Source organism: Camelus bactrianus, chromosome 13 (assembly GCF_048773025.1).
Source record: "Camelus bactrianus isolate YW-2024 breed Bactrian camel chromosome 13, ASM4877302v1, whole genome shotgun sequence".
Lineage (NCBI taxonomy): Eukaryota > Metazoa > Chordata > Mammalia > Artiodactyla > Camelidae > Camelus > Camelus bactrianus.
This window is the reverse complement of record NC_133551.1, coordinates 39,943,603-40,173,544: the sequence shown is the minus strand read 5'-3', so window position 1 is coordinate 40,173,544 and position 229,942 is coordinate 39,943,603. Positions and strand designations below refer to the sequence as shown.

General features: G+C 48.9%; 4 protein-coding genes, 1 long non-coding RNA gene and 1 pseudogene across 16 annotated transcripts; 4 read left to right on the top strand and 2 right to left on the bottom strand.

Annotated features, from left to right (window-relative positions):
- The first annotated feature begins 32,540 nt into the window (after positions 1-32,540).
- On the top strand, positions 32,541-35,372 carry LOC141579701 (uncharacterized). Its single transcript, XR_012511556.1, has 3 exons — positions 32,541-32,628; positions 32,732-32,899; positions 33,130-35,372. It is a non-coding gene; the product is annotated as an uncharacterized LOC141579701 (long non-coding RNA).
- Positions 35,373-55,319: 19,947 nt separating this feature from the next.
- Positions 55,320-61,839, top strand: LOC141579586 (small ribosomal subunit protein uS5 pseudogene; annotated as a pseudogene).
- A 1,510-nt stretch (positions 61,840-63,349) lies between these two features.
- Positions 63,350-179,807, top strand: LOC105066416 (acyl-coenzyme A thioesterase 11). Of its 11 annotated transcripts, XR_012511256.1 has the most exons (36): positions 63,374-63,694; positions 87,514-87,715; positions 88,706-88,775; positions 89,356-89,409; positions 92,658-92,718; positions 93,744-93,842; positions 94,317-94,452; positions 95,833-95,989; positions 97,192-97,311; positions 100,147-100,202; positions 101,011-101,077; positions 101,343-101,491; positions 102,566-102,699; positions 105,491-105,617; positions 145,325-145,398; positions 147,434-147,517; positions 148,426-148,505; positions 148,786-148,915; positions 150,780-150,875; positions 151,370-151,474; positions 151,684-151,819; positions 155,447-155,559; positions 155,939-156,115; positions 156,510-156,664; positions 159,044-159,182; positions 162,227-162,417; positions 166,846-166,983; positions 168,800-168,914; positions 171,204-171,344; positions 172,225-172,404; positions 172,981-173,136; positions 173,422-173,544; positions 176,803-176,905; positions 177,553-177,673; positions 178,924-178,986; positions 179,482-179,552. XR_012511256.1 is itself a non-coding variant. In XM_074376407.1 (34 exons), exons 1-34 carry the CDS (start codon positions 63,365-63,367, stop codon positions 179,724-179,726), a joined length of 4,452 nt encoding a protein of 1,483 aa, XP_074232508.1. In that variant the 5' UTR covers positions 63,350-63,364; the 3' UTR covers positions 179,727-179,807. The 11 variants fall into 11 exon arrangements, 10 of the variants coding, with proteins under 10 accessions (XP_074232508.1, XP_045370227.2, XP_074232516.1 ...); XM_074376407.1 differs by lacking the exons at positions 89,356-89,409; positions 177,553-177,673 and having other exon boundaries at positions 63,350-63,694; positions 179,482-179,807; XM_074376408.1 differs by lacking the exons at positions 173,422-173,544; positions 177,553-177,673 and having other exon boundaries at positions 63,378-63,694; positions 172,981-173,127; positions 179,482-179,807.
- On the bottom strand, positions 106,724-117,433 carry FAM151A (family with sequence similarity 151 member A). The gene is made up of 8 exons (XM_074376416.1): positions 117,301-117,433; positions 116,041-116,187; positions 112,593-112,745; positions 111,335-111,494; positions 109,675-109,899; positions 108,799-108,938; positions 107,906-108,049; positions 106,724-107,484 (listed from the first exon to the last, which is right to left on the bottom strand). The coding sequence occupies exons 1-8, from the start codon at positions 117,425-117,427 to the stop codon at positions 106,811-106,813; spliced, it is 1,770 nt and encodes a 589-aa protein (XP_074232517.1). The 5' UTR covers positions 117,428-117,433; the 3' UTR covers positions 106,724-106,810.
- Positions 179,808-184,017: 4,210 nt separating the features above from the next.
- TTC4 (tetratricopeptide repeat domain 4) lies at positions 184,018-206,193 on the top strand. Of its 2 annotated transcripts, XM_010951739.3 has the most exons (10): positions 184,021-184,233; positions 184,833-184,950; positions 185,729-185,890; positions 189,549-189,626; positions 191,043-191,167; positions 194,978-195,064; positions 197,487-197,704; positions 198,293-198,374; positions 203,504-203,586; positions 205,654-206,193. In XM_010951739.3, exons 1-10 carry the CDS (start codon positions 184,123-184,125, stop codon positions 205,754-205,756), a joined length of 1,167 nt encoding a protein of 388 aa, XP_010950041.2. In that variant the 5' UTR covers positions 184,021-184,122; the 3' UTR covers positions 205,757-206,193. The 2 variants fall into 2 exon arrangements, with proteins under 2 accessions (XP_045370225.2, XP_010950041.2); XM_045514269.2 differs by lacking the exon at positions 185,729-185,890 and having other exon boundaries at positions 184,018-184,233.
- Positions 206,194-214,448: 8,255 nt separating this feature from the next.
- Positions 214,449-219,289, bottom strand: PARS2 (prolyl-tRNA synthetase 2, mitochondrial). Its single transcript, XM_010951738.3, has 2 exons — positions 219,213-219,289; positions 214,449-217,140 (listed from the first exon to the last, which is right to left on the bottom strand). The coding sequence occupies exon 2, from the start codon at positions 216,659-216,661 to the stop codon at positions 215,234-215,236; it is 1,428 nt and encodes a 475-aa protein (XP_010950040.2). The 5' UTR covers positions 216,662-217,140; positions 219,213-219,289; the 3' UTR covers positions 214,449-215,233.
- Between the last annotated feature and the right edge of the window lie 10,653 nt (positions 219,290-229,942).

The window sequence follows — 229,942 nt, the reverse complement described above, 5'->3', positions numbered from 1 at the left end:
CGGAAGGGCTCCACCTGCTCTTGCCTTTATCACCCATACTCCTGCCTGAGAACAGCAAAGACATATGTGTAACTCATCAACAGCCCCAGATGGGTGTGCTCCCGGGCTACAAGAGGGTCCTCAAGGTACCGCAGCTAAGAGTGGGCCTGCTTAGACCCACTCTTGGACCTGGGTGGGGGGCTTCATGAGTTTATGGCACAGGATGGAATCACATTATCATTAAAACTATGAATTTCTCTCTCTCCCTCTGTGTGTGTGTGTGCGTGTGCGTGTGCGTGTGTGTGTGTGTATGCATGCTTTGTATACATACTGGGCCAGATTTCCTCAGTAGAGACGGTTCAGATGGTCACTGACTAGGTACCCTTTTAGGGAACCATGGAGGAAATGAAAGGCAAGGAGAGAATGGCAAGTAAAGAACAGATTGGTAGGACCAGGACACACCAAGTGGTGTGCACATTTTTCCATTCTATAAACATGAACCAAGCTTAGATATTGGGTACCTCTGCCCCCCAAAGAGCTCCATGTCTAATAAAGCTGGTGGACACAAATATAAAGTTGAATAGGAAATTTTAAGAGCTAACATCAGGAGATATGGAACATATCACAAGGGAGTCAGTGTTGTGTTATTACGGAAAATGGAAGGACTGCCCAGGGGAGAAAGTGTTAGGTGGGTCTTGAAGGATGAGGCACTTCCTGGCAGATGATGGAGGGACAAGGAACAGGAGACGAGGAATCAGCACAGTAAAATCACAGAGGTGTGAGGCAGCACGGCGCACTAGGGGACACGGGGAAAGGGAACGGTAGGAAGTTGCGAGGAAGTTCGTACTTGATTCCATGGGAAAAAGGAAGCCTTTGAGGATTTAATTTGGGAAATAACATTCCTACATGCATTTTTTATATATTTTAAATAAAACATGTTTGATATAAAAAAAGTTCAGACGGTAAAAGTTAAAGCCCTCATTGTCCTTTCCACCCCTCTACCCCCACTCGGTTAACCGTCACAGCTTACAGTTAGCAGTTTCTTGTGTATCTCTCCAAATATTTCTATGTACCTCTAACAATTTATATATATATATCCTTTTTATTTCTAACAAATGAATTCAATTATATATGCTATTCTGTAGTTTGCTCTTTTCTCTTAACAGTAAATATATCCTAGGCATCTTTTCACATTACATACAGGGACACCTCACTCTTTTTAACAGCTTCACGGTATTACATAGCAAAGGGGAACAAATTACCCTCCAAAATGACTATGCCCATTTACACAGTCACTAAGCATATATGAATATTCCAGTTAGCTTTCCTCCTCGTCAACATTCTAGCTATCTTTTTCATCTTGACCATCTGACATCTTATTGGGATCTCATTGACAGTCTTGACAATCTGGTATCTTACTGTCTTAATTTGCATTAACTAATTAAATCATAAGTAAGGTGCTCATCTTTTTACTGTGTTTATTAACCATTTGCATTTGTTTTTATGCAGACAGCTTACTTATATCTTTTATTCACTTTTATATCTGTTAGTCATTAATTTATTGAAATTATTTATATTTTAATGAAATTAGACTTCTGTTTATAAATAAATTATAATAGTGCATATAGGAGTATATATAATGTATATTAATTATCTTTTGACTTCGTTTACAGTGGTTTTGCCATATGGAAATTTAAAGTTTTTTTAATGTTCTCAATTTATTATGTTTTTCTTCTAAGTTAATGTTAAGTCTGAAAGTCTTTGCTCATTCCTAGGTTATGAAATAATTCTTCAGTATTTTCCTCTAGCACTTTTATGATCTCATCATTATGTTAAAATCTTTTTAAAATTATTTTATTTTATTTTTGGCGGAGGAGGGAGGTAATTAGGTTTATTTATTTATTTTAGAAGAGGTCCTGGGGATTGAACCCAGGACCTCATGCATGCTAAGCATGCGCTCTACCACTTGAGCTATACCCTCCCCCCTTAAAGTCTTGATTCTATGTGGAATTTAATTTGCACACTTTGCTAGCAACTTGCTCCCTTCATAGACCCCTATATTCCCAATTATTTCTTCCATTTGTTGAATCATGGTTGGATTTTCCTAATCAAGAGTCTTCCATTTCCAACTTATGGGTGAGGATTGTAATGAGGACCTGTGCCTAAATTGCAGGTAATAAAGAAAAAAGCAACAGGAGATTCTGAAGCCTGTTGTCCTGTTGGTATCTGAGACCTTTCACGTTCTACAAGAGATGGGTAAGTGCAAATGTGGATACTTGTTACGTTATGGAAATGGGGGTGGGGTGGGCAGGTGAGTAAAATAGTGCCTGGTGTGGTGAGGATGTGGTGGCCAGGGTACGCTCGCACCTGCTGCTGGGACTGTCCCTGGGAGCAGTCCTTCTGGGAGGCAGGGCGGCAAACTCTCTGTGTTCTATGGCCCAGTAAGTCCACTTCAGGGGGTTAACCTGAACAGACGACCAGAGAAGCCAACGTTCACGTACTAGAGAGTTTATCACAACAAAATGAATAAGAAAGAAACGTTGAAACAGCTGTAAAAGCCAGAGGTTATGATGAGGTAAATTAACAATGCTTCAGCCATATCAGAGAATGTTTTATAGCATCTAGCAATCATATTTTAAGGAAATAGTCAATATCGTGAGGAAAGTTTATGGTATAATTTTAAGTGAAAAACATAAGACTACAAACTACTTATATGAATATGAGACCATCTTTTCCCCAAACTATGTGTGTTGTGCATAATATGTGTGACTGTCAGTTATGTATCCATCAGTTAGTAGCTCTGAATGTGAGCAAGTCACTTATCCTCTCTAAGGGTCAGTTTTACCCTCTGCAAAATGGGACACTGGTGGTACTTACCTCATATGGTTGCTGTAGGGATTAAATAAGCCTGAATAACAACAACAACAACAACAACAACAACAACAACAACAACAACAACAACAACAACAAACATGAAAAGTAATTAAAGACCAAAAGGAAATAAAACTCCAACCATGGCAGGGTTACAGATGCTTTGCCTCTTCTTTACAATATTTTGGTATTTTCAGATTTTCTGCAGTGACATAAACGTGTTTAGGTAAGTGAGCAAACTGTTCCTATCATTCTTTCAACAACAAGCTATATGGATTGGAAGATAAGCCACTGAATTTTTTAAACAGAAAACACATTCTAATGATCAAAACATTAAAGGCATAAAACTGTGCAGACATGGAGAAGGTGAGTCTGCTGCCCAGCCCTGTCCCACGGGCACCCAGGGGCGCTCTGTGGTGACCCCCCCACCCGCCACTATCACTGGTTTGTTAACTGTTTTTTCCTAACATCACTTTTGAGACAGAAGAAGATTCCCACACCTAGTGACTTCATCTAGATCTGACCAAGACCTAACTCAAAGTGGCTTAAGCAAAACAGAATTTTTTGGCTCACATAGCTGAAAAGCCCAGGGGTGGCTCTGGCAGCAGGCATGGCTGGGTCCAGGCCCTCAATGGTCAGGCCACCATTAGACTTGTGTCTCTAACTCTTGGCTTTGCTTTCTTAGGTGCCAGCTTCACTCTCAGACAGGCTTTCCCTAAAAAGCCTCAAAAATGGCCACTAATGGTTCCAGGCTTATGTTCTACCAGTTTAGCAACCCCCATGAAAAAACAGCATTTCTCTCCTGCTCTGCCAAGAATCCCAGGTTCTTCTCTCATTGGCCTGATGCGGGATCACGTTATCACCTCAGGTCCAATCTTTGTGCTCAAGGCCATAGGATGCTCTGATCAGCCAGGCAGCCTGAAATCAGCCTCTCCAGAACCAAGAGTAAGACAGAGTGAGTTCCTAAAGGAAAAGTGATGGGTTTTGTCACCAAAGAAGGGGAATGAAAGCTGAACAGGAGGAGTAAGATAGGGGGCCACCACCCTACCCTAGTGCCTCTAGAAGAATGATCCACTCACTGAACAAGTTACCGTCTTCTTTTCACAGATCCGTGTGACAAGGGAGGTATCGTCATTCCTACCAGTGGCTTCATGTATGCGTGGTGTGAACACCCCTGGGAGGCCTGGCTGTCGCTAAAGCCTTCTGCCCAGCTACTCACATGGACTTCACTTCATCCCGGGAAGTTAGTCTCTTAAGGTACTTTTTCAATTTCCATGAATTCAGTAAGCATTTTAAAAAACACTAAAAAGAAGTTGCTGCACGTCATAAAAGGGGAGGAGGACCTGGCTGGGTGAGGGTAGGAGACTGTGAGGGAGGACGAGAGGGAGAGTAAGAAAAGACTGGCTCCTGGCTCAAGGCAGGATGGGACCCATTTTCTGAGGGCCAACCATGTGACAGACACTTCTTCAGACGTGCTTCATTACTCCTCACACACCTGGGAGGGGTGAGGCATTTGTATCCCCAATTTACAGATGAGGGAACTGAGGCACAGGGAAGATAAAACACTTGCCAAAGCAATTCAGGGAACCAGTAGCAGAAAAGGGATTCAGAGCCAGGTCTGTCTGTCTTCTTTCCTTTCTACTCCATCTTGCTGGTTCAGGAACTCACAGTGACCCTATCAGGTTCCAAATGGAACCTAAACTCCATCCTTAGTCCCAGGCCTCTCTGAACATTTCTTTCTACAGCAGGTGAAGCAGACAGGACCCTGCACCGTGTAAACAATGCTAACAACCCTATTTGTGACATCCGATCTGATGGATAAGAGCCTCTTCTTTCCCTTACTCATGTCTGTTTGCACCTACCACCCCTGCACGTATATCCCTTCTTTGGTGCCTCTGTTTCCCTGGGACGAACTCCTGTTGCTGCCAAAGTCCAGGTAGAGGAGAACTGATTCTCTTCATTCATCTATTTATTCATTCAACAAACCCTCACTAAGTTTCTATGATGTCAGGCTGGTGGCAAGAGCTTGATGAGGTAGCTCCTGCCCTCAGGGAGTTCACAATCTAGTGGGGGCGAGGAAAGCCAATCACATTACTTGGCATGTTGCAACCAGTGCTGTGAGATCTATATGGCACTAGGGTGGCACCTAACTCAACCCAGGCAGGGGTGGGATGGGGAGGTCAAGGAAGGCTTCCTGGGAGAGGTGACACTTAAGGAAGCTTTAAAAAGTGAGGTGCAGTTCATTAGGTGCAGAAAAGGGCATTCCAGGCTAAGAGACAGTATGTGTGTTGAGGACAATTGTCATATTCATGGTTGTCCATCTTCTGAATAGTCTTTCTGTATTTCGGGTGATTCCCTAATGGGTCCCACCTTCCTAAGATAGAAGGCAGAACATCAATTCCCAGCTTCCCTTGCATCTAGGAAGCAGACATGTGGCTTGGGCTCTGCCAATCACCCAGGACTTTGATTCAGGAGAGAGCAGTGTGAAGAAGCAGGCCCTCAGTGAGACTGGAGATTGCACTGTGCTGGTGCGGCTGGGTTTTTTAGGGGGGAGGGGATGGGTAGGTAGCACAGGTTCTGGTTTGAGTCCCTGACACAGATGTGGCATTGGTGCTAGTGGCAGTAGCAATGGCAGTTGCCATTGAAGCTGAGGTCCTAGTGTTTGGTGTTTGGCTATAGTAGTGACAGAGACAGCAGGTTTTCGGATGGCCAGTTCTGTAGTTTGTCCCTAGAAGTGATGTTTATTATTGAGTCTGCTCCTCTCAGCCTTCTGATAATTCTCTGAACAACCTAAAAACCCGCAACAAACCCCATTTCTGCTTTCATGTGCTCAAATGGATTCTGTTGTTGGCAACTAAAGGCCCTGATTTATACAAAGAAGGAGGTGAGATGCTATGGTTGGTGATGAAGTGTATTTGGACCAGATCATAGAGGACCAGAACCAGGCTAGAGGTTAGGATGAAGGCCATGAAAATCTATAGAAGGATCCAAGCAGAGGAGTGGCAATGACTCGGCTTCGCTTTCTGGAGGCCAAGGGGAACATGGATACAGACTCAAAAATCATGAGATCAGAGGATGGCATCCCCATTTTTAGATCGATGGATAACATAGTTTTTAAGGTTTGAAAGAGTAAGTGTAGAGAATGGTTACGAACATAGACTTTGTCCATGCTCTTTGCCTTAGTTTCCTCATATTCAAGATGGGAAATAAGTGTACCTATCATATTTTGGGTTAAATTAGTTAATATTATAAAATGCTCAGAATAGTGCCTGGAATTTAGTAGACACTTCGTCTTAGCTATTATTATTGGGAGTGATACCAAAAGAGTTTATGCCTGGGATTTAGGGTGACAATTTCTGGTTCTTGTTTTGCCATAGCTGTCACGTGCCTCCATCTCTGATGTATGAAATGTGAGGACTGGATCTCTGATCCAGTGAGAAGCCAGTTCTTCTCTCTGACCAGTCAGCCCTGCCTCTGCCTCTGTCCTCAGGGGGACTTGGAAATAAATGCAATCTGAGTCGTTTCATCACTTGACTTCTTGTCTGACACAGCAGACCACTTCTTCCTTGGAATGTAGTCTTCCATGGCCCCCTTGATATCCTGGGTTCCGGGATTTCCTTCATCCTTCTAGCTGCTCTTTCTCCATCTTCTTCCCAGCTTCTCACCCTCAACTTATCTCTTAAATGTGGGCCTTTCCCATGGCTCCTCCTGTACATTTCCTCTCTTCACTCTGCACTCTGTTCTCGAGCCATGTCCTCAGTTCTCAAAGCTTCTTCCACTTCCTCTAAACAGGAGATATTTGTATCACTTCTCCATCCAGATCCCTCCCCTGAGCTCCAGTCCTGCATGGCTACCTGTTTCCTGCACAGCTCTACTGGATAAATGTAATACACCTAAAAAAGAACTCATCATTCATCGCCAGCCCAGTCTTACAGCCCCCTTCCTGGAGGATGGCACCACCATCATCCCTCTTAGATGCCCAGACCAAAAGCCTTTATTGTTAAGGGGCCTCAAATCTTATTTGTCACCAAGTCCTCCCCACTCCACCCTCTCAGAGTAACTTCTTCATTCATCACAGCCTGTGCTCTAGCCCAAGCCCTCCTCCTCTGTCACCAGGACCTTTGCACGAGCCTTCTCTCTGGTTTCACTGCCTCTAGTCTTGCTCACTCTGATCCATACAATACAATAGTATAGCATGTGATCAGGTAGGGCCTATTCCAGAGTTGCAAGTTTAGCTTAATGTCCTGAAATAGGTCAATATAATTTTTATCACTTTCACAGAATAAAAGAGAAACAAGCTAGGAAAAGAAAGGAATTTCTTTAATCTGAGAAAGGATATCCACAAAAATCCTATAGCAAACATCATATTTAATATGAAATGTTGAACACTTTCCCCCTGATGTCAGGCACATGGCAAGAATGTGCCATCACACTATTTTTGTTCAACCATTGTACTAGTAATCCTAACCAGAACAATGAGGCAAGAAAAAATAATAAAAGACATAAAGATTGAAAAAGAGTAAAACTACCATTATTTTGTGATGACATGACCATGTGTGTAGGAATTTTTAAAAATCTTTAAATAAAGTACTAGAATTAATTTAGCAAGTTTTCTAGATACAGGATAATATACAAAAATAATTATACATATTTTTATTTTATTTTAATTTGGGGGGATAATTAGGTTTATTTATTTTAATGGAGGTAACAGGGATTGAACCTAGGATCTCATGTATGCTAAGCACACACTCTACTACTGAGCTATACCCTCCCCCATATTTTTCTATAGTAGTAAAAGTTAGAAAATGAAATTTGAAAATAATACCATTTATAATAGCATCAAAAAACATCAAATACCTAAGAACAAATGCAATGAATTATGTGCAAGACCCTTACTCTGAAAACTTTAAATTACTGCTTCAAAAAGTAAAAGAAGACCTAAATAAATGGAGGGATATACTATATTCATGGATTGGAAAATTAAATAGTTTTTTTTTTATTGTGGCAACAGGACTACAGCAAGGGGACAGTGAGTCTTTGATTCCTATTCCTATGACACATTCAAATAGGCATAATTCTCATATTGATGATAAGCAGCTTTATTGCTAAGAACTGCCATGGAAAGTGCTGGTGGATCTCTTCACCCCACTTTTTTTTAACATTTTTTTTTATTGAGTTATAGTCATTTTACAAAGTTGTGTCAATTCACCCCACTTTTAATACAAGGTCCGTATATGGAGATGCTCTCACTAGCTCAATGACAGTTGGCTATGCAGTTTGAGTTCTACCTTTAGTTGTTGCCTTGGACTGTTGAGCCATCTACCTGTCTCCAACTTCATTCCTTACTTTAATGAGCTGCTCAGATTGCAGAATTAGGGGTGATGCAATGGCAGAGATAAAGTGACAACCTCTGAGATGTAAAGTGATATGGATTCTATTTATACATTCATTCATTTATTCATCAAACTTATATTAAGTTTGCACTGTACTAGGTGTCAAGATAAAAAGATGATTGTTACCCACAAGAGATCACTTCTTAAAGAAGCTACAGACATCTGATCAGTTTACTATGCAGTCTACTAAGTCTATAGACAATATCAATATACCTAAGGATATGGAAAGTACAATGAAAATTCAGAAGAAGCAGCATCTAAGTGGGCCTGAGAGTCAGATGGAGCATAAAAGAATAGAGTTTCAGGTAAATAGCTAAGGATTTCAGTATTGTTAAAGTGCCAATTCTTCTCAAATTGACCTATAAACTCAATGCAATTCCAATTTAAAAAATCTAACAGCTTTTTAAAACTTCACATTCTGATTCTAAAATTTGTATGAAAATTCAAAGAACCTAAGCAGACAGTGCAATGTTGGAGAAGAACAAAGCTTGAGGACTTACACTATCATATACAGAAACTCATTATAAAACTTCAGTAATTAAGACAATACAGTATTGGCACAGAGGAGACAAGTAGACCCATTGGTCTTGGGTCTTGATAACTTGAGGTAGACAAAGATTGTTTAAACGTATCAGATATACACTGAAAAAAAATCAAACATTAAGGGAAAGTTTGAAAAGATAAAGGAAATGAACATCATTAAAATTAAGAACTTCTCTTCATCAAAAGACACCACTAAGACAGTGAAAAGGTGAGCCAGAGAATAGGAGAAGTTATTTGCAATACATATATCAAACAAAGGACTCATACCTAGAAAAGTTAAAGAACTTTGTCAAGAAAATAAAGCTGACAACCCATTAAAAAAAAAATAGGCAGGAGACTCGAACAGAGGCTTCACAAATCATCAATAAACATATGAAAAGGTGCTCCACATCATTAGTCATCCGTGAAATGCAAATAGAAGCCACAACGAGATGCTATTATACACTTACCAGAATGGCTAAAATGAAAAGGACCAACATTTTCAAGTGTTTGCAAAAATGTGGAACAACTGGAACTCTCACACATTGTTAGTAGGAATATATATTGATACAATACTTTAGAAAACTGGCAATATTTCCAGAGCTAAAGGTATATATATTCTTTGTCTCAGGAATTCCACCCTTGTATATAAACCCAACAGAAATAAGTATGCATATATCCATTAAAAGAAATGTATAAGAATATTCATAGCAGCATTATTTTTAATAGCCAAAAATTGGAAATGGCCCAAATGTCCTAGATAAACATAGAATAAAATAAAATATATATTATATATATATACACACAGTAAAAATTATATAACCAGGAGAAAGAACAGAGTATTGCTACATGTGGCAACACACATGAATCTCTTGGACATAATGTTGGGCAAAAGAAGCCAGGAACAAACTGTACATATGATATAATTTCACTTATATGGAGTTCAAAAACAGACAAAATTAATATATGATGACAGAGATCAAAATAGTGGTTACTCAATAGGGCACATGACTGGAAGGGCACATGAAAGAGACTTCTGGGGACTGGAAATGTTCTGAATCTTGATATAAGTGGCAGTTATAATTCATTAAGAGGTGTATGGTGCACTTAAGATAAACAAGTTCGTGCTGTATAGCACAGGGAACTATATTGGTATCTTGTAGTAACTTACGGTGAAAAAGAATATGAAAACGAATATATGTACGTTCATGTATGACTGAAGCATTGTGCTGTACACCAGAAATTGACACAACATTGTAAACTGACTGTACTTCAATAAAAATACATATACAAAAAAAAAAAAAGAGGTGGACTTAAGACTTGAACAATCTATTGTTTGTAAGCCATACCTCAATTTTTAAAAATTAAAAAGTTTAAAGCATCAGTGTCCATCAGTATCTCCCCATTGCTTACAAATTTTCCTTCAGAGCACTAAAACTGGCAATTAGTTCATTGTTTCGCTTCCACCCATTCCCCTAAGAGACTGTAAGCTCCGTGAGGTCAGGACTACGGCTGTACTTTTCACTGCTGTTATTCCAGCTCCTAGCAGAGTCCCTGGCAAAGAGCAGATGCTCTATCAAGGCATGTTTCAAATAACTTAATACATGAGTAGTGGCTTTATCTTGTTCCAATAGCGAAGCTCCCGGAGTCTACCCCTCAGCCTCCCCCTCCCACCTCCCTGAGGTTTCTGGAGGCTTTCCAGCTCTCTTCTTCAGTCCTGGAGACCCCAAAAGGGAGTGTTCTTGCTCATGTCCAGCCCTTGCATAGGACACTCTGGAATATCCTTTCCCCTTTCTCTGTCTCACAAACTCCTAACTATCCTGTGGCCCCTTCCAAACCCTCACACAACTCACACCTTCACAATCTTAAAACTTAAATAGAATACACTTATCATTATGCCTTTATTTCTATGCTTCCACAATTCCCTGACTTTGAGACCTTAGACAAATTACCTAACTCTCTGGGTTGGTTCTTAGTTTGCATAGCCCCTGTCTCCAAGATCTTTTCTTTTTCTCTTCTTTCGTGTGCCCCAGAAAGCGGACCTCTGTGGACTACATCATCTAGGACACCTTGCCTTCTGTTTTCCTGTGGATTCATCCAGTAGTAAGCACCAGCAGGAGCAGGAGGAAAGGGTGTTAATTCCTAACCTCCCATGCCCATTCTCTCTGGCTACAGCTCCCATCAGGTGACCCCTCTTTCACAGCCCCAGCTTCACTAGGGGGCTACTCCTTCCCCCTTCAGACCTATAGGTTCCTAACCTGGGGCACCCCACCACCACTTGTAGGTTTCCTTAACCCTTCCCTTACCTCTGTATAGACCCCTTATTAAACTCTCAAGAAACCCTTCAGTGGGGTTGGGATATAGCTCAGTGGTGGAGCGCATGCTTAGCATGCACGAGGTCCTGGGTTCCATCCCAGTACCTCCACTAAAAAAAGAAAAAAAAAGTTACAGGAAGACACTTAAAAAAAAAAAGAGAAAGAAGCCGTTCAGTTCCCATCTACTTCCTACTAAGACCCAGTCTCACATACTCTCTAACCCTCAATTTACTCATTTGTCAGCTGAGAGGCAACTGTGATGATTAAATGAGATGGTGTACCTGCAGTGCTTAATATAGTGCTGGCCATAGTAAGTGCTCAGTGAAAATGAACTACCTTTATACTTATGATTTTGCTCCATCACTTGGCTTTGAGTGCCTCATTTCATTTGATGGAGGCTCAATAAATATTGTTGAAAGAATGGGTGAGCTGCTATACAGATGAAGATGAGTCACTATGTTACTTATAGAATCATAAAATCTCTTCATTTAGCTGAAGAACTTTCTGATAGAACTATCTCATCAGATAGCAAGCTCCCCATGTCTGGAGGTGTTCAAGCTCTGGGGGTAGACAATCACTTGATGGTGATGTTGAAACAAACATGGCATGGAGCAGGTGGAGTTGGTTAGAGTTTTGAATGCCTTTCTAGCCTCAAGATTCTAGAATTCTATGATTCCTGGAGTCAGAGGAAAAGAAAACAAAAAACCCCTTGGCTTAGGTTCTGAGGAATGAACAAGGGCAAATCTACATATGGACTCACAATATTTTGGTTCAGCTCTTCAATACCGCCCAGTTGGCCAGTCTCATTTTGAGAGGAGCAAAGAAAGCCCAGAGAGGAGAAGGCACTGACCCGAGGTCACATGGATAAGCTAGAACCCAGCGCTCCTAACTCACAGCCTGGTTCGCCTCCACATGCATCAGGCCTTGGAGGAAGATGTACTTCTACAAATTCTACAAGATGATTTCTCTCCATAGCTTTCCCCGGTCAGACGCGAATCACAGCAGTGAGTCAGTGGGCAGGCCAGGAACCAGGGAGGGGCACTAGCTGAGATCCCCCTCAGGACAACTCAAAAGGTAAGAAGAGGTGGTGAGTAGGAGTGGAGAGAGGAGCCCTGTCCTCACCTTTCGGGGCCTACTGGGACAGGAGGAACAGATGCGGTTAGCGTGGCCCAGAGTGGCGCCAGCTCTCAGAACTTTCCAGGAGAGTGATCTGTGAGGACAGTCCTCGGTCCCCTTCAGGGCACAGCAGGGGCTGCAGGGTCACTAGTCACCAGTTTTAGAAAGGAGATTCCTACCTGGGGTGAGGAGAGGAACTGGGAATCTCTGAAGTTTCTTCCTCAATCTATAAAAGTTTAAGATCTTAAAAGTGGGGAAAATCAAATTCATCAGGCTTAGTATCACCCATGGGATACTGGAAGCACCTCTAAAACATCCCATGACAGCCCAGATTTATCTGGAACCTCTCCCTAAGCCCCTACAGCACCCCGGGAGTCCTTCATCTTGGCACTTTTACTAAGACGTGATTTTTTCCCAGTCCTGGTTAAGCCACCAGCACTCTCACCTGGACCCCTCCCCCAGCTTCCTATCTCCCTCTCCTCCCCTTCTCCACCCAGAGGCCTGGGTAGTGTTAATAGGTAATTATCAGATCACTCTCTTCTTAAAGCCCTCCCAGGGTGGCCCTTTACTCTTCGAATAAAGTCCCACAGTTCATGAGGCTCTTCTGGACTGGCCTTTGCCTGCCTCTCTGACTGTCCTGTGACTCCCCCATCACTCAGGCACACTCTGGCCACGCTGGACTTCTTTCTGTGCCTCAGTTGGGCTAAGCCTGCTTCTCCCTCTGGGAGTTTGCACTTGCTGTTCCCTCTGTCTGAAACGTTCTTCCTCCAGATTTTGGCATGTCTAGTGGATGCTGAGGTGTGCCCCCAATGTCCCCCTTCAGGACTGAGTCCTCAGTCCCAAAGGTGCTGAGAGCTTCGGTGGCAGGAGCTATCAGTTGAGACTCTCTGAGAATGACTCCCTGCAGAAGATGGCTGTCTTGCCCAAAGTCTTGCCGCTTCCTGGGGGCAGCTACCCAATGGCTGGTCAGCATGGATAGCTGTGTACAAAGGCCCAGCCCGGCTGCCTGGAGCTGGGACAACTCAGAAGGGCTATCCTCCCTCCCTGCTCTGTGGGGTCAGCTGAGGCCTTCGCTGTGACTGCGGCATAGCCCAACTTCTCCCTTTACTCTGCTCTGCCTCCCTCCCTCTTCCATAGGTGTCCAAACCATGAGCAAACCAACAAGCTGCCTGCAGGCAAATCTCCACCTCAGCATTTGCTTCCAGGAGTCTGATCTGAGCCACCCGGAGGGCATCTTGTCATCATTCCAGTCTCAGCTAGAGCATCCTCCCTGGCCACCATGGGGAATGTTTCCCCATCTCTCTGTCACCCTAGTCTATTTTATTTTTATCACCTTTTGAAACTACCTCTTATTTTTGTTTGTTCATTCATCTGTTGTCTCTTTTCCTCACGAGGACATTCATTTCCACAAAAGCTACTGTCTTGTCCTCACAGTGTCCCCATAGCAGATGACAGTACCTGGTGCATAGTTGATGCTCACTAAATATTTGTGGGCTGAACACGTGGCTGGAGGAGTGAGGGGATGAAGGAATGAATCACTCCGTGAGCAATGCCTGCCTTTCCTGCTCTCCCCAGCCCCGCCCCCCCCCAGAGTCCCTGAGCCAGGCTGCAGCCCCCTCCCCCATGTGACCCCAGCTGAGCTGGGGCCTCCTGGGAGTATGGAGCCTGCAGCCGCCTTGGCTGTGTGCCCTGTATTGATCAAAGCTGGGAGGCCTGCTGGCTGAGGTCTGTCCCAGCCCGTGGGGGCAGGGGAGTGGGAGGGGGATTCTGGCTGAGATTGGAGCAGAGCTTGCCTGGGGCAGAGCAGTGCTGGCTTTAGATCCATCTGCTGACAGCACCCCTTCCCCACACCTCTCAGGGGAGGCCAGACTAGCCCCTGGAGGATGGCTCGACAGGAGGGTGGGCGGACAGAGGCAGGGCTTGGGCAGTGAATGCTCCTGGCCTGTTTCAAAGGCACACATTTGATCTCACATCACTATTTATGGACAGCCTACTATGTGCCCTCTCATGGGACCTAGGAATGGACTAGTGCCTCTTTACATAGGCTTGTCGAGCATCCCCTGAGCAGAGAGCACTGTGCAGGACCCAGGGGTGAGGTTCCCGGTGAGCTCAGGTTCTGGTGGGATCATACTTAGAACAGCTCATGTGATCCAGAGCACAGGAAAGGAAATGCTGAGTGAGGGGAGGTGCCGGGGAAGAAGCCCAAGGGTGGTCCCTCCCTTTAGCGTCCTGACTTGAGAATGAATAACAGAGATAATTCTTATGTGTCCAAAAGGGACATTTCTCTAAAGAGAAATGGCTATTAGTACTGAAGCTGGGGCTGGAGCCCAGTCTTGTACCCTGTAGGTGGACTCAAGAGGTAGGAAGCTGGGACATCTGCAGTCCTCTGCATGCACGTGCTGAGCACCTCCTCTGGGCCAGGCCAGGTGATGGGTGATAGGTCCTGGAAATGACATGGGAAGGGCACCCACCCTGACCTTAGGAGCTCACAACCCAGGAGAGAGCATGCACGCATGCTTGTACACACACACACACACACACACGTACACACCAGGAATTCAAACTGGTCCCATGATGAAGGTACACAGAGCTGGGAAACCTGGAGGTAGAGGAGGAGTTTATTAACCACATCAGGATAATCTGAGAAGCCCTCAGAGACGAGGTGGCCCCTGCACTGTGTCTTAAAGCTGGGTAAGTGTTAAAAAGAAGGTGACACTGGAAAGAGGCAGGCAGCCCAGGTGTGGGGCACAGCATGAGGAAAGACATGGAGGCTGCTATCTTCTGCTGGTGTGGCAAAGCAGCCCCCTTCCAGGTCTCCAGACTCCAGACTCCTCACCCTTCTACCCATTAGCCACACCACTGCCAGAGTGGGTGCTCTGCAATATGAGCCTTACCACCATGCCACGCTCCTGCTCAAAGCCCATCAGTGGCTCCCCACTGCCCTCTGGATAATGCCCTATCATCATAAAACTTGAATGCTACAGGTCACTTCAGGCATCCTGTGTCCACCCACTCCCATTTTACAGAGAAGAAAACTGAGGCCCAGAGAAGACCAAGTCAGGGGCCAAGCTGGAGCTAAAATAGTGGCCTTGTAAACCCGAGGCAGGGCTTTTTCCCTGACACCACACCCTCTGCCCTCCCTCTACCAGCCAGCTGGTATTTAAGGAGCCTAAGAAAATTTAAGTATCCTCATCACTGGCTGAGGACTCTCAGAATATCACAGATAGCAAAGACCCAGCTAGCACTTAACTCAGGCCCTCATTTTACAGATGAGCAAATTGAGGCCAGGAAGACAAGAATTGAATCATTGTGACTCATCAGATTTGCAGTTCATAAAATATCTGCAAAAAGATTCTTACTTAACTCTCACAATTCTGGAAAGTAGACTGGGTCAAAAAGTTACTGTGCGCACTTGATAGATGAGGAAACTGAGTCCCAAAGAGCAGAGCAATGGCTCAGGGTCACATGGTGGCTTCATCTGTTCATTCTTCGCATATACACTATGTTTTTGATCTGTGGCCGACTCAGTGCCGGGTACAAGCAGGCACAAGACCATTCTGTGCTCTGGGTGCTCACCGTCTACTTGGCAATTCTGACAAGCTGCAGTACCTTGTAGTGACCACCAGCATAGCAAGCCTAGGGGCTGGGAAGCCTATGGCAAGATTTTGAGGAGGCAGGTGGGAGGTGGCCTTTCAGGGAAATTCAGGGTGGGAGCTGGGGAGAGAGGGGGCTCCAGGCAGGGCCCTGGCCAGCCTCATGCTTCCCGCCTGCCAACCCCAGCTCCTTCCTGGAGGATTTAAGACTGTGTAGAGCAGTTGTTTTAAATTTCCGGGCAGGGGGCTGCAGGGGGGCCAGGGGCTGCAGGCCGTCTGGGGTGTGGGCTGCTATTTACCAGGGCCCTCTGTGGGATGCAGCTCTACAGGCTGGAGGCTCCCACAATTGCTTCCAGCTGGGCTGTCAGCCAGCCTGGAGGAGTTGGGGGTAGGTGACAGGGGTGGGGGCAAGAGAGGAGCACAGGGGCATGAGGGGTCCGTTCCTGCCCAGTGTTCCCTCTGCCTTCCTGGGTGGCTGCTCTTGCTGGGGTATCAGGCCTGACTGGGCATCCTTGACCATAAATGTATCTATAAACCGGGACTCCATCCAGCCTGGACATTTCTGAGCTTTATGGCCTTTATGCACTTAATCTTTCATTTCCTCTCCCCTGCTTCATCTCCCTGCTCACTTCCCCTCTTTCCCGGGAGGAATTGCTCTATTCCCCCTCCCCCATGGTGTGTGGAGGCTCCCTGGCCCCTTTGTCAGAAGGTACCTGTGTGTACAGCTGTCCTGTGGTCTCTGTCTGGGCCCCCACCATTCATTCCCTTTACTACAGCGGCAGTGAGCAAACACCACAGGGCGTTAAATCTCCACCCCCCTGCCCACCCCGCCCCAGCTTCTTAGCATCCAGAGAGCCAAGACCCTCAGCCTCCTCTCTCTGCTCCCCGCAAGCTCACCCCGAGCTCCAGCTAGCACGTTGTGTCAGTGCCCTCTCCCTTGCTCATTGGGTCCCTCGACCAGAATATCCATCGCCCATCTTTCCCCATTAGGCTCAGGACTCAGGTGTCACTTTCCAGACACTGGCACCCAGGGCAGGTCGGGGCCTGTCCTCTGTGTGCCTGTAGCCTTATTTTCTGTCAAAGGAGAACACCATACGGTCTCATTTGTCTCACAAGCCTATAGATAGATGAAGGAGTGGAAAAGCTTTGGAGGTTGTACAGGACTGTGTCAATTTGAGGGAAGGGAGGCTAATTCTCCTCCACCATTTGGGGGAGGAGGACCTACTTTTATGGAAACATATTTCTTTTACCTTCAGTATCATTTTGTGCTCTTTCCAAATGGAACCCTAGAAGAGATTCTGGGAGCATGACTTGTCTCTGGTATCCTAGCACCAGACCAGGGTCTGGCTCAGAAAATCTCTCATGTGAGATCCTCTAGTTCATTCTCTTCTTTTAAGCAAGGGAGTCCAAGGCCCAGAGAGGGAAAGGAACTCGCCCAAGGTTACACAGCAAATCAAGGCAGGGTTGGGACCAGTTCCTTTAAAAGATACTTTAAAAAATAGTTAATGAAAAGAGCCCTTGGCTGGGAGCCAGAAGAGTAGGTTTTAGCCCCAATTTACCCCCACTCCAATCTCAAACAAGTCACATGACTGTAATCTCCTTGGACAGCTCTCCTGCCTGCCTCCCCCACCTGGTTTCCTTCCTGCCAGTTCTGATGGTGGGGGTGGGGAATACTTTCTGAGAGAAGACTGCTCCTTTAAGGCTCCTCCCTCCCTCCCTTTCCTCCAGACTGTCTGGAGAGCTGGGCCAGGACTTGGGGGTGGGAGAGTGGGGGGAGCAGAGGCTGCAGGTCCCAGCTGCAAGGCCTGGTGGGTCCCTCACTCGGAGAATGAGTCTGCACAGGACAAAGAATGTCAAACGTCCCTTTTGTTCTGGGGGTGGGGTGGGGACGGAGCCTGGGCAGCATGGGGAAGGACACAGCAGGGTGGATGTGCCCTGGCCAGGACTGAGATAGGGCGAGGTGAGGGTCCACTGTCTGAGAGCTGAGAGGGTGAAAGGTCAGACATATGTCTCTAGTCTCTAGTCGGCCCTCCCAGGCCCAAGAGTGCTTTGGACTCTGTGGGGGGAAAGGCACTTGCCTGGTTCCCCAGCAAGGTGGTGGGAACCTGCCACACCTGGTCCTACAGATCATAGTCACTAAGCTTTCTCAGTGGGTTTCTCTCCGCCCCTCACCCACCAGCTGTGGAGCTCTCAAAGGTGCCAAGCAGTGTGCTCTCCCAATCTTCTGAAAACACCATGTGGATGACCTAGTCACCCCCATCTCACAGGGGTGGGACGTGACAGAGAAGGGATGATTTGTCTCCAAGCAGTCAACTTGGGAAGAGCAGAACCAGAACTTGAAATCAAGTCTAGTTCCAAAGCCCAGGAACTTAGCCCCTTTCCCTTGAGGGCAAAGGTTACTCCAGGACAAATTTTAACTGGACTCAGGGATCCTCAGAAAGATGAAGTGATTTGCCTCAGGTCACCGAGCCTGTTTGGGACAGGGACTGGCCAGTCCAGCCCTCCCACCTGCTCAGACTGGCTTCAGACCTGAAAGACCTGAGCCTTGCAGCCTCAGGATACGGGAGACTCCCTTCTTCCTCTGGGTCAGTTTAAGCGCTGGGATTTCACCTTGGCGCCCTGGGATGAAAAGGGGAAGCATGAGAACTGGCTCTTTATCAGCTGTGTGTCTGTCACAGTGTCTGCGCTCTTGGAGGCTGAGTTTGTTCCCCGGTAGAATAGGTTTGTGGGGTGGCTGGGACTCTAGGACACGGTGGAAGTAAAGGTGAACCCAGCTGACCAGGTCTCAGTAAAGGCAAATTCCCTCCTTCCCTGTCCTTTCTTCCTCCCTTCCTCCCTTTGTCCCTCCCTCCCTGCCTCTTCTTGCCTCTTGGTCTTGAGATCAGACCAGGCCTGATTGATGGGCCACTGGAAGCTAGTTCAGCAGGGGCTGGGAGAGACAGACAGGGAAGCAGGAAGAGGAAGGAGGCAGAAGAGGGGACAGGGAGGAGCACAAGGAGGAGAAGGAGGTGGCATGAGAGCCTTGTCTTAAGATTCCTGTTCAGAGGCAAGAATTCATTTCCTGGGGGCTCATAGCTCTTGAGTTAATCACTGCAGTCTTAGCCCCCAGAACCCCAGACTGTCCTGGAAGGGAGCGTCCCCCTCCTTGCCCCAAAGTGTCCTTGGGAAGGCCCATCGCAGCACTGGAAGAGTGGATTCCAGAGTTGGGCCGCCCTGGGGGCCTGCCAGGAATTCCCCACCTCATGGGCCCACCGGTTGAAAGGGGACTGGAATGGGCGTGGGGATGAGTTTGTCTTGACGCCAGTAAGCACCCCGTCCTCACTCAAGCTGCATGTTTATTTGTGGTCTGCGAGTTTGGAGGAGATTATGGGAGCTCTCAGGCTGCACAAAGCCCCCACCTTGATGTCTCCTCGGACCCAGGTCTCCAGAGTCTGCTCCCCCTACAGCCACATGTTCCCTGCCCTCCACTTAGGCTGGAAAATTGACTCCCACAAATGAGTAGGAGATTGATTGACTTCCGGTTGTCCCCCTCTGTTGGGCTGGAATGACTCCTGAGTCTCTCAGGGAAGATGCTCAGGCCCTTTAAAAATAAATAAATAAATAAATCGAAGACCAGATTTAAAGTCTTGCCTGAATGCTCCCAGCCCAGCTTCTCTCTCCCTCTCTCCTCCCCCCTGGAGCTCTTGCAGCCCCCACCGCCTGAGTCCCTCCTGGGCATTTAAGCCTTCCAGTTGAATGGGAAGAGCAGGCAGGAATCTACTGTTCTTTGAGGGTCTCTAAAGTGCTGTGCAGGGCTGCAGACCTTACCACTCTGACTTTAACATCCCAATAACCTTACAGGCAGGCAGCATACCCCACCCCTTGTACAGAGTCTGGCAGAGGAGGAAAGTCAGGCTGAGAGAGGGTGGGGAACTTGCCCAGGGCTGCAAAGAGCAGAGCTGGGGCTTGTCTTCAGCTCTTCCAAGCTGAGTTCAGAGTTCTCTCCTGTGCCACCCCTGCTCAGGATCTCTGGGATCAAAGTGCAGGGTCAGGCTGAAATGGGCAGGCGTCAGAGCTGGAAGGAGCCTCACAGGCCATTTTAGATGACCCTGTCTCATCTGGTTGGGGAGACTGAAGCCTAGAGAAGGCAATGGGTGTAGCCAGGGTTCCACAGCAATTATTCTAGGCTCCATGCATGATGCTTGGGGCTGAGGAACACAGGGAACAAAAGGATCAGCTGCTGGTCTCATGGACCTCTTGCTGATGGGAGACCAACAGTGCACTTAGGGTTCTGACAAGGGAAATGTGGTGGCCTCTAATTGCACAGAGCAGCCCTTAACCCAGCCTATGGCTCTTTGGAAGGCTTCCTGGAGGAGGTGATTTCTGAGAAAGGCAGTTGTCGGTTGGCAGAGAAGAGCCAGTGGGGGAGTAATGCTTCAAGCATGGCTGTTTTCTCCATTCTCTGGCCCCAGGACACCACTGGAGAGTTTTAAGTGGTGAAATACACACTGGCTTGGGAGTGCCAGGTAAAATACAAGACATCAGGTAAACTTAAATTTCAGATAACAACAAATAATTTGTTTTTACTATAAGTCTCTCCTATGCAGTATTTGGGACATACTTATACTTAAAAAAAATCATTATTTATATGAAATTAATATTTAACTGAAAGTCCTGTATTTCTATTTGCCCTGGCTGCCGAGGGGAGATGGGTTGGAGGGTCTGAGACTGGAGGCCAGAGGCAGTGAGGAGAGGGCAGAGATGTTAGGAGACTGAGTTTGGATGCAGTGAGAGGGAGAAGGAAGAGGTGAGGCTAGCACCCTGACATCTGAGCAATCAAGCTGGGGCACGGAGGTGGCATCCCAGGGAGGGTGGTGGGAAGGAGTCAGGGAGCATGATGAGTTTAGTTATGGACAGTTATGGCTGCGATGCCCCAGGGCCCTCCAAGTAGAAATGCTCAGATGACAGCTGAGGACAGGGATAGAGGCACAGTGGCTGAAGTGTCATTGGCCTACCAGGGGAAAGGAGATTCCAGTGGAGGGAACAGCAGGGGCAGAGGTGTGGGAGCATCCCCCATCACAGGCCCCAGTTGTAACTATGGCTCAGGGAGGGGACTGGGGGGCTGGTGCCTGGCTGCAGCTGATCCCTGGCAGTATCACTCCAGGTCTACTTCTGCTGGTCTCCTTCTGAGTACTGGAATTTGACTTTATCTCCCCAAAGGTCACCTTGCCCAGGGCTCTGCCCTGGGGGTGGACATTCCTCACATTCCGTGGCCCTCCCAGGAGACGGCAGGCCCAGGTTTCCAATCATACTTAGCTCCTCTTGGCAAGACTTAACTGAAGCTCTACTATGCCTCTCTGGGGTCTGGTCTGGGCTCAGGGGTCTGATCAGTCTGAGTTTGAATTCTGACTCTGCCTCCTACCAACTGGATGATCCTTGTGCCAGTTACCTCTCTTTCCCAAACCACAGTATCCTCACCTGTAAATCGGGGATAATTCTGACAATAGTGTTGTGCGGTCATGTATTTAAAAGCACCTCCCTTACACCTGGCATTCAGCAGGTGCTCTATAATACTAATTCCTCCTTTGCCTTCTCTAAGCCTCTGTTTCCTTATTTTTAAAGGAGAACATATTATAATCTCCCATGACAAGCCAGGGTCTAGTCACGTATGGGCTGTGACAGCCCACAAGGGAGCTGTGTCGGAGGCCTCAGAACCCCATCCTTCTCAGGAGCAGCAGAGGCTGGAGGCAAAGTCTGAGGTGACCTCAGCTGGGTAGGGAGCAGGCAGATGGACAAATGGTTCCAGCTTCCACAATATGGCCGCTGGGAACCACTGGACTGACCAGAGGGCCTTGGTGGGAAAGGCTGATAGAAACAGAGGCAGGGGAGCCCATAGACCCGGGCAGCTGGGCCTCCGCTCTGAACTCTATTATATAGAATTCCCCTATGCCTTCCTTCAGCCCCACTCCTCCCTACAAGGTGAGGTGTATATGGGGCGAAGGGACATGACCACCTGGAGTCCAAGCTTGTCATTCTAGATCATACCCCAGGCACTGGGATCTGGAATTCCCTGTCCAAAAGGTCCTGAGCCCACTCCCAGGACCTGGGTCTTTGCTCCCAGTGGACTGTGCTGCAGGTGTGTACAACCCTAGGCCTGAGGGGTGGACAAGGAGCTGTTTGGGGAGGTGGAGAGGGAGGTCCTGGGAGCTTGAACTTTGGGCCTTAGTCCACAGGTCTGCACACAAGGACTCTTGTGGTAAGGAGGAAGCAGGTGGGGAGAGAAGGAGGAACCTGGCAGGTGGGCTGCCATTTGAGCTCTTGTCCTAGGCTATAAATGTTAGGGGTGGGCTTCCCCATAGAGGGACCATTGCCAAGGAAATCCCACGGTGGTAGTTAGAAGCTTTGATCCAGTGATGGGCCAGTTTTGCTTGCAGAGTCCCAGACCTACGCATGGAAATTCATATTCCTGGGTCATGGGATGAGCATGTTTAACAAAGACCAGAGGCTGTGCTGGGAGCTTTGTGTCCAGAACCCTGTTTAATTCTCATGACAATTCTGCCAGGGAAGTAGCTGGGAGGGAACTGAGGCTGGTGAGGAGACTTGCCTATGACCCTACAGCAGCTGTACAACAGAGCTGGGACAGGTCAGCACAACATGCTATCTCCTTGTACTTTTCTGCCCTTCTCACCCCAAACAACCCTCCAAAGCCCCACAACCTTGGAAAGAGATAATAGACACATAGAATTTGGGTTAGAATTTCTAAATTTCTTTTGGACAGACCCTACTTTGCCCCAGGGAAAAGAAACATAGAATTCAATCATGAAACAAAAGTTCTCTTCTCTGTGGAAGAGGATGTGACCTGGTGAGGGCCCCTAATCACTGCTGACTCTGGGGCCTCTCTCAGGCCCCCCCGCAGGATTTGTTACCATCCAGTCACTGATGGCTCCCATGCTGGTCTCTCAAGGCCAGGTCTCTTGGCTCCAAAGTCAGTCAAGTGTTCTCAAGCTGGTCAGAGCCTCCCGCCTGCCCCCTTGCTCCACACTCACGGCCCATCATCTTCTTCCTCACACCCATACCTGCCGGTCTTTAGGCACTGCCACCATCCCAGTCCCAAATCAACCACCTGAGTGGAGTGTCTATGGCCATCCTTACCTCTACCTCTCCAGCCACATCCGATCCATTGGCCACCATCCTGCCACGTCTACTTCCTTAATAGCCATGAATCTGTCCCCACCTTCCACTGACCTTGCATCTCCCCTTGTTCAGGCCTCATCATCTCTTAAAAGGACCACTGGCCTCTCCTAGCCAGTGAATGTATGGCCTCTAGAGTTGTGTCTAGGAAGACAAGGGACATGTCATGCCTCTGTTCAGACTCTTTAGTGGCTTCTGTCCCAGTGCCCTTTGACTAAAAGCCAAGCTCTTTCATACACTCCAGCGACACTAAGGGGCTTTGTAAGTCCCCACCCCATCCTTTGCTAGTTTTCACCTCTGTGTCTTTCCTGCTGCTGTTCCTCTTTCCCTTTGGCTTCCTGGCTAACTGCTACTTCTTTAGATTCCAACCAGCATGGCCTCCTCTGGGAAGCAGCCCCTGCTGCCCCCCAAGCTAAGTTAGGCCCCCTACTCTGGGCTCCACGCTCGCTCCTGCTGCACTTGCCACCTGCAGTAATATTAGCTGATAGTTATTGAGTGCTAACTCCATCTATTTTTCCTTTTTGACCCATTTAACCCTCAACACCACCCTATGAGGCAGGTTCTATGATCATCTCCATTTTTCAGATGGGAAACAGGTTAAGTAAATTGTCTGGGGTCACACTACTTGGGGATTTGAGCAGGGTCGAGGGGCCGAGCTGGCTCCAGAAAGCTGGCCTCTAATCCTGAGATGCGGCCTCCTGCCGCATTGGGTGGACATTTGAGGTGGCGGGGAGTTCCTCTCTAGAATGTGAGATCCTGGAGGGCAGTGTGGCTTCTGACACATCAGGATAAGCCCAGCAGCCAGACGCCGGCAAGGGTAGGTGCCCGACGCCTAGCGCTCCTGCCCTGGTCTCCGGCCCCTGGGGGACTGTGAGAGCCCCCGGCGGCGGGGGTCTGGGGCAGCCCAGCTGGGGCGGGCTTGGGGCCAGATGGGCTGCGTGGCTGCAGGGAGGCCAGGGCGGCCAGTCGGGGCCGCGCGTTGCCATGGGGACGGGGGCGGCGGCCCCGCCCCGGCGGGCGGGGGAGCAGGTGGCGGGACGGTGAACTGGCTGGGGGAGGGGCCGGAAGGGGCCCGCAGAGGCCCGGCCGGCCGGGCGCGCCCCTAGCTGCTCTTTCTCCTCCCGGCCTCCGGGCTTCCGCTGCTCCTTTGGCGACTTGGGCTCTGCCGAGTAGCTGGAGGTCCCCCTTTGACCAGGGGACCAGGGCTCCAGTCCAGGTTTCAGCTCTCAGTCTCTGTGCATTTCGGGCAAATCATTGCTTTCAACATTCCCCTCCCAACCTCAGTTTCCTTGCCTGTGAAATGGAGGAGTTGGACCAGATTTTCATGGACACTTCCGTCCTCACTACTTTTTATGTGGCTCTAGGAAGGGATTGGGACGATTCAGGGCTGGGTAGTTTTCCATCCTTTTCTGCATGTTCGCATCAAATGATGCCCATCATAAGACCCCAGACCAAGGAATGTCAGAGCTAGAAGAGTTGGTAGAGTCTCTGAACTCAACGTCTCCATTATATAGAGCAGGCAGCAGCTGCCCAGAGATGGTGGGGGACCTGTCCGGGGTCACACAAGGAGTTGGAGGCCGAGGCAGGATGAGAAACCAGGTCTTAGCCTCCCAGTGCTCCACCCATAACCTCCTGCCTTGGAGCCAAAACTCGGTGTGAGAGTGGGGGGAGGGGCAGGTTGCTGTGGGAAGAAAACAAACACCCCTGCTCTCTGTTCTGCACGCTCCAGCTGCCAAGATGGCAGGAAGGCTGCCTGAGAGTGCAGACCTGAGGGAGGGGCTTCTTGCCTGCCACAGAGACGGTCGTTGGTGTCCTGCCACTACCCATACCCTCATGGTCTCCATCCAGGACTGCTGCACAGCTCTGTTCCATGTCCCCGCCTCAGGAAAGGAGGTGTGGAGGTTGTGGCCTCCTTCCAGCCACCCCACCCCCAGTAAATGAAAAGCTGGGACCCCCCCACCAGGCAGTCTTGGCCCAGAGCTGGGCCTCCTGCCCTCCCCAGCCCCCCCCCCAGCCCCCAACCCTCTGGGAGGCCCTGCTTCCCTCAGGAAAGAAGAGCCCCTCTCTCCTTCCTCCTGTAGGACCCGTTTCTGAGCTCCCCAAGCCTCAGCCCTGGAGTGGGGCTGTCTGAGAGGGCTGGCTTGCTTCTCTCCCCTCAGGCAGGAGTCACTAGGGACTGGCCGGCTCTGGTTCCCAACTAATGGTGGTGGGAGGTGGTTCTGGCTAGGGGTGGAGGTGGAGGGGAGCAGGGCAGAGGCAGGGTCTGTGCCTTTAAGGTACAGCTTGCTGCTGGAGTGCCACACACACACACACACACACCACAGTCTCTCTTGCACATAGTCACGCAGTCACACAGCCACACACACACTCCCAGGCTCTGTTCTCTCCCTCTTTCCCTCTCTCTCTCCCTCTCTGTCACCCTCTCTCTCCACACACACATAACACACACACTCCCAGGCTCTGTTCTCTCTCCCTCCAGCTCCCTCTCTCCGCACAGACATACACACTCAGTCACACACAAAGGCATCCACACTTCCCCCCCTTCCTCTCTCCCCAAGGTCTAGTTTTGAATAACACGGGCTGGGCTCGGGGAGGAAGGGCAAGGGCAAGGAGTCCTGACCTAGAAAATGGGCCCTGCCTCCTTCTGTCCCTCCCTGGCCCAGGAGAGGGGGTTTATTTTCCAATTTGGTATCACTGCCCTGGGTCAAGGCTGCAGGGAGAAATGAAGGAGCCGGGCAGGGTGGGGATCAGGCTCTTGGAGAGGGAGGGAAGGGGGCTGCTTGGCCCTGGGCCCAGCCTGTTGGCTATAAACCCAGGAATCAGAGGGGAGCCTCTCCCTTCTTCCCCTCCTCACTCAAGGCGGGACTCACTTCTAGCACAAAGGAAGCAGGTTTAGGAACAAAAGTAATTGGATGGCTTAGCCATAGGTAAATGGACCAGTTGGCCTTTGACTTATGAGGAAAGGGTCCTTGACCCTTGTTGGGTCATTTTACATCTTTAGTCAAATCTAGACTAGAATTGTGCCCAAAGCTCTGGGGTGAGAAGTCCTTTATTCTTCTTAACCAGAATTCCTCTTGCTGTAGTTCCATATAAGCGGAGAGTACTCTCCCTAGGTAACGCTCAGCTTTTTCATCTCAATTTCCTCACTGTTTATGGGGAACTCCTATTTATCCTTCAAAGCCCAAATCAAAAGTCCCCTCAAGTAGAGAGCTTTCCCTGTTTCAGTCCCTTGGGCAGAATGAGTTCCTTTTTCCTCTAGGTATCCAGGCTTTCTGCACTTTCTATAGTTCTAACACTTCTTGTAATTTATATATGTATGTTTATAATTTAACAAGCAAGTGTGTACTTGACCTGTGGATGTTGTTCTTCTCACATTAACTCATTTATTCACCATGCCCTGTCTTCCTCTGTGGTGGGGATTAGGGTCCCCCTTTAACAATACTCTGGCTGAGCTAAATCAGTTGAACAGCTCAACAGGATTTGAACACACAGCTACCTTGTGTTAGATCTTGGCCTTTCCCCTGCCTCTCACTATTCTTCACAGGCAGCTTTCCCTTCAGGAGATTCAACAGAGGAAAAGGAAGCCCAGGAAATGTCTCACAGGGATTGGAACTGATGTCACCACTGTGCATACTAAAATATACCCTCTTTGATTCATCAAAGCTTTATTGAGTATCTGTTTGTACAGACCCTGTGCTGGGTGCTGGGATGTAGAGACAGCTTAGGCACTGTCTCCTCATCTGTGGAGACAGTAGGCACACAAACAGGCAATGATGACCTAGGGTCCCTGGGATGCGAAGGAAACTGGAATCCCACAGGAGGCTCTGGCTTGGATTGGGAGGGACTGGGGAGACAGAGAAAGGGCTCCCCAGAAAGGGAGTAGGAATCAGCCAGGTCAACGTGGCACACAGAAAGTTTGGGGATGACATGGAAGTCTTGAGTGCCACACAAGGGGCTTTGCCTTTATCGGGAAGAAAGGGGTCCTCACAGGTCTTTGACTCCACTGGTCCTACTCGCCAGTCAGCTGCAAGGTCAGACATTCTGCTAAGGGCCCTCCAGACAGCTGCTTTAACTCTGGGGGTGTGGGAGTCCTGGAGTTCCCTCCCTAGAGCACCCCCAGAATCAGGAGATGGAAGCTGACAATGGCTCAGGATTGGCTACCCCAGCTTGGGGTTCCTTATCCTCACCTTCACGGAGAACATGGCCAGAGTGTTGCAGCTGGCATTGAAGTTTGCTGTGGGAAATTCCTTGGTGACTAGAGTTGATTCCATAGTGAAATTCCCACCTTCTCCCTCTTTTTAAAAAAGATGAAACCCAGCACCAAGACGCTAAGTCAGTTTCCTAGAAAAATGGCTGATGTTAGGACTGAAGAGTCAGAGGTGCGCCCCACCCCACATCTCTTAAGTCCTGTCGTTAGTACATCCTCCATGATTTTTGCTGTATCTTCTTACTTCATCTGCTTAGTGTTTTTCTTTAAATTAACTCACTTTTACAAAACTTTAACAAAATAAACTGTATTTGTACTCTAAATGTGTTGGCTTTCTGAAAACAGAAGGTAACTATAAGAATAAATTTGATGAAAACAAAGCAATTCTAGCTTAGATTACTTTTCCTTGCTAAGAGGCCCCTCTCTTTACTATGAAGCGAGATTAGCAAGTATCAAGAGAGGCATCAAAGAGATCTTAGCTTTAAAGTGGGCTTTTCTCCTTCTCTTTAACTTAGTCAGGCAAGAACCAAAGGATAATAACTTCCCCAAGATGAGCTGGGGTTCCATGGTCTGTGGCCAGGTCTGGGCCCTCCCATCCCACTGGGTGGACCAGACCCACACTTTGGAAGACCCTGCTCCAGTCCAAGCCCTTTGGGCCAGAGAGAGGAGGAGAGGTATCTAAGGTCATTCAGAAAGGGAGTAGCCAACTGGAGCCAGAGACCCAGGATTCTGACCCAGGGTCGGGCTGGCCTGGGGGGAGAGCTGAGAGACCTGGTACAGGGAAGTAAGCCCAGGGCTGTGGGACTGCAGAGGCCCAGGTCTGCTACTGCCTACCTAGATGTCCCCGAGGATGTGCCAGTGTCGCACAGAGCCTCGGGTTCCTCGTCCGCATGGTAGGACCCTTCCCCTCCTGTGCTCTAGTCCTAGATTATCATGATTACTTCCAGAAGATATCAACCCCCCGCAGGTCCCCCCCATAGTTTACAGGGCAGAGTCCTAACTCCCTTACAAACACTCCCCCCCAACACACACACCGTGGTCTAGCCCCTGACTCCTCCTCCAGCTCATCCCCTTCCAGTTCAGCCACAGCCATCTGAGGCGAAGCACAGCGCCTGGACGGTCGCAGTCACACCATCGATATTTGTTGAATGAGTGAATCAATGAATACTTTGCCACGTGCTCCGTGCTGTCTCATCTCAGCATCAGCTGTTTTCTTTGCTTGGAATGCCCTTTTTTCCTGTCTTGGTCTCCAAACTTTGATTCATTTCTTAAAACCCTGCTTAGACACACCCCTCTTCTAAGAAGCATTCCCTGAAATTTCCCAGAAGAGTGCATCACCCATTAATTCAACAAATATCTATGGAGTGCTTCCTCTGGGCCAGGCATGATGCTAGGGGCTAGGGACACAGTATGAATAGGACAGATAAGACTCCTTCCTTCCTGAATCTTCCATTCTCCTCTGAGCCTCCAGAGCCTGGCTCTCGGTGCTGCTCTCACACTGGCCATGTGGCATAGCAGTTATTTGTGACTGGACTGTGCATGAGCTCTCAGCTTCTCTCATCTTGGGCCCTCAGCCCTCAGCTTGCCCTGCGGTAGGTTGCATCATCAGCTACCAGGTACCCTTCCCCGCTCCCAGAACTGGAATTTGTAAAACAATGCAAGCATGAACAGAAGCAAAGCTGGCCACCACTTCCGCAGCCCACGAGAGCCTACTGGGTGCCAGGCACCTGGCCCACGTTCTCCACCCCCTGGACGGCACACTGTATGTTGTAACCGTGAACTGGGACCCAAACCGGTCCTGATGGGCCTGGCTTCTTCCCCAGCGGGCCCCTCACCCTACAGGAGCCTCTTCCCAAGGCCAGATTCCAGGAGCCTCCTCTTTCCGAGCCCTGCCCTGCACACCCCCAACCCCCCTCTAGCACTGGCCTGGCTTCCTGGAATTTGTCCTCCTAATTGAAACCAAACACCGGGGCTCCTCAGGGCTGTGCCCCAGAGGCCCCGGTGGGTTTCTCTTTCCCTCCCTCCTCCCTTCCTCAGCTGGGGGTGGGGTGCTCAGCCCTAGGCAGCCTCTCGGGGAGGCACTTCCCCTGCACAGGGTGTGGGGCAGGGGCCCTCCCCACTGCTAGCGTGGGAGTTAAACTCAGCCCTCACAGGCTGGAGACCCAGCGGGAGAAGGACGAGGAAGTGAGTAAAGGGAGGGAGTGAAGAGCAGTCAGCCAGGACAGTGCCCAGAAAGCCCTGCCTGAGCCCTGTCTTAGGTCAAAGGTCTGGGAATTGGAGGGAGCATTAGTGAAAGTCAGACCTGCCATGTGACCTTGGGGCTTGGGCAAGTCACTGCACCTCTCCAAGCTTCAAGTTCCTCATCTGTACAAAAATGGGGACATACAGAACTCATCTCACAGGATAAGGAGAAAATCAAACAAGATAACCTACACCAGTACCGTAGTACTCGGTGGGACCCAGCCCCGTCACTGTTCTGGGCAGTACGTCTGTTCAGCTGCTTTGGGGAAGGCAGGTTTGAGGATGTGTGGGGTTGTGGAAGGAGGTAGTTGGAAGGTCGCTCAGGGTCAATGAATGTTTGTGGAACGAAGAGATTCATTCAACTTTCAACAAACATTCACAGAGGTCCCCCCTTCACCAAGCCCTGGGACACCCAGCCCTGGGGCACCCAGCCCTGGGACACCGCTGTGAGGAAGCAAGGTACTGCCCTCAGCCCTCAGCCCCTCAGCCCTGCGGGGGTGGTCGTGGGGAGGATGGGCAGATGGTCACACCCATCAAAGGCGATGACAGCACAGACTGCTCCATGCTGTGACTAGGAAGCAGTGGGGCTGCAGGAGCCCCTAGGAAGACTCACACAGTCTGGGGCAGGGGATGGCTTCCAGAAAAAGTGCCTGGGCGAGAGCCAAGTGAGGTCTGAATGTACGCCTTACCTTCCTTTAGACATTTACTTCTGCCAGCACTTGACCAGGTGCTGTGCAAGGACACAGCCATGCCGGCAAGCCTAAACTCAGCACCATCAGATGAGGGGTGCTACCTAAACCTTGGCCTCTAGCTCTGTGTTTCCCCCCATTGGCACCCCCACCACATCATCATTCTAACCGCTGGTTTCCGTCTGTGCTCCTTGCTGCGCTGTCTCACAGACACATCATGCAAGTCACAAATGTGACGCACATCTGTACTTTTAAATACTTTAGTAGCCATGTTGTAAAAAGTAAAAAGAAACAGATGGAATTACTTTTACTAATCTATTTTATTAAACCCAAGACATCAAAAATATGATAAGCATGGAATCAACATAAACATATTAATGAGCTGTTCTACACTATTATTATTTTTTGTACTAAGTCTTTGAAAGCCTGGTGTGTATTTTGCACTTACTGCACACCTCAATTTGAATAAGCCACATTTCATGGGCTCAGTTGGTTTGTGTGGTGAGTGGTTACCACTGTGAACACGGCAGCTCTAGAATGTGGGTTCCTCTCGGGCAGGGACCCTGGACTTTTCATCTCTTTCTTCAATGCGGAGAGGGGTTGTCCTAGGTGGAGGGCACAGCATGATCCAAGACACAGGCATGAAAAAACAAAAGTCTGTTCGGGGAACTGCAAGCCATTTGGTGTGGCTGCGGTGTGAGGTAAATCCGCCAGGAGGAGTGGGCAATGGGACCGCACTGAGTCTGTACTAGATGGAGAAAGGCCTTGAATACTGTGCTAAGGAATTTTGGTCACGTGGGCAACTCAGGTCATCGTTTATTTATAAGCAGAGGCATGTCATATTCAGGTTAAGGGTTTAAAAAGAGCCCTCTGGTAGGCAGCACTGGGGAGAACTTGGATAGGACTAATTAGGAGGCAGGGAGACCAGCCAGGATGCAGATGCTACCATACAGGTGAGTGTTGAGGAGGCAGTGGGGATGGGGAGGTGGGACTGACAGGAGACACAGTAAGAAGGTTGAATTTAAGGTCTTGGGGGCTGACTAACTGGAGGGGGCATGAGAAATAAAATAAGTCCTAAGTTTTTAACTTGTGGTGCCAGTTTTCTGAGCCAGGATATGGGAGGAAGGGGAGGAGGAGCAGGTCTGTCGAGGACAACATCAAGAGTTCAATCCTGGTACCTACTGGCTTTGAAATACTAGCAGGACAGCTTGGTAGACAGGAGCAGTGAGTGGTTAGGGTACACTGTGCTTGGTTTCACAAGTGGTAGTGAGTTCCTTGGCACATGAGGCATTCAAGCAGGGGCTGGACAGATGCTAGCCTGCGATACTGTAGAGGGCTTACGTGCATCCCAGGTGAGCTGGGCCTGGTGACCCTGTATTTGTCTGTGGAAGACACTATCTATTAGAGCTTGGGCATGTCTATAGTTTGGGGATCTTTGTGGTTTTTGTTTTTGGACCTTGGGCCACAACTGGAACTGGGGGCAGGATACAGTCATGTTGGCAGCTTAGGGGCAGAGGTTCCATCCCAACAGACCATGAGGGAAGATAGCCCTGAGGCCCTGTTGGATTCATATCTTAGAACCAGAGAGCGGAGAGCGAGACTTCAACCAGCTTCCCCTCCCCTCCTTGATTTGATTTTCGGGAAAACTGAGGGCCTTGCCCAAGGTCACACAGCAGGTCATGACACATCAGATCTGAGAGGTGGGTGGTTCATGCTGGATCCTGGTACTGCCTCCCAAATCCCAAATGTTCATAGCATCTACATCTCCTTGCCTTTCCTTGGCACAAGAGATGTTCTTTAACACATGTGGTAAGGGATCCTGGTCCCTTTTAATTAGAAGGATACAAAGAGAGAAGTCAGACAGCCGCCCCCACCCACGGTTGGGAGAGTAAATGCTCCCCAAATTACACAGCAGATGCCAGGACTCCGGCAACAAGACCCAGCTTGATAGCTTTGTGGTAACCTCAGCCAGCACAATTTTATTTTTATGTTTTAACTCCTTGGTGATATATAGACCTCTCAGGCAGGAGAAATGGCATCCAGAAATTCTCCCTTGAAAAAAAATTTTTTTGAACTTGCGCAACATGCGCCCAGTTTAATTAGACCTTTTGTCAGGATGCTTGCTCTGCCCTGGGCTGGGTGAGAAAACTATTTCTTTCCTGTGAGGTGGGCATAGTGCAAATTACCTGAGAAGGACGCAAAAAACATGGGGTGGTGTGCTAGTTGGGCCTCCGTCTTACTATTGGACCCCTGACTGGCCTCTGTTCCTCTTGGGGTCTCTGGGTCCCAAATGATAAGTCCCCGGACAGAGAACTTGATGGGCAATTATATGTGTGTCCTCTGGGGTCTCTGTTTTTCTACTTTTAAAATTTCGGTCTAAGATGCCTGTTCTATAGGAGTTTCTGCATTTCATCTCTACACCCTTCAAATCTCTATTCCCATACAGGCCTGCTATTCAGAACTGGAACCGGAATGTTTCGAAGTGAAGCTCACCTCTAACCCCTCCCACGCCCTCATCACCACGTGTGAAAGGTAGGAGGCCACCCGTATCCTTTTCTCTCTAGCCACACTGACTCTGCCTTACGACGCCTGTATGCCTGTATCATTGCACCTCTCTCTCGTCTCCCTCATTCAGATTAGTTTTTCATGGCTCAGCTCTGCTCTCTCACTTCCTGGATGAGAAAACTTGAGGGGCAAGCCCCTCCCCGTTGTCTGAGGACTAAAGCTCCAGCTCTTGCACCTTCAAGGCATGGCGCCCTAAGAACTAGCCCCTGGCCACTTTGCAACCATTCCTCTGTCCCTGGTATGTGTTCTACTCGCCATTTGTTCAATGTGCAAATATTTGTTGAGCCCTTACTATGTGCCAGCAATTGTGTTGGGCACCCAGGAAATAGTTGATGCACAAGTGCCCAGAAACCAAGTGTGTTTGGAGAGCTCAGGGGTTTGGGGGCTCTGAGGAGGGGCACGGAACTGAGAGAGGGACTGGGCTGTGGCCAGCTCCTTTCTCACTGGTTTCCTGTTTACTATTAACAGCTGCCCATCCCGCCTAGCACACAAACGCCCAAGCGAACCTTGGTATGTTTTCAGACCAGCAGCAGCTCAGTCAGGCTACCCGAAATTTGTCTTCAGCTGCCTTGAAAATCTGCTAAAGAACCCCCTTTAATCCCTCCCTTCTTACCCCATGTACTCCCCAACTTCTGCCTTCCTCCCCTCCTTTGAGGACATATGGCCCCTTGAAGTTTTTGTTTGCTTGCAGGGAGACCAAAAAAAAAAAAAAAAAGAAAGAAAGAAAAGAAAAGAAAAGAAAAGAAAAAACCAAACCCAAACCCAGCTTCAGTGTGGAGAGTTTTTCCTTTTTTCTTTTTTATTAAGCGTCAAGAGACAAAGCAATCTGCTTGCAGATACTACACGTGCATAATTAATAAAATCTCATTATTTATTTATAAAAAGACACACGAGGAACTGGAGAATTAGGGCTATCCCCATTATATATGAAGAGAGAGAGAAAAAGAGTGAGAGCGAGGCAAATATTTTTTGAGCGTTAGAGCCTTTCAGAGAAGTGAATCTCTCAGTATGCAATGAATAAAAAGGCATCTACTCCTCATCGAAGTGGTGTTCTGAGCTCAGGAGGCATCAGAAAGCAGAAACCCGATTCAGCTTGAAAAAGGAACGGGACCAGCTCGGTGCTCGCAGTGCCCAGGATGCCGGCTTTGGGTAGTTGGCAGGAGAGCAGGAAGCACTGTGGAGGGCCTGGCGGGGGTTGGGGGTGGGGGAAGAGGAGCCAGTCGGGGGCTTCTCTAAAGCAGGGGGACTTGGGCACAGGATCCCTGGTAGGTTGGGGAGAAGCAGACACGGTCACCCCATGGGCACCACATAAATAACCCAGAAGCCGCCTGAGGGGAACCCCTAGTTCCTTTGGTCCATTACGAAGCAGGTAACATTAACGGGAGGTTTTTTTTTTTTTTTTTTCTAAATGCCAGCTCTGCCCTTGGACCTCTGCATGCCAGATGCCCGGCCAGGGCCGCCAATAGCAATAGCCCAACTTATTATGTAACAGTCCCTGCGGCCAGACAGGCAGGGGTCAGAGCCTCCCAGGCTTCTTGAGTTGGGGTGGACCTTCGCTCTCCCGGTTCTCTCTCTCCTCTCATTTTTTCTTGAGACATGCTTTAAAATAGAAAACAGGCTTGTGCAGGAACCAACCTCATAGAAAGGGGTAGTCTGGAGGGATTCTCCCCCCCACTCAAGTGCAAGCAAGTCAGGAGCAGAACGCTGGGCCTTCCCGGGGCGGTGGGCTCCGGGAGGAGGGCGGGGAGGAGGGCGGGGAGAAGGGCTGGGGAGGGGGTCGGCCTGGGCAGCAGCCCCCGCAGGGTTACCCAGGCGCGTGCAGGGAAACGTCTCAGCAATTCCAGCGCCCGAGCGGAGCGCGCGGGGGGGTGGGGGCGCGCGGCGCGGGGCACCTTGAAACCGCCGGCGGCCGCGCGCTGATTGGCCGAGCCGCCGCCTCGGCGTTCCAGCCAGGCGCCCCTCCCCCCGCGCCGTCCACCCCGGAAGGAATTTCCTCCTCTGGCGGCCGCTATTGTTGTCCGCCTTCGCTGTTTGGGTCGCATCGTGTAACCATAGTATCCAAACTGTGTCCGCGCGGGGCCCCAGCCTGGGACCCCTGTGCCCCCAGCCCCTCCAAGTCACCCCCCCCACTTTTTTTTTTTTTTTGCAGCCTACTTATCATGACTTCATCGGACTCCGGGGAGCAGGAGAGGGGGATGGGGCGGGGGGGGGGAGCTGGCCCGCTCCTGGCCGCCCTTACTTCGAGATGTTTTCAATTATAATTTTTAAAAAAGTCTGCTTTGTGGGTTCGGGGCTTTTAAATTCTTCGTATTCCCCCCTCCCTATGCACACACCTCCATTAAACCTTTGGACCAAACTTGAATGGGGTTTTCCCTCGACTTCCCTTTTACTGTCTTAACTCCAGACCCTGACTTTGCTGCTCACAGCTGGGGGTGGAGGGACTTATAAGCAGAAGTCACTCCCCAAGCTCAGCCCCTCAAATCCCGGCTGTGTCTCGGTCCCTGGGCCTAGTGTTGAGCTGGGGAAAGCGAGACTGGTGGGGTCGGGAACATCGGACCTTTGCAGCCTGCACCCTCTGCCCCGGGGCGCTTCCTAGCGGGGTTGGGGGATTCCCTAAGCGATGGATCTGGGGGAGGAGGTGCAGGATGGATGCCGCCAACCCCTTATCAAAGGGATAAGGGTGTGACGGGGGAAGCAGATGACAGGTTCTTGGGAAAACAAGTCCCCTCGCCCCTCAGATTCTCCCTCGGATCTCTGAGTGCCGAGACACCCTAGTCCGCGTGAGCAGCCTGAGGCCAATACCTGCCCCCGACTCCTGCGGAAAAAAACAAAAATAAAAGCCCTGTCCTCGCGAAGTGTATTCTGCTGGGAGAGGTGGGGGAGCCAGCAGCAAGTCCGCACCGGGCGGGCTGCGAGCAGCGCGGGAGCCCCCGGGGCTGGGGTTGGCAGCGGGGGGCGGTGTGTGTGCCGGGGGTGTCAAACATTCCCAGAACTCAAGTATTCTCCCGGCGCCCGTTGGGGCGGGGGCAGGAGCGGCGGCGGCCCAAGTTCGGGGCAACACTGCCCCCTAGGGGCCACCGACGGAGGTTTGCAGCCATGTCGGCGAGGGGCCTTGAGGTCGGAGCTGGTAGTACCTGGGCAAGGGTGGTAGTGATCTCCAGGTGATTGGTGACAGGCCTGAAGAGGACTTCCAAACGCCAGTTCTGGGTGGCGGGACGATGTGATGGTGAGGTTTGTATGTTTGCTTTAGAAGTTAAAACTTTAACAGACGGTGGGTGCATCCTACAGGCTTCCAATGATGGACTGGACCTTTAAGATCAGTCCCCCTTTCGTGCAGTTGGGGAATTTGAGGCCTGGAGTGGGGTGCGATCTGTGCAGGGACATGCGTTTGCGCTTAATCCTCTTGGGTCCTGTGGCTTTTTTGAATTTACAGAGTCTTCCCTCATCCCTGACCTCAGTGGCTCCTTATAGAGAGGTTTATCAGAGGCAGTATAGGGCATTTTACAAATGAGAAATCAGAGAGGTCTTGTCTTGCTCAGTCATACAGCAGAGTAAGAACTGAAGTCTCCTGTCTTTCTGTCCAGCCCTCTATACCGTGGGGACTTTGGAAGACATGAAGCATAGGCTCAGCTGCTGGCCAGCCCTCCACTTAGGGGGCAGCTGTGGTGCTCTGGACCCATCCCTGTCAGACCAGGGTGGAGGTGGGTGCTCCAGGTTGAGCGGTCCAACAGAAGGATGTGGGTCTGCTGAAACCTGGGTTCTAGGCTCCTAAACTGTTGCTGTCTCGGGCCTCAGTTTCCCCATCTCTAAAATGCGGGGTTGTGGGGCAAGAGGATCTGGAAGGTATCTTGCATCTCCAGTGTCTGGTGATGCTGTACTGCCCCTCCTCCTCTTTTGCCTGTCACACCTTCTCTTCACCAGCTCTCCCTTGATCCTACGTTGGGGGTTGGCTGGGCTGGCTTCCTCTGCCTGCCCTTCCTCCCTCCCACCAGGGCTTCTACAGCCACTCCTCCCCTCCCCTCCCCTCCTGGCAGGCGCAGAGTAGACTGCGGGAGGGAGCTGTGGGAAAGGAGCCAGCAGTGTCCAGTCAACCCCTTGGGAAAACGGGGTGTAGGGGGCACTGTCAGAGGCTGCAGCTTGGCGCATCAGGGGCAGGGTCCCTGGGGGTTATTCGTGTCCAGGGTAACTGGTGCCCAAGCTGGCTGCTAGCCTCATTCCTCTCTCCCTAGAGATGAGGGGAGCTGCACTGGGAGTCATTTTGACTCCTCCCTCTCCCTTACCGCCCACGAACAACCAGGGACCAAGTCTGGTCCTTTCTCTCCTTAAATATCTCTCCAGTCGTTCCCTTCTCTTCATCCCTGAGACACCACCCTAATCCGCCAGCCTGCTGGTCTCCAGAGGGCTCTAAATTGGCCCCTCCAAGCTGAGTTTTCTGAACCACAAAGCACATCCTCCCCTGCTTCAGTCCATGTCCTGCCATCCACGGCCCTGAGGATCAACCCCAGGCTGGTGAGACCCTCTGGGATCTGGGTCTTCCTAACTCACCAGTCTCATTTTGAGCCTCTCTGACACATCTTTTGTGTCCTAGTGATATTGCATGTGACTTCTGGAGCTTGCCATGCTCCCTGGGCTCGCACAGGCTGTCACTCTCAGGTCCTGCCAGGCTTTGGGGTTACTGAGGTGAACAAGGCCACCCTTCTCTGCAGAAAGCACATGGAAGCGTGGGCCTATAATGACTGCTGGCAGAATGGGGTCTTAAGAGAATGGGGGGAAATCAGGGAAGGCTCCCTGAAGGAGGTGATTCTTGAGTCCCAAGGGAGAAGTAGGAATTGTCTAGATACACAAAGGTAAATGGGGAAAACAGGCCAGGGAGAGGGACTGACATGAATAGGCAACGGCATGGGCAGGCACAAGTCGGGAGAGAGCGTGACCCTTAATGAAATAGTAGATGCTATAGCTGAAATGTAAGAGGAGAGGAGGTGGGGAGAGATGTAGCTGGAGAGGGAACCAGATCAAGGTGGTCCTTGGGTGCTGGCCTAAGGGGCTGTGATGTCCGTGTACAGTCCCTGGGGAGCCACGAGAGGGTTCTGAGCCCTAGGCTGGACTGCATGTTGGGAACACCCTCCATCTTGCACCCAGGCCCTGAGAATGCAGAAATGACTATTTACCCAGTCTACCTTCTTATTCTCTGCCTCATTCTAGAAAGGATCTAAAGAATGAGATATGGTTCTTGGCTTCAAGGAGCTTGCAGACTGAGGTAGATAAAGAATACACTGGGTCGAGGCAGAATGAAGAAGGCACAGTGAGAACTTTCTAAAATACACACCTGGTGGTCCTGTCAATCCCTGCTCTAAACCTCTTCATTGGCTCTTGGGTGCCCTCAGGGGCAAGCCCTCTCCTTTGTGTGGCATTCAAGGCTGCTGTGGTCTGCCCTGCTGGCCTCTCCATCTCATCTCAGCTGAGGGCTTCACACTCCCATCCTGCAGCCAATTGAGGTATTTGTAGTTCCCCAAATACACCGTGTTCCCTCCAGCCATCAGGTCAGTACCCATCCTGATTGCTCTGCCTGGAACCCTATTCCCTAGCACCCAGGCCTCTCGCCCTTTCTTCGATGAACTGTTAGCTTTTTCAAGATGCTGCTCAGGCATTAATTATTCCCTCTGGGAAGCCCTCTTTGATCCCCAAAGCTGAACTGGGTTCCTCCTTTCAATCCCCATTGTCCCTTGTGCTTCCTTTTATCACAGCACCCATCCCAGTATAGTATAATAATCCATAGGAGCTAGCAGCCTCCATCTCTGATTTTCCCTGGGGTCTCCAGGTCATATATACCCGGAGCATGGAGTAGATGCTCATTTAAGTTCTTATGGCTGAAGACTGTGTACAAACTGCTCATGAAGAACAGTAGTAACAGACATTTCCTGTCTGCCTGCCAGGTGCCAGGCTCTGTGCTAGCCATGTGTCACATTACTGTTCCCTCTTACAGCAACCCTATAAGGTGGACATTACCCCATTTTGTAGATGGGGAAACTGTGACTCAGAGAGGGGAAATGACTATCAAAATGATGAAGGTATTTGTCAAAACTCAATGAATTTTTTGAAGTTAAGATCTGTACTTGTAAATTATACATCAATTTTTAAAAATAAAAAAAAAACAGACAAGAAAACTACCAGAGCATATATTTCTTATGTCTGAAAAGACCCTAAGAAATTTTTTTGTTTGTTTTTTTGTTTGGTTTTTTATTATCACAAAGAGAAAAAAGGGGAAGATACAGTTGGTGAGTGGCAGGGCCATGTGGTCTGTCTCTAAGCCCTTGTTGGTCCGACATCGTTCTAGTCCACCGAGCCATCGGGAAACCCCAGGAAGACTTCCCAGGACAAGGTGGTTCCTGCAGGATGCGGGGGTCCCACTGGCAGAGAAGGGCTGAGCAAAGGCATTCAAGGTGGGTGTGAAAGGCCACGGCGCATCAAGGCCGGAAGCTTGGCCTGATGTGATACCAGCATCAGAAGTATGTAGGGGAGTAATGGCGGATGAGGCTACCTGATGAGCTGGGTCTGACTGGAGAGGGCTTCGAACACCTGGGTAGAGCTGGACTTAGTGTGCAGGCAGTGGGAGCCATCGGCTAGAGAGTACTGACCTGAGCTTCCTTGGTAGAATCCATTCTTGGCGGAGGGGGGTAAGGCCTGTTGGTTGCTGGCTCATGTGAATTTGGATTTGGGTGGGCCAGAGCTGGCGGGAAGGAAGGGGGAGTCCTAGGGCATGGAGACACACAGAAGAAGGGCAGAGTCTAAAGAAGAAGCTGGGGTTTGAATGCCAGCATCTAGTGCATACCCCAAGACCACAGCACCGAGGGTACTGCAAGGCCGGGCTCATGGAGCTGAATCCAGAGTTCAGCAGAGCTGGGACTGGGGTGAAGGCAGGCAGGGCAGGGAGGAGGTGAACACCACGGCCAAGGCCTGGGACCAAAACCTGGCCCTTCTTCTCACTTCCACAGCAGTGTGACCTTGGACAACGTAACGACCTCTCTAAGCTTCAGTTTTCCCATCTGAAAAAAACAGTGCTGTAAATAGTACCCACCTCATAGAATATTCCAAAGATGAAATAAGGTGATACATACACAGCTCTGAATACTATGCCTAGCTTGCAGTTAATATGGAACATGTGTTGGGTTTTCCTTTTCTTCTCACCAGCCCCCAGTCTCAGTCCCCTCTCCCAGTCTCCTCTTTCTGTGAACACCCACTCTAGTGAATTCCATATATGACCCTAAATATGCACGTATCTTTGTAAAATTTGCAAAGCTGTTTTGGGTGCTAGAGGTCTCATTCTGTATCTTTCATTTTTTACCCCCTACTCAACACGACTTGTTTGAAGATCTCTTTATTGCTCCCTATTACTCTACAGGTTCCCAAGGGCTCATCCACACCACGTTTTACTCATTCATTGCCCCGGTGATACATTGCCTCTTACAAATAATTCCTCGACAAAACACCCTTGTACACATCATGGACATGTCCCCCTGTGGACTGTATGAGGATTTCCCTGGCATGTCCGGGGATGCACCAGGGATGCAACTGCTACCTTATGGGACACACACCTGCTTAATTTGACTAATTATTGTTAGGTTGCTTTCTAGGGTGACTGAACCACTTTGCACCCACCAGCACTGTGTGAGAGCCCCTACCTCCCGCATGCCCACCAGCACTTGGTATTACCCACCCTTCTAATTTTTGCCAGTATGTTGAAAATAAGGTGCCAACATTTTAATTTGTGCTTCTCGGATTGTTAGTGAGTATAAACAGCTCTTCATGCACTTGTCAGCCATCTGGGCTTCTCCTTCTGGGAACAGCTGATGTCCTTGGCACATTTTTCTGCTGGGTTTCCCGGTCGGTCTTCCTGTCCGGTGCTCCACAATCTGCACTGAGGACAGCCCACAGCAACTGCCTCAGAGCAGGTCTGTCCTTTGGGGATGGGGAAGTCAGGTCGGCTTGAAGGGCCTGAGGTCTGGCAAACTTCGATCCCTGGTGTCATTGACACTGAATTGCTGTCATTTCATAAGTCTTTCCTGAGTACTTACCCTGCATGGGCTCGAAGGATCCAGACGACTCAGGCTTCTCTCGCTCCTAAGGAGCGGTGAGGGAGGCAGACCAGGCAGAACAGAGCTATCCCAGAGATTCAGTGAGATAGTCCACGTAAAGCCCTTCCCCATTAGAGCCCCTGTCCCACTTGATGGTCCTGGCTTGGGTAATGGAGGAAAGATCCATCACCGCATCAAGGAATGCACACCTACCTTCTAGGGAAGACAGTTCTGAACTTGGAAGGCCCTTTGTTTGAGCCTCCAAAAGGATGCCTGGGGCCAGGTTTAGGGCAAGGGGTTCTGAGAACTGCTTAGCTTACCTAGTAAACATTTGGGTGGGGGGTGGAGTTGTGAGGAAGGGGTAAGAAAGGGAGGAGTGTCAAAGAGGGGAGAGGAGAGATAGGGTGAAGTATGTAGAGTGAAGAGGCCCAAGGATAAATCTCAGTTATGAGCAGGGATGTCTAATATTCAATTTCAAGTCACTAGAGCTACTCCTTGGTCTCCTTAAATCCTCAGCAAAGCCCACCACGTCTTCATCTGCCTCAGGTGAGTGTTTTGTGGAAAGGGAGGCAGGGGTTGAGTTTCTGTTGAAGTCTCATGGCTTATGACAAAAATCAGCACCCACAGGCAGGGGAGATAGTCCAAAAATGAACAAATACAGTTAAAGCAGGGATTTGGGATCAGGGATGATCATGGAACGGTAAGTCAGCCCTTGGGGAATTTGCAGAAATGTGAAATGTGGAGGACTTAACTTCCAAGGGTGGTGGAGGGCGTGAGGCGATCTTACTCAAATCTAAGTGGGTTTTGCAGCAGATTATATTTTCCAGAAATGATGCCAATAATATCTCCCACCTGATATGCTCCTCTTTTAGTGTGACTTGAACCTCCTCCTATCAAATGAAGAGATGGAGGTCCATGTGTCCTTTCTTTGAATCTAGGTGGACCTTGATGACTGCCTTGACTGACAGAATGTGGTGGAAGTGACATTATTTTTATGACTAAGGCTAGGTCACAAAGATGCCAAGCATGTCCTGTTTTGTTCTTTTGGAGAGCTCATGGTGGTGCAGCTGCCATGACTACCCTAAAACGGCCATGCTGTGAGGAAGCCCAGACTCTCTACATGGAGAGATCATTTAGAGAAGTTGGGAGACTAAGAGAAGGGAGGGTGCTCAGCTGTCTCCCTGCTGCTCAGCACCAATGCTGTTCCATCTTCAGCTGCAGTCTGACTACAGCACATGGGGGAGCCGGAGCCAGAAAAGCCCAGCTGTACCCTTTCCAAATTCCTTGCCCACAGAAATCATGAGATGGAAGAAAATGACTGCTGTTATTTTAAGCCAGGAAGGTTTGATATGATTGGTTGTGCAACAGTAGATAATCCAAATGGTTTCTACTTATTTTATTATTAATCTTTCCTGGTAGACTGTAGTTTTTGTTTTCAGCTCTATTCTCAGCTGTTAGCCTGGAATGTACTAAGCTCCACAGATATTTGTTGTCTAAATGAATGAAAGTTAACAGACCATATCAGCATGATGTTGGGAGAACCAAAGGGGTTGTGGGGGCCCAGAGGAGGCTCCTAACCCAGATTGGGAGAACTGGGAAGGCTTCCTGGAGGAAGTGATGTTGCTCTGAGTCCCTGGGAAAGGCTAGACACAGAGGAATATCTGTTCCTCATCTCTGGTGCTGCCTGTTTGTTCTGGGCCCAAAAGAGGCTTTCTGGCTTCATGTGCATACAATAGGCCCATCCCTGTGTCCGTTTTAGGGGTCCTCATCCCTCTCCCTGTTCCAGTTCTCTTTTCTCCCTCCCTCGCTGGGTCTCCAAGCTCACTCCTGCCTCCTCTGACTCTGGGTCTGGCTGGAGAAAATTAAGTCAATGGGGAGGGAGGAGTTGACAAATAGATGGTCTAGTAATTGAATTTTTTTTTTTTTTCTCTAGCCCTCTCTCCACCCCCTAGAGAGCAGGAGGAATTAGCTCTCTAGACAGTGGTTTTCCCTGCTTAGAAGCTCTGGTGTTGCATCCCCTTCCCTGACTAGACTAGTGGGCGTGGCAAGCAGGATCCTTCTTAGGAGCCTCTAGGCTAAATCCTGCACAGAGGAGGAAACCAGGCCCAGGGAGGGGAGGGCTTCTCTGCAGGACCTAGGTGGGTTAACATCTGAGGCAGGCCTAGAAGGGAAGGCACGTGGGGCCAGCCCTTGCACTGCCCCAGGAACACAGGAAACAGACACTGGGAAGGACTTGGTGTGTAGCAGGGACAGGCGTGGGAGGCTGCGGGAAACCTGGGGTGCCCGGTCTTTGGCAGACCCTTTCCCATAGGTTGGGGTTTCCTTGTCTGGGACAGGGTGGCATAGGTTGGTAGGGTGGCCAGCCTGCTGGGCACCCAGGAGGTGAGTTACCGTGCAGAACCTGGCCACCTGGCAGGTGTCTCTTCACATAGAGTACCATCTATGGGCAGAGGTGGACACTAGGGGTTGGTAGTGACCTTGGGCAGGGGGTTGGCAGGACTGGAAATAACCCAGCCACATACTCTAAATCTCACCATTCTGAAAAGTGGAGTGGCCTCAGGGATCTCACCAGGCCGTGGTGAGTTACAGAGGGCACCAGCTCTTAGAGGCCCTCCATGAATAGGGCCTGTTATGGCCTTACTGCAGAGATGAAGACACTGAGGCTCCAGGAGGCCCCCAGCCTGGTTCTGAGTTGCAGGCTAGCAAATGGCAGCACTGGGATTCCAACCCTAGGCAGCCTGAGCTCCCAAGCCCTCTGCACACGCAGGCTACTCGGCTCCACTGGGGGAGGTGGCCGCCGAGTTGGGTGCCAGTCAGCCCCGCGGGCGTTCTGCCCCCACCCCGCCCCGTCCCCTCAGACCCAGCGAGGGTGGGCGCCGCGGCCCCGCCTCGCTGGCGACTGCGGCTGGCTGCGGGGCTCCAGGAGCGCTTGATTTATTAAGCTAATGTTCTAGCACATTTTCCCCATCCCGTAATGAGCTGTTTCCACCAGGGGGTGTCTGCAGAGCGGCTGCGGGCTTCCGCCGCTCCAGGAGGGAGTCAGGGCTGGCGGGTGGGCTGTGGGGGCCCCCTCTCCCTCTCCCCCACCCCCGCGTCTGGCCGCCCAGGGAGGGGTGAGGTTGGATAGTCTGGGTTGAAAAATCACCCTCCGGTGGGGGGCGTGCTGAGGGAAGGCGGGAGGCTGGTGCCGCCTGGGAGCAGTCCCATGTTTCTCCCTGGGCCTGGCCCAGCTTCCCAGCAACACCAGGGGCCTGAGGGGGAACCCTGGCCCCAACATTCTGGCCTGGTTCCTCCCTGGCTGGCCCCTTCCTCAAACTGCTGAGGATTCTGAGCTTAGCTTTTCTACTGTCTGCTTGTTACTCTGCAGAGCTGGCATTTCTGTGGCTTGATGTGACAGTTTTGTCCTTTGCAGCCAGACAGATCTAAGTTCAAAACCCAGCCCAGCCACCTTCTAACCCTGTAATCTAAGGGGGGAATCCCTGATCTCTCTGGGCCTCAGTTTCCCTTTTTAAAATGGGGATAAGAAGCCGTATTTTGTGGTGGTAACGCATGAAGAGTGGTGACAGAGGGCGATAAACCCTGCGGTGACCACCTGGCCTGCTAACCAGGGCAGACCTTCTGGGGCACATACCTCCAACCTGGCACGTTGCGTGAGCAGCAGATGCCACAGTCCTGAGGTGGGCCCCCATGCTCAGGACGTGCCTGCTGCTGAGCCGGTACCACTGGCAGCTCAGAGCCTTTGCTTTCCTCACATGGGGCAGGCAGTGCTTGGCTTTTTGGCTTTAAAAAAACCCAATTCCTTTAAATTCCTCACCAAACTTGCAATCCCCCAGAGCCTGGACTCTGTGCCAGACTGGGGGACCTGCTCAGTAGTAAAACAGTTCCACTCAGCACTCATTCTTTGTTGTTGCTGTCTTTAATCTTTATTGCTGTTTTTTGTTTGTTTGTTTAGTATGTGCCTGGCATGCAGAAAGCACTCATCAAAGGGTAGCTATCACTGCTCTTCACATTGGAGAAGATGCTGTCCCACTGACCCTGACCCCTGAGAGGGAAGATGGGGTGACTAGCGTGGATGTGTTGAGATTGATACCTTCTGGCATGCTGTGCAAGGCTCACTCCTCTTCTCCAAGAACTGTTACCCCCATTTACAGAGTAGGGCGGTTGAGAGACTGGCCCCAGCATCCAGCACACAAGTGGCAGAGCAAAGACTTGACACCTAGTCTGCTGGACTCCCAAACCAGTGCTCCTGCCTCTCCTCACTAGAGGTCACTGAGGGAGCAGACCAGCTGAAGACAGGACAAAGGTGAGTTCCTCTCAGCTTCTCTTTTGAGGCAGGTTAACCAGCCTTGGGCTCTGGGTGAATATGATGGGATTTTGTGGACCTTTTTTTAGGAAGGGCTAAGTTTGGAGGAAGAGAGCCTTAGAGGGGCCAGCCCCACTGGGTACCTGCACCTCTTGTCTTGGTTTTTGTTTCTTGCTGAATTCAGAACTTTCTTGATTTCCCCCAAGAGAGCCAAACCACCCCAAAGCATTAATGGGCAAAGGGGATGGACTGAAGGTTAAGGCAGAGATGAGGCCATTTCTGTTCATGCTTTATAGCAAAGAACCTTACAGAGTCCATGTTAGATGTTCTGTTCTCCTGTGGCCCCACTCTGCTGCCTGCCCAGTGGTCTGCCCTGTCCTGCCCTCTCACAGATGGCTCCCCGCCTTGCTGGCATCACTCACCTTCTCCAGCCTTGGTACATGCTGTTCCCTCCTTGACAGCTTCCCGCCACATGGCTGGTGCCTCGAGCGGTTAGTTCTTCCTCAGTCACTGCCGAATCCAGAGAAGCCCTCCAGTCACCCCCTGTCACCTTCCTGGTTTCGGCTGTCTTTGTAATCGTCATCTGCAGGGACCTGGTTGAGTGCCTGTCCCCTTCTAGAATGGAAGCTCTGTGAGAGCAGGGACTTGGGCTGCCATGTGCCCTGGAGACCCCCCGGGAATGCAGTGGTGAGTAATCCACTTTAAGTTCCTTTCTTCTCAAGCTCACTTATGCCCCAGATCCTGGCTTAAATTTGCACACCTGAGTTTACCTCAGGACTCCAGGCCCTTTACAGCAATAGCGTCCACTTTCCCCACTGTTGCTAATACTTGGTGTTTGCCCTTAACACGCCCTACCATGTGCTTTCCACATATTAACTTACTTAACCCTCACAATACCCCCTTGAGGTAGACACCATTATTATCCGCATGCCCGTTTTACAGATGCAGCAATTGAAGCCAGAGATAACAGGTCCAGTCTTACATCACCAGCGAGTGGCAGGGCTGGGCTTCAAATGGAGGTGGTTGGTTCTCTGGAACCCCGACCGCAGACTGCTTCTAGAAGCAGCATGGTGCTCTCGTCTGCCACTCAGCAGGCAGCCTCCCCAACAACCCATGAAACACAGACAAGCCCTTGGAACCTGCACCTTCACATGCCTGCTGCTCCCCAAATGGCTTTTCAGAGTATTTCTTCCAAACACATCTGATGTTTGTTCCAAACTATACATGTTTGGATGAGCAAACTTTCCTCCATCTTTTACACATTTAACAGAAACCAGAGTAAGAAGAAAAGGACCATGTTTAAGGAGATGGGAGCCTCTCCTGGAACCCAGTGCAGCTGGGTCTGGGGGAGGGGCAGGCGCAGCCTACAGAGGCGCCCAGAATCTTTCTGTGTCTCTGAGCCCCTCTTCTTTCCCTTCCTTGTGCCCCTCCCTTTCATCTGTCCTCTCCGGGCTCCAGGTGCAGGACAACCACCGCATCGCCCCAGGGCACTTATACCCCACTCAGTTCCCGGGGGAGGAGAGAGAATCTAATTGGCTGAGCTTGGACCAAGTGGGCCCAGCCAGGCCCTGTCACCTGTGACGGGGAGAGGGTGTGAGGTACAAACACAGCTGGCTTGGCCTTGACCTGTGTGTGAAGGTGTCTTCAGAGGAGAGGGATGGCGGTGAGCTGTGCAGGCAGCACTAAAAGTACCTGCTGTGGTCATGAAAATCCTGGAACGCTAAACCAAAGGACTTAACCTCGAAGGGATGAGGGTTTTAAACCAAGGAGTAGCAGAATCTGATTCACAGCTGAAGGCTTGCTTTGGCTGCTGGAGGGTGGGGGTGGGCTGCAGGGAGACCGGTGAGGGGGCCATCACTCCTGGGTAAGGTGGGGCGGGCCTGGACGCGGGCACAGCACTCCTGAGGAGGAGGCAGTGGTGCACGCTGCCTCCTTCTCTGGGCCATTTTTACTTCTCCCCTCCTGGGCAGCTCTAAGACTCAGCCACTGACTCTGGGCCCTTATTCCACACCGGGCCCTGTGCTGGGTGCTGAGGCCCTGCTGTCAGGAGCTTGCTGCTGAGGGAGAGCCAGGTCATGGACTCATACCTTACTTAGACCCGGGAATTGATGTGTGAGGAAGGAGGCTCAGGTGAAGTGCTTTGGGAGATCCCAGGAGGCCAAAATTACTTGGGGTTGGGGCATGGGGGTGAGAGGGAAGATCTGGGCCATATTCTGCGGAGTTAGCATGAGGCAGGCCTGGAAGAACAGGTAGGAATTGAATGTGTGGAGTTATGGGTGAAGGGCTTTCCAGGGTGAAGGGCCAGCGCGGGCCCAGGCACGGGGCTGGGAGAGCATGAGGAGTGGCTGGCAGCTCCGTCAGTGGGGTGTGTGGAACTGAGTAATGGGAGATGGAACTAGAGGAAGGCAGGAACCTGCCTTCGTGGAGCATTTCAAACGCCAAGCTAAGGGGTTTAGACTTCATGCTGTGGCAGTGAAGAGCCGTCGACTGTGAGGAGATAGTGATGTGGTCAGTGTTTTCCTTTGAGACTCCGACAGCATGGGTTCTACAAATTCAACCCGGAAGGCAAACACTCAGGCCTTCAGAGTGCCAGGGTCTGGGGGACACGCTGGTCCCTTGAAATTCCTCACTGAAATGCCCATCCCCTTATCCCAGGGCCTTTGGGAGCGGTTGATGAGACCAGGAGAAGTATGTGCAGGCACAGGGTGGCTGTGGCAGCTGCCACATGGCTGAGGGCTTGCAGAAGCTGCTGATGGCTGGAAGGTAATTAACAATTGTAATCACTCCTGTCATGACATCATTAAACTCCGATTGCACCGGCTGGGTAGCTGATGGATGGGCCCGGGAGTCACGGCTCGTGGGGAAGGCAGGACCATTCGTCAGCAGGCAGCAGATCAGCAGTGGGGGCCCAGGTCTCTACACGTGGGGTGCTCGTGGGCCCTGAGGTGCTGGCTGCTGTCCTGGGCCAGGTCAGGGCAGGTGAGGCTGGGTCCAGACTCTGGACAGGTCTCATGTTTGACAGTAGTTTTGCACTGGAAGATCTTGAGTAATTAGCCAGTGGAGGTGCCCCAGGGCTCTGCGGTGGGAGCCACGAGGGGACAGAGGTTGTGGGGCTCCAGGCATCCCCCTCCTTGCTTCAAACCTCTTTTCCCCTAAATGGGAACTTTATTATTGTTGATTATATATTTGATTATATATAACTGTTGAGAAAGAAAGCCATGTGGAGGAAGCATGTCTTCCATGATCCCGTTCCTTAGACATAATCATTGTTAAAAGTTTGGTTTATGTTCAGGTTTCCAAGGCCCCTGGAGCCACCATCCAGGTTCCTGCCAAGATTCCTCCCATTCCATGTGCTATCCCGGTGACGTCCCAAGAAACCTCTGTGGCTTAAAAATAGTTTTGATGCTATTCCTTCCAGATATGGTCAACCTTAAGGAATAGAAAATTCCTACCCCTTCCCTGTCAACCTGGAAATTGCTACCCCTCCCTGCCTCCCTGCCGGGGCTGGTTCCTAGGGTAACCTGCCGCTCTTTCATTTAGTAAGCTCGGGAACAAACTGTAAAGTCTTCCAGCTTCTGCTGATTCACTGTGTTGCCAAAAGCAGAAGCTGGACTAGAAGGCCCTTGTCTGCGTATTTACAGATGCTAGCTTGAGGCCTGGGTGGTGATGGGGGGCAGGTGGAGGGGAGAGGAGGAAGGGCTAAAGTGCTTGAAAAGGCAACAGGAATTGCGGTTGTGCATGGACAGCCAGGCAGAGGGGTGGAGGAAAACAAGGCCCAGGTGTGTGGGTGTGGGCTGCAGGAGTGTCTCCTCCTGTCTGCACTTCCCCTCATGGCCGAAGCTGAAGATGTGTTGGAATGAACACTCTTCTGGCCTCCCTCTCCACTCCTCTGGCTTGTTTCACAGGGGGAGGAAGGGGTGGGGGCAGTGACCCATTTGATTGGTAAGACTGTAGGGAGCCTGATGTCTGAGAGCTGGGTTGTCCTGGGGCAGAATCACTGCTTTAATACACTGTCTTTGGAGTTAGGGGACAGCCCATTATCTAATGCTGTACATCAAATTATCCCATAACTAAGTCACATAAAGCGATCCTGTATCCTGCTCATGGATTCTGGGGATCACATTCTGGGAACTTCCTGTTCCCTGAATTCTTGGTACACATTACTAAATACCAATCTCATCAAGTTAGGGTGGACTGTGGTAGTGGAGGTGGGGGGGAGGGGTGTGTCGGGGCGGGACCAGAACTGAGGGAGCAGGCATCATGGACTGCCTCGAAGTGGACAGGGCTCCAGTTAACTTCCTATGGTAGTCAGTCTCCAAGATGGCCCGATGACCCACACCTCCTGTGCGGTTCCCTCCAGCACTGAATCAGGGAGGCCCTGTATGGCTGACAGAATAAGATGACAATGACGATGTGGCTCCCAAGACTGAATCACAACAGGCATTGGAGCTTCTGTGTGGGGTTCCTGGCTCTCCTGCTCTGGGGAAGCCAGCTGCCGGTCGGCTGGGCTGTCAGCACACTCGAGCAGCCTGTGGAGAAGCCCACGTGGGGCGGAGCTGAGGCCCTCGGCCAACAGCCAGCAACCACTAGCCAGTCATGGGAGTGGGTCACCTTCCTTGGGCCTGGTCAAGCCTTCAGGTGACTGCGGCTGCATCGAAGACCCAAAGGAGCTTCCCGAAATCTTGGCCCACAGAACTTGTGACCATAAAAAATTATTGTGTTGTGTCACTAAGTTTTGGTGTGATTTGTTCCACAGCATCTGATAGCTGATACCTCTTATCTCCAGATACTCCAGAGGAAGGAAGATGGGAAGACAGTCCTTGAGAGGGAGAGGGTGGGGAGGCAGACAAAGGGAGACAGAAAGACAGAGCTCTCCCACCCCATCAGGAAGCTTGGGGAGGAACCAGTCTGGAGCCCTTAAACATGGCACCCCCTGATGCGGGGTTAATGTAAGAGGGTTTTGTAAAGTTTTCCACAGTGAGCATAATTAGGCAAAAGTTACATTATCAGAAGGCATATGTAGACACGACGAGGGTTTTCGACAGGAAACTCATTTTTGAGGTGTGGAATGTGTCTGAATTTTTAGATGCACAAGGAGGGAGTGAACTCTATTTCCATGACCCCCCTCCTGCCCTCCCTCACCAAGGAATCTAGTTTCCACCTCCTCTCAGCACAGAACCTGGCAGAGAAGAGAATGCCTTTGACTGAGAAGATGCCAGGGGCTGGGGAATTCACAAGACTTAAAAGAGGCTGGGGGACATCTGGGACTTGGTAGGGAGGGCAGGGTGCAGGGAGGGGAGAGGCCTGGATTTTAGGAGGGGGAGAGGGGTGAAAGCCAGACAGAAAAGAAAAGCATTTGAAAAAGCATTGTCAATCTGGCTGAACCCCTGACTCAGGCTCCCTGTACCCTAATTTTACAGAAGAATGGGGGGCATATTTAGTTGTATTTTTCCATAAGCAGATCCTGAGACAAGGGTTCAAGTGCAAGGCTGTTTGAGAGATGAACCCAGGAAGCAGGGAGAGGATCAGGGGAGTGAGACAGGACAGGGAAGGCAGCCAGGAAAGGCGGATTATCAGAACAGTCACTACTATGGGCAGCTGGGTGGAGTAGGCCCCACCTTGTCATGGCACCACGGGGCCAGGAAGCTGCGTTTATCCTCCAGCTTCCACTAGTCGTTGGCTGGGGCTGCTCCTGGGCCCTCCTGGCCTGTCCCCACCACACCTGGGCAGAGAGAAGCCTGGGGAGAGTTGCGTTGCAGGATGTGGGCTTGTCCTGGAGCAAGCACAGAGGGTGTGGGTGGGGCCCATGCCTATGTGGATGGGGCAGCCTGGCTCTCACCAAGTCCCCAGCCTTGGAGGCCCTTCCCAGGAAGTCAGGAGGCCCTGCTGGTCCAGACTTCTGATGGGCGGACAGCAGAACTGAGGAAGGCGGTTCATTCTAGATCGGATGCCCGGAGAGTGCTGCTGAGTGCTTGATGTGGGGGGAAGGCTCAAGGAGGAAGTGAAGAGGAATTGGTTCAAATCCTGGTCCAATCCCTTATCCACTGTAGCATCTGTATTAGGCTTATCTCCTTTCTCAGCCTCAGTTACCTTAGCTCCACAACAGGGCTGATCCTCCCTATCCTTCTGACCTTGAACGTTTAGAAGAACATTGTAGTGGGTATTGGTAGGTTGCCTCCTAGTCCTCTGTCCATTCCCCCTTCTTCTGACAAAATTTGGGGCTCCACCTGCCCCTACTCTGAATTTTGGCTGGAGCTCTATGCCTGGATCCAGCCAATCTGAGCATAGCATCCCCCTGGCTGTGGGGACTGGTTCAGAGGTGACACGTTCCTGAGCACATCCAATCACAGTGAATCCCAGGGCTTCTGTAGGAGCTCTTGGAAAAGCTCCTCTTTCCTGGTGGACTTGAATCGGAGAAGAGACGCTCATCACCAAATGCAGCCTTAGAATGAAGCCAACACATAGGAGATGGTAAGAACAAGAGACAGAGAGAGGCTGGTCCTAATGACATTGCTTGAACCCCTGAATCAAGCTTTTCCTGAAGCTGCCACGTACTCCTTGTATGTGAGGCAATATATTCTTTGCTGAAACTTTGTGTTGGATCTTCTGTTACTCGCCACAGAAAGATTTTTAACTGATAGAAGTACTGAGTGTTCTGTTGATGCCGGCTGGGGGTTGAGCTGCAAGTATTTGTTTGGCTGGTTTTGGCTTAAAAGAGTGTTTGAGACCATCCAGTCCTAGACCAGAGGAATTCTCTGGAGTGTTGGTTGAATAGATGAATAAATAAATCCCCTAACTGTGGTCCCCTGTGTCACTTTGGTGAGTGGACATAAGGAGCAGTAAAGGAGAGGGAAGAGGGGGTTGGAGAATTTTCTTTTTTTCCCCTAAAACTGGAGAAACTTTCATTCCCATTTTGTTGGGTAGGTCACCCCCTGCAGTCGTTACGGGGATGAGGAAAGCTATGAAAGGCCAGGGCAGGACCCCAGGGAGAAGGCCTGAAGGAGGAGGCTAGAGTCCTTTTCAGGGAGCTCAAGGGGTTCATCTTAGGCTTCGGAGCCCAGCCCCTTGAAGGCAGGAAGAAGGTGGGGAGAGCTTGGGCCCTCAATCCAGACAGCTAAGTCAAGTGCTTGCTCTTCTGGTGACAGCCTACATCCCTCTGTCCGCCTCACCTGGCTGTGAGGTCAGATCTTTGCCCTGTGTCCTGGGTGCCAGGTCTGGCACAGAGGTGGCATCAGAGTGGACTGATGGGATGAGCTGAGGCTGACCAGGAGGTTCCTTTCCTGGTGAGAATGATATTGTGAAAGAGCCCCAAGTGTGTGTCTTCCTCTCCTCCCAGCAAACCTCTTTCCCATCAGTGTTCAATTTTTCTTCTCGTCTTCTCACAAAGGTTCTTCTCACTCTCCAAGCAGTTAGTACCCTCCAGAAGGGGTTATCTTCCCAAAATCCCATCAACTGCAAGCAGATAAAACTCCCCCTCTCCCTTCACCTGCCCTCCTCAGCAGGTGGTCACAGAGGTGTGGGGATTAGCTCCACCTCTGCCACTTATCAGCTGTGTGGCCTTGGGTGAGTGTCTTGGCTTCTCTGAGCCTCAGTTGCCTCAACTGTGACATGGAGAGAACTCATTCTTTGTGGGGTTATATGAAGATTAAATGAAATGACGTATGTGGAAGGGCTGAGCACAGTGCTTGGCACAAAGTCGGGTGCAATAAAAGAGGATTCCCTTCCTCCAGCCTCCACTTGAAGGTAGGACTTGATGAAGAAATTGTGCATTGATTCCACATGACCCAATGTGTCCATGTGTGTGCATGTGGTGTGCACTGTGCTTATGGGTATGTGCATACTGGTCTGTGAGCACGTGAGTGTGTGTATGAACAGAAATGTGTGTGCTTGTCTGCACACATGGTGCTCATGTGTGTGTTTTTTTTCCAGCACTCCTCTTAGTGGAAAGCTGTAATGATGCTTTATGGCAGCAGCAGCAGTGGCTCCATTCCCCAGCCATGAAGCCACCTCCCTCCACTCATCTAGGGGTGGGGAGGAGCTGCAAACACTGTGCCCTCCCTCCTCCGTCCCTGCATGCTGCGTGAGCACCCAATGCCCTCCTCCTCACCATATGCCTGTCTTTTACAGTTCTTTGGTGCTTGGTGCTCATCGAGTGGCTAATTAGTTAAATGAATTAATTGACATCCATACATGTAATTAGCAAATGGTTATAAGCAGCTATTCTCCTTGGGATGTCTAAAATTTCTAGGGGTCAGATGCTGGGAGGGAGGTTGTGATACTTTAAAGAGTAAATAAAAGCGGCCAGTTTGAGTGCTGAGGATGAGATGCTCCTGGGGCGGGGGCTCTCCAGGCTCAGTGGCCTGGCTGCGGGTGGGGAGAGGGGCCGGGAAGGAGGGACGAGGTGTCCATGAGCCTGGTGGGGGGAAACCGACTCCTAAGGCCATGGGAGTCAGGAGGCCTGGGTTCTGACCCCATTCATGTGACTTTCTTTGTGATCTTGGGTACGTTTCTTCCTCTCTCAGGCCACAGTCTCCACTTCTAAGAGAAATGGATGGGACCAGCTGTCTCCTAGGACTCTCCAAGTTCTGACATTCTTCCTTGCCTTAAGCCAAGCTTTGTCACAGTGAACAGGGCTGTGCAAGGATGGAGATCTAGAACATGATGCCACCATGCTCTCTTGCACCTGTAGGTTTCGGTACACGCTGTTCCCTCTGCTCCACTTTCTCTGCCTTTAAGGTCGTCCAGAGCAGCACAGTCCAACAGAACTTTCTGAAGTGACGGAAATGTTCTATATCTGTGCTGTCCCAGACAGTAGCCACTAACCACGTGTAGATTCGGAGCACTGGAAATGTGACTCGTGCAACTGAGGAACTGGATTTTACATTTATTTTGCTTTTAACTTATTTACATTTGAATAGCCACATGTGACTAGTAGCTATTGTATTGGACACCACAGCTCTAGAGTCTTTAAAATCCAGTTCATTTATTCATTTATTCATTCATTCATTCATCCAATAATAATAATAATAATAATTTTTTTCAAAAAAATTATTGAGTGCCTGCTGTGGCTAGGCTTGGAGGAGACTGCTGAGAATGACCTCTGCCCTAACGAAGCATTTATAATGGGAGAGGATAGGAGGGAGAGAGGAGAGAAAAATGGATAAAATAATTGGAAATTATAGTAAGAGTTATGAAGGGAATCAACTAGGGGCTGAGACAGAAAATTGAAAGCCCAGCGAAGACCTTCTCTAGATGGGGTGGGCAGAAAAGGTGTTTCTGAGGAGGTGTCATTTAAGCTGGGGCCCAGGGGATGAGCAGGAGAGGAGCCCTCCAGGGAGAGTGAGGGAGGGGGGCCCCAGGTGCTGAGGTCGGGAGGTAGGAAGAGCTGGTGAGTCTGCAGGAAATCCGTGGGGTTGAGGGTGATTAATCTCAGGGTGAGGCCAGGAAATGAGGGGTTGGGGCCTGATGGAGAGGCCGTGGGAAGGACTATGGATTTTGTGGTGAGAGTAGTGGAGATCACTGAGGGGGCCCAGGCAGGGCCATGGCACCATGAATGCGCACCTTCAGAGCTGAAATGGCTGCTCCAAATGGGGCAGTGGAGGAAGCCCTAAGGGAAGCCAGGAGATGGTCATCTAGTGGAGGGGGCCTGGCCACGGTGGTGCAAGGAGAGCTCATGGTCACCTCCAGCAGGAGGCTTTCCCTGGCTCCACCAGGCTGGACAAGGCACCTCTTTGTGGTTCTGCCACCCCCAGGCCTACCTCTGCCATGGCCCTTTCACCCCTTGTCATCACCTGTTATGGTTGGACCCACTAGATGTGGACCCACCACAGGGGCCACATCTGATTCTGTGTCCCCACCCAACAAAGGGCCTGGTGCAGAGTGGGTGCTCAGGCAGGACAGCCCCTTCCCAGCTGAGCCTGGGTGTCCTCCATCTCCTGGGAAGGGGCTGCCTGGGAAGCTGGCAGCGGTGGTGGGAGAGGTGGAGAGTCGCCCGAGCCCCTGCGTTCTCTGCTACCTCTGCCACCTCATGCTGCACTTTGTGGTTTACAGAGCCTCTTTCCCATCCATGGACTCAGTTGTCTCTCCAGTCAGCCCTGAGAGGTAGGTGGAGTAGTAATCCTCTACATGTTTTACAGATGAACAAATAGGAGCCTAGAGAGACCAAGTGCCTTGGCCTGGAGCAGAAGTCCTCAACCTCTTTGGAGGTTACAGATTACAGAGGTTCAGTGGATAGCTTTGGGGCCATACAGCCTAGGTTTGAATGCTGGCTGTTAATTTCTTAGCTGTGTGACTTCAGGCAAAGTACTTAACCTCTCTGAAAATTAGTGTCCTCATCCATAAAATGGGAGAATAACTGCATCTATTTCCCAGGGTGGTTGAGGGACTTGTAAAGTGCCCAGGGGAGTGCCTGGCACATGAGAAACATTTAGTACTGTTGGCAGTAGTTACTGGGGAGTCCGATGAAAGTTATCTACTTCCACAAAATGCATATACAGTTTCATAAGGTTCACAGAGCTCCTGGAGCCCAGCCTTAGTGACCATGGACCCCAGGATAAGAAAATGTAATAAGAAAGACCCTAGCAGCAAAAGATGTATCCAAGGGATAACGTGTCTAAGAAACAAAAGATGTGTAAGACTAGCATGAAAAAGATTTTAATACTTAACCGAGGAACACTGAAGACTTAAATGCAAAACCTAACATTCATAAGGGTATCAATTGTCCCTAAATCATGTTAATATATAAATATATTTGATGCAACTCCAATCTAATATTCCAACAGGGATATCTATGGAATTTGACATATTGATTCTGATATATATGTATAAGAATAAAAATCCCCCAAATAGCCTCACCCTTTCTGACGAAGAATAAGACGTGTGGACTTGCCCTTGGTGGTAGACCAGATATCAGTATTTATTATAAAGCCCTAATAGTTAAAACAGTGTGGGCTGGCTTCTTTTCTGAGAGAACACCGAATGGCGGGTAATGCCGGTGCTGCAGGAGGGCCCAGAGGCCCTGGAGGCCCCGGGGGGTCCTGGGACGGGAGGCCATGGTGGCTTCCGGGAGGCTTCGGCAGCGGCATCTGGAGTTGAGGCTGTGGCTGTGCCCGTGGAGCTCACAGACGCAAGGCAGAGGACAAAGAGTGGCTCCCTGTCACCAAGCTGGGCCGCTTGGTGAAGGACATGAAGATCAAGCCTCTGGAGGAGATCTATCTCTTCTCCCTGCCCTTCAAGGAATCTGAGATCATTGACTTTTTCTTGTGGCCATCCCTGAAGGACTAGGCTTTGAAGATTATGCCTGTGCAAAAGCAGACCCGCGCTGGCCAGCGGACCCGGTTCAAGGCATTTGTCGCCATTGGTGATTCCAATGGACATGTTGGTTGGGTGTTAAGTGCTCCAAGGGGGTGGCCACAGCCATCCGGGGGGCCATCATCCTGGCCAAGCTCTCCATCGTCCCTGTGTGGTGAGGCTGTTGGGAGAACAATATCGGCAAGCCCCACACCGTTCCTTGCAAGGTGACTGGCCGCTGTGGTTCTGTGCTGGCACGCCTCATCCCTGCCCGCAGGGGCACTGGCATTGTTTCAGCCCTAGTGCCCAAGAAGCTGCTGATGATGGCTGGTATTGATGACTGCTACACTTCTGCCAGGGGCTGCACCGCCACCCTGGGCAACTTTGCCAAGGCCACCTTTGATGCCATCTCCAAGACCTACAGCTATCTCACCCCCGATATTTGGAAAGAGACTGTGTTCACCAAGTCTCCCTGTCAGGAATTCACTGACCATCTCGTGAAGACCCACACCAGAGTTTCTGTGCAGAGGATCCAGGCTCCAGCTGTGGCCACCACTTAGTTTTATATGCAAAAAATAAAGTGAACAAAGCCTGTTAAACAAACAAACAAACAAACAAACAAACAACAACCAAAAAAACAGTGTGGGCTGGCTCAGGAATGGACAAATTGACCAGTGAAATAGAACTGAGATCCTGCACAGAACCCTGTATTTAATTTGAATGACAGAAGCAAAAGGCAGTATACCAGGGTGGTTCAAACTATGGAAGTCTCCAGAGCCAGACTGCCTGGCTTTGAATCTGGCTTTGACACTAGCTTCTTTATCTTGGGCAAGTTGCTGAATCTCTCTGGCCTCAGTTTCCCCAGGGGGAAAAGAGGGGCTATTCAATAAATGGAAGTGGACAACTTAGTTGTAGATATGGAAAAATGAAGTTGAATTCATACCCAACTTCTTACCAGAAAAAGTCTACTTCAAATGGGTTAAAGTGCTTAAATGTCCAAAGCAACACTTTGAGACTTTAAGAAGAGAACGTAAATGAACATTGTTCTCACTTTGAGATAGTTATTTAAAAAGACCTCAAAAGCACTAGCTGTAAAACACTGATGTATTTGACTATATTAAAACCCAGAACTCCCTTTTCTCAAAAGAAATCTTAAAGAAAGTAAAATACTACAAACACAAGAAAGTATTTTCAATGCATAGAGTTGCTAAAAGATAAGTATCAAGAACATGCAAAATTGATAAGAAAGGAAAACATGCCCAGTGCAAAAATGGGAAAAAAAATACACGACCAGGTATTTCTTAGAGGAGGAAACATGTATGGCCAATAAACATCTGAAGAGATGCTCAACTTAACAGTAATCGTGGAAACAAAAGTCAAGACAACAATGAAATGTCATTTTGCAACCTTTGGCCAAAATCAGAAGCCTGAAAACTAGAGTGCATGTGGCTCATAGGACTGCTTACACATTGTACAAATTGATACAACCACTTTGAAAAATAAGTTATTATTATTTTGTAATATTAGACATTTTCATACTGTATACCTCAAAATTATACTAGGTATAGACCCACTCCTAGGTATATACTTGTATCAGGAGTCATGAACAGGGGCAAAACCATGCAAAATAACAAACCTCCTCCTCTGAGCAAGGAAATGATAAATACAAAATTCAGGATAGTGATTCCCTGAGGTGGGGAGGGACATGGGATGGGGAGGATGGTATAGGTACAGGAAAGTTATCACTAGTGCTCTAAAATTTGGGTAGTGGTTTCACAGGTCTTCATTATATTATTAAAAATAAATTGATAAGAATTAGAAGACAAGCTGCAGACTGGGAGCAAATATTTGCAAAGACACATCTGATAAAGGTCTTATCCAAAATTACAAAGAACTCTTAAAATTCAACAACAAAAAAAAACAACCTGATTAAAAAATGGGACAAAGACCATAACACCTCATCAAAGAAGATATACAGATGGCAAATAAGCATACGAAAAGATGCTCCACATCATACGTCATCAGGGAAGTGCAAATTAAAACAACAAGATACCACAGCACACCTATTAGAATGGCCAAAATCCAAAACACTAACAAAACCAAATATTGGTGAGGATGTGGAGAAACAGGAACTCTCATCCATTGCTGGTGGGAATGCAAATGGTACAGCCACTGTGGAAGACAGTTTGGTTTCTTACAAAACTAAACGTACTCTTACTGTATGATGCAGCAGTCATGCTCCTTGGTATTTACTTAAAGGAGTTGAAAACTTATGTTCATACAAAAACCTGCACATGGATGTTTAAGCAGCTTTATTCATAATTGCCAAAACTTGGAAGCAACCAAGATGCCCTTCAGTAGGTGAATGCATAAATAAACTGGTACATTCAGGCAATGGGATGTTATTTAGCACTAAAAAGAAATGAGCTATCAAGCCATGGAAAGACATGGAGGAGACTTTAAATGCATAGCACTAAGTGAAAGAAGCCAATCTGAAAAAGCTACATACTGTATGATTCCAACAATGTGACATTTTAGAAAAGGCAAAACTATGGAGAAAATCGAAAAACAGTGGTTTCTGGCATCTGGTGGGTAGGGAGATGACTAGGCAGAGCACAGGGGATTTTTAGGGCAGTGAAAAATACTCTGTATGATATTATAATGATGGATATATGTCATTATTCTTTTGTATAGAATGTACAATACCAAGAGTGACCCCTAATGTAAACTATGGAATTTAGTTAGCAATAATGTATCAGTATTATCTCATTAACTTGCCCTGCTAATGCAAGTTGTTAATAAAGGGGAAAAAATTGAGGGAGGTACAGTCGGAGGCAGCACATGGAAATTTTTGCTCCATTTTTTGTAAACCTGATACTGCTCAAAAACTAGTCTATTAATTGAAAAATAAATGGATGAACAAGTGAAGAATAAATGAATAATAAATAAGTATAAAAGATAGCCCTGGTGTCTTCAGCCAAGTATTACCATTAATCCAGTTGTGCGCATCTGAGAGTTAATAAAAACAAACAGGTTAATCAACGACAAACAGGTTCCTGGACTAGAACCCAGACAAATCCAACGTGATGAAATGAAAGTAAAGTCCTACGGCTTGTGCCCAGCTATCAACTGCATAAACAGAATGCAGAGATTAACAGGGATTCAGATAAGGATAGTTCTAGGACTTTCTGTTGGCTGCAAGCTCAAAGGGAAACAACAGTGGCATGCCATTTTTTAAAGACAACAAAAACATACCTTAGGCTGTTTTAATAGTATTATTACTAACTCTGGGTTTGAGATGGTGGACTGCCCATTTTTATCCATTTAAAAAATGCTCTCATTAACAAGAGTCTATAAAAATGACAGTAAAGGAAATAAAAAGGTGCAAACCCACAACAGTGAAGAAGCTAGAATATATGAATATTTTCATAATCAGCAAATATGAAATTTTAGCAATAACCAATATAAAAGGCAATGGACAATATTAGTCTTCCTCAGTATCCTTGGGGGATTGGTTCCTGGATCCCCGCAGATACCAAAATCTGCAGATGCTCAAGTCTCTTATGTTAAATGGCATAGTGTTTGCATATAACCTAGGCACATCCTCCTGTATACCGTAAATCATCTCTAGGTTACTTAGAATACCTAAAACAATATAAATGCTATGTAAATAGTCGGCAGCACGCAGCAACTTCAGGTTTCGCTTTTTGGAAACTTCTGGAATTTCTTCTTTTCCTAATATTTTTAATCTGTGGTTGATTGAATCTGCGGAGGCAGAATTTGCAGACATGGAGCCACTGACTGTATTGAGACATGTAAAGAACTCTTTTAATAAAAAAAATTTTTAATTGTGGTAAAATGTATAACAAAATTTACCAACGTCACCATTTTAAATGTACAGTTTGGTAGTGTTAATATTCACATTGTTGTGCAACGAATCTCCAGAACTGTTTCTTCTTATAAAACAGAAACACTGTACCCATTACAACAGCTCCTGATTTCCCCTCTCCCAGCCCTTGGCAATCACTACTCTACTTTCTGTTCCTATGGATTTGACTACTCTAGATGCCTCATATAGTGGAATCATACAGTGTTCGTTTTTTTGTGACTGATTTATTTCACTTAGCATAATGTCTTCAAAGTTCAGCCATGGTGTAGCATGTATCCCAATTACTTCCCTTTTTAAGGCCGATTAATATTCCATTTTATGTATATAGCACATTTTGTTTGTCTATTCATCAGTTGATGGACATTTGGGTTGCTTCCACATTTTGTCAGTTGTAAATAATCCTGCTGTGAACATGGGTGTACAAATATCTCTTGGAGAGCCTGTTTTCATTTCTTTTGGATATACAAAGAGCTCTTATAATTCAATAATAAGGCAAACAATCCAAAAAAAAAAGAAAAAAGACAAACAATCCAGTTTTTTAAAAACAAGGAAAGATTTGAATAGACATTTTACCAAAGAAGATACACAGATCATGGCAAATAAGGATACAAAAAGATGCTTAATGACAACAATGAACAGGAAAATGTAAATCGAGCCCACAATGATATACCACTATGAATCCACTGAAATGACTGAGATTAAGCTGACTGACCAAATCAATGCTGGTGAAGATGTGGAGTAACTGGAATTCTCATGCCCTACTCATGGGAATGGGAAATGATACTACCATTTTGGAAACATTCTGACAGTTTTAAAAATGCTAAACCTACATCTATCATGTAACCTGGCCATTCTGCTCCTAGTATTTACCTAAGAGAAATGAAGGTATATTTGAACACGCGTATATTTGAACATGAATATTCATACCAGCTTTTTGAAATTCCTTTTTGTGTTTTCTTTATTTTATTGTTATTTATTTATTGTAAACTTATTTTTGTTGTTGCTGTTGTTAACTTTTTTTTTTTTTGGTCAAGGGAGGTAATTAGGTTTGTTTATTTATTTTTAGAGGAGATACTGGGGATTGAACCCAGGACCCCGTGGATGCCAAGCATACGCTCTACCACTTGAACTACATCTTACCCTCCTTGTTTCTACCAGCTTTATTTGTATAACAGCCAGGACCTAGAGACACCTCAAGATCCATCGATAAGTAAATGAATAATCAAATTGTGGTACATCCATAAGATGACATTCTACTCCGCAATAAAAAGGAACAAATTACTGATGCGTGCAACGGTATATATGAACTGGAAAATATTTATGCTGAATGAATGAAGCCAGACAAGAAAAAGTACATACTGTATGATTCCATTCATGCGAACTAATCTAGAATGACAGAGGTGGATTACTGTGTGCCAGGGGATGTGGGGGAAGGGGCAGCGGCAGCGTGAGACAGAGGGAGAGATTATAAAGGGCCAGCAGGAAACTTGGGGAATGATGACTAGGTTCATTACCTTGATTGTGGTGATGTTTTCATGAATGTGTATATGTATTATATGCATGACCAAACTCATCATGTTGTATACTTTAAATATGTGCACTTTATTGTACATAATGATATCTCAATAAAGCTACAAAAGCAAACAAAAAGAAATTTGTTAAATAAATTTGAGTAGATCCATAAGGAGAGAAATGCTATGCAGTAGTAAAAATTATGGGGAAAAGTAATTGTTAAGAGGGGTGAAAAGCAGATTACAACACACTATATCCAATATGGTCTTTTTTTTTTTTTTTAAGATAACCTGAATGTCTCCAGGATTCACTGATTACAAATAGTGTCACATTAAAATTAAGCCATGGTTTATGCCAGCCCAGAGCCATCCTGCCTGTGTGGGAATTCCTCTTCCCTGCGAAGTCTACCTGTCCCACATATTTCTGGGTGTTCCCAAATGTGTCTCACTGCACTCGGAAAGCAGTGTCAGGTATCATTTTCTGTTGCTGACACCTGGGGCCTCTGCTGAGCTGAGGCTCCTGAGTTACTGCTGCTAGCTGAGCCAGAGACAGTCCCGTGTTATTGCCCTGGCTGCTGCCAAAGCCCCGTGCGTGAGAGGCCCAGCATTCCCGCCCTGATTCTCACACTTGGGGTGCTCTGAGAGCAGAGTGCCGAGGGAGGCCCCCCATCTTGTTACCCAGCCAGAGGTCTCCACAGGAGGGCTGCTTGGGCTCCACGTGTGGTGAACTCGCATGGTAACTGTCTGTTCAGAGGGTCTGGGGCAGGGTGAGTTCAACTAGCAGCCTCTGGGAGGTGTCTGGAATGACTGACCCATCCCACACGCTGGTCTTCGTGTGGAACGTACTCTTACTGCCAAATTCCTCTTCCCGTGATAGTTGTTTTTCAGGGACCACCAGCATGCTCTGTCAGGCCCCTTCCAAGTCTGCCAGATGAGCCTGTATTCCAAACATGAACACTGATGGAGATTCTTTTAGGCGGCTCCTTCATGTCTCTGATCATATCATATGTCATATATTACATATCACGCTGTGTCATATGACAGAACATGTATGCTTACACGTGGTTGGGGGGACAGTGCCTCTCTCTCAGGTCAGCATGTTTACATCTTTCAGCTCTAGTCTGGCTGGAAGCACATGCCAAAAATATGAACAGTGCTTCTCTCTGGGTGAAGAGACATTGGTGTTTATTTTCTTTGTTCTCTTCTGAATGACAATTCATTTTAATTTTTTCTATCAGTACCGTTTTGTCCATTTAAAATTTTTTGTCCATTTTTTGGTTTATTTTAATTTTTAAATTTTATTTTATTTTAAAGCAATCATTTAAATTTAATCATTTAATTTTCAATTTAATTTAGTTTTTTGTTCATTTTAATTTTGGGGGGTCCATTTTAATTGTTTTTCTATCGGTACCAGTAAGCGTAAGGACCGCCTGTCCTGCTTAGAACCTCGTCCCAAAACCCATCTCCTTGTTTAGCACATAGTAGGCGCTCAATAAGGTATTACTTTTTAAGACTGTGAGGGGCTGGTTTAGCAATAACGGGGAGGTGTCTTTTGCACTCTGGCTGCTGTCCGGCTCCACCTCAACCCCGCCAGGCCGGGACACCAGCGTTTTCGCCTCTGCAGAGCGCCCCGGGATTGATGGGATTGACGCCTCAGGAGGCGGAGTGCCTGGCGCCAGTCCAGGTGCTCTGGCCTTTGGTGATCTGCCCGCTCTGCAGCCCCGGAGGCGCCCAGGGCCGCCCCACCCGCGCCGGGAGGGGAGGGGAGGGAACTGGCCCGGGCTGCTCCTCCCTGCGCCTCCGCCCGCTTCCTGCACCTTCCTCTGGCCTCCTACAGCCTCCCCCCGCCAGGCTCTGCTCTGGATGCCCGCTGCTGAGCCTCTCCCCACGGACCGCTTCCCCAGTGTCCCCAGAAGGCTCCCGGGCCTTGGCCCGCAGGCTGTTGGATCTAGAGTGTCCCACCACTTGGGTAAGACCTCTGCCGCCCGCAGCCCCTCCCCCACCTCCCTGTCTCAGAAGAGCCACGTTCCCTAGGATCCTCCAGCGGCTGGCTCCTCCTCCCCCAGCAGCCTCCAGAAGCAGAGCTGCCTCTACCCCAGGACCACGCTTCAGATAAGCCAGGTGGTGCTTTCTCTGCTAGGCTGGGGCATAAAGCATCCTGAGACTTGAGCTGGGGTAGGCAGGCCTCTCACTAGAATCAAGGAGGCTGGCCCTGGGCAGCGCCTAGGGGCACAAGACTTTGAGTCCAGAGGATGCAGCCAATACTGACTCACCTGGGCCTGGGGTAGGGTGGGTGAGCAACTCCCTGGCAAGGGCCCAATCCTGGAAGTCAGGCTGGGTCCAGAGCCCCAGCAGCTGGGCCAAGGAAGGGGGTCCAGCTGCTACGCAAGGAGACAGTGGGAAAGGTGGACCCAGAGCATGTTTGAGCTGCTTGGAATTCAGGGCTGGCTGGACAGGCTGCTCATGTGTCCTGAATCGGGCCTTCATGACTTGTAGGCATTCCCTCCTCTCCATCACCACCACATTGTGTCTTCTCCCCTCTGGACCACTGAATGGGCTCCTCACTGCTCAGCTTGCCCAGCTTCTCCATAATGCGCTGTGGTTCTAAGGGGGGGCCTGGCCTTGGAGCAATGATGAAGTCACGTCCACTTCCTCTCCTGCTGGTATCACTACCCTCTTCCTTTGTTCTTCTCTCCTGCCCTGTCCCCGTTTATCCCACAACTTCCTTTATTGTGCCATACCAAGCCCAGGGGACCCCCAGAAGGAACTGGGAGTCTTAGCTTGGAGAACAGGAGACCACGATGACATTCTTTCATTACTTCATTCACTCGTGCGTTCCCTTGTTCTTTTCCATTCAGTTACTCACTCCCTCGTTCTCTAGACACTTACTGAGCATCTACTATGTTCAAGAACTTGAGTATTTGGTGGGAGGGAGGCAGGATACTCTGATGAATCAGTACTTTCCTTTCTGCCAGCTTGTTCAAAGTCAAGAAGGAGAAATGAGCACAAATCAAAAGAGACAAAGGGCTGTGAAGTGTGGCTCTGTGTTTATGTGTGGGAAGTGAGGGTACAGAGGAGGAGGATGTCATTTCCACTTATGAGGGGCCCAGAAGACTTCCTGGAGGTGGTGCCATTTGAGCCCGGCTTCAATGGGAGGGCTTAGATGTTGAGTTATTAGAGGGCATCAGGGTGGATGGAACACTAGGAACAAAGGAAAGCTCAAATGTGTAAGGGAACAGTGGGATGCTCTGTTCATGGCTTGAGAGGATTAAAAGAAATACATCTGGACAAGGAGACCAGGGCCAGCAGAGGACAGGCCATGTGCTCCCACATCTCTGCCAGCTGTCACAGGACAGGGGAGCAGCCTTACTCTGGGTGACTCAGAACCTTGGTCATGAGGTAATGGAAATATCCTTGTGGATATGAGAGCTCTAATTTTATAGGCAGTCTTAGATGGAGTGAGATTTTCAGTCTTGGAGGTGTGTGCGTGGAGGCTGGGATACTAGGCATGTGTGTGGAGTGGGGAGAGCTGTGGGTTCTGGCCCCGGGAGGGTTTCCTCTAGGACAGGGAGGAAAGTAGGAGTTTGAGTGCATGATGTCAGAGGTTGCCTCTCGCCTAGAGTCTGTTGTCCTACCTGGGAAGGCTAAAAGGTCCAGCAGAGGGAATTCCTGGGAGTTTGGCTATTTATTCACTCATTCATTCCCTCTTTGCCCCTCCACCCATTCATTCTTTCATTCGTTCATTCATTCATTCATTCATTCGCTCATCACTTGGTCACTAAACCCTTGCTCTGGGCAGATCCCGTGCTGAGGACTCAGTAATACAGATGAGGTCCCTGCCTATGTGAGTTTCCAGTCTGATGGGGGAGCAGACCCATACCTGACAGTGACAGCCCAGTATCACTGTGGAATAGGAGTGGAGGTTGTTTCATTGTGTTTTGTTGCTGACTTCGGTGGTAGAGCTGGGACATGGACCTGAAAAATTAATAGAGCTATTTGTCCTCCAGCCAGGAAGGCCCCATTGGTGGGTCCAGATGAAAGATGTAATGTGGAAAAAGAAGTGTTTGTGGGAGAAAGTACTCTGGGTTCATGGGGCTTAAATGAGGCAAGTTTCCTCCATGGACCGTTCGAAGCCATCACAAGCTCATCCCTCGCCAGGAAGAAGTCCACTGGATTTGGGAACCTCTAGAGAATTCCTTGGTCAATATAAGCTGTAAGCAGGTTGTGTAGAGTGGTGGTTGAACTTGTGGGCTCCGGACCTGTATCAGGGTACAAGTCCTGCTGCTAACGTATCAACTGTGTGACTTTGGACAAATGATGCTTTGCCTCTGTTCTTTCCTCTGCAGGGGAATAATCATCATAGTACTTTCTTCTTAGGGTGAGGCCCAGAGATGGCAACAAACCAGAAGTGCTTGCACAGGGCTGGGCATGTGAGGAGGGCTATAATGAAGGGCTAAAATGACAATGATGATGACGACGGTGATTATAATGATGATAGTATTTACCATCAAGTGCTGCCTTTAAAAGCTCTGGGCCTCATTCTGTCCAGTTCAAAATCGGAGGACTGACTAGATCACTGGTTCTCAAAGTGTGGTCCCTGGACCAGCGGCAACAGCATCACTTGGGATCTTGTTAGACATGCAAATTCGTGGGCTCTACCACAGCTCTGCTGGAGATGGAGCCGGAAATCTATATTTTCATAAGCACCCTGGGTGATTCTGATGCAGGGTGAAGTATGAGAACTGTTGATCTAGCTATTACTTAAAACCTTACTCGCCTTTCCAGGACTATGATTTATCAGTTGTTTCATGCCTTCTGCATTTAGGGCCCTGGTCTGGGGGCTGCTGGGAGAGGCACAGAGATGAGTAAGATGTGGTCTCAGCTGTAAGGGGGCTCCCAGGTGAGTTGAAAAGGGGAGACAGACACTATTCATTGGAGTAACAGACTGAACAGAGCTGCTAAAGAGATGCAAGAGTCTGTTATGTAATAAGTAGCATAGGGCAGGGAGACCTTTGTGGGCTGGAGGGGTCTCTGCAGAAAAACCTGGTTCCTGTTAGTATATTGATTCAGCCTTGCTGGAAGTCCTCTTATAAGTCTAACTGAAGTCTTTCATGTTTTATGCCTTGTTGTGGGGGCAGGCAGAATGGACAGGGCTCTAGACTTGAGGTCGGGGTGGTCATTCTAGACAGCTTCCTCGATATATGATTTTGGTTGGCTCACTTTTCATCCCTGGGCCTCAATGTGTCCATTGATAGGATGGGGGGACTGAACTGAGTCCAGAGAGTCTGAGTCCAGACATCTCTGGAGAGAGGGAATGGTTGGGGACCAGAAGCTCTCTGTGTTTCCATCTGTCATCTGCATTGTGAGGACCCTGAAATTGTTCTGACTGCCTGCCTTACCCAGTGCGATTGGGGATTCAGTGAGATAAGCTGTTCCCTCTCTGGGCTGGTTTCCTTGCCCATCCAGAAAAGTCTCATGACACCTGTCCTCTTCACCTCACATGACTTTTATCATGTCAAGCATGTTCTTCAACCTCAGAGGCTCTTGATGTCTAAAAACCCAGTTGCCCAGCATTCAAGGTACTCCACGATATTCCTAGCTTTCTCCTGCAAGAAGAGGATCTGTGCACTTCCTAGGACTGCATCCTGTTTTGTTCCCATTAGGCCTCCTGCCTCACCTCTCTTCTTAGCCTATCCAAACTCGTTCAGTCTTCAGTCCAGCTCTAACACTACCTCCTCCAGGAAGCCTCCCAGATTGCCCCAACCCTCAATGCCATCCTTGGACCATCTTGCCATCTTTAAGTTGTGACTTTAATTTTTTATTTGTAGACAATGAACTGCCAACAGACCATAAACTCCTCGAAATGAAGGCCTGAGCTTATAGTGATGAATGTGAGTCCTTGACACCTAGAACAGGGAGGCCCAGAGAAAGGAGGGAACTTACCCAAAGTCACACAGCACATTAGTGAAAGAATCAGGCCCAGAACTCAGGTGTCTTAGGCCCAGGGAGAGATGTTATTAGCGATGTGATGAGTGAACTAGAGGTAGTGTGGGGCAGAGGAAAGGTCAGAGCCTCAGAACTGGGCTGACCTCTGTTCCAGCACAACTCTGCACTCAATAGCTGTGCCACCTGGGGCACCTCACCTACCCTCCCCAAGCATCCGTCAGGTGAGTTGGAATGAGGAGATGGTGAGGCCTGGCACACAGTAGGTGCTGGGTTATTGTGAGGAGCTCATTATTGTTCCCGACCACTTGTCCTTCCCGCCTCCTCTGCCTGGATTCTGCTCCCCCTCCCACTTCTTCCCTTAACCACCAAGCACTTGATTTTATTGCCCTGTCATGAGAAGTCCAATGTGAGTGTCAAGGCCACTTCACGAAGCCTCTTGCAGAAGTGAGAGGGAGAAGGGGAAATCCTGGTGGTCGTTTAGTCAGTGGTGGCTACAGAGGGGCTGGGGTAAGTGCCCAGGAGGCTGAACTCTGTGGAGTCAATGGGTGGAATTTGACAGGTGCAACTTTTAGAAAAGTCACACTGCCTATTTTAAGGAAGTGAGGGGGGTGTGCCCTGGCCCTGGCCAGTAGCTGCTGGATTCCGGCAGCCTGGAGAGGTGGGGCGCGTGGCAGGCGGGCAGCACTCCCAAGGGTGAAGAGTCCTAGCAGGTGGGTCTGGTATCTCTCTGGAGGCTGCTGGCAGCTCCCTGGCCTCCTGCCACTTTCTGGCCTGAACCCTTACGGACAGATGGAACCCTGGTGCCTGTTTTGCCCGTCTCACTGGCTGAGGCTGGGGATCTGGAGCCTCCTGGCCCCGGGAGCGAGCCCAGAGCCAGAAATCCCATGAGGATGATGTCAGGGGCTGGAAGTGGAGGTGGCCAAGTTTGGCTGTGGCTGGAGGCGAAGCGAGTGTCGAGCTAGTGCCCAGTGGGCGGGCGCAGGGCCCTCTGACGTGGCGGTGGCCCAGCTGAAAGCCTCCCTCCTTCCTCTGCACCCGGTGGGCTGGCGGGCACCGGAGGTTCTGTGCGGGGCTCTAGTGGGAGGGGGCCGCGGGCAGTCTGAGGGAAGGCCGGACTTGGTGATAACGGCTGGGCTCAGGAGGGGCGGGGGCTGGGGAGGAGGAGCAGGAGGAGAGGCCGACCGGCTTCATTTGGAGCCAGAGCCGGGTCGTCGCTCAGGTGACCAGTGTCTCTTCAAGGAGTGTGCGACCAGCTAGCGGGGGCTCGGCAGCAATGATCCAGAATGTCGGAAATCACCTGCGAAGGGTATGGAGGGTGGGCTGGGGACGGGTGGAGGCAAAGGGGAGGGGAGGGGACTGGAGGCTGGGGATCCCGAAAGAGAATCGAAGTTTCCATTTTAAGTCAGAAGTTCTGCATCTTCTGTCTCATTTTCCAAGGGCTATTTTGTAGCTCTCTATGCAAGGAGAAATTGCAGAACTCCTGGGCTGGTTTATTATAAACAACAAGCCCCAAACAAGCCCCAGGGGCCGCTCGCTCTCTGGAGGGCTGGCTGTGTGTAGTGGAATTGTCTGGAATTCTATTCTAGGGGTGTGTGTCTCTCCCTATGGAGTTCTGTGCCGGTTTCCACCGGACGGCACAGCTCTGGGACTCTATGGTGTTTAACTCTCAGATTTTGGTGCTCAAAGGCCACAGGGCTGCCAGATGTCACAGGCTAGGGGTGTATGTGCAAATGAGAGAGTGTGACAAGGTGAAGCCAGGGTTCTCGGGGACAGTAACCTCTTTGGGAGAACACATGCAGGACTAAGTGACCTCGCAGAGAACGTTTCCCTGGAACCTTTTAACTGGGACTTTGGAGCTGCGATTAGATGCTGAGGTACCACATAGACTCAGTGCTCAGTGGTTCCTGGTGGGGACCTTTGATCTTATGAATGGAGAGGGTTCAGGACAGACTGGTAGACGTGCTGATGTAGAGTGAGTGTCCTCTAAAGACATGTTTGGGAAAAGCCTTTTAAAAGGGGTAGAGGCAAATAAAGACATCTCTTTTCCACCCTCCCTCCATCTGCATGACCACCACTCAGCCCAGACCTCATCATCCTTCCCTGGCCCGGAGCACCTTCCCCTCCCCGCTTCCTCATCCCATGTCCACCCTGCTCCCACCAACCCTCTGCTGGAGGGATGCTTCTAAGGGACAAATGGGATTGTTCCTCACCTGCTCAGATGGCGGCCTTCAGGCTTGGTGCCAGGGTGCTCAGTCCCTGCACACGGAGCTCAGCAACCCGGGGAAACACATCATCACAGTTCCTCTCCTCTGTATGGCCACTGCCCTGAAGGTCCCTACAGCCTTCCCATCCACCCCTCACAATAGGGAGGGAGCTGCTGACAAGGCACAGAGAAATGAGAGGATATGCCTGGGCTTGTACCACTGGCGAGAGACTCAGAACCCCTACCTGCTAGGTTGGGATCCCTTTTCCAGCCCGTGTCTTGGCAACTCAGAAAGTGGCCTCGCTCTCACACCTGAACTCACCCCATCCCAGCCTCCCCAGCCTTCACACACTGCACTGCAGATTCAGCACCGACCACCTTCCTCCACCTCATGCGCACCAGGGTCTAAGGGAGGCCACATCACTGCCTTTCACCTGTGCCTGGTCTAGGTGGGACCACGCTGGCATCCTGGTGTGTCTGGACGGCTGCTCACCCACTCTGCTGGGCAGTGGTCAGAGTATAGGAAACTGCCTTAGAGACACTAACTCACCACCCCTGTAGACCTCAGTTTCCTCATCTGTGAACTAGATCTGTTCCTGCAGATCTTGCTAGATTTTTGGCAAGATTAAAGACTTTGGAGGAATGTAGAACTTGGCACATAATTGACTACAGTAAATATTGTTTCTTTTTCTTCATCTCACCTGGACTTCAGTTTCCTCAGTGGGTCAATGACAGGGTCAGTTGGTGGGATGAGGTGGTAAAAGCTAGCTTCTTGTTGAGCACCTACCAAGTGTGAGGCATATTTAAACTTCCCACTAGCTTTGCAAGGCTGCCGGTATTCATCTAGCTGTACAGCTAAGAAAACCAAGGCTCTGGCGTTGAGTCACTTTGTGCTAGTTAGAGAATTCGAAGTCTTATCTGACTGTAAGCTGCAGCTGGGCTGGGGCCCTGGTGTTGTGGCACTTCTCCTTGTCCTGGGCTGACCTGGCTGAACCGAGGAACTGACACCTCTGCCTTGTGCCTGCTCCGTCCTATGGCTCCAGGGACAGATGGTGCTGCCCACTAGGTCCTCTGCCAGCTCCCTGGCTGCAGGCCTGCATGCTCCTGCCATTCTCAGAAGCAGCCTACCTGTGGGCAGGAGGTGACATCAAGGCTGTGGGAAAGGACCAGAGCCCGGCGTTTTAGGGACATAGGGATGAGTCAGACTGGACCTGTCCTCAGGTGCCCCCAGGCTGATGGGGAGACAGAGAAAGGTACAAAACGACAAAGACTGCACAGTGTGGCCAGGCCGTGACAGAGGGAAGCCCAGAGGTCTTCCTCACAGTCTACAGAACAGGAGGAGGTGCTGGGTTGGCTCTGCCTTGAAAACTTTTCCAGGTTAGGAAGCATGGGCCAGGTGGAGGCATCTGTGTGTGAGATGTGGGAAAAAGCCCTTTCCACAAGGAACAGGGAGAGAATTTGGCAGTGACCCCTCAAGGAATCCCTCTCTGGCCCCCATGCCCATGTAATATGTATATCCTGCCTGGGGCTTCTTCAGTAGTAATAACCTGCTCTTAACAAGTCAGACATGAGTTAGGTAATGTCAGCAGACATGAAGTGTTAAGCATCTCTTTTGGAGAGGAAGCCTAGTGAGTGAGTAGAAAGGGTTTTGGTAGCGAGAAAAGCAAAATCCCAGCTGCACCATCCCGAGCAGCCTGCCCTCGGGTGAGTCCTTCCGAGCGCCTTGGCCTCAGTTCCCTTTTCTGTGCAAGAGGGATAGTTGCACCAAAACCTTGTGAGGGTTAAATGATATTATGAATACAAAGTCATTAAGTAATGTATATATAGGCCTGGAACATAGTGGGTGCTCAAAAAAGTATGGTGGGAAGGTGGGGGGTGGGGAGATGGTCAAGTGGGTACAAGCTTTCATTTATAAAATGAACAAGTTCTGGAGACCTAATGTCTAGCATGGTGACTATAGTTAATAATAACATCTTATGTACTGGAAATTTACTAAGATATGGCTCTCAAGCCTCACCACTCCCTCCAAAAAAAGGGTAACTGTAAGTTGATGGATGTGTTGGTGAGCTTGAGTGTGGTAAGCATTTCACAATGTATATATATATCAAAACACACAGGGGGTATAGCTCAGCGGAAGAGCGCATGCTTAGCATGCACAAGGTCCTGGGTTCAATCCCCAGTACCTCCACTGAAAAAACAAATAAACCTAGCTACCTACCCCAAAAGAACCATCACGTTTTGCAACCTAAATAATGCAACTTTTATTTGTCAACCATATCGCAATAGAACTGGGAATAAAATTATAGTGAGGCCCTGGGACTCTAGAGAGACATGGGACCTGGCCCCTGGCCTCAAAGAGTTTCTCTATCTTCTCATATGCACACCCACTTTACAATCTAGAAAGCGCTTGTATGCACTTTATCTTGTTCAAAAGTCCAGGGAAGCTTCAGGCTGGTTGGTACCACCTCTGCTGTGGCCCCGAGAGGCCCATCATTCGGGACCGGATGCTCGCTGCTGGGTGGCGGTGCTGAGCCCCTGCCCCTCCACTCCTTGGCCTCATCCTACTTGTGACCTCTAGAACAGGCTGTGCTCCACCCTGTGGGTGTGGCCTGGCCAGGTGTGGCTCTGCTCTCAGGCATGGAATCTGGTCAGAGCCCAGGAAGGGGAGTGGCCCTCCAGTCTTCCTAAAGCAGCCTCAGGTTTCCGGCACACTCCAGGGCTGAGCTGAACCAGGTGGGTCTCAATTTCCATTTGATCCCTTAGGGAGGGTGTGGGGAGACCCAGCTCCTCTCCTTCTCCGAGGATGCTGCCCCCAACCCCCCAGCTGTGTGAGGGGTGGTGGTCTGGAGTCGGATGGCTCTGGTGGGTTTGGGCTAGTGGCTAGAGGCTACCCTTTTAGGCTTAGTTTCCTCACCTGTAAGATATGGACACGGGGGTAATAATGGTCCCCATCACTTGAGCCTGCTTTGTACCAAGCAGGTTAGTGCCATGATGGCACTTATGCAGAGACTGAATGGCCTGCCTACAGGCTTTGAGAGCAGTGGGGCACGTGGGACAGGCAGCCTGGAGAGAGGAAGGGGCCCAGAGATTAAAGGACTTTGGGGCAAGGGAAGGGGTAAGCACAGCACTGCTTCGTCCACCCCAACCCTGAGGGCCTCCTGGGACTGAGTTTACCTGGTTCCCACCTGCCTGCCCTTGCTTTTGAAAATAAAAGTAGAATTTCCAGGCAGCCAGACTAAGAGAAGGTATGTCTCATCCCTGCTCAAACTGGTTCTCAGCCAGGCAAACAGGAGAGACTGGGAAGGACTTCCGAGCCTGCTAAGCCCTCTGGAGAGGCCATGGTGGCAGGGGATGATGACGGGGCGGGGGAGGGGGGAAGGAGTGTTGCGATCCCCACTGCCCAGGTGGGATGGACTGGTCAGGGACCACTCCCCCTCCATCTCTTTCTCCATGCCATCTGGAAGGCAGGAGAGCCTGGAGGCAATCGATGGAGGGTCTCCCAAGTGCCAGGCTCTGTCTCAGAAGTCCTGTGGGCTGGGTGATCTGATCTCCAGGGCTGTGGTCCCCCATGCAGCACCCCTGCCAGGCTCTGGAGTCAGAAGAACCCATGACCGGTCTCTGCTCTGCCTTTTACTGGCCACCTGCCTTCGGGTGAATCTTTCCGTGTTCCCTAAGTTTCCTTGTCCTCCACTGTAAAATGAGGGCTTCTACTTCAGGGTGGACTTGAGAATTAAAGGACCTCCCAAGGACTAGGTCTGGCACACAGTAGGTGCACAGGAAATGGCAGCCATGGGTTTCTGAAAAGGGAATTTAGTGCTTCTGGGAGGGCAATTCTTGGGCAGCCCCTGTGCTATAGGCAGCCCTTAGGCTCGGGGAACGCCTCTCCTACTGGCGCTGTCCCATTAGCAGACAAATGAGCTCTAACATCTCCTCACCTCTGGGCAAACAAAACCCCTCCCTTGTCCTCCTGCCCCCTCCCAGATACTCCGTTGTTTCTTTGTTCCCTGTTTCCCCCAAGACTCTGAAAGAGTTTTCTGTGGTCCCTGCTTCCACTTCTTTCCTCCCATCCTTTCTCTGATCCCCTTGAATGAGCTCTTCTCTCTGCCTTTGCGGCCCTAGAGCTTCTCTGCCCCTGGCACCCCTCCTCCTGGAGATCCACCCTCTCCTGATGCTCCTCCCACCTTGCCCAAGGCGCCTTCCCAGGCTCCCTTGCAGGCTTCTCCTCCAACTGACCTCTTTAGCTGTCTTCCCTCTCTCCTTGGATGATGTCTGTTCTGTTACTATGACTGTGTGACAAACTATACCCAAACTTAGTGGCTTAAAACAGAAGCCATTTTATGAATATCTTGAGATTCTGTGGGTCAGGAATTCGAGCAGGGCTTGGCCAGGTGACTGTTCTGCTTTATGGGGTGTTGATGGAGGTTATTTGGCAGTGTTCAGCTGGCGGATGTGCTGGACTAGGGAGTCCACGATGGCTTCACTGGTATCTGGCCCCCTTGGTGGGAATAGCCCAAAAGTTGAGACTAGCTGGGACTATCATTCTGAGCAGCCATATGGGCCTTTTTCGTGTGAGGGTCTCAGAGTGGTCCGACTTCCCATCTGGCAGTGGGCTCTGCCGCAGCAAGGGCTCCCACAGAACTGGGTGGAGGCTGCTGGGCTTCTTGTGACCTGGTCTCGGAAATCACCAATCGATATGTCTCGAAGACGGACCCACATGCGTGAGGAGGAGATTAAACCCGACCTGGGGTCTAGGGAGGAGTAGCAAAGATTTGGCAGCCGTGTTTGACCAACCGCAGGTTGCAGAGACATGTGGAACTTAATTTCCTGTGTACTCTCATGTCCCCAGGTGCAGGCTCTTCTCCAGGGAGCTCCAAACTTGAACATTCATCTCCTTGACATCTCTTTAATTTTTTTATAAGACCTCAAAAATTCTTGATTTGACCTCTACTTATTTCTCCCCAGTCTCCCCAACCCAGTAACCATCACTACCATCTACCAGCCATTGGTCCAAAGCCTGGGTCCTCCTTTCTCTGTCTCACACATGGAATCCATCAGCAAGTCATGCTGAATCCACCTGCCGAATCCACCTGGGTCCATCATCTCTCTTGGGACTGCAGTAGCCCACTGAGTAGTCTCCCTGCTTCTTCTCTCTCATCCTGAAATCTGCACCCATATGACAGCAGAGTGATCCTAAAATGCAGGTCAGATCACTTCCCTCCCCACTCACAGCCTCCTGTTCTTCCCATCACACTTGGAGTAAAATCCAGACTCCACTGGGACCTAAGGCCTTGGGTGACCTGGGACCTGTCTGCTCCCTTCTCCTTGACACTACTCCGGCTACTCTGGCCACCCTGCTGTTCTTCTGGCAGCCAAGCTTGTCCCCACCCGTCCTTGAGATCTTTGAACCCTCTGCTATCCTGACTTGAACCCTGTGCTCTCAGAGCCTTGCCCAACCGCAGCTTGTCATTCATTCAGATCTTGGCCGTGAGCCTCCTTGATTACCCAACCTAAAGTAGCTCCTTCCTGTCCACCACCTTATCTCTATCTCATCCGCTGTATTTCTTCTTACTGCACTTTTCACTCTAACACAATCTTGTTCCTTTATTGTCTGTTCATAAGAAGAAGGGTCTGTGTTTTATTCGATCCTGTATTCCCAGCACCTTGGAGGAAGAAATGGGAGTTTTAAAAAAGATTGATGTAGGGGTGGGGAGAGTATAGCTCAGTGGTAGAGCGCATGCCTAGCATGCATGAGGTCCTGGGTTCAGTCCCCAGCACCTCCATTAAATAAATAAATACGTAAATAAACCTAATTACCTACCCCCCCCAAACAAACGAAAAGATTAAAAAAGATTGTTGTGGATCCCCAACCAGGATTGGCTTCTTCCCAGCCTTCCACTCCTGTGTGGTCTTGGTTTTAATCCTTACCAGGACCCTACCCTCCTGGCCTCTGACCCAGCCAGCTCTCATATTTGCACCCAGAGTCCTATCACCCAGGCCAAACATAACCTGGGCCCCTTGCTGTCCCTCGTGCTGCCTGGTTGTCTGACCTGTGGCACTTCCTGTCCCCTCTGTCCCCTCCTCCCCCCATACAGGGCTGGGCTTCACACTGCCTGCCCTATCCCTGCTGGAGGCTGTCTCCTCTCTGCCAGCAAATCACTCCTGCCCTAAACACGTCCCTACCCCTCACTTCCAGAGAGGCCTTCAGCAGCCACAGGGCCCTGTTTGGATGCAGCAGGAGTTGTCACTGTTGAGCTTGTGGAGAGATGAAGCCATGAGACCATTTTTGTATAAACAACCATTAAGCTAGAGCCACCCCAGCACAAACATAGCTTAGAACAAAGTGACAACAACAGAAAAACTTAAATGCAGGCTGACTGCCTGACTCTTGTTCATTTTCATCTGCTTGGTTTTATGTTTCCATGTTACAACCTTGTGTGTGTCTTCATTCAACCCCTTGGCCAAATGCTGAACAGAGCAGACAAATGTGGGACTCCGTGGGAGACGGCTCCCAGGTTCAGTTTAACTCTTGTGTACTGAGCACCCACGATGTTCTGGGTCTGTGCAAATGCAAAATATGTCTATTCCTGCCCCAGTGAGTTCTTCCCTTGTGCCTAGAATGCCCTGTTCCCCTGATACCTGAGCTGGTTTCTAGTGATTCTGCCTTCTGTTCCAAGAAGTCATTTCCTTTGTGAGGCGTCTTGAGCCTTTCAGGGGCCTGGGAGATGAGAAGTTGCTGAGTCTAGCTGGACTGTGGGTGGTCACCCATGGGAGGCCTGTCAAATTCAGCATCTTGATCCATGAAATGAAGCCCTGGAGGCAGGCAGAGTGCGTGTTCACCTGACATTGATGGTCACAGAGTGGGGCACAAAGGGCCGTCTGACCCCCACCCCTACTGGGAGCTTCCTGCAGCTCTCCTATCCCCCGGAAGCCTGGGTCCTCATCCTCAAGCTGGGCGTGGGATCTGCCAAGGCTGCCTGGCCAGTCATGGTAGGCACTTCTGACCCCCAGGGACCTGTGCAGGCCCTTCCTGGTTAGGACAATTTCCTGTGTCATTCAACAGTGCCTTGGCTTTTTTTGTTTTGAAGTACAGTTGATTTACAATGTTATGTTAGTTTCAGGTGTACAGCAAAGTGGTTCCGTTATGTACATAAATAAATATATTCTTTTTCAGATTCTTTTCCATTATAGGTTATTACAAGGTACTGAGTGTAGTTCCCTGTGCTATATAGTAGGACCTTGTTGATCTATTTTATACATAGCAGTGTGTATCTGCTGATCCTAAACCCCTAATTCATCCCCCGCCCTTTCCCCTTTGGTAACCATAAATTTGTTTTCTATGTCTGAGTCTATTTCTGTTTTGTATGGAATCTAAAAAAAGTGATACAAATGCCTTGGCTTTTTAACATGGAGAGCTGAAACTTTTCAAGCACTTTCCACAGGTCAGGTCCTGGTCTAAGCACTTTGTGTTTAGTCTCATTGAATCCTCCCTATATTATTATTCCCATTTTACAGATACGGAACATGTGGCTCAGAGTGGCTTAAGTAAGTGGCTAAGGTTATCCAGGGAGACAGAGGTGGGGCCGGGATTCCAGTGCAGCCTGTGTCCGTCTTGCCAGCCCCTGTGCCTTCCGTTTTTTCCTTTTTCTCTTCCTGCCCTGCTCATCACCCCTTCAACAAGCTTTTCTTGTGGCTTCAGATTCCTCTGAGGCAATGTAGGGCACATGGTGGCGGGAGTGGGACTAGGGCAGGAATGGTCATGCCATCTTTCAGCCAGAGAGCTTGAGGCCAAGGAAGGCCCTGGAAGATGGTAACTGCTGGGCACCTGCTCAGCTCAGCAGCCCCCTCCAGAGAGCAGGCCAGGCCCAGCTCTGGGCCCCATCCTGTGACCTGGCAATTCGGGGCCTTAGAAGCAGCCCCTTGAGGGTTGGTGTCCCCTTGCTGGGCCTCCTTCTGAGGCCTGGTCCACTCCTTGTGCGGTGTAAGGAAATGTGTCCCGTGGATGAAGTGTCTCCTACCCCCACCACTCTGCTCTGTTTAGGAATGATTTCTTGAACACTGGGGGAAAGAAGTCAGTGTGTTGTGTGAGGGGAGGGGAGCTGGGTGAGAGAATGGGAGGCCTGGGTGGACAGGAGAACTGGTGACTGGCTGGGGCATGGCGGGGAGTGTGGGGAACCAGCAGGGGACTGAGCCTGTAGGTGCTGCCTGGGGGTTGGGGGGCCCACCTGCTGGGGAGGGCGGTCACCACCCCTCAGCTGGAGGGAACTGCAGGGGCTGGAGTAGCATCTGGGGCCTCCAAGGGGCCACAGGGCTCCGAGCTTCCCGGGGCAGGAAGTCCCAGCTGTGACCAGAATCCCAAAGGGCTGAGAGCAGCTCAGGCCTGAGGAATGTGTGCAGTGGGGGTGGTTGAGAGGGGGCCCCTTTCCTGCCTCTCTTACTTCTCTCTCTGGACGTGTGTGTGTGTGTGTGTGCGCGCGCGCGCGCGCGCGCGCGTCTCCCCTCTCCTCTACTTGGTCTGTTCCTACCAGCGTATATTCTTTGACCTCGTGTTTTTTCTATTCTCTCTCTCTTTTCTCCTCCCTCTCTCTCTGTAAAGCCTCTCTCCTCCCCGCTTCCCTCTTCTCATTTTTCCTCCCTCTCCCCCTTGCCCTCCCGGAGGGGGCTTGTGTTGCCTGTAGCTGGTGTGCCCAGCTCCAAGGTAAACGGGCTTGCTTGCAGGGTGGCCAGACCTGGCCTGTCGCCTGGCTGCCCGTTGCTATGGTGACTCAGAGGTGGTGTCAGGCAGCAGCCTTGGCTGTCTGGCAGGGAGGGTATGAGGGACTCTGATGAGGAGAGAGGCTGGCTCTGTTCTTCACAGCCCGTGAAGGGCCCATCCCACTGCCAGGGGCTCCATCATGAGGGAGCTGATGGTGAATGTGGGTTCTAGGCTGGGTGCTGTCGGAGGGGCTCCCTCAAGGGGCCACATAGTGGGGGCCCGTCACTCTTGGGGTCGGACTGCCTGTTGCAGACCCCTCCTACCTCTTTCTGGGGTCTGCTGGAGGTAGGGGTGAGAGGTGGCAATCAGCCCCAAGGAAGGAAGCTGCAGGGAGGCAGCTGTTGGAGATGTAGGGGGAGGGGTAGATGAGAAAACTGACAGGCAGGCCTGCTCCTTAGGGGAAGTGTCTACATTGTAAGGGAGTGAGCCCCCTGTCTCTGGGAGCGAGCAAGCTCACACTGTACAGCCATTGGTGTAGCTGAGATTCCTGCATCTGAGAGGGGCATATCTAGCTGACCATGAGATTTCCTCCCACTCCTGAGAGCTGAGGATTTACAAAGTACAGTTTTCAGCTGACAGAGAGCTTGCAGTTTCCTCACTGGTGGTGGCTGCCTCACTTCCTCACAGGCCGCTGGGTCTTGAGCACCCACTGGGACAAGCGCCTGGCCTCTGGACCACGCTGGGAGGAGGTACTGATAACCACCACCGTTTCCTGCAGAGGAGATGGGGTCGGTGGAGAGGAGAGCTTCCCTGAATGGGCCCAGCCTGGCACAAGTGCCTGGGATGTGACAGGAACTATCCTGCCCATCTGACAAGAGAGAGAGGCAGTTAGAGCAAAGCACCCAAGCGGCCTCAGCCCTTGAGTTAGACAGACCAGGGTTCAAGTCTCAACTCTGCCCTTTACTGGCTGTGTGATTGTGTGTGTGTGTGCACACGTGCACATTACTTAGCCTTTCTGAACCTCTTTTCCCATCTGTAAAATGGGAATAATAACAACATTCAAGTATTAGGGCTATGTGAAGGTTGAAAGAAATAAGGCATAGAAAATGCTGAGCACTGCACCTGGCACATATTAAATAATTAAATTGGGGAGCATGATTGTTCTCAACCTCACCTGCACATCTACCCTTTCAAATTTATAAACGACGAAGCTGGGGTCAGAGAAATTTAAAAACTGGCTCATGTCCCATCAGTCGTTATTCTGCGACATGCTGCAGGGACAGTACCGAAATGATGCAGAGAAGCAGAGCTGAGGATGTTGGCTGAAGCTAATCTGAACCCAGCCTCACACAGCCAGTCCCTGCAGGTTCTGCCCATTTTCCAGGCTCCTGCTGCCTCTCGGTGTAACAGCATCTGCCAGGTCACTCCTGTCTTGGCTCTGTGCGGGCGGGGACCCACTGTCCTGTCTGTGTGGCTGGTCCCCCTCAGGCTGAAGAAGTGCAGGAGTAAGAGGAGGGCTGAGCCACTGCGGTCTGCAAAGCACTTTCCATACGTTCCTTCCCTTTTCCATGTTCATTTCCCAGAAGTGAGAAGACTACTGGAGGAAAGACAAGTCTGGTCCAGCCCAACTGCCTCATCCTCTCCAGCCACCCTCACAGACAGCCGGGTGCCTTAGTTGTGGGACCTCCTTTAACCGTCACTACTCTTGGAGGGAGAAGGGGTGGGGATTATCCTCAGCTTCCAATAACTTACCCAAGGTCTGCCCTTTCACTTAAGACCTTGGACAGACAGCCCCCTCATGCCTCAGTTTCCCCATCCATACCAGCAGGCACTTGCAATCAGTCTCTAAGCCCTTTTCACTGTCATGGTGCTGAGGCAAGGACTGCTGTGTAGACAGAGGCAGGAGGCCTGCACTTAAACCCCACCTCTCTGGTTAAGAGCTGGCAGACCTTGGACTTGGGACTCCGTTGGGTCCCCTGTGTACCTCACCAATGATAACGCCTCACCCATTTCCTGTGGGTCGGGTGAGATGGGAATGGGTAGGCGTTCAGGAAACGTCCTCTCTACCCACTCTGGCTCCTGGTTGGCTCCACAGTGGGGCAGGGGGAGTTGTCCAGATAACCCAGCTGAGGGGAGGTGTCAGATTTCAGGCAAGGCTATTTTTACCCTTGGGTGTAGGGGGAGACAGATTATGTTCAAACTCTGTTCTAGAATGGGGTGAGGGGGCTGGCATGGGAGCAAAGTCTCTAGTGGGGAACTTTTCCTGACCTCCTGGCCTGCATTCCCCCTGCCTGCATGGGGTAACATTAGTGGGGATTGGTGACCCTCTGAGCAAACTCATTCGTTTGGCCCACAGTGAGCCAGGGTCTGTGCTGGGCCCTGTCCACACCGAGTATAGAGAGAGAGGGCTCCTGCCTGGTGAACCTTCATGTCCGATGTCAGCCAAATACTCTCACAATTAAATGCATGTTATCACAGTGGAGAGCCTTACAGAGGGGAGGTCTCTGGGGCCAGGAGCATGAGGACGGGGAACAGATAACGGATCTGGGGGACGAGTGGGCATTATAGAGGTGAAGAGGAGAGAAGAGTCCTCCAGGCAGAGGGGACAGTATGGGAAGAGCCCGGCCGTGGGAGATGGCCTGATGTGTGTGAGGGACTGAGAGACGGCAGGTGTGGCGGGGGGTACTTGGTGTGAGTAAGACTGGAGGGGCGGCAAGGCAGTTATTGGGGGCCTCGTGGGCCTTGTGAAGGAGTTCCTCCTGTAAACCAAACACTTTCACGGTTAGAAAGAGTCTTGGAGATTCTTCAGTCAAATACTCCATTTGACAGATGAGGAAACAGGCACAGAGAGGTAAAATAATTCATCCAAGGTCTCCTGGGGGTGATGAGCTGATAAAAGTTCCATTTATATTCAGTTTTACAGGAAGGCACTGAACTGAAAATGCCTCATGAAGCTCTACCTCCAAAGGAGAGGTGGGGGCAGGCTTGTCCTTAGCTTAGCGTTCCAATTATCATCCCCTGCCTTACTTCCCTTCCTTGCCAGATTTGGGGTCAGGAGCAGGATTAGAAGATTGGAGGCCCTCCCATCCCCCTCTGTCCTTACTAGGGGAGCACAAGGGTTGGCTCAGAAGGGGAGTGCCCACCCCCTGATCAGCCAGCTCCAGTCTGTGGACTCTGGACAGGGACTCAGGGCACTGGCCTCTATTCTCTCCTTGGTCACTGACTGGCTGTGTGACTTGGGGTAGTTTGCATCCTGTCTCTGAATTTCTGCTAGAAAGAGTTTCTTCCATCTTCTTCATCTCCAAGTCCTATAGAAGTGCTGTAGAGATATAAACGTGGACTTTGGCTAGTAAGTCTGAGATTTTCTTGAATCCTGTCACTTCTCAGGTGTTCAGAAGCAATGCACTTGCTCTCAGCCTTAGTTTGCTCATCAGTAAAATGGGTGGAAAAACAATGCCTTGTAGGATAGATTTGAGAATTACTGAGATAATACATATGAAAGCTCCTAGCAAAGAATTCGATACACAGTAGGTGTTCAATGATGCTAACCAAATGAATGGCATATAGGAGGTGCTTAATAAAAAATAACAGTTTTATTCTCTACCTTTCCCACCCTGAAATTTTGAAAATTGTCAAGTGCCAACACACCCTGTAGCTAGAAGTAACATGAGGATGTGTGTATAGGATTGGGGACCATTATTTATCTTCTAGAATGAAGATATGATTTGATGTTGTGTGGCAATCAGTAGCCTATGGAATAGTCCACTGATGTCCTCCCAGCCCTCACGCTGGCTTCATGGACTGATGCACTCTCTATTTACCTGGGCGTTTGGTACCCACTACTACCCTTTTTTGCCTTGGCTACTGGGAATCTCAAGGCCAAATGAAATTCTCTATAGCAGCACCTTTGTGCAACTGGATTCCTAAAAGACTTGCTCCTCCCTTATTTGGTTCCTTAGCTGTGTTTGCATTTCGGGACCCGTGTGTGCGTGCCTGCACCTCCTGTGTGCATGTGCAGGCCGCCTCAGAGCCTTTTTAGGGAAGAAGGTAGGGAGTAGGCCTGAAAGGGTGCTTGGGAGGTTGACAGATGCTCCTTCCTTGCTGGTGGGGAAACTGCTGGGAGGCTGCTGGTTGCTCTGAGAACTTGGAGCCACCTTTGTGGGGACAGGGCACCAGCCTGGGCAGCTTCCCCTCACTGCTAGAGTGCCTGGCTCGGACAACCCGGCCTTTCATGGGGCCTGGTTGGGGGTGGGCCAAGGCTGCTTTTCCCTGCCCACTCGGGGCCTGCCTTCACAGTCCCCAGCCCCTGGGGAGAGGCAGGGAGGGAGAGTGGGAGGAACAGGGCCGTGCAGTCTCGCACCCTGCACTTGAATCCCTGCTCCACTGGCTTTTTGAGTTCTCACAGGAGCTCTCAAACCAGCTACGAATCTTGCCCCCTCACGGGGTTGTCACGTGCTTCTGGTGACATCATGGGTGAGAAAGTACTATGTAAACAGTCTGGTTTGAATTCTGTTTAGGTGTCTCCCGGCTGTATTTCTGTAGGAAGCCTAAACTCAGTTTTATAATGCTAACGTAAGTGCTCAATAAACGTTAGCCACGTGGCAGGCGCGTGCTAGGAGCTTTGGACACTTGATCCTGTGTAATTTCATCCCCACGATGACCCTTGGACATAAGTATTATAATCCCATGTTTACAGTTGGGGAAACTGAGGCCCATAGAGTTAGGTGGAGCAGCTTTCCCAAAGTCACCCACAAGTTAGTTGTGGAACCGGACTTGAACCCAAGCCAGGCTGACCCCCAAGGCCTGTGCACAGCCTTGGGTCATGGTGGGTGAGCTAAGAAGTCATCCAAGCCAGCCCCCCTCCTCCAGCGCAGGTGGGCCTCCTCTGCTCTAGGCCTGCTGTTTCTGATGGTTCCCTAAGGCACTGTGATCTCTGCTGGCTGGTCTCCGCATTTTCTGGCCAATCACCATAGATCTTTCCGCTGGTCCTCCTTGGTTTCTGGGCACTCCTTGGCCCCTCTCCCTCGTCTCCACCCACACAGGTCCCTAGCACTTTCCAGCGGGCTGCCCTTTGTCCCTACCACTCCAGTCACCGCTGTTCCTGCTTCTCCTTCCTTTCTGCTGTTCTTCAGTCCTCTCTCTACTTCAGACCATCGTCACCTTCAGGTCTCGGCTCCAGGGCCGCCCCGGTCATTACCCGTTTCCTCTTCCGTAGGTGTTTATTTGGCACCTCCTCGGTGCCAGGCCCGAGTGCACCCCTGTCCTGTGGGAATGCCTGTCTGCTGGGGCAGGTGGCTGTGAAAGCAGTGACTTCACAGCTGGATCAGTGTTGTGGAGACAGTGAAGCTGAGGGGCCAGGGAGGCCCTAGCTCTCCCCAGGGAAGAGGCAGGGGTGGGGGAGGGGTTGAAGAGGGAGGAGGAGGGACCCACTTGGCAGATAAGGCAGATGAAGGGATTTTAGGTGGAAGCAGCGCCCACGCAGCAGAGGAACAGAGGTGGGTGAGAGTGGTGCTCAGAGGAACCCAGTGTGGTCTGGAGCTGGGAGAGCAGCTGCGGGGCAGTGACAGGAGCCCCAGAGTAGGGCCTTGATTGTGAGGGGAATAGGGAGCCACTGAGGATTCTTGAGCAGGGGAGGTCCCGCTCTGGCTTGCTCTTCAGAAAGTCTGTGTGGTCCTAAGGGACAGAATGAAGTCCTGTAGTGGGAGGAGTTGCAAGGACTGGGTCTAGCCTCCCTGCAAGGCAGGATGAAGTGGGTTGTGGTTGTTGGGTTGTTGGGTTTGGGTTTTGGAAAGTTCCCTCCTGTGCTGTGGGGAGGCTGGAAGGAGGAGAGACGAGAGGCCTGTGGACAGGCTGTGGAAACAACCCAGTGAGTGAGCAGTGTGGGGGCCTGGGTGCAGCAGGGCAGTGGTGGGTAGACTGAGAGTTTGAGGAGGTTGGATCACTGGGATTTGGCTACTTGGGGGAGGGAGGAAATCCAGCTAAGGCTATTAGCGTGGGCCTGTCGTCACATTGCCCAGATGGAGCGCTGGCCTGGGAGGCTTTACCCTGGACCTCCTTTCCCTCTATGTGCCTCCGTCTCCCCAGTCGTGAAGGGATTGGGCAAAGTGGCCTTTCCTGTTCTGCCCCAGTTTTGTCACATGACTCTGGCCCAGGAGAAGGGGGACAGAGCCCACAGTGTAGTCAGCTGGGGCCTAGTCTGGGGATATCAAATCTGGCCGTGTCTGTTGTGGCTGGTGGCCAGCGCCTGGCATGCTGCTGTCTGAGAGCGCACGTCTCTGACCCTCAGATGCCCTCCCCACCTTCATGTGGGCTCTGCTCTCCCTGTCAGCTGTCTTGGCTCAGCCTGCCTGGCTGCCCCAGGCCCTGACTCTGTCTAGGGCCTCTGCTCTCCCCATGACTGGCCCTGGGAGGAGTGGCCTGGTTCTGGGGCCCCATTGGCTAAACACTGCCTGGGCCACACACGCCCCTGCCTCTTGGGCTAGCTGCCTGCCCACCTTGGGATTAGGAGGAGGCCTGGCCTGCCCTGGCCTGCCTTGGCCTGATGTGGCAGACTGCCTAGGAGCCCAAGTTGGAGTCTGAGAGGCTGTGCTTGGGGCCTCCAGTGCTGCTTTGCCCCCTCTGCCTGTGCGACAGCCCTGGGGCTCTGTATGCCTCCCTTTGACGGATGTGGACACCGCACAGTGGGGTTTGTCCCTCAGGTTGCCTGGGGTGGGGTGGGAGCTCAGTCCTGCTTGGAACACAGTATTTCCTGTCTGACAGGTGACAGGGCTCCTTAGCTTCCTCATGGGAAAGCTCAGCTGGCTGTGCCTGAGCCCTGCAGAGTTAGACCCAGGGTCCTGGTACCAGGGCTGGGGTGCCTTGGTGATAAGCAGTCTCCCTGCCTCTGCCTGGTGAGTGACAGATGAGGCTCAGGAGGGGAAGGGACTTGCTCAGGATCACATAGCACCTGAGGGATAGGGCTGGGTTTGAACTCAAATCTGTCTCTGGACATTCCTCTACAAACCTTGGATAAGGTCCTAATGTGTGCCAGGCCCTTCTAAGCATGAGCACTAGAGTAGGAGCTTCTCAAAGGATTGGCCCAGTTTATCTTGTATTCTCAATGTTTGGCTGAGGGCCCAATACAGAGGAGGTACTCAGTGAACGAATGAATGAAATGAACAAGGTAAAGATCCTAGTTGCGGGCAGGTAGACTCCAATGGCTGGGACTTTTGTTTCACAGACAGGAAATAGGAGGCTGGTAGGAGTGGGGATTGGCTAGGTGGGAAGCAGAGAGGATTGATCTCAGGTGTCCTGACTGCTGGTCTAGGGCTGTTTCCATCCTGACCTTCATCTGTAAAATGAGGTAAATAGTCTTTACCCTCTGCCTTCTTTGTGAGGATCCAGTGAGGTGGTGAATGAGAATAAGCTTGTAAAGTAGGGATACTGTGTGTGGGGCTTCCCTGTGTGCACATCCAGAACTGCCCAGAAACCCCACATGGTCTGCTTCTTTTCTTCTGCCCCCTTCCCCTCTGCATCTTGCGTTCCCCATTGCCCTGACTTTCTCCAGGGCTTGTTTCTGGAATGTTCTGCCCAGAACCCCTAGTTGTGGGAAGGATTTGGGAATAGTGTGGGTAAACAGAGTCTGCCTACCTCCTCCCTCTAACCGTCTCCCACACCGAAAAGCCAGCCACCCGCATCCACATCCAGGCAGGCCCCCGATGCACACCAGGCTGGAAATGCCTTGGCAGTGGTTACCATGGTGACAGATCCTGCTGCTTGGACCGCAGGGGCCTGTGAGCTGCCTGCAAGAGCCTGGCAGCCTGGCAGCCTGGCACCTGCAGGCCTCCACCCAGGCTGCGAGCTCCTGGGGTGGCTGCTTCCTCTCCTTTTGTTGCCTGGCACTGAACCTGGTACCCAGGGTCTCTTGGGAATGAGCTGCCTCTTTTGGAACCCACAGCTGCTCTGGGTCACACAGGCCTGGTTCAAATCCCATTTCTACCACGTAGGGTGTCAGTGATCTTAAACAAGTCACCTCAGTGTTTTGGATTTATTAAATTAGCTATAAGATCCTCATAAGGGAAAATTTCCAAAGGATACAGACTCCCAGTGCAAGTCCCATCCTTACCCTGAGCCATCGCTGCCCCATCCTGCAGCACTGGCAGGGTCTGCATCAGGTCATGGCACTCTTTGCTGCTGAATCCATATCCAGGCCCCTGGACTCCTCATCTCAGGCCCCAGGAGGCCCTGCAAGCAGTGTAGTGTGGTGGGTAGGACCTCAGACACTGTGGCTAGACCTCTGAGGTCACAGCTGGGCTTTGCACTTCCTTGGGCCTCAGTTTCCTCATCTGTAAAATGGGGGTAATAATGTACCTATCTCAGAGATTTTTTGGACAGGTGGAAGTTGAATTAGTACTTGTAAAGTGCTTAGAAGAGAATCTGATGGTTATTAAGCACTTTATAAATGTTAGCGGTAACTGTTATCACCACACTTGACATTGGCCATGAAAATTGGAACCCTGGGCCTGTTCCTCCTGTCATTTTTCTCACACAGGCAAATGTCCCCAGCTCTTGTTCACAGTCTGATGATCTCTGAGTGCTGGTCCTGTACCTTCAGGTCCCTGCTCTGACACAGCACAGCCTTACACGTGGCTGCTCCAAAATGGGCTGGGCCCCAGGCAGAAACTCTGCCTCTAATTCATGAGTTTGAGGATTTTCTCTGGGTGGATTCTCTGCTCAGTACCTCTCCCCGCCACCCCCCTCAGGTCCAAGGTTGTGTTAACACAGAGTTGTTGGCTAAAAGGAGGGTAGGGATAAGTGGCATCCAGAGAGCCTCTGGGGTCTGACACCATGGGCTGGAGGGTGCTGGCCACTCTTGGAGTGGGGTCTCATGGGAGGTGGTCCTCAGGTCTCAGGGAGACCTGGGAGACCCAGCTGTGAGCTGACCTCTCTGTCCCTGCCTGTTCCCCAGGGCCTGGCCTCAGTGTTCTCCAGCCGTACATCCCGGAAGTCGGCCTTACGTGCTGAGAACACCATGGCAGAGGGCGAGGGGTACCGGAACCCCACGGAGGTGCAGATGAGCCAGCTGGTGCTGCCCTGCCACACCAACCAGCGTGGTGAGCTGAGCGTTGGGCAGCTGCTCAAGTGGATTGACGCCACGGCCTGCCTGTCTGGTAAGGCTCCCATCCCAGCGCTGGCTCCGCACACCCAGAGGAGAGGCCTCTGTTTTCAGAGGTGGTCACTGTCCCCTGGGTGCTGTGCTCCTCCCTAATCCTGACCTTTGCTCATGCTGCTCCACCTGCTGCAATGCCCATTCCAAGTTCTCCATGCTCAGTGCAGGCCCACCCTCTCACCCGCAAACCCCCAGGGCTCCAAGTGCTGGTCCTGCACCCTCAGGTCCCTGCCTGACACAGCAGAGCCTTACACGTGGCTGTTCCAAGACGGACGGCATTTGCTGTGAGCAAAGCCCAAGGCTGTTGGCCTGAACCACCTCCCAACACTGAGTAGAGCTGAGTGGAGCTGGATTGAGCTCATTTCATTGCCTTTAGCGTACCAGTTTTCTCCAGCCCGCAGGGAGTTCACAGTCTGGTGGGGGAGACCTGACTGCCCCCCAGCAGTGTTTGATGGGGCCTGGGAAAGGGAGGCGGAAGTGGGGCTGTAGGAGAACAGACCAGTGGCCCTGACCCAGCCTTGAGGGCAGAGAAGGGATTCTAGAGGGACGAGTGCAAGGGAGCAGGATCCTGAGGGCAAGAATGACTCAGGCAAGGAGACAAAGGTGGGTGAGGTTGACTGGGCAGAGGTTTGGGCACTCGAGGAGGCTTGGAAGTAGAATAGCAGGGTGTGATCATTCATTCATTCGACAGCTGCTCAGGGAGTATCTCCTGTGTGCCAGGCACTGCTCAGGACTGGGACGCAGCAATGAACAAGACAGGCAAATGTCCTTGCCCTCGTGACTTGTGATCTAGCAGAAGGGAGAGACACGAGACAGATGACACCCAGATATGTAAGACAGGGTCAGGGTGTACTAACCCCGAGGAAGAAAGTACAGAAGGGTGGGGGTGCGGCTGAGGAGGCAGGCCTTAGCTAGGTGGTCTGACATTTGATTAGAGGCCTGTGTGCCACGGGGAGGCTGCTAACGCATGGCTTTCTTCTCCTGACGCCAGCGGAGAGGCATGCTGGCTGCCCCTGCGTCACGGCCTCCATGGACGACATCTATTTTGAGCACACCATTAGGTAAGTGGCCCCGCCTGCCTCTCCTTCTGGTCTCCCCGCCCTGAGCCCAGGGCACCTCCCCAACTCCTGCCTGGTCAGCCTGTGTGCTGCCTGGAGCCTGCCTCTGCGGACTGAGGGCCTTTGCAGATGCAGGAGGGCGGCCGACCGGGCTGCAGGGTGTCTGGGGCAGTGGTGGGTTCAGAGCTGCCCTGTAGCTGGGTGCCATGGGGTGTGGGCTCCCTCGGCCAGGTTTGGAATTGGACATTACTGAGATAGCATCATGGGATGCTGGGCAACTTTGGGGAAGTCAGTCTCTTTCTCTGGGCCTCAGTTTTCTTACCTGCAGAATTAATCAATGAATGCCTTTTTGAGCTCAGACATTCTCTGCGGGTCATTGGTCACCAGACTTTGGGGAGGTCCCTGGGCAAAGTGCCTTGGCAAAGCCTGAGCCAGGAGCTTGAGCCACTCATCCTCTGATCACATACCTCCAGGGATGAGAAGCTCACCACCTCCCAGTTTCTTTCTTTCTTTTTTTAAAAAAAATATCTGTACTGGTTAGAAAGCTCTTCATTATAATGTGCTGAGCTTTGTCTCCACACAGGTTTTCCGGGACCCAAAGAACATCCAAGCCCTTGGCCCAGGACAGGCTGCAGAGGTGACATACACTGCTCTGACCCCCAGGCCTGCTTCTAACCTCTCAGTGCCCAGGACATCAAGGGCCAAGGGCTTATTCGGGGCTTCCTGGAGCCCCGTGTGTCAGTTAAGGAAAGTTTGGCCAGTCCCTGAATTCATTTATTAAGTCATTCATCACTACTTGGACTTTTTCTGGACCAGTGCCCACTCTGGGTTTGGGGTCCACAAAGTAAACTGGAACATAGTCTCTGTGCCCCAGGAGCTCCCAGTCAGCAGGGAGGCAGATGTGGAAACATAGTTTCAGTTCAGAAGGATAAGTTCCTCTGACATACCGGTCCTTGGTAATACTTTTTCTGAATATCTTTTATTTTCGAATAGTCTGTGATTTACAAAAACACCGTAGATAGTACAGAGAGTTCCCGTACACCCCACACCCAGATCCCCTATTAGTAACAATCTTACATTTATATGGTACCTTTGTCACAATTAATGATCCCATATTGATGTGTTGTTTGTAATGCCTTTTTAATACATTAACTTATTTAATCCTCAGAACAATACTATGAAATCCTGGCAATTAGTATCCTCATTTTACAGATGTGGAAACTGAGGCACAGAGAAGTGAAGTAACTTGCTAAGCTCATACGGCTGGTGGAGAATCCAGGATACACTACCAGCCAGGCAGGCTGTCTGGCCCCAGAGCACTTGCTGTTAACCAGTGGGCTACATTGTCTGTATGCCTGGGTGTGGGTGTAGTGGCAGAGGATAGTCAAGGGAGGCTTCTTGGAGGTGTTTGAGCTGGCTCCAGTATTGTATGTAGTGATGCTTTCTAGGCCAGTGAAGCCGAGTCTAGGCCAGCTCTGGGTCTCTGCTGCCAACATGGGTTCTGGCTCTTGGAGGAGCAAGGGGTAGCTAGGGCTGGGCGAGGATGTGTGCATGATGATGGATGTGCTGCAGGACCCAGCAGAGTGGAGGTTGAGTCTGGGCAGAGGAGGGTGTGGCTGGAAGGGAAAGCTGGAGAGGATCCTGGGAGGGAGGGCAAGCTGGGGAAAGACCTGGAGTGTGGTTGGTGGTCAGGAAAGGACTGGCCATACCTGAGGAAAGCTGGGGAAGGTTTTTTCATTTGTTTGTTTTTGCTTTTGTCATTTAAAAATACTTCAAAATGTTTCTCTAAGGGGTAAGAACGCTTTTAAAACATAACTTCATCATCACTAGCACACCTAAATAAAACAAACAATTTCTCCCTAACATCAAATTTCCAGTCAGCACTCAGTTGCCCTTACTGTCTCATGAATTTGTTTTTATTTTGTTGTGCTTTACGGTTCTTTTTGTTGCTCAAGTCAGGAAGCAAATAAGGTTGCAATTGGTTGCTATGTCTCTTAAGTCTTTTTTTTAACCTGTAGGTTTTACGTCTCCCCCCAACACCCTCTCCCCCTACCATCTCTCTCTCTCTCTTTACCTTGAAGTTTATTTGTTGAAGAAGCCTGGTCATGGGCTCTCTAGAGTTCTCCATCATCTGGATTTTGCTATTAGTGTAACTGTGGTGTCATTATATATGTTCCTCTGTCCTCACAGTAAATTGGTCCTGGGGAAGTGCTTGAGCAGGGGTCAGATTTGTTTATAGAAGCTGAGGGGATGTTAGGAAACCAGGGGCTTGAAGGGGCCCCCAAGGGGGCTGGGCAGTGACCCTGGGGATGGAGCCAGTTTTGGCCTGAGTGGTAGAATGGAGGATAGTCAGGAAGGAACACAAGCTTGTGAGTCCAAATGGGTGACTGCTTGGCTTTGGAAAATCAAGAAAGGGAAGAGTGGAAGAGGAAGAATAGAAAGGGTCACAAACTTCTTTTTTTTTAGCACCACAAAAAACAGACTTTTATGTTTATTTGGGGGATTATGGAAGGTTTTTTTTCTCCTGATTTTTTATCATGAAAACTTTCAAAATTATAGAAAAGTGAATAGTGCAATGGTCATCACCACTGAGGTTCAGTAATTAACATTGTGCTAAATTTGCTTTGTCTGTATGTAGATAAATACAGGCATATCTCATTTTATTGCACTTTACAGATATTACATTTTTTTTTTTCACAAATTGAAGGTTTGTGGCAACTCTGCATTAAGCAGATCTATCAATGCTATTTTTCCAATAGCATTGGCTCACTTTGTGTCTCTGTGTCACATTTTGGTAATTCTTGCAATATTTCAAACTTTTTCATGTACTGGGAAACCGGAAAATTCATGTGACTCCCTTTATGGCAATATTTGCTTTATTGTGGTGGTCTGGAACCAAATCCATAGTATCTCCATTGTATGAACTATTTGAAAGTGAGTTGCAGACATCATGATACTTCATCCCTCCACATATCAGCATGCATCTCCTAAAAATGACAGTCCCCTACATGACTATTAGACCTATTGAAGAAAATAGGAGAAAAACAAGTCAGCACAGGGCAGGCTAGGTGGCTCCCCCAGAGATTTTGATTGTTCTTCTGGACATGGAACCATTCCAGAGGGACAGCTGCAGCTGGAAAGAGCAGGGCTAGTGTAGTTGATAGAATCAGTCTAGAATGCTGGCTCTGTCAATTTTTAGCTGGGTGACCTTAGGTAAATGGCTTACCCACTCTGATTTTCAGTCCCTCCTAAACCTACTTGCTAAACTTGTTTTGAGACTCAAATGAGGTTGTGCACGGTGGCTGGCACAGAGTAGGTATTCTTTGTTTTTATTTCCCTTCCCAGCCTCTGTTTATAGCCTCTTGCACTTAACAGGCATTCAGTAATTGTGGAATTCATTAATTCAGAAGGTCTCTATTTATGGGGTGCCTACCCTGTGCTGTGTGCAAGGCATTGAAGGTGTAGTGGTGAGCAAAACAGACATGATCCTTGCCCCAGGGGAACTTAAGGATTGTGGGGGAGACAGAGTTAGAAGAAGCACTAGGAGGGTGAACCTTACGGGGCTGCAGGAGGGCAGGGAGGGCTTTCCCTAGGAGGGACTGTTGAGCTGAGAGCAAAGAGAAGCTTGAACATTCACTGGACAAGGGGGAGCAGAGGGACGAGGGAGATGAATGATACCATGCTGATGCTCTGGCCTCGGCTTCCCCACCTGTAACACGGGGTGTGAACACTGAGGACTCGAGGTCATCGTAGACGGGAATATGTTCTGTCCCCTGTGCCATTCTCCCTCCAGTTCCCTCTGCAGAGGCCCCACCAGTATCTGAGGCCCCTGTTCTCTCCCACTGTCCACTCTCCAAGGCTCACCTCCTGCTTTTCTCTCCTCAGTGTTGGACAGGTGGTGAACATCAAGGCCAAGGTGAACCGGGCCTTCAACTCCAGCATGGAGGTGTGTGGGGCGGGCACTGGCTGGGGTGAGTGGGCGCACGGGTGGGGTTTCTGCCTCCTCTCCACTCTCAGCCCCCAGCCCGGGCACACACACACAGAGCCCTGGTTGAGGCAGCAGAGTTCTGAAACAGCTGGCAGGGTTGGGAGGATCCTAAGGGTCTAACTGTCCAACACCCTGTAACACAGAAGGGAGAACTGAGGCCCAGGGAGGGGAAGGGACTTGCCCCAGGTCACCAAGTCACGTAGATTCCAATGTGGGCCTGGACTTCCAGTCTCCTGGGCCTTCACACCTGGTCTCAGACCCTCTCTTCAAGGGCCAGGTGGTCTCAGGAATGCAGGAAGATAGCCGCTGTGCCTGACCCTGGAGGCAGCATGGTGGAGTGGGAAGGGTACTGGCCTTTGGCCCATTAGCTTACCTCACACACAGCCTCTATCTCCCCATCTGTAAAATGGGAACATGATTCCTATGCTGCAGGGTTGTTGAAGTTTTAATGGGAGGACTCTTTGATGATGCACATGGCCTCTATTTCCCACCTAGAGATGTCAGGCCCAGGCAACTTCACCTAGCTGGACCAGTGGTTACTGAGGAATCACTGAGGCTGGAATAGCAGGGTCCTGACTGTACCTCTGGCCCCCTATAAATACTAAGATTCTCCACCTCCGAGGACCCCCTCAGGTGTCTGTCCTTCCAATTTAGCCAACACTTTACTTACTTCAAGCCCTTTCATAAACACAGTCTCATTTTGATTCTCTCAATAACCCTGTGAGTGTAAGTACAATCATTCCCATTTTATAGATGAGGAAACTGAGGCCCAGAGAAGGGAATGACTTGCCCAAGGTTTCCCAGGGAGCCAGGGGCAGAATCAGAACCTATCCCAGGTCTCTGGCCTTCTGGACTTGGTAGGTGATAAAGAAATACCAGAGGCCAGGTCTGGGGTGAGACTTCCCGTCTTGAGCTGTGGGGCCTCAGGTTGGTGAACCCTATTTCTTCCCTCTTCACTTACCCACGTTGCTCTTCCTCTACAGGTGGGCATCCACGTGGCCTCTGAGGACCTGTGCTCTGAGAATCAGTGGAACGTGTGCAAGGCCTTGGCCACCTTTGTGGCCCACCGGGAGCTCTCCAAGGTAGGTGGCTACCCCTGGCTACCCGATGCTGCTGGGCCACCTGGGCATCTGCCCAGGACAGTGGTTCTAGGGGTTAGTGGAAGGCTAGAAGGGGCTATGGCAGGGGTACCACAGTCCCTAGAGGAAGGCCCCCTCCCCTACTGCAGTTGAACTCCAGGCACCTCTCCGCTCTGCTCTTCCCCACCTCTCCCTGTGCACCTTACGCGAGGATCCTCCAGGTCTCCCTGTTCCCTTCCATGTCCTGCGTTGACACCCCCCCATCCAAGGTGCCTTTGCTGAAGAAGGGGAATAGGGACACTGGAGGATGAAATGATGTATCAGTCAACACGGAGACAGGAAGATGGGGACAAAGAAGGGATGAAGACTTGTAACCACCTAGCAGCCCCGAGCATGAGATGGTGGCTGGGAGGGCAGGCCCTTGTGCTATTTCAGGGAACCTGTCCTGAGCATCTCCCACCCTACCCGCGTCTACAGGTGAAGCTGAAGCAGACCATGCCGCAGACAGAAGAGGAGAAGACGGAGCACAGTGTGGCAGCCGAGCGCCGGCGCATGCGGCTGGTCTACGCGGACACCATCAAGGACCTCCTGGCCAATTGTGTCATTCAGGATGGTGAGTGGGTGTGGGTGAGGAGGGCAGCTGGCATCCTGCATGTCCCCCTCTGCCCTGGGTCTCCACTGGGCAGGGGAAGGAAGGGAGTCTCTTTGGGACGTGTACCCATTGGCAGCCTCAGGCCTGGATGGCCTCTTGCCTCAAGGTCCCTCCAGGGAAAGGGGAGTGTTTGGACTTCTCGCCAGCTCCCACGAGCCATGAAGATGGAGCTAGGATACAGGGAAAACACTTTGTCATCCACAAAATGCATTTGGGTCTCTGGAAGTCAAGGTATTTGGGAAGGTGGTATTGAGCTTGGCCTTGAAGACCCTGGGACTTTAAAAAAAGCATATAGATAGGTGGGTAGGTAGGTAGGTAGGTAGAGGAAGGTGTAGGGATAGAGATAGAGACAGAGAGAGAATAAAAGACAAGACTGTCTCTCCTACCCAGAACCCAGGCGCCTCGGGGTTGTCGCTCATCTTTGGGCGTCTTTCCAGTCAGTGTTCCCTGCATATTTAAGCGTCTACCTTTTATTTCACCTTCTCTATTTACCCAAAAGGGAATGTCCAGTACATACTGTTCTATATCTTGCGCCTTTCCTCTTAAAAGCATATCTCGGAGATAGTCCCATACCAGCACACAAAGATCTCCTTTGTACTGGGAGGATTTTGATGGGTGGAGAAATGAGGCAGGTCTTCCTGACAGGGGGTACAGGCTGGCCAAAGGCCCGGAGGGGTGACCCTGGATTTGTTTACTGATCTTCAGAAGGTTAGAATGCAGAATCTTCCTGGAAACCTAAAGGAGGCAATTTTAGGATCAACCAAGGGAAGTTCAGCTATCTAGAGTGGAGAGAGCAGGCTGAAGTTGTGAGCCCCAGGGAGAGCAGTGAGCTGTGCTCTGAATTCCGTATACCAGAGGCCACGGCTGGACAGGCCCAGCTCTTCCTACTGTCGTCAAGGCCCTCTGGAACCATCCATCCCCTGCAGCCCTCCTGCCCTGACAGCCCTTCTACCCAAGGGCCAGTCCAAATGCCTTAGCCTGGCGTCCGGGCCTTGGCTGACCGCTCAGCTGGGTCTGGTACTGTCCCTTTACTTGCCCTCAGCTCCAGCTAAGCCAAGGCCTCATTGCTCCCTGTGACTGTCCTGCCTGTCCCGTCTCCTTGCCTGTGGCGTCTCTGAGCAGTCTGCAAGCCAAGGGAAAGGCACCTCTTTCATGGGCTTTCCCTGACATACTCTCTCTCCCTGGGAGATGGGAGGTGCATGGCACCTCCTTGGTGCTGAGTAAATGGAAGAATCTGGGTGGGGTGGGGTGGGGTGGGGGTCCTGGGAGGCCCACAGGGAGGCTCTGCCCTTGGGAGTCTTCTCACTTCCCCGCTTCCTCTCCCTCCCCCTCCCCGGTCAGATCTGGAGAGCAGGGACTGTAGCCACATGGTGCCGGCTGAGAAGACCCGAGTGGAGAGTGTGGAGCTGGTCCTGCCCCCCCACGCCAATCACCAGGGCAACACTTTTGGGGGCCAGATCATGGCCTGGATGGAGAACGTGGCCACCATTGCAGCCAGGTGAGGGGTGCTTGCTGCCTCTGCCTCCCCTCCTTTCTCCCCCTCCTTCCCTTGTCCAACTCCCTCTGGGCAAGAAACCCCATCCTGGTGTTGGCATTCAAGGCTTTAGAAACTTGGCTGTTCTGTTAAGGTAACCCAGGGCTTTCAGACCCAGAGAACCAGAAAGGAATGATTTTTCTGTGAGCTCGCCATTCCATCCATGGTTCTTGTCACTGGCCTGAGAAATGCCAAGCCCCTCAGCTGGCGTGAGGGCCTCTCCTTGCCCTGGCCCTGCCTGCTCGCTTCCTGTGCTTTACACCCCTTGTAAATCAGGCCATGTGCCCTTGCCTTCTCCATCCTCCATGCTGCCAGCCCCTCCTTCACTCCTGGACTGACTTCCCGCCATGCCAACCCCACTACTTTGTGTCTGCTAAAACCCTGCCCACCCCCTCCATGAAGCCTCTTTGACTTTCGCCTTCTCTCTAGAGGTAAATATAATTCCTTCCTTCTCCTAGAACCTCTGCCTGTCTGGGGCACATTCTGCTCCAAATCTTGTGGCATTTTTTAAATTTATAGTTATGATAACTGACATTCAGGAACTGGCACTCTCCATGCTATTGTACTTGCTGTTCTTTCTGCCAGGAGTGCCCTCCCAGACCCATGTCTTCCTCAACCAGGCGAATTCTACCTCACCCTTTAGAGCCCAGCACCTGTGGCCCTTCCTTTGTGTTTAACCTGTGGACACAGTGCATAAGCAATGCCATTTTGGGCAGCCCCAGCTATTAATGCAGTAAGATCTCAGAGGAGGGTCAGGGTATGGGTAGTCAGGGAAGGCTTCGTGGAAGAAGAATACTTCAGCTGTGAATGATAAGTAGCCTGGGTAAGGGGAAGGCTTCCAGGTAGTAGGGACAGCAGGTGCTAGGGTGTAAAGGTTGGAAGGAAAAGGTTTACCCCAAGCCCTGCCCTTTCCTCTGTCACCTCAAATTCAGGGCTTTCCAGTTACGCACGTAGACCTCAGTATATGAAGCTGTGAGATGGGACTTTAGTTCTCTTCCTCTGGGCAGAACTGTCACTGGGTTCTGGAGAGGGTGGGTCAGAGGGCGGTGCATGTGGTTCTGGGCTGGGTCTAGGGATGAGGGCAAGGGGAGAAGGCTGGCCCAAGCCAGTGGCTGATGCACAGGGGGCTTTTTTTGTCCTGTCCCTGAACCCCTGGCCTCCTCCAGCCGGCTGTGCCGAGCCCACCCTACTCTGAAGGCCATTGAGATGTTCCACTTCCGGGGCCCATCCCAGGTTGGGGACCGTCTGGTGTTCAAGGCCATCGTGAACAACGCCTTCAAACATAGGTGAGAGGCTAGGATGGGTGAGACGGGCCTCCCCGGGCTGTGGGCTCTTCCTGACCTGAGAAAAGATCTTACTGCAAACCTGCCAGGAACCCTTTCACCTGCAGATGAGGTCTGTGAGGTCTAAACCCTGCCTGCCTGCTGAGCCGCTTCACCATCACCAAGATTCAGCTCTGATGTTCCCTCCTCTGGGCTCCCCAGCCCTGTGCCTCCCACTGTCTCAGGTCATATCACGTGCTCAGTGTGTCTCTGTCTCTCTCCCTGGCTCCTGCCTTGGGTCCTGCCACACTGGATGCACAGATCACAGGGCCACCTCTTGCCAATGTGTTGTTGTTTATCAGACCCTTTCCCACCCTTTTCCTAAAACAGTAATTAGTTCCCAGAGCACTTACCTTTGGAATGAATTCTGATAACCCCATGAAAGCTTACTTTAAATATGTATCTCTTTTGGTGATTTCAAAGATTTGGTGATTTTCAATGATAGTATAGTCGTTGAAAGTGATTTTCAATGATAGTGTAGTTGTTAAAAATCTGGAGCTAGGCTACCTGGATTCAAGTTTGGCTCAACTCTTTATCAGCTGTGTGATTTTGAGCAAGTTATTTAACCCTTCTGAGCCTCAGTTTTTTTCACCTGTAAAATGGGGCTCACCACAACTACCTCACAGTTGTGAGGAGGATTCAGTGAGGGGTTACCAGTGGAATGCCGGAGAAAATGTTCCGTGAAGGTCAGCCATTGCTGCTGCTATTATAATGATAATTATTATTATTAATTTATTTTTATTTTATTAAAACAAATTCGTGGTCTGCTGTCATGGCAGGGGAAAGCCCTGAACTAGGAGCTGGGAGTCCTGGTTTCTAGTGCAGATTCGCTTCCTGACTGTTGTGTGACTTTGAGCGAATTATTGCCCTGTTTTAGGACTTAATTTCCCCATCTGCATAATGTCCATATCCTGGGGTCATAGACCTTCCTATGTGAGAGGGGATGGAGGTGGCGCTGGTCTATAATTAATAAAGACAGTCGGATATCCAGAAACAGCAGCAACTGAGCTGTCAGAGCGCTCGTGAATATGTGCAGAGTGAACATTTTCTCATTTCTCTGTCCCTCCACCTCCTTTCTTATGTCCTTCCACAATGCTTGCAGTTTGTGTATTTTATATGTACATTTATTGCTCCGTCCCCCAGTGGTTAGCCCATGAGGGCCTGGACTGGACAGGTTCATTCATTTCTGTGACCCCAGTGACTAGCATAGGGCCAGGCGTGCAGCAGGTGCTCTGTAAACATTGTTGGAAAGGAACAGCTTGGGTTTCCTGCCCATGGGACTCTGAGGGGGGCTGCGGGAGGAAAGCAGGAGTGTGTGTGTGCGTGCGTGCGTGTGTGTGTTGGGGAGGGGGTGGCTGTGGGAAGGCCTGTCCCGCATGAGAGAAGCCCTCCCTCCCCCTCAGCATGGAGGTGGGCGTGTGCGTGGAGGCCTATCGCCAGGAGGCTGAGACCCACCGGCGGCACATCAACAGCGCCTTTATGACCTTCGTGGTCCTGGATGCCGATGACCAGCCTCAGATGCTGCCCTGGATTCGACCCCAGCCTGGGGTGAGCAGGGGCAGGGTCCTGCCCCACCACCAGCCCCTCTCCCTGGCTGCCCAGGGGTGACACCTGGGGAGCACGAGCCCACCCTGCCCCTCTGCTGGGGCACAGCCAACTCCGAGTGCCCTGGTGTGACCCCCGGGGATGTCCCTTGAGCAGGGAAGACACCTTGTGCTTTCTGGAAGAACTCAGACCATGCGTGTGGGCCTGGCTTGTCGCTGGCCATTAACAGCAGAACTGGAAGAGCACTGCCTTTGGGGGCAGATGTGGGTTGGAGCCCCACCTTAGCCACTTTCCAGCGGGTGCCCTCTGCGAGCTTTCAGTCCCATCTGTAAAGAGGGCGTGTCTACAGTCCCTGCCTCGCGGGGCTGTTGCGGGGATACTGACTCCATGCCTGGCTAAGTAAGTGGCGACTGTTGTGATGATGGTGACAGGAGAGCAAAGAGCATTGGGATGAGAGTCAGGGACCTGGATTCAAGGCTGGCTCTTACCCTTGTGCCTTCTGTGGGCCAGGCTCTGGCTTGCTTCTAGGGGGGCAGAGAGCGACCTTGGAGAGGTTGCACCTTCTCTCTGGGAAGGTCCCCTGCCCTGCCTGCCCAGCTCACAAGGCGGAGCGTGGCTGTGAAAATCCCTGCTCCATAGCTGGGCGTTGGGCAGTCAAGACAGGTAGTAGGTGGAGGAGTGGGGAGTCCAGTGGCTGGCAGGACAGTGGACAGTCCCTGAGGTGCCTTTCAGGCCTTTGCCATTTAATGTTCATGAGTGAGGAGACGTTAGAAGTTGTGGTTCAGAGGGTGGGCTCTGAGTCAGGCCATCTGGGTTCTGTTCCTGGCCCTACTCCTTAACCCTGTGACCTTGGATAAGCCACTTAGCCTTTCTGTGCCTCAGTTTCCTCTCTGTAAAATGGGGGTAGGACCAGTACCAACCGCAGAGGTTTGTCGTAAGGCTTAGTTGAAGTTTTGCATGGAACTTTAGAAGCATGTCTGCCCATAACAGATGCTCAATAAATGTGGGTTCTTAGCATTGTAAGTGCCCTTGGGGACCCCCTTTTACAGAGGAGGAAACCAGTCCAGGGGGCAGGTGGTGTTCCCAAAGTCACTCCGAGAGTCTGAGGGGAAGCTGGAGCTGGAGCTCAGGGGCTGGCTGCCCCAGGGAGACCTGACCTCCACTTCAGGGCTGTGGGGTCTCTGTGGGCCCTTGGGCGGGGGACAGGCTGGCTGTCCTGCCTGCACCACAGTCTGTCCCCGCTCTTCTCCCCAGGATGGTGAGCGGCGGTACCGAGAGGCCAGTGCCAGGAAGAAGATCCGCCTGGACAGGCAAGTTGGGGGCCAGGCGGTGGGAGGGGACACAGATTCAGAGCTGTCATCTGCTCCCTGGCCCTGGGAACTTGCGTTTCTCCTGTGCTGCCCCTGTGCTGGGCACTGGGCTGGGCCTTTATGTCAGGCAACCTCCGGTCTTGGCCTCATTACACAGCTGTCTTACAGCCCATTGTACAGGCGAGGACAGACAGGAATGCTCAGCAGAATGAGAATTTGAACCTGGCCAGGTTTGGCCAATTTTAAATCTTGTGTTCCTTCCATTGCCTCTGATACCTGTTGGCAGATGAAGAAAGGAAGGCTCTGAGAGGAGATGCAGTTACTTAAGAAGCAAACCCAGGTGTGAGTAACTACTGGGAAAGCATTTTGCAGACTTGAAAGTTCTGTAAACGCACCAGAATTCACCATCCAATGTAAATAAGAAGCATGCGCATTTATGGAGGATTTACCATATGCCAAACACTATTCCCCTCATGATGACCCCATGAGGAGGCAGGTGTGACTACCGATCCCATTTTACAGATGAGGACACTGAGGCATAAGGGTGAAATCACTTTAGCCAGAGTGAAGTCGCTCAGCAGGGCTGTAGGGTCTGCCCCTTCCCCTCCCCGGCCCGTCCCGGCCTCTCACTATGTATGTTCTCAGCTGCTGTTTTCTGTGTGCCCATCCAGTCTCCCTGGCCAGACAGGAGTCTCTCCCACCCTGCTGGGCTGAGCACAGGGCCTGGCACACAGTAAGCCTGCAGTGAAGTCTGTCGAAAGAGATGTGCTCCCAAGGGACCAAGGTTGTCGTCTTCCCTCTCTCCCAGGAAGTACATCGTGTCCTGTAAGCAGGCGGAGATGCCCCTGTCTGTCCCCTGGGACCCTAGCAACCAGGTGAGGCCTTCTGCCTGCCCAGGCTGCCCACCACCCCTCCCCTCTCCTCTTGTCAGAGTGGGTTTGGAGGTAGGCCCAGAGGGGACAGTATACTGCTTCCATGCCTCAGGACTGGTACAGTTAACCAAGGGCTTTCCTGGGTCCGCCTGCTTGGCAGGAGGGATCTGGGGCCTTGAGAGGAGGAGCGAGTCTGGCCAAGCCCGGGCCTCCTTTCCCAGAGCCCAGGACATCCTCCTTCACGTCCAGTTTCCTCTGCCCACCTCAGCATGGCCCGGGCGTGGAGCCCCGAGGAAGGGGAGAAGGTGAGGCTTCCCTGTGTGCTCCGTCCAGGTGTGCCTGAGCTACAACAACGTCTCTTCCCTGAAGATGCTCGTGGCCAAGGACAACTGGGTGCTGTCCTCGGAGATCAACCAGGTAGCTGACCCCACCCTCCCGGCTTTCCTTCCTCTTCTGAGCAACCAGAGGTGACTGACTGCAAGCCACAGCAACCCTCTCAAACCACTCGTGTCAAAAGGGGATTCCTTCAAAGGAACTGGATGAGATCATGAAACCGACCCAGTTATAGAAACATGCCTGCCCCACCAGGGCCTGGAGAGGGGTTCCCTGCTCCAAGTCCTCTCCTGTCCGCCCACCTTCTTGCCCCATCACACCCTGCTACTGCCTGCCCTGCTGTTCACCGCTCCCCACTCCCCACCCTGGCTCCTTCTACTGTGAGGTGCTGCAGGGGTGAGGCCTGGGGTACACGCAGGCTGAGGGAGGACTTGAGCTCTGCCACTTTTGTCTGTGTCCTGGGACGGTCACTTCCCCTCAGTGACATTAGGGGGTCGGCTGGACACCTGGCTCTGAAGATCCATTCTCTTGTTGCATCAGTCACTCTTTTAATTTTTTTCCACATTTAAAAAATCAAGGTATAATTTACATACAGTAAAATTCCCCCTTTTAGTGTATAATTCTACCAGTTTTGAAAACACATACAATTACATAATCACTGCCAAAATCAAGATACAGAATAGTTCCATAATCCCCCCAAATTCTCTCATTCTCCATTGTGGTCAAGCCTCTTCGCACACTAATCCCCTGGAAACCATGAATCAGTTTTGTGTCCCTTCAGTTTTGTCTATTTGAGAACGTCCAATACAGGGAATTGTACAGAATGTAACCTCTGAATCTGACTTCTTTCACTTGGCACAATGCATCTGAGATTCCCTCGTGTTGTGGAGTGTTTGTGGTTTGTTCCATGTCATGCCTAAGCACCGTTTCATCAGACCACAGTGCGATTACCCATTCAGTGACCGCTTCTTCAGACCCCTTCCTGTCTGCTTGTGCTGAATCGCTCATTTTCATAGGGATGCGACCAAGGCTCAGAGAGGTTGAGTCGCTTGTTCACAGTCACACAGCAGTCAGTGGCAGCCCTGAGCTTCCAACCCTGGCCTCCAGCATAGTCGGAGGAGGAGGTGCAGGAACGAGGCTGCTGTCTGTCCCATGCAGGTCCGCCTGTACACTCTAGAGGAGGACAAGTTCCTCTCCTTCCACATGGAGATGCTGGTGCACGTGGACGCAGCCCAGGCCTTCCTGCTGCTCTCAGACCTGCGTCGGAGGCCCGAGTGGGACAAGCACTACCGGTGAGGGTGGGGCACCCCGGTGGGAGGTGGAGGGGTAGGACTCGGGGTGGGGCATGGTCCCTTCTCAGGCTTGGTGGGGAGGGCAGGTCCTCAGGTGTCGCCTCCTGCCGAGCCCTCCCCAACTGTGCTCTGTGCCTGCTGGCCTTTAGCCTGGGGTAGGGGGTACTATGGTTATGTACTAGGCGGGTGTGAGTCAAGGGTATTTTGAGCCCTCAGGGAAGGTACTGAGCCTGGAACTGGAGTTGGGGGTGTGGGTTTAAGTCCTGTTTATGGCCCAACTAGCTATGTGACCATGGGCAAGTCGTATCTGTTTGAGGTCTCAGTTTTCCTTCTGTTAAAATGGGTACTTAAGATACGAGTCATGGATTTATATTCAGGGATAGAGCAGTGATTTTCAAACCATGTTCTGTGGAGTTCTGCCTTCCCAGACGGGACTCAGGGATGGCTTGGGGTGGGAGCTGGAAGGCTGAGGAGGCGGGTGGGACTCCTTCCCAGGCTCAGGGTAACTAACGGAAGGGCCAGTTTGCTGAATTCGCCAAGTTTACCAGTTCTTATATGGATATGAATGTTATTTTTGAATGTAGTGAGTTACTGAATATAAATATGTTATTCCTATGAATACATTTGTTCCCCAAATTTACTGATTCTCCATGTGAATATTTTCTTCTCGAATTTAGCCAAGGAAGATAAATTTATTCTTAGGAAAATAGCCAAAATTTCAGTGTTTAATATGGGAATATTAAAGTTGAAACTCTTGTTTTTATCGTATCTCTCTAAAGTCACTTTCTTTTATGCCAACACCGTCCTTTGGGGGTTCTTTGATCATTTCTCCAATGGCTTATTAGGAGAAGCCTATATTCCTGGGTGTATCCAAGGAAGATCTGTGTATTTGGAAACTCAGTAAGCAGGTCATTTGGTGAATTGATATTTGACAGACTGGCCTTCCCCTACCAACCCGCGTCTATCTTCACAAAGCAGGTCTGCCTGTAGCTGTTCGTACACAGGCTTTCTGCTTAAGGTTTCTTTGCAAAAAGGGCTGTGTTGCTTTAAAAAGCCCTCGTCTAGGTGACCCCAGGCCTGCTGACCATGCCATTCTAGAAGCTTGAGAGGTGATTTAGTGGTGGATGTTGCGGGGAGGGGTTTGTAAATGTGGTAGGAAGGCTTCTTGTAGGGGGTGGACTGGCGTGGGCCTTGGAGGCCTGATCAGATCTTGATGCTTGGTGGGGTTGAGGGGCATGCCTAAGGGGAGGGAGCCTCTAGCAGCTCCCCCCACCCTGCCCACAGCTGCCCTGTTCCTGAGGCAGCTCCCAGGGTGGGCAGGACAGCAGGGAAAGGTGGCAGGTCTGGACTTGGTCATGCGTGTTTCTGTGTGGATGGCCTTGTCTGTGTACGTGTGTGTTGGTGTAAGCCTGTGTGTTTCTACTTGGGCATGTGTATGCAGTATATCCAGGCCTGAGGGGCACAGCTCTGACACCCAGCAGCCTGAGCACCTCCCAGCCCTGCTTCCTTATTAGCTCTGTGGCCATGGACGAGTTCTATCTCTGGGTCTCAGGCCCCTCATCTATAAAATGGGGGTCCTGAGACCAACCTTGGGCTGCTGCGGGGTTAAATGAGATAGTACACTTAGAACGGTGCCTGGCACACAGTGGGCACTCACTAAATATTAAGTACAGAACAACCGCTCAATCATCACACATCTGTGCAGGGTGCGTGCACCTGTGTGCGCACTGGTGGGTGTCTATGTGTCTGTGCACATAGGTATGCCCACAGGTGTGGGTGTGTCCGTGTATGTCTTAGTCTATTCCCAGGTCTGCATGTGTGGGGCTGTGCATTTGCTTGTGTGTGTGTGCCTGTCTTGGCCAGGCCTTCCTGCCCTCCTTTGATCCCTGCTGAGCAGTGTTGGGTGTGAAATGTCCCCTAAGCATCTGCTCGGGGAGGCTGAAGCCTGGGAGGGCTTGGGCCAGACAGAAGCTCCCCTGTGACTCCCATGGGCTCTGCACAGGAGTGCGGAGCTAGTGCAGCAGGTGGATGAGGATGATGCCATCTACCACGTCATCAGCCCCCCTCTCGGCAGTGATCCCAAGCCCCAGGACTTTGTGATCCTGGCCTCTCGGCGGAAGCCTTGTGACAATGGGTGCGTGCCTGCCTGCTGGGGTGGGAGGTGGGCAGGGCTCATCCTCCTCCCCTGGGGAAGGGACTTCAGCCTAGAGTCAGTGCGCTGCTTCCTGTGGGCCGTGGTCTACACTGTGGGTAGAATGGAGGACACGGGGAGGCACGGCCCTTTTGGTCACTCATCCTCTAAAGCAGGTTGTTCTCTGTCCCTGGGGTGGTGAGGCTGCCTTGCCCCAGGCCATGGACAGGCCATTTCTCACGTGGGCAGCTCTTTGGCCTCCAGTCTCTAAAAGCCCCATGTTGGCTGAAGGGTGGCAAGGCTGCCAGCTGTGCCATGATGAGGATGCAGGAGCGATGGCGTGACTCTTGCTCGAGACAGGGGAGAAAGGTGAAGCGCAAAAATCCCAAGGTGGAGCACTGCTCCCTGAGTGTCTGCAGTGGCGGGGCTTTTCCAGAAAATCCACAGTGTGGTCACACTGGCTCCTGGCAAATTCAGAGCTGCTAACCCACAGATACCTCCTCTCTCTAGTGGACCCAGAGCCAGGCTTTATGTGCCTTAGATAATGATGAGGGCATCAGTGCAGAGGAGGCTTGGGACCCTGGGTCAGTGCCAGAGGGGGCTCCGGAGCCAGGCCCTCACCCTCTTCTCTGCCCACCCCCCACCCTTCCTTCTCTCCAGGGACCCCTACGTCATCGCACTGAGGTCGGTTACGCTGCCCACACACCGCGAGACGCCAGAGTACAGGCGCAGGGAGACCCTCTGCTCGGGCTTCTGCTTCTGGCGCGAGGGGGACCAGTTGACCAAGGTGAGGCCCTGTGTCCGCTTTCCCCCTACCACCCAGATTCACCCCCAAAGCCACACAGAGCTCAGTGCTGTCTGGCTCAGCTCCAGACTCAGCCACACCCGCCATCAGGCTCTCTTCCAGCTTAGGGGAGCCTAACAGTGTCTGAAAATGAGCCTTCATTAAGATAGAATAAGATCTAATCTGTGCAGAGATAAGTCCGAGGCCACTGCAGGGTCTCTGAAAAAGCTCTGGACGCCGAGGGCAGAAGGCCTGTGTTCTGATCTAAAATTCCATCTCCTTATTTACTTCTTTCTAGGAAGGCTTTATATGGCTCTCAGGGCCCATAAAACTCAGCAGAGCAGTCAGTGTTAATTGAAAGTGTGGGGGAGGAGCTGAGAGCGTATGGGGTTGGGGATACCCAGCTCCCCTTCCTCAGCTCACAAAGGCTGTTAGGGCCCTGAGACTCCTCCCAGGTAGGGCCTTGGACAGTGTTTGCTAACTTAATACGCTTAAACAGGCGAGCTTCTCAGGGCGATCCCTGGGCTTATTCTAACTTGTGTATGGCCCCAGAGAGCACCTTCATTTAAAAGGGATTCCATGCTGGGCTCTGGAGATCCAGTACCTGTCTTCCAGAGCCTCCTACCTGACAGGGGAGGCACTTGGTGACAGTACAGTGTGTGGTGACAGAGGGAAGCCAGGATTGTCAGCACACAGAGGAGGGGTCAGGGGAGACTTGCTGGAGGAGGTCAGGCCTGCCAGTCATACAATCTTCTAAGGCCCCAGGTGCCAGCTCCTGTTTGCTGCCTTCCTAGCAGGCAAGCAAGGCTGCTTCCCTCCTGCCTCTTGTCCACTCAGCCGCCCCCTGCGCCCCCACCTCCCTGAGTGCAGCTTCCCGCCCTGCAGGTGTCCTACTACAACCAGGCCACCACGGGCCTTCTCAACTATGTGACCACCAATGTGACCGGCCTCTCCTCTGAGTTCTACACCACCTTCAAGGCTTGTGAGCAGTTCCTCCTGGACAACCGGAACGATCTGGCCCCCAGCCTCCAGACCCTCTAGGCACCCTCAGTGGCCACCTCACACCCATTCCCATTCCATCCTGCCCCGAGGACACATGTGCAGTGCACTGAGGAAGGCAGAGGCATTTATTTCTTCCCGCCTCCCCCTTGGGAAGCCTCTACCCAGGGGTCTGCCAGCCCAGCACCCCTGGGTGGTCAGTTTCTACCAACATCTGCCAGCAAATCTTCGCGGTAACCCTGGGGTAGCTTGTAGTAGACTCGGGTCTTATCCACGGCTCTCGCTGCCAGCAGCACTCCCCGCACAGATGCGTAGTTGCCCCGACCAGGGTTGTGCTCCACTGTGACAGTGGCCCGGGGGGAGGCTGCCAGCAGTCTGTCCACCACGCCAGCTGTGCTCTGGCCCAGCGGCCCAGCCTGCAGCTGGAAGGACACAGGTTGCCAGAGGCCCTGGCATAGATCCAGCATATCTGTGAGCAGCTGTTCCCTGTAGCCACTGCCCAGCACTTCCTCAGGCCAGCGTGGTGCCACTGTCACATGGGGGAAAACCTCAGCCATAGCTGTAAGAAACTCCCTGCCAGCCATGTAGCCAGGGACCACAAAACTCCCGTGGGAGATTGTGGCCCCGACCCACACAGGCCTAGACAGGTGGCCTAGGGCAGAGAGGTGGGCCAGCATGGCCAGGGTTGGCCGGAGGGCTGTGGGCTCTGCAATGTGCACATGGACGCCCCACCGTCGGGGGTGTGTGGCCAGCTGCTGCAGGCAGGACTCCAGCGTCAGGGCACGGCCATCTGGGGCACGCACGATGGGCATGGGGTTCTCAGCTGCGGGCTCCTGGAGGCCAACGTTCAGCAGGATCATGCCTTCTCTGTCTGGAAGAGGTAGTGCAGGAAGAGTGTCTAGGGTTTAGGTTATCCTGGGGTGTCAGAGGCCCTTGCTGAAGCTAAAGGGATAGCAGGGGGGTAATGGGACCTGTTGATGGGATCTGGGTTCCAGATGAAAGGGCTGCTTTATAAATGTGCCCGGGGCTCGTGAGAATTAACCAATAAGCCGTTAACTTAGTTCTGGGCCCTTGCCTATGGCTTGGCCCTGGGGCCCGTGCCCGCCTCTCCTGCAGCATGATGTGACTGCGGGCTCACAGGTGCTGGTCTGAAGGCCCCACACTCTTGCCAGCACTGTACTCCCTAAGCGCGCAGCTGTGTTGCCATGGTAACTGAGGCCTGAGGTAGCTCCCCCAGCATTGGAAGCCCTCATGGGAAAGCTAGGTGCACAAGGACTGCAGGCAGACCTTACCTGGGAGGCCCACTGTTGCTGTGCTTCCATGGCCCCGAATGTCAGGAACCAGCCACTCCACACTCAGACTGCTACCCCCAGGGAGTTGGAGAAACGGGGTCAGGCTGCCCCCAGTGTAGTAGTTTTGCTTCCGTGAGGCATTCACTGTGGGACAAATTGCCAAGATGAAGTGACCACCAGCCGTGGGGCACCTTCTATGTAGCATGGCCCTATACACATCCTCCCTAAGCCTCACAGCAAGCTTCCAGGGAGCTGTAACTCCCTGTTTTGTAGATTACAGGTGACTTGCCCAAGGTCCTATAGCCATGAGGCAGAGTTGCTTTGATTAGAACCTGATGGAACCAGATCCATCTGGCTCCAAAGCTGGTATTCTTTCCCCTCGCCTAGATGGCTTCCATGGCAGGAGTGTTGGGTCTGCTGGGTCCCCTTTGAGATGACTTAACTGCAGGCTCTCCTAAGTTTGGAGTCCAGGGAATGAGGGTTTGGACGAAGGAATAGGTAGTGTCTGGATCATTGATTAGCAGGTACGGTGGAGCGGCCATTTTCTGAACTGCCAGAGTAACTCTCAGAGGAGCTGTGTTACAAGGGGAAGCAGATGGGGTTTGGAATTTGCTGGTTCCAGTCTGAGCTCTGCTACGTACAAGCTGAATGACTGTGTAAATTACATAACTGTTCTGTGAAATGGAATCCATGCTTCATGGATCTATGAGACTTAGACAGCATATTGTATCGGGGTCGCATACAATTGATGCTTAAAACAATTCCTTCCTCCCATCCCACCCAGGATTTCCCCCTGCCAACGCTCCACCCTTCCTAGCTCTGCTCCACCAATTGCTGCCCTGTGTGGAATCCAGCCCCACCGCCCTCCCCACCCTCCCCAGACCCCTCCCTACTGGCAAGCTGCCTGAACTGTGACAGGACAGGCTCGAAGATGTCATAGTAGACTTGGTGGGGGGCGGTGTTGTCCCGGATGTAGAGGAGATCATCCACTGACACGGAGTCTGAGGTGGCCTGCCACAGCGTCAGGCTGTACCTGGGGCCCAGAGAGCCGGCTCAGTGCCTGTTGGGCTCAGCAGTCCTCAGCCCCACTTCTGTGCTCAGAGCTAGACCCTAGCTGGGCAGGGGCAGAGCACTACCTCCTTCCTGGGGGCAGAAGAAACCACAGAGGCTTAGATGGAGGGAGGGGATGGCCTGCCCTGCCTCCTCACTTGGAGTGTCTGTTTTTGGATCTTGCCTTAGGAAAAAGACAAGGACAGGAGAGATGGGCACAGGGGGTAGGGGGAGAGGTCAGGTATGAAGAGGGGAAAGGGGCAGCCTCCAGACTCCTGTGGGGAGAGGCTAAGGAAGGTGGTGCTGGGCAGCTGGGAGCAGAGTGCAGGGGTGGGGATGGGGGTTTCTCAATCCCTACAGAGCTATCCTGGGGCAGAGGCTGCAGGTGCAATCTGTGCAGCCCCAGGGGCACAGCCAGCTCCCATGGGAGAAAACTGGGAGGCAAATTGTGTCTCAGCATAAACACTTTCCAACAGGCAAGATTATCTACCAATGAACAGGCTGCCTCAGGTGATAGTGAGCTGCCCATTACCAGAGGTATATAAGCAGGAAGCAGGGAAGCAGGGACACTGTAGGGAAAGGGGGCACCAGAGGGGGTTGGACCAGATGATCATTAAGACTCTTCTAGCCATGAGCACCTGGGATCTTCCTGGAGCATCAGTGCCTGGGAATGGGTTTGGAGAGAGCAGGGGCTGTGGCAGGGGCCTGGGAGCTCTCACCTCTCAGACTGGCCCAGCAGCCAGCTGAAGTAGGGCCAGGCAGACCGCGCCATGAGAGCGTACAAAGGGAAGGTGACCTTCTGTGGCAGTGCTCCCACCAGCTCCTGCATCTTCTCCACCATGGCTCGGGTATACGTACTGTTCGGGAACATGGGCAGGTAGAGGGTGGTCCAGCCTGTAGACAGGGTTGCCTCAGGATATTTCTCCTGGGCCAAGGCCAGGAACCTGAAAAGGATAAAAGATGCTGGTCTTTTAGAGCCCCTTCCTCATCTCCTGGGTTCCCATCAATGCTAAGAAGAGGCAGGACCTATTGCATCTATGAGATAAGGGCAGAGTCCTAAGGAACAGAAGTCCCACAGTAAGGCTTGGACTTTGGTGTCCAGCAGGTCTGGATTTGGGTCCTGACTCTGTGACCTTCGGTAGCTCATCCAACCTCTTTGATTCTCAAAGATGGCATCCTTTCAAGCAGGACAGGGCTTCTTAAACATCCCTACCTGGACAGGGGGCACGCAGTCCAGAACCCTGGGTGTGGGATCTGGGTTCTATCATCTGTGGAGTCTCTGAACTTCCAGATTTTATTTTAAAATTTCATTCAAATTTTGCCCTGATGTGGATTTTAATAGGCAAATAATCACTCTTTCCCTCTCCCCAAAATATTGAGTAAAATCATTTGGAGAAGATGAACCACATTTATCTTGGGCCACTGACTACATTTTCAAACTGCTGCTTTCCAGATGCACCTCAGTTTGAGAATCATGATAAATATTGGATGGATGGATGGTTGGCTGGCTGGCTGGAAAGATGGATGGATGGATGGATGGATGTAGAGATAGATGGTAAAGAGCATGAGGGTTAGAATCATAAAAGCCTGGCTCTGAATCTCTGCTCTGCGTATTACTAGACTTAGGCAGATCATTTAATTTTAGTGAGATAGTTCCTGTATTAACAAAATGAAAATAATAGTACCTACCTCATTGTCATTGTAAGAGTTAAATGGTATTCTACAACTAAGGTACTTAAAACAGTGCCTGTGATACATAATAAACAGTCAACAAATTGAGCCTCAATTATTGTCAGTTTTCTCATCTGCAAAATGAGGAGGAAAAAATGCTCCTAACCTGGCATTGCTATGTGAAAATCAAACTCAGATATAGTCTCTCCTTATATGTGGTCCTTTTTTGTGAATTGGAGAGCACCATGTAGCTGGTGTACGTGATGGCTGTTGGTGGCAGTGCTGGGATTTCAGGGGCCTGGGGAAGGAGTCAGGGCTTTAGACTTTTCTAGCAGGCCAAGTCCTGCCCTGGTCACTGGACTAGACCTTGCTTGCCCTCCAGGAGTAAACGGTATAGTAGGGGTGACAAACCTGTAACCTGACAATGATAACGCAATGAAATCAGGACTGTGTTAAGAGGAAGTGTGGGTGAAGGTCCTCAGCAGCCTTGGGTGTCAGGGAAGTTTCTGGGATAGGTAATGACTGGGCAAAGTTTCATCAGGAAATGGGGGAAAGGCATTTAAGGCAGCGGAAACAGCATGTGCAAAGGCTCAGATGTTGCATAGTGTGGCTGGAGGCAAATTCAGCAAAGGTCCCCTGAGGACCTACTGTGCCAGATGTTGAAGGAAGAGGACTGGACACAGCTTGGGCAGAGAGGTGAACACTTACCGTGTGGCATTGATCTCTATTGGGATGGGGACGTTGGGGCCCCTCTGGATGTCGGCATTGATCCACACAGGTCTCCGGACTCTCCCCTCCGATGTCAGTCGCCGCAGGAGGTCCAGGGAGGGGCCCACAGCCTTGATGCTCTTGAAGTCCAGTTTGATGCCTGTGGGGAGAGGTCCAGGGGCTTGAGGAACTGGTCCCTCATGCTCCAGGAGGAAGGAACCAGAAGACATGACTTACTGGGGCAGAGAAAGCAGGTATGGGGGTGGTGGTACGGGAAAGATAGGGACCAGATTCTGGCCTGGCGTTAAGAAGGGCTTTCAAACAAGCAGAGCTAACCTGAAGAGGAAGGTCTTGGTTCTGCAGGAGTGAGCTCCCATCCCTCATCCCCAAAGGGAGGAAGCAGAGGACGGCTAAGGGCCTGGGACCTGGGGCTGGTGCAGGGGTTGTCAAGCATCCGATGAAAAGGCACTGTGATTCTTGAGCTGGCAGGCTCAGGGCCACTCGAGCCTGTGGGGAGGTCATTGGGTCTTTGGGAGGGGGCATGTGAGTGGAGGAGGGTTGTCTATGTAGAGGAAGGACCCAGCGTGAACAATAGCCCATTCTGTTGAGGGGGGTGGGGGCTGGGAATGACGGGAAAAGCCAGAGATGAGGGTGGGAAGTTAGAGAAGGATGTTAAAAGCCAGGCCAAGGAGATCACACTTTGTCCTGAGGACAGTGGGGAGCCATGGATGGTTAAAGCTGGGGAGTGACATGACAATTGGCATTTTGGAAAGCTCACTCAGGTAGGGGTTGAGTTTGAAGGAAGGAAACCAGTAAGGAAGGAGGTCCAGGGGGAAAATGATGTGGCTGGGGCTGAATCAAGGGGTAGGATTCAGGGTTAGAACTGGCAGATGCAGCAGATGAGTGTATGTGGGGGATGAGGGAGAAGCATTAGGGGGATGTCTGGATTCTGACTGCAATTGGCAAAGAGACATGGGAGGGGAAGGTGGAATTTGGTTTTGGGCATGTGTGTCCAGTTCTGTGGATTCAGGAGGGAACACCCTGCACGAGGTTGGCCCTTTGCAGCTTATCCTGCACTTTTACATCCCTCATCTCACCAATCTTCGGAGCCCAGGCCTCTAGGGTGTGGGCTGGAAAGCCGAGGCAACAAGCAACTTCTGACGGGGACTGGAATTGCCTCCCAGTGGAGAGATCCTTGACATGTGGCTTGAGGACCAGGGGGCTGGGCAGCCAGGGAGGGGCTGAGAGAGGTCCTTACCCTTCTGAGAAGAGGTCAGCACAGTCTCCAGCCACTGCTCCAGGGTGTTGTCACTGTAAATCGCTGGGGGGTGCGCCATGATTGGAAGCCCTGTCTCGTTGGCCGTGCCAAGTCCTTCTACTGTGACATCTGCCTCTAGGACCATGGCATCGCCTGTGCAAGAGGACAAACTCAATCAGTCCCTTTTTTCTCATTTATAACACGTTTATTACAGAACATTTGGAAAATACAGAAAAGCAGAAAGAAGGGAAATAGTCACCTACATTTCCATCATAGTTCATTTTTGATGTATTTTCTTCCATTTTTATCTATGTATAGTTTTTACCAGTTGAGACCATGCTGCATTTATAATTTTTAATCCTTTTCTTTCAATATTATAATGCACGTTCACAATCCTTTCTACGTCTCATTAGAAAAAAAAGCTGCAGAATTCCTGATGGAGGGCACTCACCCTGCTTTAGTTAGCCACTCCCTTATTCCTGAGACATTTCAGGAGTTTCTAATCTTTGCTACTAATAAGTAACGATACAATTTTATTCTGATTTTCTGATTATTTCTGATCCTGACTTGCAGAATTTGAGTCAGGGCAATGCAGGGTCGTTTTTAAAGCCCATATGATCAAATTACTGTCTAGAAAAATTCTTCTGATTCATGTTCTGTTCAGAAGTACATAAGCTGGTCCATCTCCCTGCACCCTTACAGCACTGAGCATTGTTATTTTTATCTCCTAAATTCACGCAGTTAACTCGGTCAGGTGGCTGTGTCATTCCTGCCCTGAGAGTTCAGTCCAGAGAGAGCTAAGGCCTTTCCAGTGAGAAGCAGACCTGGAAGAGCTGACCAGGGTCTCTGCCCAGGGAACAGAGTGCGGGGAGGGCGGGGTGGCTCCCGCATCATCTCAGACAGCTGGCATGAGGAGGGGCCTCTTCTGGTTTATATTTGCAGTGTCCTGACCATTCTCACTTCCCTCCAAGTCCATTCTCTACACAGCCACTAGAGTGAGTGTTCCAAACATGTACCTGATCGTGTCACTTCTATTAAAAAACAAAAACAGCCCTGCCCTTTGCCCTGAGAATCAAATCCAAACGCCTGACCATGAATGACCAGGCCCTGGCAAATTTTCCAGTCTCATCTTGAATTCCTCTTTCCCTCAATCTCTAGGTTCCATCCACTCCTGCTTCTCCAGCATTAATGTGCACACAGAAATCACCCAAAAACTGTTAAAATGCACGTTCTGATCAGTAGGTCTGGGGCAGGGCCTGAGATGTCTAACAAGCTCCCCCATGATGCCCATGCCGCTGGTCCGTGGACCACACTTTGAGTATCGGGGCTCAACTATCTTGTCCTCCCATCCCTGGGCGATTCCATGTGGCTGGCTGTTGCCTTGGCAACACTCTTCCCTCTGCAGCTTTACTAGGCCACCTCCAGCTCATCTGTGGGTGTTGGCTTAAAATATCACTTCCTCAAGGAGGCCATCCCTGAACCCCACACCCAGTCGAGTTAGGTCACCTGCTTCTCCTCTGAGCACTCAGCCCCCGTGTAATTGCTCGCTCAGCATCAGTCGTCCTGAGTGTAAGTGCCAGGGAGCAGGGTCTGGGTCTGCACTGACCATCACTTGCACATCTGATGCCAAGATGGTATCAGGCCTAAAAAGGAGCTTCAGAAATGTTTGTTGGATGATGAATGACAGAATGAATGAATGATAGAGAAGTTAAGGTCAACCAGCTCGGGTCCAGAAAGGTGGAAGAGCTTGCCCAAAAGTGCAGAGGAGTTTTACAGATTTCTCTAACACCTAGATGTCTGGATATCCAGGAGGGGAAGGAAGCTGAGTGCCAGGCTGTCCCCAGCACTGAGCAGGTACTTGGCCTCGTCCCATTTCATCCTCATGTTATTCCTTCTGCCCGGAGGTTGCGGGTCCTGGTGTCTTCACTGGCAAGATGGGGATGAGCCTCCCGCCTCAGGCCCTGACTTGCAGGATATGGACATAAAAGCACCTTGTAAACCGTGAAGGGCAGTATGAAGGTAGCCTTTATTTTTATGGCTTGAACACAAAGTCCTTTCTTATCTTAACTTTTAGTTATCCGGGAATGCAGAGAGAGGGGTCCAAAGGGTTTGGGGCCCAATAAGGCCCAGAGAAGCCAGGCCCAAGCCGGGCAGCTGGGCAGGTAAGAGGGTAGCTCAAGAGAATGGGTGCTAAGGGGTCTCCTTCCCCATCTAAGGGGGCCATTTCCAGTCTGGGGAAGGTGGGGCTGCTCTGGGAGAGAGTCCCGGTGACCCTCCGATGCTGCTGCCTTGCTGGATCTACACCAGCCGTCTCCCTTGAGACACTGCGAGCTCCATGAACCCCAGGTCATGTCTCAGTCATTTCTAAACCTTCCTTCTGACCTGGGTCCAGAGCACAGGCCCAGAAAATGTTTAGTGAAGTGGACTAAAGACTGATGGACCTAACCTGCCTCCTTGTGATCGCCACCTGGTTCCACCTTCCTCCTAGAAATTTTCTCCCTTGTCATCAGCACCTGTTATGTGCCTTCCAGATGCTGAATCTGGGGGCTGACTTGTTTGGGTAGGGATTTGAAGAAGGGACAGGAAATGAGGGAAAGATCAGGTTCCTGCAGCCACAGTAGAAGCCCTGGTCCTCAGGGGCACAGTCAGGTGGGAAGGAGTGCTGCTCCCCAGAGGGAGCAGACTGGACGTTGCCAGGCATCCCAGATGCCAGGAGCTCTCTGCCTCACATCCGGCAGAAGAGCACTATGGCTGTGTGCCCACCCTGAACCCAAGACTGCCAGCTTCTAGTCCCAGTCCTAACACTTGCAAGCTGTGTGACCTTGGGTGGGTTACTGGTCACTCTCTCTTGCCTTTGGAGATGGCTAGCACTCTGTCTATGGAGTGTGTAAATCTACTTTTGCTTTAACCACCCCCATGCCTCGTGGCCTCCCTGACCCTCTGAGATGGCCCACACCAAACTTTTCTGAGCCTTCATTTTTCTTCTGTCAAATGGTACCCACAAAACTTTGCTCATGGCCCCAGGAGGCCCCACGTGGAATGGGAGCGTGTGTCCGCACAGGAATCAGCTGCCGACTGGCTCCCATAATCATTCTGAATCAGAGACTCAGGAGCTTTTTTGGTTTACTCAGGTTTTCACAGCTTGTTTTTGGTAGTGCTGGAGGTCAAACGCATCTTCTGGCTTCCTTAGGCTTTGAGGGCAAAGGCCTCCTGAGTGGGGAAGCAGTCTCCTGACAAGCCATTGGAGGGAGGGCAGGACATGAGCTTGGAACCAGACATCTCTGTACAACCTAAGCCAGTCACTTAACCTTTGAGCCTCCACTTCCTCAAGTGGAGAAAGGCAAGATACCCATCAGAATGCCTCCTTGTAGGTAGAGCTCCCTTAGCCCCTCCTCTGCTCTCCCTCCATCTCCCCTCAGCCTGTCCCAGTCCTGGCGACTGGACTTACTGCTGAGGGCAGCCTTCATATCCTCCTGGCTGTTGGCAGCGTGGTACCAGTTGACCAGCAGGCCATCCCTTTGGCTGATCTGACCCAGGCTCAGTAGGTAGTCCAGCATGTCTGCGTCGGGGCGGCAGACCGCATCCTGCTTACAGCCTGGAGTCAAGACCAAGAGGGCTATTAGCATCAGTTCTCGCCCAGCCCAGGACTCCCATCTGTACATCCCACTGACCCTCCCTGGTTCCCCAGGGGGTGTCCAGCATGGCATCTAGGAGATAGACAGTGGACCCCGGAGTCCCCCAGAGTCATCAGTGCTGCGTGAGAGAGAAATACATGGGTTCCTGGGTGTAAGGAAGCTTTGAACCAGCCTGGGGGTGTTAGGAAGTTCACTGGGAAGGGAACACGTAAGGGAGACCGAGAAGGATGATGTGTGAATTTGACCAAAAGAGAGGACTAGGTTATTCCACGCAGAGAGAACAGTATAAGCAAAAGCTTGGCCACAGGAAAAAGTGTGATTGCCTAAGGGAATGGCCCCTGGCCCAGTACTGATGTAGAGAAATGGAATAGGGCAAAATTAGAAAAAAGGGCTGTGATCAGGTTGTAAATGGCCTTGGGTGCCAGCAAAGGAGTTGAGTGTGTGCTGGAGACAGCAGGCAAGGATCTCCTTGGTGGCAGAGCGAGCATGGGCTGGTGAGAGCCAGGCTGGTGGCAGGCAGAGAGTCTGTGTGGGAGGGGGAAGATTGCTGCAGGGGTTCAGCAGGAGATGGAGGACTGAGAGGTCAGAGTGGGAGGGTAGATGATGGAAAGGAAGAAGCCTTGAGGCGCAGGGCTGAAGATACAGGAGGAGAGGAGGTGCTCCCAGGTCCCCGTGTGAATGGAGGAGCCCTTCACTGGGAGAGGGCGCAGGGACCAGCAGGTGGTGGTGGGGAAAGTTCAGCTCAGTCAGCTGAGTTTGAGATGCCCCTGTGACTCCCCAAGAAGGAATCTGGGGGCACAGAAGGAGGTTGGGCTGAAGACTGAGATTCTGTGGTCCTCAGGCAGCTGAAGCCAGGCAAAGGAGGAAGGGAAAGAAAGTTAACGGGACCTTCTGCTTGGGGTGAAGTCTTAGTGGGATTGGTGGATAGGAGAGGCAAGTCAAGCTGTGGAAGGAGGATGAGTAGGGATGGGAGAGGAGGCCATCAGAGCTATCAATGTGGACAGAGCCTTGGTGGGGACAAGGAGGGAAGGATGGGCGAAGCCAGCCAGGTGGCATGACCGGGAGGCCCCTACCTGGTTGGGTGTGCTCCTGCAGTGTGAAGCACAGGACCATCCCGATGGCGAACACTACAGCCACACTGGCCCCGCTGACAAGGGCCCACTTGGTCTGACTGTTCAAGCACCCCTTCCTGCGGGCCATGATGACCTCTCCAGGGAATGACCCACCACTCCTTTTGGTGCAGTCTCCTGAGGCTCTGCGAGCTGGGGTCGAGTGGGAGGCAGGAGCCCCCAGCAGCACCTACTTCTCCCCCAGGACAGCCAGCTCCTGCAGGCCTGGAATGTCCCAGATGAAGACAGCTCCCGAGGCCCCTCCTACCTCCCGGCCCTCCTCCTCTTCCTTGTCTCTCCCAGGATCTTAACAGGTCAAGCAGAAAATCCTGCCACCCCCAAAATAACCTTTGAGCTCATTAAGAGGCAGCAGAAGATGTTGGACGGAGCCCTCACCTGCTGCCTGTCGGCCCCTGCCTGGGGGTTGGGAGACCAGGGACCCAGAACAAGCTTGACCTTGGCTTCCTGAAGACCTGCAGGTTTTCTGGACCTAGTCTTTCCCCTGCATAAAAGGAGGCAACTGGATGGCCCTTCCCTCTTTCTGCCCCACCCCAGGGAGTCGCAAAGTTCAGGCTAAGGTGGGTGACAAGGGCAGATTAGATCTGCCTGAGGAATATGAATTTTCCTTCGATTCCTGATATATTATCTAACTGGGATTGAAACTGATAGGCCTGGCATGCTGGCCTGAGTTGCTATAGGCCACTCCTGACTCAGCAAGTCCACAGGGAAGGGACTGCGTCACCATCTGGCACAGATGGTGTCCTAGGAACCCTGGTGTGGGAAGGCAGTTAGAGACCACCTTATTTTCAGTGATCCTGGAGTTTAAATGAGTCCAAGAATCATCTGTAATGTGCACAGGGACTTTGGCTTACAGAGGTTCACAGAGGAATCCAGCAGGATCCCTGGTGATGGTCGTGTGTGTGTGTTTGTGTGTGTGTGTGTGTGTGTGTGTGTGTGTGTGTGTGTACAAGAGTGACTAGAAGGATGAATGATGCCCAGGTGGGCAGATGGTGGGAATCCGAGAGGTAGGGTGCAGGTTGGGAGGGAGTTGGGTTCAGGCCTTGTGGAGTCATGGGGGCTGTGTGTCATCCTTGAAGAGCTGCCCAGGAAGGAACTGGATACAGAGGTCTGAGGCTCTGGAGCAAAGATGAGGGTGTGAGCATTACTTCTTGCCTAAAGCAAAAGGAGAAGAGGGTAGAGGCAGACATTTGGGGACCACTGACTTTAGGGATAGTGGAGGAAGAGGAATCAATCAGGCATAGTGGGACAGAAGGAAGGGGTCCCAGGAGCCAATGGGAGGGTCACTTCAAGAAGAAAGTGTTGTGGGATACAACAAGGCAGCCAGCTGGTGACATGGTGGTAAAAGAATTTACCAGTTAAAGTATGAGAATAGAAAAGGAGTTTATTAGGGGTATGCTGTCATAGACAATAGTGGGCCACACAGGCGAGGGGTGTCTGTGTGAGCCCTGAGGGCCGGTTGTTGGGGTCTTTTATAAGGTTGGGTTACAAGGTGCCTGATCGGTTTGTGCGCAAGTCTCTGATTGGTGGTAGGTGAGGTGAGAAGTTTGGGGCCCGTGAAGGGTGGTGGGGTTTGACTCTGATAAGGTTGTCATTACCTGGGGTTATCAGTTTGTTAGGGGAGACACACCCATTAAAGAATGTCAGACATTTGAGAGCCCAGAAATGGGGGTCGTTGTGAGACAGGAGGGAAGAGGGCAGAGCACAGCCATTCAAGGAATGACAGCAGTTAACACCAAAATGGTGGAAGATTCAACTCCCGGTTGGCCTTGAGGATTAAGAGTGCAGGAGGTTTGACTTCTAGTAGACTTTGAGCTTCATTATTTGCTCATTGTAACATATTAGCATGGTGAATAGCATGCCCACAGGTGTCATGACAGTCCCAAGGCTAACCACAAAAGGTCAAAGAGTGGGTAGTGGCCAAATTCCTGGGAATCCCAGCCCCTTCCCCAGAGCAGTTGGAATGGTCCCACCTGTAGGCATGTGAAGCTACTGAGCCCATAAAAACTGGCAACACTATGCCTAGTGGTCCTTTTTCACTCGCTCCTCTTCGGAGACGGCCTGCACTCTGTCTGTGGAGTGTGTACCTACTTTTACTTTAACTTGAGCACCCAATTCCCACACCTCTTTCCTTGTCTTTCTCTTGCCTTACACTCTATGCATTATGCATCTCTCTAAGTAAATCTACCTTTATTCAACTGTGGCTTGCACTTGAATTCTTTCCTGAGTGAAGCCAAGGACTCACACTTGGCGGGGCACATCCCAGGAGCTCAACCGAGACCTGGGACATGGCCCTCCTCACACCCCACATCCGTTTTTCCTGCATCACTAGCTCTGGGGGCCCACTCGTGCCCTATGACATGAAGTAGGAGAGGAGAACGCCGGGGTTGTCAGGGACTCCAGCATGCATTCTAAAGGTAGAGCTGCCATTCTAAAGCTGACGCTGCAAGAGTGGGCTCACAGCCCGAGGATGTGCTAGTAGCAGGGCTTGGGGTGGGAGTGGGAGGGTGGGATATGATGGAGACACAGGGGATTAGGAGCACAGAGGTGGAGCCCTAACCTCCTAGGTGGGCCCAGAGTCTTTCAGAGGAGGCCTGGAGAACTTGGAGACCCATGATGAGACAGGAGGGAAGGGAGCAGGGCACAATTGTTGAAGGAATGACACAGCAATTGAGGACAGGACAAACTGGTTAGAACCAAGATGGCAGAAGGTTTGACTTCCAGTTGACCTTGAGCCTCATGTCACACCCACAGGCACCATGACAGTTCCTAGGCTGACCATAAAAGGTCAAAAGAGATTGGAGCCCAATTCCTGGAAATCCCCACCCCTTTCTCAAAATAGTTGCAATAATCCCCCTACTTGTTAGCATATGAAAATACCAAGCCCATAAAAGCGAGCAATCCCGCATCTCATGGTGTCTCTCTCTTGCCTTCTGAGATGGCTCACGCTCTGTCTGTGGAGTGTGTATCTCTCTAAATAAACTTGCTTTCACTTTACTATGCGTCGCTCTTGAATTCTTTACTGCATGAGGCAAGAACCTATTCTTGGGCAACAATGGGGGATTGGGGCTAAGGAAGGACATCCCAGACAAGGGTGCAGCGTGTGTGTGTGTGTGTGTGTGTGTGCGCGTGTATGTAGCAAGCAAAGGCATGTGGGAGAAGGGCTTGCTCAGGATGGTGGGGTGCAGTGGGACTGGATCCTGTCAGGTGGGAAATGGGGGTGTTCAGGAGAGGAGGTTGGGGGGTGAGCAGTGCTGGGTCACCCCAATAAAGAGCTTGGTGCCAGCCTGGAGGGGATGGGGAGCCTTCACTTATAGGAAAAGCAGGAGAGAGGCCTGCTCAGCTTGGATTTTGGATGGTGATTCTGGAAGCTGTTATTGAGAAATGGCTGGAGACGTCCCAACCATCCCTAACACCGGGGACATCCAATTTTAGTACCCCCGGCCCTGGCCCTGCCATCGAGCCACATGACCTCCCACGCCATTCTGCTCAGAACAAGCAAAGGCCCACTGGGGTTTGAGGCCCAGGCTCTGTTAACCTGGGTTACTTCAATCCCTTCTGTTACCTGAAAATTAGGTTCACCTCTTGTGGGCGTCGAGTCAAAACACACCACCAAGCCAAAGATCCGGAGAAGGAAGGATTTATTACCTGCAGCAAGTAAGGAGAACACTTTCTTTCCCAAAGCAGTGTCTTCACGAACAGCAAAATTGGGAAAGTTTTAAGCTAAGGGTACAAGCACATTCATGTAAGGGCTTTAGCAGAGGAGAATTCAGCATAGAATTGGGTCAGAGATTGACAGAGTCCAGGCTTTAGTTGATTGAAGTCATGAAGGTCACGAAAAGTCAACATAATTATTCAACCCTCCACCTGGGTGGGGGCCTTAGTTCCTGCAGAATTCAAAGATATGTGTCAGATTGTCATGTTTATCTCTTGAGGAGGAACTAGGACTCTGTTTTATGGCGGAGCTATTGTTTCTTGACAGCTTTTCCTTTGTCTCTGCATTCCCTCATGTCCCTTAAGATCATTAATTGCTGAGACCTGTTCAAGGGCAAGCATTGTGGCCAGGCTTAGATCACAAAATGGCTTAGGCCAAAAATGGCTTCTCTTACGGCAAGAAAGACATGCTTCATTCTCTTTTTCTGGAGACCCCCTACCCTATCTGCTTACACCCTCCACCTTGACATATTACTAGGAGAAGAAATCAAGGTTGTTAGGATGCACCCCCATTTCAGATGTGGAGCAGAAACCTTTACAGCCTTTAGAGCAGGTCCTGCAGGAAGTTCAGCTCACTGTGCCCTGATAGCTTCTGGGAGGCAGTGTCTATCTCCCCTTCCCACCTTTCCACCCCTCCCCACTCCCCGGAGGATCCCATCAGAATGTGGGGAAATACAGCTTTGTGTATTTATTAATGAAAAATGATTGATTCTTCCTGATCCCAGTTCCTGAACATTCAGCTTGCACTAGCTGGGGCCCCTGAACCCTGGGGATAATCTGACATGGACCCTGCTCCCGAGGCATTTAGAATCCAGGTGCAGGGTTAAGGCCATGGAAGCAGAGCGGCCACCCCTGGTCAGGACTAAATGTCTGGGAAGCTCCCTGGAGGAGGCAGTGTTTGACCTGGACCTTGAAGGATTGGTAGGATCTCTTAGGGAGAAAATAACTTTTTCCCCTTATAAAAGCAGTACAAAAAAATTATTGGAAAATTTGGAAATATGGAAAAATAAATTATCATTCTTTAAAAATAAGGAGATTCACCAACCAGTTACAACTGATCGCTTTCATTTTATTGAAGACCTTTCCAATCTTTTTCAGTGCCTGTTTATTACTGGAATTTTTGCTTTGTTTTGCTTTTTTGGGAGGTGTATTTGTTTTCTGTTGCTGCTGTAACAAACTACCACAAATTTAGTGGCTTAAACAATACATTTTTGATCTTACAGTACAGCTCTGCAGGTCAGAATCTGAAATAGGTTTCACTGGGCCAAAACCAACATGTTGGTGTGGCTGAGTTCCTTTTGGAAGCTCTAGGAGAAAATCCATTTCCTGGCCTTTTCCAGCTTCTGGAGTCGGCCCACATCCCTTGGCTCCTGGCCTTATTCCTACATCTCCACAGCCAGCAAGGTTGGGCCTGGTCCTCAGCATATTGCCACTTCTCAGTCTCGCTTTATCCTGCCTCTCTCTTCCACTTACAAGGGCCCCTATGATTGCACTGGACCCACTCATTTTAAGGTCATTTAGTTAGTAACTTTAATTCCATTTGCAATCTTAATTCCCTCTGCATAGAAAGTAACATATTCACAGGTTCCAGGGGTTAGGATGTGGCTATCTTTGAGCAGCCATTATTCTACCTACCGTGGTGATGGCTAACTTCTGTTTCCCTTTAAAGGGTTTGGGCTCCACTGCCTGCGGGAGGCATTACAGCTAAGAACTCCCTTCCAGCCCTGACACGCACCAACTGTGTGACCTACCTCAGGCATTTTTCACCTTTCTGTGCCTCAGTTTCCTCATTTATAACCTTGTAGGGTTGTTGTGAGCATTAAATGAATAAATCCATGTAAATCACTTGGGACAGTACCCAATGCAAACCAAGTGCTTGATAAAGATGACCTGTTGTTGTACATGTACATACAATTAAAAAAATAAATGAGTTTGTATCCTGCTTTTTTTCCCTCATATATAATGAGTATTTCCCTATATGATTGTAATTTTCATTTTTAATGGATGCATAAAATCTCATTCAATAGTTTATGGAACCATTACCTTCCATGTTGGATACTTGGATTGTTTATAATCTTTTACTAATAAGCAAACGCTCCAGTGAGCATTTCTGGTCACACTCCCGATTATGTTCTTAGGCCAGATCCTCAGAAGTGGGACTGCTTGGTTAAAGGATAAGCACATTTTTTAAGGCTTTCAGAATCTACTGAAAATTTCATTCTAAGAGATTTACATCATCCTAGAGCTGCATGGCTGGATGGGGTTTCCACAGGAGGAGATGCTAAGAGGCAGTACCATTCCAGGCAGCATGACCCAAGGCTCGGAGGGAGATAGCCAGGGCACCCTAGGGGCAGGGAGAAGGCCTGTTTGATTGGCCATGAGGTCTGAGTGAGCACATGGTGGGACGTAAGGCTGCAGGGTGGGAAGAGTCCTGTTTCATTCGCCAGTTTTTTAAACAAGTTGATGGGCGGGTTTTTTAAACAAGTGAATGACATGCTGAGGTCTGTGCTTCCAGCAGGATGAATCTGCTGCAGTGTACAATGAATCAGGGAAATGCTAACAGAAGCGGGGAGCCCAGCGAAGAGGCTCTTGTTAGAAGCCAAGCAAGAGGAGAGGAAACCTGAATTAGGTGGGGGCAGTAAGAATGGAAAGGGGGGATATGTGGGTATTTTCATCAAAGAGTCTTTTGGACCTGGAATCTGACACCAGGTGGAGGAGGGAGAAGTCAGAGGACTTGCTGGAAGTTTTTAGCCTGTCTCTATGAGAATCAAGAACCCTGATAGAAATAAAGAAGTTGGCAGGAGGAACACGTTTTCTGGGAAGGAGATTCAGCTGAGACATGCTGCGTTACAGGTGTCCTGTAAGTGGTAGGGTATATAGATAGTGAACAAGCTTGGGGCAGGAAGTGTAGGTATGCGGCTGTTTCAGTCTCAGGCTGGGGTGTCCACATCTCCTGGCTCTTCCCTTGCCTTGCACTGAGTTGAACCCTGCAAGCAACGTTTCCCAGCCTCCCTTGTCACAGTGTTCCAGCTGCTTCAGCCAATGGGAGGCACTGGTAGGAGCATGGTGGGTGGGAGAAGGGGAGAGGCAGGGTATTTTGTCATCTCTGCCTCAGGGAGCGTGTTTAGCAACGAATGGCTCTGTTTCTCAGTGGCTCTGGCTCCCACCATGTGCCCAGGAACCTGGGCTCTGGTATCCCTGACTCCTGCCCATTTGTCTTCTCAGCTCATCCATCGCTGTGGAGCCACTTCTCTGGAATAAATTCCCTGTTTTAAACACTTAGCATGGTTTCTTACTTTTCTGGTTGAACGCTGACTGATCCAGGAGCCAACAGCATTGATGCCATAATTAAAGCAAGGAATGTGGAAGAAACCCCAGGTGAGAGCTATGAGACCCAAAGCCAGAATCCCAGGGGACACAGATGTAGGGAGTGGGGCGGGGCGGGGGGAACACAGGAGAAAAAGAGTCTGGGGCGGGGAGAGAACCAGCAGAGTGAAGTGCCCCAGAAGCCGAGGGAGGAAAAAGTCTTAAGTTTGGAGCATCACAAAGCAGATGCTCCAGAGAAGGCAGAGAATGAAGATGGAGGACAAGACTTTCAACTGAGCAATGTCCTCAGAGGCAGAGCCTCAGTGGAGAGGAGGTGACAGAGATCAGAGTGTTTAAGCAAAGGGCAGGGAGTGAGGAGGAGGAGGCCAGAGTAAGAATATGACTCATTTCTTCAGCAAATACTTACTGAAGACCTTGGGTACCAGGTATGCAAAGATGAATAAGACATCTCTGTTCTTACAGCAGTCTCAGTTTAATGAGGGAAATAGTCAAGTAACTGGAAATTTATAGCACACTGTCATAAAGTTCTGATCTATGCAGCAAGAGCAAAGGAGAAAGTCTTGATCTAGCTATTGGGAGGGGATCCTGGAGGACTTCCTAGAGAAGATACCCTTGGGCTTTGACAAATAAGTAGGAGTCATGCAGGTGAAATGAAGGAGGAATGGGAGGGAAACAGCATTCTGGATGGAAGGAACAGCATGAGAAAAAGCACAGAGGCAAGACACATCACTGTGAGTTTGGGGAAAACAGTGTGTTGCTAAAGCAGCAACTAATTGTGTAGGAGGAAATGGTACGTGAGACTGGGGGACGATTCCAGTGGTATAATAAACTAGAAACATCAGTGAGAGCCAGAAGGCAGTGGGATATTAACTTTAATATGCTAAAATAAAATAACAGATATTCTCGAATGCTACATGCAGTGAAAATATTTTCAAGAATGAAGATAAAATATATTTTTTTGTAAACAAAAACTAAAAGAGCTTATCACTAGTAAACTCTTATTAAGGAATTTTTAAAGGCTATTCTTTAGGCAGAAGGAAATTGATCCCAGATGGAAGGTCTGAGATTGAATTTATTTTTTCTTTGGCTGGGGGAAGGTTATTTAGGTTTATTTATTTATTTTTTAATGGAAGTTCTGGGGATTGAACCCAGGACCTTGTGTGTGCTAAGCATGCACCCTCCTCTCCTGAGATTGAATTTAAAAGAATGAATGAACCAAACTTGGGTCTGCTTGCCTGCATGCAGTAAAACCAATCTACTGACACCAGGTTGTGGTGCGGGAAAGTGTAGTGTGTATTGCAGGGCATCCAGCAAAGAGTCCAGGCAACTAGTGCTTAAAAGACTCCAGCTCCCTGATGGTTTTCAGGGAAAGGTTTTTAAAGACAGGATGAGGGACGGGGATTGTGGAGAGTGTGATCAGCTCGCCGACATTCTTCTGATTAGTGGTGAGGTCTTCAAGAGTCAACCTCCTCAACCTTCTGGTTCCAACCGGTCTGGGGTCCGTGTGCTTGTGGGCAGCACACAGTTAACTTCTTTCACCTGGTGGGAGTTTCAGTATCTGCAAAACAGCTCAAAGGCTATGGCTCAGAATATTATTTATAGCCCTTGCGGAGGAACTAAAGGTCCTGGACTTTGTTTAATGGCTAAACTATTATTATTTTGTCTTGTTTGACTGTTTCCCTTTGCCTCTGCACATTCTCACTTCTCTGCTTAAATTTATTCTTTGGAACTTGGGGAAGGCCTAGAAGGGTAAAGTTTTTTTGGCAAACAAGAGGCAGGTGGAGGACATGGTGGGGTGGGGTGTGGGGGGAGGCAGTCTGTCCTGGGAAGGCCCTATAGGGTCCTGCTCAGTTACATGATCAGCCAAAATATTAGTGAGATATTGGTTAAATCTAACAAACCCTGATTGAATAAAACAATGATATTTAATGGGTAGGATTTAAAAAACAGAACAGGACTAAAATAAAGGATAACGATAGTATATAAGTTGGCTGATTAGGGTTAAAAGCTTCTAAGGTCCTGAGTCTTGTTTTTTTATTTTTCTGAAGGAGGATAATGTATTACTTTACTTCATTTTACTTTTTTAGTAATAATAAATTAGTAATAATTAATAGTATTACTTAATTTTAGATTTTTCTATGTAAAGTATGCATGTTAGAATGGCTAGAGTGACCCCAAGGAATAGACATAGAATATGTAAATTCCATACAAAAAAAGGGGGATAAAAGGAGAGAAGGAAGATAAATTCAGTAATTTTAAAGAAGAGAAGAAAGGAGAAAAATAAGATACAAATTAAAAAGGAGAGATACTACTTCTGGCAATGGCAAGGTAGCTCCTATCAGACCAACCCTCCTAGAGATAACAATTATGAACTCTGGACAGATTATAAAGAACAATTACCTGAAAACTCTGGAAAGACATTGGAGGCAGGAATTGACTAGAGGAGAGCCAACATTTAGAAGAAGGAACAGCTACCACGTGCAAAAAATATGTAAAACCTCACAAACTTAGTATCGACCCAAAGAAGCCAGAACCCAAAGTCTGCGCTGTATAATTCCATTTATATAAAATACAGAAACAGGTACATCTAAACAGTGGTGTTAGAAGTCAGGATAGTGGTCACCCTTGGTGGGGAGGATAGCGGCTGGAAGTTTTCTGGGGTCCTGGTAAGGTTCCATATCTAGATCTGGGTGCCAGTTACATGGTGCACTCCCTTGGTGAAGATTCAACAAAATTGACATGACATATGCAATTTTCTGTATGTATATAGTGCTTTAGTACACATTTTAAAAATTGAAAAAGGAGCAGAAACAAGGAGGACAGGCAGGAAAAAGGTAAATTGTGCAGGGGTCTCAATGCCGGACCAAGGAGAATTGATGTGACCTTGTGGGCAGTGGAAGGGATTAAGGGGAAAATGAATTGTCAGAGACGCTCCCTGGCTGCAGGACAGAGGTGGCTAGCAGAGGGGAGAGCCTGCCCTGTGGGACATTTTTGAGAAAACTAGCCGGGATCTGGGTTTGTGAAGTTGAGGACCTCAGCCAGGACATAGGGTGTGGAGTTGGAGGGATAGGACCGATGCAGAGGCAGAAGTACTTGGTGATTAATTGAGTGCATTATTGGGGAGGAGAAGGAGGAGGCAAAAATGGTTCTTGTCACTGTGGCTAAAGAGCAAGTGAAGGGCTGCAGGGAAGGAAGCAGGTTTGCTGGGAGGATGCTTACTCAGGCAGAGAAAGCTCGGCCACGTTGGGAGGCTGTGGGAAGAAGCAGGTGGAGGAGCAGCTCTAGACTCAGGTCCCTAAGCAGCCGAGGCAGAGGGAGGTGCAGGGCCAGGAGCAAGGAAGGCAGGGGCGTGGAGGTGAGGGCAGAAAAGGCGAGACCCAAAGTGGACAGAAGGGAATCCACCATCCAGGGCTGACACACCCAGGGTGGGAACTGCATGTGACTGAGCATGTTTCTGGGCACAGCTCAGAACATCACGTGACGTACACAGACTCTGCTGGGATTAATGATCTGGGTGAGCGGGAATACAACTTAGTGGACAGTTCCTCTACTGTTTTGAAGTTTGAAGTCCCTGATAATCTTAATTAGCTTAGTTATTGCTCAACAGCTTTTCTTTAGGAATAATAGCGTTGTCTTCATTGCCTTTTCACAGAATTCAGGTTTCACTTTCTGGGTCTCCTGGTCCAGCCCGCATTTCCACCCTGCTCTACACTGTCATCTGTGCCTGAGGAGGCAGGGTGGAGCAGGGAAAAGACAAAGGACAGAGGCAGTGTCCTAGCTCATGACCAGGGGCCAATCTTTTCCCTCTGTGGGTCCCGGTTTCCTCATCACTGGCTGGCTGACTACCCACAGGGTTCCATCTCACATCTGTTGTGCCCCAAATCTGCAGTGTTCTTCTGAACCAGTCTGTCACCCAAGATAAACGGAGGCATAAGGTCACAGGGTGAGGGGCTTTTATGGGGAAGTTTGAATGCCAGGCAAGGTGGTCAGTTTTTGTTTGAGCGAGGTCATTTCTAGGTAGTGGTGGAGGGTCTGAAGATAGCTCCTTCTTTGAAAGGAGACCTCTGTTGATGAAAAATTAATCAGCCAATCTAAGTAAGAAAGAAACTTTTATTTGAGCCAAATCTGAGGATTATAACCCAGGAAGAGCATCTCAGAAAGCTCTGAGAACTGTTTCGCCAGTTAGAAATCAAGGCAGAGTTTTTTGAGACAGAGGGCTGTACATCAAATGACGAATTATTGACGGTTTACATAATTCAGAGCTAAGCGTCATCCTGGTGGGTCATGTGACCTCTTACAAACTCAGGAAGGCTTGTTATCTTTTAAGGAGTTGTCTTGTTGATTCTAGGAGGACATCAGTGCTCTTTATGGTTGAGCAGGGTTTCCTGCTGATGCGGGAGGTTTGGTCGATGCCTAATGCAGAGACACAGTGCAGTGTGGGGAGAGAGGAGGCCAGAGGGCAGAGAAGAACTTTTTATGTTTAAATTTTTCTTGTCTTGCCATAAAATGTGAATTCTATTTCACACTTCTCTGCTTCTTCCCACTGTGTAGGCTTGAGAAGGAGCCTCACTGGCTGGGAATTCTAAGCCATGGTGACCTCACAAAGACCCCAGTGCTGGCCTGAGCCGGGGGGAGCCTAGGTAAGCAGAGGGGTGGCTCTGGGAAAGTCCCAGGGGTGGGGGCAGCCTTCGCAGCCTCCACAGGGTAGTTACCACCTTGACCCCACCCCCCTGGGTAAAAGTCTCCCCGCTCTCTGTAATTCTACAGTCAGAACTTCATACCTTTGACTTAAGGCTGACTTTTCTGGTACCATGTGGATGCTTCAGGTGGAGGTAACACCCTGAACTTTACATCAGCAGCTTAAGGCTCCTGGAGAAAGAGTTTAGGGTATCAAGATCTGGGAATGTGGTGGGTGGGAGTCTGGGGGAGTTGAGAGGAAATAAAGTAAGACACAGGGAGAGACAATCATAGACTGTGAGGCAGAGGAGGCAGAGAACCTGGAAGCCAGATTTGGTCTTTCCCTCAAGGCCCCCACCCTGCCCTTGCCCGGGGAAGGAAAGGACAGAGAGGATGACGACTGAGGGACCCCAGGGGGCCAGATGACATGATCATCACTATGTGCATTATCCCATCTTCGTCCTACACCTACTTGTGGACTTGTGCATGGTGGCTGGGCATCAGGAGAGGTGCGCTGTTTCACTGGACTTTCCTCCAGGGTAGAAGCCAAAGAGTGGCAGAAGGAATGGGGAATGAGAAACAGGAAGACATGACTTCACTGAGTGGTTCTTACCTCGGGAATCTCTGGGGTCCTGTAGGGAAAACTGTGAGATACGAATACCTGGTTTTGAATCCTTCCTCTGCCGCTTGCAAAAATTGCTTTAGATCCTTAAGCAGTTTGCATTAACATGCCAGTAAATGAGGATAATGATACCTATCTTGAAGAGTTGTCATCCACGAACATTCTCTGAACCTTCCCTAGGCACTGTGCCCTGCACTAGGAAAACAGGGGTAACAGACACTCACCAAGCTCATTATCTAAAGTGGAGACATAAAAGTAAACAGATTAATTCTCTGATACAGGGTGATCATATGAGGTAGGCACCTCGCCCACATTTGAGGGTCCCAGGAAGACTTCCTGGAAGAAGAGACACCTAAGTTGGCATCTCAGTGTGACTCAGTGTTAGTCAAGGGGAGTGATGGAGGTTTAGGTGGGTAATCTTGGGGAAGTTTACACAGAGAGAAAGAGTATTATAAAGGTTCTGCAAGAGGAAGGCCAGCATATCTGAAGTACTAGGAAGAGTTGAAAGTGGTTCAAGCAGAGGGCTGGGGAAGGGACTGGATGTAGCTAGAGAGATGGAGGGGCAAGGCCTGTGTGCTGAGGGTCCTGGTAAAAGGAACACAGACATCAGACTGCAGACGCTGTCTCCCCTTGTGGACTGTCCACCAGCTATGTGATAATCACTTCGGGGAGGAGTGGTGGTGGTAGAGCTTGAGAAAGGCTGATTTCTGGGCCCGCTGAGAGCTGCAAAGTGGAATTTCAGAGTGAGGCCTGGGAATCTGTCTTTTGAAAAAATATAAGCTCTACCCACACCCCATAGTCTAAAAAGCCATAAGAAATCACAGAACGGTTCTAAGAGGGGAATGGCAATGTTGAATTTGCATGCATTTTTCCTTCATCTAAGAGGATCTTTATTTCCCCTTCATCCCTGAAGAATAGTTTTGCCAGATGTAGAATTTATGGTTGACAGTTCTTTTCTTTCAACACTTGAAAAATTCGTGCCACTTCTTTCTGGCCTCTGTGGCTTCAGACAAGAAATCAACTGTCACTCGAATTGGTGTTCTCCTATAGGCAACGCTCTCTGGTGGCTTTGAAGATATTTTTCTCATTGTCTTTAGTTTTCAGAAGTTTAAACACGATGTGTTATAGTATGGATTTCTTTGAGTTTTTTTCCATTTGGGGTTTTCTCAGCTTCCTGAATCTGTATGTTTATATCTTAAGTCTGGGAAGTTTTCAGCTATTACTACTTTGAATATTTTTCAGCGCTTTTTCTCATCTCCTGGAACTCTGATGATATGAATGTTAGGTATTTTGTTTTGTTCCATAGATTACTGAGGATCTGTTCATTTTGTTTCAGTCTATTTTATCTTTTTTTTTCAGGTTAAGTAAATTTTCTTAGTCTGTCCTCAAGCTCATTGATTCTATCCTCTGTTATCTCTACTTTACTATTTAAAAAAATTTATTTTATTTGGGGGAAGGTAATTAGGTTTAGTTATTTATTTATTTTTAGAGGAGGTACTGGGGATTGAACCTAGGACCTTGTGCATGCTAAACATGGACTCAACCGCTTGAGCTACACCCTCCCCCTCTTCCACTTTACTATTGAGCTCATCCAGCAAGTCATAAAATTTTTTTCAGTTATCGAGCTTTTAAAATAGTTTCTATTTAGATTCTGGTTATTGTACTTTTAAATAACTTTGATTTCTTTGTTGCAAAGTTCTGATTTTTCATTGGCTTCAAGAAGATTTGTTATTGCTTGTTGAGGCATTTTTGTGATGACTGCTTTTAAAATCCTTGTCGCAAATTCTGACATCTGATTCATCTCAGGGTTGGCGTCAGTTATCTTTTCTCAAGATGAGATTGTCTTAGTTTTTGGTATGACAAGTGATTTTTAAAAATTGTATCCTTGACATTTGGATATTACACCAAGAGATTCTTGAGCCTATTTAAATCTTCTGTTTTCGCAGGCAGTTAACCTGTTAAGGTTTAGTGTGTAGCTTCTGGCCTACTTCTGTGGACATAGTTCCAATGATCATTTTCAGAGCAGTAGTGTGCTTTGTCTTCTGGCACCACTGAAGAATCTGTTTATTCCTGCGGGTGTTGCCTATAGGGGAATAAGGTCCTTCTCTGAGCCAACTGTTGTCACTGGGAGGCCAGGAGCTGTGGGCCCTAGTAAGTTTTCTGCCACTGAGTGGAGGGCCCAGGATGCAGGGCTCTGCTGACGCTGCCACGGCAGGTGGATTGGACTGCCACTGCCCTGGGTATGGAGTAGGGACTGGGGCTCCCCCTTGCAGCTCCCTCTCTGTTGGGCTTCCCCTTTTCTGGCCCTTTGGCCAGAGAGAGCAGGCTCTCCTTTTCTTTTGTGTGTGTGTATATGCTCTTGGCAGATCTGTGTTGCAAGCCTCTCTGGTACCCAGTCTGGGATACACGGATGATAAAAAGAAAACCCTGATGAACTCACTAGAGTCATCATTCTTCCAGTCCTGAGATTCTTAGTAAGACTGCTGCCTTCTTTCTAGCTTTCAGAATCCTTTTATGGTTATCTGCTGAACTATTTCCAGGATTTTGAGTTGTGTTTCAAAAGAAGGAGCATGGAAAAGTGGGTCTATGTCCTCTTGTCGGTTACATGCCTTAAAAAAAAAATTGTGGTACAATACACCCAGCATAAAATTGACTATTAGTGACACTTAGTACCATTACTAACCGTCACAGTTAACTGGTTTCAGAACATTGTTGTCATTCCAAAAGGAAACCCTGTACCTATTAAGTAGTCACTTCCCATTCTTCCTTTCCCCTGCCCCTGACAACCTTTTTCTGTCTGCTTTAATCTACCTAGATTTATATTCGTCTAGACATTCCATATAAATGGAATCATACAATGTGTAGCCTTTCAGGTCTGGATTATTTCACTTAGCATAATATTTTCAAAGTTTATCCATATTTAACATGCATCCGTAGTCAATTCTTTTTATGGCTGAAAAACATTTCATTGTATCGATATACCACATTTTGTTTATCCTTTCCCCAGCTGATGGACAGTTTGGCTGCTTCCACCTTTGGTTCCTGTGAATTCTGCTGCTGTTAAGATCTGTGTACAAGTTTTGGTTGGAAAATCAATTTTCATCCTTTTGGGTACATACATAGACGTGAAATTGCTGCATTATATGGTCATTCTATGTTTAGTGACTTGAATAGCTACCAAATTGGATTTTACAGAGGTTACACCATTTTACATCCCCACCTGCAGTGTTTGAGGGCCCCAGTTTCTCTACATTCTTGTCAACACTTGTTATTTTCCATTTCTTATTTCCATACTTATTGTAGGGGGTGTGAGGTGGTATCTTATTGTGATTTTGATTTGCATTTCCCTAATGACTAATGATGCTGAGCATATTTTTGTGTACTTATTGGCTATTTGTATATCTTCTTTAGAGAGGTGTGCTGCTCAAGTTGTTTGCCCATTTTAAAATTGGATTGTTTGTCTTTTGTTGTTGAATTGTAAGAATTCTTTATATATTCTAGGTAATAGAGTCTTATCAGATATATGATTTACAAATATTTTCTCCCATTCTGTAGGTCATCTTTTTACTTCCTAATAGTGTCTTTTGAGGCAGAAGTTTTTAAATTTTGCTGATGTCTAATTTATCTATTTTTTTCTTCTCGTGCTTTTGGTGTCTTTTCTAAGAAACTATTGCCAAATCCAAGGTCATAAAGATTTGCTCCTATGTTTTCTTCTGAGTGTTTTGTAATTTTTGCTCTTATATTTAGGTCTTTAATCCATTTTGAGTTAATTTTGGTATCTAGTGTGAGGCAGGGGTCTGACTTTATTCTTTTGCATGTTGATTTCCAGTTGTCCCACCACCATTTGTTGAAGAGCCTTGAAATTTCAAATTTCATTAGCTTCAGGGTAAAATCACCTCTGGTGGCGGTGGAAGGTGAACGCTTCCTTCTGAGACAGGATGCAAAGCTGTGCATGAACTACTTGCTCGGAGATGAAGGCAGCTCCCACTGGGTTTGAGCTCCTCACTCTTCTCTGCCCACAGTGCCCAGAGAGTAGTAGACAAGTAGCTACCATTCAGAGAAGAAATTCAGTGGGTCATGTGCTCCGTACCAGTGAAACTACACTGTGGGTGACAGGCTTCATGCTCCCCATGTTAGCAATGAGGAGGATGAGAACCACAGGGGGAAAGTCTCTTGCCCAAGTTCACTAACACCAGTAAGAGGATGAGTGGGGATTTGAACCTGGAATGACATGACTCCAAATCTGTGGCTTTTCCAAAGCCACACTATAAAGATGCACAACAACATTTATGGGGTGAATAAATGATTTAGTGAGTGAGTGAGTGCATGAATGAATAATGAATAAGTGATGAAATGAACTAGTGACAGAATGGATGAGTGAATGAAGAAACGATACAAAGATGAAATAACGAGCTCATTTATTGAACATTTGCTGTGTGCCAGGTACTGTGCTAGACTCTTATGGGTCATATTGTCTAGTGGGGAAACCAGATACTATGTGCCAAGAAAGGGGAAATGGACAAGATGCCCTGGGAACTTACAAGTGGACCTTACCTGTTGGGGGCACTTGTAAGGCTTGTAATTTATAAGCTGAAATCTGAAAGGGTGAAGCCATAGGTGTTACCCAGGGAACGAGGCTGGAGAAGGGGGTGCCCAACCCATGGAAGGCCAGATGTAACCTGGGAGCCTGGCTCTTTGGAGAAATTCAAAGGAGTTGAGGGATGTTGGAATGGAGGGGCCAGGGACAGGGCATGTAGAGGGGCAAGAAGGGTGAAAAAGGAGTTGGGGCCAGACACAGAAGGGCCTTTTAGGTCCTGCTAAGGATTGGTGATACTGTCCTGAAGACAATGGGACGTGTTGGTGGGTAGGCAGATGGGTGGCATAAAGAGATGATCTTGGCTGTCTTGAGAGCCAGTGGCGTGGGTAATCTTCCTCTCCTTGACCTTCACTTCCTTAAGTATATAATGGAGTAATCATATCTAACTTCTAGGACTGTGTGTGTGTGTGTGTGTGTGTTTGTGTGGCATTTGGTTGTCAGATGTGCATGCCTGGCCTGTAGACTTTGTTCAGTAAGTACTGAAAAAGCTACTCTTGCTTGACTTGGTCTCTTTTGCATCTCCTCCCAGGGGCCAACTCCTGCTTAAGAACACCATGCATGCAGGTGAGCTGTCCCTACAATTCCCTTAGGGAGGGTAGTCCAGGGGCAGGGGTAGGGTAGGGTGGGGGGACTGGGAAGTTCACCCAGCAGTCAGATTGCTGGGTTGAGGCAGGCTCTGTTTTGGATGATTGCCCCAGGTTCTCCTCCACATAGCCTGCTTCACCCAGAGCAAACTGTTAAGGGCAGTGGGCAGCTCTGCCGAGGTTGTTTTGGGAATCTAGTGCCCCAGCCATTTGCCGAGTAGTTCTGGCAACTTAGGGGTTGGCTGGAAGTAGGGTAAGTAAGGCAGCTCCTCCTTCCCTGGGAGAGGTTCCTTGTTTGTCCAGTATTTGTGGACTTCTTACCATGGACTTGGCCTTGTGCTAGCTGCTGGGGATGCCCCAAGGACTAAAGTATGCACAGTTCTTGCCAGTGGGGAGCTCATTTCTAGCAGGGGCTGGACCACTAAATGAGCCCTTGGAATAAAGTGCAATGAGTCATTTGCTGGGAGGAGTGAGAATGGCAAGCACACAATACATGGAGGTTCCAGGCCAAGGGAACCGCATTTAAGGGCTGTAAGCCGAGAGGGAACAGGGTGTGGTCAGAGACGGGAAACACAGGGGATGTGGTGGGGGATTGCCGGTAGGATGGGGCTGGAAAGGGGGGCTGGGCATGGTCATGGATGACCTCGTAAGTCACCCCAGGGCCTTCCTTCATCATAAGGATGGTGGGGAGCCATGGAAAGGTTGCAGGTGAGGCATGCCTGAATTTGCCTTTTCTCCCCTTAAGGAGCACTGCAGAGAGCTCAACAGTTGGCTATTGGAGAGAAGGGGGCAGGGGCATTGAGAGAACACCAGACCAGGCATGGCCCTGAGTCCAAGGGCTAGTCTGGTCCTCCAGGAAGACTCCAAGATGACAACAAGTCTCAGTTCCACTGGGGCCCCAGGTTTAGGCTCTGGCACCAACTCTGGGCCCAGCCCAGACACGGACCTTGTTCCTGTCTTGAATCCATCCCTGAGTCCTGGCTTGGCTCTTGTCCCAGACCTTAATCTGGGTGTTGTCTCAGAGGAGGAGCCTGGCCTGGTGTCCAATAACACCCCAAGAACTGAGGACAGCAAGGCCGTGGCTCCAGCCTCCCTCCAGATCACTGCTGCCCACTCTGGTGAAGTCCTGGGCCCGGATTCCAATCATATCTCGAAGCCTAACTCACAGGAGTCCCTGTGTCCAGCCTCAAACCTCGTTCTGAGCCCTGGCTCTATGGAGGCCCAGGATCTGAGCTCAAGGAACCACTCTGGGCCAGATTCTGAGGATGCCTTCAATTCCTTCTCAAACAAGATTTTTGATTTGGGTCAGAGTAACTCCAATCCTTCCAGGCCTGAATCAAACCCATTTAGAAGGCCTTATTCAAGAGAAACCCTCATTCTAGGCCACAGCATCTCCAGGCCAGGCTCAAAAGCCCTCCTTATTCCAGCCTCAAATGCCTTCCCAGATCCTGACTCCAATCAGCTGCTCAGTGTGGGCTCAAGAAACAACTCCAAGGTGGACCTGAATGCGGCTCCAAGTTCTCATGGTTCCCTAATCTCTGACATGAACGAGACCATCACTTTGGTTTCACATAACATCTCTGGATCTGTTTCAAAAAGAGCCTTTGGTGCAGCCTGGAACACGAGTTCCAAGGGAGCCATCAACGTGGCTTCAAGTGGCAATCCCAGGTCCAATTTGAACATGACCATCACTCAGGCTTCATGCTTGAGCCTGGTTCCCGGTTCCAGTGATGCTGTCAGCCTGCACTCCAGCACTCACAGACCCAATTCCACCCTTTCTCCACCCTCGTGCATGACACTGATCCTGGGCTCCAATGAGACTGTGAGCCTGGACTCCAGCCTCATCTTCAGCGACACATCCACCCTGACACTGAGCAGCCAGCATGAGTATGCTGAGGACAGCATCCACACCGTGACCCTGGAGGAGAATCTGGGGAGTTGGAGTGAGCTGGCCAGTGTCGAGGTGGGCCAGTTCCCACTGGAATCCCCGACCTGCGACACTGCAAACAAGGACTCCATGGCCTTCCAAAGCATCCCTCAGGGTGAGTAAGGCCAGAGGGACAGCCCCAGAGAGGACACTGACCCAGACAATCTCTATTCAGACTTGTAGGGCAAGGAGGAGAGAGGAAGGGGGAAAGGAAGGGAGCAGCATGCAATAGATAACACATGATATATTAATTATACACAAACGATCTAGTGCTCAGCCTCTGCTTGCTGTGTGACTTGGGACAAGTTACTTCATCTCTCTGAGCTTCAATTTTCTTAACTGTAATATAGTATCTCCATATCATAATACTTTTATTCTGTCCAAATTCCAAGTCAACCGGCTAACTATACCTTCCTTTCTTTCTTGATAAATTTCAGCCCTAGCTTCTCAGGTCAAAGTTTGATGGGTGGAACAGGCAGGCTTGAGGTTCAGCATGCCTCTATTGATTTTTCTGAGATCCCCACCAAAGTGAAGCCCTGGGGTCCTATCTGGAATCTGTCTCTTACTTCTGATGACTGGGGATGATCTGTAAATTCATCCCCCATCAGTTTTTGATGTTGTAAAGATCTCCTTATTTATATCTCCAAACATTGTTGTTTGTTTGTACATCAATACCATATTGCGATTTAAAAAATTTACTATGGCTTTGCAGATATGCATTCATATCTGATAGCATGAGAATACCTCTTTAAAGTTCTCAGAATAATTCTACACCATGCCCTGGAGGCTATTAGAACACCCTCATTCTTCCATGTACATTTAAAAATATACTTGTCTAGGTCCTCAAAAAAATCTTTCTGGCATTTTTATTAAAATATTATTAATTTATCCATCTATTCAAGTTTCACTTTATATAGGATTTATCCTTTACTAGAATTTAAAAAATCCTCCATAAAAGACTAGTACAATTTTGGATTGGTGGATTCCTGGGTGCTTTAGAGTTTTTATTGCTACCATGAATCATACCTTATTTTCTAATACAATTCTTATTTTGTACTGATGATGTAGAGGAACTTTGTTTATTTAAGTTGACCTTTCTTTTAAAAAACAGTTTTGAGGCAAAATTTACGTATCATAAAAGTTACTCACTTAAAGCATACAATTTAATGGTTTTAAAATATACACAGAATTGTGCAAACATTACCACAATCAATTTTAGAACATTTTCATCATCCCAGAAAGAAAACCCACATGCCCCCCACACACATGCCCCCCAATCTTAGTCAACTACTTAATCTACTTTCTGTCTCTATAGATTTGCCTCTTTTGGAGATTTTGTATGAATGGAATCATGCAGTATGTGGTCCTTTTTTTGATTGGCTTCTTTCATTCAGCATAATGTTTTCAGCATTCATTCATATTATAACATTTGTCATGTACCCCATTACTTTTTATGACTAAATAATATCCTGCTGTATGGATATACTGCATTTGTTTTATCCATTCATCATTTGATGGGCATTTAGGTTGTTTCTAGCTTTTGGCTATTTTGAATAATGCTACTATGAACTTTCATGAACAAGGTTTTGAATGGGTATGTTTTCATTTATCTTTGGTATATACTTAGGTGTAGAATTGCTAGGTCGTATGATAACTCTACATTTAATTATTTCAGGGACTGTCAGAATGCTTTCCAAAGTGGCTAAACTGTTTCACACTCCCCACTGGCAATGTATGAAGATTCTGATTTTTCCACATTCTCACCTCCTCACCAACATTTGTTATTGTCTTTTTTTTTTTTTTTAAACAAAAAGCTAGGAATCCTTTTTTAAAAAACTTTACATTTTTATACAATTTTAAATGTTACACTCCATTTATAGTTATTACAGAATAGTGGCTATACTCCCCGTGTTGTACAGTACATTCCTCTAGCCTATGTTACACCCAATAGTTTGTACCTCCCACTTACTATCTGTCTTTTCGATTATAGCCATCCTCGTTGGTATGAAGTATCTCACTGTGGTTTTGATTTGCATCTCTCTGATGGGCAATAATACTGGATGACTCTTTGTATGCGTATCAGCCACTTCTATATATTCTTTGGATACATGTCAATTCAAATCCTTTGCCTGTTTAAATAATTGGGTCACATGTATTTTTATTATTGAATTGTAAGTGATCTTTATATATTCCAGATATAAGTTTTATCCCTTATCCCCAGATAAGATATACACCTTATCAGATATATAATTTGCCAATATTTTCTAACCTAGGGTTGTCTTTTGCTTTTTCTATGGTGTCCTTTGAAACACAAAAGTTTTTAATTTCAATGATGTCCAGTTTATCTATTTTTTCTTTCATTGCTTGTGCTTTTGGTGTCATATTTAAGAAATTATTAATCTAAAATCATGAGGATTTATGCCTATGTTTTTTCCTAAGAGTTTTATTATTTTTAGTTCTGAAATTTAGATCTTTGTTCCCTTTTGCTTTAATTTTTGTATATGATGTGAAATTGGGGTCCAACTTCATTCCGTTGCATGCGGAGTCAAGTTATTGTGACAATTCACATATACAATTTGCCAATTAATAGTGTACAATTCAATGGCTTTTGGTATATTACATTATTAATCTTTTAAAAATTGTAGTAAAATAAATATAACAGAAATTTGCCATTTTAACCATTTTTTAAGTGTTTAATACAGGGGCTTTAGTCACACTTATAGTACTGTGTAACCATTACCACTATTTCCAAAACTTTTTCATCATCCCAAGTAGCAGGTCTCACCATAAAGCAATAACTCCCCATTCCTTTGTCTCCAGTCTCTCGTAAGCTTTAATCTACTTTGGATCTATGAATTTGCCCACTCTAGGTAACTCATGAAGTGGAATCATACATTTGTCCTTCTGTACCTGGTTTATTTCACTTAGCATAATGTCCATCCATGTTGTATCATGTGTCAGTACTTCATGCTTCTGTATGGTCAGATAATATTCCAATGTATGTACAGCATTTTATTTGTTCATTTACCCATGAATGAATATTTGGGTTGTTTCCACTTTTTAGCTATCATGAATAATGCTGCTGTACACATTTGCTCACAAGTATCTGTTTGAATCCTTGCTTTCAATTCCTTTAGATATTTAACTAGGTGTCGAATTACTGGATTATATAGTAATTCTATGTTTAGCTTTTTGAGAAACTGACAAACTATTTCCTGGAGCAGCTGTACCATTTTGCATTCCCTCCAGCAACATGCAAAGGCTCTAATGTACCTTGAGGGTTCCAAATTCTGCATTACTAAATCACTGTTTGTCAACACTTGTTATCTTCCATTTTTAAAAACCATTTTTATAGTAGCCATCCTAAAGAGTGTAAAGTAGTATCTCATTGTGCTTTTAATTTGCATTTCCCTAATGACTAATGATGTGGAGAATCTTTTCATATGCTTATTGGTCATTTGTATGTCTTTTTTGAAGAAAGAGCTATTCAAATTCTTTGTCCATTTTCAGATTTGGTTGTTTTTTGTTGTTGGGTTTTAGGAGTTCTTTATGTATTCTGTATATTGATTCCTTATCAGATATATGACTTATAAATATTGTCACTGATTCTGTGAGTTATCTTTCATTCTCTTGATAATGTCCTTTGATGTACAAAAGAGTTTAATTTTGTTGAAAACCAATTTGTCTACTCTTTTATTATCTGTTCTTTCGGTGTTATATTCAAGAAACTGTTGCCATATCCAATGTCATGAAGATTTTCCCCTGTATTTTCTTCTAAGAGTTTCATAGTTTTAGCTTTTAAGTTTAGTCTTTGAGTTAATTTTTGTATATAATATGAGGTAGGGGTCCAACTGCATTGTTTTGAATGTGGACATCTAGTTTTCCCAGCACCATTTATTGAAAAACACCATCCTTTCTCTGCTGCATGGTCTTGGTAACTTTGTAAAAAATCAATTGACCATATATATGAGAGTTTATTTCTATTTTATTCTATTGATCTATATGTCTGTCCTTATGCCAGCACCACACTGTTTTGCTTTCTATAGCTTTGTAGTAAATTTTGAAACCAGGAAATATGAGTCTACTAATTTTGTTCTTTTTCAAGATTTTTTTGGCTATTTAGGGTCAACCTTATTTTTTTAATAGGAGCATTTTTGTCCATTTGAATTTTTAAAAACATTGTATTTTCAAATTGTATTAGCCTTAAAAATCTTTTTAAAGATATGTAACATGTATCAGTAAAATATGTAAAGTGCACTGCCAATCTTAAGTTGTAGATACAGCTTGATGGACATATGTATACACACTGGTAACTACCACTCAGATAAGACACAGATCTTTTCCAGCAGCCCAGAACTTTCCCTTGTGACCCTTTCCAGTCGATACCCCTTCTTCTGGGGCAGGGTTTCTCAGTCTTGGTGCTATTGACATTTTGTGTTAGATAAATCTTTGTTGTGTGGATGCAGGTGTGTGGGTTGTTCTGTGCATTAAAAGATGCACCCTGGACTCCGCCCAGTAGATGCTAGTAGTACCCCCCCCACACACACACACAAGTTGTGACAACCAAAAATGTCTCTGACATTGCCAAGTGTTCCATGGGGGGCACAACTGCCCTCAGTTATCAACTACCATGGTGGTAATAATTCTTTTAGTTTATATCACCATAGACTAGTTTTGCCTGTTTTTGATCTTCTTATCAATAGGCTACTACTGTAGATACTGTTTCGATTCTGGCTTCTTTAGCCCAACATTGTGCCTATTGGATTCATTTACGTTGTTGCATGTATCATAGTTGATTCTTTTTTATTGTTCTGTAGTATTCCTTCTTATGAACATACCACAATTTATTCTTTTGCTGATGGACATTAGGATTTTTTTCTACTTCTTGTATATTATGATTAAAGTTACTTTGAAATTTTTGTACATGTCTTTTGGTGCACAGATACACTTATTTATCTAGAAGTGGAATTGCTGGGTCAGAGCATAAGCATATGTTTAGCTTTAGTAGATATTGTCAGTTTTTCAATGTGATTGGATTAATTTACCTTCTCACATGTGAGAATTCCAGTTGTTCCACATCCTCACTTGGTATTGTTAGTTTAAAAAAAATCTGGCCATTCTGGTGGGTGTCTAATGATATTTGGTGTGGTTTTAATTTGCATTTCTTGATGATTACTGATGTTAAGCATCTTCTTATAAGATTGTTGTCATTTTGTATATCCTTTTTAATGAAGTGCCTGTTCAAGTATTTTGCTGATTCAAAAAATTTGGGTTGTCTTTTTCTTATTGATATGTGGGAGTTCTTTATATAATCCATGTATGAGTTCTCTGTCAGAGATATGTATTGTAACTGTTTTCTCCAAGTCTGTGGTTTGATGAAATATTTTGATGAACAAAATTCTTAATTTTAAAGAACCCAATATATCAATTTTGGGGGCTATTATTTTTCTTCTGACAAATCTTTGTGTACCCATATCTTGAGAAAATAGTCTCATATTTTTGTCTATAATTTTATTGTTTTGTCTTTCACATTACGTTTACACATTGCATCATGTATTAATTTTGGAAAACAGTGTGAGAGGGACTTAAGGTTCATTTTCCCCCTGTACGGGTATCTAATTGCTCCAGACCATTTATTGGAAAGACTATACTTTCCCCACTGAATTAGTGTCACCTTTGAGATAAACCAAGTGACCACATATACGTAGGTTTATTTCTGGACTTTTTCTGTTCCTTTGTTTTTTATCCTTAACTGTTGCCTTAATAATGTGTTTTAGAGTAAGTCTTAATATTTAGTAGTGTAAGTCCTCCAACTTTGTTTTTTCTCTAGATTGTCTAAGTATTTTAGTTCTCCGTATAGATTCTACAAACAGCTTGTCAATTTCCATAAAAAAAAAAAAGAATCGGTTAGATTTTCCTTGGGATTTCATTGACAATACAAAGCAATTTATGTAGCAGTGTCTTCTTTATAATACTGTTTTCCAACCCATGGTCTACTTATATTTAATGTCATTATGAATAGGCTGATCTCTATCATCTTATGTCTGTGTTCTTTGTTCTGCATTTTCTGTTTCTTTTTTTCTCCTTTTTTTTTTTTTTTTTGGTTGTTTTTTCCTCTCTGTTTTCTCCTCTACTGTGTGGAAGTTATATACTGTTTTAAGTTTTTTAGTGACTATCTAGAAGCTACAATATGTATATTTAATTAATCAAAGTTTTAAACTAATCAATGCATTTATCTTTCTTCCAGACAGTTTAAGAATCAGAAACAATTTAGTTCTATTTAATACCCTCCCCCGCAACTAATATTCTCTCCTGGTAATGTATGTTAGTTCTTTTTTTTTTTTTAACCCAATAAACATTATTATTATTTTATATAGTTAATATTTTTATATTTGCCCAAATATTAACCTCTTTCTTTTCCTTATTTGCTTGTTGCATCTCAGACCTTCCATCTGGGATTAATTTCCTTTTGCCTAAAGCATATCCTTTAGAATTTCCTTTAGTGAATTCTGCTAATGGCAAATTTTTTCCATTTTTGTCTGAAAATACCTGTATTTCTCCTTCATTCTTTAAAAAAAAGTTAAAGCAATAAAACTTGCAAGAAAGTTGAAAGTACAGTGTAAAATTTTTTTCTGAATAATATGATAATAAGTTACTAAGTGATACCCTGTGACTTCTGAATTTTAGTATGTGTTTCTTATAAAAAAGGGACAAAAATTAACTGTCAGAATCAGGAAATTAATAATGATACATGGCTACTGTTTAATTCTCAGGCCCCATTCAAATGTCACCAATTGTCCCAGTAATGTTCTTTATTAAAACAAGGTTCCAGCTCAGAATCACTCATTGTACTTTTTTGTCTAGTCTGTTTTGTTTCCCCCAGTTCTCAGACTGTCCTTGACTGTCATGTCCTTGATATACCTGAAGCTAAGAAGCCAGCTATTTTGTAATTTGGGTTTGTCTGATGTTTATTCATGATCAGATTCACGTCATACATCTGTGGCAGGAATAGCACGGACGTGATGCTGGGGTTTTCTCACTGCATCCTCTCTGGTGGCGTATGGTTTTGATTTGTTCCATTACTGGTGCTGTTCGCTTTGATCACTTGGGTACAATGGTCCCTGCCAAGGCTCTCCACTATGAAGTCATTACTTACCCCTTTGTAATAAATATTACGTACTAGCTAGTATGTAAAAATATTAGGGAGATACTTAGAAACTATGTAAATATCCAATTCCTCATCGAACTTTCAGTTTGTTCATTTACTTTACATGAGTGTGGACTTGTGGTTTCCTAGTTTACACTCTAATCTGTTGCTGCTGTCATTTATTGTGATGATCAAACTTCCCCCAGTTTGACCAGTGGAATCCCCTTTGAGTAAGCTTCTTTGTCTTTTTGACATGTCCCCATAATTTCTTGAACTCTCTTCCTTGTTTTCTGGTACAAAAGGTCTCAGGCTCATCCTGCACTTTCTCTGCCCAGGTCCTAGAACCAGCCATTTCTCCAAGGGGCCTCGTTCCTTTTAGTGGAAAATGGTACTTAGAAGCCAAGATTTTGGTGCTACTGCATTCACTGTTGTTGAGGTGTTTCTGCTTCTCACTGTGGGCTCCATCCTCCAGTAGCTTCTGGTAGCCAAGATGCCTCTGAAGTTCCAGGGTGTCTCTCCTTGGGCTTCCCCTCAGCCCCTTTAAGTCAAAGGCTCTGTTGGCCCTGCTCATCCAAGCGGCGTAGGCCTATACCTACACCAGTCACTCTGGTTGAGGGCATGGGAATCTATTATTGGCCAAGCATGGGTTCCAGGTCCACCTTTGTTTGTTTATTGAAGTATAGTTGATTTACAGTATTATATCAATTTCAGGTGTAAAGCCCACTCTTATTTGGAAAGGGGTGATGGGTGGGGTTTGCAGAATTCAGCTTCACCTAGCTACATGGAATGGGTAGCCCGTAGGAAAACCAGGGGCTTCTTCAGAAGACGAGGAAATCTGAGAGGGACAAAACAGCATACATCTACTATAACAAATAATAGTTTAAATTGTGATGACAACTGAAAGCAGAGAATAGGAGGATGCATGGGAGGATCTCAGTGGGCCCTCCGCTAGCCCGAAGGTCAGGCAGGCAAGCAGAGACCTGAAGGAGGGGGCTCTACCTGGACAACAGGGGATGGCAGCAGAGCAGCCCAGGTAGAGGAAACCACCTGTGCAAAGGCCCTGGGGGGGAGCTTGCTGGGCCTGAAGGAGGCCTGTGTGGCAGGAGAATGGTGAGCAAGAGGAGAGCAGGGGGAGGTGAGGCTGGGGAGGAGGGTGGGGGAGACTGAACTCGCAAGGCCTTGAAGGCACTAATAAGGAGGCTAGTTTTATGCTCAGTGGAATGGGGAGTCCCTGAAGGGTTTTATGGATGGGGGCTCAGTCTGGCTGCTGAAGGAGTAAAGATTGGAGGGGCCCAGTAGGGGAGGGGAGACGGGACAATGCTACACCATATCTTTACCTTCCCTCTTCTTTTCTCAATGTAACTATGATGTGCAGGAACCTTCGAGGAAGTGGCCTCGTGCCTGGTGAAGGTGCCAGGGCAGAGCGAGGATGGCAACAAAATGGATCTGGTATGTGTCCTGCCCAATCCCACCTGACTTTCCTGGGATGCAACCCCTCTCCCCCATCCTGCCCCAGCATTCCTTGTTTCTCTGCCCGGCCCTTCTGTCCTCCATGGTACTCATCACCATCTGATGTGCAATAGGCTTTACTGGTTCATCTTATTTCCTGTTGGTCTCTTGCACTAGAATCCACCCTCCATAGGTCAGGGATTTTTGTCTGTCTTGTTTCCAGCACTTAGAGCAGTGTCTGGCACGTCATAGGAGCTCGTAACAGTTTTTTAAACAACTGAATGAATTGTGAGAGGGTCTCTAAGAGGGGAAGAAAAGCTGGGAATGACCTTTTTCAGGACACAGGCCCAACCTAGGTCTTGGCCATGCAGCAGGCCTTGGGAAGCCAGAGAAAGCCAGCATCTGCAGGACTTGGTGAGGGCCGGTGGGGGCGGCCTGGTCAGGCTGCTGAACACGAGTGTGGCACTCAGAGTGTAGGTGAGCCTGGCTGTCAGATAGCGTGGAGGCAGGTGATCCACCCAGGCTGTGCAGAAGGGTGGCACTGCCCACAAGCTGCTTTAAAGGAAGCTCTAGCCCCCAGGGCAGTGCAGAGTGGGCCTGGGGGTGGGGAGAGGGTGACAAGACTAAGAAGAGGTCTTGCATTTTGGGGGCATCTGTACTCATCCTCTGGAATTCCCCCAGTTGTCTGCCTTGCTCTTGCCACACAGGTCTTTCTCTGTTTCTCACACATGCCACACACATTCCTGCCTCAGGGGCCTTTGCACTTTCTTCTTCTGTCAGAAAGGTTGTTCTCATCTATATGGGCATATTAAAGTTGAAGCGAGGCCTGTGTTAGGTAATGTATGCACAACACTGGGCACGGTGTGTGCAACCCAGAGGGTTTATTGCTGCCAACCAAATTTTATTGAGTCCCTACTATGTGCCAGGCACTGTCTCAGGCACTAGAGATACAACAGTGAGCTGACGTTCTAGTCTGGGGACACAGGCAGACTTTCCCTCTAGTTCTTCACATGGCTATCTCTTTCTTGTCTTTTGGGACTCACCTCCTCTGAGAAGCCTTCCCTGACTTTTAGTCTAAATTAGCCCCTCCCTCTACCATCAGTTTTACAGTTGATCAGTTGCTGTTTAATAAACCACCCCCAAACTTAGTGGTTTAAAATTTGATGCTGGCTGCCAGGGGAGTAAGTATAGGAGGGGCCCAATTTCTCACAATTTTGAAACTGGACTGGGCCAAGTGGGGTGGTGGTACTGTTCTGTGTGGTGTAGACTGAGATCACTCAGAGGGGTTGAAACATCCCTGGTGACCCTGATCTTCTGGGATCTCTCTCCAGCTGGTGCCATCATTCATCCCATGGTCTGTCTGGGCTCCCTTGCAGCGTGGTGGCTGGGTTAAGGGCTAGACCAGGAACTGGCACAACACCACTTCCACGTCCTTCTGTTGGTCCAAACAAGAGTTCAGATGAGCCCAGAGTCAAGAGCAATGTGTCCTCTTGACAGGAGGGGTGGGAAAGAACTTTATGTTATCTACTTCAATTTTTTTTCTTCTTCTGTTTTAAGATAATAAGAATAGATTAATTGGATATTGGTCAATGTACTCCCTCCTTCAGGTAGCAGAATGCCTTAGCCTGACTGGTATGTGCCCAGGGTGGACACTAGAAGGCCTTTAGGAGATATTACTAAGTGTGGCTTTTCAGCTGGAGGTGTTGGGACCCTTTCTGTCCCATCAGCTCCTGCTTCTTCTCCCTTAGTTGGTTGGGGAGGAGAGAGTGTTTTGCGGTCCCTGATATCTGGTCCTTCCCCAAATGCTGGTCTACAGGGTTTATCCCCTCAACCTCCCTGCTGCCACCACGATCTTCTCAAATCTTCACCCCACCCCACATTCCCCTGTGGTTTCTCAATTCTCTTGAGTGGATGCTGGGGGCTGGCAGCTGGGGAGGAGAGGCTTGCTTGCCTGCAGGTGGCAAGTGGCTAAGAGGCTGTTACAGCAGCCCCCAAGGGCTCTCACCCTGTGGCTTTAATCTCTGCTGCCCCTGAGGTCGAGAATGTCCTCAGCCTCCAGAAGCACCCGGATGTGCTGAACATGGAAGAAGAGAAGAAGACCATGATGAAGAAGATGATGGTGCGGGAGCGACTGGCGGGGCTGTGGCATTGGGGTGGGGAGGGGGCGGAGGTCCTGAGTCCACCACCTACTGATGAGGCCAGGTGGAGGGGGAGGTGAGGGGGAGAGAGGACAGTCAGGCACAGGACACGGGCTTGAGTCTCAGCTCCACCTCTAACTGCCCCCACCTACCCTGAGGGAGCTCGACCAAGCCATGTCCCTTCTCTGAGCCTCACTCCTTACAAACGACTGTGATAAAATCTGTGTCCTTGGCTTGTTGGGTGGTGAGAACCCAAAGGCTAGTTCACTATAAAGCCTTAGGAACGTGGGAGCGGTCATCATTTTCTACATTCTTTCCCCCGAAATTTCTCCTGGTGGGGAACTTCTGAGAGTTTCCTTATCACTTTCCTAAATTCAGTCACTTCCCATTGTCCTCAAGAATGTTTGGGCTAGGATAATCACTGAAGTTTCTAGAATTATATTTAGCTCTAAAGAGAGGGGGAAAAAATCCTTACTTGTGATGCCTTCATTTACTTAACATTAATTGAGCACCTACTGCTTATAGGTGCTAGATCAAAAGAGAATTAATTAGGACATTTTAAAGGAATTCAGCTGGACCACTTTCAAGGGCTCTGCATGGAGTTTTTTGCTTTGGGCCAGTCCCTGGTTTAAATGGGCTTCCCCACCACTGGGCTGCTGGCACCGTTTTTGCTGAGCCGTACACGTGGCGATGCAGCGGGTTAGGGCTTGGCGTGTTTTTGGTGGCCTTGAACTGATCTGGACAGGGTCTGAGCAGTCAGCTGGCTCCCCCACTGGAGGCCAGGCAGGGTGTGGCGGCTGCCCAGGCTGAGGGGCTGCTGCGGCCCACTCGCCGTGAGGAGGGGTGGCCTCACATCCTGTCAGCGGCCCCTCCACGGTCCCCTGTTCAGAAGCAGATCCAGGAGGAACCGTTGGATTCCCTCTCAAGTTCCATCCGCCAGCAAGCCATGGAGACCCTGACCCAGCTGAGGTACCCACGGCCCCCTCCCTACCCCCAGTCCCTTTCCCTCTACCCCTGGGCTCTGACTGTGCCCCTACCCCACTCCCAGGCCTTTTCCTCTCCCCTGGCCCAGCCTCTACCAGGGCTGTCTGCCCTGCACCCTACTCTGCTCCTCCTCCCCACCTCTTCTCACCCTTTTGTGAATATGAATCACCAGAAGCCCTCATCCCAGCCCTGCATCCCTCGCTTCCTGCCTCCAGCCCCAGCCCCTCACCTCACTCCATGCCCCTGCTTTCTGTCTCTCCCCCAGTCGTTCCCTGCCTGTCCTGGGCATGCGGGAACGATTCGAGCTGGTGAACACGTGCGTGAAGAGTGTCTTCTCCCTGCCCTCTGTGCAGGCCATGCAGGAGAAAGACGAGGCCAAGGCTGAGGCCATCCAGGTGAGGCAGGGCCCTTCCCAGAGGGGTCTCAGGGCTGTCCAGCATCCCCAGAGTGAGACGCCTTCCCGAACTCCCAACAGGGAGAGGAAGAGTGTTCTGGGAGGTAGATTTAGATCTTCTACCCTCCTATCCAAGCAGCTTGGGTAATTCACCTCACCTCTCTTGGCCTGAGTAGGCACTTGATACATACTTGGTGAATGAATGAATCTTCAGAATAAAAGATCCCTCAACTGAAGCACTCTGTCCACTTTAGAATCTGCCCTATGAGAAGGAGGTGGGCAGATGTTGGCATGGCCTCAGGACATGGCCAGGATTGGGAGGAGGAGGCCTGAGGACTGGGTGAGTTGGGGAAAGGAAAAGGAACCTCAGGTGTTCCCAGGAGCATCTTCAAAACCCTGCAGTCTTGTCCCAGGAGGAGTGAGCAGAGATGAGCCTTCCTGTAGAATGGGGTAGTTGGGGAGGTTGAAGGAGAGGGATTTCAGCTCTGGATGAGGCACATGCATGCATCCTTTCATTCAGCACATATTAACCGAGTGCCTACTCCCGAAGTGCAGGGTGAGGTCCAGTAGGGCTGAGGGTAGGGAGGAGATGACATTATCAAAGTATGGTATGAATAAATGCAAAATTACAACAATGGTAAATGTTGCAAGCAAGAAGTACTTGGTACTATAAAGAGCCTGGAGTGGGGAGACATGACCATGTTGGGGGTCAGGGGTCGTGGTGCTGGAGGTGAAAGGCTACAGAAGACCAAACTAGCTGAAGGGGATGGCAGAAGGAAGAGCATGCCAGGCAGAGGGAACAGCCTGTGCAGCAGCCTGAGGACAGAGAGAACATGGTGACTGCAAGGATGTGAAGGAGGCAGTGTGGCTGGAGTCCAGAGGGTGAAGCAAGAGAGCAGTGGATGCCAGACCAGCCACAGCCTGAGGGCTCTGAGCCCTGGAGGGGTGCTCTTGAGAGAAGATCCAAAGGAGAGATGGGGAATCCCTCCTGGGTGCCAAGAGAAAGGGCAGTCCTCTTGTGGTACCAGTCAAGGCCAGCAGAGGTCAGTGCTGCACAGTGATGGGTGGCCGATGGGAAGGAAGGAGGAGGTAGCTGGCGAATGAGGCTTGCTTGGTGGTTGTGGTGTAACCCCGGTGTGCGTGGACTCAGGAAGCCTGGACAATGGCTGGAAGATAGATGTGGGGAGCTAATGGGAAGAGGGGAGGCAGGAGGGACAGAGGGTCTCAAAGACACTGCTCAGCCTTGTGCATGTGTAATGCTAGGACAATTCCAGGACTGTAGTGTGGCTGAGGAAGGAGAGAGATGGCTCCTGGAAGGGGCAACTTAGACAATCTATTTGGGTCTAGGAGTAGCAATTAAAGAATCAGAGCATTTCCCTAGAGACAATGATAAAAGTAAGGCTGGTCGTTGTTTATCTGGCTCTTACTGTTCTAGGGCATTTCCCCGCTGATCTTCTCATTTATTCCTTACAAACGGAAACTTCCTTGTTGTGTGACCTTGGATGAGAGTTTCCTCATTTGTACAATGAGAAAAACACTTTAAGGATAAAGTGATACGCTTGTGCAGGCCACAAGGCACTCACCTGGCCCAAGGTGGATTCTCAGTAAATGCTGGGCCCCTGCTTCCTCCCTTGGAACCTGAGAAACACAGGGATAATAATGACCAATTTGTTGATAAGGAAACTGTAACCCCTGGGGGGAAGTAAGTTGTCTAATATTACACAAGTTAGTCTCAGAGGTGGGACGGGAAAGCAGCTCTCCTGGGTCTGAGTACCCCCCTCCTCCCCTGACCCCCACCAGGAGTTGCCTGGGGCTGGGTCTGCTCCAGAGGCCCCCTAGTGGCTTGGTCCTCTTCCTGTCCACAGATACTTTACCGTCAGACCTTGGATGCCCTGCAGACACTGCTCAACACCCTCTTTGTTGAGGATCCCACTCCTGCTGGGCTGAAGAGCATCTTGGAGGTATGAGGCAGGGAGGAGAGGACGGGTGGAGGAGAATGGAGAACTGACTCAGGAGAAGTGGACTGGGGGGGTGGTAGGCTGGACCCAGAAAATTTGACTTCAGGATGTCACTTCATGCTAGGTTTTTGCTTCCTTGTCCCTCTCACAGGACCTGTTCCAAACTCCTGTCCCTTCACTCCCTCCCTATCCCCTCTCCTACCGTAACTGCCCCCAAATCCTTGCTCTCTAAGCTCTTGTCCCTGTCTGTCTCTTATTCTGAAGACTCTCACCTTTCACCTCTCTCCTCATCGCCCTTTGCCCTCCCTGGTCTTCCAGTCCTGTTCTCAGCTTCTGAACCCCACGTCTCCCTCGGCTCCAAGAGGAGGAGGAGGACTGTGGTGGGTGCCTATGTTCCCCAGAAGCTTCCTGATGATTGGTGAAGGCTGGCCTGCCCACCCAGGCAGCAGAGACTGGCATCCAGCTTGTAGATCTGAGCCTTGCCCTTCTCCTCACAGCCACTGGGGCCCTGGATGAACTCTGGGAAGGCCCACGAGAGAGCACGGGCTGTGAAAAGCTGTGTCTCTGTGTTGAACCACGCGCTTCTGACCCTGCCTTTCTTTGTGAGTGGCCCTGGGAGAGTGGGGGGACACTCCTAGGGAGAATATTCCCAGATCTGACAGAGCCTGGGCCTCTGTCCAGAGATTCCCGGGGGGCTCACTACCCTCAGAGGGCTCCGCTATCAGGGCCAAGCCATCCAGCTCTGTCCCCATTTACTGAACAGCATTACTGAGCCTGTAGGTCTCAGTTCCTAAGATTATGACACAAACAGATGTCCTCGGGGTTCCTGGCACTGGGGCTTCTGCTGGGGAGGCTCATCCTTCGCATCGGGGATCCTGACGAGGAGATTGGCCGCGAGGCTCTAGACGGCATCACCATCCTCTACACCATCTTGGAGCTTCAAAAACGTAAGCCCTTTCAAGTGCCTCTGAAACCAGGCTTCTGAGCAGGTGCTCAGCCTGGGGACTGACTGGAGCCTTGGCAACAAGACACTGATGGGAGATGGAGGAGCCCAGCACAGGTGGAAGCCCACGTATAGCCTTAGTCCCCACAGAATCAGGAGACAGAGGCTACAACACACCTGTTTTGTTTTTTTGTATCTATATACTTTTATTGAAGTATAGTCAGTTTACCATGCTGTGTCAATTTCTGGTGTACAGCACAATGCTTTAGTCATATGTGAACACACATATATTCGTTTTCATATTCTTTTTCACCATAAGTTACTGAAGGTATCACATATAGTTCCCTGTGCTATACAGCATGAACTTGTTGTTTATCTCTTCTATATGTATCAGTTAGTATCTGCAAATCTCTAACTCCCAATTTATCCCCTCCCCGCCGAAAACACCTGTTTTGATTTAAGCAATGCTTCTCTTTAAGCCTCTCTTCATCCTACCAAGTTTAGTTTGTGACTCTCACTTTCACATTCCCACACCACCATGTACACCCAGACATGATAGCCCCAATGTCCTGTTTTTTGGTCTATTTTCCCCACTAGACTATAGCTCCATTTGAAGCTATGTCTTGCTCACCACTGCATTCCCAAGATCTAGCCCAGGGTCTGGCACATGGTGAGTGCTCTGTGAATGTTTATTGGATGAATAAACAAAGAAGAGGTCCTATCTTAGAATCTGGAGAGGCTAAAACCTGTAGGTGGGAGAATATTTCTGTATTCAGCTGCAGGGTGCTAGCGATATGGTATAGGCTGACACAGATACCCAGCTGGCACCGCACCTAGGGGTGTACAGTATCAACTGTTACTTGCCTCTTTCCTTTCTCCATAGTCCCAACTCTGCTCCAAACCAAGGGACCTTGGCATATTGTTCAAACATCCCTGGCTCTGGAGTCAGAGTGCCCTGGGTACAAGACCTTGCTCTGGCCATACCTAGCTGTGTGAACTCAGGTGAGTACTTTTCTTGTCCAGGCCTAGATCTCTTCATCTGTAAAAAGAATATAGTAGGATGTAACTCACAAGGTTTTTGGAAGATTAAATGAGATCACATATGTATAAAAGACCAGCTCGTTCCACAAGTTACAGGTACTTGTCCAGTTGAGTTTCCTTTTCCCCAACCCTACAAGGATCATCTTATGAGACTGAGCCTTTGGGGTCTGTCTGGTGTCCCTGCTTCTCTTGTTCTCCAGTGTTTGGGGCAAAGATTTAGCCCCTTGGAGATCTCCACTGCTGCCCAGGAACCACTCAGACCCCCTGGGTGTTGGGTGAAGGTGGTATGAGCCATATTAATGATCAGTCTTAGTATACTGATACATCAAATTAGAATTGCCAGATCTAGCAAATGGAAATACAGGATACCAACAACAAGTATATACTGTATAGTGCAGGGAACTATATTCAGTATCTTGTAGCAACTTACAGTTAAAAAGAATATGAAAACGAATATATGTATGTTCCTATATGACTGAAGTATTGTGCTATACACCAGAAATTGACACATTGCAAACTGACTATACTTCAATAAAAGTATATTTTAAAAATACAATGCTTATGTAATAAAATAAAATTCAGATTGAAATGAAAAAAAAATACAGGATACCCAGTTACATCCCAATTTCAGATAAACAATAAATGCTTTTTGGTATATTTGAGGCATACTTTCGCTAAAAATTATTTATTTATCTGAAATTCAAACTTAACTGGATAGCTTGTAATTTATCTAGGACAAAGCCACACTGTTAGAGTTTCAAGGAGTGTAGTGGTGTGTCCAGGCCCCCTGACTGTAGGAAGCAGCAAAGCTAGGATTTGAACCCAGGTCTGCCTGATTCCAGGTCTCAAGCTCCTTCCCTTTACAAACAACCCACACACTTGGTCCAGATGGTCATTCTGCCTCAGTGGCCCTTTCTTATGCCTGTGTCTTGCATATTCTGGGGGATCCAGGTAGGACCCAAACCGGGTCACAGTAAGGCTCAGGAATGTGCCTGAAATGTGTTTCCTTCAACAGAAAATAAGGAGCCCCCATGTGCCAGGTACTATTCTAGGCACTGGGGACACAGAATAAAAAAGATTAATTAAAATCCTTTTGTTGAGCTTACCTGCTTGTGGTCGGGAGACAGTGAACAAAATAAACAAATAATGCATAGAATAAGCTGGATGATGAGAAGGATTAAAGAAAAAAGAAAAAAACAGAAAAAGGGGATTGGGAATGCCAGGGTTAAGGGAATTGCAGTTTAAAAGAGGTATTGCCACACACCTACCAGAATGACAAAAATGGAACAGACCATTCACTCGTGAGACATGAAGTCACTGCAAATCTCATACGTTGCTGGTGGGAGCATCATTGGCCCCCGCTGTGGAAAACTGTTTGGCAGTATCCCCTGAAGCTGAACCCGTACCTACCTTAGGACACAACAGTTCCACTCCTAGCTACATGCCTATAAATGGGTACCCACATTCACCAAAAGTCACGGGCTAGATATACTAGAATGTTCATATCAGCACTATGCAAAATAGCCAAAATTCCATTAGAAGGAGAACAGATAAATAAATTGTAGTATATTCATACCATGGAAAATTATATAGCACTGAGAATCAATGAACCACTGCAATTTGCAACAGTTGTTGCAGAAAAATGTGTTACAGCTCAGTGTTACAGCTCAGTTGTGACAGCAACCTGGATCCGGCACTCGGAGAGTTGGAGAACTCAGGTTTATCACACCAGTGGGCCCAGAGAAGTTAACACTCCAAGCTGTGGACCCCATCTGAACGTTTACAAAGGCTTTTATAGGCTGCCAGTTTACACTTTGCAACATCATATGCAAATAAGGTATAACAAAATGTTGACTAATTAGGAACAAGCTTTATAGAAATGGACCAATCAGGAGGGAGAGAAATAACCAAGCAGAAGTGAGGGAAATGGACCAATCAGGAGGAAGGAAATAACCAATCAGGAGTGTGCTCTGTGCAAGTGAAGTACTACAAATGGACCAATCAGAAGTTAGGGAAATGGACCAATCAGGAGTGAAGGAAATAACCAATCAGGAGTGAGCTCAGGAACCAATAGAATTTTAGGGGTAAGTTCTACTTTCCTAGAAGTAAGCCCTTTCAGAGGCAAAAAGTGAGATAGAGCCGCTGGGCCAGGGAACTGGATGGTGCTGGCAGGAAAGTAGTGGCCCTGCCTGGGGGCCCTGCCGGTCTTTTTATGGGGCTTCCCACCTCACAGTGGGGATGAATCTCACCCATATAATGTTGAGTGAAAGCCAGACGCAAAGGATAACATACTGTAGGAGTCTATTTATAAAAAGTCCAGCAAGGAGCTCTAACTTACAGGTTTAGAAGTCAGAACAGTGGTTACTATGGGTGGGGGAGGGGGATAGAGAACTGAAGTGAGGGCACAGGAGCCTTCTGGGGTGCTGACCGTGTTCTGTTTCTTAACCTGGGTGCCACCTACGTGGATATGTACACTGAAAATTTATCAGGCTGGTTACCTGTGATGTATGCACATCCTACAATTATGTTGAACAAAAAGTTAAAAAAAAATAGGTGGTCAGGTCTCACTGAAAAGGTTCTTTTCTTGCAGGAGCCAGAGATAAGGAAGAGACCAATAAGAAGGAGCTGTATGAGAGCAACAAGCGTTTCCTGGGGCCCTACAACCCTGTCAGCCCATGCCAGAACATTCTGCGTGTGATTGCGGTGACTGCCTGCTGTCCATCAGCCCGGAGCCCTCCTGGGACAGGAGGAGGGAGGAGGGGCAGCATCAGACCACCCCAAGCCTCCTCCACCCCTTCCATCCCTCCAGGCTCAAGTACCCTTTACAAAGCCTTTCCCAACCACAGAGGCCCATCCTGAGTGCCCCAGCCCCTCTGGTCTGTGCCCCAGCGTGTGGGCTGTGTCACCCAGCTCTCGGGGCAGGGGCCACGTCGCCTCCTCTTTTGTAGCTCTTCCCCAAATGGTTCAACACTCACTAGCAGAGCAGACAGCCCTCCCTGCTGACATCTGCGAGTCTGGCAGTGTTTGTACATCCGCTCTGGGTCTGTCCCTGTGTGTCAGCATCTCTGCACTTTTGTTTCAGGAATTTGGAGACTTCCTGGGGCCCCAGCAGGTAAAAGACCTGTTGCTAGCAGCCCTAGAAGGGCTGAAAGGTGGCTCAGAGGCTCTGGGGAAGGAGTCGGGGGAGATGATGCAGCTAGCCTCGGAGGTCATGCTCAGCTCGGTGTTGGAGTGGTACTGCCACAGGGCGCTAGAGGTGGTAAGACCCCCTGGGGGTAGGGGCTGGGCTGGGAGACCCCCCCCAGGGCCTGCTCATCCCTCAGACAGGGAAGGGCTGGTGGTGGCTGAATTCTAGGGGCTCCCAACTTGCAGGTTGAGAAAGAACTCACTTACCAGCCCCTAAGACAACTCAACTATTTGGTGTGGGGTTGGGGAGGGCAACAGAGACAAACTATCTCATCCCCAGGGAAGGAGCAGGCACTCTGCTCACCTGTCTCCCGATTTCTCTCCTGTGCACCCTCCTCTCCCTCTCTCTCCCCGTCCCCTGTCACCTCCTTCCTTCCTCCTCCCGTGTCCCTGCTCCCCAACACCTCCCTCCCTTGCCTTCTCCAATTGGCCCTCTGCCTGCTCCCGGCTGCCCCGGCTGCACCCAGATCCCAGAGATCATGCAGGGCATCTATGTGCATCTGAGCCACATCCAGGAGCCCCGGGCCCGCGAGGTGGCCCTGCTGCCCATTTCCCTCCTGGCCAGCTCCTTCATGACCGAGGTCGTTGTGGCCCTGCTCATGTGCCCCCTCCCGCTGGACAGGTACCAAGTGAGGGGGGCTTCCAGCCACTAACATCTCAGAGGGTTGAAGCAGCCCCCCTCCTGGGCTAGGAATCCCTCCTTCTACCCAGAGGACCCCTCGCCCTCCCAGGTGGCCCCTCTTCAATGATCTGTGGTGCATATGACAACTACTAAGTCCTTCCTGTGCATTTCCAGGTGTGCACATTTACATATTCTCGCTAGTAAACCACCCCGTTCTACAGATGAGGAAACTGAGGCTCAGGGGAAGTTTCCAGCTCTAGGCCCCTACTGAGCAAGCAACAGGATGAGGACCTAAACTCAAATATGACCAAGTCTAAGCTCAGAGCTCAACAGTGATGCTGCAGAGAGGAGAACAGCATTGGTCTTGATTCTGCTTCTAGCTGCTATGTGGTCTTGGGTAGCCTGTTTGCCCTCTCTAGGCTTCAGTTCTCTCCCATAGGCAAAAGGAGGAGATAATTCCTGCATTCTCACCCAGATGAGTGGTCATGACAAGTAATGCAGCCAGCCATGCTGAGTGCCTGTCCGGGCCTGGGCCTGTGAGGGAGGACGCGCCATCTTGTCAGCCTGCAGGGAGCTCTGGTCTGATGCGCCGAGGGGACTGTGGCCAGACAGTGATGAGCTCATGGGCAGGAGACACCAGTCTGACTCCTCCAGCCTCCCAGCCCAGGAAACTGTTCCTACAGCTTTGAATGAATGAAACAAGGCAGAGGGGGTGGAGAGTATACCTCAGGGGTAGAGTGCACGCTTAGCATGCACGAGGTTCTGAGTTCAATCCCCAGTACCTCCAGTGAATGAATAAATAAATAAAAATAAATAAACCTAATAAAAATAAACCTTCTTCCAAAAATTAAAAAAGTAAATAAATAAAAAGTTAAAAAAAAACAAAACCCAGGCAGAAGTGTGGAACCCATATCTTAAGGTAGTTGGTTGAGAGTAAATGGAAAAAATTATGAAGAGCTGTGCAAGTGGGGTGTGCTTCTAACCAGGAGAGTTGGCGTCAGTCATAGAAGCCAAGGAAATCAGCTGGGATGTTGAGGGCTGGGGTGACACCTCCACCTCCCACCTGGAAGAATTTAACCCTTTCTGGCTTCACTGCCTACCAAGGTTTTTTTCTTGGAGTCACTAAACACTCAGACTCATAAGACTGCCAGGGCCACACCTGACATCAGTTACTCAGGATATAAGACAGAGCAGTGTCCTTGCAGCAGCCCACGCAGCAGGCCAGACAAGAGCTGGGACAGCATTTAAGGAGGCCTCGCTCTCAGGTGCCACACCTGCCCTGGCATGAGCCTGAGAGTCAGGGCCTCCTTAAACACTGTACTCTGGATGCCTCACTTCCCTCACCCTAGGCTGGGCACTGGGCCTCCCAGGGGGTCGGTGTAGGAGCTGCTCTGGCTTGTGTGGCTGTGGCTTCGAAGGAACTGGTTATCTCTTACTGGTAACTCTAGAGACTTTGTGTCCAGGATCCCCACGGGGACAAACCCAGTCACAAGAGTCACTGCACCCTGGGAAGCTCAACGCTACAGCGTCCCCAGTGGTTCTTAGAATTAATTTATAGTTTCTCCCAGCCCAGGCCCAATTTACCAATTGGGTCATTTTTACCATAAGCAATGTTGCCTAGCAACATAGTTGACATACTATCTTTATCAGGTTTCCAGGGAAACAGAGCTAGAAAGTTAATGGAAGGTTCAAATCTCCAGCAGAAGGGGAAAAAGGTTTTGTTAACCTTTTAGTGCACTGGCCTGTCCGTGCTGTCACCTCCCCATGATAAGAGTGCCTGCAGTCTGGTGCCCGCCGTCCCAGATGGACATTTTCCCCTGCTTGCTGCACTGCCTTCTAAGGGACAGGAGTGGGAGCTCCTTGACATTATGTGACAAATGCAAGATCCAGGCCCCAAAGGACGTCTTGGCATAGAGGAATGGGCACAGGCTTTGGAGTTATCAGACCTGGTCACTGCTGAACTCTGCTGCTTATTAGCTTTGTGGTCTTGGACTGGTGATTTGACCTCTCTGAGCCTTAACTCCACATCTGTAAAATGAGAATAACAACTCACTGTGAGGGTCATTGTATGAATTCAGTGACCTTGAGTGTCTTGAATATGTTGCTCATGTCTACTGGCAAACAGCAGATGCTCAATCTTTGCTGAAGTAATAAATTGTATGCAAAGCACCTGGCATGCTACCTTAGAAATGGGTTTTCAGTAATTGTTAGCCCCCTGCCTCTTAGGGAGTATTTTTTGGACCATTCCAGAAGTTTGCTGGTGCACGCATGGACGTCATTTCAAAGGCACCTTCCCTCCTCCCTCCTCAAACAGTTGGGAGGTAGGGTGGGCCCCACTGTCCTGGTCCCCACTAACAATTGCCACCCTTGCTTCCCCAGCAATGGAGCAGAGATGTGGAGGCAGCTGATATTACGCAAGCCCAGCTGTGACATCCGAGACCTCCTGGATCTGCTCCTGACCAGCCTGAAGGAGAAGCCTGTCACCAAGAAGGGCCGGGCCTCCATTGTGCCCCTGGCGGTGAGGACCTGACGGCTGCCCCACCACTGCCCCATCCTGCCCTCCTCCTGCCTCCCCTCCCGCTGAGCTCCGCACACCGGTCTTCTAGTCCCTGCTCCACCAAGAACTAGCTGTGTGGCCTTGAGCAAGTCTCTGTCTCTGGGCTCTTGTTTGTGATCCACTGGATGACAACAGTACTGCTACTTACGGTGACAGCAGCAGCCTGGAAGAGTGGGCACAGAATGACCTGGGACTCGCAGACCTTAGTCTGAGAACTGGCTTTGTTCCATTACTATTTTGTAACCTGAGCAAGTCACTTCGCATCTCTGAGGCTCAGTCTCTGCATCTGTAAATGGGAATAACGATCCCTGCCTCCTGTGGCAGTTGTGAAAATGAAACGTGGTAATGCATTCATCCATTTAGTGACATAAAATGTTTAATCGCTTCTGCTGCCAGTCTCAGAGGTCGGCCCTGGAAACACAGAGGGAAAGGGCTCTGACTGCAGGAACAAGGCTAGGTGGACAGACAGGTGTCTCTCTGCCTCTGTCACCAGCACCCTGGTCCTAGCCAGCTGGGTAATACCCTCACTTATCTCCCTGCTTCCACTTGAGCTCCTCCAATCTGTACCACAGATGAAAAAAAAAAAAAAAAACCATTGAGAAATGCACATCTGGTCTCCTCAACCCCGTCAATGGCTTCCCATTGCCCTTGAGAGTAACACAGTGCCCCTACCTATGCTGCAAAGCCCTGTGCCCCTTGCTGGCCTCACTACACTCCATGCTCCTCTTGCTTGCATGGCTCCAGCCTCATTGTTGTTTGTCAGATCTTCTTACACACTGTGCTATCTTCTGTCACAGGGCCTCTGCACATGCTGTTTCAATTGCCTAGCCTACTCTCCAAGTTAATTTCCGCTCATCCCATAGCTCTCAACTCAAATCATCACCTCCTCAGGGAAGCCCTCTTGATTTCCCTGACCAGATCAAATCTGTGCATATTATACTTTGCTTCACATACTTTATCTTGAGAGAATTTACTCTACTTGTGACTTGACAATAGTGTGTGTGTAGAGGGGGTGGGGAGTCATTTGATTAATCTGTGAGATGTATGAATTAAGTGCCTGAGCCTGATATCCCCAAAGTCTAACGTATACCTGGCACAGAGTAGACACTCAAATTTTTTGTTGGATTGATTTATTTATTCAACAGATATCGAACACATACTATGTGCCAGGCACACTCATAAGTTCTGGGGCTTCAGCAGAGAGCAAGAAGGGAAGGAAAGAAAATAAACAAAGACGTGATGATGGAGGAGTGGATGGGATGATCCCTTTACAGAGGAAGATATTGATGCTCAGAGATATTCCATGTTTCATCCAAGGTCACACAGCTAGCGGTGGTGCCAGGACTCAAACTCAGATCTCCTCCCCCAAATCCCATGCCTTACCACCATTGCCTCTGCTTCTCTCCCCCAGCACTGAGTTCTATGAATAAGCACCAGCACCCATTCCTTCCCTGGTTTGGGCATTTACACACTCCTCCAGTCAGTGTGTGTTGGTGTATTCTTGAGGCACCCATCCATGCTTCTTGTTCAACAAGCCTAGTTTAAGCATAAGTACAGCCTGGACTGATTTTTATCTGATGGTGTTGAGAGGCCATCTGAGCAAGATTAAGTCAAGAGCAGAGCCCTGTGGCACACCACTGCAGACTTTCTCTGCACACTGACTGTGTTCTTTGGATGCAGCCATTAGCTTTGGGTTACTGAAAAATGTAAAGGCTTTGAGTCCAAGAGGCTTGTCTTGGCTCTGCCACTGCTTCATTATGTAACCTTGGTTGGGACCTTCCCCCTCTCCAGCCTTGGTATTTAGATCTGTAAAATGGGCAGTAATAACTCCTGCCTTATCTATCCTACCTGTTGAGATGAGTGAGACAGAATATGTGAAAGGGCTTCCTAAAGTACAAACCACTGCCATTTTTTGTTCTCACCCACCCACATGAAGTCACGTGTTTCCATGGGAACATGCCATGGGTTCTTTCACGTCACAATTGGAAGTTTTTCCCTTGGCCAGCTGCACGGGGTCTTGGTGGCAGATCTTGACCATTTCTTTGTAAAGAATTCTCACCTCTCCTCTCATTCAACCTCTACTACACCTGTGGGGCTGGTGGGACTAGGACCATAACCCCACTTTATGGAGGATGAGTCTGAGGCCAGACAGGGGCAGGGAGTGGTGGAGCCAGAATGAGCCAACAGGTCTTGTGGACCCCAGCCCATCACCTCCCTTACCCCCGCATTGTCCTCCTGCCAGTTAAAGAGGACTTGGGCGGCTGAGTGTGAGGGGTGGGCCCAGGTCAGGACCAGAGCAGGACTGGCAGGTGGAGAAGTTGCAGGGTGAGTGCAAACTGGGCCCCAGGGAATACCATGGGCCAAATGCCAACAAAGCCAAAGTCTGTCTTCAACTCCCCTGGACGTTGGAGGGCTGGTGTGGGGCCATGGGTAGGATGTGAGGCAGGTGAGCATGGAGCAGCAGAGTCCAGGACTGGTCCTGCCTGGCGCCCGCCTCAGGCTGGGGTTTGTTTCTCTTGGCTGCTGGCCACTGAGGGAGGCAGTGAGGGCAGCCTATTTTAATGGCCCCAAATGAAGAGGCAGCTGGTGCCCCCTCACCGTCTGTGTGCCTGTGTTATGAATCAGGAAGATGCGAGGCTCACTACAGCCCGTCTCTGAAAACCTGGGTTCAAGTTCCAGTTCAGCCCTGAGGGACAGGATGACCTTGGGCAAGTCTCTTCACTCCTCTGAGCGTGTCTCCTCCCCACCCAATGTAGGAAGGGATCCTTCTACCATGAGTCTTCCACTGGTGTGTCAACATCAGCAGGTCGTTCTGATTGTTCTAGGGCAGGGTCACCCAGAGAGCTGGGAGCTGGGGTGCAGTGGTGGTGGGGATCTGGGCTGGCCCAAAGGGGGCTAAAGGAGAGCAACGATCCAGGGCCAACCTCCTAGAGAAGCAGTCCAGGCCCACCAGGAGCGCTGGGATGAGCGCCAGGACCTCCCACCAGCCTCCCTTCTGTCCCCAGGCAGCCAGCGGCCTGTGTGAGCTCCTGTCCATCAACAGATGCATGGGTCGCGTGAGGCGCATCTACCCCCAGCTGCTCCTGGCCCTGCTCATTCAGGTCCATTACCACATTGGCCTCAACCTGCCTGGCCACGTGGCCTCCTGCAATGAAGCCAAGAAGGACGCGCAGCCCTCCAGCTTTGTACCTGTACGGTATGCACCAGCTGTCCCCCTGGGCGGCAGGGAGAGCCACCAGCAAGGGCCCTTCCAAAAGCCTTTAGGGCAATCGATCAGCAGAAATTAGCTTTGGGACTAGAAGGGAAAACAGAAGCATGCTTTTATGAGCGAGAGCCAATCGTTTGTTCAAGCACTGTTTGTGAGCACCTGCTGTGTGTATCTGCTGCTCAGTGCTGGACAGCTAGGAAGAGTCAGCCTCCCCCACGGAGCTCACCAATTCAGTTTTCCTCTTCCTTCCCTAGAGGTGTTATTTGTTTTAGATTTGTATCCAAGGCCCAACCATTTTATTTTGATTTATTAATTGGAATAAAAACTAAGGGCACGTGGGTAAACATCTCAAAAGACATTAAAAGGGAGTCTCTGTTCCTTTCTTCGCCCCAGTTATCTGCCCTAACAACCCACTCTTTCTTGCCCTTCCAAGTGTTTGATGCAAGGATAAGAACACATGTTCACAATCTCTATTTTTACACCAACAGTAGTGGAATTTACACAGTTAAACATTTTTGCTTTTGTCCTATACCATCTCTCTGAGATCATTACATACAGAGCTACCTCCTTATTTTAAACAGCTGCATAGTATCCCTCTGCGTAGAATTCCAACATACTGTCATTTATTTAGCCAGGATCCTATTGGTTTAGGTATTTCACAGCATTTTACAATTACAAACAATGCTGCAGTGAGTTTGTTTGTATGTCTCTATGCAGATGTGTGACTGTATACATAGTAGAAAGTAGAATGGGTGCATCAAAGGGTTTCTGCATTTAAATATTATAGTGGAAGAGGACTATGTGGTGGAAAAAGTTCTGGACCAGTGAAAGACGAAAAGGAAAATGAAGTACCTTCTAAAGTACCCAGTCTGCCAAATTACTTCCCACAGAGGGCACAGCTGCCAGTAGTATATGATGCTGTTTTTACCCCTGTAACTTCACCAGCACAATGTGGTATAAAATAGTCTCATCTCTGCCAATCTGAAAGTTGAAAAAAGTGGTATTTTGCTGTAATTTTAGCTTGCATTTCTCTATTATGAGTGAGGTTGAAGTTTAAATGCCATTTGTGTTTCCTTTTCTGTGAGCAACCTGTTCTTGCTCTTTGCCTAATTTTATATAGGATTATTGGGATTTTTTCTTATTAATTTCTAAGAGCTCTTTATTTATTAAGGACATTAGCCCTTTGTCATTTGTATTCCAGTTTGTCACTTAACCTGCAACTATTTTATGGTCTTTTGCTGTTCAGAAATTTAAAATTTTTATGTAGTCGAGTTTCTCAGTCTTTTCCTTTTTGGCTTCTATTGTGTGTTATGCTCAGAAAGGTGCACTTTGAAGGGCAGAGAGGGAGCAGTTGGGTAGGTGGGCTTGAAGTCAGTGCACTTTGGATTTGCACTGTAATAGTGCTTTGTACTTTTGGTAAACCAGCTCAACCTCTTGGCAGCTTGGTTCCCTCGCCTGTGAAATGTAGGGACCAAACAGGATCACGTCACAGCACAACACCACGTGTAGAGGCTGCGGCACTGATTCTGATTCCCTGAGGGCATCACCTCAACTCAGAAAGCTGGTGGGCTCTGCGGAAAACACAACTGGAGGAAAGTGGAGAAGGTGCTGGAGGAGAAGGAGGAGCACGTAGCAGGAAAATCTTTGACTGTTGAATGATGAGGTGTGACCTCCCAACCTGGAGGGTGTCACTCACCTGAGGCCGCACGGGGGAGCAGGAGAGAGCCTGAATGTCCACCCTCACCTCCACGTCTCAGGAAGCAAACTGTGAGACTGAAAAAGCAGAGGCAGGCGAGCGCCAGGCTGAAGGGGACCAGAAAAGCCACGAGGAGGTACCTGGGTGTGGTGGGCTGAGTGGCGGCCCCCAAAAGACATGCCCACCTAGAACCTATGACTGAGACCTTATTTAGAAAGAGTCCTTGCAGATGTAATTAAGGATCTTCACATATGAGCATCCTGGATTAAGCAAGTGGGCCCTAAATTCAATGACAAGTGTCCTTAGAAGAGGAGATACACCTACACAGAGGAGAAGGCCATGTGAAGACAGAGGCAGAGATGGGAGTGATGTGGTCACAAGCAGAGGGATGCTGGGAGCCACCAGATGCTGCAAGAAGCAAGAAAGCCTTCTCCCCTGGAGCCTTCAGAGGGATCGTGGCTCTGCTGCTGGCACCTGGATTTTGGACTGCTGGCTTCCAGTACTATGAGAGAATAAACTTCTGTTGTTCCAGCCTTCAGGTATGTGATTTGTTAAGCAGCCACGGGAAACTAAGACACTGCGGTGTGGGACCTGAATGGGTCATCGGTGCTTCAGACTCCAGTGATGGAACAGGAAAGCTCTGAAGAGCAAGTGCACAGAGACTGTCTCTCCCATGAGGAGAGGCGGGTGTGGGGATGAGCATGGACGCCAGCCCCATCACACAGGTTGGGTTTGAAGTGGGGGAGGATGGAGTCCTGCTGGGCCAGACCCCACAGATACAGCCTGACAGAGTGTCCTCGAAGCCAGATTCTGTGCCCTGTGGTGCTCTAGGCTTTGAAGCAGCCCTGTGTTGGATCGTTGGTTACCCAAGTCCAGTGCAGATACAGGGCAACTCATGCTCCACTTTGCTGGGAAAAGCTGAGAACTGTCCAGGAAGGTGAAGCTTGGGGGAGGCAAAGGGGACAAGACACACCTGCAGCCTTCCTCCTAACTGTGTCACCTCTGCCCTTTCACAAAGTGGCAGAGCCTCACTGGGGGCTTTTGTACGTGTGTCTTTGGGAGTGGGATGGGGAGGAAGGGAGATGGGTTGTTAAAATTTGGAGCCTGATTGAGGAGATGGCAAAACAGAGGAGAGGACAGACTACGAATGAAGCAGCTCTGCGTCTGGGAACGTTGGCCTAAATCTAATTCCTTGTTGGCTGCACAAATGAGGACGGGGTGGAGGGGGATGTCTGGGTAAAAGCTCTGACTGTCTGAAACCTTGAAGTCATCATTCCCTGTGGATCTCCTGAGCACAATGCTGTCCCCAGGCCAGTAAGAGAGAAAGCCAGTAAGAGAGAAAGTCTTACCTCTGGAGACGGGACCCCCAGAAGGGGCGGAGGCCAGGTCAGAGGGGAGTGCACATATGGCAGCTCGTTCTCTCAGTTAGAGGTGCTGATGCTTGGAAGAGAATAATCTTCCTCCTCCAGATAAATCTCCATATAAAACGCGTAAACCTCAGCCTGGCCAATCAGCCAGTGCTGGGAATAGGGAGGAGTGGGAGGGAAGGAGGAGGGACTTGGAGAATTGGGGAGGGCGAGCCCCAGGCCGTGATGCTGAACTCTGGAGTCGTTGCTGGTTAGGGACTGCAAGTGATGGCACGTGTTTCAGAGAATCGGCACAAAGGTCGAGTGATTCCAAAAGCCCTGGCCTCAGGAGAAGCTTGAATTTTCACACTGGATCCACACTCATCTCAAGACCAGAAACATGAAAGTTAAGAGCAAATTTCTGCACATTGCCTGATTTCCAAACTATTTGGATGCTTTGTCTTGAGTCATGAGAACCACTTGCTCTCAGGGTTATCTGAAGTATGTCCACACAACGTGTCATTAACTTTTTTTTTTTTTTCTGATGGAGGTAGTGAGGATTGAACCCAGGACCTTGTGCCTGCTAAGCATGTGCTCTACCACTGAGCTATTTCCCTCCCTCCCCCTGTTAACTCTTTAAGCAAGTGTTTAGGGTTCTGGAAAACTTTGTTTAAATGTAAACTTTATTCCACACATTGTCAGTTTTTATTGTAACAAAGGTGTGTATCTCACGTTTGTGAGTGCCTATACTGTCCCAGCACACAGCAGGATGTCAGTTCATGGCCATGCCCTCTTCCCTGCTCCCTCACAGCACGGATTCTCAAGCTCACCTGAGTCTTCAAAGGTGCAGATGCCTGGGTCCCTGCTGGTGGTTCCATGGGCTGTGAAAGCTCCCCGGGGTCTTTTGTGCATCAAGCCTTGGGAATCACTCCTTAAGTGTCCCATGAGGGTGAAGGACTCAGGCCTGGACAGGAGACTGTGTCCTAGTGAGGAGAGAGCACAGTCTCACAGGGCCCCCACCCAGCCATGAGCTGGATGGGGAATGGAGGGTTAGCAGCAGGCAGCTCCCTGGAGGCTGGGAGGCTCCAAACTCTCCCTCCAGTAAACGAGGCTCAGGAGAAAAGGGAGGGTAAAAGCATCATCTCTGAAAAAATGGGAATTTTGCTGCTGTTTACTCTTTTGTTCTCAAAGCTAATAATTATTTTTAGAAAGTCTCCCTTTATGGATACACTGAACATCAATGTCTAACAATTAACATGGCGGAGAGAAGCTTGTCTGGCCAGATGGAGCTGTGGTGGGAGAGGCTTGGGTGGAGGGAGGTCCGGCCTGCTGGGGGCAGGGTGACATGAGGTCTCAGCCCCTTTGTCTTGGCAGCTGGGTGGTCAAAGTGGTGAAAACCCTGCTGCTGAAGATGGGCTGCTCCTACGAGGCTACCTTTCTGGAGGACCAGGGCGGCTGGGAGCTCATGGGGCAGGCGGAGAACCATCACCGCGGAGTGTCCCTGCTGGCCAGGTGAGGCCGTGGCCCCCCAGGGCAGGGGTGGGAGGGAGGGGAGAGACCTTGGGGTCTTCAGACGAACTTGAGTTTGCATCTCTCTCCGGGCAAGACCTTTCCCTCACTCCATCACCTCTTCTCTGAAATCAGCAGGGTGTTGCCTACCTCAGTGGGCAGGCAATACTGATGTGAAAAGATGGCCCACCCTCTCCAGAGACAAGCCATGGCTGTACCAGTACCTGGTGTCGCAGGGCACTTAGACTGTGTATAATGCAGCCTGCTCACTGTGTCCTGAATTTAGTTCCCACACCGATACAGAAATTGTGGTAGAGCCGAGCAGTTTAGAGTGTGGCCTTGGAGCAGGTCTGCCTGCATCTGAATCCCAGCTCACCACTTCCCATCTGTGTGACCTAGGACAAGTTACTTTCCCTCTCTGTGTCTCAATTTTCCCATCAGTAGTATGGAAATAATAACAGGACCCACCTCTGTGGTGTGGGGTGAGGATTAAAGTACTTTGAACAGCTCCTGGCATATGGTAAGAGCTCAACACAGGTTAGCTTTTACTGCTGTTATGCTGACTGGTGGGCAGGGATTATTAATGTACATTTTGCAGGGGAGGGTGCCAAGGTTCAGAGAAGGACAGTTATGTATCAAAAGTCACACAGCCAGGAAGTAGCAAGGCTGGAAAATGACCTGCTGACCCAGACCAGGGCTCTTCCCCCAAGCCACACACAGCCTCCCATAGGGTCAGGCGTATGGGGGCACCTTGATTTCATTTCACTAACGTGGCTCCTGTAGGAACAGCCTGCCTCTTAGCCTTGCACCCTGAGTGTCCATGATGGTACTCTCCCTGGGGGTCTCAGGATACAGCCATATTTATTGAGCACTTACTATGTTCCAGGCACCACACAAAGAGTTGTACGTTTTAACCATCACCTTGACCAATGAAATAGCACTGTTATTATCCAGTGTTTCCCATGAGGAAACTGAGGCTCAGAGAAGTTAACTGACTTGCCTGAAGTCATGCAGCTAGTGGTGGGGCCAGAATTTGAACCCAGGCTGTCTTATTCCAAACTCTACGCATGGCTGACACACTGTCCTGGGTTCATGGATTAATGAAGCATGATGCAGACTAGAGCGTGCATCTGAATCATCTACAGGGCTTGTTAAAACACTGGTGGCTGGGCCCCAACCCGAGTTTCTGATTCAGTCAGCCTGGGATGGAGGCCTGATGATGTACATGCCTAACAAGTTCCCAGGTGATGCTGACACTGCTGGTCCAGGGGCCACACTTTGAGAACTGCTGGTTTAGTAGAATGAATGAGGCAGCTGGAGTGGGGAGCCCTGGATTGGGGCTCGAGCTCTGTGACCTTGAGCAGTTCACACTCAAAGCCTCAGTTTCCTTACCTATGAAAGGGGATAACAACAGTAACCTGCCTCAGAGCGGGGTGGTGAGGATCAAATGCAATAACAACTTGAAAGCCTCTTGCTGCTGCCTGGTGCCTGGTGGGTGGTCCTCACATCCTTTCCTTCCTACCTCTTCCTCCTGGAATGATCCTGTGCACTCCGGGGTCTTAAGCCTGCCTATCTTACTGATTTGCTCTGTGCTCTTGGGCAAGTCACTTTCCGACTCTGGGCCTCAGTTTTCCCATCTGTAAAATGAAGCACTTGGAACAAATGGCCTCTGAGATCCTGTCCAAGTGGGAAATCCTAGGGATACAGGAACCCAGGTGACCTGGGCTGGCCCAGAGTTTTGAGTGTCAAGCCAGACCCCCACCCAGCAGGTCCCTCCAGGGCTGGAGAACCTGAGCGGACTGCTTCCCCCCACCCCCAGGGCCATGGTTCACTACTCCTGCCAGGAGCTGTGCCGCATCCTCTACCTGCTCATCCCGCTCCTGGAGCGCGGCGACGAGAAGCACAAGATCACTGCCACCGCCTTTTTCGTGGAGGTACTGACTGGGCCCCGGGCCCTGAGTGCGGGGCAGGGGCTCCCCCAGGCCCTCCCCTGAGCATAGGCTTCAATTCATATTGCTGGTCACTTCTCCTGTGCAAACAGTACTTAACAGTTTAGAGTCTCTCCTGAACATGATTTGTCTTGACTACAAAGACCTCACAGGTCTCCCTCCCACCTCCCTCCCATCTCTCACCCCTCCCACCCCATTCCACTCTTCCCAGACCCCCTAGTTTCCCCCAGGCAACTGCTGATCTTTGCTGGGCACCTCTATGTGCCACGTACCAGATTGGAGATGCAAATATGAAATATGAATCTGACTCTGCCCTGCCCTCAAGGAATTCTTGGTATGGCAGGGGAGACAGAGGACACTCCAGTTATAACATGGGATACCACAGAGTGGCTTGTGCTGTGATGGAGGCAATTCAAGCTGTGGTGGGAAAACAGAAGTCTTGGATGTGTTAGGTTTGGGGAGCATCAGGGAGGCTTTCCTGGAGGAAGAGACATCTAAGCTGAGTGAGTGTATGCAGGTACTGGAGGGGGTGCTGGGGAGAGATGGGTCAGGAGAAGGTTGGTAGGGTTGGACGCAGAAGGGGAGACTTGCTAAAAATAATAACATTTATTGAGCACTGACTACCTTCCAGGCATGTTCTAAGAACTTTACACGTATTGATTCATTTAATCCTCACAATAATCCTATGATGCAGATACTATTCCTTTGCCCACTTTAGAGGAAGAAACTGAGGCACAGATTTAAGTAACTTTCTTAAGGCCACGCAGCTCATAAGTGACAGATCCAGGATTCAACTCGGACACCTAGGCTCTAAAATACACTCCCTCTCTTTAGTTGTGTGTGTGTGTGTGGTTACAAAATATGTATAAATTATATATATATATAATAAAAGTTGCCATTTTAACCATTATTAAGTGTACAGTTCAGTAGCATTAAGTGAATTCACACTATTGTGCAACCATCACCACCATCCATCTTTGGAAGTTTTTCATCTTCCTTCCCAAACTGAAACTCTACACCCATTATGCAATAACCTCCCCTCATCCCCTCAGCCCCTGCAACCACCAATCTCCTGTCTGGCCTTGTGATTTTGCCTATTCTAGGTTTCATATAAGTGGAATTATCAATGTTTGTTGTTTTGTGTTTTGCTTATTTCACTTAATATAGTGTCTTCAAGGCTCATCCATGTTGTAACACAGGTCAGAATATCATTCTTTTTTAAGGCTTGCTAATATCCGTTGTATATACATGCTACATTTTGTTTCTCCATTCGGCCGTCGACAGACACTTGGAAAACCCACTCTCTTAACTGCCACCCCTGCCTTCCTCTTGTGATCTCTATTGGGTGGTCATCCTGCCTGCCCAGGGGCACAAAACAGCCTGGGTCATTCTGTGAATGAGGGGCAGCTTGATTAGAGGCTGGTTGGTGGTAAGAGTGCAGGCTAGAGGGTGAGCAGGTGTGAAAGAGGGCCCAGAGGCAAGCAGGGTTGGTGGGTGAAAGACAAGAGGGATCACAGAGGGCTCTGAGCTGGAGAGTCACAAGTTCAGCTGTGCCATGAGGTGCTGATGGACATCAGGTGGAGATGTCTGGTGAGTTGTTGGTTGTCTAAGCTGGAAGCTCTGGACAGAAGCTGAGACTGGAGATGGAGACTTGTGAGTTATGTGCCTCGGGACGGGGAGAGCAGTTAAAATCTGAGTGGGGGAGCTCACTGAGCACAATGGGCAGAGAGAAGCAGGGCAGAGAAGACCAGACTCGGGGTCACCAACACTGAGCGCTGGGTGGAGACAGAGAGCCCAGTGGTTATTATTAACTAGACCTGTGCTGTCGATACAGTAGCCACTGGCCACTGCATGGGACCTATTCAGCCCTTGATATGCAGCTGTCTGAATTAAGACTATTGTAAATATAAGTGTTGTAAGTATAAAATTCACATTGGATTTCAGACTAGGTTACAAAAATCTTTTAAAGAGTGTAAAATAGATTAATAATTTTTATTTTGATTACATGTTGAAATGATAATATTTTGAGTATTTTGGGTTAAATAAGATGTATCATTAAAATTAATTTTACCTATTTCTTTTTACTTTTTTAATGTGGTTACTGGAAAAATTTAACGTAACATGTGTAGCTCGCATTGGACAGCACTGACCAGACAGCAATAGCTCACACCCAACACTCAGCCCCTGGTCACCCAGTGTGCACTACTAGTGCGTGGGGACACTGGAGGCTGCCCTGCCCCTCAACCCAGGGAGTAATTACCCTTATTCCGTCAGCTTTTGCAGATGGAGCAGGTGCGGCGGATCCCTGAGGAATACTCTCTGGGGCGGATGGCAGAAGGCCTGAACCACCGGGACCCCATCATGAAGGTGCTGTCCATCCGAGGCCTGGTCATTCTGGCCCACAGGACTGAGAAGGCAAGTGGAGGGCAGGGGAGAGCCTACCCAGCCAGGCCCCCAACTGGAGAAAGATGGAGCTTGGCTCTCAGATGCTGGTGGCTGGAATCAGAGCTCATTTCTGCCTCAGTTGTCCCACCTGTGACATGAGTACCCCTTAATAATTCCCTATATACTTTATTCTTTTAAAAGTAGTTTCTTGGGAGGAGGTATAACGCAGTGGTAGAGCTCAAACTTAGCATACATGAGGTCCTGGGTTCAATCCTCAGGACTTCCATAAATAAATAAATATATTTATTTATATAAATAAAAATATTTATTTATATAAATAAATAAAACCTAATTATCCCCCAAAACAGAAGAAAACAAAACAAAACAAAACAACAACAAAAACAAAGGAAAAAATAGTTTCTAAATCTAGATTTTTTACAATGACCTTAAAGGTGGCATATATAGGAGGGGAAGGGGATGGCAGTAATTTTTCCTATTTTACAGATTAAGAAATTGAGTCCCAGATTGTTGGTGTATCATTAGCATTTTAAAAAGTGCTGTGCTTTTCTCTGCTATGTGCTGTTGCAGCTCATGTTATAGAGGGACAAAGGCACGGGAAGTAGACTCAGAAAGCTAACAGCCAATGCAGGGTATCATCTACATAGTGCCAGGAAGGGGAAAGACAACAAAGAGCCTCAGGCATCCAGGCTAGGAAGGAGTCAGTGAGGCCAAAGTGGGCTTTGGGGACAGGAGTAGCTGGAGTGAGGGCATTCTAGGCAAGCGGGATGGCATAAGCAAAGGCCTGGAGGTGGAACTTGCTTCATCAAGTTCATGTCAGTGAGTCAGAGGCTGGGTCTCCCGCCCGTTAGCACAGGTAGGAGCCTCCATCCCAAACGCTCCTGCCCTGCAGACCGCCAAGGTGCAGGCCCTCCTGCCCTCCATGGTGAAGGGTCTGAAGAGTGTGGATGGGCTGCTGGTGGTAGAGGCTGTCCACAACCTCAAGACCATCTTCAAGGGGCAGGACCGGAAGTTGACAAACAGCTCGGTCTATGTGGAGATGCTGCAGATCCTGCTGCCGCACTTCAGTGATGTAAGAAATCCCACCAGGGTGGGAGGATGGAGGGGCACGTGGAGGGCGGGTCTTTACTACTCTGAGGCCTGTAATAGCTCCCTTGACCCGCTGGGACCTGAACAGGTCCAAGTCAGCCCAGGGAAAGGGGCACCCTTTCCAACTAGTCTGTGTCTTTTTGTAATTGTTTTGCACAGAGATAGTTCCTTGTCTAATTGGTTCTCAGAGAGGGAGCACTTCTTGTGTCATCAAGCCTCCCCAGAGCCTTGCCTCACTGTAATTGTTCCACCTAGAAGGGTCACATTTTTTAATTGGTCGTGGCAGATGGGGATATTTTTCCACTTGGCACTAAGGCATCTTTAGGTTAGTGGCTGGGAAGAGTGGGCAGAGCTCTGGACCTAGGCTCCGATGAGGGGGATGCTGGCCCCAGATCAGCCCTACCAGTTGGTCTCTGCTGTTCTCCATCTCAGTGCCTCTTGCACTTGGAGGGGCCCTCAGAATGAGTGGAAGGAAGGCCATGTGCCTCCACGTGGGATGCAGAGGTCTAGGCAGTCTCCTAGAGGATGGAGCACACCTGAGCCTCTGGATCTGCCCCAGTCACGAGAGGATGTGCGCTCCTCCTGCATCAACCTGTATGGCAAGGTGGTCCAGAAGCTGCGCTCGCCCTGCACCCCGGAGACAGAAGAGCAGCTGGTAAACACTTTGGTGCCCCTGCTGCTGACCATGCAAGAGGGCAATGCCAAGGTGAGCCAGGTGAGTGTGCACAGGCACCGAACCCTGAAGGTACACTCCCCTTTACAGAACCTCACCCAGAATCACAGACAACCCATTGTGAGATAGTTTATTTATACCTGGCCAAGTCTGTTTTCCAAAGGTACCATGTCCGTATTTCTCTTTGAAACAACCAACCTCATTTGGATGTTTCAAATAGGAATGGCTTTTCCAAAGTCCAGTTTCCCAGTTTTTTTTTCCCCTGGAACATGTTCCAGCTGTCCTGGAATTCCACAGCTCTGGTATTCTCTTCCTGTTGATTCCCAGAAATGTGTGAAGACCCTGTTCCGCTGTTCTTGCTTCATGGCTTGGGAATTGCCAAAAAAAGCTTACAGCCGGAAGCCCTGGGACAGCCGGCAGCAGACAGTGACCAAAATTTGCAAGTACCTTGTGAGTGCTTCCAAGGCTACAGTGGGTCCTTATGAGTATGTTGGAGGTGCCAGCTCTTTCTTTGTCTCTTCCTTCTTTTAACATGAGCATCCCTACTGACAATTCCATTGCCACCTCCAAATTGTTGGTCCCTGGAAGTTCATCTTTGTCTCTGACTTCACTCCCTACTTCTGGTGTTCTCTCTCCAGTGGCTTACCGGACACTTCCCCTGATGAGTCACACACTGTAAACTCAGCATGTCTTCTCTGTACGTATGGCCTTCCCATTTCAGTTCTGCTCTGTTCCTCTAGATCTCCAAAGCTGAACCCTAAAACCATCCTAGACTTCTTCCTCTCTTTCACCTTCCACAGTTGATGGATCTTAAATATCCTAAATCCCTCTGGATCTGTTTTTCCCTCCCTGTCCCCACTGTCATTACTCTTAGTTCAGGTCATGAATATCTCTTACCTGGGCCATGGCTCCCCCGGCCTTGAATCTCATCTCTTCCAATTCATTCCCCACCCAGGCCACCAGGGTGGGCTGCTTAAAACACGAGTCTATCTGTGTTATATCCCTGCCTGAAGGGATCCACTGGCTTCCTTTTCTACAATAACAGTTCCCAGTGTGTATTCCATGCAACACCAGTCCTACAAGATATGCCCCACAGGGGAGAAATGAAGTTTCAAGACAAATAAGTTTGGGAAGTACTGCATTATCATCTTTCTTTTGGAGATCTGCAGTGCCATTGGTACATTAAAGCTCTGAGATGTTCTGTTTCATGGAGGAACTGTTTCCCAAACTTATTTAACCACAGAACTCCCTTTCCAGGTAACAAGGGAGAACATCTTAAGGTAGGAGCGAGCCACACACACACACACACATGCACACACACACACACAGGGTAACATACACTGCAGGACACAGCCTGGTCCCTCTGCATAACAACTGGGAAGCTTTGCCATCTAATCCCATCTACCTATCCTGTTGTCATAGGGGGCCTTCCCCAGGACGCAGACCCTGAGGCAGAGATTAGCGAGCAGGTTTGTTAGGGAGCATCCTTGGAAGCAATACCTGTGGAAGGGAGGGCAGGGAGCAGGAGTGGCAGAGGGAGGAGTCAAGCTGCAGCATAGATTCAGGGGAGGTCCCAGCCAACACTACAGCGAGACCCCCCACACTGGGGTCAGGGATCAGGTCTTTACACCCCTATGTCCACTTGTCATTGGGTACCAGCCACCCTGGGAAAGGATGTGACCTTGGACCAGCAGTTCTCTTCCGTGGAGGCAGTCTGTAGCAAGGGAAATAAATCCTTTACACCCTAAGGGAGATCTGAGCGGGGCATGTAGCATTCCCATCCCCCACCAACCTAACAAAAATAAACAAAGTAACAGATTATTGCTTTGCAACAATAGCCATTATCAGTAATGCTCAAAACCTCTGCAATCCAGTGCCTAATATTACTACCTCATTTTATAGGGGGAAAAGGAGGCTTGGAGGAAGTGTTTGGCCAGGGTCTCTAATTCAAATACATACCGTGATCAGTGACCAGGCAGATAATGATTATAAGTTACATGTAAGTGGTGGGGTGGTGGCAACCTGGAGAGCCCAGGCTCTGTTGAAAGCACAAGTGGAGAGCTTCAGCTCACCAGGCAGCTCACTCTTGCCAGCACCTCCAGTTCTACAAGAAAAGCTAGTAACCTAGATTTTTATAAGACATTAATTATTTAGCTTGTTTAAAGCACTGTGCTGGCCACTACCCTGCCAGCCACTTGTGGTCTTTGGGCTGCCGGTTTGTGACCTCTGGATTAGACCCCTCTGGATTCTCAGTCTCTTCTTTGCTCTCCAGGCATCAACAGCTTTGCTCATATGAAGGTCACTCTCTAGCCTTAGCTTTAAGAAAGGATCTGTAAACTATTCATTCATTCATTCATCCAACACTTTCTGGGCACCTGGGCCATGCCAAGCTCTGTCCAGGATGCTGAGGACTCTGAGCTCAGTGAGATGGCCCCTTCTCTTGAGGGAACTCTGAATCCAGTAGGGGAGATGGATTATAAATAATTATAGCACATTATAAACGTTATATATATATATTATATATAATATAAATATATATAAACATTATAAATAATTATAAACGTTATAAATATAAATATATATATAAACATTATAAATAATTATAGCACAGTGTCATAGGTGTCATGACAACAGCTGTGCAACATGCTGCAGAATCACCTAGAGTGGTGGGCTCAGCTCTGCCTGAGGGTTGTGGAAGCCTTCAGAGAGGAGATGGTTTCTGAGCCGATCCTCAAAGAATGAAAAGGAATTCATGAGGTGAAGAAGAGAGGAAAGGCACTCCAATCAGGAACAATGGCTTGTAGCAGGCACATTTGGAGAGAGCTGGGCCACCACCTGGGTGGAGCATACTGTACATGGTGGGGGGCAGGGAGGCAGAACCTGAACTGAGGGAGGTCAAAAACCATACAGAAATAGAAAATCCAAAATCTCTAGCAGAATGAAGCTAGGAAGAATGAAATCTAAACACTGAAATTATACATCTGCTAGGCAGCTGTGCGTCCCTTATTCCTAGGTGGTGGTGGAAGTTGAGGCTGAGAAAGAACAGGACGGTGAATGCTTTGCACACCAGGCCTAGGATTTTACTCCCTGACATGCAGATTATCAACAGGAGAGTGATCAGATCAGACTTCTCTTCATCTCCCTCAACATTATCTTAGCTGATTGCCTGCCCCCTAGTTTCTACTTGATCAAACCTAACCTGAACACCACTGTCAGACTATTTTGCCCCAATTATTGCTTTGTCATTGCTCTATTAAGAATGAATGCTGGCTTCCTATTTTTTAATGCTAAAAGAAGCCCTGTTCCTGTCTGGATTTCAAGGACTTTTAAGACCCAAGTCTCCAGTTTTTTTTCCCCACTGCTCTGTAACTTGAATCCTTCACCCTGGTCATACCTGTCTCCTTAGTCATATCCCTCACATGCCATGTACATCCTTACCTCTGGCTGGACTTGCATTTTAGAACCTACCTTCTGGCTGCAAATGGTAGAGGGCTTGAAAAAGGAGATACCCTAGGCAGGAAGACCACTGAAGTGATTGTTGCAATCAGCTGAGAGAAGATGAGGAGAGTCCAGAAAGGGCAGCAGAGATATTTAGGAGACAAGGGGCCATGGCTTGGCTGCCCGACAGGGTCCCTGTTCCTAGGAGGAGTGGATAGGTAATTAGTCCCTCTGAGGGCCCAGCTCTCTCAGGCCTTTTCTTTGTCCCAGGTGAACACCCGTCGAGACAGCGCCTTCACGTTTCTCAGCCAGAGCCTGGAGTACGCCGAGAATTCCCGGGCCTCCCTCCGGAAGTCCGCAGTCATATTCATAGGTAAACTGCCCTGGCAGAACTAGTCCCCTTGGAAGGAAGCGGCTGCCCTTCCGGCACCTGGGTGGCTGCCTCCCCTTAGGGACAAGGCTTGGCCGGCAGGCAGTCATAGTGCAAGTTAGAAAGGCTTCCCTCCTCTGAGATCACTGCCTGGGGAGTGGGCCACAGGCTGCATTCAGCCTGGAGTCCTGGTGCAGGTGACAGCCTTGGCTTCTGCTGCTTCCCTCCTGAGTACAGTGTGGCTCCAGGCCCAGCAGGAGCCTGCTGTTGACCATGGCAGGAGGCACCAAGCTGCACAGTGGAAAAGTGAGCCAGAATCTCAGCTCCATGATCCCCTTTCTGGGTGACCCTACCTGAGTCATTTACTCCCACTGAGCCTCCTCTGTAAGATCTGTAAGATCCTCAGTAAGATGGGGATCAACTCCTATTTCATGGACTGGATGAGAATATTTTTTTAAGTGAAGACTGGCACAGAAAGATGCTCACTCATTGTTAGTCACCTCCATTCTTCTTCCCACAGTCCCAACCTCTGCCTTTCTGGGGTGGGGTGGGGGGGACAAATAGATTCCCTACACTTAAGATCCCCTGACAGAACCCTTCTGATCACATGCTGTCTCCTCTTGGCTACTCCCCTCCCCTCCCCCGAACAGCCACACACCCTTCAAGGACCAGGAGACCCTGCCGTAAAGAGGCTCAGAGAGGATGACATTCCCAGCCCCCCACCTTGTGAAGCGATGTTTCCTGTAGTACCTTCCCCCAGTTCACTTGAAGGTTTGCGCCCATGTGGTCATCCATGCATGCATTCATTGTTTATGCCACAAACATCGATTGATCCTCCACTCTGTGTCAGGCCCTGCGCTTAGTCCAGAAAAACAAAGAATCCTTCAGGAGGTGATGCTGATGGCTGAGGGTGGGGAGGTGTGGAGCGTGGCTGTTAACATGATCAGTTCTGGGACAGAGGAGCAATGCTCAGGACAAGGGGCAACTTCTCACACAGTGACATTATTTTCCAGGTTCTGACTTCTCTAAATCTTGCTCCAAATTAATCACTTCTAACAATGTTGGTTCAACACCCTGGGAGTCTTCTCTGTGTCCAGGCCTATGTTGGGAAAACAAAACTGAGTATCGCCTGCATATGCCCCCAGTGTGGTGTTCTGATTCCTAACCTCTTGTGGGCTAGGGATCTTTTGTGAGTCCCTGAAGAAAGTTATGAATACTTTCCCCAGAAAACTGCATATGTGCATGCACTTGTACACATGTCTTAAAGATCCTCAGAGACTGCCCTTCCCATTCCCCCACCCTAGTGGATCTAAGCTGAAGAAACCCCTGGTCTGGTGGCAGATGGTCATTAATCACAATTAAAATTCGACACAGTATATGCAGATAAAACTCAGAGATTTGGGAACCCGGAGAGGCACCTAACCTAGCTTGGGGCAGGGTTAGCATTTCCTGGAGGAGCGACTATGTTAAACCGTATATTCAAGGACAAATTAGCCAGGCAAAGAAGTGTGGGAAGGGCCTTTTGCAGGTATACTGGGAGCCGGGCACGTGGGCTGGGAGCAGGGGAGTGCTGAGCAGTGGGTGGCCAAGGAACTGGGTCTCAGCTCCTCCAGGGATCCTGCCAACCACCTGCCTGGAAGGTAGGTGAGGCACTTGGTACCCTCCATGTTACTGTGGCTCAAACTCCCTGGAGGAGGTGGTGCTGAGGCAGCATCTCCCTGAATCTTAGATGAGGACACGAAGGACCAGCCTGGGGGAGGGAACACCTAGGGCCACCTGTCAGAGTCAGCTGTAGCCCAGCTCCTGACCCTGTCTTGGTGCCATCCCTGCCTGCTGGACCTGCTACCTCTCCTAGGACCCTCCTCGGGGAATCTGTCCCAGGGTCAAGATGAAATTCTCCTTTTGTGTCCTCTTTTGCGGGGCTGGAGGGGGATGGGGAGAGCTTCTCTGAGGAGGTCTGGTCCAAGGGTGGGGGTCGGAGTTGGGAGGAGGATGCACTCACCTCTTGGATTATGCCCAAGGGTCCTTGGTCCCCTGCATGGAGAGCATCATGACGGAAGATCGTCTGAATGAAGTCAAAGCGGGTGAGTCATGCCTGGCATTGGTGAGATTTCAGGGGCCAGTGAGAGAAGGAGTAGGCTCACAGTGGTTAATAGGAAGGGGAAGGGTTGTGGCCCCAGGCCGGGGACTTCAGCTCAGTCCAGTTGTATTAGTATTTATCAAGGCGAGTATATGTTAGGTACTATGCGGTCACCAAGACACGGAACACACAGTCCCACCCTAGGGGAGCTTATGATCTAGGAAACCAGTGCAGGCCGAGTAGTTCAGGGGGCAGGCTAATTTTGTAACTGAGGAAGCTGATGGGAGCATGAAGGTAGGCCGGGGAAGTCCAAGAAGGCTTCCTAGGGGAGGCAGGTTTTGCTTCAGGCTTTGAAAGGCATGAACGATTTGAAGAGCTGGGAGATGAGGGGATGCTGAGCAGACTGCCTAAGCCAAGGTGTGAAGTGAGAAGCATGAGCTGTGAGACTCATGTGGGAACCTGGTCTTAATAAGTGGCATCTCCTCTCCCCATAACTCAGCTCTGGAAAACTTGAGACATGACCCAGAAGCATCAGTGTGCATCTATGCGGCCCAGGCCCAGGACAATATCCTGGCCAGCTGCTGGCGGAACTCCTGGCCACTGCCACATGGGGACACGTGGGTGTGCGACCCGGCCACCATGCACCGCTGGAGCCCTAGCTGTGAGAACCTGCCCACTTCCCACCAGCGGCGCTCCTGGATCATGAAGGCACTGGGCTCCTGGAAGATGTCCTTGAAGCAGTGATGTCCCCGATCCCCCAGCCCTCCTCAGGGGTGGCCATGGCCCTAGCCATCCTCACTATAAATGCCACATGGCTTGCCTCTCCCCACTGAGTGTTTCTTCGTGGGAGATGCCCAATAGTCAGGAGCAGCCGTCGCTCTGTGGGACAAATCTGTGAGATGCGCATTGTCTTCAGTGTTGGCTCAGTCAACAGTTACAGTAGCACATAGGCTGTGTTGTCCACATCTTATAAGTGGGGAAGATGAGGCTCAGAGAGGTGGAGTGGCTTGCCCAAGGCTACACAGTAAGTCTGCTGATGTCTCAGTTTCCCCTCCCTCACAAGGAGAGGATAAGAACGAAAGAAGATGACCTGGGTAGCCTTTGGAGGAGGAAAACAAGAGACTCCCCCGCCCTATGACATCATGCATGTCCCAGAACCCTGATTTCTGAGTCCCGCCCTCCAGTCTTTGTCCAGAGATTGGCCACCACTCTTTCAGGCAACATTTGTTGAACATTTTGTCTGGGCCAGGCCTGCTCTCGGTACAGGAGATACAGACACGAACAAGACCCAGTCCCAGGCCCTGGGCAGTTCAGAGTCTGATGCCTAGGGGTGATTTGACATCAGGGAATATTTGGCTGTGTCTGAAGATATTTTTGGTTGTTACAACTTGTGGAGGGGGATGTTATCATCACCTAGTGGGTAGAGGCCAGGAATATGGCTAAATATCATACAGTGCACAGGACAGCCCCACAGCAAAGGCTTATCCATCCCAAGCTGTCAAAAGTGCCAAGGTTGAGAAACTTTGGCCAAATAGAAGTATCAGAGATGTATAAAGACACCAACTGCCCAGCAGGTCAGTGCTGTGAAGAAGGGCAGCATGGGGGTGGTGAAGTCCAGAGGAGGTACATAGACCAGCTGGGGGTGGGGCTGTCAGAAAGCTTGGAAAGATGACAGACATGTATGGAGAAGAGCAGGGCACATGAGACCAAGGACCGACTGCAGATATACAGATGCACTGGAGCCCAGAGTGGGAGGGGAGAGGGGGACAAGGGCTGGGTCACTATGGCTTTGGAGTCTTCAGAGAGCATGGGAATGCATGGTGGGGAGCAGGAGGGGCAAGCAGGGGAGAGGTGTGGGCAGATGTCTGCTTTAGAAAGCTCCTCCCTCATGTGGATACAGGCAGTGCTGTGGGAGGGTAGAGAGTGGAGCCGTTCTGGACAGGAATCTGTCATCGTTCAGTCATATTAGGTTTACGCATGCCCATGACTCAGCAATTCCGCATCTCAGGGAAATCTTTCCATGGGTCCATAAGGAGAGAGGTATGAGGAAGTCTATCTTAGTGTTATTTGCGGTACCTGGGAGAGAAGACAGTCTGGGTATCCATCCTCGGGAAGTGAGCGGGCACTGTGGAGTCCCACACAGCAGTTAGAGGCAGTAGGGGTACATGTAGCACCACTGATGGGACCTAAGACCTAGTGCTGAGGGAAAAATGTACGTAAAACATGGATGCACCAAAGAAGCCGCATTTTGCAAGAACACTTACAAACTGAAAATGCATACTAAAACACATTAGAGTGATGGGAGGGGATGAAGAGGAGGGCTCTGGAGCATAAAAGGGAATAAATGAAAAAAGGGAGGGAAGAAAGCTCCTGCAGTAGTGGAGTGAAAGGGCTGGCGGCGAGGGGTGGGGAAGGGAGTGATGGACAAGGGCACAGATAGAGAGACACGGCCGGAGGCTTTGCAGGGACCTGGGTTACAGTGCAGGGTGGAGAGGGTGGCTGGACCTGCAGGAGACTGAGGATGGAGTATTTTCAGAATCTGGTGGTTGACAGGATGGAGGAAGGGGAGGGAGAGGGGGATGTCAAGGATGGTGGTCAGGTTTCTGGGTGGATGACTGGGCCAATGGTGTCCCTCCCCCACACCCCTCGCCCTGAGTGTCCTTCAGGACCAGAAGCAGGCTTGTAGGGGGATGAGTTCAGTCTGGATGTGGTGAACTTAAGGGGCTTGTGTGCCATGCTAGTGGAGACATCCCCCAGGTGCTGGCTACATGGGGGTGGAGCTCAGCAGAGGGATATGAGATGGAAACAGATTTGGGATTTATTTGTGCACAGGGGTGAGGTGAGATTCCTGGGTGAGTGTGCAGAGTGGAAGAGATATAAGCCTGTAGATGACCTATATTTAAGCTTCTGCTGCAGATGAGGAACCTGTGAAGTTGGCCACACAATCATCGTCCAATAAAGGTAGGCCAAGGCCATCAGGATTCTGGGCCTAAGAGAGAGAAGGAAATGAGGGTGGTCCTTTCGCATAACCTTGTCTGTTGCCAAGAATGTTCATGAGCATTGCCTTGTTTGAGTCTCACAGTAGCCACATGGAGTTATGGGACAGGAAGGCCAGCTTCATTGCTCACATTCTACAGATGAAGACAGGGCTCAAAGACAGGTGGGCCTTGTCCAATGTCATGCCAGGAATCAATAGAAGTATGGATCCCAAAGGCCTCCCAACTCCCATGCCTGAGCCCTTTCCTCCCAGAGATATTGCTGCTTTCATTGGCTGGAACCCAGGTCTGGGGTGGCCTTGACAAATCACATCTGCCATATTCTGGGTCTGGGTGGCCTTGAAGCACAACAGAGGCTGATGGTGTCAGTTATTGGCCAAAGACCCCAAGTGGTCTTGAATTAGAAGGGTCAGAGGCCACTTCCCTTTGCTGAACCCTCCCTATCATCACCTGTAAAATGAGTTCTTACACGGTTTTATAGGTATTTAACTTTTACAATAGAAGCAAAAAGACTTCATAGGATCTGTATTGAAGAAAGGAAAAGATAATTGGAAGGGTAAGTTGGGAACCATTAGGGAGCAGGCTGGAGGATGCAGCGTGGAGAAGGAGGTTTGGATTTGGAGGGAAGGGAGCATTTGGACCAGGTGTTCTGCTGGGTGTGGATGGGTTAGAAGGGAAAAGACACAGTCCTGGCCCTGGAAGGTTCACAGACCTCTGTGTGTCATCCTTAGCCCTGCTGTCCGTCATTCTCGTGCAAATAATGAGTAAGCCTGCCACCTCTGCTTCTGGGCTTCAGATCTCTTTTCTTCCCTGGCCTCTCACCAGCATCCTCCTTGTCAATCTCTTAACCTAGCCTCCCCCATCAATCTTTCACGTGGCAACCCAGGTCTTTGGAAGATAAATTTACCCTCATGTCTTTATGATAAAGGGCTACTCTGGCCCTCTGGCCTCCACCCACTTTGCTGGCCTTCCCTTTAAGTCTTGCACTACCCAGCATGCAGGCGGTTGCCCACCTCCATGTCTCTCTGCAGATGGACCCCCACTGCCTAAAATGCCCAGCTTCCCTCCAGGCCCCATCCGTCTGCGAGACCTTCCCCGTCTCTGCTCTTAGCTCTGCATCACCTCTGTGAAACCTCCCTGAACCCCGCAGGGAACAGGCACTCCTCTGTGCCTCCACTGTGCAGGCTTGTGACCAGCCCGGGTTTAGGTTGGTCTTCTCCTGTCTGCTTTTCCCTCTAGAATAGGCTGTGAGTTCCCAAGACTGTAGCACCTTATTCAGGCCCCACGGCCATTTGCTGGGCAACCCAGCGGCTGCCGGAAGGCACACCTGGCCCAGAGGCCCTGTTTCCATCTCAGCTGTGGGGGCTGGGTGTAAGGGTGGTTAACTTCAGAAATAGACTAGTCTGAGCACATCATTTCTTTCCTCAAAACTCTCCAAAAGGTCCCATTGCACTCTAAAGGCCAACCCAAGCCCTAAGAATCAGGGCCCATTATCCCTTCCACCTACATTCTACTCACACTCTTTGCCCCATCCCCCACCCCTGGCCCTCTCTATTGCCTCCATGGGGGAATGCTCTTCCCCAGACACTCCTTGGCCAATCCCAGGCCTCTTTCTTTGCTTGAATGCCTGTCCACCCTCTTTAAAACTTTTCTTCCATAGTTCTTGCTACCACCTGACCAACTCTCACATCTTACTTGTTTTACTGTCTGTCTCTTCCCTCTACTTTATCAACTTCTAGAGGGCAGGGGTTTTACGTGCTTTGCCCAGCAGTGTACACCCAGCAACTAGACTAGGCCTGAAACACGGAAGGAGCTTAGGAAGTTATTTGTAGACTGACACGGTGAACAAATGAGTGAACGAAGTGATAGTGGGGTATTATAGGGCACTGGGCCTACCCACGACCACGAGTATTCGGGAGGGCGGGGCTGAGGCACAGTTTAGGGGAGGGCGGGGCCGGGCAGGCGCTTGCTGAAGGAGGGGGCGGGGCGGGGTGGAGTCGGGTCGGCCACGCCCCCAGAACTGCGGAACGCCAGACGCGCGGACCGATGCGGCCCGGAAGACTGAGGGAAGGGCACCAGCGCCGCCGGAAGTTGCCGAGCTGCTCTCAGGGTCTGGGCTGCGGCTGGATCGCGGAGGGGCTGACATGGAGCTGCCCGAGCCAGAGGCCGCCGCCGCCGACGCCATGGACTCGTTCTTGGAAAAGTTCCAGAGCCAGCCTTACCGCGGCGGCTTCCATGAGGACCAGTGGGAGGAGGTGGGCGGGCCCAGGGATTCCGCACGAGTGTATGTGTGTGTGTGTGTGTGTTTGTGGCCGAGACACGTCCCTCACCCCCGACCTCTGGCGCTGCAGCGGATAGGTGGTTTCTACTTGAGTGTTAAAAAGCGGCCTCCAGGTTTTGAAGGTCTTCTTAAGCTGCCAGTACATTTAGGTGTCCAGGTCTTGGAGTCAGAAACCTGTGACTCCACCACTTACTGGCTGTGATACTGGGTCAGTTACTTCACTTCTCTGAGCCCGTCGTCTCATTTGTAAAATTCCCCAAACTGTAGCACCAGTCTCCGAAGATTGTGGGGAAGCTGAAGAGAGAGGGTGGGTAAAGTGCTAGGAACATGTGAGCGCTCAATTTACTACCACTCCTGTAAGCATGTGAGAACTGAAAAATCTTTAGGGATTATTATCTTACACTCTCATTTTACAAATGGGAGACTGAGGCCTGAATGGGGAGAGATATATTCAATCATGATGATTTGCAAATCATGATGAGTAAGAAAACTTTTAATATAGAGACATGGAACTGGAGCTACTTAGTGGAAACTCCTATTCGTATAGTTCATTCTTCTCTTAACAACCTCCAGGAATTTGAAAAAATCCCCCTGTTTATGAAGAAAGCGCCATCAGAAATTGATCCCAGAGAGAATCCTGACTTGGCTTGCCTCCAGTCAATTATTTTTGATGAAGAGCGATCTCCAGAAGGTATCTTCAATGACTTTGACATTTGTTTTGATCCTCCGTTGAACTGAGATAAAGTCAGAAATGTTCTGATTGATAACAAGTAGTAGTTAGCCTGAGCTCACTTGTCACTATTTATCCCATGTATACTTACTTGAATACCTACTGAATGCTAGGCATTGGGTATACAGGCATGAATAAGACTGCCCTCAGAGGTCACATACCAGTGGATAGGCCAAACTGTCATAAAGAATCAGGACAAACGTGTGTGATAAGAGCCAACATGTAGCTATATACTAGGTGCTGCTGAAACACTAAAGGTGGGGGAGGTAGGAGTGGGCTTTCAATTGATCAGCAGTTTGAACTGAATTCTAACAGTTTTGTAGGCTCTTGCTAGGGTGAGGAGAGAAATCTGCATTCCAGGGAGTGGAACAACATACACAATAGCAGAAGTGTAATTTCCCCTCTTCAGTAATTAAAAAAAAAACAAAAAACAAAAAACAAAAAAAACCCAGTCCTCTCTTCAAGAGCTAGGACAAGTATACTTTTTCCTTTATACTTTTTTTTTTTTCTGGTAAGCACTTAATAATCTACCTTATAAGATATTTGGAATTGATTGTAGCTTTAAGTACATGTAACTTTATTTCTCCATGTTAATACCCAGTTTTATAGCATTTTTAAGTTTTCTTATCCTGTTGGTTTCTTGTTTGGTTTATCATATGTTACATTATTGCATGATTTAGAATTTATTTTTAACAAGCCCTTTAAAAAATAGGAAATAGTGATTGTTTCTTCTCTATAGAACAGGCCAGGACCTATAAAGATGAGGGCAATGATTACTTTAAAGAAAAAGACTATAAGAAAGCTGTGATTTCATATACCGAAGGATTAAAGAAGAAATGTGCAGACCCTGAGCTGAATGCTGTTCTTTATACCAACCGGGCGGCAGCACAGTACTATCTGGGTAATTTATTCCATTATTTAGTCCTTTCTAAAAAATTAGCATATGATAAAAACCATTATATGATGGCTGGTGGAGGGTTTGAGAGTGTCAGAGGAAGAGGGGCTGCTTATCCCAGAAACCAAGGATAGTTTACTCTAATTGAACTCTGTTTTAGGTAGACTTCATGAAAAGAGGAACCAGGTAGATTGTGTAATTCTTACTGTCTGAACCAAATAAGTAACATCAAATGCCTTAATACATGAGTTGGTATGATCTCGGATTTTTGAGCCAAAATGCTTCTACGCTTTCAAAACAAAAGGTTTTTTTTTCTGGCCTTTTAGCCTCTTTTCAAGGGTGCTAGAAGAATTAAGGCAATAGAGTTCTTTGTGTGAGAGAAACTATTAATCCAGGGGAGAATTTCTCAGAGTATTCTGTGGGACATTTGAAGTAAAAAATATTCTTTGGACAAGTAAATTTGGAAAGGGCTGCTTCTTCATTAGAGATTTGCAGTGCACATTAGTATGTTAACACTGAGAAAACCTACAGCAAAGAACCTTACCCTGTGATTCACAGGTTTCATAAGCCCCCTTTGCAGATAACACTTATTAACATGGAGTGCTGTTCTGCAGACATGACTTTGGGGAACACTGATTATTTGGGTGGCATTATTGCTGGTGACTAGTCTTGGTCATGTTAGACCCGTGTTTCTTATCACAGAGTTTAGAGAGGACCAGGGAATGACCTCAGGCATTTCTGAGGGGCTGGCAGGGAATAAGCCTGCAGTCTGGCTGGACTAAGCCTGTTGGGACTCAACACCATTTGAGCGGAGTTTCTCCCCAGTTGTAATCTGCTCCAGGTGTTTTCTCCCTTAGCCTGTTTCATTATAAAATCCCCCAAATAAGAGTGGTATATAACTTTCGAGATTATTTGAGCTAACTGGCCCCCTCATTTTACATAGGCCCAGAGAGGGACCTTTTGGTTAGTGCCAAAACCTGTACTAAAAACCCAGTCTTCTAACTTCTGGAGGAGTACATTTTTTTCATTCAGCAAACTGAGTTCTTGTTCTGTGCTAGGCACTAGCATCATAGAAATGAGTAAGACCTGACTTTTCCCTAAAGTAGTTTCATTCATTTACTTAGTCGATTACTAAATATAAAGCATTTCCTGTGTAGTAGGCACTGCACTGTGAACAAGACCTACATAGTTCCTGTCCTGGGGGAACTTAAAGAATGTCATGTATAGGGCTAGTAAGACCAAAAGCACCTTGCAAGGAAGAAAACGTGTGTGTGCTATACCAGAGGAGCAAATGCATAATAATCAGAAACATTCCTTAAGTGATGTCACTGGTATGGCTTCCAAAGCACTTTCACATTTTTTCTCCCTCTTGACCTCATAGCAACTATGTAAGATAGGTGAGGTTAACAGTTTTATCCCTAGTTATCACAGTAAGAAACTGTAGTAAATATAATAAATGTAGTCAAATGAATTATCTGAGGGTACACAGTGCTAGGATTAGGATGCAGAATCAGTTCTGATTCAGAATACACCAAGCGGAAGACACCTTCACCCACACTTGGAGCGGCACCTGGTGCTGTCGATTCCTCAGTCCTGAGTGCTTTGTAGGTTCTGCAGTACAGCTCGGGTGGCTTTTGAGTTTTCCCTCTGCTGGCTTGGAATTCAGTTTTCTCAAGCCTGATTAGTCATTTAGCTCGTCTCTTTGTTTTCCAGCTTTAAAATGTGTTCTGTGTTCTTCTCATTCTTCTTGTCTCTGTGGGTTTATGGCTTTTTGGGGTGGGGGGAGTGGTAGGGGTAGAGTTAAATGCACGTGTTCAGTCTACTGCCTTAAGCAGAAGTTTTTGGATTTCTTTTATATGTATTTTTTCCATAGTTCAGATCATACTGTTCTTCCAATTTTGTATTTAGTTCTTTTCACTTAATTTTGTAACATAAACAATTTCACTTAGCATTAAATTATTTGTGAATACTATTTTAATAGTTGCATAAAGATGCATCATATGGATATACCACTCTTTACACTATTTCCTTTACTATTCTGCTGTTGTTGAGTATGTAGCTGCTTTTAGGTTTTTTTAAGTAATGCAAAAATGAACAAAGTTATTAATAAAGTTTTTCCAATAATTCTAATTATTCTTTTGGATAAGCGGGATTTGGCAAACTGGCTCACAGGCCACATCTGGATCCCTAGCCTCCTGTGAGCTAAAAGTGGTTTTTACATTTTTAAAAGATTGTAAAACAAAGAAGAATGTGTAACAGACCATATGTAGCCTATAAAGTCTGAAATATTTACTGTATAGCCCTTTACAGAAAAATTTTGCTAACCCCTGGGCTAGGGTTTTAGAAGTGAAATTAGTAGGTAAATACCAAACTGTTAATTAAGTAATATTTACAGGATAAACTAAAGGTGAAAATCTACCTCATGCCTCCTACTTTGGATAACCAGCGTGTATGATTGCACACCTTTTTAAAACGCACTTACAAATATATATGTGTGTATATATGTTGTATATTTATATTGGTTGGTTTGTTTATTTTACAAAGATAGACTTCTCTACACATTGACCCACCGCTTAACACATCCTGTTGTGCCTTTTACGTGCAACTCTATCTTACCCTTTTATTCCTATAACGTTCTAAATTTAATTCATTTTGATAGAGCAGGTGACAGGGAATAGGAAGTTGTTGAAGATTTCTAAAATTAGTAAATTAGGTTTATATAAAAGGTAATGGAAAACTCTTTACTCTGAGGTCCATTCCTTCAAGATTACTAGGATTTCCAGAGAAAAATACTGGAAGGTAATGAGTGGCTGTCTCCACAGGACAATATTCTGCCTTTTTTCCTGATCCCTTCTCTTTTCACTCACTGAAGACACGTTTGTGAAGTTCCATTATATTGTTCCTTGTTCATTGCTATAGGTCTCTGGTCACAGTTTTTTCCATTCTCAGCCATTTCATATCAGTAACTCTTGAGGAGCTACCTGCTCTGACCCCAGCTTCTCTGGATCTCTGGATCCTGGAAGCAGGTTCTGACTGACTCACACTTGCTGCTGGGCTCCAGCCAACCAGATCTATCTTACTCTTCTTAATGACTACATAGAATTCAGTAGTATGGAGTTACCATAATTTATTTAATCATTACTGAATTGAGGATATTTAGGTTATTTCCAGCTTTTCACAATTAAAAGTAATGCTTCAGTTAACATGCTTTTACATTTATCCTTGCACAATTTTACAAACATTTTTAAGGATAAATTCTTAGAAGAGTATTGTTGGGTCAAAGTGTATACACAAAGCCCATGCCAATTTGCTCTCTAATTTACTCATAGAGTGCCCTTTTCCCATATCTTCACCAATATTGGATGTTACTGGTATCTAATTTTTACCAGTTTCATGTTAATTTTAATTTCCCTAGTCGTTAGTGATGTTAAGCATCTCTCCATGTGCTTACTAGCCATTTATAGTTGTTCAGTGGGTTGCCTGATGTTACAAACATTTCCGAGGCTCTTGATGAGCACAACTATTTTTTTTTTCCCATAAACAATTGCTCTGGTTTATATTTCTCCAAGACTGTAGAAGAGTGTTTTTGTTTCCACACACAAAATTTGGGAAATAATCTGAACTCAAAACTTGTTTTCTCTTTTACTAAATGGTGTTTTGTTAGGCAATTTTCGTTCTGCTCTCAATGATGTAACGGCTGCCAGAAAACTAAAACCCTGCCATCTCAAAGCAGTAGTAAGAGGTAAGTCTTGTAGAGTGACAGTATGATTATCATTATGGAAAAGTTGGCACACACTGCACCAGAAATGTTTTAAGCTTTGGTATTAAAAGTGCTAAGATACTAATGAAGTCACCTTATTTTTGCAATCTTGATATTAAGTTCCTGGTCCTTATCAATAGCAACATGCCATTTTTAAAAGAATTCCCCACAGAATAATCCAACCCTCTGTGTTTTAAGAATTTGTGGAGAAATTGAAACTACTCGATTTAAATTAATAAAGAGTAAAATTAATTAAAACAAAGCAGTTCCAAAAGCCACATTGGAATTTTTTTTCCAAATTAGCTGATTGAAAGGCAAGATCTCAAATGCCATGTTAATATTAATTAAAAGAGAAGTTATGGGATTTTTGCCGATAACACGAGTGCTGAGATGTTTCCAGATTATTTTTTTCTCTTGTAGCCTGACCTTTTTAGGTAATGATAGTGCTTTTATTATTTTTGTACTTCACCTTTTCTTTGAGAAGTTCAAAGTTACTTTATAAACTTTAATTTATTCATCACATATTAATCTCTATATCCCCATGGATTAACTTAAAATGCTTTATCAAAGTTATGCTTCCTTAAGTATTCATGGTTGGGGAGGGGGTTAAGTCCTTCAGCTATAGGCAGAGAAAGTACTAAACAAAGAAGGGCAAGTAAATTGACTGTAGTCCTGTGAAATTGGCCATAGCTGGAAATACCTTGATTGAATTGTCAATTTTACCTTAGCAGTGTGACTTTGGCAAGACACCCACTCTGAGTATCAGTTTGCCCACTTCTGGAAGATGAGGTTGGATTCTGTTGACATCTAAGCCCTTACAGTTCTATTATTTTTAAATACTGTGGAAAGTTCAAAGAGGCTAACTGGAGGAAAAAACATGATTAAAGGAGAGGCAGCTTAAACTGGTAGCCATCAGGAACAATTTTTGGAGAGACCTAGTGTCTTTGGTCTTGCTATTGCTTTTATGAATAACTGAGGCAAATTCTATTTTTTCTCTCCATTTAAAAAAAAGTCATCTGAGTGGGGCTTTACTCTTGTTTATAGATGAGGAACCTGAAGCTCAGGGTTGCTCAGTTCTTTGTCTAATGTGTAGTTGGTAAATGATAACCAGATTTCCAGCCCCAATCTGTCTGATTCCAAAGACTATGTTCTTTGTCACTAAGCTGTAGCCTTCCCTTCTTTAATAGTCCTTGACACCAGGCTTACAGGAGTTTTGAACTGAATTTCTAAGATACAAAAAATACTCTTCCTTGTCTGGGAAATGCACTACAAGGGGCTTTGTCATGCATTTTCCCTTCAGAGTGCTGGCTGGTAGCTGGTTGAGGTGGGGAGTCCTGTTCAAAGATGGCTCTTTCCATGCATGTTGTCCAGGGATACTAAGGGTGCTGGCTTCTACAGGTGCCTTATGCCATTTGGAACTGAAGAACTATGCGGAGGCTGTGAGCTGGTGCGATGAGGGGCTGCAAATAGATGCCACAGAGAAGAAGCTTCTGGAGATGAGGGCTAAAGCAGACAGATTAAAGGTTGGTGGCAAAACCAGTACCCAGTTGGCATTTGTTAATTAGCATTAATTAATTAATTAATTAATTAATTAATTAATTAGCATTACCCAGATTGTGTCTTGGGTCACTGTAAACTTTTTCTCCTTTAAAACCCAAAATCAGTTCCTACCCTTGGGACTCTGGGGGATACAGATAAGTAAACAAATAAGTAAATAAATAGTTATAACATGATAGAAGCAAGGAAGAATATATAGTATATATAGTAGTGGTATTTAACTTTGCCCTGGTCAAAAGCAAGGCAGAAATGGGGGTAGCAGAGGTTGCTGAGAGATGTGATGCTTGAGTCTAATCTCTTGAAGACTGAACAAGAGTTTACTTGGCTTGGGGATGTGGGGGAGAACATTCCAGATGGGAGAAAACAGATCTATATAACCTTGGGCAACTTCCTGATATTTCTGAAACTCAAGTCCCCTCTTTGAATATAGTGAACATAATACAAAAGGTTTTTATAGGGATTAAAGAGAGAGAATGTGTGTGTGTGTATGTGTATTTCTTAGCAAATTTCTTGACATTAGTAAGGACTTGATAAATCTGTGGCTATTTTGATTTGACTAAATAGACTATTGCCATAGTCTAGTATGCACACTGAGTAAAGTTATTGAAAGAGAGAAGGGGAAAGGACAGTTAAACGTTTAAGCAAAACCTTAAGCTTCTGTAATACTGTGTAGCTCCTGGCATCGACACCTATAACTTGCTAATGAAATGCTACATTCTGGCACATAATAGCAACAATGATGATAAAAACAATAATAACAGACTACCGTCACTACCAAAAATAATATCCAGCACGTAGATAGCACTTACTGTGTGTATGTTCCAGTGCTGTTTAAAAAACTTTACTTATATGAATCCAGCTAAACCACACACAGCCCCGTAAGGTAGGCAGTACTCTAATTCACCTTCCACTAGTGAGGTAGCTAAAGCACAGAGAGATCAGGAAGTTGCCTAAGTCACACAACTGGCGAAGCTGGGCTTCAGGGTCAGGGAGTCTGGCTGTAGAGTCCACACTCTCAGTCCCTGTGCACTACTGCCTCACATGTCTGTTCAGTACAAACCTGGAACAAGACTTGAGCTCTTCTGATTCCTTGTCCAGGTCTCTCTTCACTGCTTATACTACGGAATGGAAATTTTCAGTGCCAAGGGAGCCTTGAGATGGCCCTGAACAGGGATAAGTTTTAGTCAAAGTCATTCTAGTCATGTGAAGTGGTAGAAAAATAGATATGTCTAGACCCACATGGCTCAGTAACAGAATTCTAAGCCTAAGTAACTGGGTGTGAGCCAGAATTTCTAAAAATGGTATATATAGGAGAGAGTGTCCAGAGGGCTACTGTGGAAGGCCATTGCTAAGCTTACCACAGAAAAGCCCTTATGGGAGCTAAATGAAAGCTTCTAGGTCCTGCAGCACAGGCATAATTAAAGAGAGATTTCAGGGTCCAAAAGCTTGACCTAGGTATAGGTGACATTGCTTGCTGAGTGTCAGGATTATTCCCTTTTATCTGAGTATAAATTGATTCTGGATTCACATGTGCTTGTAATATGTAAGCAACAGACCTCATATGGTTATCTTAATGTTGAACAAGATGGACTTCAAGGCTATGGGTATTACCAGAGATAAAGCAAGGCATTTTTTTAAATGATGAAAAGGTCAGTTTATCAAGAATATTTAATAATTCTAAATGTATATGTACCTAATAACAGAACTTCAAAGTACATGAAGCAAAAAGTTAACAACTCAAAGAAGGAAGAGACAAAAGTACAGAGAGATGGAGATGGCAACATCCCTCTCTCAGAGTAATTGATATAATAAGTAGATAAAGAAATCAGTAAAGAAAGGTGACGTCAGCAAAAACAGTCAACTAAAGACCTACAAAAATTCTCTTCTCTGTAAAGTCAATGGAAAACTGGCAAAAATGGTCAGAATTGACTTTTTCAGAACTCTGAAATGAACCAAAGGCTTGCAACAGTCTAGGGAGTGTTCATTCAAGAAAAATGGCTGAACCTTCACGAGAATAGCAAGCTTTGTGGCATTTTAACTTGCCCTATTCCCATCTCCTCCTAGTAGCCTTGAAAGCCAACAGCCCACAATCATAGTGAAACTGAGCAGCCTGGCAGCCACCAGAGGAGGCAGAACAGGATTAGAGCTCCTTCAAAGCCCCACTCCAGAGGGCTGTCATTATTTGACCATCTGGTGGTTCCCTAGGAGACCCCACTCATAAGCTGTTTTTATTTGACCCATCTTGGAGCTATCCCAGTATGAGAAGTGTTTTCACAGAGGGTGGGTGTGGGAGGCATTTGTTAAAAACAATTCAAGGCAGTTATTTAAGGTTGCAGCTGCTTGAGTCAGTGAAAAACTGTTGAAGCAAACAATAGGCTTACCAGAAATCTTAAAAGGAAAAGCTGGGAAATGAGATTGTATAGGGGCTTTGAAAAGCTCCAGCATATTCCTGGGACTCTAGGCAGTCACATGTGTGCTCAGTAAAGATCTAAGAAGGTCCTGAGCTCTCACCTCTGACTGCTTTGGAAGCTCTGTGTAAGCAGGAAGTGAAGATGGAGGCCCAACAGTTGACTGCTAGGGTGATTGTCGAAGGCTTGTCCCAGCATGCACTGCCCGTTGGCAAAGACTGGGACACTCTCTGGCTTCAGACATTTAGGGAAATCTGTCCAGTCATTACCTGACCACTAAGCTCACTGACTGGAGACGTTAGTAGTCACAACAGAGAATACAGGCTTTACAGAATTAGTTTAAGGAAGTCACTAAATAATAACAGCAGCAACAGCAAACACTGGGGAGGGGAGACAGAATGTGATTTGCAGGGTTGCCATGATATATTATTTTAAGTTTGCAGTTTTCAACAAAATATTACAAAAATCAAGAAAGCATGGCCCATACCCGGGGTGGGGGCTGGAAATGAGTAGAAACTGTCTTTGAGGAAGCCCAGACATGGTACTTAACAGACAGAGACTTTAAACCAGCTATTTTACTTATTTACTTATATTTTTAAATTATTATTTATTTTTTTGGGGGGGATGTAATTAGGTTTAGATGTTTATTTTTAGTGGAGGTACTGGGGAATGAACCCAGAACCTCGTGCATGCTAAGCAGACACTCTACCACTGAGCTGTACTCTCCCTCCTCTAAACCAGTTATTTTAAACATGTTCTAAGAACTGTCAACTGAAAAAATAAAAGCACAACCTAGAAGTTGAGAATTAAGTTTTATTCAGCAGACTTAACTGGGGACTTAAGGCCTAGATATAGTCTCTCAGATAGCTCTGAGGGACTGTTCTGAATAAGTAAGGGAGGAGCCAGGATATATAAGATTTTTTGAGAAAACAAAAAACGAAAAAACCCAACAAAACAGGCCCTGATGTCATTCCCTCAACCAAGAATGCCTTTCTCTTTCACCTAGTTTCTATCTGAGCCCACCTCCTCAGTGGGGCAGATTCTGTCACTCCCTCCTCTGTGTTTCATAGCACTTGGTTCACACCACCAGGGTGACATGTAACAGACCTTTAACGTGTCTGACCCTCTCAGTAGACTGTGAGCTCCTTGGATGTGGGAACTGTACATTTTAACATTTCTGCTGCCACTGGTCCTGGCACCTAGACATGTGCTTTTTAAGTGTTTATTGAACTGAATCCAGCCACTGGTATCCCTTGATACAGGAGCCTGGGTTGAATAGAGATCAGAAATAGTCATTTAGGATCAGGCGGGGGTAACAGACGAGGAGGCAGGGTCCCTGGAGCTGATGCATCTGAATTTCATTTTCAGCGAACTGAACAGAGAGACATAAGGAAAGCAAAGCTGAAAGAAAAGAAGGAGCAGAATCAGAATGAGGCTTTACTCCAGGCCATCAAGGTGAGTTCTCAAACCTTAGGCATTTATGGTCTTGTGAAGTCCACTAATCCTGTAGCCTGTTGGCAACCTTTCTGGGGATGCTTTACCTGAATGATTTGTTCATTTTCTTTCTGCTTTTGGTGAAGCAGTGTGACAAGTCAGGCCCTCTGAGTTCGGTCAGCTCTCCCACTTGTGTCCATGTGTTGGTCAGGTAACAGATCCTGAATAGTTGCTATGGGTTAAGCACTATCTAATCTTCACAGTAGCCTTCTGAAGTAGGTCTTTTTGCTCCTGTTTTGCTAGATGAGCACATAGTCTCAGAGATGAAGAAAGCCTACACAGCTAATATGTGTCAGAGCTGCACCCTTGCTCTTGGCCCCTGTGTTATACCGCATCCTGAGGGAGTCTGAATTTTTAGGATGCTGCTCCTCTAACTATAACAACAACAAAACTCGGCCTCTCCTTCCCTCTCTTTCTTGTGTTTTAAATGAATGTAGTCTGACCCAAATCTTGCTTTCATCTGGATACCCAACACGTCACCTGTTGAACCTTGCCTTCACAGGGGAGGTAAACCTGCTATGAGATTGTAGGGTAGGTTCTTGGTTTCATTCTTTTTTATTTTATTTATTTTATTTTGTTTTTTATTGAAGTAATTTACAATGTTGTATCAATTTCTGGTGTACAGCCTAATAGTTCAGGCATATATATATACACACACATATATTCGTTTTCATATTCTTTTTCATTATAGGTTACTGCAAGACATTGAATATAGTTCCCTGTGCTATACAGTATAAACTTATTATTTATGTATTTTATATATAGTAGTTAGAACAGACATACAGATCAATGAAACAGAATAGAGAGCCCAGAAATAAACCCACAGACTTTTGGTCAATTAATCTTTGACAAAGGAGGCAACAATGTACAATGGAGTAAAGACAGTCTCTTTAGCAAATGGTGTTGGGAAAGCTGACAGCCACGTGTAAATCAATGCAGTTAGAACATTCCCTCACACCATACACAAAAATAAACTCAAAATGCCTTAAAGACTTAAACGTAATACAAGACACTATAAACGTCTTAGAAGAAAACATAGGCAAAACATCCTCTGACATAAATCTTAGCAATGTTCTCCTAGGGCAGTCTACCAAGCAATAAAATTAAAAGCAAAAATAAACAAATGGGACCTAATTAAACTTACAAGCTTTTGCACAGCAAAGGAAACCATAAGCAAAACAAAAAGACAACCTATGGAATTGGTTTCATTCTTTGTTGAGTTAAATTATGCACCCATTTATAGGTACTTGTTGACTCTGAGAACTACACATTACTAAAATGTACTGCACTGGTCCCTCCCCACAACAAGCAATCTGTTAACACATTAACAAATTAAAGAGAAAGGAATACTCTAGAATGATTTGGTCATTTTCTGAAATGTAGAATATTGGACGACCCAGACATTTGCTTACAGACTTTATTTTGATTCTCTCCTTTAACATAACTGTATCTCAAATTTCAGTGTATGTAAGAATTACTCTCAACACTAGTATACACAAAGCTATATATACTATATTTTAATGGTTTAAAGCAGGGGTCAGCAAGCTGCGGCCGTGGCTTGCAGCCGTGGCTTACAGCCCTGCCTATTGGTGTATGTGTTACCGGTGGTTGTTTTTACACTACAATGACAGAATTGAGTAATTTCAACAGAGACCATTCGACCTGTGAAGCCTAAAATATTTCTTATCTGACCTTCTAAGGGAAAGTTTGCCAACCCCTGATTTAGGAGATAGATCAAGATGATTTTGCTTCTGTATGATTTTCTCCTTGGGTGCTAGCCTTAGGAGCTTCCACCCAGCATACCCAAGAGGTGACTACTGTTCAGATCTTTGATTTATCCTTATTTCCATGAGACAGTTAAGATTAAGTCAGTGTGTACATTATTTTTAGTATTCCATGTCCTAGCTAAAGTGAAACATCTGCCATTTCTATACATGCTACTCATGATCATTCCTATACCTTTGCACATGCTGTTCCTTGGCTGTTCTTGGGGTAGAATGCCCTTCCCACACCCCTGCTCCTCAATTTTTCTGCCTTTCAAAGTCATTGTTCAAGGCCTAGCATCCCCCAGTCACCTCCAACCGCCAGGCTGAATTAATTATTCATGGTCTGCAGTTCCACAGCTTTACTTCTTACTTTATGCTGTACTTTTTACCATGTCTAGCTCATCTCTGACACAGTCTAGCATGTGGTAGATGCCTAGTAAAGGGGAGTTAAACGAGTGATGCCGACTCTGTGCCAGGCCTCGGGGATAATGAAGATGAATCACGTGTAGAGCTGGCCCCCAGGGAGCTCGCAGTGGTATGGTTTCTCTGTTTTAGTGATGGGGGTTTGCATCCTTCCACACATAAGTGGTGTGTGCGTGTTTCTGCCTTTGACCCAGGCTAGGAACATCAGGCTAATCTCCGAAGCTGCCAGAGAGGATGAAGATTCAGCCTCAGAAGGTCTCAGTGAGCTTGTCCTGAATGGGCTGAATTCTGAGAACCCTTACGGAGCCAGGCTGAGTGTGGATGACCAGGGCAGACTGAGCTGGCCTGTGCTCTTTCTGTACCCGGAATATGCCCAGTCGGACTTCATCTCTGCTTTTCACGAGGACTCCAGGTACTTCCTTCCCCAGGTACCCTCTGCTCGTGCTTGTGTGCTTTTCCCTGCTGCCTTGGCTTGAGAGACAGGTGGATTTTTGGTTGAGGAGTGAAGAGAATAGAGAGGGTTTGACAGAGTCTGGTTTTAACATAATCACATAGCTGATTTGTCCTTTCACTGAGTAGCTTTGCAGTGACAGACACGGTCTCACCCTCTTGCTGAGTAACACCATAGTACAGTGTTGGTCAAGCACTGGTACTTGTCTCTGGTGAGAGATGAACTCAATGGAGGTAGTACATGCATAGTAATTGAAGGGTATATTTATTAGAAAGCATAAAACTATCCATTTTAACATGTGATTTCATAGGGTTAATGCTTAGAATGTGGCTAAATGTAAGAATGTTGTTAATCCTCAGTCAGTTCAAAGAGAATTACTATGTCATAGTGATTCACACATTTTGGGCACTGCTGTCAAAATGGATTAAGCCTGCATTTCATGATTTATACATTCTTGATATCTCTGTGGATTGATGTCTGGGGACTGTGATGGGGGAAAACAGATCATGAGTTATTGATACCCAGAAAGTACATGTCATATCTCCTTAGGTTTATTGATCATCTAATGGTGATGTTTGGTGAAACGCCCTCTTGGGATTTAGAGCAAAAATACTGCCCTGATAATTTAGAGGTAAGAGAAGTTTTATTTTGTTCTTCTGTGGGAATTGGCAGGGGCTGGGGGGTGGGGACAGGTGGTGCAGTGAGGTTTCACTGCCTTTTAAAATTGTGGTATAATATACAGAACATAAAACATATCATTTTAACCATTTTTAGGTGCACAGTTCAGTAGTGTTAAGTACATTCACATTGTTGTGCAGTCATCTCCACCGTCTGACTCCATTTTCATCATCTTAAAGTGAAACTCTGTACCCATCAATCAGTAACTCCCTATGTCCGCTTCTCCCCAGCCCACGGCATCTGCCCTTCTACTTTCTGTCTCTGAATTTATCTACTCTAGGTGCCTCATGTAAGTGGAGTCATATAGTATTTGTCCTCCTGTATTTGGCTTATTTCGCTTGGTGTGCTGTCTTTAAGGTTCATCCATGTTTTAGCACATGTGAGAATTTTCTTCCTGTTAAGGCTGAATAACATTCCATTGTTGTAATTTTGAAAAAAATAATCACAACTTACAGAACAAAGAATTTGTCTTCTAACCATTTGAGAGTCAGGTGCCAACTGATGCCTCGTTACCCCTGAATAATTTAGTGTCTGTTTCCTACAGACAAGCACACGTTCTTTCATGATTCTGATCAATCATCAAAATCAGAAAATTGACTTTGATACACTAGTACCAGCTAATCCTCAGACTCCATTCACTTTTCACAAATTTTCCCACTAATGTTTTTTCTTGTACATACTATTTTTTAATTTTTTAATTGACATATAGTTGATTTACAGCATTATGTTAGTTTCAGGTTTACAGCAAAGTGATTGTTATATATATATATTTTTTTCAGATTATTTTCCATTATAAGTTACTACAAGATAATTGAACATAGCTCCATGTGCTATACAGTAAATCCTTGTCACTCATCTATTTTATGTATAGTAGTTTATATCTTAATCTCATACTCCTTGTTTATCCTTCTCCCCCTCCCTTTCCACTTTGGTAACCATAAGTTCATTTTCTGTGTTTGTGAATCTGTTTCTATTTTGTATATAGATTCATTTGTATTGTTTTTTAGATTCCACATATAAGTGATATATAGTATTTGTCTTTCTCTGTCTTAAGTAAGTATAATATTCTCTAGGTCCGTCCATGTTGCTACAAATGACAATATATCATCTTTTTTATGACTGAGTAATAGCCCGTTGTGTATACATATCACATCTTAAGCCAGTTGTCTGCTGATGGACACTTTGGTTGTTTCCATGTCTTGGCTATTGTAGATAGTGCTGCTATGAACACTGGGGAGCATGTATCTTTTTGAATTAGAGTTTTCATCTTTTCTGGATTTATGAATAAGAGTGAGATTGCTGGATCATACAGCAGCTTTATTTTTAGTTGTTTAAGGAACCTCCATACTGTTTTCCATAGTGGCCACACCAATTTATATTCCTACCCACAGTGTGGGAGGGTTCCCTTTTGTCCACACTCTCTCCAGCATTTATTATTTGTAGACTTTGATGATAGCCATTTTTACCAGTGTGAGGTGATAACCTCATTGTGGTTTTTTGATTTGCATTTCCCTAATAATTAGTGATGTTGAGCATCTTTTTATGTGCCTGTTGGCCATCTGTATGTCTTCTTTGGGGAAATGTCTATTTGGGTCTTCTGCCCATCTGGTTGGGTTGTTTGTTTTTTTTTAATACTGAATTGTATGAGCATATTTTGCATATTAACTCCTTGTCAGTCACATTGTTTGCAAATATTTTCTCTCATTCTGTAGGTTGTCTTTTCATTTTGTTGATGGTTTCCTTTGCTGTGCAAAAGCTTTTAAGTTTGATTAGATCCCATTTGTTTATGTTTGCTTTTACTTCTTTTGCCTTTGGAGACTTAAGAAAATATTGCTATGATTTATATCAGAGAATGTTTTGCCTATGTTCTCTTCTAGGAGTTTTATGGTGTAATGTCTTATATTTAGGTCTTTAAACCATTTTCACTTTATTTTTGTATATGGTGTGAGGGAGTGTTCTAATTTATTGATTTACATGTAGCTGTCCAGCTTTCCCAACAACGCTTGCTGTGAAGAGATGTCTTTTCTCCATTGTATTCTTGCCTCCTTTGTTGCAGATTAGTTGACTGTAGGTGTATGGGTGTGTGTCTGGGCTCTTTATTCTGTTCCGTTGATCTCTATATCTGTTTTTGTGCTAATACCATGCTGTTTTGATTACTGTAGCTTTGTAGTATAGTCTGAAGTCTGGAAGGGTTATACCTCCAGCTTTGTTCCTTTTTCTCAGGATTGCTTTGGCAATTCTGGATCTTTTGTGGTTTCAGATACATTTTAGGTTATTTGTTCTAGTTCTGTGAAAAATGTCATGGGTATTTTGATAGGGATTGCATTAAATATGTAGATTTCTTTAGGTAGTATGGCCATTTTTTCTTCCAATCCAAGAGCATGGGATGTCTTTCTATTTCTTTGAATCACCTCAATTTTCTTTGTCAGTGTTTTATAGTTCTCAGTGTATAGGTCTCTCACCTCCTTGGTTATTTCTCCTATGTATTTTTTTTTTTTTTTTTGGATGAGATTTTAAGTGGGTTTTTTTTTTTTTTTAACTTTTTTTCCTTATATCTCATTGTTAGTGTAAAGAAATGCAACTGATTTCTGTATATTACTTTGTATCCTGCTACCTTGCTGAACTCATTTATTAGTTCTAATAGTTTTTGTGTGGAGACTTTCTGGTTCTCTGTATAGAATCTCATGTCATCTGCAAATAGTGAGTTTTTTCTTTCCTTCTAATTTGGGTAACTTTTATTTCTTTTTCTTGCCTGATTGCTGTGGCTAGGACTTCCATTACTGTGTTGAATAGAAGTGATGAGAGTGGGCATCCTTGTCTTGTTCCAGAATTTAGTGGGAAGGCTTTCAGCTTTTCACCACTGAGCATTATATTGGCTGTGGGTTTGTTATAAAAGGCTTTTATTATGTTGAGTTATGTTCCCTTTATACTCACTTTGGTGAGAGCTTTTTATCATGAATGGATGTTGTATTTTGTCAGATGCTTTTTCTTCATCTATTGAGATGATCGTGTGTAGTTTTTGTCCTTTCTTTTGTTAATGTGGCTTATCACATTGATTGATTTATGTATGTTAAACCATCCTGTGGTGTGGAATAGGCTGGGGTTGAGGGTCAGGGCCCTGTGGCTGTGGGATTCAAGGTGGCTGTGCTACACCTGGGACCTGGGCTCTGTGGCAGACCTCTCCCAGGACCCGTCCACCCCAGATCTGGTGCTCAGTTGTGGGGAGCTGGGGTGCTTCCACTGGGAAATGATCACCGCATACTCCTGCCCAGCGCCCGACTGCCCAAGATTCAGCACCTAGCCACTGCATGTTCTTGTGGCACCATCTGGTGCACACGCTGACAATGTCTGCCATAGCTGGACCCGCTACTTTTGTTCATGTGCTGACAGTGGGCTCTGTGCCTCCCTCTGAGTCACACAGGCCCTCCAGGCTGTCTCTGTAGCTAGATTGAGTCCTCTCCCAGGGCCCGTCTACCTGAGATCCAGTGCTTAGCTGCTGCGTGTTCTTGTGGCAGTGCTGGTGTGTACACTTTCTCAGTCTTTCTGCAGCTTTCTTGATCTTACCACTGCTAAAGATTATAGACCAGTTATTTTGTGGAAAGTCCATCAGTGTAGGTTTGTCTTGTGTTTCCTGTGACTATGACCTGGATTATGCATATTTGACCAGAATATCACAGAAGCGATGCTGTGTTCTCCCTGTATCCTGTCAGGCACACATAATTTCAAACATTCCTTTATTGATGGTGTTCACTTTGATCACCTGATTGAGGTAGGGGTCTGCCAGGCTTCTCTCCTGCAAAGTTACTCTTTTCCCCTTTGTAATTAGTATTTTATAAGGGAGGTACTTTGAAACAATATAAGTATCTTATTGTTCATTGAACCTTCAACATAATTGTTTATATCAGTGGATTTATGGTTTCCTATTTTATTCATTGTGCTATAATCTATTACTATGAATGTTATGCTCAAACTGTCCCAGATTTGGTCAGTGGGAATGCCTTCAAATCTGCTTCTGTGTCCTTTTAACTTGTTTCCATTTTTAAAGCACTTCCTTGCTTTCTGTCAAAAGATGTTCCAGGCTCAAATTGTGCTTTCCTTGCCCCAGCTCTAGAACCCTGGTTCTTTTTAGTGGAAAACGGTATTTAGAAGTCAAGATCTAGTAGTAGGTATACTCGTAAGTACAGAGGCGAGGGAGGGAAGTGCTCACTGCTCCAGGGCCGTGTGTATGTGTATGAAAACATGAACTCTCACTGGTATCTCCAGTTCTAACCCTGCATCACAGGACCAGTTTTCTCCCTTCCTATATTTTTAACGTGGCTTCTTTTATTTTTAGTATATTTATTTGATCAGTCCCCTGTACTTAATCCCCCTCCTGTCCCACCAGTGTCCCCTCTCCCATGGGGAATCTTTCCCACCCGACTTGGCCTCCTGACTCCCCCAGTCAGGCAGCAGCCCTTCTCGTCCTACATACACCCTGACACCCCACACTGCTCGGCCATCCTGCATGAACGACCTCCTCACTCCCCTCAGCAGGCCACCCCCTGCTGTGAGTGTCTGCCCTTCTCACCCTTAGCTGGCCGGTCCCCAGCAAGGAAGCCCTCCTCCACTGTCCAGGCTCTGACACTCCTCACCCACCAGCAGCCCTCCTACGCAGACATCTTCCTCACCCTGCTTGGGCTTTGATACTTGCACAGGGATGTCCCCAGTGTGGACGTCTCTCTTCCCTTGCTCTGGGCCACTGTTGCTTTCCTTCCCCACACCTGATAGTGCTAGGACTGAATGTTAGGGAAGGGAAGGCTCCTAGGCCTGGACTTGCGTCTTCCTCTTTTTACTAGCTGAGTTTAATTGGTGAGTTATTTTCCTTCTGTGAGCCTTGTCTCTGTCTTCAGAAAATGGAGCCAGTATTACCTTTCTTAGTGTCACAGGGGAGGACTGAGTGCTTTATACTCCACAACTCTGTAAAGGAGGCATTCACTAATAATGCCGTCTCTTTACCTTTTCCCTAGACTTGGCCTCAACACGCCTCGTGCTGCTGAAGCCCTTTATTCACATCTGACTCCTGCTCCTCTGTTCACCTTGTAGGTCTACTTTGAGGATGAGGCCAGGGCAGAACTATACCGGGTGCCTCCCAAGAGCACCCTGCTGCAAGTGCTGCAGCAGCCCAGGTGAGCCGCCTTCCTGAGGCTGAGAGGCCAGGGAAGACACTCGGGCACCGTCCCAGCGATCCAGCCAGCTTCTCATCTGCTGCTGAGTGTTTGCCTCGTACTCCCCTCCCTCCTTCCCCGCACTCAGAACCGTGAGACAGCAACTGTGGAGGCTGGTGCAGGCCACTGGCCAAACGGCTGCAGTGCTGACAACTCAGCCATTTGCACCACAGCCACGACACCCTCAGACAGGAGCCTGAGAAGGAAGAAGCTACCTGGCTTTTGTACCAGAGACAGCCAGGATGGCCCTTCTGTTCCCAGTGGTGCCTGTGTCCCCAGTGCTGTTATATGAAAAGAACACTGGCTCTTGAAGTCAAACACCATCATTTACTGACCATGCGACTCTGAGCACATGCTGCCTCCTTGGGGCTGTTTCCTTATCTCTAATATGGGGATAATGACTCTTGCCTTTGTGTTTTTCAGGTATTTGAGAGAGTAGGAGTTAAAGTGTAAACCCTTATAAACTGTGAAGGGTGATCGTGCCACGAAAGGGCACCTTTGTTAGTCACAGTGGCAGCCAGTTGGACTTAGCAGTTGTCTGTCTTCAACTTGGGAGGAGGGGTGTTCCTGGACAGTAAGGGGATGCCCTCAGTAGCTTAAAGCTGACTCTTGGGCTACTTTTCCCTAAGCTTTGAGCAGAGTAGATGTCTTGCATTAAGGCTAAAAGAGCCTGATGTGCTAGAGGAATGAGGGTGGTTGGGCGCGGTGGAAAATGAGGCTGGAGGACTGGGTGAAGGCCAAGGGCAGAGGCCTTGAATGCCCTACGAAGGGGCGTGAACTGTATGCTGATGGGGGCATATGGAGCCACAGACAAGGGTGTTTAGGTACAATTTACCAAGTGATGTGCAGATTTTAAGTATACTTAAAGAGGCATGATGTGGGGGATGGATTGGAAGCAAGTGTAGGAGGTAGAATGGGGTGAGAACTGGTGATCTATCGACTGACTCAGTGCAGGTGTCCCACTGGTCTTGGTGCTTCTGCTTTGTCTTGGCAGGCAGGGGGTGACGATTCCTTCAGATACGACCGATGACTTCTCTTGGCAGTGTTTTTTTTCTGGCTTCAAATCTCCCTTCTAGTTTATAGACAAATTTTTAGCTATTCATTTTCTCTATAGCAAATTACCCAGAATTCTTTAAAGGCCTGAGGTCTACTCTACCCTATCTCCCCAAAAATGGGAGCGAAATCTAAACAGAAAGCAGACTGATCTGTGGAGGAAAACCAATTTCATGCTTCTCAGAAAGTGTAAATGCATTGGAAGTTATTACTTTTTAACTGACTAGCATAGGCAAGAGGCTAGCCAGGACAGGTTTATGGCAACTTTAGACCCTGAACTGGGTGCTGGGCCAAGATATAGGCCTCCTGTCCAGACCCAAGCCCTCTGGGTGATGCTAATTCCTCTCGACCAAGGAGGCCACGGCCTTGCCTGCTCTCCGACCTGCCCACTCCATTTGCTTTATGCCCAACAACTGCAAATGCTCTAGTGACCTGCACCTCCGGGCTTTTGCGCTCTCATGCCCCACCAAAAATTAAAGCAAGTGCAGACACGGCATCTTCCCAGAAGTCTTTCCTGATTCCCCTTTCCCATAGAGGGAATCACGTCCCTTGGGTTAACACTGTACCTTACAAATGCTGGCACAGTTGTGCCTTGCTGTCATTGATTACTTCTCTCTCTCCCCTCAGGACTTGAGAGCATGGATGGTGGTTTTTGTTTGTAGTTTAATCTGTGTTTTCAGCATGGGCCTCGCTTACTCTGGGCTCTGGCTGTTGAATGAAGGAATGGAACCATGTTCTTGTTTTATTTCACATTTAGTGACAGACAGATATGATGCTAGAGGACTGGCCCAAAGGTTGTAAGGGGGAGAGGGTCATGCTCATTTGCAGATTTATAAACAACCAAACAAATGTGCTAAACTTGCATTTTAATGTTGACTCATATCCAAAGGTTCACCTTGACTGTTACTGGGATGATCCATGGACGATTAAGATTGCAGTTCAGTTAACCCCTTTCTTTTTTTGTGTTTACTGCAGGTACTTTGTAAAAGCCCTGACGCCAGCATTTCTGGTCTGTGTAGGATCCTCTGCTTTTTGCAGGAATTATCTCCAGGGGAGAAAGGTGCGCCAGGTAAAGTGACTAAGCCAGGCCCCCCTGGATCTTCTCCCTCCCCCTCCTCAGCCTGGAGTCCAGACATCATTTCTGTCACCCTGGAGACAAGCCTTCCCCACATCGTGGTTGGGGAGCTGCTGCTGACTTCCTGAACTGCAGCCTCTTCTGGTCAGAGTGCTAAGTTCCAGCTGGTCTTCACTCTCCTCTTTTGATACAAAACTCCATGCCTTGGTCATGATCTCCTTGGACTCACTGTGAGCTGTGTCAACCACCAGCCTCCATCTCTGTAGGGACCAGAACACAGCAACTGACCTGAGGAGCACACTGGCCAGTGGATGCTGACTCAGGATCCAGTGACATGGTTCTGAACCTTTGTGGAGTCAGAGGCCTCATGTATACACAAACCATGTATGTAATTGTAAGGTATTAAAGCTGAGAGGTTCGGGCCTCCCGTTATTTCATAAGCACAGAGGGCTGCTCGGTGGGGATGCCGTGGGGTGAGATGGGGCCTGGAAAACCGGGTCCTCTTTCTGCATCTGTAAAGACCTACAAACTGGGGTCGTGCAGAACCCCTAAAAAGTTTGCCACTTTTCCTCATCTTTGCAGTATGGAGAACTGTGACATACTTGGGATAGTGGACTCTGAGTTCCTCTCCAGTTTTCACATTTTAGGATTTTGTGCCTTTCAAACTGGAAAATCTTTTTGCGTGTTGAGTCGTTGTCATAGGTGGTATTTTTTCTGCAGCTATTTGCTTCTTCCTTCCTGGAGGGTTTTGTCTGTCCTTACCTTGCAGTGCTCACCCCGTTCCCCAGGGAGGAGTGTACTTCCTTGCTCCTGATGCAAAAGGATGTGAGTGGACGTGTCCAGACAGAGCTTGCAGAGTCATTGTGTGGTGGGCTCCTGCTCTTTTCCCTCTGCCAGGAGAACATGTTTCCCAGAGAGGGGCTGTTCCTTCAGCCTGGCTGCCGGATGCTAAGACACGTGGAGCAGAGCTAAAGCAGCTGGCCTGCAGCCACTGACTAACATGAATGAGAAAGAAATGTTTGTTGTAGTAATAAGCACTGAGATTTGGGGGTTGTTTGTTACTAGCAAAGCTAACTAATACATCATTAAACTGAAACCAGCTGCTGTCCTTAAGATAGACTCCTTTGGGGTTTGGTGCTGTGTCTTTGAAGGGCAATTTGCTGTGGAATACTCACAGAGAACCAGGCAGCTTTTCTTCCAGGTGCAGGCCCCTGCCTGTGGCCGGGAAGCTGAAGTCCAGCCTCCATCCTAAGCCTGGCTTAGGCCATGCTGAGGCCATCCTCTCTCACTTACCAGCTAGACTCGGCACTTTGTGCAAGAGGCTCACGTTTGGCTCACAGCAATCATGACAGGTGCTGCAGGTTTTCCTGCAGCAGCCACCACGCTCCCATGGGACAAAGCAGGTTCCAAGTTGCCGCCATATTCATCTGCAACACAGACTAGTTACCCTGCCCCCTTCTGGACACTGTGAGCTGGGGTGAGATGTCAGATGAGGGCAAATTGTACGTTCAAAACTATATGCACCTGAGAGTGGTCCTTATGTGACTTTCCTCCCCGTCACCCAGCCCTTTCTTAAGACTCCTGGCAGCCAGGTCCTCAGCCGCTTCTGCTCCGCCTTCTCTTCAGGCCCTGCCCCGCTCTGGCTGGGGTGGGATAGAGGAGGAAGGGACTTGGAATGGCAGTCTGTTAGACCACAGGTAGGATCCTGGTGATGCTGACTTGCTTTGACTGTGAGTGAGGGACTGTGTGCAGAGCCTACTCCATCTGTAAAATGATTCCCTGTTCCCCTCTCAGGTGTCTGAAGCCCTTTTATGCAGATACTGTGTGCAAAGTGCTCAGTGCAGTGCCCGGCATGTAATTATTCAATAACCAGGTCTTAACTCAGCTATACCCAGGGGCACACCCATGCAGACTGGTAGCACTAGACCAGTGACTCTCAACCGAGTGTAGCTCTGCACCCAAGGGGACACTTGCCATTATCTGGAGACATTTTTGGTTGTCACAACTTGGTGGAGTGCTACAGACACCTAGTCGGTACAGGCCAGGGATGCTGCTGACCATCCTACAGTGCACAGAACTGTCCCCACAACACAGAATTGTCTGGCCCCAACTGTCACTAATGCTGCGTTAGAGAGAGGCTGCAGTAAATCTTCCAGAGGGCGAGCTCTTAGTAGGCAGGGGCCAGGTGGGGACTCAGTGTCCAGGCCTGACACACAGTGGGAACTCAGGGTGTGTGCTGATGAGTGGATGGAAGAATGAAGGAGGAAACTAATGAATGAGAAAAAAAGAAGAAAAAAGCCACAGCCATAAAAAAGAATGAAATAATGCCATTATAGCAATATGGATGGACCTAGAGATTATCATACTAAGTGAAGTAACTCAGAAAGACAAATACCATATGATATCACTTATAATATGTAATCTAAAATAAGAAACAAATGCACTTATTTACAAAACAGAAACAAACTCACAAAGAAAACACGGTTACCAAAGGGGAAAGAGGGTGGGAGAGGGAGAAATTAACAGCTTGGGATTAGCAGAGACACACAACTATATATAAAGTAGATAAACAACAAGGTCTTAACTGTATAGCACAGGGAACTATACTCAGTATCCTGTAATAAACCACAATGCAAAAAAATGTGTGTGTCTGTATAAAACTGAATCACTTTGCTGTACACCAGAAACTAACACTATTGTAAATCAACTATACTTCAATTTTTTAAAATTAGGGGAAAAAAAAAAAAGGAAAGCCAGAGTCCTGTCCCAGGGCCCCACTTGCACAGGCACAAGCATCAGCAAAGGCGTTCCCAGGCTCATGCCCAACATGGCCACCTTATACCTCCTCCAGGAAGTCTCCTGGCCTCCCCAGCCTATGGCTCTGCCATCATCTATGGGTTGCCAGGAGCGTGGATCTGGCTCAGACTTAGGAGTGGCCCATGGAAGTTAGGATAAGTTGGCTGGGGTGAGGAGCAGGGGGCCCTGTGGGGCCCACAGGCCTGGCACTTGTGCCTACACCCCCTTGTGGAGTGCAAGGCCAGGTCCAGCCTTGCCTGCCTGCAGTGGTGGGTGGCCCAGCCCAGCTGAGCACAGCCAGGAGCATGGGGGGAGGGCCCTAGACACTCTTCTTAGGGCGGGGCCTGAGGGCTTGGGGACAGGTGGCCCTGGAGGTGGATGTGTGTAGTGGGGCCTGTGGGCCTGGCCCTCATGCAATGCCTCTGTGGCCACCTGCCCGAGCATGGAACTCTAGCAGAGCCAAGTCAGAGCTCCCCACAAGGACTTAACCCTCCCCCACCTCATTTTACAGATGAGGAAACTTAGGCCCAGAGAAGGGGAGACAAGGGCACAGCCAAGAAACCAGCATCCTAGGCATCCTGGACTTGAGGCGGAGCCTTTCACACCATCCCAGGGCCCCTCCTCCCCTGCAAGAGGAGTGTGGACCTTCCCAAGGCCAGGGTCAGGGATGGAGGAGACCCTCCACTCTGGTTACCTCTGGATTTGGGGTGGCAGCTGGAGAATTGAGTGAAGGGACAAAACCCCCTTAAGCCACCCTGATGAAACACTGCTGGCAGGCGCACAAGAACAGGCAGGGAGATGACTGGCTGTCAACACCGAGTTCTGGCACTGCGCAAACCGTGTACCTGAATTCTCATTTCACTTAGCAGCCACATTTTCAGGTCTATGACCTGATTTTATAAATAAGGAGATGGGGGCAGGTAGCCTCACCAGTGAGTGTCAGAGCCAGGATCTGAACCCAAGCATCTCCCTCCAGAGCCCACCTGCCTCCTCTCCTGTGTTCCTTTTATTCTGTTTGCTTTACAAACATTTAACTGGCACCAAGGGCAGGGCATCAAGGCCAAAGAGCATCAGGCAGCCCCTGCCTTCAGGGTCATGCTGTTGAGTAGGCGTCATAAACCTAAGTCTGGGCTGGAACTGCTCCAGCGAAGAGAAACCAGCCACAACAAGCAAGTCTGTCCACACCTTCTCTCCCCGTTCCCTCATAACACTCTTGGTGTGGCATTCAAGGCCCTTCAGAGTCAAGCCCCCTACCACCTCCTCGGCTCCCTCCATTTCCAGGCTCCTTAGCCCAGCCATCCCGGACACAGTTCCGCTGTGGGGCAGGCGGGTGCAGTGGCGAGACCATCAGCTCTGGAGCCAGGCTGCCTGCCTTCCAACTCCAGCCCCACAACTCACTAGCTGAGTGGCCCCGGGCACTGTGCCTTAGTGTCCCCGTCTGCAACATAAGGAGCAAAACAGCACCTACTTTACGCAGGTGCTGTGAGGATTAAATGAATTAATCTATGTGTAGCAATGGAACACAGCCTGTCTCAAACCAAATGTTTAATCTATGACACTTATTTTTTATTCTCCAATCTTGCCATGCTCTTCGCTTTGGGCCTTTGCACATTCTGTTCCCTCTGTCTAGAAGATTTACTCCCACTTGTTCCCATTCCTCCACCCTCAAGGTTCCCCCCTTTACTACATCACACCTAGTTTTCAATCAGGCCTGGCTGCCTCCTCCAGTGAGTCCTCCTGGCCCCTTATCCACACGTCCCATGACACCTGCAATCCCTACACTTAGCACACTGCACTGTGATTGATTACCTGATGGTTGCTCCTGCTTCTCTGAAAACTGGGTCAGGGACCCTGAACTGTGCATTTTGTACTGCCAGGACCTAGCACAGCACCTGCGCAGCATATAGTTGGTGCACAACAATTACTGACTATGACACAGAGGAATGATGAATTCTGAACAGATCGGGGGTGGGGGGAGCCACCGCACATGATGGATGTGGGCCATGAAGCTGAAGAAGGGACTGGTGGGGGGTGGGGTGAGGTGCGAGGGCCTTCGAGCAAAGGCGAGGAACCTTGAAAGGGCGTCTTTCACGGGTAGTGCACATGCTGGCCTGGCTTGGAGTAACAGCCGTCACCTTTGGAGCACTTGGGCAGTGCCAGGTAGCATTCCAGGTGTTTCACGTGGACTGGGCTCACTTAATCCTCGCAACACCTCTGGAGATGAGCAGCTTCACAGCACCACTTTACTGATTAAAAAAAAGTGACATTAAAGAGGGTAACTTGCAACATCAGCTAACTAGAGAAGCATGGGGCCAGAATTTGAGCTCAGAATCTCCCTGAAGCCCCTCAGACAGCAATAGTAACAGGTTGGCAATAAATCCAAAGGCCCTTGCCGGCTCACTCCGAGGTTATGGTGGACTTGGCGCTCACTGTGACCTGCAACGTCCTGGACCTGTCTGCCTGGGCAGAGGATCCAGTCTGTAGAAACCCCTGCTAGGGCCCACAGATGGATCCCCACAGTGCCCGATACCCTGCCCATGGCGCTCCCGTCAGCCCCGAGCTTTCTGGGTGTGCTGGACAAGTCCTATCCTTGGACATGAGGCGTCCTCAGTTACCACTAATGGGTAAGCACCGCCACCTCACTCTCCCAGCTGACACGGTTTTAATTAGCCAAAGGCAATTAAGCTTTAACCATGGAAGCTCACTAGCAGTCTTGGGAGCTGCCAGCTTAACAGGAGTGGACACCATCCTCACACTGAGATGGTGCCTGAACGAGGGAACCCAAAGATGCCACCCTGCTGTGTTGGCTCATGTGCACCACCCACCCACTTGCTGTGTGCAGGGGGCTAACTGGCCCTCTATAACGGCAGCTGCCACTTCCCAGGCACCTCTGTGAGCAGGCACTGCTGTCCCCGTTTTACCGATGAGGAAGCACAAGGGGTGTGAGAAGTATCTTGCACAAGGTCACATAGCTACCAAGTGGCCCAGGCAGTCTGACGCCAGAGTCTCTAGTCCGGGTCACTATGATGTAAGTCATTATTTTAAATTAAGTGAAATACCTTGATTTTTTTTTCCAAATGTTCCCAAAGTCTGCAATAACATCATAAAAATCTTTATTTTCCCATTTTCCACATTATAGAAAACTTAAAAAAAAAATCCTTCTCCTAACTCTAAAACAAAGCCGTGTGTGCCCTTAAATGTGTGACAATCCTTTCTAAAAAGCAACTGGCACCTCGCTGTAGAAATGGATGGTGGGAACTCCTTGAAGAGGCCTAGCACTCAAGTAGTTAAGGAAATGACAATTTCAACAGATTTCTGCAAAGCTCCTTTATTGACAGCCCAGCAGGTGTTTATTCCATTAAAACACCGAATATTAATGGAGCCCTTGATTTACATTCTAAGCTTGATTTACATGATGGTTTTGTTATGCACCAGACTTTGTCCCCAAGTATTAATTCTGCCAAATATTTCCCAGCCAGTTGCTGCTCCGACTCCCTGAGGAATGAGCAATGATAACACAGCCTGTACCTGTTATTTTGCCAGCAACCCCATTTCATCAATTTATGGCGAGAGGTAACATGGGAAAGTTTAGAAAGGAAAGAGGAAGGTACAAGATTTGAATATTGCCTCTACAGAGATGGAACCATTCCACAGGCGATACCTAATTCTTGCTCGTGGCATTCTCCAGGAAGGCTGTGAAGCATCATTTCCAGAAAACGTTAACAGCGGGACCTGAGTTCCCCATGGGGGTGTTTACTAAGTTGTCCCATGTAAGGGAAGGGTTTCCTGAGAGCACACTAAAGGTTAAGCATTTCATGTAAGTCAGCTCAGCCAACCCCAGACAACCCTAGGAGGTGGGTACCACTATCCTGAGTGCATCTTATAGATGAAGAATCTGAGATGCACAAGTTATTCGTCTAAGGTCATATTCCTGCTAACTGGTGGATTTAGGATTGTCTCTTCAAGGTTGTGATCTCTCCACCAAATTATACTGTCCCTGGCTAATGGAAGGAACACTGGCTAAGTAGTCAGGACTCCCGGGTTTCAGTTCAGCTTGGCCTTGGGCAAATCACTGAGCTCCCTGTATCTGTCTCCCTTGGAAAATAGAGGGCATGTATTTGTTTTAAACCTGTGGGGCTTTTTGCAGCTCAAAGGCTGATCCAGCCAGACATCTCTCCCTGCAAAAAGATCGACCTGAGGTAGCCTAATTTAGGGGACGTAGCACCTGGCCTGCAATCAGGCATTTTGCCAGTCTGATGGGATGCGGCAGGTTAATTCCCACTCCAGGCCTGTCTCCCATCTGTGAAAGGAGGGTTGGACAGGCAGGCTCCAATTCTAACGGTCCACAGTTCTACATCACCGTCAAATCACTCTATAATGTACACATTTATGAAGAGTTTTAAATTAATTGGTTCTCGATTCCTTGAATCTGGTTTTTAAAAGCGCCTACATTAGGCTAGCCTTCTATAAATACGTAAACTATGGAGCAAAAATTTAAAATAAAAAAAAGAACTCGTTTGCATAAATACTAATTTCTCAGCTATTTTAGGCCAACTTGAATTAGACAGATGTAAATAATCCGGTTTTATTTATTGGAATCATTTCGCCTAGGCAGAGGCCAAGCAGTATAGTGGGAAGGGCACAGGTTTGGTCAATACTCAGATTCCAGCTCTGATGAAAACAGCTGTGCATCCTTGATGACGTTGCTCAAATAGAGCTTCAGGTCTCCTCATCTGTAAAATGAGAATTTCACAGCACCTACCTTGTACAGTTTGAAGGTCTAAACATAGTATATAAAAGTACCTCACAGACAATGGCACATGCAGGCCCTCAACAAATAACTGACCGACCACTGAAAGCAGAGAACTCACATCAATCTAACGCACAACCGAAACCGCTCAAATAGTCGCCTGCAACGCAGGCTCAGAAGGCGGCCACCCGTACCTTGAGCTCTCCATTGACTTCATGCATTAGAATCACCTGGGGAGCTTTAAAACTGCTGATGCCCAGGCCACAGCCTGGAAGAGAACCTTGGAGTGGGACCCATGGGATTCCCACTGTGCAGCCAAGGGTAAGATCCCTGCCTTATAATCCAGCCTTTCTAGGTCCGCTCTCAGAATCCCGCCTCCTGGCCTGAATGCTGGCTCAGAGCCCAGCGGCAGGCCTGGGAGTCATTAGGGCTTGGTGTCTACATTCATTAAGAAACCCGATGGTGTGTGCTGGGGGCAAGGTTACTCTGGCAGGTACAGCAGTCACCAGCTACTGGGAAGCTGTTTGGAAGGCAGAGAAAAGAACTTCAGTGCACTAGGAATCAGCCTAGGGCCCTGGCCTCAGGGAGCTGATCATCCCATCAGCGACAAGAAGCTGGACCACCCCACAGCGACCTGTGCGCCAAGCAAGAAGTGAGGCTGACTGTGCTGAGCAAGGGACAGCGCCAGGAGCTGGAGGGGGAAGGCTGCCAGGAATGTCGGACATGTTACAGGAGGCAGTCGCTTTGAGCTTGGCCCTGATAGACTCTTGTTAGGTTGGACTCTTGTTAGGCGACCCTAGGGGCCAAGGACAGAGAACCTGATTCTGTTCCTAACCTGGGGGGCAGGAGCAATGAAAGCTCAAGCCTGCTCCCAGTTCTCCCCAGGACTCAGGCAGAGACCTTCTCTTAATATTCACCGCTGTGGTGCATGGCTCTAGGCTCCAACTCTGCACCCAGGACAAGGTCGCTACGGCACTTGAAGCCTGCTGCCCCTGACACTTGTGGGAAGAAATGGTTTAAAACACATTTTCCCAGCCACCCAATTTTCTTTTTTGAGTGGAGAAACGATAGAAAAGGAAACAGTCTCCAGGCAGGAAGTCCTGCGCTGGTAAAATGTTACCACTGGTTCCAATTAACACGCAAGGCTCATCCCAATAGTTTGACTTTATTCAATCAATATAACATGATCTCAGTGCTAAGCCGCCTCAATAGGGCCATGTCTCTGGAGGTGGTTTTGAGCCATTAGCTAATTGTATTAACTTTCTGGGTAGCTTAGATGATGGTGGAACAGAGGGACCAGATCTGCCTGTCACAAACCTCTCAGGGAACCAGCCAGTCACACCTGTGAGGGTGTTACAGATCTAGTTCCATTTTCTCACGTCACAGATGGGGAAACTGAAGCCCCAGCAGGGGAGGGTCCAAGTCACCAGTCAGTCGGTGGCAGTCAGGTGTCCTGATTCTTCTCCCCAGAACCTCAGCCCAGCTTCTTAATGGAGGAGAGCTGGACTGAAGGCAAGAGGCCCATGGTCAGACTTCCGGAGCCAGAAGGGCCTCAGCCATCGGCCACTCCCATCCTACACGTGGGAAACTCCACTGAGAGAAGGGAAGTGACTCGCCTGAGGGCCCAGATGGCAGCTTGGCTCCTTCTTGCCACTCTGCCTCGAAACAGAAGCTTCCACAATGGAATATCAAAGGAATGGCATGTGGCAGCTGGCCAGTGCAGACAAAGGGGTCAAGTTAGCAACTTTAAATACAAATAGTCCAAACAAATGACTGAGTAACAACTGGTTTTCCTAACTTAGTCTCACCTTCCAGGAGCGGTCCTGTTTCTGGAGAGGACCAGCCCCAGAAAGCAGTATAAGAAATGCAGCATTAGAACGAACACCAAGGCTGCAAGATGGAGTGGGACAGGCCTGGGGTGGGGGTGGGGGCGTTCAGACAACCTGCACTTGGCTCAGCAATTCCAGGACTCCCTCTCTGGTGAGGAAGACCACCTCTCCGGTGTTCTGGCACCAAACCTCAAAGTGTGCAGGGTTGTCCAGGGCCCTTCTGCCCACAATGATCACAAAGGGGTAGCCGAACTTGTTGGCATCCTTCAGTCTGTTTCCGATGGTCAGATGGGTCCTGTCGTCCAGCAGGACCTCCCCGCGGAGTTGCGGCACTGCTTCTGTGATGTAGTCATACAGGTGCCCCGTGAGCTCTGTGGCCGCCTCCTCCTTACTGCCCTTCTTGGGAGGGATGAGGCAGACTTGGTAAGGGGCCAGGAGGCCGGGCCAGCGGATGCAGTCTTCTGTAGAGAGAACTTCAATGGCAGCAGCCAAGATCCGTGTCACACCCAAGCCATAACACCCCATTTCAGCTAGGGATGGTCTGCCGTGGACATTGGTGAACTGGGAATTGAAAATGGAGGAGTACTTGGTGCCAAGGTAAAACGTGTGCCCCACCTCGATGCCTTTTGTTTCGGTCAGTGGTCCCTGGCAAGCAGGGCAGTTTGTCTGTGCCGAGCCCAGAGTCTCCATGTTGGCTGCGAAGTTGCAGCTGGGACAGATTGCAAGCCGGTCCTCCCCGACGTCCACCGGCAGCTGGAACTCGTGAGACATGGTGCCCCCGATGCTGCCCACGTCTGCCTGGACCTTGACGCAGCGCAGCCCCAGCCTGTGGAACAGGCTGTCGTAGGCCCCACACACCAGGTGGTAGGTCTGCCGGGCGGCCTCGGGGGAGCAGTCAAAGGTGTACATGTCCTTCATGTAAAATTCTCGGCCACGGAGAAGACCAAAGCGGGGCCTGGGCTCATCCCGAAACTTCCTCGTCACCTGGTACAGCAGGAACGGGAGCTGCTTGTAGGACAGTGTCTTCTGGGAGGCGACCAGGGCTGTAATGGCCTCCTCGTGAGTTGGTCCTAGGCAGTATTCCTTGCCGTGTCTGTCTCTCAGTCTCAGCAGCTCCTTGCCCATCAAGTCCCACCGGTTGGTGGCTCGCCAGAGCTCTGCTGGGCTGAGGCTGGGCATGTTGACCTTCTGCCCCCCAATGGCCTGCATCTCCTGGTCTATCAGCCGCACGAGCTTCTCCATGGCTCGGACAGTGTAAGGCAGGAGGTGGTAACAGCCGGAGCTTGCCGGGTAGATCAGGCCCACCTGCAGCATCAGCCGCTGGCTCTTACAGGTCAGGTCGCCAGATCTGCCCTCAAGAGAGAGCACCTGGTCTTCCCGAAGGTTCTGGGGCTGGAACATGCGGGACAGCACCAAGCGCTCCCTTCTCCCCGGGGTGCGGTGGTGAAACCTGTGAGGGACGTACCCAGAGAGCTGGTGGCTGCAGGTGGCCAGGGCGGGCAGCGCTCTGCATCTTGTCAGCAGCCCTTCCATGATACCCGGCACAGGGAGGCTCTTGTGTCTGAAGAAAAACGAGCTGTGCAGAACTAAGTGTTAACTGTGATCGACACCATGAAGGAGCCAGCACAGGCTGGTCTCCAACAGGCTTCGATGGCAGCTAATGATTTTGCAGATGCAAATCCTTTCTTTTCTGATATCCTAACAGATCCAAGTACGACTTCTCTCACCTCTTACCGCTGTTTAACAAAAATCAGTATTTTCCCATTTATAAAAATACAACAGCATAGTGTGGAGACACCAACGCATGATGACCCCACAGGCTCGGGCTTCCCACCGACTGCACCCTGTGTAGCTTGAGACATATGACTTAACCCCTCTGTGCTGTTTCTTCATCCATAAAATGCTATTACAGCAGGACCCACCATGTAGATTTATTGTGGGAGTTCAGAGAAAAGTTATAAAACGTTATCAGAACAGTATCTGGCACATTCTGTGAGCTGAATCCATGTTTGCTAGGAAAAACAGAAACAAATAAAAAAGGAAATCAACTACAATCTCTCGGCCCGGAGACAATCGCTGCTGATGATCCCTTGTCTCTTTTGCCAACCTTGTCTGTCCACGTACCCCACCCCACCCACGTTTTCAACGTCCTTAAATGCTGTGTGCCTCATCCCCCCTCACAGCACACAGTACCTGGCACGACCAGATGCTCATGACTCCTAGTCAACATCTCCATTCTGTATGTGCCTCTTAAGCTTCAGACCTACCCATCCGACTGCCTCCTGGAGAACACCCCAGAAGGAGCTCAGCATCTTCCCCTCAAACCCGCTCCCTCTCCAGTGCTGCCTATCACTCTGAATGGCACTACAAGCCACCCTTTGTCCAGACCAGAAACCCGGGTTCATCCATGCTGAGCTCACCCTGCCATGCACCACCTTCACCAACCCACTGGCCCCGGCATTCCTACCTCTTCACTTGCTGCTGACTCTGTCCCTTCTCTCCACCTCCACAGCCTCTACCCAGGTCTAGGCCACAATCATCTTTCACCTGGGCTATTGCAACAGCCTCCTCACTTGGACTCCTAGCTTCCAGGCCCACCCCATTCTCCACGCTGCAGCCACAGGCAATACTTCCAAGACACACTTGACAACAGCTGCGGTCCCTGCTGGCCTCCTCTCACCATTACCCTCTCCGGCTTCAGCAAGGTCACTATTAAAACACACTGTCCCCTTTGCATAGAATGCACCTCTCGCCTTCACATACCAACATCTACTCATCCTCCAGGCCTCAGGATTGCCACCCTGTCCTCTAGGAGGCCTTCCTCGTCCCACACCCCATACTCCAAAGACCAGCTTTCCTGCAGCAGCCCCTATCAAATACCAATCATTCTTTGGAGTTACTGCTCATTTGGCTGCAGGTCTTCCCCCAAGCACTCAGCTCTGCATAGGCAAGGACTAGATCTAACTTGCTCATCACTCTGCATGTAGCAGAGGCTTACTACACATTGTCTCATGAATGAGCATGATGCTTTCAGTATGATTTTATAAAATATTCACACATTCCTAAGGGCAGTACAACATTCCACTGATTGACTAGATTAAAAACGATTCTCCAGAGAGCTGTCAATTTTCTGCTATACGTAATCTACAATAAATTTTCAGGAGATTTTCAGGAATGGAATTACTGAGTCAAAGGGTATAAACTCTTTCATGGTTCTTAATTTATCCTGCCAGACTTTGTAAGCACCTCAAATCTTCAGCATATCGCATGGGGGTGCTCCCCGGCAGTACACTGAGAATGGGTTACTGACTCCTCTCAGTTCTAGGAAGCTGGTGGCTTCCCCAGGTGGCTCCCGCCAGCTTTCAGTAGCCTCACAGCCTCCAGCTGGTCCCCTCCAACCTCAAGCAGCGTCAGCCCTTTCTCCAGGGCACTGTACAAATATAATTATTTCCTATGTGGCCTGTGACCTGAAAAAGGGTGGAAGGCACAGCCACAGAGCCCTGATGTGACTGCGTGGAAAAGTGCAGGTTCACATTTGGTGCCATTACTTAAGGTCCCACCTCAGGCCCATGGCCCAGGCCAGAAACTCCTTCATCCTTGACTCCTCCTAAAACGAATAAGTTTGTCTCCAAGATTTCTCTCAGGTCCACCCTATCCTTTCTGTCCCTTACCTTCTCCACTTGGGTTGAAAAGCTCCATTACAGCAGCCCAGTGGTTCTGAAATTTAAGCAAGCATCAGAATCGCCCAGAGGGCTTAACACACTGACTGCGGGGCCTTACCCTCAGAGTTTCTGATTCAGTAGGTCTGAGTGTGGGCAGAAAACTTGTATTTCTAAAAAGTTCCCAGTCACAACGACCCGAGGCAACAAGGGAAGTCCTGCACTCATTTCACAACGTTAAGGAAACAGACTAGGAGACGAGTATTATCCAAGAGTTTGTGATTGAGACCCCTCCCCAATACCAGGACAGGATGCACATGGGAAAACGGACACCAGGGTCCTCGGTCTCTGCGCCCAGAACCAAGCCCTCCTTCACGCCGCAGTCTCCCGCCAGCCCCTCAACCCTCACTGTCACCCACGCTCACCGACTACAGCGCCAGCCAACGCCAACCGCGCTCCGACTTCCGCGTCGGACCAGTGCGCTTGCGCCAGGGGTGTGCCCGCAACAAGCCCCGCCCATTGCCCTCCCTGCCAATCACAAAGCCGCACTCACTGGGACTGGCCCCACCCCTCTCTACACGCAAGTGAGAGGTTTGCCGGAAACAGCCAAGAAGAGAGAACGTGATCATAGATTGGTCTGGCAGCCTTGAGTAAATCACCGTCCCGGAAGTGCCCTCTAGGATTTAGGGAGGTTTAACTCTATGATCAAGGCCGATCTCCTGGGTTTTGAAGCTGGTGTTCCCTCTCACTGCCAGGGCCCGGCCCACTCTTCAATAGGTAAATAGCTGGTGATAGGGTAACTATGACAACGATAGGCAATGTCGTTTAGAATCTACCCTATGATTTTACAGGCTTTCAATTTAAATAAATTTTAAAAATTTAAACAGTTGAAATAGGGCACCTTTCTTTAGTCTTTAAGACACTAAATCAAACTTTAATTCACAAAATATTTTTTTGAGCAGCTACTACTACCAGCTCCTTGTAGATAGTCAGATGGTGAACAAAATAGACAAAGTTCCTTAGATTTAGCGTAGCTTACATTCTAGTCAATAAACCAATACAGTGAAATTTAAAGGGAGGCCAAAGATCAAGGTAAATGATATTTTAATGCAATTAAAAATTTTTAAATAAAAAATAAAATCATACAAAAACTCCATGGTGAACAAATTAATCAAAATTTTATATAGGGGGTGGGTAGGTATAGCTCAATGGTAGAGTGAATGCTTAGCATGCAAGCATGCATGAGGTCCTGGGTTCAATCCCCAGTACCTCCATTAATTAATTAATTAATTAATTTAAAAATTTAAAAAATTTTATATAGACAGGATCTATTAAACAGTGTTAAATGCTATGGAGAAAAATTAATTAGGGAAGGGATGGGGTTGGAGGTCAAGTGGTTGCCGTTTAAAATAGAAGGATCAGGTAAAACCTGGTGGAGAAGGTGACATTTTAGCAAAGACCAGAAAGATATGAGAGAGCCTTGAGGGAAGAATGTTCCAGACACAGAGAACAACAAATGGGAGTGCCCTGAGGTGGGAGCTGCATATCATATAACTCTACCTAACTGATAACATCCATAGTTTATGCAGCACCTAAAGTGTACCAAACCCAGTGCAAGACACTGGGGATTCAGATACTGACCCCAAGAGGCTCTCAGCCTTGCAGGATCTGCCAGGAACAACACTGTGTGATCAGCGATGTACTGGAGGCTGAGAACAGTCCTGTGGGAGTGTAGGGAAGGAGGGTTTCCCCAAGGAGGAAGCTGATCCTGAAGGATGAGTGGGGTTTCAGCACAAGAATGGCAGGGGGAGTGGGGTGGAATGTCCAGGACACTCACAGACATAAAATTAGGAAGCAATGAGCCTGTGTGTGGGAACCATGGGGTGTAGTAGGATTTACATCTTGATTTCCCACAGCTCCCAAAACAGTGCCTGACATACAGGCCAAAGCAGCAGTTCTCAACCTTGACTGCACTAGGAATCATCATATCCGCCCCCTCCTCCAGCCCCAGCTTCGAGATGCTGGTCATTGATCTGGGGTGGGGCTGGGCATCAGCACTTTGTAGTCCCTCAGTGATTCTATCGTGCAGCCTGGGCTAGATTTGCTGAGCTGGAGGAAGGGCACCAGGCAACCTGGTGGGAAGCGGGGGGATGATAGATGCATGTCATCATCATCCCAGTCCTACAGTTGAGAGAAATACAGCTTGATGGGCCCCACAAGGGGCATCCGCTCATCAGCTGGAAGGCCAGGCAGACCTGGGCTGGACTGGAGCCCTTTTTCTCTAAGAACATCGCTCGGCCTCTGCAGCCCAGCACTGTGGTTGGGGCTTTCTCCGAAGAGTGCAATCCCAAAGGTTTTACTGGGGCAATAGTCTCCATGTTTCCTCTCTAGGGGCAGAACGTGAATAATCATCAATGTATTTCGGGATCCAAAGTAGCCCTTACATTTCTCCCTGCTCTCCCTGCACGTTATTACATCCCTTCCAATCCTGGAAAAGCCAGGCATCCGTCCTCTGCACCCTGAGGTGTTAATTATTTCTCAATTAGCAGTTCCTGGCTGTAGAGCAGAGTGGTGTGGAGAGGCCTAATGACTTGCCATGTTTATATACCCCCACATCTTCAGAGCACTTTACCAATGGTAACTAATTAATGCTCACAACCCCCTTGGGAGGCAGGCCGAGAGCTGCTGCCTTTTACTGCGAATTTGCAGGAGGCTCTGCAGCCAGGAGCTGCAGGGTCTGCTCAAAGCAGCCATGGTCAGGGTAGATTTGCTCCCCATTGAGAAAGTCCAGGGTGGTGGAGACCAGAATATAGCCCTATTGCTGCTACCAACTTCTTGAGTGACATTTCAATCAATTAATTGATCAGTCATTTATTGGGTGCCTTGTTTTAGAGTTCATTCAAGGTTAAAACCTCACAAGTTTCCTAGAATAGAAAAAGAAAACTTCATTCATTCATTCACTCATTCATTCATTCATTATCATCTGCAACAAAGCAAAAGCAAAGCACCCCACCCTTGCCTTGGCACCCAGTCCCCCGGACTCACTATGCTCTTGGTGGTTTCCACCGGCCACTGGCCAGACTGGGAGTCCCTTGAGGGCAGGCACAGGTCTGGCTCTTTCCTGGATCCTCAGCCCTAAGCAGAGGGCCTGGCCCAGTCGAGGCTCAGCTAAAGGTTTTGCTTTTTGTTTGTTTTAATATATCAATCAATAAATGAATGGATGGTTTGTCTCTCTTTCTGGTCAGAATGCCTCTGAGGACACGTTGAGTCATCCCTGTACCCAGAACCCATGGTCTGGCACAGAGAGGGGCTCCGAGTGTGTGTTGAATGAATAGTGGAGGCTGAGGTCATGGTGAACTCCCTGACCCTAACTTACTCATAACCTCCTAGAGAGGCCATCTCTCAAAGTGCTGGTCCCAGCAGCCTGTGGTAAGAAGCTGTGCAGAGGGGAGAGCAAGATGCCAAGTGAGCAGCATTACAAGGAAGGGGTGGGATCAGGGAGGGCTTCTAGGAGGAGGGGACATGAAAATGAGTGGGTATAGCTCTGTGGTAGAGCACATGCTTAGCATGCATGAGGTCCTGGGTTCAATCTCCAGTACCTCCATTAAAAAAAAAGAAAGATTACGAGGAGATTTCTAGGCTAAAAATGGAGAAGGGAAAGACATTCTAGTCAGAAAGGCAGTAAGTCACACTGGCTATAAGGAAGACTTCAAGACAGTTATGGCTGGAGCACAGAGCACACCCAGGCATCTGGGGAGCACAGCTGGAAAGGCAGCGGGTGCCAGTGTGCCAGGGTTAGCTGGCTTAGCCCCAAACAGCTCCTTCTCTGAGAAAAATCCCTGGACATTTTACATTCCAGTCTTCAGCATATATGTGTTATAATTTGAAAATAAGTGTAATTGTCACTGCAGGAAGATGGCTGCCTCCTCTGCTGAGGGCACTGGCCAGTGTGAGAGCAGGCCTGTGGGCAATGGAAGGCTTTTACCCCAGGGAAGGACACGGCCAATTTCCCTGGTGTGTCTTCGCCTGAGTGAGGTGTGAACTGAGACTGGAGGAAGGGGATGGGGAGAGAGGCCGGATGGGAGACTCCTGCAAGGGCTCAGAGTTGGGCAGTGAGTGGGAGAGGAGAGGACAGACTCCAGAGAACCATTGAGATAGTCTGCCCATTGGACTCCTGAGCCGACCCCTTAACCTGTTAGTCCAGCCCGGCCCAGACACTGGACTGGAGGGAAAGGGGGCCTTGCCTCAGAGTCCTGCCCAGCCAATTCCCAGCTCTGCAACCTTGGGCCAGTTACTTCCTTGCTTCCTCATCAGTAACACGGAACTCGTAACACACCACATGGGGCTGCTGTAAAGGGTCTGCGAGAGATGTAACCAAAGCATTGGCTCACCCTTCAACCCATTCCGACTCTGGGGACCCCAGGACTGCCCTCGCTCACCACAAGGAAACAACCAACCAGCATTCTGTTGCAGCCTCTGTTTCCTACACACTCCCCACTCCAGCCACTGTGTGGGATGCCACTACCCTTTGGTCTTCAGGGCCCTCTTCCCTGGGGCCCAGAGTGCCCACTGGTTCAGTTGTTCAGTGCTCAATCTAGGATGATTAGAGCCCAGAGAGGGCTGGGAAGGTGGACCTCTTTTTTAAATCAAGATTCCTCAGAATTGAAGAGTGTGGCACCGATCATCATCACCATCACCACTGTTCACATCTGTAGAGCCCTTGCTGTGTGCCGGGGAACAGTGTTAAACATTTTACACACATGTCTGATGAAATCCTTGCAATAAAACCCCATGAGGTAAAATATCACTGTTATGTCCATTTTACAGATGAGGCAACCAAGGCTAGGAAAAGTTTACCTTGTGCATGGTCAACACAACTAGTAACAGGGGCAGAAAAGATTCATCTCCAGGTCTGTTTGATTCCCAGCCTGATCTCCCCACTGGGAGCCTCCAATGGCAACTTTTTTGTATCAAACATACAACCAAAGTTGTGGGAGCTGTCACCCAAAGAGACCCTTTCTGTGTGTTGGGGTCCCTTCTGCTGGAGGCCTGCTTTCCAGGGGCTACCTCAATGGCATCTTCTTGAGGAACCCTTCCTGGAAGCCCCCACTAGCAAGGCCTGCCCTTATCTTGAGACCCCTCCGAATTCTGTCTGGGTCTCTCCTCTGGCCATTTCTCTCTCCCAGGTGTGTCACAGCTGAGTGTGTACAAGCGGCAGGGCAAACAGACCTGAGTACAAATCCTTGCTTTGTCACCCACTGAGGATGTGCCTGTGGGTGAGATACTCGACCGCCCTGAGGCTCGGATGCCTCATCCTGAAGATGGTAGTGACATCTTCCCCGTGAAGTTGTTATGAAGATACCAAGGAGTTAGCCCAGGTCAACGGCTTAGCCTGGTGTCCGGCACACAGTCAGGGTTCAAAAATGTTTGCTATCATTACTATTATTTTTAATGATGAAAGTGCCCGGCTGGCACAGTGCCTGGCACACAGTCGGTGATCAACCACATGCAAAATGTCAGTCTCCTCACCGCAGTAGAGACTTTGAGCTCCCAGAGCAGGGAAGGCCCATGTCCCATTCATCTCTAGTCCTGCTGTAGTAAATCTGCTCACTATGTAGAAAAGTTTTGCACATAGTAAATCTCAATTTGTTTGCACATTGTAATTCTCAGTACATATTTGCTGAATTAATGTCTTTCTGAAGAATTCCCTCCATTCATAAGAAAGGCTTGCTAAACTGCAACAAAACAAAATCTCAGCAATAGCTGATCTGCCAAACACTCTCTTTTGAGCTTCTGCTTTGGGTTTGCTCTGAAGAGCACTGGCATAGCCAGAAGCAGCCTGGGGCACAGTGTAAATGCCCCAGGACAGAGGGAATGACATGTCTGTGAATTCCAGGTGTGACTGGAGCAGTTCATCTGGTCACTCTCACCTGGAAGGATGATGGCAATCTAGTTCCTTCCAACAAGCCTTTGCATTTACTGACTGTGTGACCTGGGGCCAGGGACTTACTTGACCTTTCTGGTCTTCAGCTGCCCTACAGTGGGGTCGGTAATCTCAAAATGCTATGAAGAGCAAGCAAACATTACGAAACAACTTTGTAAACTGAAAGTTCTGTGTTAATATTAACAATGGAAATATATTCAGATCATTCTTTTGTAAGATTAAGTGTGTAATGAGAGGATGACTTGTAAGTAATTAAATGAGATTATGTATGTAAAGCATTTGAAGGGCACCGGGTACCTAGCACTCAATATAGGATGAACTATTGTTAATCCTCCAGTTCGGGCTCCCGCCTGCTGCTCCACTTCCTGGTGGCTCTTCCTGGCCAAGTCCACGTGGCTCACTCCACCTCCTTCATGTCTTTGCTCGAATGTCACCTTCATAGGACTTTCTGACACCCTAAGTTTCACCACAGTCCACACCCCTACACCACAGCACTCCTGATACCCTCTCTCCCTACTTTCTTTTCTCCATAGCATTTAGCACCATTTAACATATTAAATATCTAGTTTTTGGTTTATTGTGTTATGTTACCTCAACCAACCCCTGACTCCACCCCAGTAGAATGTAAGCTCCATCCAGGAGGGCAAGGGTCTTTGTTTATTTTGTTCACTGTGGCATCGCCAGTGCCTATCCTAAGGGGCACCAAACTTTTTCTGCACAGGGACAGTCAATATTTTATGCTCTGCATTCCATATGGTCTCTGTCACAACTACTCAATCTGTTGTTGTAACATGAAAACAGCCATAAAAATATGTAAACAAGTGACCATGGCTGTGTTCCAATAAAACTTTATTTACAAAAACAGGTAGTGGGCCTAATTTGGGCTGTGGACCATAGTTTGCCAACCCCTGGCCTAGATCATTGTCTGGTACATTGTAAATGCTCAATAAATATTTGTTGAATGAATTAATTAGTGAATAAATGAATGAATGAGCACCTGGTACATTGCCTGGTGCACAGCTGGTACTCAATAAATGCTTATTCCTTTCTATTTTATATGTAATAAATACAAGGTAGGCCCTGATGTATTGTGTTAGAGGCATAAACAAGGTCCCATGGAAGTACTGGAAGGTGGCAAAGTCCTCCTCTTGGGACGAGGGAGGACTTCAAGGGTGTCTAAAGCCGGCCTCCTTGAGAGGCAGACCTCAAAGCAAGGATTCAAGGGCAAGCAGTTTATTTTGGAGGCGATCTCAGGAAACACTAGTAGGAGAGTAGGGAAGTGAGAGAGAGAAGGGGCCGGAAATGAATAGAAGGTGTGATAATGAATGAGCAGATTCCTACTATAGGCCACTGGACCTCAGTCTCACATTCCTCTGAATTATCCTACACCCCCACCCCACCCCTGCTTATGAGGCTTGGGTATTTATCCTCCAATTTCCACTTCCCCTTGGTTGAAGTCTACTCCTGAGGGCGTCAACTACCCAGTGCTTCCAGCCAGGTGGAGAGTGGCAGGTGCTTGCAGCAGGATGACCTTAGCAGGTACCCAGTGGGTGAAGGGAGAGGGGACATGGCGGGCATGGAGGTGATACTTGAGCTGGCCTTGCAAGATAAGCACACACCATCTTGTCTGAGATACTGTTTTCAGGTCTCTGATGCCCACAGCTAAGCCTAATCCTAACAGGGATGGTCACTAATAGCTGTTCCAGCAGACAGACAGAGAGCATCTTCTGTCCCTTGCATCTAGTTGGGAAACTCTCCGGAAAGGACGCTGATTGGCCCAACCTGCGTCATATGTCAGCATCTGCAGTCAGGGGGCGGGGTATTATGATTGGCAGCCCTCTGCCACCGCTCGGACTAGGGAAGGAGCATAGAAGAGGTGCCATTCCCCACAGGGAGAGGTGCTGGGCAGATGGAAGCAATAGCTCACCACCACAGTAAGGGTTCTTCTGTTTGTTTCTTTTACTTTGTGGGTGACAAGTAAAATTCACAGTGGAGCTGCAGTTTAATGAAACAGTTTACATGCCAAAATAGAACAAGCCCCATCACAAAGCTCTTAACTGGTTTGGAAACAGAAAAATGAAAAGTGCATTCAGATCTTCTAAGCGTGCAGTTTATAGAGCAACATACGTGAAAGAAGAGAAAGTAATCTAAACCCCAAATAGTTAAAAAGCCATTCACTACTACTCTTTAGCCTGCTAGCCACTCAGGGCAGTGGAAGGACCCTGGGAAAGTTATTTAACCTCTCTGAGCCTCAGTTTCCTCAACTGTAAAATGGAGACAATGCTGATACATAGCTCCTGGGCTTGTGAAGATTAAAGAGAGTGAGGTGTTTGAAACATGGGCCATGGGGACTGGCCCATGGCGAGTTCTCAGTAAATAGTTTTGATGATGATAATGATGATGATGATATTCTTTGACTTCCCTGTGGAATCCTGCCTGCTCAAATTGTTCTTCTGTGGCCACCTAGAGGCCGGCTGGAACTTTTCCCAAGCTCCACGGGAGTTTTTGCTCACCACTGTCTCTCCAAGCACAACCCCCACCTCCACTCCCCCTCATCTCCAAACTAGGGGAGGTCATATTCTAAACAGACCTGGGGGGATAGGAAAGGTGCTCCATGTAGGTGGAACAGGGTAAGGAGGGGCAAGAAGCAAGAAGTGGGGATGTGCAGTAAAGATGTGCAGCCCGGAGTGGCTGCCCATGGGAAGAGCGGGGGCAGGAGGGATCTGGCTGTGTCCCTAACCCCATCAGCAAGACTTGCCAGTGATTTCAGCCCCCTGGAGCCAGAGCCAGAGCTGGGGAGGGTTTATTGCCGGAAGCATGCCCACGATGCCGGGGATCTGTTTCCATCTGCTCATTTTACTGCTGAGTTGTAAAGTGCTAAATGTCATTATCCTCCCCTTCCTTAAACAAGAAAAAAAGTTAACAGCCTGAGAAAAGGAGATATTTCACTTCATTTGGCATCCAGCCACCATCATCCACACAGGGTGCTCCCCTGGGGCCTGATTAGGGACGGGGAGAAGCCCTGTTCTGTTCAGCTTTCAGCTGCTGGCACTCACTCTGTGCAGGCTCCAGGCTGGGCCCCGGCAGAGCTCAGCCTGGCTGCAGGCAGAGTAGCCAGCCATCCTCTGAATACTCGAACGCTGTAATAGGTGCCATGACAGAAAAAGAGAATGAGGGCCAAAGTGACTTATTCAAGGTCACTCTGCTTATTGGGGTCTGCTCTGTGTGGCGAAGGTGAACTTGAGTCGACATAGAAATCATATAAAAGAACGTTTCAATTTAATAGAAAGACAAACTCAGAAGACTTAGACTGCTAAAAAATGGATGGATTCCTTCAATAGGTAGTGAGCTTCCTGTCTGCCTGAGGCATGCAAGTGGTTTAGATACTCCTTTCAGAAGACTCACCGTGGAGAGGAGTTCTGACTTAGATGGAGAGGCTGGAAGAGGTGAAGACTAAGCTTCTTTTCAATACTGAAATTCTACAAACTGAAAACTGAAAAATCTCACTTGTTTTCATGATCTTTAACATGCCTTGCTCATGCTGGCCAAACAGGAGTTTCTAACTAACTGATGTTGGCTTCTAGACACAGAGGAAGGAATAGGCAGGCAGCACAAGGTGTGATTCATCTTCATCACTCTGATTATGGGGTCATTAGGGCTTTTTACACAGCAGTGCTCCCCTAAGGAACTACTGCTGCGTAGCTGTGTGACAGACATTGTCCCCCCAGCCGCCCAGTAGGCAGGGGTATTCCACAGGACTCAAAGCTGGAATTAAACAACAATCACCCAGCCCCTAGCCTTCCCCTACCATGGTCCTGGGGGACTGCCTGGCCTGGCCTCAGCAGCGGTTTGCTGAAGAGGAGTGGCCAAGGCCAGGTCCCAAGCCCCAGGGACAGCCATTTTCTCCTCCCCACCGGGCTGGGAAAAGGCCACTAACACAGTGTGAGAGTGACTGCTGTAGAGGGTGGGGTAGCCAGCTCTGAGAGCTAACACCTCCAGAACTCCCCATTGGGCTTCCCAAGTCCCTACTGTCCCCACGAGGCCCTGCATAACCCGCTCTGCATGCTCTAGCCTGGGAGCTCCCTGAAGGCGAAGGGCAGGGTTATTTCCTTCTCCATGGTAGCCCCACAGCTTGGCACTAAGCTTGGCACTCGGCTGGGGCTCAATAAATGTTTGTTGAGTGAGTGACTGAAAGGCCTATGGCCCTCCTGGAGTTGGCAGAAGTAAACTTGGCAAAGGAGAAGTAATCTCTATCCAAAAGCGCAGAGAACACTGACCCAAGAGTCTGGAGGGGGGGTTCAAGTTCGTAACTGTCATCGATTCATTGCTTGACCTTGGCCAAGTCCCTCTCTTGTCTCAGTTTCCCTACCTGGGCCTCAGTGTCCCAGCTGCAAAACTGGGGACTTGACCTAAGGCTGGAGAGGAGGTGGAAAGAAAGCGCATGCTTTCTGGTTGAGGGCTCTGCTGCAAAGGCCCCTGGATGGCAGACCTGGCCCCACCCTCAGCCCTTGGGGACCTGGTGATGGAGTCACCTGCTTGGGACTGAGGCAGCCATGCCCCTGCTTTGAGTTCCCTCAGTTCAACAACCAAAACTGAGTCTGCCTGTGTGCCAAGCTCTGTGCAGTATCATGGGGCTGAATCAGATGTGGTCTCTGTTGAAAAGAACCAGAGTTGGGTGGGGACAACAGACATGCTGACATCATTATGATACAAGGACAAGGGACTACATGCAACGTGGTGAGACACAATGCCCCAAGAGGGACCTGTGCACAAAACAAAGTGATTAATGACTGCTGGAGATTTGGCAAGTCTTTCTGGAGGAAGCACCTTTGAGCTGAGCACTTGGGATAGAAATTATAGGAAAAAAGCCAGCAGAGGAACAGGATGCACAAAGGCACAGAGGTAAGGCGGTTTGGGAGCACAGAGACTAGTACACTGGGGGCAAGAAGCGGGGTCGTGCTGTGTTGGTGATCACAGGCCCAACTCCAGACTACCCGTGACACATCTCCCAGGAAGCGCTGTGTCCCAGGAGGCTGCACACAATGGGGCAGGTCTGGTTCAAATCCTGGCTTTTCCCATGCTTATCTGTGACCTCATTCAGTGTCTCAGTGTCCGCACCTATAAAATGAGGATCACGATGCCGACTCTTCAGCACTGGTGAGAATATTGAATGAGTTTCCATGTATGAAGTGCCTTGCACATGGGAGGCAG

What these genes read in the sequence shown, in the direction of transcription:
- LOC105066416 (XM_074376407.1), top strand. Translation starts at nt 63,365, where the DNA reads ATGGGATTGACGCCTCAGGAGGCGGAGTGCCTGGCGCCAGTCCAGGTG. An exon ending in CAATTGTGTCATTCAGGATG is followed by an intron (nt 94,453 to 95,832) that starts GTGAGTGGGTGT and finishes CTCCCCGGTCAG; the next exon opens with ATCTGGAGAGCAGGGACTGT. An exon ending in CCAAGGCTGAGGCCATCCAG is followed by an intron (nt 148,916 to 150,779) that starts GTGAGGCAGGGC and finishes TCCTGTCCACAG; the next exon opens with ATACTTTACCGTCAGACCTT.
- PARS2 (XM_010951738.3), bottom strand. Translation starts at nt 216,661, where the DNA reads ATGGAAGGGCTGCTGACAAGATGCAGAGCGCTGCCCGCCCTGGCCACC.
- FAM151A (XM_074376416.1), bottom strand. Translation starts at nt 117,427, where the DNA reads ATGGCCCGCAGGAAGGGGTGCTTGAACAGTCAGACCAAGTGGGCCCTT. An exon ending in GCAGGAGCACACCCAACCAG is followed by an intron (nt 116,188 to 117,300) that starts GTAGGGGCCTCC and finishes TCTTGACTCCAG; the next exon opens with GCTGTAAGCAGGATGCGGTC. An exon ending in ATAGAGATCAATGCCACACG is followed by an intron (nt 109,900 to 111,334) that starts GTAAGTGTTCAC and finishes TATCCTTTTCAG; the next exon opens with GTTCCTGGCCTTGGCCCAGG.
- TTC4 (XM_010951739.3), top strand. Translation starts at nt 184,123, where the DNA reads ATGGAGCTGCCCGAGCCAGAGGCCGCCGCCGCCGACGCCATGGACTCG. An exon ending in ATGAGGACCAGTGGGAGGAG is followed by an intron (nt 184,234 to 184,832) that starts GTGGGCGGGCCC and finishes AACAACCTCCAG; the next exon opens with GAATTTGAAAAAATCCCCCT. An exon ending in TCTCAAAGCAGTAGTAAGAG is followed by an intron (nt 189,627 to 191,042) that starts GTAAGTCTTGTA and finishes TGGCTTCTACAG; the next exon opens with GTGCCTTATGCCATTTGGAA.